The sequence below is a fragment of the Thunnus albacares genome, chromosome 2 (assembly GCF_914725855.1).
Source record: "Thunnus albacares chromosome 2, fThuAlb1.1, whole genome shotgun sequence".
In the NCBI taxonomy this organism is placed as follows: Eukaryota; Metazoa; Chordata; class Actinopteri; order Scombriformes; family Scombridae; genus Thunnus; species Thunnus albacares.
In genome coordinates, this window is record NC_058107.1 from 20,513,356 (window position 1) to 20,732,071 (window position 218,716).

The 218,716-nt window shown below is 40.6% G+C and overlaps 13 protein-coding genes across 34 annotated transcripts; 8 read left to right on the forward strand and 5 right to left on the reverse strand.

Moving 5' to 3' along the window:
• The first annotated feature begins 2,705 nt into the window (after positions 1–2,705).
• Positions 2,706–26,359, forward strand: gas2l1 (growth arrest-specific 2 like 1). The gene is made up of 5 exons (XM_044371892.1): positions 2,706–3,946; positions 13,121–13,228; positions 18,145–18,241; positions 19,243–19,552; positions 21,411–26,359. The coding sequence occupies exons 1-5, from the start codon at positions 3,251–3,253 to the stop codon at positions 23,494–23,496; spliced, it is 3,297 nt and encodes a 1,098-aa protein (XP_044227827.1). The 5' UTR covers positions 2,706–3,250; the 3' UTR covers positions 23,497–26,359.
• A 568-nt stretch (positions 26,360–26,927) lies between these two features.
• Positions 26,928–54,991, forward strand: ap1b1 (adaptor related protein complex 1 subunit beta 1). Of its 5 annotated transcripts, none has more exons than XM_044371895.1 (24): positions 26,928–27,035; positions 28,885–28,945; positions 31,332–31,437; positions 31,542–31,677; positions 32,016–32,261; positions 32,379–32,569; positions 32,688–32,909; positions 33,293–33,413; positions 33,542–33,637; positions 34,217–34,332; positions 35,452–35,617; positions 36,398–36,496; positions 37,983–38,242; positions 38,584–38,791; positions 39,012–39,032; positions 39,271–39,357; positions 39,934–39,963; positions 40,071–40,208; positions 40,297–40,442; positions 40,526–40,655; positions 44,393–44,477; positions 45,038–45,124; positions 45,780–45,934; positions 53,419–54,991. In XM_044371895.1, the coding sequence occupies exons 2-24, from the start codon at positions 28,909–28,911 to the stop codon at positions 53,491–53,493; spliced, it is 2,958 nt and encodes a 985-aa protein (XP_044227830.1). In that variant the 5' UTR covers positions 26,928–27,035; positions 28,885–28,908; the 3' UTR covers positions 53,494–54,991. The 5 variants fall into 5 exon arrangements, with proteins under 5 accessions (XP_044227830.1, XP_044227831.1, XP_044227828.1 ...); XM_044371896.1 differs by lacking the exon at positions 26,928–27,035 and adding an exon at positions 27,078–27,102; XM_044371893.1 differs by lacking the exon at positions 26,928–27,035 and adding an exon at positions 27,209–27,339.
• A 3,913-nt stretch (positions 54,992–58,904) lies between these two features.
• rasl10a (RAS-like, family 10, member A) lies at positions 58,905–72,921 on the forward strand. The gene is made up of 3 exons (XM_044371905.1): positions 58,905–59,121; positions 68,494–68,618; positions 70,772–72,921. Exons 1-3 carry the CDS (start codon positions 58,906–58,908, stop codon positions 71,040–71,042), a joined length of 612 nt encoding a protein of 203 aa, XP_044227840.1. The 5' UTR covers position 58,905; the 3' UTR covers positions 71,043–72,921.
• A 1,595-nt stretch (positions 72,922–74,516) lies between these two features.
• On the forward strand, positions 74,517–128,931 carry osbp2b (oxysterol binding protein 2b). Of its 6 annotated transcripts, none has more exons than XM_044371899.1 (16): positions 74,686–74,771; positions 79,702–79,799; positions 79,909–79,956; positions 81,899–82,107; positions 109,273–109,523; positions 113,998–114,196; positions 115,477–115,600; positions 116,297–116,363; positions 116,978–117,130; positions 117,244–117,489; positions 117,668–117,788; positions 118,468–118,571; positions 120,381–120,476; positions 120,870–121,060; positions 121,224–121,444; positions 123,487–128,931. In XM_044371899.1, exons 1-16 carry the CDS (start codon positions 74,700–74,702, stop codon positions 123,627–123,629), a joined length of 2,343 nt encoding a protein of 780 aa, XP_044227834.1. In that variant the 5' UTR covers positions 74,686–74,699; the 3' UTR covers positions 123,630–128,931. The 6 variants fall into 6 exon arrangements, with proteins under 6 accessions (XP_044227837.1, XP_044227834.1, XP_044227835.1 ...); XM_044371900.1 differs by having other exon boundaries at positions 115,480–115,600; XM_044371901.1 differs by lacking the exon at positions 79,909–79,956.
• A 1,497-nt stretch (positions 128,932–130,428) lies between these two features.
• On the forward strand, positions 130,429–139,094 carry si:ch211-102c2.8 (trichohyalin). Of its 3 annotated transcripts, XM_044371906.1 has the most exons (27): positions 130,429–130,508; positions 130,594–130,716; positions 131,253–131,819; positions 132,517–132,600; positions 132,706–132,801; positions 133,003–133,116; positions 133,204–133,285; positions 133,390–133,534; positions 133,665–133,757; positions 133,854–133,966; positions 134,068–134,194; positions 134,279–134,398; positions 134,669–134,782; positions 134,910–135,140; positions 135,222–135,281; positions 135,374–135,466; positions 135,721–135,822; positions 135,904–136,086; positions 136,186–136,317; positions 136,396–136,628; positions 136,749–136,875; positions 136,991–137,074; positions 137,182–137,393; positions 137,599–137,625; positions 137,838–137,913; positions 138,057–138,263; positions 138,649–139,094. In XM_044371906.1, exons 1-27 carry the CDS (start codon positions 130,448–130,450, stop codon positions 138,712–138,714), a joined length of 3,672 nt encoding a protein of 1,223 aa, XP_044227841.1. In that variant the 5' UTR covers positions 130,429–130,447; the 3' UTR covers positions 138,715–139,094. The 3 variants fall into 3 exon arrangements, with proteins under 3 accessions (XP_044227841.1, XP_044227842.1, XP_044227844.1); XM_044371907.1 differs by lacking the exon at positions 137,599–137,625; XM_044371909.1 differs by lacking the exon at positions 134,279–134,398.
• Positions 139,095–139,898: 804 nt separating this feature from the next.
• Positions 139,899–143,682, reverse strand: ccdc117 (coiled-coil domain containing 117). Its single transcript, XM_044371926.1, has 5 exons — positions 142,973–143,682; positions 142,826–142,873; positions 142,449–142,727; positions 141,684–141,830; positions 139,899–140,886 (listed from the first exon to the last, which is right to left on the reverse strand). The coding sequence occupies exons 1-5, from the start codon at positions 143,065–143,067 to the stop codon at positions 140,643–140,645; spliced, it is 813 nt and encodes a 270-aa protein (XP_044227861.1). The 5' UTR covers positions 143,068–143,682; the 3' UTR covers positions 139,899–140,642.
• A 403-nt stretch (positions 143,683–144,085) lies between these two features.
• tcn2 (transcobalamin II) lies at positions 144,086–148,181 on the forward strand. Its single transcript, XM_044371916.1, has 10 exons — positions 144,086–144,177; positions 144,498–144,565; positions 145,088–145,277; positions 145,400–145,569; positions 146,123–146,275; positions 146,778–146,950; positions 147,056–147,230; positions 147,304–147,496; positions 147,591–147,709; positions 147,835–148,181. Exons 2-10 carry the CDS (start codon positions 144,508–144,510, stop codon positions 147,894–147,896), a joined length of 1,293 nt encoding a protein of 430 aa, XP_044227851.1. The 5' UTR covers positions 144,086–144,177; positions 144,498–144,507; the 3' UTR covers positions 147,897–148,181.
• A 979-nt stretch (positions 148,182–149,160) lies between these two features.
• On the forward strand, positions 149,161–153,401 carry dguok (deoxyguanosine kinase). 5 transcript variants are annotated; one of them, XM_044371946.1, is made up of 8 exons: positions 149,161–149,239; positions 149,553–149,792; positions 150,903–151,012; positions 151,106–151,305; positions 151,608–151,755; positions 151,858–151,973; positions 152,496–152,595; positions 152,793–153,401. In XM_044371946.1, the coding sequence occupies exons 2-8, from the start codon at positions 149,567–149,569 to the stop codon at positions 152,817–152,819; spliced, it is 927 nt and encodes a 308-aa protein (XP_044227881.1). In that variant the 5' UTR covers positions 149,161–149,239; positions 149,553–149,566; the 3' UTR covers positions 152,820–153,401. The 5 variants fall into 5 exon arrangements, with proteins under 5 accessions (XP_044227881.1, XP_044227875.1, XP_044227890.1 ...); XM_044371940.1 differs by having other exon boundaries at positions 149,166–149,477; XM_044371955.1 differs by having other exon boundaries at positions 149,166–149,477; positions 149,600–149,792.
• A 364-nt stretch (positions 153,402–153,765) lies between these two features.
• On the forward strand, positions 153,766–155,848 carry spaw (southpaw). Its single transcript, XM_044371970.1, has 3 exons — positions 153,766–154,149; positions 154,579–155,381; positions 155,489–155,848. Exons 1-3 carry the CDS (start codon positions 153,864–153,866, stop codon positions 155,639–155,641), a joined length of 1,242 nt encoding a protein of 413 aa, XP_044227905.1. The 5' UTR covers positions 153,766–153,863; the 3' UTR covers positions 155,642–155,848.
• A 2,702-nt stretch (positions 155,849–158,550) lies between these two features.
• Positions 158,551–163,613, reverse strand: LOC122996504 (eukaryotic translation initiation factor 4E-binding protein 1-like). Of its 2 annotated transcripts, XM_044371989.1 has the most exons (4): positions 163,429–163,613; positions 163,126–163,295; positions 160,384–160,578; positions 158,551–159,210 (listed from the first exon to the last, which is right to left on the reverse strand). In XM_044371989.1, exons 2-4 carry the CDS (start codon positions 163,259–163,261, stop codon positions 159,179–159,181), a joined length of 363 nt encoding a protein of 120 aa, XP_044227924.1. In that variant the 5' UTR covers positions 163,262–163,295; positions 163,429–163,613; the 3' UTR covers positions 158,551–159,178. The 2 variants fall into 2 exon arrangements, with proteins under 2 accessions (XP_044227924.1, XP_044227915.1); XM_044371980.1 differs by having other exon boundaries at positions 163,126–163,613.
• Positions 163,614–164,117: 504 nt separating this feature from the next.
• LOC122996564 (ankyrin-1-like) lies at positions 164,118–173,271 on the reverse strand. 2 transcript variants are annotated; one of them, XM_044372072.1, is made up of 5 exons: positions 172,804–173,271; positions 171,262–171,345; positions 170,871–171,023; positions 169,365–169,463; positions 164,118–168,103 (listed from the first exon to the last, which is right to left on the reverse strand). In XM_044372072.1, the coding sequence occupies exons 1-4, from the start codon at positions 173,020–173,022 to the stop codon at positions 169,392–169,394; spliced, it is 528 nt and encodes a 175-aa protein (XP_044228007.1). In that variant the 5' UTR covers positions 173,023–173,271; the 3' UTR covers positions 164,118–168,103; positions 169,365–169,391. The 2 variants fall into 2 exon arrangements, with proteins under 2 accessions (XP_044228007.1, XP_044228013.1); XM_044372078.1 differs by lacking the exon at positions 169,365–169,463.
• A 278-nt stretch (positions 173,272–173,549) lies between these two features.
• Positions 173,550–184,595, reverse strand: LOC122996547 (ankyrin-1-like). The gene is made up of 11 exons (XM_044372039.1): positions 184,291–184,595; positions 183,981–184,077; positions 183,563–183,791; positions 182,862–182,990; positions 182,612–182,731; positions 182,439–182,523; positions 182,141–182,215; positions 181,670–181,801; positions 181,362–181,517; positions 174,984–175,623; positions 173,550–174,674 (listed from the first exon to the last, which is right to left on the reverse strand). The coding sequence occupies exons 1-11, from the start codon at positions 184,529–184,531 to the stop codon at positions 174,185–174,187; spliced, it is 2,394 nt and encodes a 797-aa protein (XP_044227974.1). The 5' UTR covers positions 184,532–184,595; the 3' UTR covers positions 173,550–174,184.
• Positions 184,596–184,827: 232 nt separating this feature from the next.
• LOC122996518 (ankyrin-1-like) lies at positions 184,828–209,450 on the reverse strand. 5 transcript variants are annotated; one of them, XM_044372018.1, is made up of 29 exons: positions 209,274–209,450; positions 201,394–201,495; positions 198,442–198,540; positions 197,622–197,720; positions 197,250–197,348; positions 196,890–197,075; positions 196,625–196,723; positions 196,443–196,541; positions 196,238–196,336; positions 195,874–196,071; positions 195,665–195,763; positions 195,427–195,525; positions 195,209–195,307; positions 194,652–194,849; positions 194,428–194,526; positions 194,234–194,332; positions 193,935–194,132; positions 193,731–193,829; positions 192,898–192,996; positions 192,005–192,103; positions 191,821–191,913; positions 191,601–191,673; positions 191,406–191,426; positions 188,994–189,090; positions 188,709–188,787; positions 187,911–188,026; positions 187,590–187,814; positions 187,060–187,214; positions 184,828–186,944 (listed from the first exon to the last, which is right to left on the reverse strand). In XM_044372018.1, exons 1-29 carry the CDS (start codon positions 209,298–209,300, stop codon positions 186,682–186,684), a joined length of 3,417 nt encoding a protein of 1,138 aa, XP_044227953.1. In that variant the 5' UTR covers positions 209,301–209,450; the 3' UTR covers positions 184,828–186,681. The 5 variants fall into 5 exon arrangements, with proteins under 5 accessions (XP_044227953.1, XP_044227935.1, XP_044227941.1 ...); XM_044372000.1 differs by having other exon boundaries at positions 188,970–189,090; positions 209,274–209,449; XM_044372006.1 differs by lacking the exon at positions 209,274–209,450 and adding an exon at positions 203,331–203,372 and having other exon boundaries at positions 188,970–189,090.
• Positions 209,451–218,716: the final 9,266 nt, after the last annotated feature.

Genomic DNA, 218,716 nt, shown 5'->3' on the forward strand with positions numbered 1-218,716 from the left:
AGCGCTCTTGTAACAGCTCACGGTTTTGTGCATTAGAACTGGTCTGAGCTTGCAATCTTGTTATTGATGAGACACAGTGATTGTGTCTATGTTAGGGTCTTTTTTTTTTTTTTCTCTAAGTTCGGGCCGTTTAAATGATCCCTTGGAGAAACGTGGTCACAGCTGACATCTTGAGTGCTTCTCATTTGCTGTGTCCAGTTGCTCATGTGGATTAATAGAGTGCTGAATTCTCTCTCTCTCTCTTTACTGACAGAGAAGCTGATTCATCCAGGCCCAGAAAATGATCTCATCAACCCCCACCTTCCTCCTCTCGCTCTCTCTCTCTCTCTCTCTCTCTCTCCTTTTTTTCCCCTCTCTATCTCTCTTCCGCCCCCTCCCTTCCTTTCTTTCTCTTTCTCTCTTTCTTTAACAGGCACATCCCTCTTTTTTTTTTAAATGAAAACAAGCCCTCCTTCTTGGCGGTGGGCGCTGCTGAAATTCAAACAATCACACATTAAGGAAAGTACATGAGCCGCTCCAGTAGAGGAGAGCCCACGATTTAGAAGGTTGTTAAAGGGGAAATGAGATGCTGGAAAAAATTTCTTTTAAAGGCCCCTGTTAGACGGTTTTGACCTTTAAAGTATTTTTGTGCTACCCAATGAGTATATAAATATAGTCCTACATGAATAAAAGGTCAAAGTTATAAGCAAACTTCCCACAGCTTTAAAAATCAATAACTTTCTGAAGTTTCTGATCATGTGCTTCAGCTTTTTGGAGCTACCATTTTGTTTACAATTTGATCACAGACTGTGTCTTCAAAGCCCTCAAGTGTGTTTCCTCATGTTTTTAAATGTTTACATTCTGATAAAACCTGAAAATCAGGTCTCTTGCGCCAAAATTTGACCCAAGTTTCAACCATTATGCTGAGCTTTAGTCCTTGACCTTACTGAGAATAGTGTATTATTTTTGTCACTTGAAAAGAAAAGCATATTTTAGGTAGTTTCCGCTGACATCACACAGGGTTTTTTTTTTAGAAACTTCTCTGTCTTTAGGCTCTCTTAAAGGTATTTCCCTTATTGCACTACACTAGCAGAAGCCCTGGTTATCTTGTGCAGTATGTAGCAAACATCCATTTTCTATCATGCACACAGTAGATCATGTGCTCCTGAATTGGCTACTTTGTATTTGCTCTGTTTCCAGCTTGTTTGATTAGACTGGATAACACTCTACATCCCCTGTATATCTCTCACTATCCCCTTATTTAATCCCTGATCTCCTGCTGTTTCAGGGTTTTTAAAGGTCCTGTCCTCCCAGGTGTGAGATCTTTGATTTGTGCACTGCCTCCCACAAACCGCTAATCACGCATTCATTACAAAACACACTTTAGCTGATAAAACTTTGCTGACATAGCAGAGTTTCTTCTTCCTCTCATTATTTAATCATTAGTTTGAGATTATACAGTTCGAAGGGAATTTCTTGCACTAAGCAGAAGTTCAGCCCCATGAGCTTTAAAGGTCTTTTATCACTTTAGGCTGTTTAGGAGAAACCATAAAGACTCCATTATTGAGACTATGAAACCAGCTTATATGTTAACTGAAACAGAAATTCTGTCAAATATATTTGTTATATTCTCACAGGGTGGACTAAACAGCTTTAACACCAGATACATTCAATCCAACAGTGCCACAAATAAACTCAGTATTTCTGTTATTTTGTCCACTTCCTGCTCTTTGTCAGGGGGTTTTATGGAATCCTTCATGTGATTATCAGCAGTGGTGGAAACTAACAAAGTACATTTACTCAAGTATTGTATTTAAGTACAATTTTGTGGTACATTTGATGCTACTTTATACTTATATTCCACTATGTTTTTAATAAGGATTGTATTGTATTGTATGTATATTGTATGTATTATTTTGCAGTTTCAGATTCTTCATAAAATAACACTATCAATAATATAAAACATGAAGCATTGTAACAGATCAAAGTATATAAAGAAAAAATTAGCTCCACCTGGGCTATCTATAGCATTGAATAAGAAAGGCAAGCGCAGCACACCTAGTTTACTTTTTTTAATTGACAATGGGGTGTGGCAATTAAAAAAGTAAACTAGGTGTGCTGCCCTGGCCTTTCTATTCATTTTCACTACTTTAAGGATTCAGCACCCTGCTTTATTATTGTGAGTCGAGCACGTTGTATCATATTTTCCATCTATAGCATTAAAATCCTGCTTACACATGATTGCATAAATAATTATGCAATAATGTGAAATAACTACATATGATATAGTAGGAAACACCCTGACAGGGCTCATTCTGCACCAGAAGTACTTTTACTTCTGCTAACACTTTATTACTTATGTAAAATCTTGAAAGCAAGATTTTTACTTTTAACAGAGTATTTTTGAGTACTGTTGTATTGCGAAACATCTTCCATCACTGATTACCAGTTATTAATGGTGATAAATAGGACCAGTTGAAATATCACAAGGCAATCAATCAGCAACCAATTCCTTTAAATACATCTTGAATTCAAACTTAATTTTAAAACATCTGCAGACCTCAACACTTAAAGGTTAAAGCTTACTGTTTGTGTGCCCTCTAGTATCCTATTTTATGAACATGATATCTATATTTCTTCTCACTTTGTATGGTGAACATGGGGTTAAGTTTTCCTCCGCTGCCGAGCGTTTATCCCTCATAATGGGATGTGCCACCGAGTCGCTCTGCCGGTCTAAGCTACAGCAGGTCAACATATTCAGTGCAAGAGGCGGCGCAACATGGGCTGAGCCTATTTGCAGTGAAGATGAGCTGTGGACTCGGTGCTGCCCAGTGGTCGCGATTTTCACAGGAGCCGCTTTGACTCAGACACACAGACATGGTGACACGTGGATTTTTGTAGGTAAGAGGATCCACCACCGGCCACCGGGTGGGTTAACCGGTCGTCGGATGGGTGTGTATCGGCGTCCCGGGCTGATCCGTTTTCATACTCTCTCCGGGACCCGGCGATGCGCTCATTAAAGGAAACGGGTTTCGCAGAGACATCCGGAAAACGCATCCATGCGCCACGGCCACGCCGCATCCCAATATGTCTCTGACAACACAAAGCCTGGCTTCAAGGAGCTCCGATAAGAAACCACACATGCAAATCGGCATGGGTGCCTCAACACGGTTATTTCTCTATATTTTGCGGATGAGGCTTTGGAGCGCAGTTGTGCAATGAGACAATCGGGAATTATCAAGTAGACTTTATTGATATATAATCCGACAATATGGCTGATCAGAGCAACATCCAGTCCGCCGCCTCCAAGAGTATCCGGCCTTTTAAATCCAGTGAAGAATACCTGTACGCCATGAAGGAGGACCTGGCTGAATGGCTGAACACCCTGTACGACCTAGATATCACTGCGGACACCTTTATGGATGGGCTGGAGACGGGCTGTGCCCTCTGTCGGCACGCCAACAACGTGAACCGCGCCGCCCAGGACTTCCAGCTGGAATACCCGGAGGCTGCACAGTCCATGAAGATGCCATCCAAAGATGTTGTCTTTCAGTCGCGCAATGTGGTCGCCGGCTCGTTCGTGGCGCGAGATAACGTGTCCAATTTCATCAGCTGGTGCAGGCAGGAGCTCTGGATCAAGGACGTCCTCATGTTTGAGACCAACGACCTGGTGGAGAAATGCAACGAGAAGAATTTCGTTCTGTGTCTCCTTGAGGTGGCGCGTCGTGGCTCCAAATTTGGCATGTTGGCCCCCATGCTGATCCAGCTGGAAGAGGAGATCGAAGAGGAGATACGGGACCAGGGGAGCCTGCAGATCGATGCAGGGGAGCCAGCTGAGCAGAGCCCGCCCAGCAGGTGTTTCAGCCGGAAGGAGAGCACTCGCAGTGTGGAGGATGAACCTGATCCAGAACCTTTCATCTGGCAGCCGAAGAGAGTTTTATGTGACATGCGAAATTTGGATGAGTTGGTGAGTTTGAAAGATAAAAACACAGGCCACTTAAGTTCAGTTTTGGGGTTTAATTATATTGTATAAGCCTGACCACTAGAACCCAAGATGCATCACGACTACATTACAGTGTATGAGTCATGCACTTTGTCATAGTTTTGTGTTATGATCTCATATCTCAATTTTCACAGAATTGCTCAACACACATTGTAAATACTGCATATTGCTGAAATTCCAATGCGTCAGGGCTAAATATAAATCCACTTTCCCACAGTTTGTCACCCTCTGCCCTTGGTTAAGAGTCAAAACAATCAGAGTGTTTTGTCTGCTGCTAAACAGATTATGAAGCAAATGATAGAGGACCTACAGTATCTCTCCCACAGTAAAACACAGGCGTGCTAAAAGTGAAGCACCTCTGAAAATATCATGTCAGTGCTATGATGAAGGTATACATCCCCTGAGGTGTGTGTGTGTGTGTGTGTCCCTGCATAACTTTGCTTTAGAGTACCCTGTTAAATTCCTGCTCACCTGTAGGGTCAGTGTGTGTTTGACAGCCAAATTATTGCTTTCTCCTCACACAGGAGTGGTATGGAAAGTCAAAGGTCACCTCGGTGACATTTCTGCTGCATTGCTGTTGAAATGTCAGCTCATCCTCTACAAGAGATTGAGATATTTCTCTCAGAGCTCAGGATCATTATCAGCTGTGAAAAGCTCCTCTTTCATTTATCTTGTCCATTAAGAGTAATCAATACTTTATACTGCAGGAAAACCAGGTTATTTGCTTACAAATGATGCGATTCATTTACTGAAGTCTACTAAAATGCTACACACTTAGCAGTACAAGTCACTTACCCTTTTCTCCAAGAATTTTAACTATCAACTCCTGTCAATCGTTGAACTGGTTGACCTTTGCCAGGGCCTGCTGGACTCAAGCTCATGAGAGAGATCTCGTTAGAGCAGAGCTAACGAGCAGACAGACACACCAACAGAACACGTGCTTGGGTGGCGAGTTGCGGGAGAAGTTAATATTGTCGTGATGATGAGGGGGAACAATGTTGGTCTTTGACAACAAAGATGTGAGGGCTAACTGAGAGGGAGGAGGGGAGACAGTTGGGAGTCACACTCACGCCTGTCAGGCAACAGAGCAGAGCGGTTCTGGTGTGACCTCTGCGGACAGAAATAGGAGAGCGTGCACTGGAGGATGTGCGCTGTATGTATCCAGACTGTCTGACTGGACACACTCAATCATATGACTGAGCACTTAGGATTAAACAAGCATTTTGGGACAAAAAAGCTCACAGGAAAGCTTACAGAGCATATGCCTGTCTTTCCTTCTCTGACACGTCACTCCACACACTCACACAAACAGCATGCACAGAGTCTTGTCTGTCAGACATTCAGGGTCAGACACTTTTGACTGGCTTTGACTGATTTAGGAAGTCCCAGTCACCATGTGTTTGGTGAATAAAATCTCCATCCTCCATATCTGAGTAAGAAAAATGATTTTATTGCTGCACAGAACAGCAGACATCAGAAACTTATCAGTTATTACTTCACAGTGTTTGTGGAGTTGTATAAACACATCCTGTTTAATGACTCCATCTCTTCATAGACTTTGTATGAGACACACTTCCACTGAATGCCCCTAATTATGATTAGATGACTAAGATATATACACCAGAAAACACTCAATGAAATCCACATTTTTCTTCAATTGTTTCATTATTATCTGTTCGACCAGTTCACTCAGTTCTTGCTGCAAGGCGTCCGGCTCTTCTGTCCTTCGTGACATCAGTCACAAGTTTATCCCGCAAAATACCCGTGAAATACTTTTCTTTGTATTTCTGTCTGATGTAGTGGCCTTACAAGAGATTAGTGTCTCGTAATTTCTGGAAACCTCATTGCTGGTGGTCATGAGTATCTATCTGTCAGTGAGGGAGAGGAGGATAGTTAAAGGGCTTAGTTTCATTGGTCCACAGCTGTGACACCAGACTGTGTGTCTGCTGCCCTCAGTCCTGCAGGCAGAGCAACTTTACTGCATCATACTGGATGGATTCATTTCACTGGATGGTTTTACTCTTTTTTTTTTAATTACTTCTTTTCATTTACTGATTAATCCCTGATAAAAATCATAAGCTAATACATGTGATAACTTTATTTTAAAGCTGCTTTTTAAAAGATTGTACATTATTTATCAACATATTCATGAGCTGTCTCCCTATTCATATCCAAAAACATTATTGATGAAGTATCATCAATTAATTACCAAGCCATTAGCTCCCACAGAGACGTGCACAGCGGCCTCAGATGCTTGTGCAAACAGAAAGGCTGCAAACATTCAATGATCATATTTTCTACCTACAATCAGCGTTTATACTTGGACACACAATGATGTCATGTATGCACCATCAGAATGCCCATATCCAAACAAATTCAAGTTGGAAATGTTAGACAATTGTTGTACAATGTGCATGACCACCAAGTATTTTATGTCCATATCTGTAGAGCAGCTCTGAATGAGACTGTTATATAGGATCTTATTAATGTATTTATTCTGTTACATTTAAAATCACATATTCAGTGCAACTTTAATTTTTTGTGTAGTACATCTTAAAATTTTGGCATTTAGTTTCATGTGCAGCTCCTCACAGTATCTCAATTAGATTGGCAGCTGTCTGTTCTTCAGTGTTTGGTAGTTGGATGATCAAACTAATCTTGTTGTTGAGCTCAAGACAATACAAGTGTAGTGATAATAGGATTACATGTCATTATTCTAATGAGTGTAGTAACATTGTGCGCACAGACAGCGGGATCATTTTAAGTACATGTGCTTCTAAAGACACGTGGCTATTGAATAATCTGCTGCCATCTCTTGAAGCAGGTAGGTGATGTATCACATTAACTACCTGCTACATACGATAGGTGTTTCATCACATAAAAGCTGTTGTACGTCTAGTTTACTTTCCTGGTTACAACAACCTGTTGTGTAAATACTCACCACTATGTCTCCTACTGATCTGTCGCTTTGCTCTTACTCATCTCACAGAGGGATAGCTTTCCACTCTAAGATGAGGAAGTAACCGGCGTCTCATTTCCTTCATCACAGTTTGACTCAGTGACATATACGTCTAAATGTTGCCTTTTCCCACCCCTGGAGATGTATGTTCACAGGCGTTATACAGACAGCAGCTGGTATAACTGTATATGTACATGTTTATCCTTTGCATTAAAGGATTTTCTCAAACATTTCATATCACCACTAGAGAGGGATTACAACGGCGACTTCGATTGAATCTGTATTTTCCTATATGCTCAATTGAGGCTGAGGCAATGAAACATGGTTGGCTACCTAAACAAATGACCTTTTTGTATATTTTCAAGGTCTTGCCATTATGCTCTGGGCCTAGTCATAAAAACACATAGAGAGCTATGTAAAGTGACATACATATAATAATTGAAATTGCACTCATGGACCCCTTAATGGACACTCTAATTGTTCATATGTCTATTACATCTATACACCACAGTAATTGAGCTCATACAACAGTAGACAAAAGACCACAGGAGGATTGCAACCTTTGTCGGTGTCATTCATTTTCCATCTTTCCTTCTTCCTGCTCACTCATATATAAACTGGTTCATGTCTCTTCTCACCTCGGGCTTTAACATTCAAGCCTTTGCTTAGTTCATATATGTGGAAGCCCTCATTCCCATCCCCCACCTCTCTCTGCTGGAGATGATAAAGCAAAGAGCAGAACAGTCTGTCTTATTGGTAGCATGGAACAGAGGAAATGAATAGACTGCCGCTGTTGACAGCGAGGTAATCAAAGGTGATCTCAATCAAATACTTTGCATGGAGACACCGGCAGAGCAGCAGGTCAGGGTGATAAAGAGAGAGGGGAATTGTACATAATGTGCCTGTGCGGACACTCCTCCATTAACCTTATGGTCCAACTCATGCACTAAGGGAATGAAAAAAGGGGGAGTAGACAAAAGATTTTGTGCCGCGAGTGACTTTACTGTACACTCTATTAAACCTGACTGGAGTGGATGTTACTCTGGGAGGGAGAGCTACAGTAGAGAGGGAGCCAGAGTGAAAAGGGGAAAGTAGGTCATGCTTAGCATTGGGTCACACTCACACGCTTTGCTTAGAGAGCGTGGCATCCTTCAGTGTTTCTCCTTCTTGTGTCACTTGCACCCATAATTTTAGGGGTTTAGTATTTTAAAGTGTTTTTTTCCCCTCCGTAGATTTTTCACAGCAACAGTACAAAGCAGGAAGGTGCATGTGGAAACAGCTGACTCTGCACTTTGCATATTGCCCGCTTTATGTCTTTATTGCAGTGTTTGATGATATCAGCTGATCGTTTGCATGATTGCCATTTAATAGGGTGTTTATCTGAACAAGCTTCTGTCTGTGTGAGTCATCTGCTTATTTTCTGCAACTGCCTGCAGCCTCTTCAAGCTGGTCACAGGTGGGGAGTGTCAAAATGAGGAGTGAGACCTCAAAAGGACATCGATTCCTCTAATCTGGGCTGTCACAAGGGGAGTGTTGTTGACCCCCAATGAAAGAAATCAGCGAATGAGAGAGACACCAGCCTGATATCTGACTTCCCGCACAGTGATTACATTCCTGTTTGACTGAGGGAAATGAATAATAGCGTTGTCCACCATACAGCATTTGATGTCCATTAGATTCAAATATCTTCACAGTCCCCAGTGAGCTGTTTGTCAAGTGGCCAGAAGACAGGCATTGATTTTCAGAAAATGGTCTCCTTGAAGCAGCGGATGAGGTCTGCCCTGGTGCTAGTATGATTACATTTTTTATTCCTGTTCAAACATGCAACACAGGTTATAAAAGATAGGAAGGGAATATTATTATTTTTACTTTTACTACAACAGTTAACAGAATAGTTATAGTTAAATACGCTTAATGAGTATAATGATACCACTGCCAAGTCTGTACAGGAAATATTAAGCCAGAGCAGGCAGCTGTTTGGCTCAGCTTAGCATTAAGACTTACACAAGGGGAAACAGCTCGTCTTGCTCTGTCCAAAGGTAGCAAATTCAGTCTACTAGCACCTTTAACACTCACTAACTAATATGTTATATCTTGTTTGTAAAAATGATAATTCACTGTTTTACGTTGCCAGGTATACAGCTCCAAGAAGTTACTGCTCTCGGCCAAGGAATATTTTGTAAACAAGGTCAAGCTAGCTGTTTCCCTCTGTTTCCAGTCTTTGTGCTAAGCTAAGCTAACCAGCTGCTGGCTGTATCCTTATTTTTAATGCAAAGACATGAGTGCATGAGTGTGTTGTCAATCTTGTAATTTAAGTCTCTTCCAGAAGGCAAATAAGCACATTTAATCTATTCCTTGTATGTATTCAGTGCTGAAGTATAATTTTATTCAATCTATTGTATTATCTCCATGAAAGGTTTCTGTCATTGACTGACACATCTGACCCCAAGGTGTTTACCCCACTCTTTTTCCGTCAAGTCTCTGCTGGTCTGGCCTGTGGGACCAGCATGCTAACAGTGTCTAAATACTTGTACGTCCATGATCTCTCCAGTTCTTCCCCTCAGGCCACAGGCTCAACCCAATTAGAGACAATGATTATAATTCATTCAGTCATTCGTCACCTCCCTTGCACCCCCTAGGTTGTTTAAGGTGATAATTTGTGCAAAGAGGTTGTTCCGTGTTTATGAGATGAACCATAGTTATTCACAGAGGAGTTGTTTATGCAGGCTGTCAGTTCAGTGGTTTAATAGGAGGATAGACTCTTTTGTAGCTGTTTTCAGTGTGTGTTCACAGGCTTTAGGAATGTTTACTTGTGGGTGGTGAAGCAATAACCCCTCAAGTTCCAAAAAATCTCCCTCCTGCCAAACAGGCGCCCCCTGTGGCCTAGTTTCCATGTCTCTCTGTGCTTATCTGATGGCGTGGTTGTTATATCTTGGGAAGCTTCCAGTCATGACAGGAGACCCTCAAGGTATCAAGATAAGCTAAGAGAAGAGTCTTGTTCTGTCATTTTTATGTAATTCACCTATAAAGTACTGCGTATGCTGTGCCTTATGATATTTTAATCTTCCCAATTTTCTTTACCTTTGATAGCACTATGCATTATGTCGTTAACTCCACTCTACAATTGACTCTAGGGCACAGAAGTCAAATCCTGGCAACGCCTTGTGTAAATTCCTGTGGAGTGAGTTGTTGTAATCTTCAGTTTTTTATTGTTGAAGCTCTGCAATAATATCCTGCTCATAACAATCATAAAATGAGCCGGTTACAGCAAGCCAGCACACCTATGTTTGACAAAAGCACTAGGATAAACTGCGTGGTTGTACCAGGTTTGTTGACTCATGAGGAAATCAGACATATTTTCAAATGGATGTGCAGCCTCCCAGAGTTCATGTATGAAATTTGGATCCCAGTTCATAAAAACAAAGAACTAAAACCAAAACTACATTTTGTGTATTCACATAAGAACCACCAAATAACTTAAGACAGATTCATTCTTTAAACTGAACTCACAACCCAGTGAATATTCTCACTACAGTAGAACAATATTGGCAACCTTGTACATTCCTTTGTCATGATAACATTAAATTAAGATGCAGTTTAACTTCAGCATGTTAGTCCATATTACAAATCAGTAAAGAAAATGGAGAATAGAATCTAAACATCTTTATCTTTCCCCCCTCCCATTTCCTCTGTTCATCCCCAGGGTTTGCTCAGCCCTCAGTCTTGGTCAATCTCTGCCATGAATGGCCCTTCAGATGTTTGCAGGTCAGGAAGGAATTAGAAAGGAAGGAGATTGTTGACTCACACTGAGCAGATATGAGCTGTGGGACAGTAAACAAAGATGTATATGTTCTTTAAGTTAAACTGAGACAAGCCTAGAAACTTAAATCAATGGGAACATCTGAGCAGTCTCTTAATGAAAATGAAAATGTTTTGCAAAGACATATCTCATTGCATTCCTATCCTAAGATAGATGCAGCAGATTTCCAGTATAGGGGCGTTCTGTGGATTGTTCAGTTGCAGCTCGTTTTCCTTTCCTTTTCTTTCCTTCTCCCAACATCTGCAGCTCTTGCTGAAAGCGTCTCTCATGTGACCAGCATGCATCCATAATTCATCCCTCAGTTTTTCGCAGTGTCCCAGCTCCACTTCCGCATGTTTCCTGCTTGACGTTGTCTTTCTACTGCCCCTTTATCTCACTCTGGTGTGTGCGATAGTGGGTGTGTTTTGATTTCTGTACGTCTGAGTGTATCCATTGTTGACACAGCAAAGACATGGGAAATGCACACATTTCACATTAGAGGTTCCACCAGAGTAAATACCTCAAGTGTCACGGCTGCTATTGATCAGGTTATTATTAAAACACTTCATGGTTCAACTCTGCTTCCTGCTCAGTGTTGCATATAGGACACAGCGTGCGAATTCTTCACTTTCCCTCTGCAGGAAAACTTATGACCTCAGCTTAACAGCTCTGGGGGAGGTGATTTTGGGAAAAGAAAGAGAGGACTGAAAGGCTTTACTATAGCAAGGACGAAAAAGAAGGCAAACTGTACAGTTAAAAAGGGAAGGGAAAGGCTATGTGTGTGTCTGTTGCCATAGTAATCTTTCCATTAACTCACTGACTAGGGTTTTTCCAAACAGGGCTCGTCCACCTACTGACAGAATGAAAGACGGAGTGACACAGCGGAGACTTGCACAGAGAAAAAGAGAGAGAGAGAGAGAGAGAGAGAGAGAGAGAGAGAGAGAGAGAGAAGGAGCGAGCAGATGTAGAAATGTAAGCAAAACAGACAAATATAGGTCTGGTCAGCTAGAGCATGGGCTAAAAATAAAAGCTGATAGAAAACAAAGGAGATGAGAGAAAGAAAAAGGAAAGATGGCTAAATGGTGGCAGGTGAGGTGGAGAACAGAGAGGCAGGTGAGATGCCAAGGCTTAGCTCTGATTCCACCCTCTTTAATAAGCATGGGGTAGAAAGAAGGGTGCTATTTCAAGAAAATAACAAGGTGGCTCCTTAATCTTCTGAAAACACCATAATATATGTGTTGTAGGCCATACTGCTAACATAAACCATAGGCGAGCATATCCCTTGAGCACTGTATCCAGCATGAAAGGCAGTGTAAACAGAAAAGGGTGGGAGCTTACGGCTTGAAATTTGCCTCCAACACACCATTTGATCACTTGATTGAGTCTAAATTCTTAACAAATAGTACTGTCTTCTTTACTTTGATTGCTGCTTATTTACTCATGAATATTTAACATTAGATGAATTATTGAGAGTACAAGCTAAGTTTTCAGGGGCTTTAACTGTCAATAAAAAACATCCCTGCCCTTGTAATAGCTGCTCTTGCAGTTAAGTACATATTCATGTTTTCCTCTGCACAGTTATGGAGCAGTTATTCTTCCCCCCCTTCCTCTGCTTTCCTCCATCCACTGTGTTGCCTTACTTTCCCTCGCTCCTGGTCTCCTGGTCGACAAGTGCGCACACGCCTTTGTCTGAGAGAGACGCCAAGAAAAACATCAAAAGTTGTCCAATCCTGCGAGAGCCTAGGCCTGTGTAGCACAGGCGGATCTCGCTCCACCCTGCAGTTGTGTCTGCCTAATAAGCAACCTCAACCACAGCAAGGGCACCGCCTCTGAATCTCTCGATTCAAAACCCAGCTGGCAGCACAGGCCTCGCTGACATCATCACCACCAGTGCTGGTTTCGGAGCTCTTTGTTCCCCTCGGTTCATGATGTCACGGCCAGAAACAATGTCATGTAAAGGTCTAGAGAAATAAGTAGGAGAGTCCACATATGTGTTTTTGTGCTTTTGTGGGACTTTGCGGTGCACTGAATGACCAAAATGTTCTCGAGAGATGAGATGTGGCAGGGCTTGTAAAGTGGTAAAAGAGAGGCATGGGGCACATTATCACTCAGTAGGTACTCGGAGAGAAAAGTTGGCAGGAAGATGACGCACACTCATTCCAACACTCATGCGCGCAGGAGGCCAAGACTGCTCATTTCTCACACCATAAAATAGAGTCATTGTGTTGCTAACACATAGCGCTCAGAATCAGCAGGGCTTTGGTCACAAACAGATATGTGACTAAACATGATCTCATGTGAGGGTCACTGACCTGAAGAACAGGAAGGAATCACTGTGAATTTCCTTTCTGATGTGTGTGTCATGTTTTGTTCTCCTCAGGTGCGTGAGATTCTGGGCCGGTGTTCCTGTCCAGCTCAGTTTCCCATGATCAAGGTGTCAGAGGGGAAGTACAAAGTGGGGGACTCCAGTGCATTGATCTTCATAAGGGTAAGCCCTCACCACAAACAACCTTGACATCAAACAGAATTGCCTGTCTCTGTGAACCATGATATATGTCTTCTTTTTATTTTTTACAGACGAGGGTACAGTTCAGTAGATGGTAAAATAATAGGTTATTATATTGTCAGTGAAAATCTTCAATCCAAGATGTTTTGATCACCTGCATGGCTGCTTTGACTGTCGAGCACAACAGATATTGAAAATGAATCACTCTCATTAACTCAAGTGAAGTCATAAATGTGTCAGAATTGATGCCTGTAATATCATAAAAGCAACTTGGCAAACTAAAGCTGCCTCTGATTAGGCTAATTCACATTACTCATGGTATAAAACTGGTTACAAATATACCAAATGAAAGAATAAAGCTTCCTGCACACCATTAGGTCGTTTTCACTTTTAAAGGATAATTCTGGTTTTATTACAACTTGGGTCTTATCTTAGTAGTTTTGGCTGTTCCTCCTTTCGGATATAACAACATTGTAGACACCAAGTTCATTGATGAGCTGTGAGAACATGGTGACGTTGCTAAAAATGAAGTCAGACGAGAAATACAAGCAGTAAGATGATTATACAGGTTTAACATGAACCCCCAGGTGAGACATATTTTGACATGAAAACAAACTGTATTGTGTAAACATTCATCACAGTTTACAGGTTGCCTTCCTGGTTTAACTTTACCTACACACCTCTATGTTCCTAATGCTTCTTTTATTCTACAGGGACAATTTAGGAGGAACATTTGTGGTTTAAACATTGTCATGTTCACGTAGAATAAAAGAGGAATTGGGAATGACTTGGCAATTTCATCTTTTGCTACTGAGTGTTTGTACCTGCAAAAAATTTATGGGTGTGCTTGTGCCTCCTGATTACTGATTACTCATAATAGAAACAATGACCAAAAATACGAAAATAAGGAATTATCCTTTAAGACACTTTAATTAAACACATTCATCTGCATATACACAGCATACTTTGGCACATAGCACAGAAGACTGTGAGGATTGCAGTAATTGCATGGAGCCACACAGTGCTGGCATATGGCATCATATGTTGCCTCAAGAAGAACAGGGTTAGGTATCAACAGATAAACCACTCAGCTGATTGGCTACATCAGTACATGTAAAAGCATTGTGATTTCTGTCCTTTTGAGTGTTTACAAACTGCCTTCATGTGGCCCACTCCCAGGACTGTATTTTTCCAGTCAGACACAAATAGAGCTTTAGGTCATTTCCTGAGTTGGCCCTTATCTTGGCTGTAGCCTGTTTCTGCTGGACTGTTTGTCTCAGTTTCAGTCTAAGAGCTGTACCCACATCAGGCCTCAAAGGACTGGGTAGGAAGGCTGGAGAGGATCGATTTGGTCTCACTTACCTAAAATGTACCCCGGCCAGATTAATGGACTCTGTGGATAGCATTCCAAGTTTCCTGCTTTTACAGGATAGGTCTGCCTGACTGTCAGTAATGTCATTATTTCTTCACTTTCAGTGGCACCGCTTTGTCCAGACAGAGAGATGTGATAGATACTTTATGTTAAAATGTTATCTAGGTACAGTCTTTTTCTACACAGTGAGCTGTTCACTGACTCAAGCTAAGTCTTCAGAGGTGTTTACTGAATTAAGCAGAACAAATTGAAAGGGACTGTATGAAAGTTAATGGGCTGGAGAAGTGGGTTCAATCGTATAATTCACATTGTAAAAAGCAAGACCCTCCCCAGTGTTATTAATATTTTGTTTGGAGCCTCCCCTTGACTTGGAAAAGAAATGCATCACTCTCCACCTAATATTTCAAAGTTGGTATAACTCAATGCACTATTACAAACTAAACGAGGCAAAGCAAAAATAATTTATCATGGTGTAATCTAATTCAAAACTTATAAAATATATAAATGGGATAATATTTTTCACAGCAGCCACTAATGCGTGCATTAGTGGAAGTGAAATTTTTTAGGCTGGACTCGAATTACAATAAAGGCCAACTTTATATGACACATTTAACGTTCTGTCATGATGCAAGTGAAGAGGCAATGACTATTGTTAAGATAACATTCAGTCACTATTTTATATGTATTAGATCACCATAAAAATCTATGTGTCATCTGTGTTTTTTCAAAGCTGACATGTTGGTCGTATTAGGTGGTTGACTGTGATAGGAAAAATAAAGCCCTGAAACAGAGACAACACTGTTGCCCTCTCCATATGACAAAGCTTTATAACTGACTGTGCACTCTAAAGACGTCATTTACGACTATTTTATTTATTTATTTTTTTAAATGAATCCCACAGGGGAATGCTGAAACATAAATTTGGTTTGAGAAAGAAAAAATACTGTTCTCTGCTCACTTTCTTTTCCCTCAGCAAAAACAAAAACATAACCCTCCTCCTTTTCTGACCTCTCTTCCCCCTTTATTATTTTTGTCCAGTCTTAAGATGGAATGAGAAGTGTTTGATCTTTATAAGCTCATGTTTGCCTGTTACAGCAGCCACTTTAAATGTGGTAGACATATTAAAATCTGCCTGTTTGGGGATGGACTTCGTGTGTGTGTGTCTGGGAGCCTTTGACTTGTCAGATTAGCTCTCTTCATACTGTCCCCGCCCTCTCCTGATTCCTCACTGAGGATGACAGTGATTATGCATATGCCAGAGCAGCTACAAGTGCGGCCAACACACTTCCCTTATTCTTCTGAGGGGAGGAAGCGGGCAGCCGCCATGAAAGCCAACAAACCCCTATTCAGCTGCCAAAGCTCTGACAAGGATCTTGGGCTGAACGAGGGGATGAAGTGGAGAAAGCAAAGGGGTGTACATACGAACAGAGGGGGGAGTAAATAAGGTGTCTTTGTCTCCAGGGAGATCGCTCCTTACATGGAGGAGACGTCTTCAGTCGTGGGGCACAACAGCTGAAATGAACCATGAGCAAAAAATTTTTTTATTGACCAACAAAAATTCAAGAAGAAAATTGGTTCAGCACACCCACACTATGATCACAAGAACTCTCTCTGTTCTCGGTTACCATAGAAACTGGGATTGGGGCTCTCTACACTGGTGAAGACTGTGATAACCCCTTCAGTGGCTGGGAAATCAGGCAGCTGAACCACAGATCTAAAGTAGAATACGGTCCCTAAACATCTTTTCAGCCTCGTCAGACTTTTCAGTAGAGCTGCAGCGTTATCATGTATAAAATAGGCCATTATGAGATGAGCTTGTCGGATACGGAAATTTATGAATCATTCGGTTTCTGTTTGTTTGTATGTTCTGCAAGTTTAGATCCAAAAATAAATAAGTTGTGCTTGCTGAATGATGTAATGCCCATGTGCTTTTCTCTTAGCATAGTATACAGTTCCACATTGTTCCACAGTGTCTGTGATCACTTGTTTTGTGTTTCAATGTCATATAATCACCCAAAACAGTGATTATCATTGACATACTTGTCAGATCAATACAAGACTATGACAGAAGTGAACTGAATAAGCTAGGAATTAGGGATGGGCAATTAGTGCAATTAGTCATTTGTTCATTTATTTGGATGCCCATTACTCTACCTGGGGTCTGAAGGTAGAAACAAACAACATGTTTATTAAATAGAGATATAAAGCCATATATGTACATGTCACAACAACACCTGTGTCACAGTAAACACTATGCAGAAACTAAAAATATGTGATCACACACAGTCAGAAGTAACAGATAAAAGTGAGAGCATCTCTATGATGTAAACTGATGTGTTGTTGGTACACATCTCTTCTTCTTTGACTTTCTGGCTTTAAATGAATATGGTATGAAGCTTGTGCAGCCCTGCTTTTCGAGCCCTGCTTGGCACATGTCAGCCTGTTAGCATCACACACACAGTAAACCTGTTACTGACATAAGGCCAGAGCAGTGGAGAGTAAGCAGTTTATACTCTCAGGTCTGATAGAGATAAGCAGATCAGCTGTTTTGACGGATTTGATGCAGTAGGGAAGCAGAGCAAGGCAGATGAAAAGACTTGTAGTGGATTGGCAGGGATAGTATTAGAGGGAAGGTGAGGTCAGACTTTGGTGTGCATGCCATGTCTGTGGCCTCTCTCTGGCCACGGTCAGGGGCCCAGTGATGAGACGCCATGCCACATGTGACTTGGTGGAAATAAACTGTGCCAACCCACACAGATGTACCAAGGCTTTGCCTTGCCTGCCCTCAGACACACGGGTACAACCTTTAAAACATGTGGCTGACAGACCCTGTTACACAACGCAAGGCAGGGGGGATGCATCCACTGGGCTGTCACATCACGCAAAGTGTGCTGCCTCAGTGAAGGCAGCCTCTGCCTTGAGGGAGTGTGGCTCTTTGGTCTGATCTTGTGGATGTGTGTGCCTCAAAGAGCAGAGGAGAGTAGGAAGTGACATATCCACCAACCCCCCTCTGTTATGTCTATCCAGGCCCCCTCTCCTCCCTGCTCCTCTCCCCGATAACGGAAATCTCAGAGAGGACAGCAGGGGTGAGTTGTTACAATGCTAATTCACCCTGCTACCCTCTGAAAACATGGGGAAGCTAGCTGAGAGGCATGAGAGAGGCCAAAAAAGAGTGTCTTTCACAGCACTTTGGCTCTTTATTATGCTACCGTTCTCTGTTTAATTGTGAGTTGGCATGGCAATGAACAGCCCTCATAATGGCAGCAGCTGGGGGTGATGCGGGAGAAAGAGGAGGTGCGGGGGAAGGAGAGGCACAGGCAGGGGTGCATCTAGATGTTACGTAACACTGAGGGTCGGCCAGCCTTCACCAAGCTGTCCCATTTGTGGAATTTGCATATCTATTGACTTGTGCAGTGTGTGTGGTATTGCAGTATATCAAAAGGTTTAGCCATTTTATTTGTGCATTAAAGTGTATGTTACTTTCTGTTCAGCCACTGAAGCCTTGTTTTCTCTTTTCTCCCATCAGGTCCTTCGTACTCATGTGATGGTGCGTGTTGGAGGGGGCTGGGACACATTAGAGCACTATTTGGACAAGCATGACCCGTGTCGCTGTGCTGCTTTTGGTGAGGTCACTTCCTATTCCCCGTCTGTCACTTATGAAACACAACGTGTTTTTGTGTTGTGTAATTCATAATGAATTTATAATAATAAACAAATGATTCACATCTAATATACTATGTTCAGACTAGGAGCACTGACACTGTCAAGGTCAGCAGTGAGGGGAAATACTGTTGGTCAGACCTAGCAGACATATGACATATAATATATATTCAATCCTAAATTCTTTCATTTCACATATTCAGATTTGTGCAGTTGACTGATTTGGCATTGTTATATCACCCAGCAACAGTCTATGTCATTCTGACCCCTGGCCAATATTACATTTAGCCAAGAAATGTAGGTCTGGAAAATGATGCAAGTTTGTAATGGAAAATGTGCTGTCATTGTGACTCTGTGCTACCTCTGCCATTACCTGATTGTACAACACATCTGTATAGCAACCATCTCAAAACAAAGACTAGTTTGTGCTTATAAACTGGACACCTGTCCTGACCATTCAGTGTTTACAATCACTTTGATTAGCATCACAGTGGTACAAGTCCATAAATATGTTGAGTGAGACCATCCTTTCTTATCATCAAACTGCTGCTGAAGTGTTGATGTCAGGGGCTGACTGGTCTGGACAGCTGACACTAGCTGAAATCATAATTGGTGTTGCATTTCTAACCACAAGAGGTCATGTTGAAGATCATACAGTATTAAGTGATAATGGAAACAGACCTTTTATGCACTATAAATGTTCTCCCTAAATGGTGGGATCATCACAATTTCTCTGATTGGCTAGTTTCACAAATACCAGTAAGGGTCCATCTCCCTGGCCAAGGGAAACTTCAACTTATCATAACTACTGCTGCTATCTAAACACTTCATGGCATTGATGTGGTTAGTTATGATGTATTTCTGGACCTCTCTTGATTATTTTAATCCCAGGTGTTTATACAGCCTTTCAGTCAATGCTTGTTAGAAGTCCGAATTAACCACATGTTACCATTTGTCACCCCAGCCCACCGCTACCACCAGGCTAAAGCCAGCGGCCAAGGTCAGGGAGGCCAGAGCAAGTCCTCCAGTGCACACTCATCCCGCTCCACTAGCCCAGGTCCACACTGGCGAAATGAAGGCATCGCACCTTACAAACCCCCTGACAGGCGCTCCCTGGAGCCCCCCTCTGCTCCATGTGCCCCTTCCTCCTCCACACGGCCGGGCCGCTCTCAGAACCCTTCTGTCCCCACCGAGGTTGACTCTAATGCAGCACGCACTCTGCTCCCTCGGCCACCACGAGACCGCTCAGAACCCCGCCACTTTAATCCTCTCAGGTGAGTGTGTGTGATAAGTGTGTGGATAAGTGTGTTACCATGATAAGAGATTAATCTCTCACAAGTAGCCTGGCAGGGCGGGCCCGCTTGGATTCTGCTACTTGCTCTTTTGTGACCAGGGGCAGACAAACAGAAAGCCACACACACAAAGAGTTTGACATATACACAACAAATACACATGCCCGGAAGCTACAGATTAGACCAGAGCAGATTTATCTAATCTCAGGTGACATTGCCCTAAATCCATCTCACACAGCACCTCCTAGTGGCTACAAGGTAGATATTAAATATGTTTACTAAACTCTCCTTTCTCCCCACTTGTCTCTTTTCTGCTTTCATTCAGTTAATTAGTCCATTGAATCGACTGCCTAAACATGTTTGTGATTGTGTGAGATCTGTTGCTCAAGAGTTTCTTCTTTTGCTAATGGCAAACAGATGGTCTGCATCAGTATGAAGCCAGTGACAAATTAAATCACACATCAGTTTTCTCTGATGTTCTTTTGAAGTGGCATAACAGTGATAGGGTAGTGGCATCAGAACCAGGGAAGCAGCATATATCTCATGTAAAGGGAATTATTTTTATGCTCTTCATGAAGCAGGAAAAGGGTTTAGTTTGTCGCATACCTTCCCTATATGTCAGAGTGTGAAGGCGCCATTGTTAAACACAATTAGGAGCTGAATGGTGGTTTACTTTGGCTTCTAGCCAATGTGTGGCTCATTTCTGTATTGAGCGATGGCTCAGACCAGACGTCAAGGCAACAGCTCATTCGAATTAACCCTGTGTGGGTGGGGCATCGCTTTTCAAGTGCCCCAGACAAGATGAAGTCTAATCTGACAACTATCCCTAGACAACTGTTCACAGCTAACTGGGGAAGTAGGTCAACAGGTGGGCTCCATGCACGCCAACTACCATATCAATATATAAATAGTTATGGATTACTTTAGAAATTTGGTGCAATCAAACACTAATTAAAGTCACAGCCCATGATCTAAATGAAAACAAAAGTGTAGCCTCACCACCAAAATTCAAAACAAAAGAGTGGGACCTGATGTCCTTCCTAAATTGTCTGAAAGGTCTTTTAAAACATGGATACTAGATAACAACTAAATACAATGATGCTGTAAAAGGTGTAGTTACAACAGAAATATCTGTGAACCATGTGGTAAAACTGGTCAATGTACCTAAGTATGATCAGTTGAAAAATAGACTAAATGTTATGTCTTTAATCTAAATATAAAAGTATATATGTGAGCACCCCTATAATGTACATATGTAGTCAAAAATAACAGCCTTTATTGGATCTTTTAATATGTAATTTACTTGTATGCACTCTGTTGACCTTAACTCATCAAATCTATCTAGATCTGCTCTTCATGTAAGTGAACTCTAGTAGCTGATTATACGGTTAAATCTGATGGTCCCACTGGTGCGTGACAGTGGAGTGGTGTCTAGCTGAGAAACTGCAGTGCTGTGTGTTGGGTTAGAAAATCTACAGGACTGCTAATCCTGCCCCCACTTGTTCTCAACTTGCCTGTAATCCCCCTGGCTGTCACTGCCCACTGTTCCAAGAAACACCAAGCCTTAGTTCAGTTAAACTGTCAGTGTTCAACAATGGCAAGTTGGAAGACTTTTACAAATCCTTAACATTGCACAGCACAGGTCACCTCATGTTTTGATGAAAGATAAAATTTACCACAAATCTGTTTCTCCCTTGAGAGCTGAGTCAGAGGCAATATGGTTCATACGTCCCACCTGTGTGCAAATATGAGTAATGAATATAAATTGTGAGAGACATTTTTTAAGTGTATGATATTATTGTAAATATAAATGACTCTTTCTGTCCTCCCTATGTTGTAGGAATAAGGAGACAATGTTGCCAGTGACAAGACGTCTGTCTGGAGACAGTGACTCCTCTACAGCCTCCTCTAAGGGAGGAGGGGGAGGAGGGGGAGGAGGGGGACGGTACTCTCTTGGTGGTGCTTCACGTCACTCCGGTGAAGAGGTCATCCTACTTGTCAACCGCAAGGAGGGCAAGCATATAATAGAGAGGCCTGGAGCTGGAAGTCAGACCCCATCCCTGCGTCCCACGCTGCCCCGTGCACGCAGCCAGTCTCGGGAACGTCCCACGCTTGCTCCAATACTCAAACCTAACCCACCACAAGGATCCCCTGATGGAACACGGACCGCCCGCACAGAGAGGGGCCGCTCCCTTGGAAATGAAGGCCCAAGAAGGCTTCATGCTCCACGTTCCCACAGCCAGAGTAAGTTACAGAACCGTACTCGGTCCAGCGATGCCAGCCCGGGGCCCGCTTCCTGCTACAGAGACCCTCAGCCTCCACCCTCAGACAGACGAGAGGATCTTCGGGCCAAACAACTGCCCCCATCCTCCCCCAGAGTAGGTGGTGGGTTCACCAAGAGGCAGTCCTCTTCATGCTCCAATTCACCTGTTAAAGGAGTCCAAAGCAACAACAGCACCCCCAGTAAGAAGACCATAACTACTCCTCGACCCCCTGCCCCTCGGTCACCATCTGTAGGGAAAGGCAGGCTGCTGCCCCCGGTCACCTCCGGAGGTCGACGTTCTCCACACTCATCTCCTCGCAACTCTCACCATCACGCTGCCCGCTCTCCTAGAACATCACATGGCCCTCGCTCTACTGGGGGGCGGGGCCATCATAGGAACTGGTCTGGCGTGGAGCGCCAGGAGATTGAGGAGGAAGGAGTGGGCTTTGGCTTCCAGATGCTGCCAACACTAGACCCCCAGAAGGAGCAGGACCTGTATCGCAGCTTTGAGGCTGAATTCCTAGCTAATACACAGCAGGCTAAAGGAGTGTCTGGTAGAGCCCCAGGAGGAGTGACCCTGCAGGGAGCTGGAACACATCCAGTGCCAGCACCCACTGATCCTAATGTCACTGACTCTGCTTATTCCTCCTCTAACTCCTCCTCCTCTTCCCTGAATATAGGGGCGAAGATAGGAACTCTGCCTGAGCTCAGGGAATCCAAGAGAACTAATCTCCGTCACTTCCCACTGGAGGACCCCTTGAATTTACTTTATGGACACAACTTTGGAGGACCACACAACTTTGGTCAAGGAGAACCTGAACACTGGGGGGATCGTGGAGGGGGTCTCAAGAAGCTTCCAGCCATCTCTAGCTCCATCGAGGAGAGGGAACATCTTTCTTCCCTGCCTGGTCTTGGAGACTCTGAGTCAAATAGACTGATGAATCAGGTCCCCTCACAACCGGCTTTCCACTGTAGGAATATGAATGGAGACCATGGAGGTTGCCCTCCTACTGGGTTGCTGACCGACCAACAGGGTCATCTTGGCTGGGGCACAGGACCTGAAGGAGATGTTCCTCTGGAGAATCACCAGCCAAACCTACCATATGACTTTGAAAATGGTGATGGCAGTGATGACCTCCCGCCCCCAGAGGCTTGCCCATCACCTATCCCCCTTCCCCCCTCTGAAGACTGCTCCTTCCAGGATTCCTCTAGTGAAAACTCTTCAATGTGCTTCAGTCTGAGTGAATCCCGCTCTGAATCCCCCCCACCATCTTCACTCCTGGCCAACGGGGACGCAGACGAAGAAGTGCTGCAGACTAAGAAAGGGCAAAGGAAGTCAGACAGGGTAAACCCTATCTCTAAGCACAAACTGAGACCCAGAATCAGGCCTCGCACTGACAACAGGCCAGAAAATAGCCCCTCACGCATCCCCACCCCGGTCAGCTACAGAGATCTGCAGGCTAACGACACACTTTCACCCTGCCACACCCCACCGATGTCCCCTCAGAGCTCCCATTCTACTGGTCGCCCAGCCACATGCAAAAGCCTGCACCAGGCCTTTGCAGACATGATCCATCCTCAACCACGTTCTCCAGCCATGGGCAACAAAGATTGCTCCTACCCTGGACAGTCTGGGAGCCTGGACACTGAAGCTTGGATGTAGCACAGAACTGATGGGTATGACACAGGGGGTTGTTGTCAAGAACTACTGTGTAAAAAAAAAAGACGTAAGACTGGGCTATAGACTGTTCTCATTGCATGTCAAACACTCCTTTTTTTCACTTAGTCTCTCCCCTGAATAACTGCAGGGGGTTCACATTGCTTTTATTTTGCACTCAAGCCAAATTATTTATTACCAAAGGAATGGTCTTTGATATTACTTTTACTGTAATTTTAATGTGTGCATGGGGATGATTTTGCCAATCATAAGGTGTTTTTTGCAAGACACTTGTGAAATTCTTGTGGTTGATGCAACTGCAGAGCGATAGAGAGAGAGAGAGAGCGCATATGTGCTGCCATGTGCCCCACTGAGGGGCATGGTTAAGTGCCAGGGATTTAAAGCTGCAACTCTAAACAGTGTAAACACTAAACCTTTAGTCAGATGGATTGGCTCCCTCTTGTGGTTTGCCACAGCCTTGATAGTCAAAATACTGGTGTAATGACTGTGATATTTTCAGTCTCTCCACATTAGTGGTCTTCACATATGACTCATTATACACATATTTACAGTACACTAATAGGTAACATAGACAAAAATATCCCCGTTCTTGTTCTGACTTTATGAACACTACATGCACTACCAATCTCTGTACAGTTCTCTGCTGTTATATGTGTATGATGTCACCTTTTCACAACCAATTCATGTAGTGGAGATAGATGATATTTGTTTAAAAATGTGTTACAGGTTTTCAAGATTATGTTTAATGCAGTAAAACATGTTAACCTTATTTCTACTTTTAAGTGTTGAAATATCATGGATCAGTGAAGGTTATATTGCTTTGTGTCATTGTCACTGAAACAAAAATGTTGAGAGCTCTCCCTCTGACCAAACTGAACTCTGGAATACAATGCTAAATATACATGTGCAGAAGTCAAATGCTCAAGAGAATGAATGTGTAAATACATGTTTATGTGCCCACTGAGAGATGTGGGTGTGTTATATGTAAAAAGACATTGAAAATACAATATAATGTACATATTTGCGGTATTAAGTTCTGTGCGGCCTTAGCTATGCAATATTGGTGTTGAAAATGCCTTCACAATTCCCTTTGCCTTAAAATTGATTCGCAGGTTAGTTTTTGAATGTTTTTGCTCAACATCACTAAGATTTATTCAGTAATACTACATTGCCATCATTAACGGTTTATGGAAATAGAAATTGGAAAGATTGAATGTGAATGTGGGAAAAAGTGAGGAACGTTGCCAATTTTAATTATAGATAATACTTGATGTAAATGTACAATTCATGATAAAGATATATAATTTATTGCCTATGAATCCTATTAGTTGTTTTGAAACTCAAGAAACAAGATAACCTACTTAGCAAATGGATTTCAAAGACACGGCACAAACTATGGTGACATCTAGTGGCTAAGGGGGAAAAAAATGTCTTCACAGTGAGCAGAAATACTGTTTTCTGGACACAGTACCCACTCTTCCATACTTTTGGAATTACATTTTCTGGTACTAATTGATGTAAAGTTAATTACAATGGTATAATAAGGTGAAGTTTGATGGATAGAGAATGACGTTGACTAGAGTGTGCATGTGTGCAACAGTGCATGAATAATAGATGCTGTAACTGGATATTAAGGTTGTCTTGTGAAACTCTTGTACAGTTGTCAATATCAGTATGAGAGGCCAGACTCCAGCTACAGTACTTCTGTTTTTGGTATTTAACAAGTGTGGCTATTTGAAAGTGGAAAAGTGTGAATTGTAGTGTCAGTGCCCTGCAGAAGCCTCATACCTCAAAAAAACATTTTGTTATCAATTTGAAAAATTTACAATTTGCCTAAAGGCCTCTATTTGTTTTTTGATGTCACATTTTGATGTGATATTCCCACAGATTATGGAGACAATGTTGGTGAAAAAGCAAAATTTGCAAGATACAATCTTATTGCAGGGCACTGACACCGTGAATGGGCTAAAAAAAAGACTGTGTGTATCTTTGTGTACATACTGTATGAACGTATATATAGAACTGGAGTAAAGAAAGGTGTGATGTTGGTCCTATTTATTTATTTATAAAATTAAGTCTCAGTGGGCTCAAGTGGCATCTGTGTCCTAAGTACTGACAAGTGAACTGTAAGTGTTGAGGGAAAATCCTAATGAGGTGGGGTCCAACATGTACAAACATCATGCATTGTAAGATTATTCATTTTTCTCAACAGCATACACACTTTTTTTGTCTTTACATACTGTGAAGACACATAATCCATTAGAAATGTGTCCCATTTATAACTGGAGTGAGTCTACAAACGCAACATATTTGGGCTGTTTTGCAAAACTCCATCAGCATCAGTAATGTTATAGCTACATTGACCCAATGTGTAGCTGATAATCAGTTTCACTTATATGAGCAGATATTACATATAAATGTGTTTTTACATATTCTAAATGTATAATTTTAAGTGTGAATCGGTTTTTGGCTCAATTTAAGACATTTTCATTTTGATCAATTGGTGTTTTTTTTAAAAAAAAAAAAGTCTACCAGCTATGTGAACTTTGACTTCATACAACATGCGATTACATTGGGTTATCAGTCACACAACAATCATGACAATTTTAGAAAACTCTCTCTCCTTCTCTCTACCCCCAATCACCAAAATCTGAATGTTCATGATCAGACAATTTCTTGTTTGCTAATGTTATTTTCACTAAAACTTCAGTTAAATGTACAGATTGCTTGACATTGTGGCATTTGTATGTATGAAATAGCAATACTGCAACATTTCACTGTTTTTTTTTTTTTAAGTTGAAAATGCTGTCAAGTTGTTCTTGTAATAAATATTTTCCTCTGAAGTTTATGAATGAGCTTTGATCCATTTTTCATGCAGTCACAGCAGTGTACAGAACGGATTGTACAAGTACATCTTGTTGTACTTGGACAAAATGTGTTTGGTTCTTATAAGATGTCTAATCATCCAGTTTGTTCAGTTGACCAATATGGATAATCTCTTCATGCAGATGTTGCAGTGTGATGTTAAAAAATAAGAAAACAATGCCAGAAACCCCAACCTGTCCTGGAGTATAATGTGTAGAGCAGAAATGCTGTCTCCCTCCTAAATAGTTATGTGTCCATATGTTGGGAAGATTTGACTGAGAGTATTAAAACTGTATTAACACTAAAGAAACACTAGTTTTTAACCTGATTGGAGGACTATTTAATATTTTTTTGCATTATAATTGTTTTATAGCCGTTTAAATGAATTGCCATTTATTTTCAGTGGTCAGAGGGTACTACTGCATCCAGTGTATGCATCCACCAAAATCATTGCCAATCCAAAAGATGTTTACAGTTTCTGGGAAGTGCTCCAGTGCTGGGGTTGTACAAACACTTATTCTCACAAAAGAATGAACTACATTTTCTGAATGAAAGCTGACGTTGCTGTTGACTGTTTGCAAACGTTATTTTGCGAAAGACGGAAGTAAATCAAGTGGGAGGGGACGAAGGCCACCACAGCTCATACTACGCCTGTCACGGTAAGATGTTTGTCAAGATTTTCTCTCCAAATTCATTGTGTGGCGAGTCTAATTTTAACTCCAGAAGGTACGCTAATTCGTTGTGTATGGTTTAAACCAGGCCGGTAGATTAAGAGCTTAACTATCCCGGCAAAGGCTTCCTTAAGCCTCTGCTTAGAAGGTCATGTCTGAGCTGTGCTAGCTAGAGAAGTGCCCAGGCTGACACTGACAGGCTCACTGCAGCAGGCAGCTAGCCATTAGCATCACTTTCATTCATCTGAACGTAACTACTGCAAACATGCAGGAATGGGCGAATCAATTATGCGTGAGTAATTGACCAACCATCATCGTATCGGCAGTAATTTAACTAACTTTACGCTATTTTTCGTCTGCTCCCTGCTGGATTGTACACACTGGAGCCTGCTATGCTAACGTCACGGTAGCCTGATGCTAGCCAGCTAGCGAACCGTTCGTTTATTTTGCGGCTAAATTAGTTTAAAGTCAGCCTGTGTTAATTACTCTCATAGCTAGTTTGCAAACTATGTAAATCAGAATACACTGTCAGTTCAGTGTCAGTGTGGCACAATAGCAGCGGGAAATATCGTACAAACACACAGTAATGAGCTATTTTGTCTTGCTAGTATTTCGTCAGTTATTCGTATAAACTTGTGACTAGCAGCTAGCAGCCTGTCTGATGTTTGACAGCTACCTGAAGCTCAACGAATAATGAAACTGACACGTTTAATTAATCTCAAGTTTGTTGACGCAGTTCATTGTGATTAATTGGCAAGTTAATAATGTAAACTGACAGGCCTCTGCCATAAACTGGTATCAAATAACCGTCAACATCACCAACAGCTAACTTATCTGCTGCCATTATCACCACCGCAAGTTACCTAATTGAATTAAGCGTTATTTAAAATACATGTTTTTACTGTAATTAAGTTATTTCGAGTCTGATAAAGAGAGTATTCATCAATAACATTATGCATAAAACACAGGTTGTTTTATATAGGGGTATGATAAATGAAAACTAGCTATTTACAGCAACGTATTGAGTAGAAAGTGAGTCAAACGAAAAGCTTATTAACTTGTTAGCCATAAAAACTTTGATTGAGGCGCTCACCAATATTTTGTCATGACAATGTATCATTATAACTATATATTGAAACATATGATAGTCCCTTTGTAAGATGGCAATTACAACTCTCAGCAGTATTAGTTGTGTTGCCAATACAATTGCTTGAAGGCTGATTATCATTTATTGCAGAAACAGTAAAAATCCAAAGTTAATATAGTATGAGGTGTAGTGATCCTACGCACAAGGCAAATATTTCTTTTTCCATAACACAAACAGTGTCATGGACTCAGCTTTTTCAGTTTTATGTCCATTATATCCAGAGAGAGTGTTTCACATGTGAAACACTGTCCTTTTGTGTAGGATTAGTTTATTTTAGCAATATTCCCATTAACTTTAAGCTCAAATTTCATAACAGAAAATATTACATAACTGAGAGAGATCTTTTGCAGACAAGTAATGGATCAAGAGGAAGTGTGTACTGATACATAATGCATGACTGCTGAAAAACATTTTAAATTGACTCGGTTTAAGAGATGATATTGGCCACAATCATTGCTGACCAAGAAGATTCATGTTTATAGAGGAGATATTGGTGTCTCTGTTCGTTGCAAAATCCATTGTTTTCTCATTTGATAGATCGCTGCCACTTGTCCAACAGAAGACAGGAAGTCCTTTTATTTCCCTGTGCTTGCACTTCTAGTATTTCCTGTTGCTCTTGTGAAGCTCCAAGTTTCCACTCAGGAAAAGATTTAGCAGAAATAATCTTTTTGTCCTCTCTAACTTTTGTAGGAGAACCGACAATTTGGATCCAAGATGACGGACTCCAAGTACTTCACCACCACCAAGAAAGGTCTGATAGCTCACTATTTCTTCACTCATAAGATAAAGATTTAACACGTAAAACACCTCAGTGATAAATTACTTATTATATTCAGTTCTTGATCATTGCTGGCATCCATGCCCTGTTTCTAAGCAAGTGCTTTGTAGATTTTGTGCCAAAGTAAGCTGGGTGTTGCTGAATTATTGTCTCTATAAGGTTGTTAACTTAGTCTAATTACATAAATAAAGATAATTATATAACATTTAAAAAAAAACATTGTCTAATTACCTTAAAGCTGTTGAGTAATTTCAGAAAAAAATAAATCATATCTCAATTAATTTACATTTGATTTCTTATATTTGAATAAATAGCAGCATGATGTGCTACATGTTTATTATTGTTCACTCTGTGAAGCCAAAAATGCCTCCATTGAAGATTTAAGAGGTCCTCAAGAAATAAATGCTAAAGATGTTATCACTCTGCTTTGTTTTGACATTGTCTCCAAGAACTGAACAGCTCTGGTTATTGTAAATCAGATTAGACACATTGCGTGTTAGCTCACAGAGAATTAACTATCCTGCTGTGTCTCCTATTGTATTTGTGTGACTCCTCTCACATCCCAGAACTACATATCCTCACGTAGATGGCTTAGTGAATGCAAACAGAAGCATATGAGTTGTAGCATATAAGCTCTTTGTTTGTTAGATATTATTTCAGCCATAAGAGCATGTTTCTTTCTGTATCCTACTGCTTTTCTGTACATACGCCCAATATGTCTGTGTGCGGTCTTCTGCTGACATCATGAAGGAGATTATGAGTGATTACATGTTTACAATTCCTGCGAAACATTAAGTAGACTCAAATTTTAAGCCAAAGACAAGAACAGTGTTCTCACAGTGTTTGTTTTTATAGATAAATCGGGGACACAGAACTGAAATGTAAACTGATTAAAATGTGGTCTCTTTCACTTCTGTATAAAGCAACAAAAATGTGAAAACAAACACAGAAGGAACTCCTTTCTCATCCTCCATGAGATGTTCCCGTGATGACATGTTGTTTTACCCAAAACATACATCTGTTCTAATCCGTTTGTTGAACACAATGAGGAACAATAACATTTTTTAAATGTTAACAATTGGTGATCATTGGTGATAATTTAAGTTTTACTAGTATTTTAAGGTCATGTAGACTATATCATTGCATCTCTCCTACCATAGACATGAGAGGTCTAATAATCTTGACCACCTGGCCAACAAAGGGCTTGACATCACAGTTAAAATCACCTCATGAGATTAACTAATATGTATGTGATGTTGATGTATATCACAATACAAACATATGCAAAATCACATAATAGGGTTGCAACAAACAATTATTTTCATTATCAAGTAATCCGTCAATTATTTTCTCGATTAATTGATTAGTCTTTTGGTCTATAAAATGTCCAAAAATTGTCAAAAGTATTGATCACTGTTTCCCAAGAACAAGATGATGCCCTCAAATGTCTTCTTTTGTCCCAACAAACAGTCCATAACGCAAAGACATTTAGTTTACTATCATAAACGACTAAATAAACCAGAAAATATTCACATTTGAGAAGCTGGGATCAGAGAATTTGGACATTTTTTCCATAAACAATGACTCAAAAGGATAAAATGGTTATCAAAACAGTTGCCGATTAATTTTCGGTTGCTCAATTTATCAACATATTGTAGCAGTGCTATGAAATAATCAAATTGATAATCATTACAGTGAGCTGTGCTCCACTATTATGTGTTGTTAGACAAAGCACACACACCAAAAACAAAAACTCATTAAATGATAACCAATACATTTTGTTAGTTTTTTAAAATTGCAATTAACTTTGAATCGTATGGATATCAGAATTCAGAACAGAACAATAATGTGGTGTGATGCTTTTGATAGATTTCATTGAAAGTTGATAAAAGATCATATTAAATTATTCATCAATTAATCATCAACAGTCAGGCAGAATGACTTGCACGCTCTCATTTCCTGTGTTATCCTGTGTTGTCTTATATGCTGCTGCAGCAGCTACAACAAATGCCTTATTCATCACACATTGCAAGGAAAGGATCGTTGTACCACAACAAAAAATGAAGCAGCTACAGTGAGCTGGTTAGCAGCAGGTGAAAACTATAGTGGTTGCTCATTAGACTGGCACCTTAATCCCCCACCCCCTATGACAACTATTACCACCTACCAGTTTCAGAAACCACTGATGATCTCAGTGCGCCCATTCTGTTTTTTCAAAGGGGCTCTGACAGACTGTATGTCAGTATGTCCATGTGATGTGTGAGCAGAGACCATTGTGTTTTGTTGTACAGTTCTGCTTTCCTCTCCCTACATGAAAAAGTATTACATGATTCCCTTTTTTCTTCTCCTCTGCACACAGGTGAGATTTTTGAGCTCAAGGCAGAGCTGAACAGTGATAAGAAAGAGAAGAAGAAGGAGGCTGTGAAGAAAGTCATTGCCTCCATGACAGTTGGCAAGGATGTCAGGTGAGCCAGGGGAAATAGTGTCACAAACATCCACATTGGAACTGAGTAACACTTCACTTTCCATTTGGATTCAGTTGTCACATAGTGTCTCATCTTCCCTCCAGCGCTCTGTTCCCAGATGTTGTGAACTGCATGCAGACGGACAACCTGGAATTGAAGAAGCTGGTCTACCTCTACCTGATGAACTATGCCAAGAGTCAGCCAGACATGGCTATTATGGCTGTCAACACCTTTGTAAAGGTAGATTAGTCATAAATGTATTGTGACATGCCACTATTTTCTTCTTGAACTTCTCTGACTTCAATGGGATAATTACCAAACTTAAAAGTGTCCGTTTAAGGTAAATACAGCCATCAGCACAGCTTTTGGAGATAAAGGCAGTGACACCTCAGTGATAAGATAATTTTATTCTTTACATAACGCTAATGCAGACACATGTTAGATAAATTTCTCACACTAATTATAATATAGATAGAATCCCAAATAAACAATGAGGAATGATGCAATTTATGACCATTAAAAAGTAAAAAACAATCCAAGTGTAATGTCTCTACCAATTCTCTGTACCACCCATCCAGGATTGTGAAGACCCAAACCCTCTCATCCGGGCGCTTGCTGTTCGTACTATGGGCTGCATCCGCGTGGACAAGATCACTGAGTACCTCTGTGAGCCACTGAGGAAATGTCTGAAGGATGAAGACCCATATGTGAGGAAGACTGCAGCTGTGTGTGTAGCAAAACTTCACGATATCAACGCCCAATTGGTGGAGGATCAGGGCTTCCTTGACACTCTAAAAGACCTCATATCTGACTCCAATCCCATGGTATGACTCAGCACAAATGTTGCCAACATTGTGTCAGTACAGTGACCTTTCTTTTGCATCTTAATATAGCTGTTGGCTACTGCTTCTTCTGTCAGCATGACTGTTCTTCGTTTTTAGGTGGTAGCAAACGCAGTGGCAGCGCTGTCTGAGATCGCAGAGTCTCACCCCAACAGTAATCTACTGGACCTAAATCCTCAGACCATAAACAAGTTGCTGACAGCTCTTAACGAGTGTACAGAGTGGGGGCAGATCTTCATTCTTGACTGCCTGGCCAATTACACACCACGTGATGATCGTGAGTCCCAAAGGTAAGGGAGCGCACTACCATCATCAACATTCTCTCTGCATGTCATGTTTGCATATCCTCCCAGTAAACCCTGAATAATTTTCCCCCCTCCCCATCCCAATATCATCTACATCTGCTAGCATCTGTGAGCGTGTGACCCCGCGGCTCTCCCACGCCAACTCTGCAGTGGTGTTGTCAGCAGTAAAAGTTCTTATGAAGTTCATGGAGATGCTGCCTAAAGACTTGGACTACTATGGCACCCTACTGAAGAAGCTGGCCCCTCCACTGGTCACTCTCCTCTCTGCTGAGCCTGAGTTGCAATATGTGGCACTTAGAAACATCAACCTCATCGTACAGAGACGGTAAATCCGGGGAGAGTGTCTCTTCACTACTCTTTATACTGTGGAAATAGTAATGAACGTTGCTTTATGAACCCCAAAGGGGAAATTACAATAGTCTCCACATGCCAACACATATGACAAGAGGAAAAAAGATAAAAACAAAGCCAGGATAAAACAGTTAAAACAGTCTGAAAGAAGGCACCGGACACATGGATAAGTAATGTTATTTAAAAAAAAAAAACACAGAGCAAATTAGAATACAAAAGAGCTAACAGTAATAAATAATCATAAAGGCCACTTAATACTCAAGCATGTCATTGAAAAGTTTCACTGTGTTATTGTCTGTGATATTAAAGTCTTTGTTAATTGCCGCAAATAACAAGAAATGTTGATGTGTCTTTCAGCCCAGAGATCCTGAAACATGAGATGAAAGTTTTTTTTGTGAAGTACAATGACCCAATCTATGTCAAACTGGAGAAGCTGGACATCATGATTCGTCTAGCGTCTCAAGCTAATATTGCACAGGTAACAAACCTGCAGCTGTAATGCATAAAACAATTATGTTAGGATCTTTTCAAGGAAGCTTCAGATATTGTACGCAAAATATAATCCTGAGTGACATGGATGCCTGTCTATCCTGCTACTGTCTGTAGGTGCTGGCTGAGCTGAAGGAGTACGCCACTGAGGTGGACGTGGACTTTGTCCGTAAAGCGGTTAGAGCCATTGGCCGCTGTGCCATCAAAGTAGAGGTGGGTGGAGATGATGAAATACTGTGGTCAGATGCTTTGTTAGGTCTTGTGGTTGAGCACAAAGCGTTTGCATATACTTCATCTTAACTGGTACTTGGACTCAACGAGATAATAACGCTGTAAGTGACAAAAGGCCATCGTCAGTAAGGCTTAGATGTAGTGTTTTTATGATGAACACAAGCTGGCTCTGTTGTTTTGATAGTGCTAAAACATTTTACTGTGGTATGTTGTGGTTTCCATTTTGGATTGTTGAGAGTATACATCATCATATGTAACTTTGTTCCCTTAATTTCAACAAAACATATGTAGATTTAACACATATTCACATTTAACATATGTTTGCTGTTGAAGCCTGGAGCTGTATAAAGCCACTATGTTACTGCTATAGTACCATCAAAGTTAAAAGGATGTGAGATGTTGAAAAAGATTCCATAATTATTTTTCTTGTCGACTCATATTTGAACAAAGTCAATTTCATATTGTATCATAGGTTTTATAAACGATATACATATTTTATATACAGTCTACTCTGATTGTAGTGTGCAGGCCTGTAATGATTATTTTCCTCTCCATCTTTAGCAATCAGCGGAGCGCTGTGTCAGCACACTGCTTGACCTCATCCAGACAAAGGTTAACTATGTGGTGCAGGAAGCCATTGTGGTCATCAAGGACATCTTCCGCAAATACCCCAACAAGTAGGTCTTCTGTTAGGCATCACATCACACAATTACTCACACTCCATCTTAACAGCTCTACAAAATGCTGCCAGTGCTTGACTTTGTACATTGAATATGCAACAGAATCGGGCATTTATGGATGCTGATTTTGTGGTGGCTTTTTAGTGTTGTTTTTTATACAGAATATGAGGTGCAAACATTTATCATACACAATGCACTAAATTTATTTGTTGGCCATTCAAATAGAGACATTTTTAGATGTATGATGTTGTTTGACCTATTATATGCTTTGCATCTGATGTTGACATCTTAAGAGCCATACACAGACATTTCAACTGTTCCAATTCACTGACCATCAGATTATATTCTGTCATATTTTAAAAGGGACTGTACACTGACAAAAAGTGTTTTCAGCCCGGCATTCATCTCAAAAGGCACGCACAAGAGAAAATTGCCCTCACAAACACAGAGAGAGTGTTTGTAGTGGATAGCACCTCTCACCCTGCCTTGATTGCACTTGGTCAAAGGTCAGGTAGATATGTTTGAAGTGTGGCTTCTGCTGTGTGTCCAGCAGAGTGGGTTCATGTGCCAGAGATAAACTTCACCCACACAGCAGTAGACCATAACCTTGGAGCCATGAGTCTCCAAAGGAGCAGCTTTTCACAGTGTCCAGCTTGGCATGGCTCAAGTCTTTACCTTCACTACCCAGTCAAACTTCTGCCTTCACTCCGAATCATACATACTAAATCTATTTTATCAAACATTTTATGCAGATCAGAAATACATCAACCACTGCTGAAAAGATTGGCTGGTTGAGCAGGATAAAGACCCAAATATTTTTCTCTGCAGTTGAGCCAAAACAGTAACTAACAGGAGAGTGGATGTTAGATTTACAATTGTCAGGTGGCTAGAAAAATGAGAACAAATTAAAACTAATGTTCTGTGTCTCCAGGATGTTAAAGTTAGTCATTACAACTTTATAAGCCATGATAGTTGTTTTGGTTTTTTCTGCACGTTGGTGCCCAAACATAGATTAATGCAACTTTAAGTAAATTATAGTAATTTGCACTGTGTGATTGTTTAATTTTTTTGTCTCAACATTTAAGTGTATCTAATTTTTTGTGTGACTGTTGCCAGGTATGAGAGTGTGATTGCCACTCTGTGTGAAAACCTGGACTCCTTGGATGAGCCGGAGGCACGTGCAGCCATGATTTGGATTGTGGGAGAGTATGCCGAACGCATCGACAACGCTGATGAACTGCTGGAGAGCTTTTTGGAGGGTTTCCACGATGAAAGCACTCAGGTGTGTTTAGGAGAGTGCAGGGTTGTTGCTTTTTCAAAAATGTGAAGTCCATTTTTAATGTCACTGGCTCCAGTAATTTGCAGTCAGTTCTGTCAGTAACTATCATACAGTGGTTTCTGTAGCTGGAAATAATAAGAGACATTGGTTGGAAAATGAAGTGACATGCCATACACAGAAGTACCAAAGAGAAATGGTCTTACTTAACCAGCACAATCTGTGGTAATTGTGAAAGTAAAACTGAGATTTAATGAGATTAACACACTAAATGGTAATTTACACCACATTAACGGGAACACTCCTGTAATACTTCAAGGCTACACTGAGTCTGTGTCTGGCTCAGAGGCACAATTTGTAGAGAAGCCAGCTTTTACTCCGTAGAGCATTCATAGTGGGATTACATTTTACTTGGTTAGACAGCTCTCCCTAAGTAACAGATCAATCTGTATTATTGCCTTGGAGGGACTTTTCTTATTATAGCAAGTGATTTTGTGGGTAGAAAGGAGTGTATTATGCATGTTCCCTTTTGTGCTGTTGTTAGCTTACTGCAAATTGCCTCAAACCAGTCAGTAGAATATTTACTGTTAAACAGGATGTGGCATCTATGAGAAACCCACTATTATGCTCTTAGAAGTGAAAGGAGTTTAAACCCTGTGTGTTTATTGTGTGTTAAAAGATAAGGCAGAAAGATTCACCTTAATACCTCTGAACTTACATCGGCTGCATTTAAAAGTAGTATCAGTGAGGAGTTGTAACGTACTGTATGTGTTCTGTGTGCTGTAGGTGCAGTTGCAGCTGCTAACTGCGATTGTCAAGTTGTTCCTGAAAAAGCCGACTGAGACCCAGGAGCTGGTGCAGCAGGTGTTAAGCCTGGCCACACAGGTGAGAATAAAAACACACACTGTTTGCAGACATTTCACAATCCCCACCCTGCTGTCTACTACCTTGAACTCTTCTAGTGTGTGTGATTTGCTCTCATCAGATGTGGTTTTTTAACTTTGCTCCTCAGCTCTTAGTTTTGTATCTTTTCCAAAGAGTTCCTTGTTGCTTTATCATTCTTGGGACACTGAAGTATCGTAATGAGATTATAGATCTGAGCCTTGCACTTCCCTTAGTAATGACTACAGTGGTTTGAGCTTACGCTGCTGTTGCACTAATTGTGTTTTGATGGTTTGAGGTATCCAGTTGATGTAAAAAATTAAAACAGTCATGTCATTTTTAGAAAATTCTTTGTGGTATTATAAAAAAAAATTATCAATATCTGTTATTATGTTAATAATTACCTAAATAAAAATCCACCCATTGGTAATATTATCCTAATACAGATAAATACTAACTATATCATGTCTGCACATTGTACGTGTTAAGAACGAAGAATGTATTTTTTATGTAGATGCAAAGTGGTGAAAATCATCTATACGGTGAATGTTAAATTTTGAGTGTAGTGCAGCGTAGACAATCTTAAACATGATATGTGATGCACTGTGCCATTTAGTTGCAGCTATGTTCATGCTCACGTCAGTAACACAAGAGAAAAATCTACTGCTGTGAGTGAACCTACTTTGGGAAACTCTCCTGTTGTTCAGATTAGGCCCCAATTAACCTCAAGTACAATTATTATCATCATGGAAAGAATGAGGGCGTGCTTTTGTCTTTTTTCCTTCATTATTTACACCTTTTGATGAATGAATACACTTCAATATGATGTTGTCTAATAAAACATCACCACTGAGTACGGTTTCAAAAATGACTTAGATTTAAATCAACACTTCTCTAACAGGGTCAACAAAAACTGAACATTGTAAGACTCACAAAGATGTAATTTATTACAGAGCTGGTGTACTGGATTACATTAGTTTGCATTGATGTATCAACAGTAGAAAGCTGGTAACCGTGTACATGTGAATGTAGGATACAGCAGAGGTACAGGCACAAACTTTTTTTTGCACAATGCGGACAGAAAGCAGAGATGCTGAGAGAATTTCCCTTATAACTTATAATTCATGTAATATTTATAATAATTATAATAATTTTTCCCATATAACTTAAGGATTTGTCATCTGCGTTTTCAAAGTTTTACTGCGTCCATCAATCTAGGTTCAGGGTTTTGAGCTAATAAGATTTAATTAAAACCCTGGTAACCTTCTACTTTTTCCACAGTAATAAAAATGTACAGTGTCAATGTGCCTCATAAATTATCCAAGTTCTAGCACTTCCCTAAGGCTGACTCAGTTTTTGATATCTTAGAATAACCGCTCAGTCTTTGGTATCGGGGGCCAAGAAAGAAAAAAGTCAAACATTAAAAATGTATTAAACATGCTCCATAAAGAATTATCTCTTATCCTCATACTTTTATCTCTCTCTCCAGGACTCAGACAACCCAGACCTCAGGGACCGCGGCTACATCTACTGGCGTCTGCTCTCCACAGACCCTGTAGCTGCCAAGGAGGTGGTTCTGGCTGAGAAGCCCCTGATCTCTGAGGAGACGGATCTGATCGAGCCCACTCTGCTGGAGGAGCTCATCTGCCACATTGGTACTCTGGCCTCTGTGTATCACAAGCCACCCAGTGCCTTTGTTGAAGGCAGCCGTGGCGTTCAGCACAAGAGACTCCCTGGCAGTGCTGGATCGTGAGTCACGCACTTTTACTTTTAAACACTGCAGGCGGAGGGATTTGTTTATATAAGTAGAGCTCACTTCTCAAATCTGCTGTCATGTTTCCCCTTAAATCTGCTGAGTAATACACTGTCCAGTAATGTCTGGCTCTGGCGCTGTTCTTCTTTATTCCTTCCTGCTTTCGAATAACATCTAGTTATCATTGCTCTTAGCGGACATCTGCAGATTAATGACAAATTAGGTTACAGTGAATGTAAAAATAAAGAATATATAGTTTACAATATAGTAATCAAATAAGTCATCTCCATTACAATACATAATCTAAATCTGTGTCACTTTATATCTTTTCTACTAGCGGAGAGAGTGTTGAGAGCCCAGACGCAGCTTCTGCTGCTGGAGTCTCTGAGGCACCCCCTGCTGTCATCCCATCCCAGGGAGACCTCCTGGGAGATCTGCTCAATCTGGATCTGACACCTCCTACCGCTACCGGACCAACACCACCCCCTTCCTCTGGCATGCAGATGGGGGCTATGGACCTTCTTGGAGGAGGATTGGATAGTCTGGTAGGTCTTCTACACACCTGTGTTTCAGTGAAGCTATCATGTTCTGTGAAATATCTTGGAATCAGTGTGTGACAACCCATTGAGTTGGTTTTAATAAAATCTTAAATGTTTATTGGGACCCAGTGACGGTAATGTATGTTTTTTTTCTACCTTATGTGCTTTCTTTCTTTCTTTTGATCCTGGTTTGTTTTCCTTTCTTTGTTCAATGCTGCACCTGCAGATGGGGGATGAGTCTGAGCCGGTAACTACATGGAGGGGGAGGGAACAACATTTCTAAACCATGTCAGACCATTTCAGTGCTAAGATTAATTAGTTCACTGCTGTTGTACTCTCTAGTTCTCATGCATCAGTCTGACATTTCATTCATCATTTATCATCTTTTATTATCGTGATATCTACAGTAAGCATGCTGTTGAACCCTTGAGTCCCATCTCTTTTCTTATCTCTGGGCTCTGCGATGTGTTTCGTCTTTCAATCAGCCGCCCATTCCCCTGCGGACGGACACTCCTCAGTCACCTCAGCTCCCACATCAGTCCCCATCGCCCCCAGATTACAGCCCCACTGAGGTTGGTCCAGGGGACCACGCTGGACCAGTAAAGGCCAGCACCAGCTTAGAGTCCCCTCTTGTTCCCTGCTGTACCACTGTGTCCTCTAAATAATCCTCCCTGGTAGTTGATCTGTGCCTGTTTGCTATTCTTATTACATTGTGATGTTTCCACACTCTAAATCTTTTATTAAATTTTAGTAAATCTCACTAATGTTTACTGTCAAAGTATGTCTTCCATACACAGTAGTTTAGCATTGTCACCGTTTGGAATTGCTGTATGTTTTGCTCACTGCACCCCCAACCTTTTCATCACAGTAATAGACACACTTAGTGAGTAGCATTTGAGCAAAACCTATTGGATTTCAATTGCCACTCTGCTGGACTTGTGTGGACAGTAAAAGGTCAGGTCAGAAGTAAACTTGCCCTGTACTGGTGTCTCCCTCTGCTCGCTGTAAACCCCCGTACTTGTCGTTAATCACAGACATTCTTAGACCTTCTCACTCCTCCATCTGTCCTCCTCAAACCTCCCAGAATATTATGTAATGTTGCACAAATAGATAACCTGGATTTGTTGTGCTTCTTTCTCACTACCCAGCTTGGCGGTGACATCGGAGGAAGTCCTGCTGTAAGTCATTCAGTCTGGTTTTTGTTTGGCTTCGAATGCTCAATACAGTGAAAAACACCGGATGTGTTCGGGTAACTTAAGGTAACCTTTTGTTTTGTAACTCACAGATGGCGGCTGGTTTCGGTGCTCCTCCAGCTGCAGTGCCAGCCTCTTTCAGTGCCCCTGTAAGTGGCGGTCTGGATGACCTGTTTGACCTTGGAGGTGGAGTTGGTATGCCAATGGGAGCCTACATCCCTGCTAAAACAGTGAGTCTGGATAAGCCGAGATAAGGCAAACTATTGAATGATGTTGCAACAGTAAAAAAAAACCAAACTGTTCTTGTCTTTTTTTCAGCTTTGGCTCCCGGCTATGAAGGCTAAGGGTCTGGAGATATCTGGCACTTTTGCCCGCCGCTCTGGGGTCATCCAAATGGAGATGACCCTCACTAATAAAGCTATGAGTGTCATGACTGATTTTGCCATCCAATTCAACAGGAACAGGTAAGACCTTTTACTAAGCAATGTTTGATCTCTGTAAATTTACACCTCTTTGTGACTGTCTCTCATTTCTCTCTCCTCTGTAGCTTTGGTCTAGCTCCAGCTGGTCCAATGCAGGTTCTCACTCCCGTCAGCCCAAACCAGAGTATTGAAGTGGCCCTTCCCCTCAATACTGTGGGACCAGTCATGAAGATGGAGCCTCTCAATAACCTGCAGGTAACACCCTCACAATGTTTATTTCCCTTACATTTTATGACTTTGCTGGTTTTGGTTTTGTTTCGCTGCCACCACCTGCTTTTTCCATAAATCCTGATTCCCAGCTGAATTTTAGGGCATTATGTTCATGACCGTGAAGCAGCTGTCAACAAGATGATTGTCAGATGTCAGGGGCAGACTAGGAGCACATTGTTATATAAGCTAACTGTGTTTTTACGCTTCTCAGCACTGGCCTTATCAGGGCAGTGATGCCTGTAGTTTATTTCCCCAAAATTGCTTCTAACTGAATCCATTGAACCCTGTCAGATTTGCAGTGTAATGTAGAAGAGCACGCAAACATAGCATAGATAAACTTCATAGCTTGCAGACTGCATGTTAATATTTGATTCATTAAATAAAACATTACTAAATTGAATTTGAGCTCCATTTGTCTGAATTCCAAATTATAGTTGGCAGTATTTCAACTTCTTAGTCGTTTTTCTTTGTATAGTCAAAGATTACAGAACTAAAACATCAAAATGTTTTGTGGATGAAATATTCATGGACCTGACTGTATCTTTTGGGGACATTAACTTTTGTCCTGACTGTATGACCATATGCATTTACTGATAAGTAATACATCCTTTCTTTCAGCTATACTGTTGAATTCCCATGCTGTGAATGAAACAGAATTAAAACATAAAACAACCTTCAGAACGGTGATGATAAGTTGCACATTTTAAAAAAAGAGCGGCAGAGGCATGCTTGTTTTTGATCAGGGCGGTTCTTTTAACTGGGCAGAATAGTGGTTGGGTGCTGTGTACAGCTGGAGAAAGAAGATAAGAGCGTATAGAGGGATGGTGGCGGTGGGAGCGGTCATTAGTGGTCACACAACACATGGCTCCTTTGTTTCTCCTGGCCTCAGCGGCCCTGCTAACCTTTCTACTCTGCTGCCTCTCGGCGCTGCTTTGATAGGTCCTACTGTCTATTTTGACATTCTCAGATATTTTATTTTGAGAGCTTCTGCGTTATTTTTGTCTTGATGGAAGATAATGTCCCAGAATGTTATTTGGAGTACTCTTTTAACTGCCAATGTGTCGTAGCAGTTTTTGAAGCTTACACACTGCCACAGTCACTAAAACCCTTTTATCACAAATCAGCACATTTGAGGGGAATGCTTTAGTATATTTGAGTGCAAGTTTCATGGCTGTTTATTGCCACTGCAGGCTACCGCTGTAATAATCTGTGGGAAGTCTTGACAGTATAATAGTTTAAAGTTCATCATGGATGTGAACTTGCCAATTTAATTCCATTAAAAATCAGGGCTCTTCAGTGCAATTTCACTCACATTTGCCCCAAAAAATAGATATGCGTGAACCAGAAAAATGATTTATGAGCACAGTGTGCAAGTAAAGATTACAACCTACCATATTCTTTTTTTCCCCCTGCTGCTAATCGTTCAAAAACTAGTATTTAATAGTCAGATAATGTACAATGTTTATAAACAGTACATTAGTTTCACAGAAAAGAAATGTCGCCAAGTATAGATATCCTCAGTTTGTGCCTTTCACAGAGCTGCTGGTAGCATTAGCAAGTCTGATAAGAGACGGTGGAGAGGCGACGTCATGCTAATAAACCAAAGATGTATTCCTTTTCTGTGGCAGTAAACACAAGACATGGGCTGATAACTATGCTGTGCTATAGTCAGAGCTTTACAAGATATCCAGGGCTGACAACATGATAAACAACAGAGCTGCAGCTATGTACTGATACTCCCCCTCAGACACACACACACACCTGACAGCCTCTCGGTGCTGAGCTGCTAATGTTAGCTCAGCTACAGGTACCACACAGAAACTTTTTACAAAGTGCCATCAATGTGCTTTCTCGTTACTGTCAAAGCTCCAGCGGACTCTCTGTGTTTCCAGCATGAACACAGAGAGTCTGACAGCAGCTGCTCATGGCTGGTTATTTTGCTTGCATTTCCTTCTTGTTACCACCTACAATTGCCGTCCATCTGACTATCACCAGTCTGTTCAGGATAGTGGCGCTCTGGTAGCGGTGAGCTAAACTAGCTGAATCAATTCAGTTATTGTTGATGGTCTAATGAATTAATCGACTAATCTTTGCAGCTCTAGTTTAAAACACACAATGAGGACTCTTCCTGATTAATGAATTAACCTCTTGACTGTGGTCCAACACAAAAAATCGAATGATAGTTCAGCTCCTGTTCTCTCATTGACACTCCTCTTGGCGAAAAGGTGTTCTCTCAGATTACAGATCTTGATCAGGCTGCCCTCAGTGTATTTAAATTTGAGTCTGTTTGACAAAGACCTGAGCACACCCACACACAGCGCAGCACAGCAGAAACAGCAGCAGGTGATAGCTGGCAATGGGCTAAAGACATTAAGACACAGTAATGACATAGTGTGAAAGATAAACTGTGGAGAAGTCGTCCCATTTCTGAGTTAATAAACTCTGTGTTATTTGAACATTTTTCACTGTGCTCCTAAATTTCTTTGTGTACTCCTAAATTTTTTCATTTAGGAGCACAAGTAGTCCTTAGGAAAAACGTTAGCACAGAGCCCTGAAAATGCAGACAGTAATTCAGGAAAGGCCTACAGTCCCAGCTAGCAAGAAATCTTTGGCACATCTTGGGCAACATACCACTCGTTTAGGCATGACACCTGCTTTGCTCTGCTAATCTACAGTGGGGATCTTACAGCTCACCATTGACTTTGTGTTGGCAGGCTTTGCAGTCTTTGACAGTTCTTTGTCAGTCCTTTGTCGGCGTGTTTTTATATAATGTTACATCAAGATTTTTATTTTATAAGGACCCTTTTCCCTGTAATAGCCTGGCTCAAGTCCCCTGTGACCCTGCAAAGCATAATTTGGCATAGATAATGACTCTTTTGGTTTGGAAACAATCAGAATGAAGCTTTGTGTAGTTTGTTTATGACCAGCTGTGTTACTGGCAATCCTGCATTGCACACAGGAATAAGATCCCTTAATGAATTATTCAGGAGTCATTCATGTACCATCCTCTGGCCAAACTCACTGTCCTTCTCCTCAGCACTTCTTGAGCCTGATCAATATCACTGCCCTGCCGCTTGTTACTTCAGGTGCTTTGAGAATAGCACAGTTGTTATTGTGTTTCAGTGTCTTGTACTTTTGCCACCAGGGCCCATAGACCATAAAGACTCCTACCTGATGTGCTTAGGCTTAGTAATGATTTTTCCTTTTTCCTTTTTTTTTTTTACTTTCATGTGCTATTTTTTTAAATTTTCTCTCTTTATAGATTTGTGTGTCACTAATCTTTTTATTTTTGGTATTTTGTTTTCAATCACTGTCTACTATTTTTATCTTGTTATATTTTCATCTTTTTTTATATCTTCTTGTAAAGCAATTTCTAGACTTTGTAGACAGATGCTTCACAGTTATTTATGATATAAAAGCTTTGAAAATTGCTAATATTCTTTGGCAAATACAAGCCTTGTACTATCTGTGAGATACAACATGATGGGAGACCTGTAAAGAACATGGGTATCAGTGATGATATTGTAGGATATAGGTAAGATTTTATTTGAGTGTTTTTGTGAGAGAAAAGACTGTAACCCTCTTGCTCAGCAAACACCACACATAAACCAGCCATGTCCATCCTTTAAGGGCACTTGAAAAGTAATTACCCATGTATTGCTTCTTGTTTCTCCTCCTGTCGTCCTCCTCTACCCCCTCCTTGGATGTAATCATTCTCACAGGTGGCTGTTAAGAACAACATTGACGTATTCTACTTCAGCTGCCAGTACCCCATCAGCATGTTGTTTGTAGAGGACGGGAAGATGGGTGAGTGTCTTTACTAAGTCTCTTCAATCAAAAGCCTCAAACCCTGTTGATGTCAACGACATACGTCATCCTTGGGAATGAGTCTTTCAGTGAGAGTGTCATTATTGTGACTGTTCTGAGGATGTGAAGAAGTGCGTGACGTAGATGTGTGACTGACTGTCCACCTGCCTTCACTCATGCACATCTCAGAGCTGCACAGTTGAACCTAGATATGTACACCAATGCCATTTTTGGGCCTTTTTGCCTTTGTCTTTTTGTTGCTGTTTGATTTATTCTGTGAAAACATGTTGGCATTTGTCCCTGTGGAGCCTCCTCATGGGGCTAGCAGCAGGACGGCTGCCAGAGACTGTGAGCTAAAGCTCCAGAGCCGCAGCCACAGCAGGAAACCTTATGTCTCATGTAGAATCAAACTACTCGCACGCTATTTTGACATTTGTTTTTACCGCAGTGTGTACATTTACTTTTTACCACAAATGTTTATTGTTATTCTCGTACTCAGTATATTTCATTGTGTGCCGGGTCTTTGGACACATCAAGTGATTCTGTCTTTTCATCTACAGAGCGACAGGTGTTCCTTGCCACATGGAAAGACATTCCTAATGACAATGAGTCCCAGTTTCAGATCAAAGACTGCCATCTCAACTCAGGTGAGAAGGATGATGAGAGAACAGAGTGCAACTACCTAACACTACACCGTGCAGCCATATCCTGCTGCCTTTTTATATGTGAAGATAACCTGACAGAGAGGTGGAGATCTCAAATTCAGTCCCTTGCTAATGAAGCAAATTGCATTTGATGAGATCTCATCAGCTTCAGTCCCTGTTTATGTGTGATAATTTAGTTTTACACAAGCGTGAGAGCAGCTGAACTGGAGAAGAATTCCTAATGACATCTTAATGGAGATTTCCCCCCACAGATTACATTTCTTCTTCATGAACAAAGAGAGGGTTTCACATCCTACTGGGGCACAGCAGCAAGACACAAGCTGAGGAGAACAATAAATTCTGAATTAGTGACTGTATCTTTGCTGCACAGACAGTGTGGAGTGAAATTTTAGGAGATAAGTGAAAAAGAAATCCTGCATGGTCGGTTACATTTAATGACGGTTTCAGCAGACAACTACAGAGCATGGAAGGAGCCAGCGAGCGACACTACATTTTGAATAATAACAATGTTTATTCACACAAACTGAATAATAAAAAATGAGCAGTAGTTTGTACAGATACAGGAACAGGAACACAATACATCTACATCTACGTCTACATTTGAGCTGTTAATTATGTTTCTGTGTTTCCTCAACAGATGCGGCCTCGAACAAACTGCAGGGCAGCAATATTTTCACCATAGCCAAGCGCACAGTGGAGGGTCAGGACATGCTGTATCAGTCGATGAAACTCTCCAATGGCATCTGGGTGCTGGCTGAGCTGAGGGTGCAGGCAGGAAATCCAAACTACACAGTGAGTGGAAGCATCGGCTGAATTCATGAGCACCATTTATGTCACTGATTTGATGATGCTGCCATATGAACTGTCATTTTACACTCAAATAAATGGCTCAACAGAGATGTTAATAATTGGATGGACAAGGTGTCGCACTTTTGGATAATTCTGTGTGGCACTTGATTTTTATTTTGTTCTTTTTCTTTTTTTGATCATCTGACAGAAATATAGAAATAGAATGAAAGTGATACGAATGTAACAGAGGTCCCTGGTTACATGATATGCATCTTAACCTCTAGGCCACATGGCGCCACAACTAATGGACAGTGGCGCTGAGCAATATATAATTATGATATCAATATCGTGATATGAGACTAGATATCATCTTAGATTTTGGATATCGTGATAGTGTTGTCTTTTCCTGGTTTTAAAGGCTGCATTACAGTAAAGTGATGTAATTTTCTGAGCTTACCAGACTGTTTTAGCTCCTCTATTATTTGTCTTTACCCACTTAGTCGTTATATCCATATTACTGATGTTTATTTATCAAAAATCTCATTGTGTAAATATTTAGTGAAAGCACCAATAGTCATCACTACAATATTGTCGCAATAGTGATATTGAGGTATTTGGCAGTTAAACCTATCATGGAGTATCCCAGAATGTAGAGTAGAATAAAATTGTAATGTCCCAGGAAATTTGGTTTACAGACAGCTACAATAATCAATAATCCTTGAGGTTTGTGGAGTACTTCACCAACACTTTTATAAACCCTACAGGTTTCACTGGAATAGGGAAGAAGGGTTATGAAAATTAGTGTTTCACCTATATGTAAAAAGAGCTGAGGAGTCAACCTGGGTGTTTATGATGCAAATTTATTTTTATATTACAATGTCACCTGGATTGTTGTTGGGTTTTTAAATCAGAGGTCCAAAACTTGAGGTGAACATATGTAAAAGTGCTCCCTGCTTGTAAAAAACCAGGGCTTCAGTCTGCTATGAACGCTTCATTTGCAATGTTACCTCTACTTCCTCCTCATGATGACATCAGATTGTTCGTGCATGCTCACAAAGGAACATCTCTAGGTAGCCTTTGTTGCTAAGGTTGTTCAAAGGGTTGTGTCGCGTTGTCTACTCACAGATTTTGGATCTGATTTGGGCACGAACATGTGCAGATATATTTGAGTTCACAATTCAAGTAAAGAACGAGAAAAACATATGAAATCCTACCAATATTGTTTGATGTAGCGTCCCGAGCCACCCAAAGTCTTGCCTAGGTGCAGCTTCCAGCAGCTGGCCAATCAGAATAGAGGGGGGTCTTAGAAAGACAGGGGCTAAAACTGCCTGTTTCAGACAGAGGCTGAACTGAGGGACTGCATAAATGGCCAGTGTAGGATATGTAAGGAGGTTTTTTTTAAAACTTTAAATCACTGTAAATCATGCAAAGATAAACCAGTAGAGCCCCAGAATATAAAAATAGACCTGAACACTCATGATATTGTACCGGTTGATATGTATGGTAGTCAGTGACAAGAGTTAATAAAATATTCACTCCACATCATGGATTGAGACAAATGACACAGCAGTCAGCGCAGTAGCAGATCTGAACAACAAGAGACATGATGGAGATTGATGAGCAGTAACGAGTGGTGAGCGTGCTGAAGGGGGGAGGCTGGTTGATTGTGCAGTGATTGTAGTGTTGTTCTAATATTGGTGACTCATCTGTGTGTGTGAGTGTGTGTGTGTGTTATTGTGCACATGTATTCGTTTGTGTTCTCCATTGTGATGTCGCATGTCTCTGCTTTGTCAGCGAGCCTCGGTCTCCCACTTCCTTGATGGATTGTGTTTGGCTTAGAAATTCTGCATGACTGGTCCAGAACGATGACCTTCGTGTGACTCTCCTCCCCGCTCATCACTCAGTCTGCTTTCAGATCATGTTTTTATTCATAAGGTGGCATTAACTGTCTTTTTGTTTTCTCCCGTCTAGACTAGTCAATTTGTCACTCACTCACCATGTCGCTCATTAAATCTTAGTTTCCTTGAGCTAAACTCTGAGGTTAATTGACTGAAGTGAAAGCAGATTGTTTTATGATAATTTGTTGTTCCTTCTTTTTGTGTATTTTTTTTCTGTAGCAGGCTGTGTGCTTTTTTTCATTTCCTCGCTCTTGGTTTGTGGAGTTTTTTATTTCCTCTGTGTGCCCATTTGTGTTGTTACCTCATTAATTCAGGAAGTTGTTCTCGTCCACCCTCAGCTGTTTCTGTGCTCTCATTTTGAAGTCCAAATTGCTGCTCAGCTGCGATGGAAGGTCCCTCGCACTTTTTGCAGATGGATGCTATCATAAATTGTAGCGAAGAGCAGAGTTTCAAGTAAACCATTCTGCATGTGCAGTGCGTATTCTGATGCTTGTCTCTCTGAGCTGCTGGCTGCAGCATGGTCCCTGCGCTCTTGGCACAGCACATTAAAGCCTAGCTGCCAAAGCCTTTTGTCGGCAGCTATTTTTAGACCTGAAGGAGTAAAGCCCTGACACCGTGTGTTTTCAGGGTTCTATTACGCTCATGAAGACAAGATGTTAAGACAGTTATGATTACGTTGCCCTGAGCCAAGAAGCATGGTAGCATGTTTGGTTTTTGCTGGTTCTTACCCATGGTGGCCTATTTTACTGATCTCACAAAACTTGTTTGGCGTCAGCTCTCCCATGATGCCTCACTACTTATAACAGAGTATTATAGTTGTGTCCCAGTTCCACACTCCATACTGCTTGGCTGGGTTTGACTATGATGTGCATTCACGTTGCAAAAGTGACTAAACTGAGTATATTGAAAGATGTTAGTGTGTATATTAAAATTGATTTTGGAGTGTTAGTGGTTGATTGACACTATTATTAAGAGCTCTCAGTTGGAAAATTAAATTGTTGTCAACACTAGTGAGACAGCTCATGGAGGATTTTAACAACACAAACTATCACTCTTTAAGTTTTGAAACTGGCTCCCATATTTTATTTGACTGACATCCTTCGGATCACATGTATACTTTATAGTATTTTTATTGGAGAATAAACACACCGCTTATCTTTTTGACATGAAGCATAGTGTTCTCATCTGCTATCTCCTGTCCCCATGGCAACTATGTGGCCAATGATGTTGGCTGATTTTCTCCTCCCACCTCTTGAGATGGTAATTTGGAGGGTTTTGGTAGAAAGGAGTTTCAACACAGAAACGGACACCCCAGTGCTACCCTCCACAAAGAAAGAAGTCTGTTTGTTGTTTTTTGGGGTTAGAATAAAGGGTGGGTGATATGAACATGTATAGAGTAAGACCATATAAATTTGGCTTCCCTTAGAGATTTGGCAATATTTTTTATCCCAGATAGCTATACCTTTTACTATGTCTGAATTAGAGCTTTTGAGGGTAGTGTTTCAAATCAACAAGGACGACTACTGAATGTTAATGTTGAATTTTTATTATTTTTACAGAAATGTGATAAAGTACCTTCATTGGTCAGTTATTAAATTAACTGGATTAACCAAAAACAGACATACCTGTCTTGTCATTTCATCCATAAAATGTTTCTGATTAGATTTTCCAGAAAATGTACTGATATATATCATTATAAAATTCCTTCTATTCCTTCTACTACAGCATGCATATCTGCTCTGTAAATCACTTGTCCTGTATTCTCCCATGAGAAGAGAGAACTGTATATTTTAAATTCTTTGATTTCATGGTTGTGCCCCCTAGTTTTACATTATTTCAATTTAGTACCGTTCTGCTATCTGCCAATGTAACTGGAGACCTTACTTCGATACAGCAAATGAAATAAAGCAATAACGTGGTGTTCTTTCATAGGCAGAGCAGACGGTCACACTGAGCCTGATAGCATCCTGCTGGACAACACAAGAGCCACAGACTCTGAACAACAACCCACATTAACTTCCTGCTAACGTCTTCCTATCTGACAAACATGAACACGTCCTGCTCCTCAGTTTGCTGAACAAGCCACCAAACAAACATTCACTGGGGAAAATGTGCACTGCTAACATAAGTTAGCAGGCTAGGAAGCTAATTAGCTGCAGCTCATTAAACAGCATGTAAACATACCTGAAAATGTCACTTCAGTCTGGTTTGATGCTGGTTTGATCATTGCTCTTCAAAATCCCTGTTTTTTTGACACACTGACATGATTTAAAGTTACAGCAGTTTGTTGGATTTGTCTCCATTTTGTACAGTGAAACGCTGGTGGCTATTTTTCTAAAGACCTTTTCTTCATTTTAGTAATGTAAAACTATTAATAATATATTTAATTTTTAAAATTTTGACATTATTTTGACTGCAAATGGATGATTAAATGTGATTACAGCTGGACTTAAACACATAAAGAGTACGGTCTCTATGTGAAACGTGCCTTGAGATGACCTCTGTTGTGATTTGGCACTATTTAAATAAAGTTGAATTGAACATATTGACATGCTAAAGGATAAATGTAGGACAGTCTTGAACATCAAAGGAGACTATTCTGACTCGATAAACATTTTTTGCCCAGTCAACAAGGTCAAGCTCAATTAAAGGTTAATATCAAAGATTAGCATGAAGCTACGCATCAGTTTATCAAACTGCATTCATCATGAACATCCGTCTTCCTTTGCTTCGCCCTGTTGCATTGCTGCATTAATACTGCAGCAGCCCCCAGGCCTGATTTATGCAAGTTTTTAAAAGGCTCCTGCAGTGCTTTCAGGCATGCGTGTTTGGTGATGTGAATCGCTGTGTCTGTCTCTCATTGGATGGTTATTGTTTAAAGGAAATGCCTCTATCGCATCTGATTCTGCCATTTTTGTAGCATTTGGAACACAGAGCTGGATAATAAAGATCTTTGCAGTAGCAGACACACACACTCATCCTTCACCGTTACTGTAGCCCCCCCGTTGCTTTTTTTTGTCTGTTGTCCCTGCCTGTTTACGCCTAATATAATACTATTATTTTAGCAGTAAGCCTTAATGCCACACTACAGTGAAAAACCATTTTTCTAGCCTTCTTAATAGCAGCTTCTAGACTGGCTAGGGCATCCGCATTTCCTCACATCTTACCCCATGCTGACAGGAGAGCGGCTGCCTAAATGTTGCCAGCAGCAGCATGCATTAGTAAAGAGCTCTGAGCGCACTGAGGCAACGCTTAAGGAGCTGTGCAGCATAACTGCGATTCCACTGTAGCTCAACACACACCATCGCCTTTTGTTTGATCCTAGTGTTCATTTAGTCTGGACATCAGTCACTAAATTTCTGGTGAACACTGTAATTATAATAATGCTGCCACTCTCAACGACACAACTTTTATAGTGTTGTTGGCATACACGCCACGGAGTTTCAAAAGCTAGACACAGCAGCTTGAAAAATATTTATATAAGATCCCATTTTCAGCACCACAGGGGAAAATAACAGACGTTTCAGGGCTTAAAAATGTGATGGTGAATATTGGCTACTTTTAATACTGGTTAATTTTCAACTGCAGTCATCCCACCCGTCCTGTCTTGGACACAGACTCTTTGAACTTATTCCCTCAGGAAAAAGACTGAGATCTATAAAAAGCTCTAGCAGCAGACATTTCTTTCCATAAGCTGTTGCTCTACTAAATAGCTGAACTGTACTGTTATCAAACTGGACTTTGCATCCCTCATTTAATCTTTGCACTTGTCACTTTCATATATCTCTCCAAACTGGACTTGACATGTGAATGTTGTATTCCACCTCCACTGTTATATAATGGAATTATTTATCACACGTCACATTTAATTTTTTGCACTTATCACTTCCATATATTTCATACACTTCATTTCTTCCTCCATGGCACAGTTCGTATTTCATTTCAAGTTTTATATCCCATTTCCCAACTATTATAATTCTATTCTGTAAAAGGATTTTTAATTTAAATGTAATATTATTGTGTTTTATTTCATTATTTATTACCTTTTGCTCTATTTTTATTTTTTATTCTTCTTTGTTGCATTTGAAGGAGCAAACGCCAAGACACTTTCTTTGTATACTTTTATATTTGGCTAATAGAACTGATTCTGAGTCCTTCAGCAAGATGTGCTAAAACCAATTTATAGTTGAAACCAACAAATCACAAATTAAAGAAAAAGTACAGTGACATGAACCTTTAAAAGTCAAGGCAGTGGGGCTGTCCTGGTGACTGTGGAGTTTAAGGTGCTGACCAAGTAATCGCAACATACCTGGTTCATGTTCAACCAGGTTGTTGCATGTCATTCCCCTCTTTTTCTGTCCGCAATTTACTGTCTACTCTCTAAAAAAAAAAAAAAGGCATTTCATGCCCCAAAATGGTTGGAAACAAAATTAAAGAAATAAACGATAAATCCAAAATCAGAAAAGAAATGCTGATTTTTAAGACTCAGCAGGGAATTGTTAGACGTTCCCTGGACATGCTATTCTTGGATTCTTTTTCTTATGTCGCTGCGTTGTTTGTATCTGTCAGTCAAGCCCAGTCACACAGAGTCTGTACTGATTATCTTTAGAAAACTGACACTGTGACCTCTAAACTATTTTCCAGTGGATCAAATGCGATTCTAAGAAATAACAGTGATGAGAGCTGAAAGAACAGCACTGTGAGTGAGAGGCGGAGCTCTACAGTTTAGTGCGTGTGTGTGTTTTGCTGTCAGGGGAAGAAAAGTGCAGGTTGTTTTCTTGACTTTTCCACTTCAGAGAGATGTGTGGGTTATTGAGAGTTCAATTTTTCAGAAGGAGAAAGCACAGCAGGTATTGATCGTGTAGAAATTAAATAGTGAAACATTTTTAAATATTCAGGATTACTTTCTGAGTTATTTATCGTGTTGTGGTTTGTTACTTAAGTGTTTAATGCTGTAAAATGCCTGTTTCTGAATCTGAGTAAATAACATCTGCAGTGTGATTGCTGATGGAAGGAAAACTCACTTTGTGAGTCTGTATCAGATTGTAAACCTACTCCCAGCTGAGATTAACATCAAAGAACAGAGATGCTGGGACTATTTTCTCTTGTGTGTTGATTTATTTGTGCTTCTGTCGGTGTGTCTGTTCAAACTGAATTAACAAGAGTATTTCAATGCAAAGATTTTCTCTTCTGAAGATTGATGATGATTATAGGCTCATTTTTCCTTTGAAGTCGTGCCATTTATACTCAATTATATAGCACATTATAGATTTGGATCAAAAAATTACAGATTAAACCCTAAGTAGCTACTGTACATCATCTAAGCCCGTAATTACTCCAACATACTGACAGTAACTTCATTCTGCTTCACATCTTTCTTAAAGGACAAGACTGTCTTAAAACAATAGTCAGGTGCCCAAATGAACATTGAAACATGTATATTTTTGCATGGAAGGAGGGCCGTGGATTATCTGTGACTTGTCCCCTGTATTGTATATCCCACAGTGGACATTTTGTACCCTCTTATCTTAACAGACTCTCCTGATAGTGAAATCATATTCAACCCTGCTCGCCTCCTCTCTCCCTCAGGTCTCTCTGAAGTGCAGAGCCCCAGAGGTTTCCCAGTGTGTGTTCCAGAGCTACGAGGCAGTGCTGAAGAACTGAAGAACACCCGCCGACGACCCAGCCGCTACCCTCAAGGACTCCCGGCGCTTTCTCCTGCCTGCCCTCACCTGACTCACGGACCATATTACAACCTTATGCAGTGTGGGAGCCACTTCCCTGCTGTGTTGGACCTGCAGACTGCGCTCTGTATGTCAGCCAGCTGTTTAATTAGGATGGTTAATGACTTATTGCCTGATTTGGCTCATTGTCCATGCATTTTTCCCCCAATTCTGCAGAGATTTCTGATTTATCCTCTTGGCTAACCTTATCCTGCCCCCTCTTATTGTTCTTTTTTTTTTTTTTTTTAAACAAGTGTGACATCAGCACTTGCTAAATGATCCGAATGAACACTTTCAGACTGAGCACGTCCTCCATTCTTCCTTCCTGAGCCATCCTGTGTAGACCTTTATTCTTTCGGGACAGACAGCTGTATGACTTGTGCTCCCGTGACTGTTGCCTCTGCACGAGGCTCTTTAATCATTATCTAGCCCCACTTCTCTGCAAATCGGAGTCTATTTTTAGCACCTGCAATCAGCAGGTGAATCAACACTGTCGGCATATTTATTTGGGGTACTTTCAATTTAAATGCGACAGAAAAAGGCTTTAACTCTCCTCTGCCTTAGTGAAGTGGAAAGTGGCTGTCTGGGCCTTTAGAAGAGATACATAAATACGTATAAACTACATTATTGTCTCGTCATTTTATAGTTTTCTTTAGTATCTGTGGTTAGCAGCGGGGTCGGATCCTCTGCTGTCCCTGAAAGCAGGATGTCTGACGTGTGCTGTGTGCATGGAAACTGTTTGCTAGTGTGTGTTTTATTTTTTTTCTTTAATTTTTCCATCAATATCTGGACATTTTATAGACTATTCACGGTCTGCTCTCTTTCTTAGTCATTCCATTGTTTAATTTGTGTTTCTCGTCTTGTTAGTGTGCATCAGGCAGACTGGTAGAGAGCCTCAGGTGTTGAGGATTTTGTATTTGCTGCTTTCTCCCCGCGCCAGTGACCGCCTCTCAAGCTCTCTGCCACTTTGCTCTGTCTGTATCCTCATCGCGGCTTTTTGAGTACCACGGCCACCTGAGATGAAGGCTTAGGTGAAATAACTCTAAACTATGATGTAACACTTCTGAGTAATTCGTGTATGCGTATGTAGCAGACTCTGTCTCAGTGGAAAGAAAGCTAGAACACCATTGTCCCCGTTTTACCCTCAGACTCTACAAATTAATTGGATTCCTTTTACGAGTCACTGCACTGAAGCCCTTTTTATCGGCCCTACAGGATGTATGCACCTACGCTAACACCTTTTTAAAGATTATCAAAAGGGGTGGCTGTATATTCTGTGTGTGTGTGTGTGTGTCTTTGTGTGAGGTGACAGCTGATGCATTAGAAATGCTGTAAAGAGAAAAAAAAAATCAAATGTTTAATCAGATGTTTTTGACATGATTTTGTTCATTATATGTTCATCATTTGAAAAAGAACTATTAAAAGTCTTGATAAATTCAGATGTTCTGTCTCTTCACTTATTTAAACACTGTGACAACGATAAAGGCTTAAAAAATGTAGCACAAAGATAATTTATGTTTGTGGAAGTCTCAATGTCAGCACATGCAAAACGTTATCTCAGTTTTATTTGGTCTGTAAAGTCCACATTCCCAAAGTCCCTGTAAGCCAGTGCGCATTGTTTTCACACCTTCATACTTGATAATCATTGATGACCTTTGAGGTGTTCACGCCTTTGCTCTCATGGGCAGCTCCTCTCTGCTCCAGCCTTCACAGCTTTGCATACAAAGTCAGCAGCCTCTCAGTGCTCAACCTTGAGCTTTGAGTGAAGGTTTATCCACAGCCGAGTGCATCTTCAAGGTAGAGTGGCTCCTCTGAAACGGTGTCAGGATTTTTTAAAGTCCGAGCTGCTTGGGAAAGCTTAACAAGGATTTCGGCTGCATCTATCTAATGGGCGACGCAAGCACCTCTAATCTCACACCTGCTCCTCTGTGAATGATAAAGGTCAGACTGCTGAAAGATGCACACTTACTGACCAGGCAGGAGTGTAGTGTTGTGATTAACCAAAGGTTGTGACAAATTTCAGACTCTTCTCTACAAATGAATGATCTATAATATCGATCCCATGTTATGAATGCACTCCAATAGGGGGTGCCACTGCACTGCGCTCTGGTAAAGGCTCAGTCTATCTAAAGGCACGTTAATTGACTTCCAAATCAGTTGATAGAAAGAAGGAAGGGGTTTTCTTTACACTCAAAAGTGTTTATTAGTTTAACCAGAGCTGTAGCCTAGATTTTAAAAAAACTGAAGCAATGGGAAGGCTAGTGTTAACTTTAACCCATTCTTCAACCCCCTATTATCTGCATTTTATTCAATTATATGTACTTTTATTTCCCAACATGAAGTCCTTGTTTCTTTTTCAAAGATGTCTTCACACTGCCAAGAATGAAAATCTGATGAGAAGATATTGAATCCTTAATTGATTGATTTATTTGCTGGCCTAGCAGTAGTCAAATTTAAATAAATTAAGTCTAAAATATACTGGAATCAGCATTTAAAACATCCAACACAAGGTCGTTCTCGAGTGTAAACTCCCACCAGCTTGCTAAAACCCCAAAATCCTCAGAAGAGGATATGAGCCCGATGTCCTCAGTGGTAGTTGAGGTCCAAAGTGTACCACAGCACTTCATATTAGATCAATCATAAACTTCTGAAGGTTTCAAAGATCAACTGCTACAGTATACAGAATCTATATGCATTTATTCATATATGGCAAAACTAATGCATGAGGGAACATCAGAACGGAGCGTTTTTATGGCATCAAATCCATCACATGCACAGATCTGAGAGTAAGCCCATAAATTCAAGTCACACTTCAAGAAAATTACATTTTCCTGCTTTGATGCATAAAGATGTTCGTTTCATTGCAACTAGGCCAAGGCCGTATGAAACAGCTTTTTGTAGATTTCCCCATTTATGGCCTTTAAGTCACTTTCTAATAAGACACTCTTTACAAAGGGTTTAAGTAATAACTAATGGCTTTATTAGTAGATAATGAGTCATTAACTAATGCAATTTAAATCACTTATAAGCCATAATTAAGGAGAGTGACTGGGTTACCAGGTTGTGAAAAGTCTCTTTGTCTCTTTGGTTGGTGTTTATCTTCTTAGATTCTGTAATGCATTTGCTCCAATGAACATGTTGCCTGAAAAATAATAGAGAATCTGGTTCAAAATCCATTCATCAACAACTTATTAAAGGACAGATTCACGATTTTTCAAGTCTGTCTTAAAACAGCAGTCTGGTGCCCAAATGAACATTGAAACAATTTTTTCTTGCCATAATAATTCCTCCTGTTCATACTGACCATTAGAAGATCCCTTCATAATGCACTTACAAAAAATGTATTTAAAAGTTTATCTGAAGCTAATATGAAGCTTCAGCCGTCCAAATGAGTCAAATCAAGTAGATATCTTTCAACGTTACAGCCTTTTTAGTGCCGAAGTTTATTTTTTTGTTACTCTACTTCCACCGGAGCTCAACAGGGAAACACCGTCCGAGGAAACACAAAGAGGGAATTTGATGCTAAAAAGACTGAAGATGTCTAAGATGTTGCAGATATCTGCTTGATAACTCAGACTGATGAAGCCTCATATAAGCTTCAGATAAACTTTTTAAATGCATTTTTACACAAAATGACTGTGTGGACACTGTGTTTTGGCCTTGATCACTTATATTGAAAGCGCATTTGAAAGGGATATTTTATTGGCCAGTATGAACAGGAGGAATGATTAAAGCGAGGAAAAGCTCTTTCAGTTTTCATATGAACACCTGACTGTGACCGAGACAGGCTTGAAAAATTGTGAACTTATCCTTTAAACATCTTCAGACTTAACGCATTGTTATAATAACCCTTTATTAATGTCTTACAAACACTTAAAACTGCGGATCTGACGGCTTGTTAGAAAGTAAGAAGCCAGTCAGTGTTTATTAATGAATGACTCACATTTACATCTGCATTATTACCAAAAAACACATAAGTCTACCAAAAAGCTGTTCTTATTAATAGCTAATAACTGATCTATAAAGTAGAGGTACACGATTTATTAACCATAAACAAATCCATTAGTAATTAAAAAGTAGCCACCACATTGGAAAATCATTTCTGGTGACGATGAAGCCGAGGTTACAAGCTCATCTCGAGTTATTCTAAGATGTGCGATGTTTATTCCTCAGACTTGTCACTAAGTGGATGTGTAGCCACTGTGTGCTGCTGCCACGCCGCAGTGATTGATGGGACACATGCCCCTGCCCTACCCCTCTCCAATAAGTCGCGCCCCCTCAGAGATGTGATGTTCAGTCTTGCGCCGAATCTCCATCACCCGCACACCGAGATGATGGATAGTGTGTGGCTTGTTCCTTTGCAGTTTATTGGCGGCGCATGGAAGCTCAAAGCTTTCACACGCCTTGCTCACGACATGATCCTATTGGATGAGCAGGGCAGAGGATAGTGAGAGAGAGAGAGAGACAGAGAGAGAGACAGAGAGAGAGAGAGAGAGAGAGAGGGAGGAAGAGAGAGGGAGGGAGAGAGCTCATGTCTTTCCAACGGCAGAGGCACATTGCTAGTTAAAAGGCTCCAGATGCCTTTACAGAAAACGCGCGTCTGCCGGCTGTGTGGATTGCCTCTTCCCTCTTAACCCACCTACACGTAAATTGATCTTTCTGTCACCAGGAAAAACAAGAAGATTATGGGTTTGCATGCAATTTCACAACACGTGGAAAGCTTATTTTCGAGGCTGGCGGCTGTGCGCAAGTCCTCCCTGTGATGGAGGAGCGCGGCGGTGGTGCATCGGTGGAAATGAGTGAGAGGTGCAGAGGAGATCATCAATGAAGAGACCGAGGGCTCCTGTGCGTTCGGGCAAGGTCAGAGTCTAGCCTGGATGTGATTATGCCCATGTGGAGACAACAAGGACGGACTTTTACGCTTCCTCTCGGGGGACGGGGTCGCCTGGGGATGTCCCCTGAAAAACCAAGAGTTTCTCTCTGTGCTTTGGATTGCAGAGGCAGCGAAGATCCCTCCATCTGCATGATCATGGTTGAGCTTTATTTCTGACAACCTCCAAGCTGCGTGGGTTTCTTTCTTTTCACACAGCTCCCCCCCTCCCACAGCCTGGAGATAAAGTTTCCTCTCTCTTGCTCGACGGGTTGCAAGATTTATTCGCTCGTCGATTCGTTTTAATTGCACGCAGTTGAGCCCGCTGGAGGTGATTAAGGGGCTGCTTGGTTAAAGGGGCAGCGGTGGAATTGAATTCCACCGGAGCAGCAACAAAACAGCGGCGGCCAGCTGTGTTTCTGGACGGGTCACATCTGTCGTTGTCGTCGTCGCTGTCCATGGTGCTGAACTCGTGCTCCAGGAATGGTGGAGACGCTGAGTATCGCAGTCATCGGTGCTCCCGGAGTGGGGAAAACTTCTATAATCCGCCAGTTCATCTATAACGATTTCTCGGAGGTGTACACGCCGACCAGGACCAGATATGTGTACAGACCCTCCGTCATACTGAACGGGAACATGTACGAGCTGAAGGTTTTGGATGTCCCGCCAATCTCCTCCTTTCCATCAAGCTCCAGCCAGGTATAATGTCTGAGGACTGTGCAGATTCTTCCTAAAGCTTTAACTTTATTAGATGATTTATAAAGCTGAGCCGCTTCCCTTATGGTGATCCAGATCTCATTAATTTAATCTCCACTTAATTTTACAAGTGCCCGTCTGTTCACCGCCACAGGCATTGCTCAAAGACAAAAACACCAATTTTATTTATTCTCCTATCACTATCAGATGTCCCCAGTCTACTAGTTGCTATGGAGACCTGACTTAAAGCCTTGGAGAGCTTCACTTTGACGTTGTAAACTCTCTCTCTTTCTCAACCCCCCTCATGAGGGAGGAATGCCAGCTTGCATATTGTTGTTTATTAATCATAGCATGTCTCCTACAGACTTCTAATGAGAGAAATGTTGAGTGTTACATATATTCAGCTGAACTGATAACAGTATGCTTGAATCAGGCTCGTATGCACAGAAAATAATAGCTGCAGGCGCTGCCACAGCACCTGGTCAAACTCTCAATTTAAAAATAGAACAGACTGCCCTTTCATTCACGGCCAAGGGTCATATGCCACACCTTATCACGTGGAGACACATCTGATTGCAGGTTCATCATCAGTGAGATGCACTGCAGCTCCAAACGTTTAAGACGTGTGGCCAGTTTTGTAGCTTTGTTTTCTTCCTGCCAAGAATATCATCTCTGGTTGTCTTTATGTGGCATTTCATCCCTGGAAGTTTTGTTTTTCTTTAAAAGACAGGCTCACATTTTTTTCAAGCCTCTCTTAAAACAACAATCACATACAGTAAGTAAGTTAAAGCAAGGTAAGTTTATTTGTATAGCACCTTTCAACAGCAATGCAATTAAACGTGCTTTACACAAAACATTTAAGAAAATGAAAAAGAAACACAAGACATTATAAAAAGACACATTTAAATAGAATTTAAAAGAGTTACATGGAAAATAAGCTAAAATAGAAAACAGGAGAAAAAATACAGTGCAGCCACAGCGCAGTGCAGGATATGAATGAAAAGCCCCAAATATGATTAAAATGCAGGTAGGTAGGTTTTTAAAGTAGGCCTACATTAAAAGCACTAATGGATGCTGTAATTCATCCCTTTCTAGTCCAGTTTTGATGTAAGTGATGGGAGCCAGTCCTCATTTTGTGCAAAAATGTATTTTAAAGTTCAGCCACAGCTAATATGAAGCTTTAACAGTGTGAGTGAGCCTCATTAAGCAGGTATATTCTAAAGTTACGGTCTTTTTAGGACCAAATTCCATCTTTGTGTTACTGTCCCTCCACTGTAGTTCAGCAAGGAAACAGTGGAAACAGAAAGAGGGAATTAAGAATTCAACTAACGATTCTTTTCATTACTGATTCATCTATCTAATATTTTTTTTAGATTAATCAATTAGTTGTTTTGTCTATGAGATGTCAGAAAATAGTGAATAATATAATTTCCCACAGCCAAAGTTGATGTCTTTAGATGTTTTGTTTTGTCCGACAATAGTCCAAAACCCAAAAACATTCAGTTTCTCATCACAGAAGACAATGAAAACCATAAAATCCTCACATTTGAAAAGCTGGAACCAGCAAATGTTTGGTATTTTGGCTTAAAAAAGGACTGAAATTATTATTCAATTAATTTTCTGTTGATCAACTGATTAATTAACTGCGGCTCTAGAGGGACTTTGGTACAAAAAGACTGCAAGTTTGGAAGATAACCACTTGATTTGTCTAACTAAGACTGCAGAAGCTTCTTATTAGCTCCAACCGAACTTTAGAATACATCTTTGCAAAGAGCGAGGACTGCAGATTCTGTCTCCCATCACTTATATTGAAATCACTTTAGGACGGGATCTCTTCACAGCTAATATGGAGAGGGGGAACAATTGCCTCGACCAATAACTCTTTCAATGTGAATGTGACTGTGAAGCTATTCTTTAAGACAAAAAGGCTCTTGGTACATTTCTCTTTTTCTCTTTACTGGCCAAAAAAGTCCAAAAAAGTATGTCTGTGTATGTCACAAATCGTTGAGAATTGAAACAACGTGCTGCACTCCAACCCTCTGTCTATTTGAAGTGCGTTCGACTGCTGTCCACTGCAGCCTCAGCGGAGAGGCTGTGATGCTTTCAAGATAGAAATCTCCAAGGTCACCACACCAAGCTGCCACACAACACCTGACGGCTGCCGCTGATCATTTCTCTCCTTCTCTCCCCTTCGGTGTCACATGTATAGCCCTCCTAAGAACAGCTGTTGTTATCTACACAGAGGAGGTGCCACTGAGAAAATGAGATCAGGCCAAGGAGGAAACAAAAAGAGAGCAGCTTGAGTGTGAGGCCTCCCAGAGTGCTGGTTTACCGTGCGCTCCGAGCGCCCGGCATTAACATGGAAAACATCTGACAGGCAGGCGGCGAGGCCGGAGCGATCATCCTGTCAAGCCTCTGTTAGAATTACATGTAGCTGTTCAACCAGATTAAACATTTTGTTCGAAGGTGTTAAGGGGTCTGCTGTGTGCTTCACTGTTACCTCCCCACAGAGACCCCCAGTAAAGACATTCTGATTGAGTTTTCTCCGTCTTCAGTTAAATGGTGCTTAACCCCCATTAGGGAAAAGGCTGCTAGGTGTGAGCAGAAAACAGGAATAAGACAGGATGAGTCTCATGAGTTTACACGTGGGAGCGTGAGTGTGTGTTTCCTAAGCCTTGAGTCACACGAGAAAGCTTTTAAGCACACACAGCTTTCATCATTCACTTGTGCGACATGTTGTATCACATTGTGTGAACATTTCATCCTCATTTCGGAGTGGTAGCATAGTGAGCAGTCACCTTTTGTCTGGCCCTTTTGTGGAAGGTTCAGCCTGAGAAAACCATTAGCTGAGTGCTGCCACAACATTTCTATCAGACAGATTTATGGTTACTCATTTGCTCAGGAACGACCCTGCGAAGTCTGCTCTACTTTTTCTCTTCTTCTCTTGTCATGTCCGGCTTGTTCTGAAGTCTGTTCTCTTGCTTTGTCTGGCAACGTCCTCTATTCATAGCAAGAGCAGTGATGAGACAAGGGGCATTTCTGACTCACCGCCCATCTCTGTATTTACCCCTGTGGGCAGATAAATGCAACCCAGGTTCGGGGCATTGGACACAATAAGCAGTGAGTAGTGCCAGCACAAAGAAATCTGATTGAAATTTACTCACAGTACACAGTAAATTGAATTAAAGCACAGTTCCCTGCTAGAACACTGCTGGGAATAAAAGACCAACAGAGGAGACAGTAGGAATTTGCTGCAGTCAATTAAGAGAGGTTGCTCAGAGTTTAATGGACATTGTTGAAGTATGAGGTTTTATAATGTCCTCTGAAATTTGTGATGAATAAGCTGCAGAATAGAGTGAGTCAGTACGCCTCCATGCTTATGCAGCGTGGCAATTTCTTATCAGTTCATATTATATTTGAGAGAAGAGGAGTAACATTCTGGCAGGCTACTTGTGACCCCATTTCAACTACGTAGACAGCCATTTTTATCCCTTCTGATGCCGGAGACAAGGCAAGATTTCTATTATTTTACTGTGAGGCTGTCATGGTTTAATGATTTGTTTGCTTTGCTTTATGTGTGTCTGTTGCCGATAGTATTGCATTTACAGAGCATCTGTCACAGTTTGTCAATAGGGTGTGGTGACAGATGGATTTAAGCCTGACAGTGGATTCAGTAATGATTTTTTCTTGTTCTTACCATAATTTATCCCCATGACTTCCTCCCACACAAAATGCTCCCTCTCGTCCTCCTTTCCCTGCGCTCTCTGGACATTTCTCTCAGTTATCTCTGTCAATATACTCTGCAATAACAGGGTGGAAATGATTGCTTTTCATGTCACACATTGTGTAATTTTGACACTCATAAACATTGTAGAGATACGATGTGTGCAGTCAGGAGATGTACAAACCATTTAGGTGTTTGCGTATCAAAGTTACATGAGTAACAGGTGCATGGTGACTTTTAAAATTATATTTAAAGAAAAGTCTGGTGATTTTTCTTATTGTCAACAAATCTCATGTGCAGAGCCAAACCAGCAATGAACTCATCCTACTTACAATTATTGTATGTGTATCCAAAGCCTGATACATCTGATTCCTCTGAGCTGTAGATCTCCATTGTTGTCCAAAAACCATTAAAAACATGTAAATGAGCCACACCGCTACACTGGGTGACATGTTCCTTCGCTCCCGAAGATTATGGTCACAGTAGTTTGTTTAGAAATGGCTCCAAGGTCTAATAAAGTGATCAATACGGTTCCGTTTACAGAGCTTAGCTTGTTGTGCTACATATCTCAACCTCTTGACTCTGTCGTGAAGTTCTTTGAGAATTTTACATTGTAGTACAAAGTCAAGAGGTTGTTGTCATTATTGTTATATAGTACACAAGCATAATTAAATAAATAGTTTGTCATTTTGGGAAATATTTGCTTTCTTGCCCAGAGTGAGAGATGATAAGATCGATGCCACTTTGGAGTTTGTCTGTTCGATATGAAGCTGGAGCCAGGGGATGGTTAGCTTAGCATAAAGACTGAAAACTCAATAAACCCCTTTGTAAAAGCACAAATTATTGTTTTTACACTTTGGTTTTTGTACTTTTTGAACAAACAAGATACAGCATGTTAATTAGTGAGCTTTGGAGGTTCTTGAAGGCTATTTTTGATACAGTTGTGCAGAGCTAGGCCAGCCGTTCCTCCTTTTTCAAGTCTGTATGCTAGGCTAAGCTAACTGGCGTCTGACTGAGTAGTATTAATCTTCTCATCTAACTCAGCAAGGAAGCAAATAAGTGTTTACGATTCCTTTAAAACTGCTTAAAATCCTTGTTAGCTCCTGTATTAAAGTCAACAATTCATGATCATATTTCCCAAAATTTGCCATATTTAATCCCTTGTACAAGTAATATTTTTGTCATTCTGTGTGTGAAACCAGCAATAGACCATTAAAAATGTCTTGCCATAGGTCGTCATTGAGTAATGGGAGTTTCATCCCGAGGGGAGGTAATAGATTTTAATTGCAAATCGGCCAGCGTGGCCTATGTGTGACATATCTCTAATTGCTCAGCACCCTTCCCCCACCAGGTTACACCGGTCTCCCTCCTGTGCTTGAGTATTGATCCATCACATCCACTCATTACCGTTAAGCTGCCTCCCCTAATATGAGGAGACTCAACAGCTTTGTCATAGCCTGCTAAAAACTGACCGCGGCCTGCAGTTGTCAGGGAAACGTGTTCTGTTTGGCTCCTGAGGAGTGAAGGATGAGATGCTCTTTTTCTGCATAGTGTTAAGAAGACCGACTGGAGAATACAGACAGTGGCATCACACTTCATATTCATGCTCTCACAAGCACACTTTCACATGCAGAGAGCACACACAAATAAACATGCCCACACATGCATTTTAAATTCATTTCGCTTCAATTCATCAGCTCTGTGTTGCTGCACTGTCTTGTCTTAATTTCTTAGTTTTACCTGTGTTCTTTGTTTGGTTATGGAGAAGAGTGGAACAGCTGTTTCTAGCCCCACCTCCACATTTAAAAACAGGACTTGGATTACAAAGAGATATGTATGGAAGCCAAGAACAGCCAATCCTTGCAATGATTTTTTTAATGCTATTTTTTAATGTTATCTTGAGATCACAAGTTAATTATTTTGTTATCTCGAGAAAACAAGATAATCAACTTGTTTTCACGAGAAAACAAAGAACTTTGGATAACTAGGCTGAGAGGTCATATATTTCTTGGATGTCTAACACTATGTATTCTTTATTTTCAAGCCATATCCATACACTGATATGTTATGTGTATTTGACAACAGAAGTGAGAATTCCTGAATGAATCATCCATTTCATGTGAACAATAATTCAAAACCTCAGGATATTAAATAAATAAACATAACCTTAACCATTCACTGCATAGTGCACTCCATTGGCTATCATGATGACTCATTTTACACCACTAACAATTTAGATGTTTTTATCATATCAATATTAATAAACCAAATCCAAATGAAAACAATGCATATTATTTTGTCATAGAAACACACATTAGTTAAGTATTTTGTTAGTATAAGAGATTCTACTATGTAGTCTAACTTCTTCCATGAATGCGCCTTTCTGACACTCAATTTTATAATAACTACTATGAGTGCACTATTAAAGATGTAGCATTGGTTCAACATAATGGACATGCATGGAGGAATGACATGCATTGGTTATCTTGAGATAACAAAGCTCATTTTCTCGAGATAACAAAATAATTAACTTGTGATCTCGAGATAACAGCATTTAAAAAAAAACAAATTGCAAGCACGGTCGTTCTCGGCTTCCTTAGATATGAGGTGAGAACACAAGCTTCTATTTTTAGCCCCGCAGGGATGTGAAGCTGCAACTGAAGCCAGTGTGTACATCTCACCTCATCAGTTGCCTCAACTATCACAAGAGGGTGAGCTGTGATGATCTCTGCTATGACAGTCTTGTCATTTTCTTGTTTGTCTGGCAAAAACAGGTGAATATTTTCTCAGATATTTGCCTGCTAGGCACAACTTTGAAAGTGAATTGTATTGGACACTCAACAGAAGCGATAAGAAGAAATTATAGTAGATATCAGACCGTCTCTGACATGTTTCTCCTTCTCCCTGAAAACTGATTCAACTTGGAGAGAGACAGAGAAAATAATCACACTTCCTACCAGCTTTTACAGGGCGCTGTTCCCTCCCTCCCTCCCTTTCTTTCACTTTTGATAGCAGTGATCTTAGTGCCACATGTTTGTCTCCCTGCCTGATCGCCCTCTTTATCTCCCTGCAGATGTGTGAAGCTGTCTCTCCCTCACACTCACACAGACACAAACTCACCAAACCCTCTACCTCGTTGAATGAAGTTAATTATTAGTCACTGACTCAGATGTGTTAATGTTATCATCATTATAAGTTACACTGATCATCGCCTGCTCCCTTAGCCTCCCCTGTCACAAATTATCAGCTGATTGTACAGGCTGCCTGTACAGTATGTTGATTTAAAAAAGCATATTTTCTCCAACCTGGAGAGCACTGTGATTAGATTTCTCACATTCCTATTTCAAGCTGTTGCAGGTGGTAGATGAAGTAATGTAGGCAACACATGGCAATGTACTTTAACACTGTAACAAATGAATCACCATCGCAATCACTGCGACAAAGGTGGGTCATAGGAGCTCAAACGCTAATCACAAGCATAAAAATGAAAAGAGGGCTGACAATCAACACTTTGATATCTGAGTTTTCAAAGCAACATGATACAACAGACAGAGCTCCAAAGAGGCCAAATTGTCTGTGCCCAGGGTGCAGGTGCATCATTCAAAAACACAAAGCGAAATTATTTATTACATCAAACAGAACAGCTTTGAAAATCGTGACAACATATGAAAAAAACACACAGAAAATGCCTCTGCAAAGATGAATTATGGTCACATATGGAATTATATTTGTGTCTCAATTCTGATTGTGGGATGGGACAGTTTGAATACAGAAAAAAAAAATGTAAATCTTCGAGAAATATTTTTCTGTGCTTGAAATGTCCCATCGCAGGCTCAGAATTTAAAAACAAACAATGCTGTAGTCACAAGGTGAAACAAACTTAATGAGTCTCCGCTGGTTTCCTGCCAATCTCACAGTGACAAGAAGTCACTGCTCCCAGCCAAGAAATAGTCTGGCACATAATCCCTCATAAAACCAAAACACGTGCCTTTTACACTTTGTTTTTTGCCAGATTAAACAAACAAGATAAAATGTATTAATTAGTGAGCTCTATAGGCTCTGATAGACAGATTTGGACAGAGCCAAGCTAGCTTTTTCCCCCTCTTTCCAGTCTTTAAGCTAAGCTAAGCTAACCAGCTACTGGCTCCAGCTTTATATTTTGTATACAGACTTGAGAGTGTATCAATCTATTCATCCAAATCTCGGCAAAAAAGTGAATATGTGTATTTCCCAAAATGTCAAACCACTCCTTTAAAATTGTCCATGATGATTTTATTATAATTCCTAACCTCTAGGAACAGCATACTGTGTATTACAGCAGTTAGCGCAAAGTGTAGTATCCACTGTTTACTAACTAAATTGGATTGAATTGAACTGAACTCGGTTCCTGACAGTCTCAGAGTCTCCAGACCCTTCATTAGCAGTGCCCAGGCACACCAGAGGTTATTTTGACACCCTGTCTGCTCATCCCTTGATCCACTGCTGCCTTTTTCATCTTTTCAACATTCTCTCAGTGCTGCGTTTGTTTTCTCATTTTCCTCAATAGATCTTTTCTTCCCACCCCCTGAAGTTCCTCTATTTTCCTCTCCCTCTTTTATCAGATCAAATGCTTATAAATTCATTGCATGCTGTTAGAGGCAGTGAAGGTGGTGGTGGTGGGTTGGTGAGCGCACGGGGAAACAGCTTGAATAGAAGAATGGGTCACTGTTTTTCTATTGAAGCAACTGTCCCCCAGTAAGGTGCTAATGTACCCAGTTGTGCCACGCGCTTTAATTACAGTTTGAAACTCATTAGCATCAAACAAATGTTCCTGTTTGCCCCACTGAATGTGTGCTGAATCACAAAGCTTAGCCAAGTTGCAACAAAAGTTACACAGTATGTGTTTCTATTTCCTCCCCTGACACAAGGGGAAGTTGTTTATTATAAGCGGTAACTGCCGTCATTGTCCTTGAGCATGTATAGCTAGGACACAGTGCTTTCTGCCGGGCACCATGTTTTATGACTTTGTTGAAGGCTGTGAGACTCCCAAAGCCATGCCAGCTCTTAGACTTCATTGACTCTTTTTTTTATAGAGGACAAGCAGCAGAGGCAGGCGAACTATGACATTAAGCCAAAGTGTTTCAGAATAATTAAAGACATGCTGTTTCACTGCTCTCTGCTATTACTGAATAGTTTAAGGTATAGTTAGCTCGTTAATCGTTAAGTGCCAAGGCTACATGGATTTCTGACACCAAAAAATATTGCAGTGGTGAAAGAACATAACTTCTCACATACACAATAACATTGCGTTGCATACAAAGAACTTTGTCTCTTGCCTCAAACTCCACAATAAAATCCTGATATAAAAGATAACTAAGGTTTTTAGCCATGCTAGTAGCATTGACACTATGGATGGTGATGTCTGTCTGACAGTTGGTCTGTCTTAGCTTGGACTTCAGGGAACAATGATGGGTATTATTCACTATTTTCTGACATTTTGTACACTGATCAATTGTTTATTAAAGATGTTTGTGAGGCCTATTGATAATAATTGTTTGTATGAGCCTTATAGTACTCCTATGAGGGAATAATATTACCTCAGTTTTGTGTGCACGATTTGATAAAAACACAAGTTTGCATATCTAAGCTTTTTTTCTGTGTCTGTCATTTAGGAGTGGCTGGATTTGCGCTGCAGAGGTGTTCGCAATGCCAACGCCTACATCCTGGTGTACGACATCTGCTGCGTGGAGAGCTTTGAATACGTCAAGATGATCAGACAGCAGATAGTGGAGCACAGGTATGGTCAATGACGTACTCTTAGACAGTCGCTGGACATACAACCACTGACATACAGCTTGTTAACCGTCATTGGTGACTACTAATGACATCACTTTTTCACCCGTCTGTAGACAGCATGCAATTTCACAGCCCTGCCGCAAAGTCGTACAATTACACGTTTGTGACAGTGTGACAGTGATGGATAGTCTGCTTGTGGTGATATCTTTTAATTCGGCGCACTCTTCCCCGCATCCTGACAGTTTAGTAATGACATTTGTTTCTGGCATTGCTGCATGCGAGCCGCCTGAGATGTGATTTAAAGATTAGTTTTAGGATATTTCTGTTTTTGTTGGACAGAGAACAGCAGTGAAGACAGGAAAGCATAAGAACAAGATGGAGATAACATACAGTAGGACAAAGACCCTTAGCTGGCTTACATTCTGTACATGAGCCAAAAATACATTTGCCAACACCAGTGTTAACAAAAGACAAATGAAAAGGCATCACCTGCTCTATCATACGCGCTTGTTGGCATACCTGCATATATTTACATATTGAAAGGTACAATGAGTGGCCTCATTTGATCTGTTATGTTGTACAATAACATGACCAAACTGCCACTGCACAGTTGATCCCCACCTTCCTGCGGCTCCAAATGTGTTACCACGAATGTTTATGGCCTGTGACAGAAAACCATTATCACCAGCAGCTGGGAGAGGAAAGGTGAATGCAACAGGAATGGAAAACAGGAGAAATGTGTAATCATAGGACAATGATCTGAGGTGGAGGAAGGAGGGGAAGAGTGGTGAAGGGACAGATACTGTGTAAATGAACTGAAATCATGAATAATGGAGGCTGGTGTAGCACAGGGTGGCAAGGCTTTTGTCATCTATAAAGAAATTAGCTCTTTGTTTATTTACTCAGATGGGCACACACACACAATATATATGTATATATATGTATATTTATATATATATACTTGAAATGCTCAATGTTCTGCAGACATCCGCTAAAAAACCAAATAACCATATTTTTTCTGCTCTATTTTTTTTTTTTAGCCCTCTAGCATGAAGCCTGTGAAGACTCTCACAAGTGTTGGGTCGCTCTGTTTTTTCTGTATAGTTTCTCCCAATTCTCACACACAGATGCATGCACACACACTCACACATACAGTACGTTTTGTTCTACTAAAATACTCAAACTCCAGCAGATATGTGAGGAGATATTTTTAAATGTGTTCTGTGAGCACAACCTGTGAAAGGGAGAAAAGTGAGATGATTACTGCGATGTGGTTTTTCAAATCTCTAAGATTTTTGCCTCAGGGCCTGAGAATTGTACTGTTCATCTCTCTCTCTCTTTCTCTCTCTCTGTCCTCCTCTCTGTTGAGCTATCTGTCCATCTGTCGAGGCAGATGAGCAAATATGCATGTGTGCAAGGCCTTGTCAGAGGATGAGGCACGACGTAACAACAAGAAACCTTGCTAAAACCAAAACCTATTCATCTTAAGTGGAACGGATCATATGTTAAAGCAGCTGCTCTAAACATGTGCACTTCAGCTGACTTTGTTGCTAATAGAATAATTGTCATCTGTCAGTATTTTTCATGAAAAACGATGATTAAAGCTACGTACTCCACTGGCTTTGGTGCCCAAACAAACAGAGAACCTTCATTATATATATTTTTATATAATCAGTCTTCTGTCCTTCATAGTATTTGCTCCACAATCTAATTCAGGATTTCCTCCAGTAACTATTTTCTACATTGCTGTAGTAAACTGTTGGGCTCTCATCGAGTATCAGACTGGATTTCCAAACCACAAGCAACCAGGCATCACAGTAAATGGTTGGACTCGATGTTGATCTGAGAAATGTTTTCATTAACACTAGAGCTATGCATCACAAACACGTCAAGTATCCAGTCACTAATTTATGCCTACCTCTGATTTGCCATACATTTTCACACTCTACAATGCTGTAAACCAGTCATTGCAGAGTGTGGTGGGAGGCCCCTTGAGCCTGTGAGCTCTAATCCTCCAGACCGCCCACACACACCTCAGAAGGAAGGAAAAACTGCACACAGACATTTTTGCACACGCCCGGCCAACCACCGTGACAAACACTGAGATGATAACGTGTGTTTACTGTCCTTTTTACCCCTCACATGTTCCTGTAGGGAAGGCAGCAGCAGCGAGGTGCCAATCCTGGTAGTGGGCAACAAGAGAGATCTGCAGCGGCAGCGTTTCATGCCTCGCAGGGCAGTGTCAGTGCTGGTGAAGAAGACCTGGAAGTGCGGTTATGTGGAATGCTCCGCCAAGTTTAACTGGCATGTAGTCCTGCTATTCAAGGAGCTGCTGGGCATCGCTGTGGCGCGGGGCATGCGCCAGAACCACACCTCCATCCGCCTGCAGGGGGCGCTACAGAGGAATCGCTGCACCATCATGTGACCCAGAGAGCTCCCTCCACCCCTTTCACCTCAGGAGTGAAGCGGCGATGGAGAAAAGGACTTTTTTTTATCTAAATGGCTGGAAATATACCCCGTGGCCTCCTGCTTTACTGAGCTGATTTTTCATAATGAGGTTTATTAGACTCTTGCGCTGTAAAAGACACTGAATTTCACACATGGTCATCCAACCACTTCCTGGTCAAATTCTGTGTAGATGCAAGGAAGGAGGTAGAAGAGGAAGTAGATGAAAGCCAATATGACATAGCACAGTTATTCTTTCTCATATCAACTAGACAGTTAAGGATTTTGAGGCTGTGATTACACAGCAGTCTTCTTGAGGGTTTTCTTGTGGCTATAGCAGGACAGAAGCTGTGTTTGTGAGACTCAAAATGGAGAGGCAGCAATATCATCGAGTCTTCCTTTTGAATTCAGTAAGGTCAACAGCAGAAGCTCATACCTGACATATTTGGACTTATTTGAGGGTATGCAGTTACTGGTCAACAAGACAGAATGATAAATAGCAAAAAAAAAGCTAGTTTTTGGTGAGATTGTCCTAAAATGTACAAATAGATACAATTAGATGGTGTTACTCTTTAGATTTTGAAAAAGTAGCCTGCATTGTCCTCATTACATGAATTTTGTAAACATTTTTCTTTTTTTCCTGTCCCTGTTACATACTTGGCCTAAGATAAAAGGGGTTTGTTCAGATGAAGGGTGTTTTAAGGTTGTCTTGCAGCAGAAAATACTGCAGTCCCTTATCATGATGTACTGTAGGACTTTAATCTGCCCCCCTAACCCCCTCCACTCAGTGTCTGTTTCTGACGAATACATTAAATCCAGGCAACTGGGGACCTGCAGGAAGCTGCATAGCCTGAAACAAGACACTGTACACGCAATGTGGGTGTTTGTGTGTGTGTGTGTGTGTGTGTGTGTGTGTGTGTGTGTGTGTGCGCGAGAGAGAGAAAGAGTGAGGGAGAGGGAGACAGAGAGAGGCAGGTTTGATAGCTGACATTCAGGCGAGCAAAGGACAGACGTAGCAAGATAAGAGACAGATGTTGAAGCTATGGATTAGGAAGGAGCAATAAAATCCCACAGGGATGTCTTGACTGAATTATACCACCATATTATATTAAAAATGCCTCACATACAGTAGTAACCCATTCATGCTCAGATATCCTGCAGAGACAAGGATCCAGAGCGTCCACCAAACACCCCATGAGACACATTACAGACACACAGGGAACCTTAATAAAGCTTTCATAGCCGTATCTGAATAGTATCTAATTGGTAATATTGTGAGATTAACAGTTGCTTTTTTCATTTGATTAGACCTAGTTAGGTATTTTGTGAATATGGCTGCACTGAAAGTAAGCAGACCTATTGTATATAAGAGTGATTCATAGAATAATTGACTTGCATGCTTTTGTTGGTAGAGCCAACGGGTCAGGGTTTTATTGCACTGATGTGAAAATGTGATACTGTGTTTAATTTTTGTAATACATGGTTTTTCTGACACTGTAACGAGCAGCTGAGTGGAGTGAATGTGATCGTTTTTCACTGGCATGTGAGAGCACAAGCCCATGATTCTCTCCAAGATGTAGTGGTGATGTAGTTCACAATCAGGGCAGATGGCTGTACTAGCTGTTTTGTTTTTCTAGTAGAAAAAAAATAAAAGAAATATGTAGCAGAGATATACTAGAAAGCAACTGAGTGTAGCATGACTTCTCATCAGTTTGTCTGTGTGCGCGTTTCCGAATAAAAAGGGCTACAGTTTTTTTATCAGAAACGTTACTTTATTTTTACTGTGTTAGTACTGTGAGTAATTCTGTTTTTTTTTTTTTGACACATGATGAATTATTAAATGCATTTGAGAACAGCAACCTTAGTCTGGTCACTTTTCAATCCTTTACACCACACTGTGATCATTTTGGCAACATTGCCACCCTGTGGTTAAGAAATGTTATCAGGAGCCAAATCTGAGGTTGACAACAGATCAGCCATCGCACACTGAACCCCTTCATAATGGGAACAAGTAGTGGATTTTTGCTCAGATTTTTATACTTCATTTTATTCAACAGAACTAGATGATCATCTAGTGATCTCCCCAATTTTAGCATAGTTGGCAGAGCGTCATATTTAAACAACTTATTTCCTTATTTCAGAACTGAGTCTAATACCGTATAATGTGTGCAGCCTGTTTGATGGTTGGCTGATGGTTCAGATCCCCAGGTCATCTCTGCACACTTTCCCAGTGGGTGATCATGGCCAGTTTGAGGCCCCTGGGGGCCCTACTGACCTCCTCACTCCCAGACACAGAGAAATCAATCAGTGCTCCCATATTTGACAAAAATACCTGTACTTAAGCTTTACTTTCAGGAGCATTCAACTACATCTCACCATCTTCCTCTGTGGATGAAATCTGCTCAGTTGTGACTAAGCTAGTCCAGTTTATTGATTATTGTGTATCCTTTATTGATCATATGCTGTAATAATACTAGGCTACCTGCCACCGGTTTTCTGTGTTGGTTGGTTAGTGGGTGTGTCAGTGGTTTGAGGTAGCTTTGATTAAACCACATTTTATTGAGGAGTGTGCACCACATGTGCACAATATAAACTTAATGAAGTTCTTAAAACTAGATTTTGACACAGGATCAAGCCTCAAGATTTGGTTTCCTTAGTTCTATTTAGTGATGCAAACTGTCAAACAAAATTTCAATTAAACAAAAATGACCAAAAATCAAAAGGCAGTAAACCAGAGCTTTTGCCAGGTTAGTTGCCTGCTTTGCACGGTTGGTAATCAAGCCTTGTGAATAATGCAGACATGAATCTCATTAATGTCCAGTTCATCATCTGACCTCCGATCTGACCCCAAATTATAAATATTTTAAAAAGTTTCTTTACCCTAAATGAAAGTCAAAGTGTGCTGGAGGCTTTTCACCACTGTGCACTCGACTGTAACCAGTGACTGTATTCATGTTGTTCATGTTGCATCTAGCATTAAGTATCACGACCCTCATCTGTCTTCACACCTCACTAGTGTCAGAGTTGAAATCAGCAGCCAAACCGCATGTCAAATGTTTAGGAATGTTTAGATAACAACGTCACGTGGTGCAGGTCTGAATCATAGACCTGGATCGATAGAGCAGCCATTCCCACTCAAACCCGCACTACATGAATGACCAGGTTAGGAGCCGCTCCATCCTAAAACTGCAGCCATAAATTGTTTGGCACGGTCGTCATGGAAATAACCGTTTGATTTGGTGGCGGTCTTATCAGATTATATGGAGGTCATGTAAGAAACTTCCTTTCTATGCAGCCCAGCTCTGCGCTCTGAATCCTCTGCAGTCTGCATCAGCAAAGTGTCTTGGCATCACTTCTCGTCCTTCCTCCGGTGTCCATTCCGGCGTCATGTGAAAGGGGTTCACGGTGGTTTCTCTCGCTCTAGACGCAGACCCCCCTCAGTCGTCAGCGCCGGTTGTCCGGTTGGTGGGGTGGTGTCCCCCGTCCCCCGTCCCCTGTGCCCGCGGTCCCCGGTTTATCCTGCAGCCTTTCGGCGTGCGGCGGAGCGGAGGATGAGCGAGCAAGGGAAGGGCTCGGCATCCGCCTCTGCCGCGGCCCCGGCTCCAGGGTCGGACACTTACAAAGGTTGGCTTTTTAAATGGACCAACTACTTGAAAGGGTACCAGCGGCGATGGTTCGTCCTCAGCAATGGCCTGCTTTCATACTACAGGTAAATATATGCACACGCAGCCCACAGCTTTTCTCTAAAATAAACGTTGAAGTGAGCGAGTCGTATTTCTCTGTCATCATCACAGCTGGTTAGCAAGCGGGCTAAAGTCAGTCGCTCTGTTTACTAAAAGCTGACGCGGAAGAAAGAAAACGTGTCTGTTTAACTTTGACTGACAGCCGGTTTGGGAAAGGTGCCAAAACTGACAGACATTAACACAACAGTAATGACAACAAAGCTTCAAGCACAGGAAAGAGTCAGAAATGTGTCTTCAGCAGGGACCGATATTAGCTAACTGAGCTAAAAACCAGCTAGCTGTCAGCTCCTCAACGATATTAGCACAACTACACGCTCTGGTTTTTCAACGTGTGGTCACGTATTAACGTTTATGTGCGGTTTATCATCTTTTAGAGACATGCCACTGTTCCCATATGTTTTATTCTTCATGAACGTCACATGTTACTTTCACTCATTCATCGCATTTTGTTGACGCTCCTGAGCCAAATTGCTGCAAGAGATGGTCGCTGTCATCATCAGTCTGTCTCCTCTCTCTCTGACCACGCAGTTTGCTGGCTGTGAGCTGATGTTAAAGCCACACAATATCCTACAACATCTGTGGCTCAGGTGCCTCTTGCAAAAGGAATCATGTTTCCACAGGTGTGAGCGTGGAGGCACGACATGGAAACAATGAAGGGATCATAATGAAGCGTGTCAGCTGCTCGCTGCTGGCAAATATTTAGTCTGTCTGTCAGCACTTACATTCAGTTTGACAGAAGAGCCTTGTTTAATGTAGGCTACAGGTTCATGAGCACAGTCAATATTCATTTCAGGTTTTATATCCCATTTAAAAACCGTTATTCCATTCTGTTAATAGATTTTACACTAAAAAATCCTTTAATTCTAGTACTACTTTATTTATTACTTAATTATTATTATTATTACTTTACTCTTATTATATTTTTTATTCTTTTATGCTGCATTTGTGTCCTTTGTATACTTGCATACTTTGCTAATAAACAGGCTCTGATGATTGTTGATCAGACAGCAACTTTAATTCATTGTGTTCAACACAAATTTCAAGTCCCCCTCCATCTAAGAAAAAGAAAAGTGTTTTTCATCCTGTTTCTTCAGTTGCATGTTTGACCTTCACTGTGCAGAATGATATTTGTGCAAAGTTTGACATCAGAAAGCAGTTTTTACATTCATCTGCTGAAGGGAGAAAGTTTCTCTGAGCTCACTGAAAATCTGAGCCTACGTGCATGATTTGTGACATCACAGCTATTTTGGAAGCGATCCCGGTCCAATGTGTAAACTTGAAGCCTCCTGTGCACATACACGGAGAATTTACTTTTCAGTAAAGTAGGAGGCATCTTTTAAAAATGAATATATTCACATATTCATGGATTATAGATTTTTAATGAGGGAGAAGGAGGAGATGTCATTTTACGGATTTCTAACTAGGTAATTGAACTTTTCTTGCAGAAAAAACATTAAACACAAATTATTATTCAAAGCAGTATATTTTGATATGTCTTAAAACATGTCTGGAGGGATCTTTAATTATTAAAGTCTGTGATTGAATGTCTAGAACAAATCTAAATGGCTGTGCTGAGCTCTGTGCTGTAGAAAAACATATATTCAGTCAAAAGTTAACATCATCTCACTAGCAGGTGAATTAACTATCACAGGGTCTAGTCTGAGGAAAAGCTTGATGGATGTTTCTCTGTAATAATAATGCATGTGCTTGAAGTTCAACCTTGACCTTGGGAACATCATGGATGACAAAATATTCTCAATTCAAAGGACCACTTACTAGCTTCTCTGGTGCTTCTCACCTGAGTCAGCTTCATTCGCTGATAAAGACTATGAGATGTGGTTGAAAGCTTAGAAAAAGCTATGAGTGGACCGTTCAGATCACTTTGCCAAACAAGGGCTTGACACTATTTATTTGCTTTCATTGCTCTGCACTGGCATGTTTAACTTACTGGCTTGGTCCTACTTGACAGCTTTTGTCAACATTCAAATACTTCATTGCTTTCTAGGTCACATTGCCCTTGGTGCACTTAATGTTGCTTTCCATTTTCTCCAGTGTCTTTATTGTCTGGAATACTAATATAGAATAGACTCAACATTCGTACCTTTTACACTACTGGATGGACACAAAGAAATCCCAAACCACCTGAATATACAGTATTCAGGGTCCGCATAAAAGGAGAGACGGAGTGTTACTTGTTGCAACAGATGTTCGTCCTGTCTGACCCAGTTTTCCTAATTAAATGGTTCACAGCACAATGTAGGTGCACCCACTGGTGTTAACCTTTCTCTGCCGACGGTACTATTAGTCAGAGTTGTGACTGAAGTTTTAATGCTTTTACAAACAGATATGATTTTAAAATAAACCTTCTAACTTCTACCTTAAATGTGTTAATGCTTGCCGTTAATTGCTTGCAGTAATGAAAATAATGAGTGTGACACTAAGCTGATCCCTGTAGGATAATTGTCCTTTCAAATGTCATCTTTCACTGGGAGGTTCAAGAGCAGCAATCAGCGAAGCAGGAAGGCCTTCGCTGCTTTATTTAACGACTACTCTGCACGGTGAATCTTTGTCAGTATTGAGAGTCTGAGTACTCTGACTGCAAGGCAAAACTTGCACTCTTACAATGCTGCTCTACAGTTTCAACATGCAGTCTTCAGAAAAACTGACAGTTCTTAGATACATTAAAGAACATTCCTCACTAATTATGGTAGCAGAAAAAATAAACAGAAATTCTCTTTCATGTCAAGCCCATTTCATCCCATGCTACAGTCGTGCCACAACACCCTGCTGTCGCGCTTTCTCAAGTAGCCTGATTATCTTTTGTTGTCGGCCAAGTGTTATTTGACACAGAGGTATAGTAGCCACAGTGCAAATCCTGCCCACAAAAGGAAAGATGCCTGTTGCCTCTATCCTCTATTAATAGTCCCATTATGTTGTAAGGTGACTGCTGTCCCTGAAGTAAAGGTATAGCCTGTCGACATCTGAGCACAGAGGCAGTGGAGCGCATGAATTGTCCCTTCCGCTGATGTCTTCCTGGCAGAACACATTGTGTTTGTCTGACTTCAGGCTTTATGCGCCTCTGTCTATGCCTTCTCTGGCCGACAGCCTGCACTTCTATTGTGAGTGAAGCGAAAGGGGAACAGGCAGACAAACGTGACAACATGTTAATTGAAGTGTCTTTATTGTATGTCAAGTGGTAATTGTGCTGCGTCTCAGACCTCAGATGTACTCTTTCTGTAGCACATTTCTTTCTTTCTTGTTCTACAACTATGGGAGATATGTCAATTTTAAAAAGCTTTGTGCTACGGCTGCTCACTATTTTCACAACAGTCACTTTTTAAGGATTAAATGATGTCACTTAGGACTAGTGCTGCAACTAACGATTATTTTCATTACTGATTAATCTGATGATTATTTTCTTTCCACAGCAGTCCACAACTTAAAGATATTCAATTTACTGCCATAGAAGAAAATATTCACATTTGAGAAGCTGGAACCAGAGAATTTGGATATTTTTTTCTTTAAAAAAAATGATCAAAATAGTTGCTGATTAATTTTAGAATTGGCAGCTAATCGATTAATTGACTAATAGTTGCAGCTCTACTTAGGTGTATGATATAATTTGATGGAAAGACATTTCATAAGCGACTAATCTGTCATTAGAGGATGTACTTTAAAGCCCAAATGTCACATCACATATAGTCCAACATGTATTGATCAGTTGTTTTATTTGCTGTGTTCAATATTTGTTTGCCCTTTTAAAAGGCCGGTTTCTATTTCCCATAAATCAATAGTGAGCGACTGCCAATTACAGGTCTAGCCAATAATCTGAGAGATCACTTTCATTCCCAAAGCACATTGTTGTGAAAGCAGAAGCTTAGCTCTCTAACTTGTGGCTGAGGAGCCAAAGGGCAACGGAAGACCGTAATCGATGCTTTGACTCCGGGGATGAACTGCCACACTCAGCACTTGCTTCTGTTAAATTGTAATGAGTTTTATAGAGATGCAACATTGCACTCGTTATTGATTACTTTTTTGGTCTGACAGTGCAGGGCGGGTTGTCTTTTATTCCACGTCAGCCTTGTGTCCTTTTTTTTGTTTGTTTTAAGAGTCTCATTGTGCATTTCCCACCAGGACTTGTGACAAAAAGTTTGTTCCTCCTCTCTCACTCTGAACTTCTTTCATTTTTAATTTCTTAATTGACTTTTCCTCCCAGTTCTAATACTCTCAGCACTACTTACTCACCTCTTAAAGTAAATCTGGTTTTGTGCTTTTGGGGAGATTACAGGGCATTAAAGCTTCGAGCGCTATCGGAGCTGCCATATCCATGAATCCAGCTTTGTCTTTCATAGTAGAGCAGGCCTGCCATGTTTCCTTCTCAGCCACAGGAGGGTAACTAGATAGTATCAGTTTAAGTGCTCAGTGGGGTTTCAGCTCTGTTCGTGTCCCTTTGGAGAGTCAGGTTATAGTGTTGTTACTGTTGGCACGCTCGGCTCCTGGGTGAAGGGGGGGGCGGGGCGGGAGAGTGGGGAGCCATCCAACCTTGGGCCCAGCTGGAGGGAAGAACCTGGCCTGAACCTTTGTTTACTAGCCTGGCACATCAGCAGAGTGACCGGAGCAGCAAGAGATGTGGATGCTGTGATCTTATCTTGTTAATGGCCTCTTCGCTGGCCTTAGCACCAGGTTAAAGAGAGTGTGTGTGTGTGTGTGTGTGTGTGTGCCTGTTGGGGGGGTCTTCGTGTTTTCATGTGAAGGTGAGAGCAGCAGAGTGAGGTTAAAGAGAGCAGGGAGTCATCATTCTCACCATCTAATTGTTTCAGTCTTTCAGCAGGTCATGTCATGTTGCAGTATCATTGCTTTGCTTTTCTTGTCTTTATGTTTCCTTTCTGTCTTCAGCACGACACCTTCCCCCAGCGTTTCTCTGGCTCTCTCCCTCCATGTCTTGTGATATTACAGCCCCAAGCCACAACAAAAGCTATCTACATTCTCATGCTGTGGGTACTGTGTCCTATTTCCTCTGCCTGTCTGTGTATGCCTCCTCATGCTTATGGCGGTGTGTCTTGTGTTGTTCACTGGTTGTTGTTCTGTCATTACATGCTCCAGATCGGTGGATTTATGTTTTATGAGGATGTGTGCACAGGGGACGGACAGGTAAAGCACTGCAACTTTCTCCTGGCTCAGCACAACATGCAGGACCCTCTGCCATACCCTCAGCTGTCACCACTCACCTTTGCCCCCTCCCCCCCACCCCAATAGCGCCTCAGTGCCCATGTGGTTCTTATCTCTGTTTCCCAGCTTTTGTAGTTTCCTTGACTGTATGATTTCATGGCCCTTTGCATGGCCTCGCCTCGCCTCCTCACAGTGCAGAAGCGATCACCGTGGATCTCATCTTACTCATCAGCAGCACATTCAGTTTGCTGACCCACTTACAGCCAGAACTCTGCAGCTGAGCGAAGCTGGAAAGTGGGCTGTTCAGGAACCCTGCCCGCCCACCGCACGGCTTCGCATGGCCCCAGTGCGGTCTTGTCTGCACAAGCTGATGTGCACCGAGCGCCAGCAGAGGAGCGTTACACTGAAGCGCTTGTTCTGGTTTGGCATTATAACAAGACTTGACTTCAGCCAGTTGAAGCAGTGTGAGGGAAGTCACTGCCTGGCAGAACTTGTAAATACACTTCAACCTGACTTAATAAGGCGGCTGCCACCTTGTCAATGTCAACTGAGACCTGGACCTGGTGTAGAGCTTAGTGCTGCTGAGAGGCAGCTGCTTGTGGCAGTGAGGGCTCACTGAGGACGGATGAATGGATGTTAGCACCCACAGACAAATACAGACGCATCCACATGACTGCATGGCTGCATGATTCAAAGTGGCTGTTCTGAAGAGTATGGACGGGTGATCATGTGACACTGAGGGCTGAAGATATGTTTGCCTCATTAGAAACAACCACCACACTATGTGATTTCACTGATTAGTTGCTGCTGTCTGCCCGCTCAAGGGTGTTAATCAGCAAAATCAAGTGTCTGTGACTGGACTGCATATACTCAGCCCTCCAAGGGTCATGATGGTCCATCCCTGCCCTGCGGCTTAGCTTGTCTAACCATGACAGAATGTCAGTCAGCCAGCTTTCCACCGTAGAACTCTAAACACAGTGTTTCTCTTGAATTTTCCTTTTTTTCAGTTAATCAGATTAGTTTAGTAACTCAGCTCCTTATTGAAAACTTGTCATGATGTAGATTAATTATGTTACAAAATAAATTCTACTGTAATTCTCTGTTTTGGAAGTTGTTCATTTCATTTTTGCTGCAGTTGCGTACAGTGTTGGGCTGTGCAGCCACTGATTTATTGTAATATATTTTTTGGATCAAACAGTATACATTTGTCTAAGACTTAAACAGTACGTCCTGCATATGCACAGACACGTACAGCCCCCTCTAACCCTTGCTCTTTGTTCTAATCTCTTGCTCTGCTGCTTTGGCTCTCCCTCCCCTGCTATCTCTGTCTCTCTCTCTCTTTTTTTTTACCACCTCTCACACTCTGTTCTCTCTTTGTTCATGCTGTTATTCTTTGTTTGGTTTTGTTCACTACAGAGGCTTAGAGCCAGACAATGGCCTTGTTATCTAGATTACTGTGGCCCACTGAATGTGCAACAGTTGGTCTTAGTGGAGGCTACACAGAATACCCACAGCTCAACAACACTGCCTGAATTAGAAGTTCAAACTCTGCGGTTCATTTTGAATTAGCTAATACAGGTGTAGGGTTCATATGCTACAAAGAAGCTGCATGTTAAGTGAAATGTCCAGGTACCTCCACTGCTGCTTGGCTTTCAGAGTAACTATCTAGCCCTCCTTGCTTCCTTGCTTGTGCTTATTTGCCATAGGGATATTAATTGTACTGTCCTTTCTGCAGCCTTGCTGAAATATAGTCAGAATTTTCAGCATTGTATTTGTGAATGGCCGGTTTGCAGAACAAATATTTTAGGTGATGATAAACAACTCAGGTACCAGACTTGTCTTGAGCAGTTTCTTGTGTCTGATTGTCTCTCACTCTCTCTGTCTCTTTCCCTTGTCTCCTTTTCTGCCTGTTTTTCTGTCACAGGACGCAGGCAGAGATGGCGCATACGTGTCGTGGAACAATCAACTTGGCCACGGCGCACATCGACACAGAGGACGCCTGCAATATTGTCCTGAGCAGTGGTGGCCGCACGTACCACCTGAAAGCTAGTACAGAAGTGGAGCGGCAGAGATGGGTCACAGCGCTGGAGTTGGCCAAGGCTAAAGCCATCCGCATGATGAACGACCAATCTGGTAAGCAGCTACTTATATGGAAAAATTTAATCTGCATGACATGCTTTTTATAGTGTAAGTGCAAGCCGCAAATGCACGACACACCCATGAGGCTGTGGTGCAAGAATCTAACCTTGATAAATAAAGGCTGGGCTGATAGTCTGGACAAATATACGAGAGTGTGTTTGTCTTGTGATTTACTTTATTAGTTTAGTTATTAAGATGGCTGTAAGTTCAGTTCAAAAGTATGTTCAGCACTGACTCGTACTGACATGTTCAGCATGGACTTCAGGCCAGCCTTGATGTCTGATTATATTTGATTTTCCTCCAGCCACTGGTCTCCAGTGTCCCCTGGCATTTGATATTCAGCACAGCTGGTGCTTCAGCTCACGCCCTCCTTTAATGTAATTCAGATTCCAGTGTGAGCCAGGAGAGGGCAGCGCCGCCTGCTCAGCCCAGTTGGAAAACAAACCAGAGTATGCTAATGGTACCGTGAGAACCGGGCTTCCATTCAGCCTTCTCCTGACAACAAAACATTCTCCTTTCCAAGGAGACTCATTCTTGTATGGTCGTATTAGGTGTTGCTGGTCAAAGGCTGTGGGAAAACCCTGGGAGGACCATTTTTCTTCACTTTTCACCCTGGCACTATCCCAGAGCCTCTCTGCCCCCAGTCTTTTGCAGGCAGGGTCTACAGAGACTGAAACAGGCTATATATTCCTCTGGCCTCCATTTGAAAGTCAGACCACTAAATATAGACTGGGAGAGAATGTGAGTGCATTTTAGCGCACCAGTTCCAGTAAGCAGGAGTGGAATGCTGGTATATTTGTATTTTGAAAAGGTTAGCCTATTGAACCACCTGCAGTATTTGATGTGTGTGCATCTCATTGTGTGTTTGTTTGTGTATGCATATTTTCTGCAGCGCAGCCAATTGTCCGGTTAAAGCTGATAGGCCACCGGAATTTGATGTCCTGTGTTAAATAATGTGCCTTTGCAGAACGCACAGTAGCTTCCTTTGTGTATCTAACTTGTGTTTTTGCCTGGAAAGTCACAAGAGGAGTAGTTTATCAGCCACAGATGGGGACATGTGTTGTAAATACCTTTTTAAAAGAAAACAGTGTTTGAAGTGTTGTGGAGCAACCTTTCCTGACACAGTTGTGACATCAGGTAACCTCTTCTCAGACTAACAGGATATGATAGCAAGTGCAAGCTGATGCTGTGAAAGTGAAGCAATTATCAAAAGCTAGTTGGCTTTTGGATAAGACATTTTTTTATGTCATGATATTATAAGAAAATCTATGTTGTTATTTAATACATTTTAATATTCATGCCGTCAGTTAGCCTTTGTCTGTTTGCCCAGATTAGTTTGTTTTAATAACATGCTCTGAGGTGACCTGTTGCACTTTCCTTTTTTTAAACACATTTGTTCTACTTGTTTTTTGAATGATTGGTGCCACTCCTCTCAAGACTGGGATGAATGAGACATTTTCACTCACAAGTCTTCCCCTGATACCAGATTAACTGTTGCTTTCATGTAACAAGTTGCAGATTTTAACATTGTGAGTCAATCAGTACTTCTTAAACTGTTTGCTTAATACTTTCTTTAAAATTACAAAACTTTAATTCTTAAGTAATTATTGCATTTGTGCTATAACTTCCTACATTAGATTTTTATTGGCAGAAATAGTTTGTTCTTTGTTGAAGCTTTGACTCAGTGCCTGCTTTAAAGTTCAGAGAACGAATATGTATGTGTCTGTTTTAAAAAAATTCACAGCTAATCTATCAGTGGGAGGAGGATTTAAGAGAATGTGAGAAAAGGGACACTGTGTGAGTCAGTCTATAGAAAATTAAGTATTTGTTAATGCGACTGGTGGAGAGTAAAGCTTTAATACCACTGTGAATGACTGTATTTGTTGTAAGTGCTTATTTAAATTAAACCTTTCATCCCATCCTTTGTTCATTGTGCTGGACAAAAAGGCGTCAGTGACAACGTACCTTCATTCTAGATCAAGGGACTCCTACACAGTGTAAACCCTCAGCGCATCGTGTGTTGTTAGAGACCGAAGTTAAAACTTAATATTTCTGATGTGGCTTCTTCTTTCATAATCATTTCTGATTGTGCTCTAGTGTTTTTACCTTTGCCTTTGTCTGAGGAAGGTGGTTGTATTTTTTAAATTCTTACATCTGGTAGTAAACTGTAAAATTCCTTTCTCGACTTGAATCTTGACTCTCTTTGTTTGTGGGCCGTGACATTCTTTTCTATGTACAACTGACTTGAGCCCTGAATCAATTACTTGAATATCTAATTTAGTTTAGTGCTGGTGTCACATCTGCAGCCTTTCCATTTACAAGCCCTCTCTTGTAAATTGCCTCTTGCCTTCTTCTGTGAGTGTTTTTTTTAAATTTAGGCTTGTGTTGAATTTCTAACAGCCTACTTCAGCTACTGACAGCACTCTGAGGCATTTGTTCAGCAGGTGGCAGTGTTTCCCCTCCCTTCAACATGACCTTTCTTATGGGTTCACCTGCCTTGTTTTTGCCACTGCTTTGTGAAAGTGGAATTGCAGCCCGTGGAATCACTCGTTCCGCTGTTGATTCGAATTTTCAAGCCTGACACACGCTCCTATTTGGATTTAACGCAAGTGAAAATTTGAACGTCAGTGGAAACTGGAAATATTCGCAGGAAGTTTAGTGGAGAAAATGAGAAATTCGAGATGCTGAAACCAGTTATCCAGTCAGTGGTCTTTCTGGGTCTGTACCACACTGACTCAAGCTGATGTGTGTCTTGAGTCCTCGAACAGCAGAGCATTGATCGAGTTCACCATTTGATCAGTAAATCAATCTGACAGCCTTTGATGTGATGTTCTATCTAAAGTGACTCCTGGTTTGTGTGTGATTAAGCTGGTAGTCACATGATTTACTTGTAGGGGTTGCATTATTACCGATAAATACATCCATATTTTCCATTTTTCTTCTCTTTCCTCTGTTATTCTTCCTCTCATTCTTTTGCTCTATCATCTTTTTTTAACTCTCATTCTCCCTTTACATTAAAGGAGGTGCTCTGTCCATGGTCCTGAAACAATGAGAAATTCTCCTTAAACACGCTTCATTACTTGTTTTCTCCACATCTCCCTCTCTCCTCCTATCTCCTGGTCCTGACCATTTCCCCGCTTATCCCTCCCTACACACATTCACTCCGGCACTCACTCTTCCTCTCTTTTCCAGTCACCCTCTCACTCGCTGTCTGGTTTTTCCCGCCCTCCTCCCTCTCTCTTTCTCTCCATCTCTCCTAGTAAGCCGTTTACTCCGCTTTTCTTCCGGCGGGGTTTAGTTCTGAATGGAGTGACCCTCTGCTTTCTCCAACTCTCCACTCTTCACCCATTTCTTTTGCTTAAAATATTGCTATTGTCCTGCAAAGTCTGAGGGGTTGGGAGGGGGAGGATGAAAGAAACGGGATAAGGCACAGTCTCCCTCTTGTAAGTATGCTGCTTTTTTCCCTTTATGTTGTGCTCAGGAATGTGTGTGCGCATACATGTGTATCTACTTAAGATGCTGTGTGTATTCATTTTGTATTCTTTATTATGTTGGTCTATGTCAGCTGATTTGTAGAGGATAAAACAAGAGCATCTGTGATTTCCATTGTTAGATATACATTATGCCACAGAAATCATTAAAGCTCATTCAGGAGACAAACTTATATTGGAAATTGGAAAAACATTGGCGAATTACTAAAGAATTAAAGATGTAACATGTAAAAACTGTTTCTCTATTAGCAGTGAGTTGAAGAAATTGATGATCAACATGTTTAATTAATTGTTTTACTCTTTTGTTATGTGTAAATATTTAGTTGTGAGAAGCAGAGTGAATCTCTTTAGGCAGACTCACGTTGGAGGATGTAGTCTGCTGTGTTTGTTTTATAGTTTTATTACACTGGTCTATATGGCAGTAAATTCAGAGCAGAAATGTGTACAGTAGCTTCATTTCCACTAAACAGATGCATCAATAAACTCATGACTCACAAGATTATTTTAACGATTGACCAATAAGGTGACTAATGTTTTCTGATGGATTCTAAATTAAGTCTGTTGCGCTCTCTCTAGACTGTTATTGGAAAATAATCAAAGCTGTATTCATCTGTAAGTGGAGCCAAAAACTGCATCTTCAAGCATTTTGTGATCACTATCTGTCATCTGCAAATACTCTTACAAACCTGTTTACTGTTGTTTTGTAGCATTATATAATATACATATGCGTTTCATCAATCTGATGCTGCTTTGTTTGAAGTAGGATCCATCGTGTGTGACGTGCCACTTTTTTGCGAGCTCGTGAGATGATGTTATAAGATGACAGATGGCATGCTTATCATCTTCATCAATTAGTTCTGCAGAGGCTGTGTATCCAATCGCTTGTCCTTGTTTATCTTGGATGTTAAAACTCGTGCCGACAGAGGTTGATTTGCGAGATCAGCTCGGTCCCCGGTGACGAGGGAGATGCAGACAAAGAGATCAGAGTCAGATTCAGTCTCGTAATGTAACACACATCGCTGCCAGATGAAGCCGAGCTCTTCACGGAGATCACAAACACTGTGGCTGTCCAAGTAGTCAACCAGCCATGTTTTTCAGCCACACTTAACTCATTTCTCTTATCTGTCTGTGAAATCTGTGCTGAGCGTAACAGGCAATTGTCCCTGTGAAATCAAACCTGTGCTGTCTCGTAATGGATTTGACCTTTCTGAACTCACACTCTCTCTCTTTGAACTGCACTTCCCATCCACCACTGTTGGCTGTGTGTCTATGTTGTTGTTGTTTTTCTTGCACTAAAGTATATGTTAAACATCTGGAATTCATCAAACCTATTGTCCTGTTCCTACAGAGATCTGCCAGTTAACTTAAAGCTGCTTTTCCCTCCTACATTTATAATAATTACCCCTGATTCATTTCCCCTCCCACTCTCTCCCCCTCTCTCTTTATTCCAGTCTTCTTCTCTTTTTGTATTTTAAACAATACGGGGAACATCTTTAATGTTTAGCCCGAGCAGGTTGAATGGACTCAAAAACATCCCTTCGGTAGGTGAGAGCTGTTTGAACAGGGCAATGATGGTACTTCCCCTCTTATCCTACCATGATAAGACATCTAAGATGAAGACAGCTTTCTTACTTGGCTAACACCAAACACTGTACTACTTCTTATGCTAATTTTAAATCACAAGCAAACACATTTATTGTTTTCTACATATTAGAGCACCTGTCTCTGCTACTGTGCAGCAGGAGTGGTTTTCAGAAGTTTTGATGGATGTTTTGACACTTGATCCAAAATGAGCAAAGCCGCCATTATCTGTGAAAGAGCAAACTAGATGCCTTTTACAGTAAAATATAGTGGGTGAGTGTTACACTCAAGAGAGAGGTTTTTAGATATTTACAGATGTTAAACACTTGGAAAACATTTCAATTGTAGCAACAAATGTCCTTTTTTTTTGTCGAAAATGGATGTTGGTTTTACCCATTTGAATTTCAGTCTAGTTTTCATGAATGAAATTTTAATCTCATTCAAACATTTATCATTTTTATGTCTTCTAAGCATTGTGACGGCTGACACGGCTGTCTTTGTGCAGTTACCATGGTTACAGGTTTTGTCCTCGTCTATCGTGAGGTTAGCGGAAAAGTCACTGTTGGCCTGTTTATACCAGATAGTTCATGCACACAATAACTCTGCTTCTGTCACATAAAGTGTCACATCAGTAATGTCAACAAGCATTAAAATGAACTATTAGATGAAATGTTGTGTGATTGTTATTAGGTTTTGTTTTGTTTATTTATTTTTTTGACATTTTGGGATGTTCTTGGATCTTTTGGATTATATTTTAGATGAGTTGTTTCTGTAAATCTGAGATCTTCTAAATCTTCTCTAGAAGAACAGATCTGTAAATTACTGGAATCATTCTTTAAACAGAGACCACAAAACTGAATGTGTATGTGTGTCAGTATGTGTGAGTGTGTCTTCATATGATTTTGTATGTAGGAGTCTAAGCTTAGATAAGTATGTATTATGTTTGTATTAGTCTCGCCATTTGTCTCTTACTGTAACTCTACGTTCAGCTTCATGGATCTGTAAATTATGTTAATCGTTACAGTCAGTTGACAGCTGTAGCGTATTGTTACACAATCCACACTACATTACTGGTATTATTGTGCTGCCCTTTGTTGTATCAGGATTTGTCGGCTCTGTGTGGCTCGAGTGTGTCCGATGACCCGCTGTATGCTGCGTGAAACTTGAATTCATTACTACGCTTGCATTGTGTCCCAGCCGACACGCATTCTCTCTCTCTTTCGCTCATTCTGTAGATTTTGTGCTTTATCAGCAGTGAGGAGAACTCGAGAACGCTGATACAGGCAGGTCATTAAAATATAAATTAGTTAAACATCTTGCAAGTCAGTCAAGTAGGACAATAGTGGTTCAATATTACGTTTTCCTCTTTTTTTTTTTTTATTCCTCTTAGTGGATTTATGTGTTGTGACGTATTTTTCATGGTCAGTTGCAGCAGTTCATGCCAACTTCTAGTCTTTTTTCTAACATCGACTGTTTTCCCCCACAGCACTGCAATCTGCCACAGTGGGCTTGATATTGCTTTGTTGTAGAAGGGCCATCACTGTTGGAAGCTCTGTGAACAATAAGAGTACAAACCTCTTCAGCTAGCTCTGCTGAAAACAGAAATTACAGACTAGTTGAGCTTAACATTAGAAGCTACGATATTGATATACACTGTGAGAATGAATGGTTTGTTTTGTAGCCATTTTGATAGATTGGTCTGATCTGTGGTCTCTGATTGATGGTGAAGAAGATTTTTCTAATGATTCCTTCACATTAATCAGTTTTTCATTCATTCTTTCCTTTCCTTTAGCTCTTTTTGTCTTCCTTTTCTGCCAGCAGAGCAGAAGCAGGGCTGGTAGCAGACAACATCAGGCAGCAGTGGTCATTGGATTGGAAAAGACTCTTTCTGTTCATAAAACCTTGTCTGTAATGGAATCTTTGGAGATTTATAAAAGACAAAAATAGATGTTGTTTGTGGTTGTTTATTGACTACCTGGTTCTGGAGTTGGTGACATGAAGAGTATAGATGTGATAGAGAGGATGTCATATAATATTGATAATAGAAAATAATACTTTCTGCCACGTGGGTCAAGTTTATCACAATATTTTGAGCAAAGTCTATATGGACACAATTTTACTACTATTTACTATTGACGAATTGTAAGTTTAACTCTTTAGAATGACCTGATTTTCCATCATAATTGTTTGTGAAACATGATCTGATCTTCATCTTGGAGTTATATAGTTAAAAACATGCAAGAAATAACAGACAAAGAACTGTTCTTTTTCAGGTTTTATTAAAAACCTTTACAGTCGAGACAGCATGTATGTGAACCTATGAACAGTTTCTAAGAAAGGAGGTGTAATTTAAGCCAGGTGATTTGATCCATGTAATGACAAGTATGCGTTACAACAACACGAATACCTCATTGCAACATGAGGTATATACATTACAACAGTGATGTGGTCCATTTTGTTGTAATGTATACTTCACCTCAGGTTTGCATTACAACAACATTGAACCTGAACAGCTGACAGTCATGCAGGTAAATGGAACAAATAGAAACATTTTAGCATATTTAACAGTCCCTAAAGGAGTTTGTTATCTACAAGTATGATTACAAAATGGCTCTAAAAACCTCAAGGAGCCGATGTCATGGTCTGATCTGGACAACTTGCAGCTGCTGATAACTTTCTAACCTAATATAGCGGTAGCTGTTTGTGAATCTTACAGAGAAGTCAGGTCACACAATGTGATAATGACTCACACAAGCACAGAAACAAGTCTTACCCACAGAGGGGTTTTCACTGGTGAAATTCTGCTATTTGGAAAGTCCGAGTCATGACCTGAAGCCTATTAAACTGTACATGCAAGACATCTCACAAATATCACTGAGCTGAAACTATTTTTTAATGAGCAATGGTTCAAAATACCGCTCATCTCTGCAGCTCTGGTTAGCAGCTATGGGAAACATTCAGTTGAGGTTATTAATTTTAAAGAAGATTTACCACTTCCTTAATGTAAAACGTACATACTTTCAAAAAAAGTAAGGCTGTCAATGTTTAAGCAAGGTCTTCACACAGGACATAAATCTTATTTTTATCTTTTACAATCGTGAAAATTGCACCATTGGCAGCATTTGCTGTAGAGATCAAGGCAATTCAAAGTCAACTTTATTATCAATTCTGCCATATGCACAGGACATATAGAAGATGGAAATGCTGTTTCTCTCAGACCCAGGTATTGGTTTATACAAGTACTAAAACACAACAACAAGGGTTTAAAAATCCTAGGATACAACAAAATACTAAAAGAACTAAGAATTTACATATTTACAAGTTAAGCTAAGCTACAGGTCAGGGGGGGACTATAACAAAGCACAGAATTATAATGAGTATGGTGCAAATAAGACAAATATAGTGCAAATAGAGCTGAAAGATGTGCAAGTAATATGTCATCCACAGGATGAGTAATTACAGTAGCAGCAGTTTGTGGTGTTCTGCACAAAGTGGCTAGTGCTGAGTGTAGGTGTATGTGTGCATAGTTTAAGTTTATGTCATATTTAAGAGTATGTGTGTCTGTGTCAGGTGGGATATTATATAAGAAGTATGTTTACACATAGGCCTATAAGGACTCTTGTTTCTAGTGGTTTTCAATGTACCTCCACTTCTTACAGTTCCAAGAACAATGTTCAGGAAGATGCACATGGTCATACAGCCAAAACAAAGATGAGAAAATGGATACAGAAACAGGAACACATACACACAAGAACAACAAAAACGAGCATACAACAACATACAAGCTGATGCTACAGGGTGCCAACAGCAACAGCTGCCATGCAAAGATGCTACCTGGACTTCGGCTTATTTGTCAGCGATGATTAAGTGCATGCAGGGTTGGATGATTCATTGCCCAAGCGAATTGAGAGTTGTCTGTAATTTCACTCTGCTTTGTCGGGTGTTGATATGAAGTGTTGTGTCTGTTTGTGATTAAAATCATCAAGTTGATGCATGGTCTCCCAACTAGGAGTTAGTGCAGGCTGACACAGGAAGCAATCACTCGTAACTTGTACATTTGTGGTTAATTAATGTTCTCCCAACTCCCTTGGATGAGCGGGTTATTACCGCTGCGGGAGGAGGGCCAGTCCATTAGGAGACCTCTGTTTCAGCTTGTGTTTCACTGCAGTCGTTTGTGTTTTTCTGGTTCTTACATACAAGTGGTCTTCTGTCGTCTTGAGTGACAGGGGGGCAGCACAGTCTCTAGCATAATGCTGTCTTTTGGCACAGCTCAATAACATTTACATGGCTGCTGCAGCTGGAACTGATATAACGTAATCTTTTAAATGGTCTCAAACTCAGACTCACTTCTAAAATGTCATCTTTCTTGTTCTTTCCCAGTACAAAACAGTTTTTCTCTCTTGCACTGAGCTGTTTGACTGCTTTTAATGAGCTCACTACTCTCACATTCAGGCTGTGGGGAGTGTTTGGGTTCCCGGTTCTTTTTGCAGTAATAGCCTTAATGAGACAGTTACTTGTGCTCTTTAAACACCCTCTTTCTCTGAGTTTGTCTTTCCGATGGTTTGGCCTTTAACTGTCTCTCCTCCAGCAAATAAACAGGGAAATGTGGGACTGAATATCTGCTTAACTTTGGGATTTTAAAAGAATATTATGTGATATTTGGAGCAACTTAGATTTCACTCTTGAGTCCAGAGATGTTTTTAAAAACTTGATACCTTTCATGGAGATGATAACATTCTTATACTTGGAGATTATGGTGCAGTAATTATTTGACTTCTTTTCAAATTCTAAAGTTCCTAAAATAATTTATATGTAATTTATATTATGTTCATGTATATTGTACATGTGCAATTTATGTGGGTGCATGAAAGTACTGTGTACTTTATACTAAGAGCCCGCTTTTTTTTCTCAAGGTTTCTTCCTATTAAAAGGGAGTTTTTCCTCGCCACTGTCATCATGTGCTTGCTCATGGGGGATTGTTGGTTCTCTGTAAATGAAAGAGTACAGTTTAGACTTCCTCTGTGTGAAAAGTGCCCTGAGATGACTTCTGTTGTGATTTGGCGTTTTATAAATAAAATGTGTGTTGCTACTAAATAATTATGATATTTTTAAAAGTTGTAATGCAACAGATATACATGGATTTCTAGTGTTTCCAAAGGCAACTTTATTCATTTCAGTTTACACTTTGACATTTTGGGACATGCACTTATTCACTTTGTTGTTGAGAGTGAGATGAAAAGATCAATACCACTTTCATGTCTGTTCTATAAATATGAAGCTAAATTTGTGCTGAGCTAAGCTAACCGGCTGCTTGCTGTAACTTTTTATTTACTGTACAAACATGACATCTAAACATCTAACTAATTATAATAAACTGTATTTATGTAGCACTTCATATACACAAAATGCAGCTCAAAGTGTCCTCCTTAATTTTCCTCCTCAAAATTAAGGAGGATCAATTGAAATCAAAATGATTGATATAGTAGACAAATTATACAATAGTTGAAAGTTAAAACCACATCCAAAAAAAGGATGTATTTTAAAGACGGTGGATAAAATGAGTTGATACTGTACATCATATAAACCCTGCTGTTCTCACTAGCCAGATTTGGTTTTCTTTCTACATGGTTAAACTTACTGTATTGAAGAACAGAAATGATGAAGGTCAAGTATGAAATTAATTGAGGTTTCATGCTTCAATTCCTGCTCGAAAATGCCCCGGGGCATTTAGGCTATGTTGTTTATTTACAGTCCAACAGTTTTCCCCGTCAGCGTTTCCCTCAACCTCACTTACAGTCCACCACAGCTCTTTCCTGTTACCTGTTTTTGCTATTATCACATATTTCACCTATCACATATTTCAAGCTTCATGTGATACTGTAGCAGCTTGTTCACTTACAGTCATCAAGTGAATAAGATAGTAAGTACACTGTTGGAGTTTTTGTGTTTTCTATCCACGCTGTCACCCATGAAAGTAGGAATTGCTGCTGTATCATTAAACAGTTATGGCCTTTGCTCTTCTTTTGTCCACGGTCCAGAGATATTTGGAACATTACTTATAGTGTAGATGTAAACTGTTTTCACCCGTTTTAACCTAAGACTAGACACAGACTGTCATCTTGTGTTGAATCACAAATGAAATCATGTTGCCTCTACCATGGCAGTGGCCATAACATGATTTAAAAATTCATATATCCTTATTACAAAAAAATTGAAGGCCCTTAGAGACCATGTTAACAAAGTTTACCAATCCATTACTGCTTTGGAGCCAAAGAAAGTTACTGGCGTATATATGCTCTGGGCAGACAGCTGGCTCATGAGCACTCAGACACACTTCACAGAGATCACTTACAACTCGGTCTAGGTATGGCTGGGTGACGTGATCCACTATATAATCCATAAAGCTGTCACACTCGTGTCAATAACGATACATGTAATGAGAAGTATTTTTTAATACGTGTCTTACATGTCAACACCCGTCTTAGCTTACGGTTCAGAAGTTTGGATTCATTACAGTATGATCAGTTAAAGATTCTGTACTCTGGACTTTGGTCTGAGTGGTTGGTTGGTTGGATGTATGATTACGTGTCATTGGTTTTTGTAGATATCCTTAGCTTTAATAATAAGTGATTGATAGTATTTGTGTATTGGAAACTGCAATAAGAGTAAGGTAACTACAAGAGATTCACAATATGGGCAATTTTTATCAGAATATTAATAAGGATATTGTCAAAAATCCATATATATCTAAATACATACATCACATATAAAAATAAAAGTGCTGTAAATAATTTTATTATCTTTTTATCAGAGTTTGGTCTGAATCATTAATTTGGACAACAGAAATTTATGAAACAATAACACGATCATACAGCAAAGTGTGATTATGATCAATAACAACTAGCAGTTATTTTAATTATCATTTCATCTGGCATTTTTTCCAATAATCAGTTAATCATATATGAAATGTCAAAAATAGTGAAAAAAATGCCCTTCGCAACTTCCCAGAGTCCAAAAGTCCAAAACCAAAAAATATTCAGTTTACAATTATCGATGTTAAAGAAAAGCAGCAAACCTTCTGTTGATTAGCTCTATATACATACATGTCTATATATGTATGTATGTATGTATGTGTATATATATGATATATTGTGTGTGTGTGTGTGTGTGTGTGTGTGTGTGTGTGTGTATATATGTATATATATGTATATATATATATGTGTATATATATGTATATATGTATATATGTATATATGTGTGTGTGTGTATGTGTATATGTATATATATATATGTATATATATATATATATATATATATATATATATATATATATATATATATATATATATATGTATATATGTGTGTGTGTGTGTGTATGTATGTATGTATGTATGTGTGTATATATATATATATATATATATATGTATGTGTGTGTGTGTGTGTGTGTATATATATATGTATATGTATGTGTATGTATATATATATATATATATATATATATATATATATTGAATAATTGCCCGATCCTACCAACAACATGGTGTAATTTAACAGAAGCCCGCAGTGAGTTGAAGGGGAGGAGACAAGGTGACCTTGAGTTGCAGTACAGTATGACATGTACGCTGGCAGTAATACTGAAATCATAACCATCACCTTTGTTGGAAAAGGGAGGGAATTAAGCTGGTTATTGCAGCCCAGGGCTGACTACAGTATGAACTGTGTTGTATTGGTTGTTTGACAGTGACATTGACCTCGATGTGGGGGGGGTCACAGTTTGAAATGGTCTGTCAGGGCTGCTGATCAGTGCTGTTGAGAGATTCTGACAGAAGATAACAGAGGAGACACACATCAATCAGTAGAAGAGGAAATGGACATGACTGTTTTATTTGACCTTTCGCCCTTGGTCTAGTTGCACCACCCTGACTTAATATGTCATAACTCAATGTGAAATCTTTCCATTCCTCATGCCTCGTCATACATACAGTAAGCTCCTCACGGTGTCATTTTTTAAGGAACATAGCCTTTACTTAACACCATCTCTGCCATTTAGCTTTCCCGAAATAGCTGACTTTTGCTGTCAAGTTACGAAAGCAGGAGATGGGGGGGTTACAGAGAGGAAGCAATGCATTCTGGTCTGAGTTGTGTAGATGACTGCTGGCTGCTGAGTCCTATCTCCTCTCTGCTTCACTCACTCTCTCCCTCCCCTCCCTCTCTCCTTCTCCAATCTGCACTGCACTGAGAGAAGCATGTGGAGGAGAATTGTAAATGTGCTGTGCTTTGTGAATGTGTGTACGCCGAGTGCGTGTGTATTTACGGAAGACAGGGAAGCAATGCAGGAGAGGAGATAGGAATAGCAGGAGGGAGCGGCTGCATTGCTCCCCACGTCACTGTGTGTGCGCTGTATGTATGTCTGTGAGTATGCATGTATGTATGTGTGTGCATGCTGCAATGCTGAGTAGGGAAAGTCGCTGCCTCAGCCCCCCCCTCGCTGGGATTATGTAGCGGCCCACGGCAGCGTTGCGTCTCAGGGTGCGTGGAGTGGGATCAGGCCTGCAGAGAGTGGGATGAAGGGCCGGAGCTGCTGGGAGCCGGGGACGGTCCGCTCCCTCTGCAACTCGGGCTGCCTGAGTAAACTCAACCAGGGTCAGTACAGCTATGGCTAAAGCTATAGCACAGGAGCACGGAGCTGTCACACTCCTCTCCATCCGTCCAACGAGAAAACCCTCCTCATCCTGCTATCTCCTCCTTATCGTATTGTCGGAGAGGTCGCTGTCACTCCTCCATCCATCTTCCTCACTCTCTCTCTCTCTCTCTCTCTCTCTCTCTCTCTCTCTCTCTCTCTCTCTCTCTCTCTCTCTCTCTCTCTCTCTCTCTCTCTCTCTCTCTCTCTCTCTCTCTCTCTCTCTAGCATCTGTCATCTGTCGCCATGGATGCTCAGATTTCTGCAGCCTCCTTCAACATTGCAGCACCTCACATAGTCAAAAGAGCAGCCTATGCTCTCTCGCTGCATGCAGTCTCCTTTCCTTTCTTTTCTTTCTCCCATGCTGCTTTCACTCAGACTCATTTCCTCGCTCTCCTTTGCGCCTGCTCCACCTCACATTTGCATATGGATGAGTCGGACGCTGCCAGGCCTGCATGTTGTGTTGGCAACGTGCATCTGTGTATGCTTATTATGTGTGGAGAGTTCATTGCACCATCATAAACTGTAAAATGTGGCGCGCTGCATATCGCAGGGTCCTAGAACCTGTTTTTGTGCGCAAGTGTGACGACAGGACAGGTTTTATTTGTTCATATAACATAGTGAGGTGCTGAGTACAAGAAGTACAGATTAATAGGATTTTTGCACTGTCCATCCACAAGCAAAATTACTTGTATAACATGTCGAGCAGCTAAGGGGTTTCACACTTAACAAATAAATATTCTATTACTGCTCATGGCAGGTTAATAGCATCTTCTACAGTGTACTAGTTGAGGCACAATGTCAAAATGTGTTAGCTTTCACATTTTCCTCTCACTGTCTCTCCCCATTCTGTCTTTCCACCTCTCTCACTTCATCCATCGTTTCCTTGCCTGTGGCAGAGTTAGACAATGTTGAGTTGAGCAGCTGTGTTCTGAAGCCCTGGGCTCTCTGTCTCCTCACTTTGTCTGTTTGTTCACTGAAATGAGTTTGGCATAGGTAGTATAGGCCATGTTGTTTTAAGACTTTTCACTGTTGGCGCACTCTCCTTAATGTGAATGTTAGGATGTAAAAGTTACACAAAGAACCTGAGGCAGAACGAATACAACAGAGCTCCGAACCACACTACAACAAACTAGTACTAGATGTTTTCTTAAATGCTTCATCTGAACATGCTTATAGATGTGGTGCTCTAAGCTAATAGTCAAAGATACAATTGTGTTGTTCTTGTGAAAAAACTAATGAAGATAAACTATAAACTAAAGGCACATAAAGATAAACTATTTTATAAATTATTAATTAAGAAATATTTATCTAAATATGAGCCCGCTGTCTTTACCGAGCAACTAAATCAACCTTTGTTGGTACCAGTCAAAATAAAGTCCAATAGTTGGTCAGATATGGTTTAAAGTAAATTACTTGGTTAAACGGTCAGTAGAAGCCACGTTAGCTCCCTAAATTGGAGTTCTCAATGTTCCAACCAGGCCTCTGCTGAAAAACATAACAAATAAAATAGCCTGAATAATAAGATGCCTCACAATGTTGCAGCTCCCCTTGACAGAGAACTCATACCCAACAATCATGTCCTCCTGTCAGTCATGTCATCGTCAGTGTCCTCGATGCAGTGCTCCAGTTTTAGGCAGGATGTGGAATTTGAGAAAGATAAAAATAGAAAGCAGAATAAGAAAGCTACAAAAGAAAAAGTGCTTAAAGGGCAGGTTCACAATTTTTGAAGTATGTCTTAAAACAATATTCCAAATGAACATCGAAACATGCTTTGCTCACTTCGGCTGTCTGAGCTTGTCAAATAAAGCGGATATCTTCCACAATTAGTCTTTTTAGTAAAAAAATGTCCTGTTTGTGTCTCAACTATTCAGCTGCAGTGGAAGGATCGTAACAAAAAGAGGGAATTTGGCACTAAAAAGACACTTACTTGATTTGAATGAATGAAATTTTGGACAACTGGTGCTTCATTTTATCTTCTGATAAATGTTTCAATACATTTTTGCACAGAAGGAGGGCTTTGTCTTCCATCACTGACATTGTAAGTGCATTATGAAGGGCTCTCTCAATGGCTGGTATGTACAGGAGGAATGATTATAGCAAAAAACAAAACAAAACATGGCAACGTTCATTTGGGCACCTGACTACTATCATATAAGCATTTAAAACATGTTGTTACATCCATCTAATTAAATGATGATGCAGTTGTGAAAGGGCTGTGGGAACATACACGTATTTATACTTTGACTACATGTACTGTAAACATTATCACAACACAAGTAAAGCAACCACAGAAAATGTCTGCTATTTGCATCACTTTTTCCTGTGTACCACAGTCTGTGGCCTAATACACATCACTCCTTTCTTATCTATTTTTTAATGAAAGCATGAGGTTCTGATTATGAAAACATTGTATTTATTAAACTGGACGGTGAATCATTGATAATCAGTTGAATCTGCAGTCGTACAATGAAATGTTCTCATACCCGGTGGAAAGTTCTTGGTGTACTCCGGCTGCTATAATGAATTCAATTATGATGAGCGGTCTGTTGACATTTTAAACCTCTGGAGCCGCACCGTCATGTGAGATTCCACATCACTTTGATAATCAGTTCTTAGTGAAGTATGTCAGACTGCTCCATGAGAAGAAGAAAATAGTAAAACTCAACATTTTACTTTAATTTCTCTTTCGTCAAGAATACACATAGTTGTTTGCATTTTTTTAAGAAGGGTCAGAGCACAGGGTCAGCCGGCTTTGAGATCATCATTTTTGATTATTCAAATATTAATGCACATAACTTAAGAGTACTTTAGAGACACTTCTCCCACCGGCAGTCACCTCTGCTCTGGTCGATGGCCACCTTCATGGGTTCTTGCAGCGCTGGCATTGGGACAAGTAGCATGATGGATCACAATCTTGCTGTGTTCTGGAGTTACTGACTCGTAGATCTTGCTAAATCTTTTTACATTATTGGGGTGTTCAATGAGTGACAGTAACAGTAACTCACCAGTGACTTCTTATCAATCGCATGGCAAGTTTTGTTGAGTTTGAGTTGTTATTGCTATATTTAGTAGGAGTGGGCAAAATGGATAAAATTATCTACCGTGTTTATGTAATTTCAAAATGCAGTATTGTTGTAGATATTGTTATATTGTAGTATGTTTTTTTTTTTCAGGAAGTCAACATGGTCTGTGGTTAAAATAAGCAGACAGTGTGTTTATTTTGGCTAGTCCAGTGCCTGACCAATCAAGGCTCTTCATCACATAACTGCAAAATGTATTATGCAATATAAAATCCATAACTGCCATAAAGCAATCCTCATCATATATATATATATATATAATCTCAGTATTGCTCAGAATGAATTCAATACAGGCAGAGATATTTTAAAAAGAGCCACCTTGACATAAACATTATCCCAAAACCTTTGACTGTTGACAAGTTTCTCACAGTATATATCATTTCCCTCAACTCTAGTGCTTAGATAAATATATTGAGTAGGATTATGCTGTCTGCTGCTAGTATTCAACAAGGAATCAGTGTGTGAACCTTACACGTCACACAGCGGAGAGAGTCAATAATACTGCATCTCAACTGTGTATTACTGCGTCATGTTTGTTTGTATGTATTTGCTAATGAGTGGCTACTTTAAAATTACACTACATCGCAGATTTGCACTTGATATAAAATAATGTACATCTGTAAATAAGAGCAGTCTGTCAAAAGCATTAATATTTCTGTTTTTAAAATATATATAAGCACTGTTTCACATGAAGCACTGTGAACAGACTCCTCACAGCCCGAGCAGCTGTTCACGTGCATGTAAATGAAGCGTGTATGTGTGTGAGCATGCATTCAGTTAATGTCTTGCATACATGGGTTTTAATTAAGCTCCTTGCCGTTCAATGATGAAAAATGTATTGTAAATGTAGTGTTGATCAGGCAGCCAATGAAGAGATGGCTGCAGACTGTTTCAAATGGTAAACACAGGCTTCACATTTTGCTTGTGATTCATTGTCTCTCGACAGGAGCAAACTTTTTTTTTTATTACTGCAGTAATATCCTGGAAATCCTGTCACAGTGACCAGACTTGTGTGCATGAGCTCAGTTAGTATTCTGAGGTTGTAGGATAATTAATGACCTCAACCTTCAAACTGTAGGAGTTATGCAGTAAGCAAGAGCCATTCGCCTCTCACGGGTTTGATGCACCAGCTGGGAATTTATAAAATGTACAAGAATATAAATCGACTGTTTAGTCATCAGCAGACTGATTGTTTTATTTTTTGTCAATCTAAAATGTTTCTGAATTAAAAGTCATTGCTTAGTTGCTCCAGTTTTCTGTTAATCTTCTTTCTTTTGTTGTTTGCTGCTTTCTGAGAGTGTTCGATTGGATACACTGCCAGAGCTGTACTGCAGAGCTTTGGGGACAGTGATGAGTTGCACTGCACAGTTTCTCATTTGCTTTTGGAGAGCTGAGCTCTGTGTTACTGGGTTTAACCTGCTGTCTCCTCTGTTTGTCTCCTTTTGATGCATCTCAGGGGAGGTATGGAGCCAGTTAGCAATTACTGGCCAGGATTACACTCCTTTTCCCTGAAACACATCTGCTCTCATCTAGCTGTGTTCTCTCTTCTGTTTTTTTTTTCAAATGTACTTCTCATATATTTTTCTCTTTCTCGGGCACACTCTATTAAAACGGTCAGCCGCAAAACATCTCACTCTCTCGTCATCTCATTCTCTCTTTGCTGTCGGTGCTGAAAGGTTTTTTTTCCAACTGCAGGTATCTCTTTCTGTGCTAAAAATACAATGGTCTTTGTTTGATAATGGTAATTATAAGGATTATTTCCATTCTCACACTGTATATATCACAATGTTTCTTTTCCATGTAAAAGCAAAAATAACGTGGACCCTTGAGCAATGAAATTAGTGATGTGGTGTACATGTGTGTCAAAACCTGACTCAAGACTGGACAAAGGAGGGGAGCCCACACATGAGTTGTTACTAAAAATAGATTTATTGTGCATAACTTAAATATAAATGAAACTAAATACAACCACAATCAACATAGTGGAAGCCAGAGGGGAGAGGGCAAATGACTGACTGCCTCCAGCATATGTGGAAGCTGGGCAGTCCATGTGAGCTGAATCCTCCTGACGACCCAACTCCGCCCACTGAGTCTGTCCAGAGAGGGTGGTCACAATGTGGTTAAAGTCAAATAATAAGAAAGTGCCTTATTATATTGTGTAATATTATATAGTATATTATTATTGCTCAGTTGCATGTTTTCAGGTACACCACTGCAGCAAATCCTACCATCATGAAGTTATAATGTACAGGTTTTGTTGAAATCAGGGTGTTTCTAATAATTTGTCCATCCCACTGATATCAAAGGGGATATATATAATACTAGAAATTAGGGCCTGACTGATGCTGGATTTTTGGGGCTGATTCTGATATTAGGAAGTAAAAAAAAAAATCCAATCTCTCAAATGTGGTTACGAAACACTTGTGACAGAGATATGTAATGGAGGCATGATATTTTACAGTTTAACAAAAAAACGCTATTGTATAAAATTTGGAGTGAGAGTGACAGTTTTGTGATAAAGTGCTGCAGAAAAATAAAATCAAAACTAAAATTTGTAGCTCTGTACTACAGCTTTTCCTTTATTAGGGCCCAAGTACCTAGCGGTTCGCTCACACTCTCCATTCAAATATATGAGTATTTTTCTGTGTCCGGCTACAGTTACTTATTATTGTCTCTACACATCTGTCAGCAGTGTTCAATGCTTACTTTTTTGTCGAGGAGTACATGTGTTCCTAAATGAAAAAAATTAGGAGCACACACAGAAATTTAGGAGCACAATGAAAAATGTTCAAGTAACTGTTTATTAAAGACAACAATTTATCACATACATATTAAAATGTTTTGTGTGTGTGTGTATCAATCAAAATTCAAAAATCAAAATTTATGTTCTCTTTAGGGGTGCTTGATTATGGCAAAAAGCATAATCACAATTATTTTTGCTCAATATTGACATCACGGTTATTTAATCATTTTTGGCGATTGCCGATATATGCACATATTTTTTCCCACTTGGCTGAGGAAACTATTACACATGCAAGCATAGATTGTACTAAGTATGATCAAAAAAGACAATATATGATGGATGAACTCAGGAGGACTAGAGTTCCACTAGAGCTCAGCATTAAAACTTTAATGAACCTGCCAAGTGGGTGGAGTAGCAGTTTTTTTTTTTGAGTTTATTAGACAGACAGGATTGATGTGTAGGATTTAATATTTGGTCTACAGTCCGAAGCGGAGGGTGGTGGTAATATGCTATAATTTAGCTATTGTTGAAGGGTGTGGCCGTGGCGTGGCCTTGAGTTTTGATGTTTCGCCATGACAGAGGAAATTGCTGTAACTTTAGTGCAAATGCTCCAGTGTGCCCCAAACTTTGCATGTTTGATAAGAGTCCCGGCCTGAACACGTCCTCATGACAATATTCAGTCAATGATGCAAACTGGCTGAATAGTGCCCCCTACGAAATTGCAGCAAAGCAGCCCCAGCAGCGGGCAAAACAGTGGACAAAGGAAGTGATGTTTATCTCCTTCTTGCACTGTCTGAAAACAGCCCGGGTCTGAAGACATCTACATGCTCGTGACAGAAGCACTTCGACTGCACTGCGGCCCGACGTGCGCAAAGGTGCGAAGGCCCGTTCAACGCTGCTTGCAGCTTTAATTTGTTTTGAAACAGCATCATGTTTTCAGTATCCAGAGAGTAGTTCTGTGTAAAGAAAAATGTAGGCAAATTAAGGAAGTTTTTTTCTAATTGAAGAACAGACAGAATTTATAGGACTTACACTGTAAACCATCACAAAGTTTGATTGCACTAGAGGTTCTGTATAGACACAACTCACAGTTCACAGCAGTGAACAGCAGACTGTAATAACCACATGTAATATAAATAATCTCCATGCTAAAAATATACATTGCAGAATTTCTGACACTAGTTTCCTCTTTGATTAGGCCTTTCACTACGTTTAAATACCGTCTTTAATTCAAAGGGGCAGTACATTTCTCCCATGTGCTTGGCTGGTTGGCGTGCATGTCTTTCTGCCACAGGGTGACGTCTTATCTGCCGGAGGCCTGGCTCCACTGATCTGACAGCCTGTCCTCAGGGACGAGCAGAGAGACGAGCCCTGACAGTGGGGTAGCATAGCACTGCTCTCCCAATTACATTCTCCCACCGCCTATTTCTTCTGCTTTTTATGTCTTTGCCTCGCTCTTTTGTGCTCAACACTAAGGTGGACACAATGGAAGGAGTGAAGGGCAAAGAAGCTACATGTGATGTGTGTGTTTACATGTCGGGTTGTTAGGATATGATGACATCGATATTTGCTTAAATTATATTATCATCCTCTGAGGAGGAGGATGTGGTAGAGACACGGTAGGAACAGGAAACAGACATGCATTTCTGTCGAGAGGTGGTGGACTGTGGGGGATGGGGGGAGGGAGTCCGCCCTTGAGGCATGACTGGCGTTGTAATGGGCTCCTGGCCTTGCCTCATGGTGTCGACTTCGCTACAGAGAGCCATCCATCTGCATCTGTTGTTGTGAAGGAAGGAGCTGGAGATTTGAGGGGGCGAGCCTCGGCACTGACGCACAGACAACATAGATACGACATATGTTTGGTGTAAAACCCACTCTTCAGTTTTTATTCTACATCGGTGATATACAGTTGATAGCATATGTGGAAGCATCTTGAAAGGTTTTCATGTCCCGTCTTCAGACTTATCTGGTAGTGCTTGACATTTTATCGGTGCTATATTTGGCTCAGTAAGCCAAAAGGACAGAGTAGAAAGGACATGGTTGAAGAAAGCTTTGTGTCCTGGTTTCTCCTTGTCGTTGAAGGAGCTGGTAGCCAAAATCTGTGCTTGTGTCAGTGGATAGTGTTCTTGAGGTTTGAAGAAAGAAGAAAAAGAAAAAAGGAAGAAAAGAAAGAAAAAAAGGGGAAGAAGGGAAAAATAATCCAAGACCAACATTTTTTTTTCTCTTTTCTGACTTAATAATTGTTGTCTTCTTTTTCTGTCAGTGCTCCTGTACAGTATTTACATCGAAGGTTACCTTAGCTGTAAGATGAAAGTACAGTGAAAATTGAAGGATGGCAATAGTGTTTATGACTGATATTGTTTGAGGGCTGCGTTAGTAAAGGGTTGGTTTAGATTTGTAAATCGGTTTGGACGGGGTTAGAAATGTAGGACTTACTTGTTTGTTGATTATTTGTCAGAATTGTGTACTTTTTCTTTTTACGTTTCTATTTTTGTGAGTAATTTAATTTTTAAAACAAAAAAAAAAGGTTTGAGGAAAGAGAATTAGTTTTGCAAGCAACCTGCTGTAAGCAGAGTCTCTTCTAAACAAATATGCCGTGGTACATGTGACAGTTTATTTTTAAGTGGCATTGCTAAGAGCTGCTGAACTCATTGGCAGAATGAGGGTGAATAATAAGAGCGAGGCTTCACTGCAGTGTTCTCCAGCAAATGTCTTTGCTTAGTCATGAGTTTATTTTCAAACTTCCCAATTGTAATGTATATATATCATTTAACGCTGGAAAAAGGGACAGTGCTTCTTGTTTTGCCCCCTACATCACCTACAGTATACACTTCATATCCAGATATTATCCAGACTCTATTTCACACTCCTGATGTAGATGTGAAGCATAGCATTGTGATAGTATTTACAGTAGCTCAGTCGTGCCCTTGCCATTCAGTAACCTTGTTTTTTTCATCAGGACAGATACTGGTCTCATGTTTCTGTTTGATTTCCTATTGGTGGTTCCTATATCTGTCACCTATTCGTTTGTTCATCCGCTCCTGACAGCTGACACAGTTTTAGGAAACTTGAGGGCAGGATTTGTTATGTCCTTCACCAACACTCAACAAAAAAACACCCTTTGGTCCAGGAAATGCCCTATCCATCGCTGTCTCCAAAGGGGTCGTGTCTGAAAGCTGCAGAAAGACCAACTTGCCTGTTTCTGGCATTTCAGATTTACTGTTCACTGATTAGTTGTTTGTCCATGCGTGACACACAATCTCCTGCTAGATTACCCCTGACTGATTAGACCTTGAGGGAACGTGCAACAATGAGGAGGAACTGTATTATGAAATCAACGCATTTCAGCTTGTGAAACGCGTTGATTTCATAGTGGCGGTTACTACAGATTGGTCACCTATGTTCATTGGAGACCAACGTGTTTCAACCAATGGCGAAACGTTTTGGTCTCACAATAAAGTTGTTAAAGTTGTTCTAAATCTCTAACTCTTAAGCTCTTTGTTAAAGTTGTTCTTTATACTACAAGTTTTGCAGGTGTCTTGACCCCTTTAGACTTCTTTCCTTCTTCACGCACTGTGGAAGTAGGTGTTAAGTTGTGCCAGAAATTCAACTTGCAACACTGGTGCATCTCACCACTGTGTTTTTGCCTTTTTAAAAGTCACAGTAATTGGCTTTTAAAAAGTACAGGTCAAAATAAAAGGTTTTAATAATTTGTCACCTTCATTTCTGTTCAAATTCAAATTATGTAAAATTTAAGCCCACACATCCAACCCTTATTCTAGTAAATTGACTTCAAAACAGTCTGTAGTCTTTATTTGACATAAAGGATTTGCCACCGCTTTTTATTTATTTTCGCCTTTAAAAAACAGTGAAATAAAAAATAAAATAAAAAATGTTGACATTTTCTTAAATTCGTTCAATCACATGTGATTTGCATCAGGCTCGTTGTTGCCACGTGGGAGGAAGTTTAAAACCACACTAACTCACAAAGTAACTTATCAGTTTAAAGGTGCAGTGTGTAGAATTTAGTGGCATCTAGCTGAACGGACTTGGCAGAACTGGAATATAATATTCATAAGTATGTTTTAATTAGTGTATAATCACCTGAAAATAAGAATCATTGTGTTTTTTCGTTAGCTTAGAATGAGCCCTGTATATCTACAGAGGGAGTGGGTTGTCTCCCGTTGAGCCTGCCATGTTGCACCGCCATGTTTCTACAGTAGCCCAGAATGGACAAACCAAACACTGGCTCTAGAGAGGGCCTTTTGCATTTTGCATTCAGCTGGTTGCCATCTGCAACCTCACTGCTAGATGCCATTAAATCCTACACACTGCACCTTTAAAGCTGTTCTGCTGTGGTCACACTTTATCAGTTTCAGGCTTATTTCATTAACTCTCTCTGTACTTGCTCTTTGACTTTTTCACCCACCTCTTTCACTGTCTCTTTCCTTCCTTTGCACTGTAGCTGCAGGTCTCACGACGCAGACTCTGGTCAATTTTCTGACTTGACATTGTCAGCTTTTTTTATCTTCTCTGCAGTAACTTTATTGAAATTCTGTGTAATTTGATTCCCGCTCTGTTGCTGGCTGGTGGTGGGTGGATGCTGGTGAAATTTTCTGATCCAGGTTTTGTTGGCACTGTAGGACTACTGGGTTGACCTTTGGCTGGACTGTTTAGCTTTTGTCTGTCCCTTTTAATGGCCAGACAGCGTCTTTTTGAAATCCTATTCAACATGTTCACACATTAATTCAGAGGCTAGCGATCAGCAGCCTGTGTGTATGCTGCGTCTTTCTGGCTGAACTTTGGTTACCTTTAAGTGAAAATGGATTCCAAGGAATGCAGATATGGTGAGACAGTTTTTCTTTGCCTCTCTTTCACCCCTCCTCTGGCTTCCTTCTTTCTGCCCCCACTTCCCTCAGTTCTCTTTTCCTTAAGACAAGAGATCTTGACCTTCATCTATGCATTAAATGCTTACATAGGCTTTGTGGACATATTTGTAATCTTCGTCGTTGATGATAGCCTGACCAATATATCCGCATGGCCATTATTATCCACCGACTTCAGCTAATCACATCTCTGTCAGTATTGATGTCGGCTGATAAGTGTCTATACATTTGCAGTACAGAAAGACCGAATGATGAAGTAATTTTTAAAAAACTGCGTTTCCATTTGTTCACCAGAGAGCACTGACAAGTTTATTTGTCAAGTACAAATGATCCCACTCTAAATATCTTGGACACAATTCTTTAAAGTTGCACTAGTCAATAACTTTTATATGAACAATTAATCTAATGACTGCATGTAATGTAATGAGTTGCTTCTAGTGACAAACTCACAGACAACTATGATTTGATTGTTTTTTTTCCCCTTTCAAGCGGTGGGAAGCCATTTTCAGCAAAAAAGCTTCAAAATCTCACTGTACATTACCTTCCCAGCACCAAACGGCAGACAGACAGAGTTAGCGACTTGCTGGTGAACATAGCAGAGCATTTAGCAGCTAAAGAGACAGATGTTTCCCTCAGGAGTTGGTGGAGATCAACTCAGAGCCAAAAGGAGACTAAATATTGGACTTCAAAGTCAGGTAGACAAACACAAATGACTGCTAATGCTGTTTGTCAACTGTTTGTTAACATATTTTACGTAACAACCAGGTGATTATATATTAATATTGTGTTTTCAGTTTTTTACGCTGCCCCCAAGTGGCCCAAAAAATTAACTAATGCAGCTTTAATAACTTTATCATTAAAAAGTTTAAAAAATAATATCAGTGATTTATTATCTGATTTTTTTAAACTCTCAAATAGTGATATTGGTATAAATATGCCACAAAAATTATTATATTTTAAAAAAATCCAAACTTTTGTCTGGTACTGTATATGTCGGGCTCCACTGTTAACGCTGTGAAGGTTGCTTTTACCAGTTACTTTAAGTCAAAAACTGTTGCAAAGCTTTGAAATGGTGAATTCTTTAAATGGACTCAATAAGGTTACTCACTTAACTTACAAGAACTTTTTCATACTTTTCTTCCATCACATTTATCAAAAACATTTTGAAAAAAGTGTGATTTGAACATTATGAATGGATATGATGCATAAAATATACTCAGCTGTATGTAAACATTTGTCTCTGTGAGCTGGACGTTGACAAAGGTCCCGTTCAAACTTGAACTCAGTATATTGTTGTTACATGTTGTGGTCCTCACGCTGCCACATCCCTCAGGCTGATATCCATGTCATACTTGGGTGGTGTAAATTGGCTTGACACTGCGAGGTCACAGCCAGCTGCCATGTTCTTCACTGAAAGTGTTGCTGTAGTGCAGCCTCTTATGAAGACTGTGACAATCTTTCCTATCAGCTACATAACAGACCTTTTCAATGTGACAAAGCATGCTTTGCATGCCCGAGTGTGGAAGACAGCAAAAACATTACATTTACAGACATTAGAGCATTAGAGGGTCAGTAGGGTTGCTCTCCCTGCACTCCAACCTTAAACCTCACTGTTACAGAAATATACTTTCCCTGTTGGAATAAACAAAGTCTCCTTTTCTACTTTTTCTCCTTCTCCTTATCCTCCTGCTCCTCCTCATTCTTCCTTCTCTTGTTCTTGAAGCACAGACTCCAACATTGAAGCTGGATCTGTGTTCTTTTAACTTATCTCAGCCCATATGGGTTTGTTTTGATTTATGATTTTATTTTGGGAAATATTATCTTGTATGAATTCAGATTTGATACAGAAGTGTATAAATATGTCATGTGAGTTTCCTGGTGTTTTGCTATAAAAAGACTTTCATAATAGAATTTATTATTCTAGAAAGCTGTGTATATGTTCACTTTAGTTCAGTCCCCTTTATGATGTGAGTGGGCTGTTTATGGATCCGGGTCTTACCCTTGGTATATTTCTGTCTTTCTGTCTTTCTGTGTGTGTGTGTGTGTGTGTGTGTGTGTGTGTGTGTGTGTGTGTGTGCATCGGTGCTTGCAGTGAACGTGCTCATATGTGTGTGTAATGTAGAGCTGACGCTGCAACACTGTTCTCGTATGTTCTGTGTAACCTCGAGTAACCTCCCTCTAGTGACATCATAGGGAAAGGCAGCTGCAACAGCAAAGGTTCATGGGTACGGACGAGCTGTTTGTATTCAAATGTCCTTTACATTCGATAAGCGTCCAAGGATTCCTGCAGTCAGAGTGGTCGTATTTAGTGTGTTTCTTGAGTGTATGTGTTAGTGTCAAAGGAAACCAAAATCAAACTAACGGCTGTCCAATCAAATCTAATTTCATTGTTGGAGCAAATCTTTTTTATCTTCATCATCTATCTTTTTTTTTTAACTTTCCATCAGTTCCATCATTTAATGAACATTACTTTACCAACACATAGAGATAAGCAAATAACTTTTGCGGCCACTATGGCTGCCTATCTTTACTAATTTAACACCATTCTTGTCTTCCTTTATGAGACTATAAAGAGTAATCTGTGATACAGGTCTGCCTGGGAAGTTTGGGTGTGTGCATATTTTGCAATAAAGCTGCTATACACTTAAATATGAAAACTTTTCTAAATAAATATCCTCTGACCTCTCCCTTCCAGATGACTCCGGAGACGAGGAGCCCACCTCCCAGTCAGACCGCAGCGAGATTCAGGGCACCCTGAAGATACTCGTCAGCAAGCTCGATGACCTGAGCACATGTAATGACCTGATTGCCAAACATGGGGCGGCCCTGCAGCGCTCCCTGAGTGAACTCGAGGGTCTGAAAGTCCCCGTGGAGGGAGGAGAGAAGATCAAGGCAGTCAACGAGCGAGCCACCCTCTTCCGCATCACTTCCAATGCTATGATCAATGTAAGTAGTTGGGACGGAGCGGGCTACATGACGCAGCAGCACTCAGGAGAGAGCGATCTGTGCCCTGCATGCTTTGGTACGATCAATGTGACAAGAGTGCCAGTCATCTATAATGGCCTGGATAGTGAGTGATGAAAGATGAGATCACTTCACAGTGTGGCGAGTTAAAACAAGAGCCACTGAGCTGCAGGTTTAGAGAAGCAGTATCAGTTTGTGTTTAGTTCTTACACAGAAACATTTCTAAATTCATACATAAACATAATCTTATAGTTGTTAAGAATACCAACAGCTCCGTTGTTGGAATAAGTTAAGTCCATTTTATTTATATAGCCCAAAATCTGCAACTGAAACTAATGATTAGTTAGATTATCGATTAATGTGTAGATTATTTTCTCAATTAATTGATTAATGGCTTGATCTATAAAATGTTAGATGTCCTGTTTTGTCTGACCAATGGTCCAAAACCCAAAGATAATGAATGACATAGAAAAGCATGAAATTATGACATTTGAGAAGCTGAAACCAGAACATTAAAAAATGGCGAAAACGATTAATCGATTATAAAAATAGCAGATTTTCCTTGAAGGGCTTTACAATCTATACAACATGAAAACCTCTATCCTTAGATTCTCAATTCAAATAAAAGGGTAAAAAGGGAGAAATGTCATAAAGAACAACAGAATAACCTCCTTTTGGAATAACATTTTGTAGTTCAGCCATTTTTTTTTACTCTCTCAGCTGGATTTTACAAAACACAACAACAAACACCACCAGGTTTTCTGTTACCACTATGTCAGATGTGTTGAATCTAATTACCAACATCAGACTGTATCTGGCCCTGTTCCCTTTTCATCAATGCTAAATACACCAGGATTTACAGTTTGTAGTGGATCGGAGTTCAGGGAGGGTTGAAGTATGGAAGGAGTGAGATATGATAGCGGGTGGGGGGTGGGGGGGCGGATGGGAGTACAGGAATAGCCCTTGCTCCCCCCTCAAACCTGAGACCCTCCCTGCCCAGTGAGGAGTGTCAGAGTCTTCTAGACTACAGTCGATTAGACAGACAGACCTGCTCTCACTAAAACCAGACAATCATATAAGGTTTGTTTATCTTCCTGCTTCTCTCAATGGCTTAGTTGATAGCTGTGTTTATTCTTGGGTCAGTGAATTTTTACCGCTATAATGCATGCCTGAATAGTTTTTCTGTCACATTTGCGATTGTGAGGGGTAAAATAATTTTCACTGGCTCAGTAGCTGTGGTTAGGCTTAAGTAAGATTTGTTTTGAAAGCCGGCAGTAAGAGATTATGGCTCCTAATATGGTTAAGTATGCGCTAATACAGCACATTATGAGACTTGAGCCATAGTGATACGATGAGAAAAAGGAGTCATATCGAGATTCCACTTAAATTATATGAAAGGCCATTGCTTAAAATGACGAGCCCTTGTTTCTTAGTGTCATCCATTTTTTTTTATTAATTGGTATGGGAAATTGAAACTTACTGGACAAGCAATAAAATAAACCCTCTTGGATCACCAAACTCATTAAAATGCCATTAGGTTTGCCAAGAATTTGCTCCTAATGAGAAAGAAGAAGTACTGCTACAAACTCCCTGCAGTAATTTTTGGTCTTATAAATGGCTCTCTTCAAGCGGAGGATATGGGTATTTGGATTTCTGCAACCGCTCTAAAATATAACTGTAGTCTTTTTGTGCTGGTTCCAGAAAAATGGGGCAATACATGTTAAGAGGAAAAGAAGGAGAGAGGGAGGGTTAGGAGAAGAAGGAGGCCATGATGGCAAGACACAACTGCATGCACTCAGTGATCTGACCCTGGCCCGGGGAGAAGGTTGCAGTGTAGTTCATTTAGTGGTGATGTAACTTCTCACGTGTGCCATTGAATCCAAGCTCTTGCCGTTTTCTGTGTGTGTGTGTGTGTGTGTGTGTGTGTGTGTGTGTGTGTGTGTTTGCGTGTGTGTGTGTGCGCACTCCCACAACTTTTGGATCGTATGGAACAGTTGCGTGACACGTTGCTTAGGTTAATTTTATTCTTTTCCAGTTCACTCATTCTGCAACATTCTCCAGGGATTTTAATTCGACACCGACATCTGTTCATGCCAACTCTTAACTACACATCCACTTGTGCAAGCTCCATCCACTCTGCTCAGCCTTCATGCAACCCTGTTGTCCCACTTCCACCGGAAGTCACATGCTGTCTGTTTTAGTGCTGGAGACTCAGCACAAAAAATGTGGAACTGTTATAAGATTTTAAGTGGGTGTTGAGTTTCGTATCGTGGTTATGGTTATGAGGAAGTGGACCCCAACGTCACATGCACTTGTAGAATTTAAACGATCACAGACATTGATGGTTTAGTCTCTTCATATATGGCTGCTGAAGGTAAGAGTTTGATTGGAGATGAGTCAAGTTAAGTGTTTTCACTGTCAGATATTTTGTTTTTTTCCATGCTGTGTTTTGAGCAAAATAGAGTGTCAATCAGGAATATTGCAACCTTACCAAACATATTATTCTGATATATTACATCATCACCAGTAGATTGTAATTTGTTAGGTGTGTAAATAGCATATTTGCAAATGTCAAGGACACAATGTTACATTGTCTTAGTTTGTGACATGATAATGTTTTGCAGTATAGTAATTTAGATTTACTGCAATACAATGGAGAGTACAATTTGATGAATGATGAATATAATTATAAATGGAAAAACACTGCAACAGCTATTTTTTTAAATTTAAAAGCTTTAATTTAAATACTTAATGAGATTCCGGATGTATTGCACTTTTTCAGTACATTAACATTTTAGAAAAAATTCACTAAAAATATCAACCTGTCTACTAAATGATACCTGAAGTGTCCATCCATATGAGGGTAAGAAGCACTGTTTCAACAGACAGATACTGTAGATATCCTGCTTTCTGGATACAGATCAAGAAACGTGTCAGATGTCACGGCATCCTTGTTTCTCTTCCTGCTGCCTAAAGGTGATACTGTACATCCTGACTGCACTCTCACCACCAACACAACAGAGATTATTTGAGCTGTGTGACACGTTTGTCCCTCCAGCATGCTTCCCGTAGCCAGAACTTTATCTAAGTGTTTCAAGCTAACCCTCAACAGCCCCTTTAGCACAGTGACCAAAGAGATATTTGTTGCAATACTGAGTGAACACAAATGTAATCACATGCTGTTCCACTCATGTGGGGAAGAGCAATAAAAAAAACCACCACAAAATGCTACAAAAATGCTTAATTGCAATACCATTGCAGTTTCAAAATGATCCTTTCTCCTGAGGTCCACTTGCTGACTGCTCAAAGGCTGTCACATGACATTTTCATCATGCATGTTGTCAGCGGTAAGGTGTTATTTAGGTTCATTGACCTTTGAGGAAACAATGTCAGACATATGATGCACTGCCCACAAATGCTGACATGTAATTTATGTTTGATCTGAAGTAACCTCTTTGTCTCTGTAGTAAAAACCCAAAGCAGCAACAACGGTGCCCCCCCTGGACTTAGAAATAGTTATTATGACCCTGCTGCTTTAGCAGGGCCTGCTGTGTGTTTCCCCTTGTGTTGCCTTGCTAGTCCCTGGTAGGCGGAGTTCATCAGTGCAACTGGGAGCACCTGGCCAGTCTCCCAGGAGTATTTAAGACCTGGCTGTCCCAGTCTGCTCTCTCTCCATTCTTCTGGCACCATGTTTTTGTCTGGTTGGCTGTGACTGTGTTACTAGTTTAGGTTTTACATTATACAACACCCTCCACTTATCACTCAACTTGTGCACCTCTCAGTTAAAACTGTGTATCTCCTGTTTTTTGTCATGGCTCAGGAGGTCGGTCATGACACAGTCTGCTATGCAATCAGAGGTTTAACCTCTAGCTCGTCTCTCACTGGTGCTTTCTGTGTTTACTCTTTGCTCCAAGGCACATTTGACACAGACCTAGTAAATGCTTGGCAGACAGCTAATTAACATATTGATGATCACTTGAAACAGTGGTGATAAATAGCTTTGATTACAATAATTGTCATGAATCTTTTTCTATCTTAATGATCTCTCTCATATAGTCGTCACCAGTCAAGAACATTTATCCTCACCTGATGATTTTGGCTCTGTTTAGTATGATCTGGTGACTCAAAAAAGAAATGATTTGATCAATAAAAGGATATTTTTTAAAAATTTTTATGATTTTAAGGGTTTTTCAGGTTTCCAAGGTTTTACCTAAACCTGAACAGAAACCAAAAGAAGTCATTCATTTTTCATAATGCCCATGATGCATCTGTATTGTCAAGCCCTGAAAAGATTTATTTTACATCCAAGTTTAATGCAGTATTTTTAATGCAAAAATCTTTGCGTTAGAATTGCTTTTTCTGGACATAGATCATTTTTTTCAGACTGTATATTATAGAAATTAAAATGTCAGTGCTATCTGTGTGTTTATGTACTCGTGTGTGTGTGTTTCCCCAGGCGTGTCGAGACTTCCTGGACCTAGCTGAGACTCACAGTAGGAGATGGCAGCGGGCGCTGCAGTATGAGCGAGAGCAGCGTACCCACCTAGAGGAGACCATTGAGCAGCTAGCCAAGCAGCATAACAGCCTGGAGCGAGCGTGGAGAGAAGCACCCACACTTGTATCCAGCACACCCAGTGCCCCTACCACCAACAAGGGTGAGACTAACTGTCTGTGTTAGTTACTCCTGTGGGCCTCAGTGCGGACTTCACTTAAGTGGCTAAAAGTTATGCGTGACCTGAGGCTCAGTGTTATAAACATTCCTCATTTTGGGAACTCATGTGAAAGAAGGAAATTTTAAGTTGTGTCAGAAGGTTTGGATTGGATTACCGTTAAGTTAGAGATGGTAATTACCTCCATCGGGGATCAGATGTCATGTGGTCTCTGTCGGTCTGTCCATCCATTTGTTTGTTTTCTTGTTTGTTTACCTGAAACCAACAAGTGAATAATTATTATCTGTGTACGTCCAATCTCTGAGAGGAGGAAGCCTTTTGAATTTGGTGACCCTGTGACCTTCTCCTAACACCATTTTCTTTGTTTCAAATCTTCCAACTGCTTTATCTTAAAATATATGTGTTCCTTTAACAATCATGTTTTTGCCTTCAGTAAGTTTCTCCCTGTTGAAAGCAAAAATGTGTAGGCAAAAACCTACTGATATAAGTGACCCTGAAATGTCCTGCAGAAAAACAGCCGCACTGATTATTGGCAACAACAGCTTTAAACAACTTTTGTTAACATTCAGAAACAAAAACAGGGAGTAGAGGAACATTCTTATAGTACAACATCAAGTTCCAGGGAGGGAGACGAGGTAGATTTTGGACAGGCATACAAACTGTCAACTCTGTTTTTTTGATTGACTGTGAGAGTGATCTCTCCATATTCTTCACAAAATAGTGTTAGTTGCCTGAACTCAACCATAAGTTAAGCATAAAATGCTCATACGAGTTGTTTTTGTAACAGTTATGTGGGCACTGCTGAACAAGCAAACAATAAATTCATTATTAGTCTGGTTGTAAAAGTAGGACATGAAGGAATCTGAAAATACAGTAGAATTTTGTTCATATGGGTTTGTTGACTGAAAGTCACAATTTGCCCTTCTTTTTATTAATAGAATCACTTCATTAGAAAGCACTAGGATTACATGATAAAAGGATTTGTGCTTCTCTGTGTGACGCCACAGTTTATACACATAACAGATCACTGAATATTCAACGTGAATATGAGGAGCTCACAGAGGAACTCACATCATTCAGGCTAGTTAACCAGCAGGAACATTGCCAATTTTACTAAGCTGATTATTCTTTGATTAATCGCCATGGGTATGTGATTATTCGCTGCTCTCTCTTGAACCCTGTAGAATACAAACTCACCACCATGTGATGGCTCTGCTACTTTAGCATGCTGTTTGCATGTACTCACAATGTATATTCCCTGACAGAAGGGAGTGAGAGGCCACGCAAAGAAGAGGCGAGTGATGAAGATGAGGATACTGAGTACTTTGATGCCATGGAGGATTCCCCTGCTTTTATCACAGTGACTGCCACTGAGAACACACAGCACAGGTCAGTCTCACACAGGGATTTGTGTAGTTTGTTTTTTTTTAATTTAGCAAAACAGCAGGACAACTGAAAGACAGATAAGGGGATGAAGGTATAGTTTCAACATTTATTCTACATGTGAAACCACTATAAACCATTTCTGGAGGCGCTGTAATGTTTGTCATAATAGTGAATTTGACTGGCTGACAGCTGAACAAAGCTCTGATGATGGCGTATGGTGTGACAACTTAACACACACACACACACACACACAAATCAGACAGTGTTCACACTGCCTTATAGAGACAAATAACATAAGATTATTGTCCTTGCCTGCTGTCCTGCAGCAAAATAAGCTATTTTTTAATGCTCACAATACATTTTTTGAGCATATTTATTGTAGTACAGTCAGCCTCTTGCTGTTTTTTGCAGAGCTTCTGCTGTCTTTCTTAACTTTGTAAAAAGTTTTCTTTCTCATCATCGTTTTGGCTCAGCCCTGGCAAAATATCCCTCAACTGCAATAGCACCATTAAAGACTGATGGAAAATGTTACACAGCATTCATCTGTAATACGTAGCAATCTCTGTGCTTCATTGTGTCTACTGTGCTTTGTGTATTGGGCGTGAGTGCAAGTGGTGAAAGATAGAGAGCCAGAGGATGGCAATGAGTCTGTTTTTGTGTCCAGTGCTCATCACAGAAGATATTTTCATTCTGTTCCAGGCGATCTCAGAGTAATTTAAGCGGAGCGAGTGGAGGTCACTCCAATGACTGGAACCAGGACGACCATGTAAGTGTCTGTCCTCCTAACAAGTGTGACTAATAGGACTGACATTTCTGATCACTGTTGACTTGTGTAATCTCAATATAGATTCATTTGTACTGCTGGAAAGCTCACAGCTCATTGATTTATTTATGTAACTGTCTTCACTTGCTGTTTGCGACACTCTTGCTGCTCTCACAAGCCTTGTTTCCTACCCTACATTCATCCTGCACACACACACACACACACACACACACACACACACACACACACACACACCCCCTTTATGTTTCCTACAGTCTCATTGTCACCCTTGTGGTACCAAAGATACACAGCTGCATCATTCCACTAAATCTTAATTACCAGTCAAACATCTGCTTCTCTCTCCTCTCAACTCTCTCTTGCTGCTTCTTCTCACAAACAGACATCTGTGTCTTCTGCTCCCTCTCCTTCTGCTTTCACTTGCTCTGTCACTACACTCAGTGATATTGTATGCTGTCAAGCTGTCCACGAACTGTAGAAGCTGAAGTGTTTCTCAAACTTGAATATATATATATATATAGAGTCTTCTTTTTCATAGAAAGTTAAAGCACCACCTCTCATTCTCCACTCATTCCCCGCACACTTGTACCTTATCTCAGATGTCTCCAAGCTGTAATGATGTGTCAGGGAAGGAACTGCAGCCCCGCAGACAGCGGCGGACTCATGTTCCAGACAAACCTAACTACTCCCTCAATTTATGGAGTATCATGAAGAACTGCATTGGCAAGGAGCTCTCCAAAATTCCCATGCCTGTAAGTGTGTGCTGCATGGTTCTGTTCTGTTTCTGTACATTGTTCTCATAATCTAATGGTTTGATATTGTTGTATGATATTTTATACGACACATGCCTTTATCTCTCCTTCAGGTAAACTTCAATGAGCCTTTGTCGATGCTTCAGCGTCTCACCGAGGACCTGGAGTATCATGAGCTTCTGGACAAGGCAGCGCGCTGCGACTCCTCCCTGGAGCAGATGTGCCTGGTCGCTGCCTTCTCCATCTCCTCCTACTCCACCACGGTCAACAGGACAGCCAAGCCCTTCAACCCCCTCCTGGGCGAAACCTATGAGCTCGATCGTCTGGAGGAGTTCGGCTACCGCTCGCTGTGTGAGCAGGTAACAGCATTGCCACAGGGAGTTTTTTGTTTACACACTCAATGATGTGCATGCATGCAGCTGACACGCAAACTGTTGTACACAAGATCAGCCTATATTCTTCAAACAAGCTTATTGTTTATATGAAGCAGTCTCCTACATTGTACATTTTTAACTTTTTGTACATCCTTCTTGTCAGGTGAGCCATCACCCCCCTGCAGCTGCACATCATGTGATTTCCCAACGAGGCTGGACCCTGTGGCAGGAAATCACCATCGCCAGCAAGTTCCGTGGCAAATACCTCTCCATAATGCCTCTGGGTAAAACCTTTAATATTCAGCTGTGAAGAAAACAAACTATATGTGTAAATAAAGGCTCCATCATGCAAATTGAACAGCCACAACATGCAGAGTTTAGTTAAAAAGGACTCCACATCCACTTGAGAGTAGTAGACCTCTGAGCTGCCTCCTACACAATGTAAAGCTGAAGGAAAGGGTGTGGGCATGAATCAGGAGGGTTTTATGACCCTTTTGACACACACATAAAGTATGGGTATAAAGGGAGCTCTCTATTGCTCTGGGACAGCAGAGCGCAGGGGTCTGTTGGCTCAGATAAATGAGAGATTTGATAGATGAAGGTCCAGCCAAGGGATGCAGTGGTATTTATCTGACTTCTCTCACTTCCTGTAATATACCTACTGTGAGGTGCCATGTAATTAAAAAAAAAAAAAAAAAATCTTAAGCAGAAAGCGTTTATGGTGAAATACATGTTATCAATCCTCCAGGGTAAGGTCCCTCTGGAGCTAGGTGGGAATGTATTGCTTGTGTGCAGGGCATAAATGTGTTAGATAAAATGTTTTTCAGCACAGAGACCTGCAAGTAGAGTTTACAGATTTTTAGGACAGAAACAAGAACAAACTGATCACTCTCAGATCTACATTGCAGATCAGTACCACCAGCAGCTTTTCTCTCACAACCTTTTGTCCCTTTCCAACCCCAGGTGCCATTCACCTGCAGTTCCACTCCAGCGGGAACCACTATGTGTGGAGAAAGGTCACCTCCACAGTGCACAACATCATTGTGGGCAAGCTGTGGATTGACCAGGTCTGTTTGCTAACACTTTCAGTCATTGGTAACCATTCATTCACAGCTCCAAACCCACAGTGCTGTCTTAATACCTCTGACCTTCCAGATTAGCGTATGGGTAATTTTTTTTCATCCTCATCCTGTTTTGCAGTAGTGTGTGGTACAGACCAGCAGAGTAGAGAGCCGTGAAGAAGGGAATCGGAGCAAAGCCTTACACAGAATAAGGAGCTCCACAGTCTCTGGGGATTTATCTGTAGATTTGATCTCTAATAACGCCCTAAAATAAAAGCCTTTTCTTTCTGTGAGATGGCCCAGTTATATAGGGGGAGGAGCAGGCTTTCCATCTGAATATCTGTCTGTCTGTCTGTTCAAAAATATGTCTGTGGTGGAACATTTTTTTCCCCAATGTTTCCTGTTTACACCTGTACTGCCTGTCATATCAGTCTGTCTGTCAGTATGAGTGTTTGTTTGTATTTGTGTGACCTTGGAAGAAGGAAGAAAGAGGAAAAAATACATAATTCATGAACAGAATATATCTCATTATCACTCTCAGAAGCACACTGCTGTGTCTATTAGGTAGAAATCTTGGTCACAGACTCTTATAGGAATATCAGATCAGCATCATTTGCAAATAGCCAGTATTTCCTGGAGATTCATAGCATTTCTTTGAGAGTGTTTATGCATATGTATGTGATTAAAAGTACGCTGTGGAGATTTGTTTACACCCAGCATTTTTTAGGTCTAACAAATATGTTTAATGCATTTTCTACTTCATACAACATCAGCAAAGCCTTTATTTGAATGTTTTGAAACCTCCCTTGTTTATATTTTGTGTTTACATCAGTTTTTAATAGTCTTCTGTTGTCCTACTTGAGATATAATCTTTATTTAGGACCCAGTACTGATTTTAAAATATATTTCTAAATAAGTACTGGGTCCTTGTTTGTGCTTAGTGCTTTCTCTCCAAAAAAAAAGCTTCACCAATATTTACACGTTATTACTCTTTATCATTTTACTTTTCTATTCAATACTTTTGCCTTCCTCTTCCACTGCCCCCGTGCATCACTCTGCCACCTTCTGGTGCAGAACAAGGTCAGCCAAACGACACCATAACAAACAACTGAAACTATTCCACTACTCCTCTCTCTGCTGCTGGCCAGTGCACTGGCAGACAGCAGTGTCAGGAGCACAGCAACAAAAGCCAGAGACAGTGATCTGCGTGGCATTGACATCAAATACATTATTACTGAACTAGGATTACAGCAAACAGCAAACTTTTTTTGTTTTGTTTGACAGTGTGGCAGTCCTTGACATTTTTATTTTATGGTTGTTAGATGCCACAAAAGACAAAAACCTTTGTTAAAAGTTAAACACGAAATGGAAATGAATAATGAAACATGAAGAGGTATGACTACAGTCAACAGAAATCTTCATCATTCCAACCCTGTGCGTGTGTGTCCTTGTTCACATGCTGGTAAAACACAAAAACAATACAGGGGCCTTCATATCAAAACATAGCACTACATCACCAATAGTCATAACCTCCACCTGGTTCCTTTTAAAGAACTTGAATACAGGGCTTTGTATGTATGTGTTTAGGTATGCCACTGTTTTAGTAAGAAATATTGATTAAGAAAATGTTTTTTTCCGGGCCTTTAAGATAAATACACACACAGCCTTCCAAGTTTACATCCAAATCACAAATAAACCCCATCAAACCTTTAGGTTTTCAGTTTTGCTGGCTATTTAATTCAGGATAGTCTCTGTATCTGCTTTAGCACTACATTTATTTCTCTCATTCTGTCCTTTGTGTCTGTATTTGTGCAGTCGGGGGACATTGAGATTGTGAATCACAGGACAAAGGAGACCTGCCAACTCAAGTTCTCTCCCTACAGTTATTTCTCCAGGGACGTTCCACGAAAGGTGAATGCTTCCTTTCCACACATCAGTGACACCAGACCTGTGCATGTTGTCATCCGGAGGTTGTGAATTTGTGTGATGCTGCTTCCTGCTGGACAGCACAAACAGATTTACTGTATTAGTATTTAGGCTAAAATTGCAGAAGATCACTGTATGATGTTACATTGCAGTGAGGTAACCTTATTTCCACTCATACCAATTATCTTTAAATGGGGCACAGTTCTGCTTTTCATGGTAGTGACTGATTTAGGATAAGCTGCTGAAAATTTACTGGTGTCCTACCTAGGGGACTGCGTTTAAGTGTTATGGAAAGACTCACAGAAGAATAGCTCACTTTACGTTCTTCATGGTATCTATGTAATTATTCAATGTCTGGCTTTCTTTTGTTCTTTCTAGGTGACAGGTGTGGTGGCTGACAGTGGCGGCCAAGCTCACTACATCCTTTCTGGTACATGGGATGACAAAATTGAGAGTTCCAAGATCATTCAGAGCAGCCGAGGGGGAAGTGGAAGTGGATCAGAAGGCAAGCAGAAGACCGTCTATCAGACCTTGTCGCCAAAACTGCTGTGGAAGAAATACCCTCTCCCGTAAGTGCTTGTCTCATCAGCCTCATAAGGCAGAACATAGTCATACAGTATATGAGTCATAGTAGTTTTATAACAGCTGAAATGTTCAGTCAATATCATTGATTGGAGAACATCATTCTGAGTAATTTCCATCAACTCTCTGCTGTTCATCTTACTCCCTTAGGGATAATGCTGAGAACATGTACTACTTCTCTACGCTGGCACTGACCCTGAATGAGCTGGAGGACGGGGTGGGAATGACCGACAGCCGTCTGAGACCAGACCAGAGGCTGATGGAGGAAGGGCGATGGGATGAAGCAAACTCAGAAAAGCAGAGGTTAGAAGAAAAACAAAGAGCTGTGAGGAGGAGGAGAGAAGCAGAGGCCTCAGACGCACTGGATGAAGGTATGAAATGGGGAACAGGCTAAGCGGTGTCTGATAATTAAAGAAGTGTTGAGTAAAAGACAGACAGGCAGGGGTGATGGTGAGGAAGGAAGGAGAGAAAGGACAGTGTTGCAAAGTGGGAGGTGTTATTTCTGACAACCAGGGTACTTGTAGTAAAAGTCCCATTAATTTTCTGTATAGACAATGTTGGACGCTTCTGTAGCTTGAATGGGCATAAAATGTACAAAAAGACATGCAGATGTGTTCAAGACTGTGAACAATATCAACTATGACTCACAAGCATCTCGGTAAGAAACATACTGAGAGCTCACTGAGCTAAAGATAACCTGATACATCTGAGCATTTTCATTTGCACCTCCAGCTGGGGTTTTTTTTTCCATAGCAACAGCAGCTGAGGCTCATTGAGATAGGTGGAACTGTAGTATTCAGAGCTATCTGCCAAACCAAACTGACTGACTTTATCAGATACAAAGTTGAACTGATGACAATTATTGATGACAGTTAAACTATCCAGGGGATTACTGTGGTTCTGTGTTGAAGAACATTGACAATATGAAGGAAAACCTCCAGAACCTGCTGGTACCACCACTATGCAACTCTATTAATACAGTGAAACTACACTTATTTATATATGTGTAGGTGCTTTGCAATGCAGTTAACATTAGAAGCAATTTACAGCTGTGATACCGGACAGTAATGCTGGGACAAACAGCCAAGATAAACCAAAACCTTGCATGAATAAATGATGAGTAGTGATTGTAAAGTTGGACAATTAAGAGGGTTTGCATTAAGGGTCATTAAGGGTTTCTTAATTAGGACTACAGAAGAAGTACTTATGCTGGTAACATTTCTTGTAGGTCAGAAGTAAAGGCTTCAGACTGAATGGGAGGTGTAATAGAAACCAAACTGAACTTTATCGAAAACTCAGCAGAAACGTTTCATCCTGGAGACATTCCTGTGTGTGTGTGTATGTGTGTGTGTGTTGTGTGTAGATTGTATTTGATGTACCCATGACTTGTCTTTCTTTTCCTCCCTCTATTGGTGGTCAGAGTGTGATAATGACTCTGGTGAGTGGGGGTTGCCTTGCGCCCTCTGTTGTGCATCACTCCCACACACACACACACACGCACACACACACACACACCCCCATCCTCTGTGTCCTCTGTTTGGTCTGCCTCTGTGTCAGAACTGCATGATACCCCATTCATATTCCAGATAATGACTCAGGGAAAAAAAACAACTTTTTCCTGCATACATGTGACATTTTCATTTATAAGTGGCCTTGATAATATGTTATGTATAATAACAGATACAGCTCTGAAATCTACAGTGTGTTAAGGTGAAGCCACATTAGCAAGTGATGAAGTTGCACAGCATTATCATCCTGACTATTCGGCTGCTTGAGGGCACTTTTGTTGTGCACTGACCAGCAGTGCAACTTACTCCAAGCTTTGTTTAATGTGAATTTGCATGTATTTTAGAGCTATAACAAATCGCTGCAACAAGATGAGCTGTTTAGCTTTTTTCTACATTTATACAAATGTTCACACATCAAAAACCTGCAACTTTGACATTTTGTGACTTGGTCTCAGAAACAGATGGATCATTAATTTCTGAGAGTCCCAAAGATATGATTAAAATTAGCTTTTGGCTACATTTATTCAAATGTTCACACATCAAAAACCTGCAACTTTGACTTTTTGTGACTTGGTCTCAGAAACAGATGGATCATTAATTTCTGAGAGTCCCAAAGATGTGATTAAAATGTCCTCCTCCACCATGATCAATCGAGATTTTTGCATTGCACATATCTTACTCATTTTGTATTTTCATTGAAGCAAGTTCAAATTGTTGACCACCACATGAGCCCGGTTCACATTTGGAGCTATCCCAAATGCAGCGCACAGCGATTGATTGCTTCTCATATATGCATATCTATGGAGGTGAATTGATCGCTTGGTAAATTGCCTGCCAGTGTGGCTTTTCCACTGGAGTGCGATTAAATGACAGTGACTGAGTAACATCTTTGCTTCTTCCCGCAGGTAAAGAATACGAAGGCTACCAGCCGTTGTGGTTTCACCAGAGGAGGGACTCATTCACTGGAGAGACAAACTTTGTGTACAAGGGAGGTTACTGGGAGGCAAAGGAGAAACAGGACTGGAGCATGTGTCCTGATATCTTCTAACCCAGGAACTTACCCCCGGATCACACCTAACCTCAGTGGACAGGGAACTGCTCTGCCTCTGGTCCTTGGGGCGTAGCTGCTTATGAGCACCACGTGGAGCTTTGTGAGCAAGAGAATGTGTATGTTTCACACACTCTCGTAATACACTGTACCTCCAATTGTACACTCTCACTCTGTTTTTTACAATGGGGAAGAAGAATGGGCATTCCCTGAGTAGTCCTCTTTGACACTATACTGAAACAGCAGTGAGATAATGTGTGGATGTGAGATGGTGTTGGAGTTGTAACACCACACACTAGAGGCACCTGCACACTCCTGATATCAGGTGCTCCACAAATGCTACCCACAATGCACTTTTCTGTGTTCACCCCATTATAGAGTTTTACAAATTGGACAGAAACCCATGTCAAAGCAGCTCACAACTATAGACTGACAACTAACAGGGACAAAATCATAAAGAGGCACATAGAAGCAGAACAGTGTTCAAGACACATGTAAGTATTTCAGCGGTTAGCAGGAAAGTGTCCTCATCCTCCATTTTAATCAGCAGAGTTGAGATTATGCCTACTTTATAAAGCTTAAAATTGCTCGCTCATTTTCTTCACGGAAATGATTTCAAGTGCTCATTTTTGCCCCTTTTGATTGCTTTACAAAGAGGCTGAAGCTTGAATATAGTGTCTGATTCGTTATCAATTCTGGAGACCCAAAGTGCCAAAATTTAAATAGATGGTGAAAACATTATGAAAAAAAATTACCATATAAATAAAGACAGAATTTGTAATATAACCATGAAATTGTTAAATAATTTAAGATTCAAGAATTTAGACTCAACTATTTCCATGAATTATTATTTGATGTTGTTTATTTCCACAATAACAGAGTTTATTGCAGGTTATGTTTTATTCCATGGTTTGGTGGTTGTTCATTATTATTGTTTTATTTCATAATGCCACCCTTCATCAAAAAGTCTCAAGGCCAACAGGGCAGAGCCAGTTATGTGATTGGCTGTTGCTTCAATCTGAATGAGCTAACCAAAAACCAAGAAAAAAAGAGAACACAGAAAGTCAAACTGTCACATAAAAAGTGGCAGTCAGTATTTATTTCTTAATACCGACCGTATTATGAAATAAAACGGTCAGTGGGGAAAATGTCATTGTGAAATTAACACAAACCTTTGAAAAGAAACACACCTGGCCTGCAAATATTTCTGTTATTATGAAAATAAACATGATGAAATCACATTTCATAATAATGAGCTGTGTTTTAAAAAGGTTATTTCACAATTTTATGGCTGTATTACATATTCTGTCTATGTCATAATGTCTTATTCGTTTATTTACTTTCCAATACTTTGGTTCTCCGTAATCAACAGCTAATATTTGATTGGGGAAATCATCTCATTCTTATAGAGTAGAGGCTGGTTTAGCTGATTTGGTGAAATATGCAGAAATATATTTTATTTGATGTGAATGTTGGGATTTTCCTCTAGGTACATGCAAGTAGTCTGTTCAGTAGTTAACTGGACTATAATCCATGTAGAGATAATATGGCTGCTTTTCATAATTTCAATATGAATTGCCTCTATGCTTCAGTGCTTCAGACATTCTCCATTTGTGATTCTGATTAGCAAAATACTACAGTAGTCAGTCCTTTGGTTGTAACACATTAGTACAGTTTCAAAAGTGCAACATTAAACTTCAAAACATCCATATCACTCTAATAAGAGTCTTCATCAAAGAACTGAATAAGCACTTTTCACTGTGGTTGACCATAGGTTAGTACATATCTCTGTGTTGATGTTGAGAAATTTTCACTCTGTACATGTACTTTACCTTGTCCTCTGGTGCTCTCCCATAGCAACACATTTCATATCCTTGGTGACCATTTTCAGTGACATCATTCTCAATGATCATACAAATAATTAAGACTTCACCAAATTACTGAGACTTTCGGTTATTACCACTCAGTACATCCAGGAAAATGTTGGTTTCTATAGTGCACGTTGCACTAACTCCACAGCCTCCACCAGTCTCTAGTTTGTAGGTCAGATGTTTCCAGTAGGACTTATGTGAGACTGGAGTGGTTTCTCTGAGGAGTCCAGAGTGGCTTCAGTTGGCATGAGGTTAAAAGCTGTAGAAACAGACAGGGCTGGTTCCTGTAGCGCACCACTGTGCAGTCAGCTTAAGCCACAGAGGACTTTCCTGTAGCCGCTGCTCCAGATCCACCGCAGCTCACACGTGTCGTCCTTCCATTCAGTGTTTGTGGACATGCTGATCTGGGATCAGCTCATGAAGGTACCCTCAGTCTTTTGCCTTTAATTGACTGAACAAGGGAAAGAGTCCCCCTGACCTGTGCACTACACGTCTACGGTGACAAGTTTTGAAAACCAGTTAGTATTTTTTTGTAATTATTGTTAGGAATGTAGAATTCAAGGCTGGAGGTATTGTATCTACCATCTGGTCTATTTGTGTGAATATTTTGTGATAAGAGAATGATATTGTAAAATGAAGAATAATTATACTAATCTGAGTATTAACTTATCTGTACAGCATAGTTCAAATCTGAAAAATTGACTGAATGAGCCGAAGGATTTGCTGTAATTTTAACTTTTAATCCAGACTGATTCCACAAAGATGGAATTTAATTCTTAGGCACCCTCAAATTGGCTGCAGATTTCATGTTTTATATTTCCAAAAACTGTCTTAACACACTGAAAATAATTTTTATAGAGTCCTTGATACTAGCACATCATTAACCATGGTTCAATTATAATTTCATTGATCTGGCAGTTCTGATGTGCAGGCCATAAGAATGTGAAAAACGCACTGGAAAAGAAATTCATTCACATACTGTACCACTCTGTGCTTGAGTGTTGTCCGATAGAGTAAAGTGATTTTCAGGATGATAATATGAGCAGGTAAAATGTAAAATGTGTATTGGTGATAATCTTTATCAATGAATTAATGATGTGATAATGGACCGAACAATGATTGATGTTTTTTTTTTTTTTTTTTGCACAAAAGATGCTTCTTCTACCAATCTACACAAAAGGTTTTAGTGCATTTTTGATTGTTATGCACAGTCACATAGCTACTGTATATCTTTAAAGGAATAGGTCAACATTTTGGAAAATATTCTTATTTACCAAAAGTTACATGAGAATGACGACACCACTCTCATGTCTGTCCCTTAAATATAAAGCTGCAGCCAGTAGACCATTAGCTTAGCTTAACATGAAGACTTTAAACAAGGGGAAACCATTAATCTGTCTCTGTCTAAACTTTAAAAAAAACTCCTACCAGCACCTCTAAAGCTCTCAAATTAAAGTCCGGATGAAACGGCATTTTGAGAATCTAACTTCTGCATCGTGACGTATTTTTCGAGTGAAATAGGATAGGCAGGCGGGACATAAAGTTGGGAGGAATTTGAACGTTGAAAAGTGTGGTGTGTCATGATGAATCTTAGTTCTGTGCCGCTAAAAGTTGAAGATTGATTGATGGGTGGATGTTATGATATTGGTTGAAGTTGGTTGGTTCAAGCCTACGTAAGCACACATCATATTTTCCTTTACAGGAACAAAACATTATTTGATTTTGATATAAAAATACAAAGAAATAGTTGTTTGGTTTTTTATGTATTTTTTGGCATTTATTGTTAAATAGGTGCACTACGTGACCAGGGGTGTGATCTTAGAGGGTTAAAAAGAGATTTTTCATTTCATCTTGACTTTAACATGTTTTCCAAGAATAGTACACACACACACACATAACACCCCATAAAACCACAACCTGTCATTTCTACACTTTGGTAATTGAACGGAAATGTTAATTATTGCGATTTGGAGGTGCTGGAGGACAGATTTTGTTTTGTTCGGACAAAACCAGGCTAACTGTTTCCTCCTTGTTTCCAGTCTTTATGCTAAGCTAAGCTAACCAGCAGTTGGCTCCACCTCTATATGACAAATATCTTGCCAATAACCTTTGGCAAGAAAGTGAATAAATTTGTCAAATTATTCCTTTAATTTTACTGTGCTGCTTGGGTTTTCTTCTTGTCTACTCACTTCACAAACACTTCCATAAGCACCTACATAAAAACAAGCTATCAACAGAGGTTTGTGCACACTTTAAATCATATCAAAGTTGTCACATATGAGGATGGACACCAGTGCAGCAACATGTTTCATTTTTGCTATATTGAAAATTGTCATTATACAGTAAATTCTTTATCATGTATAGTCATGACATTTGAAAGAACACAGATTGCTGCTGACTGGCGGTGAAGAAATTGTACAAATGGAAAGTTTAATCTGTGATTTCCTTTCTCAGCGATCAACTTGAGGTTCACTAGAGATTTACTTTAATATATTGTGTTTGAGATGATTTTATATTTGAAAATACGTTATATTTTGAATGAAAATGGAGAGCTCATCATACGTTTAATCAATATATTTCCAAATGACGTGACCTCAGCACTTGATGGTGACTTGCCTATTGAAGTTGCCCCAGCGAGGGCCTGTACAGTATCAGACAGCTGTAGCAATAACGCAGTGAGGTGTAGATTTGTTAGTTCATGGCTGTTGTTGCTTTAAAAAGAACAATTGTCTGCCTCATGCAGAAAGGGAAAAAAAAACAACCAAAGTGTATGTGGAGAGTGTACTGTAGATTAAAAACCCTCTTCATCTGCCTTCCTCATCTCGGAGGGTTCTAATGTTAATACCCCATAGTTTCTCATTTCTCACCCAACACTTAATTCACTATGGTGTGATTTTAGCTTTAATTTTTATGCTTTATTTTCTGTTCTGATTTCTACCTTCTCATAGGTGCCATTATTCTTACGTTGGTGTATTCATACCGTTTGTATGCATAATGCGATAGACTTGTGTGCATGTGCAGCACACATTTCCTTCTCATTCAATGCTGCTCAGTTTTGAAGCAGAAGTGAACTAATGAAGATGGGGAGATTTTTCTTGCCTTGTTTGAACTGAACCCTGCTCTCCTTGGACTGTGACTCATATGGTTTTGTTTTGAGATGGTGGTGATGTTTAATGAAAGTAATGAAACACATCACAACAGCGGCCTGATACAGGAGGTCAAAGGTGATTGACCTGCCTTGACTACTCTTACTCCCCAAATACACGTAGGTGTATTCAGGTGTAACTGCAGATTCAACTGAGGTTTTTGCTTCTTTTTTTTTAAATTGTGTATTTTCTCCCTTAATTTATACTCGTATAACATTGTCTTTAAACAACAAAGACACAATAATGAAAAAAGAAGATAATAAAGTTGTTATTGTTGACACTGGATATCTGTCTGTTTTTATTTTCTCACGATGGCAGCTGGAAAATGAGATGGGTATATCTGGCATATTTGAGATTGTAGGCTAGTTTTAGTATGAAAATGTTGAATTAGTAACTTTAATAACAAGTAACAAGCAAATAACAGTAAAAACCCTGAACAGACTGAAGAGTGAAAAATTAGAGGAGCAAAACTTCAAAATAAATGAAAGTAGAAGAAGAGACTCACTCAGGACAAAAGGGTGAGGACTGTTTTATATCTATATATATCTGCATATTCACTTGGCCCCTATGAGTCTTTAGTTTGACACAAACCATATAAAAATCCTGAGGTGACAATTTGTCAGTCAAATCACCTGCAACATTGTCTGCATATCACCTCTCCTGGCATCACAACATCCCAATACATCTTACAAATAAAAAAAAGCTTTCTGTTTAATACGTTTCAAACCAGGAGAAGAAAATATAGTAACGTCACAGCTATATGCATTAATAAAATGTGAAAAAAATCCAACTATTCAGACTCTTTTCATTATTCCCGCTGCACACGCCACAGCGCGCCCACCTCTGGCTCTCACCGTCCTATGGGGGTCCTTATATACAGTCTGTGGTCTCGAGCTGTTTGACCGTTTCCAGGGCAACCCGCCGACGCTCCTGTCAATCAGGACTCAGTGCAGCAGCTGTCGGCACTGAAGATTCAAGTTCAGCATCGATTTGAAGTCTCCGCGTTTGTCTACTTAAAGTAAGTTTAAGTTTTGGATGTTTGAAGTAACTAGTATAGGTTGAATAATTTATACATTTAAAATGTTACACTGTTTTGTCTTTGTTTAACCCGGTTGCTAGCGTTAAATGTAGCTAAAATTAGCTTAAATCATTAGGGAGATTAGCGCTAAATGTAGCTAAAATTAGTCCAAATCATTAGGGAGATCGGACGGATTGTGATTCAGATGAATGTGTTTTCATCCAGGTCAATGGTGTTCTGTGCAGTTTTAAAATCTAATACAAAATGCACTAATGGTAAAGTTTAACTGTTAGTGCTTTGGGGTAGCCTAGAATAAAAATTTCCTCTTGAAAATACTCTGTTACACTATCATTAGCTTTCAAGCCTTTCCGTCGTGGCTATTTGAGAGGAAATATGCTGCATTTCAGTGTCAGTGGACTAATTTGTGCTCCTCTTGGGTTCATTTTAGGATAGTGAGAGAGACAGACAGACAGACAGCACAGGAATTTATAGTCTCCTTAGTGAAAGGAAGTCAGTTTGCCCTGCTAACAAGCTAAATTGTCTTGGTTTCCAGGACAACTGAGCAACATAACCCCCCCCACTCCTCATTATCACCCAGTCAGCCTCAACCACGGGTAGAAACTGGGAATGTTGTGTCTATATGGCACTGCTGAATGTCTGAATATTTGTCTTTACCAGTACGACATGGCTGACAGAAGCCATGACAAAGCAGAGAGGGATGATGAGGACACAGGTGAACTTCTCAAATTTTGACCCATTAAATAAGTATAATTGAATCAATGTATGCAGGTGCAGCCCCAGAAACGCCAGCCAATCTCCAGAGAGCATGATTGCAATGATGCAGGTAATTTGTGTTATATCAACATGCCTTAAGCCAGATTTCCATATCATTTTTCAGGTGATAATCTGTGTTTTTGACATCTGTTTAGCACTTTTTAGGGGGAGTCAATCTCTGAGCAAAGACACAGGCTTTGGAAGCACAACTCAAACAAATGATACTCCCATGTCTTGTCTTGATTTGTTACACACTCAGACAATGGACCAAACATCAGGTAATATTTTAATATAGGTATCTTACAGGAAAAACTGTGATCTCTGATTCTTTTCCCATAGTTTATATCTACCTCTGTCTTTTGATAGGCTGTTACTGTCAATAAACACCTGTTTGATGCTGACCAACAAGGTTAAAGTGGTAATTTACCAATTAAAGAGACATTTCTGTCTTCTTGGAATTACCCCTCAGTTGTCTGTACCCCACTTACATCGTATTCAAGTGAAACTGTGTATATGCACCTTAATACTCTGCAACTGCAGATGATCAAATTGAAAATTGAAATGGGTGGGATATGTACATGCTCCAGTAAACTACTTTATATTAGAGTAAGCCAGGTGCTTCAATTGGGGAACAATTGTTTACAAATTTGTAAAACTGGACAGATTTGCATGGTAACTAAAGTTGTACTCTGACCTTAATCATAAGAAAATCACCAGGACCATGATTATCATTCTGCTCACATCCTGGAGGATGGTTGTAGCTGCAATGTCTCTCACCTCTTCACCCTATCTCTCTGCTCTACCTCCACTCCAGAGAGGAGCACAGGCTCTCGGGAGGCTTCTGTCACACATGAGAGAAGTAAACAGAAGTTAGACAGGGGGACAAGAGACAAAGTGGAAATAGAGTCTCACAGGGAGCAGGTCATCTGGAGGCTAGAGAGGCTGCTTGGAGACACCTGTAAGGAGGAGGGAAGGATGGCAGGAGAAACCCATCCTCCTTCAGAGAGTATCTGCACTGAGGACTTTGTGAGATGCTTCAGAGAGGAGATGGTTGAATCGCCACTGCCAGAGGGGAGCATGCAACAACCAGACAAAGAAGAAGAGGCTCAGTGGACAGAGATATCTGACAGTGACACTCTCCAGAGTGAACAAAAGGCACAGATTGTTCTTAATGTCAACAGAAGAGGAACAGCAACAACTGGGAAAAGCAGTAAAGACACAGGGACTGCTCACTATTGCCAATTATACAAGCCAGGTCAAAGAAAAGAACAGGAAAAATGTCTTTCTGACAGCTCTGGGTCGAAGATGTCACATGTTAGTGAAGAAGAAGGAGCTGGAGGGAGATACAAAGCGTTGCAGAATCTTGATGGTGATAACAGCAGTGAGTACAACCCTAAATCTCTTGATAAACCTCTGGGAGACAACAAAGAGCTGTCAATCCAATCATGCACTGGTGTTAAGAGAAAAAATATCCATCTGTCTTCCCATCTGTGTGTCCAACATTTCATATCCTGCTCCAGAGGAGGATATAATCCATTTGCCAGGTTGCCATGAAATTTAGTAGGAATATTCATGATCCCATAAGGATTATTCTTAATGATTTTGATGACTCCCTCAACCCTCTTCTGAAACCATCATCATGTTGAAATTTCCCCATGACATTGAATAAATCAAAAATTAATTGCTGGGTTTCCATAACCTTTGCTGTGGATATTGATAGTTCCCTGAGGATTAAATCTTACACTAATACCTTTCCTTTTCCTATATCTAATGAGCATATTGCCTTGAAATTTACTGAGCACTACCATTACCACCAGAGGATGAAACCTTTTCGTTTTGGATGTGAGCGCAGAGTATTTTTATGATCCTAAATACGTTTGACTTGAATTACCCCATGAGCTTTCCTGAAGTGCCACCCAGAGGACAAACAGGAACAGTACAGTCATCAGTATATTATCTGTTCTGTTCAGCACATTTGTATTGTACAACCTTTAGGGCCTCATAGCTTGTCTCAAGATTGTGATTCTTGTTTATTTTAAAGCCCTTATACACCTTTGATAGTCTGACTCCTCTTTCAGTCTCTTACAGTACAGAAGTTGCAACAGAACAGGAAAACCTGCAGCACAACAACATCTGTTCTCCTAAGGCCAGGTGCTTGGCAGGTACCAAACACAGATCACACTGCATCTGCAAGCGCAGTCTAACTAATCCACTTGGAAATTCATTCCCTGTAAACAATAATTGTAGGCAGCTTGTTTCTTTCATAGGAGTACCTGTGTGGAGTTTTGACACCGTGTCCATTGACAGCGACCTTGACTCAGTCTGCACAGAGCAGGTCAGGCAGCACATCCACAGGCGGCCAGGTAAGACACTGCAGAAAATGGTTAGGAAAGCAAGTTTGATTTTAAAATGAGAGAATATGTCAATATAAAATAACAATATCAATCTTTATTGAAACAGTTGACAGCATATTCTACAACACCATCTTGGATGGTAGTCACTTTACCTTAAAGCAATAACAAATGACAAATTTTAAGAAATTGTTTGGTGATATGACCCCCCAGGATGGCTCTCTCACTCTCTCATTGAGTCTGTCAGGGACATGGATGACTTCTGCACCAACCAGAGTGACAATGACACACCCACACAGGAAGAAAGTGAACCTCAAGCTACACCAGGTAAAGCAAGTCCTGTATTGTCCACAGAAATATAGGAACAATTTAATCTTTAAATGTTACAGAATTTGCCTTTCTTTGTTCACAAAGTCCAGAGATTCCCATCTGGAAATGTCCAAAACAGAGGTGCTCCTGTCCGTAAAGCACAGCGTAGTAGAAGAGAAACTTACAGGTAAACCAAACGGAGGAGCATTTGAAAGCTTTTGTCTCATTTTATTTGTTTTTTAAAATGCTTTTTTGAATATATTTCAGATGTATACATTTTTTGTATCCCAGACTTGTGTGTTCTTTGGGTGATACTGACAAGGACACAGATGAGGAAATAAACCACAGGAGCAGGAGGTGCAGGCCTGAGAGGACATCAGAGAAGATGCAGTCAAATTGGGAGAAGATGAAAGAGTGTCTCTCTTCCCTCAGACAGGTGAGAACAAGCCTCCAGGTGTATTTTAGTTTATTATTTAGTATCATTTGAGAAATGCTTTAAGAAAAAAAAATTCTCCTGTGTACATGTATATAGGACATCACTTACCTTGTTTGTGCATCTGGTTTAGAGATGTGAGAAAGAGGAGGAGACGTTACGGTTGAAGAAGACTCAGTTAACAGATGTTGAACTCTCCCTCTCTGAACTTCAACAGAGAAGAAGGGTAAAGTGTCCCTTTGTCTTTGTCTGTCTTCAGTAATTTATCAGAAAACTGTAAAGACGTCCTCCTAATACTCACAGTTTATGGTTTTTGATTCAGCATGCCTTGCAGGAGTTAGAGCGTCTGGCTGCAGAGACAGCACAGATGGAGAGGGAGAAGAGGACTTTGGTATCCGTTCTGAAAGAGAGCAAGGCAGAGAGGGACTCTATAAGGTATAAAACCAAACTGCTACTGATTATAATGTACAGATCCATAGCCATTGATGTGGTAACATGACATTGCACCATCATAACCCTAAAGAGTAATGTGTTAGTTGCCAGCTGCAGAGACTGCAGAGGCAGAGAGAGTCCTGTCTCCTCAAGGTTAGACGCATAGAAGAAGAACTCACAACTCTGAGTCAACATAGAAAGACTCTGAAGGACAGAGCCTGCATGGAAAAGGTAATGAAAACCGACAGACAATGTCTTTCAATTCTTGGTTGCACTCTTAATTCACTAGTTTTTTTTTGTTTGTTTCACAAACAGACCAATGTTGTTATGTCTGTGCTGGAGAGGGAGGAGATGGAAAGACAGTTGGATAGCGCCAAAACAGAACTCTTTTCTGAGCAACGACGCTCAAGAGAGAAGCTAGAGTCCATGCAAGAAGTACAGTATTATCACTTCTTCATATGTAGAACCATCCAAAAATAACAAAACATCCAATATTTTTTCTAGACAGATCATCATTTTTGTTTTGATATAGTGACTTTTTGGATAAAGGAACAAAAGTAAAACAAAGCTAGTCAAATTGTAGGGTATTGTGAGTAGTTCTCTGCAATGTACTGTAAGATAACTGCATTTGTTTTGTGTGAATTAAGATTAAGATTTTGTGTTTAAATATTTCTGTGGACATTTTCATGTATGATCTTGGAGCAGAAATTGGAGGAGACTCTTGAGGAACTCCAGAGGGTCACAGAGGCAGAGAGCTCACTGAGGAACAGGTTTACTTGTCTGGAGGAGAAACAGAAGCAGAAGGAAGAGCAGACTGAGGTGACACCTTCTGTCGTCATTCTAATGTCTAATATTAAAAAAATAATCTGTCAAGCCAATGGCACCTCATCATCTACTTTAGTGTATTAAGTATCCAAACTATTTTTGCCGTCTCTTCTTCTCTTAGGCCTTAGAGTGTCAAGCATGTGAACTGCAGGGTGAACTGGGAGAATGCAAGATCAGAGTGGGAACACTGGAGAAGATGGTGGCCCAGAAGGAGCTGCAGCTGCTAGATTTGCAGGAGCAACGTGGGCTCTTACAAGCAGAAAGAGATGAACTGAAGGGGGAGCTACAACACTTGAAATCCCAGCACTACAATGCACTGAAAGAAGCTCGAGAGCAGGCCCATAAAATGATTGTAAGCATGGAGGTTTGTAACTCTATAAGTCATAGTTTTTCTAAGTAACATTAAGTAATTTGGGCTTTTTTTGTATTTCAGGAGGCAGCACTGAAGCAGCAGAAGGATTTGGCTTTGGCTCACGAGCAACAAATCCAAAAGGTGACAAATGTGTCTAAAATACTGATTCTTCAAATGACATCATCATGTTGTAAATAATGACGTAGCAATCCTCGTGGCTGCTGTGTCCTCAGGTTAATACGCAGGCAGAAGAGGAGAAAGCTGCTTTGAAAGAACAAGCCCAGTCTCTCGCACGACATATTGAGTCCATGCAAAGTTCCCTTCAGGTCAGCGTGTTTCCTAAGACAATGACATCCACTGCTAATGTCTCATTGTAAACCATTTAGTGAACTGTTTTATCCAAAGTACCTTGCACTGCCATGAATGCATATATTATAAGTTAAGTATGGGTTCCACTGGTGGGTATGAAAGCCTAACTTTCCACTGTTATTTTCACTTATTTCACTATGCACTACATATACAGTACAGTAGTAAGTAAAAGCAGTAAATGGGAATTACTTTTAAATATGTAATCTGGCAGCTAAAAGAAGAAGAAGCAAAGATGCTGAGGAAGTCTCTGGAGCAGCAGGAGGAGGAGGCAAAGCACCGTGAAGAGAAGCTGCATGTAGAAGCATTAGAAAAGGTACTGTGAAAATCCTCCGCCTGACCTGTGCAAACCTCGTCTTTATGGTTTCATGATATGCACAGTATACTTTTTATTCAGGTGCACAAAGCCATAGAGGAGGAGAGGGGGAAATGGGAGGCAGAGAAAGTGGAAGCTGTGCAGAAACACTGTGGGATACTGGAGGAGCAGAACAGAAAGAGCCTGGAACACACGAGGAGTGAGATGCAGCGAGAGAAGAGTAAAGCCCTGGCTCTTCAACATAAAGTGATGGAGCTGCAAAGAGTAAGATGACTCTCAACCATGACATGTAACATTACCACCTTAAATAAAGCAATACATTTACATTGTCTGTTCTTGCATGATTTTCTTTTCATCCGTAAGAGAGTGCAGGAGTTGGAGAGTGAAAGCTGTGTGCAGCAAAGAGAGCAGGAGTCTTTGCTCACTGTGATTTGCAAATCACTGAAAGAGGAGCACCAGGCAGAGCTGCGGAGATTGCAGAGACACATGGCACAGGTGCAAGAAAACATTTGCAGGCACATAAAGGGATATGGTGTTGTGGAAAAACTAATTTGTTGTGGTCTGTGGTAATAGGAGAGTCAGAGGACTGTGCTGCAGCTTGAGCAGGCTGTGCAGCTGGCAGAGAAAGAGGCCGACAGGCTCCAAGTGATGCTGGAAGAGAAGGAGAGCAGCCATAACCAAACCACAGCCAAGCAAGAACAGCAGCTCAGGCACTGGGCCCAGGAGCTGGGCGTAGAGTGCGAGCATCTACACCTTTTAGTGGAGCAGAGGGGAGCCAAACGAAGTACTGTGCAACTTCCTGCCAGGTATACCCTCCTGCTCTGTATTACAAACATACTGTATCTGCATCAGAATACTGTATAGATACCATGGTGTGTATTAACTTATCAATTAGCTTCTAATTTTGATGCCTTTTTATTCTGCAGTCCCACTGTAGCTGAAGGTCTTGCAAAACTGAAAACACTGAGAGACCAGTTGAAGCACTTGATAAGCCATCTATATCAGAAACTTGAGTCTCAGAGGCAAACAACTGAGCTGCTGAGAAAAGACAAGGTATAGTTTGGTGCACTATACACACAGCGTGGTGCCTGGTGCACGCAAATACAGCTCATTAAATGTACACATTTATACACATCTAAAGTTCATATTTGTGTGTTTGTTTTTTCAGGAGAGAGAATTGAGCATTCAGAGGAAACAGTTGAGGATGGAGAGAGACCAAGCATTGGATTCTCTGAAGGAACGTCTCATTCAGGTATGAACTTACACACTTTGTACAGCTCATGTTTGTGCAAATAAACATTAAAAAAAAACTTAAATCACAGTATAACATGATTGTTATGCCCCATCACATTTGTTCAGGAGCACATTGAGGAGTTGAGCAGTCTTAACTGGGCTCATATGTGTGATGGAGGAGGTGAGGGGGGAGGTGCGGCAGCATCTCTTCGCAAGCAGCTGAAGGCCAAAGACCTGGAGCTCCGGCAGGTTCAGAGGAGCATGGGCCAGTGGAAGGAAAAGACTGTAGCTCGTCTGGCATGCAAGTTTGAAGAAGAGTTGACGGCTGAACTGGAAAGGTAACCTGCCAAACATGAAAACTGCATCTTCCAAACTAAGTTCATTTTGTTCTTTCTAAGTGTGGAGAAGGGATTTCTCATTCTGTTTAGAAATGAAAATTCAACTTGCTCTTCTCTTCCTAAAGGCCCAGAATCTTACTGATTCACACAATGGAAATTTTGCTTCCTATATTTAAGTTCTGCTCTCATTTTTGCCACCCTACAGGTGCAAGACAAAGTTGTTAAGGTGCAGGTAACTGGTTTCTGTCTGTGAAGAATAGATGACATACTAACCAGCTGTCTGTCCTGACAAAAGCATGATCTCACCTCGACTCACTGTGATATGCTGTTTAGACCATAGATGTAACATAAACTATAAATATGAACCCATTCCTCCTTCATGCAGTAATGTTAATCACACCTGCTGCAACAACATTTCAAATCTAGGGTTTGTTTGTTTTCCAGAAAGACATCAAAGACACAAGAGGAGAGGCATGAAAACTCTGAGAGGTCTGAAGTAGAGATGAAGCTTAGTGCAAAGGTAAATGTGTGAGCATAAACATCAAGCTCTTATAGATATGTAACCTGAAAATACTTATATATTGTATGTATTGGCAACCACAACAAAAATATACAATTTCTTGACAAATCCATCTATCTCTCCTTGTGTCTTGCCCCCATCAGGAAGCTCAGAATTCAGTTTGCTCTCCGTTGTTTTATGCTGTGGACCCTGTGGCCTCTCACAGCCCCTCAGATGTGGCTTCATTAAAACTTCTGCGCTACCTCCAGAGCAGAGTCAAGCAACTCCGAGTAGAAAACCAGACCTACACCTGCAGCCCATCACCTCTAAATACAGGCCCTTCAGATTTGTCAGGATCCTATCTTATGACAGTGAGTGCTTTCTTCTAAAAGTGGGTTACTGTTAAATTGAGTCGTCCATCTTTCATTGTAACTGCCAACTGCATTTAAGTGGTGATACATAATGAGCATACTGCAAATGTTTGTACTTTTAATTTATATTACTCAAGTAATAATGCCGAGGGGGAAAATTGCACAAGACACCCCATAAAACAAAACCAAAAGCACAAATCGATTTTTCAAGAAAATGGACTGAGGCTCCCAAGACATATGTAATGAATGGATTGGCGCATAAAACTAAATAAATCTGTAAAAACAAGGAACATACTGCTGTGTGTGTAGTATTATCATTTCCATTCAAATATTATTTTTGCTCTTGTCTTTATAGTAGCAGCTAATATTGGTTTCTCTTTTACAGATCAATCAATGTCAAGACAGTGCTGGAAATCAGAGTTACTCATCCATCAAGACAGTTCCAAGATAAGGACATGGGACCTTACTGTGTGTGTGTGCAAATACACCAGTGATATGAGGTTAAATCTGAGTCTCAAGCATTTCAAGCATGTGCTTCACCACAGAGATGAGTCATTCACTGTTACGTGCACTTAAGATAAGAGATTAACAAGCAGGTCACGGTGACAAATGACACAACCATATATTTGGTCATTGAGTTCACATTCCTCTGTGTTTAAGTCAAATTTTATGGCTTAAGGTTACTGTGAACTGTGAATGAGTGATGAACTGACATTTCTCTGAAGATTAAAGATCATGTGAAATGTCAGGTAACCTCACAAAGCTGACGTTTCCATCATAAATGTAACATGATGTTAAATTGTACAATAAAAAAAGTTAATTACCTGGCAAGTTCAAGACAATTATGTCGTTAGCATGAAACTTTCATATAAACTATTAACTTTGTGAAATGGTGTAATCTAAAATATTTCATTTATAATTTATCAGCCATGCTGCTGTTCACAAGGTATTTAAGCAGGCTAGATAAAAGAGGAAGAGGCCCTGTTTCAGTTCTTCCTGTGGTATAAGCCATGGAGGAACACATATTTATTTAACAAGAATATTGTCTGCATTTAATAAATATATAGAGCTGCAATGACTAGTCAATTAACCAATCAGTTGATGGCTTGAAATTTAATCAACAAATTTTTTGATAATTGAAGTGTGAAGATTTGCTGCTTTTATCTGTTTTTATATCATTGTAAACTGAATATCTTTGGGGTTTGAACTGTTGGTTGAACAAAACAGGACATTTGAGGACCTCACTTAAGACTCTGGAAAATTGGGTTGGGACATTTTAATCAAAAAAGTTATTGGCTGATAAATGATACTGTAATGTAAATAACTTAGTTGCAGCCCTATGAGTATAACCTTCTTTATAAACATCGGTCTCGGTTCAGGAAACTATCTGATGCAGAGCTGGCCCTTGATGATCTGACCTGGCCTGAATAAAATCAAAATGTCATTGGACACTGTAAAATCTTTGACTATTGTGTGACAATTTAGAGACTTTAGAGATTTTTTTCAATGTTTGTACAGCATGTATGTATGAGATAAGTGAATGGTCTATCACATTAGTGGCGTTCCACAGGGGTCAATTCTAGGACCCTTACTTGTCCTAATACATTTCATCCAATGAAAACCAGCTATGCCATGTAGAATTTTTTACATTGACAATGTAAAATTTTATTTGATAACAAATATAAAGTAATAACACTCAATGGCTGGTTGCAATTCCAGTAATATATATATATATATATATATGAAAATACAATCAAATCATAAAAGGTGCATTTCCATGACTTCTCTCAAAGCTCACAGATGGTGTACTTGCTAAGCACTATAGGAAGATAATCTTTCTACCACAACAAGTACAACTGCGAGCAGAAAGTCATGCTGTGAGCAAATGTGAACACACAGGAACAATTTAGTGTTCTGTTAACTAGGCCCAAAACTGAACATAAAAATACAAAATTCAATGACACACTGATGTCAAACAAAGAACAGGTTATATTTACAGTAAATCAGTGTGTTGTTGGCCAGGCTTTGGCAAAATTATATACAAATTATTATTACTAAGGGCAAAGGTCATTCCTATAAGTTATATGAAACAGGTTATGTAAGGCAGCCTATAAAACCTTTCAGGGTCTTGAGATTGTGACTGTCGCCTTGGAGATTTAACTGAATGAACATCTTACTTGTAGTTGCCTGGGATTATAGTCAGAAAATCAAAAGTAAGTGATTGTAAAGCAGACGATGTGTTGTACAAACTGTCCAGAACAGCACAATACTCATGTAAAGCCAACACACCTTGCCAAACTGACCAACTTAAAGTGGTTCTGAGTCCTTTATAGTCTTTAATGTGACTACATGTCCAGTCTTCTGCTTTGGCATATACTATTACATTTCCATGTCTTCCTCTCCAGAGCTGTGGGTCGCAGGAAAACTGTACAGAGGAGAGTGTGTGTCTACAGGTGGACTGGAGGGACTGAGGGTACTGTGAGGGGTTGGAGATGGACACGGCGTCGGGGGTTGCCGAGATACTGTCTGTTGTTTACGCTGTTTCTGTAATGAGCCCTTTAGTCTCTGACAGAAGGGATCATCCGGTGGCCGCCACAACACCAACTCCATGCAGGAATGGCTCCTAAATGTATGAAGGAGAAAGATGAGAGGCAAAAAATAATCAGCAAGGAAGAAAATGCGTCTTTTACAGCTGCTTTTCCAGGGAGAATTTTTCCAGGGAGAAATTCTTGTCCGTGGAACATGATTCACGTTAGACATGAGGTCTTTCAAAATTCATTCAACACTCTGATAACACAAAGAAGAAAACATACAGATTGGGCTACTATGTGATGGAGCATGTCGCTGATGCTGCGCTGTAATAGTATAACAGCACCTACCATCACTGAACAGATTATGTATTTACCCATGAGTATATCACAATTATTTAAGATTTACAGTTTACTGACATCTGTGTACCTACCTGTCTTATAAATATGTGAAAACTTTGGAAGTTTTGTGATCCCTCTGTCTTACAATATATGTGTTACGTTACTATTTTAGGACAATATATTGATTTATTTTCACTGTAGCTTTTTTTCCAGGTACTACAGAATGCACTCATTATCACAGGACTACTGGAGTAAACCATAAGGTAAGTATTTTTCTTAAAATCCAGCAATCACCAGTCACTGAAGTGCCTTTTTTTACCATGACTGTTTTAACAAATCCTGATGCACTTCATCAAAGTGTCTGAACTCCAGAGAGAATCCAATTTACGAATAAGCGCACTGGTCTGGATAATCAAAGATTTTGCAATTACCTTCTCCATGAGTTTGAATGGGCTTCATGTTCAACAAATGTTGTTCTAGTGTCATCATGTTAGACATCAAGTCTTAAAATTCATTCAGCATTCGGATAAACAAAAAGAACAGAACATACACAGATTGGGCTACTGTGTGGGGGAGGATGTCACTGATGCCGCGCTGTAGACCCTCCTTTAAACTGTCTGAGATCACCAGCACCGGCCGTCTTGGGGCTGGCTCTACATCGAGATCTTCATCCTCATCGTCATCCTCCAGCATTATTCTATGATACATCAATATTACAGCATTCACTTGAAGGAATAGTGGGTAAAGTATGCGTTGACAATGTCCAAACCCCCCCTCACTACCACTGAGAGTAAAAAAAAACCCATTCTGACTGCTGTAAATGGGGAAAGAACACAAGCAAATAACTTGAAAAGGGGCATAAAAATCTTTGAATCGGTTTGTGCGGTCAGGACGCAACAACTCTATCTTTGCAGTGTTTTCCATGTTTTTATTTCCATGTGAATACATCACTAACATGAGCAGATGCTGAATATTTGTGTCTGACACTCCAGGAGGAGTGACTGTGGTGACTTCTATGATGCTACATGTGTACTCTCTATCAACAGACCTGTTTTGTGGCAGTACCAACAGAGAATCTGTAAAAAGTCTAGTCTATTGCTGGGACACACACTGTATATACATTTTCTTTTCAAGATGGCGTAGGGTTTGAGGTCGTGTGGTGTCAGTTTGTAGTCAAATTCTGACAATCAGTCAAATAAGTTGACTGTTTCTTAATAATCCCCTACTTTTAGTGCAATTTGTATAATGCATGAAGATACAGAGAAACTCTATGCTACTTAATTTTACTATAGCTTGAAAGCATATTGTTGCACACCTGTTTTCGATCTCCTGAAGTTTCCTCTGAGCTGCCTCTATCTCCATGCAGGAGCTCTCTGTCTCAGTTCGGGACAGGGCAGAGGAAGGCTGCAGCAAAGTCAAGTTCTGAGGTGCTGGGCAGGGCTGTGGAAGTGTCGGGCTGGCTTGTTGTGCAGACAGAGGAGGACAGCTGTTGGCAGCTTTTGGAGGCCAGTCCTGACATGTGCTAGTGCTGGGGCTTTGTGAAATGTCCACTTCTGCCTCCACCATCAACCTCCTCCTTTTGGCAAGGCATCCTCTGAAACAAAAAACAAAACAAACATCTATTGTTAGACTCCTAAGTAACTATAACAAGTAATATTAAATGTTCAGTAAGCCTTCCCATCTCTCACATACTCATCATCAACTCTCCTCCTGTGCTTCCTTTGGCATCGTGTTTCCCAGCTGTTGTGAGACAGAGAGATGTGTCAAAAACAGAAGATACGTCAAGTGTTGCAGACAGATGCAGTGCAGTTGAGACCCCAAAATGAACCAGCAGCTCACCTGTTAGAGCGTGTTGCTCTCTGTAGGTGACCAGGTGTACTTGGAGGTCCGAGATCAAATTCAGGAAGGCTTGTGGGGCCTGAAAATGAATACATGGCTGGCAGAAACCCCAGTTCACTGCTTGTGGGGGCTGAGTGATACACGGTGGTCCAGTGAAATGATTTGAAGAGAGACACGGGTAGATATCCAGAAACTGATCTGATCTGGAAGATCAGTACTGATACCAATCAGATGAACTGATGAAGGTATTTTCTGTAGCTACATGACGTATGTCGTGTTAGCAAATAAGTTAGAAATCTGTTGAGACGCGGCCTGCAGGCTGCGTATCTAAACTGACGTTAACTACAACGCTGCCGTTACATTTTAATGTGTAACATTACGGATAAAATGAGCCATTACTCACAGCTCATCTCTAAATACCAGCTGTACATGAACCAGAAACATATACAGACCGACCTACGCAGCTCAGCTGTTCTGCCCCTTGCTGTTTGTGTTGTTGTTGTTGTGCTAACTAGTCCTCGTTCCGTTTACATTGCCTATTCTTGGCCTATCCCCATTAGCAAACGGAAAGAGGCTCTGCATGCTCAGCCCTTACTAGTCTAACAGTATGATGCCGCATACGAGCAGAAATAGTCCCCAAATGAGTGGTGCCTGTGGTATGAACTGGGAGGTAGGCTGGGTTAAGCTAGCTGACGTTAGCTAGCTAATTCTGAAAAAGTGAGTCGCGCAGAAGACTCGTCAAGGTTCTAGAAGGTGCGCATGTTACATCAGGTGAATTGTGGGACTTGTAGTAATTGTGGGGAAACGACTTCAATTACACAGGCTTTGTTTGTGTAAAACACGTTTAGGTACAGAAGCAAAGTTATCTCCTGAGTGAAGTTTTTGTGTAGTGATCATAGTACCAGTTCCAGCTACTACTTCAGTTATCAAATCGAGTCCGGAAGATGATTTGTGTACAATTAGATAAGTATCTGCCTCTTTTATTGTATCCGTCTTAACGAAGAGTAAGCACTTGACAAGATAATTCCCCCCAACTTCCTGCTTATGTTCCGACCCACGGCGGTGTTTAAAGGGACTCTCTCGCTTTTTTCATCGATGTGTCATCTCAAATAACGAGTCATGTGACAGTGAAATACTAGAAGCTGTTGTCTCTGCTTGTTCCCTCACTTAGCTTTGAGTCTTGCCTCTGGATTCTCTCTGAGAAGGTAACAAATCATTGTTTACTGCGAAATTCAAAAGACTCACAGGTTTCTTACAATACCGATGTAAAATTATTGTAATAACAGTCTTGTAATATTTACGTAACATCACTGACTAGATAGTTGTGCATTTAATCCATAGGTATATTGCAGTTATTTAAGTTTGATTGTTTTTGCGTTTTTTTTTTAGTTTGATTGTTCGACATCTGTGTAGTTTCCTTTCTCGTGAATATGTGAGTTTTATGATCTCCGTGTCTTACAATACAGCTGTTGCGTTAACGTTTTAGGTCAATGTGTTGATTTATTGTCGCTGTTGCGTTATACAGGTACTCCAGGATGTACTCTTTGGTCATTATCACAGGACTACTGGCTTTTGCCTCCAGTAAGCCATGTGGTAAGTTTTCTTGAAATCCAGCGATCACCAATAATTAAAGTGCTTTTTAAATTCAGTTGTTTGTTTCAACAAACCCCTGACTGACTTCACCAAATCTTTCTCAACTCTGGAAAGAATCCAGTTTACAAATACAAATTGGCTCAGTGGTCTGGACATTCACAGATTTTGCAATTACGTATTTAGGAATTTGAATGGTCTTCATGTTGTTTGCTTATCGAAAAAGTTGTGCAATTGTCATCAGTCATCAGTAATGCAAACGACCTGAACTTAAAGAGAATTATGACACCTTTTTGATCTTCAGTGATGAATATCGCATCAAGAGGAGACATTAGGAATTTAGGATTTGAACAAATCATTCCTTTGTTTCCTCTTGTGAATGCTGATGCAGCAGTTCCGTCATTTTGCAATGACTTTAAAAGTTCATGTTGATGTCAGCAAGAGAGAGCAAATGAAATATTTTTATGTCAGTGGTCACACTTTCTGAGCTACTCTTTTTCCTTGAATTTTTTTTTTTTAATCCAGGTACAGCAGGATCCAACAGTGAGCTGCTCCTGTCACTCAATAAGGATCTCCTTCGCTCTCTGGAGAGCCAGAAGGGACTCCCCAATCCCAGTGTCCACTTGGCGTTAAGACTTTCAGATAACCACAACCTCGCCAAGGAGGGTGAACACCTGAACAAACTGAAAAGTCATTTGCACAATGACATTCAAAAGTAATTGTTTCTAATTATTGTGTCAAAACAAATGTAATGCTATTTAAAATCTGTATATCCATTGAATGAATCTTTCTCCTTGATGTTCTTGCCTGAACCCCAGTCTGCTGTGTCTTCCTCAGCTCTCTCGCCAACAGCCAGTCTGTGGTTGGACAGTTGGCTCTGTACACTCTGGCTTTGAAGTCTTCCTGCTATGACCTCAACACAATCACCTTCACCGTCGGTGACAAGCGTGAGACGCTGCTGACACACCTGAAGAACCAGATGGAACAAGAAAAACAGCACATTGCATGTACGTTTTCTCCTGACCTTTTGTGTGTAAATGAATTGTATATGTGTACTTGTTTGCAAACTAAATTGCCTCAAATTGCCCCTCAAGGGACGAATCAAGTATTTTGAATTGAACTGAAGGCCAACAGATGTCATAAAGGGCTGTTCATCAGTCTGTTCCTTTCATATTGTGCTACAAAATGATTTCAAAGTTTCTTTATTGAGGATACGTATTCAGAAAGAAAACGAAAAGATATTTGGAATCTACTTTAACTCAAAAGGATTCAAAACTTTATGATTTCTTTCTTTCATATTTCATATTCTACAGGCAGACACTGTTAATACATTATCTCTTCATAGAATTCAGCAGCACAGAGCAGATTACTTTTCAGTCACTGACATAACCATTTTTATTTCAGTTTGAACAGACCCTTTTTTTCCCTCATTGTAGTAACCTTGCAGTGGCATTGGAGAAAAAAGCACATACCAAAATACCATTTAATGACTTAAACATTGTCATGAAGTCATGTTCTAATATCTTTTGGTTTCTTTTATTTCTTCTCTACTGTACGCAGTCAGCCACCGCCCTTTGACCAATTATTACCAGTACTCTCTGGGTGTGCTTGCTCTGTGTGTGAGCGGCGTCAGGGTCAACAACCATGTCAGCAACAAGCTCATCAAGGCAGTAGAACATGAACACTTCAAACATGGAGACAGCGAGAGCATAGGTGAGTAAAAACTCCTCTGAAGGTTTTCTTTTAGCTGTTAAAATAAGTAAGAAATCAGTTATTTCCAGTCACTATGTGTCAATTCTTATGATATAAATTCTCAGTAAGATGTATGCTAGCCTACTTACCACTAAGATTGTTAATAGTTAATGTAGGAAAACTACATCCTAAACATGACATGGTTAGTTTCTATGTGGTTTCATACACATTGTATGCACATGCACACACAAAAGAGATCCTTACTATGATCCTTGAAGACCGTAACATCTGGAGTCGTAAAACAACCGTGCTCTATACTTTTGATTGGTCTGTAAATTAAGATGTAGTCTTATGATGTGATCTGTACATAGTCCTTAGCTTCAGTCCTGTTAATTCCACCAATATGTTTGTACATGAGAGGAATCGAGGGGTCTCACTGTCAAACAGCTCAGTTACTTGTTTTGTTTTTCTTGTGATTTGAATTAAACTGTCCTTCAATCTGTCCAAAATGCATATTTTATAGATACCTATGCCATGGCGGGAATGGCCCTCCAGTGTGTGAAGGAGTCTGGTTCCCATGTGCAGAATGCTGTTCAGCTTGACACAGCCCTCACCAAGATCAAGCAGAAGCTCTTTGCTGGGCAAAAGCAAGATGGTCATATAGGCAATGAGTTCAGCACAGGCCTGGCAGTGCAAGTAAGGAACTTTTTACTTTTTTTGTATGTCTTCCCTTCTCTTCCTCCGCTTGAAACCCAATGAAATAAAATCTTTTCAGCCTAAATATTATGTGTTGTGTTTAAGGCGTTATTGGCAATGGGGAGCCAGGTTGCAGAGTGCGCTGCTTCAATGGAAGCCATGAGGACAGATGCCAGAAGCAACACATACCACAACCCCATGGCTATATCTCAGGTTCTGCCAGCTCTCCAGCAGAAATCCTACCTGGCAGTTAAAAGCAAGGAGTGCCTCGTTGAAAATGGTATGTGCAATATTATTTCTTACCTCTGTGGTGATTTCAGGTTGTGTCTGTAACTGTATTTGTCTTTTTACAGACTCTCTGATGCTGGAGCCCATGGATACTGTGGTGGATTTACCAAGCGAGACTGAAGTGGCCGTGACAGTGACAGTGACAGTGGATGTGGTGACATCCAGCGGGGCAACTGCTAGTTACTCTGTTATTGTACCAAAGGGCAGCTCTCTGTTGAAGGCCCTCAACGTCCTCAAGGAGAACGATCCTGACTTTATGTGAGTCCGTATAATTTTGCATTTTAGTTTTTGTTTAAGTTCACGCAAATTGTATGATTGCGAGCAGTGAGTGATCTTTGATGCTGTGTGGCAGGTTTGAGACGGAAACCAGCCTGTGGGGACCTTTCTTAAGTGTGGTGAATGGAGAGCAGGCCAGACAGAGTGACCGCAGATACTGGCACCTCTCCTCTGGTCACACAGGGCTCACTGAGGGTGAGAACACACACACAAACACACACACACACAAATATTATATTGTAAATTGCTAAGAGAGCTTATTTTTTTGATCTGCTGCTTCAGTTTCATGTTGGTTAAACAATGCTTCTTTTTTCTTTCAGGTATTAGTGATTACAAGATTGAGGCAGCTCAGACGATCACCATCAAAAACACAAGCTACTGAGAGCGAAATCAATCACTACTGATGCAACAGTGATCGATGTAGATCAAAAGATTCTTGATTTTATTCTGTCCTTTGTTGTTTTAAGCGATGATTTTGCTTAAATTGTCAGTTGCCATTATCTGTGATATCATTGCAATTTAGAACAAATTGAATAGACTTTGCTGTGAATATTGTAAATGCAAATTGTAACAGTCTTATGTTATGATTAAATTAGTGCAAAATGTATATTCAAATATATTACAAACTGTGATTTTTTTAAACAAATAAAATGTGATGTGATAAGTTGTTAAATAAAGAGTTTTTAGAGTTTTAAAAAGGTTTTAATTTGTGTTCAAAACATGGTGGAATTATAATTTTAAGCAATTAAGGTCAATTAAATTATTGGATCATATTTACTACTACTACCATTACTACTTTAGAAAGTAAATGCTAATTACAATCATGCAACTTTTGTGTTTATGGATTGAGAATGATGTGTGTGTGAACTTTGTCACAGATAACACAGGCTGGTGCTCATGGAGATCCAGACAGTTTCATTTACCATTTGTTTGATGGTGAAATTACATATGATTTCTATGGTTATAGCAAACAGTCTCATGCATATTGTTCCAGTTTGAAAAGTTCTTTGATTGGTTGACAGACGTTCAAGATGATACCCAAGGGATAAAACACTGGATGTCTTCAAAGTGTACTTGTGTCAGCATTCTGTGACGAGGCCATTATCACTTTTGTTTTAATGGCTGGGTTAATCTTGTATCCTAAAAACCCTAAAACTGCATTTCTATGCCACATCAAAATGCATTTCTTTGTAGAGAAAAGTCAAAGAGATCAACAAAGCATGATCTTGAGATAAACAATCAATTAATATAAACCGAAAGTAAGAATTATACAGCTTGAAGATTCATAGTCGAATGATGTTTAATGTCGCAGGGTAAGACCATAGACTGTTGTTTGTGTGTGTGTGTACATATATATAATACTTTGTATAATATGGGTAAAACGTTCATGGCGTCATGGATCACAGAATCTGAGTCAAAGTCGAAATACTTCCTGTTACACGAACTGTCACGACCACAAACTTAGCTAAGTTTACACACAGTACAACACAGTACAATCAATATAACAAATATCTGACATTTAAAAAACACATTTTCGTTTAAAAAATATTCTATCTTCTTTTTGATTTGTCGAAAGGCTTTTATTGCGAAAATACGAACTATGTGTACCGGAAGTGCTTTTGGTTGCTACTGTTTGTAGCATTAGGTCACTCCTTTCATTCACTTATTTAAGTAATTTTAACCATAAGCAGCAAACATACGAAAGGCGAAAGTGCGAGCGCCCAAGTAACAATTTGATTGAGTTTGTGAATTTTTAAATAACAATTGTAAATTTAGCTTTAAGACGATTATTCATCATGAAATGTTAGGTGACATCATGGAGAAGATGAGCTAATGTTAGCTAAGCAAGGATGTATGAAGGGAACACGAGCTTGTAAACACGAGCGATGCAAAATAACTGCTCATTAACATTAGGAAGTATACTAAGGTGCTAATTAATGCGATAATCCACATGTTATTGTAGGTATGTCTGTCATGATGTCTGCACTATATCGATGCGTTTTGTTAAACCGGGTTACTAAATCTAAAACCCACACAGGTCTGGTACAGGCTATGAAATTTGGATACAATGCGCCTCCTCCACAGTTGAAAACATCCGAGAGTTTCCTGCGAGCTGCAGTCAAAGCCATGATCCAGCCAACAAAAAGCTTACGTAACACTACTATGGCTCATAAGGCAGGGAAGCAAAGTTTTTCCTGCCCAAGGTGTCTGTCAAGTACAGCTTCATCTAAGGATGGAAAAACTCGAGTGAAGAGAGTTTCTATCGAGGGGAACATTGGTAAGATCAGAGTATCTGCGCAGTATTTTAAACTTAAACATAGAGACCAAATGTACTGTAATAATACACACTGTTTGTGGCAATGCATGTACAGTAGAGTGGCTGAGTATTGAGAGTACTGAGACCTTTTACTTAAAGATCCCCTCCAGACATGTATAGACATGTATGAATATGCAAATATTTTTCATTTCAAAAGTTTTCCTGCTGGACGCAAGATGTCTCCTACTTCACCGTAAAGTCAATTTTCAGTGTGTGTGCACTGGAGGCTTCAAGTTTCTACTTTACACTTGTGTAAGCTGAATATTGGACCACAATTAGCTCCAAGCTATTTGTTATGGCACAAGTCATGCTTGTGGGTCCACCCTTTAAAATCAGATTTTTCAATGAGCTCAGAGAAACCTTTCCACTTTCAGCAGATAAATGTGAAAACAGCCTTCAAGTGTCAATCTCTGCACATACATCATTCTGCACAGTGAAGCTCAAACATCCAACTGTAGGAACAAGAAGAAAAGCATGTTTTTGAGTGGAGGACAATTTTAAATAAAACTATCAATACCACAATATGAAAATACTCCATTACAAGTTAAAGTATTAATTGCAAAATTTACTTAAAGTATCAATATCAATATGATACTTAAAGAATAAATTGGCCCCTTGCTAGGGCTGCAACTAACGATAATTTTCACTATCGATCATTTTCTTGATGAGTGGATTGATTGTTTAGTCAATGAAATGTTAAAACGATGTGAAAAAATGTAATTTATAATTTCCCAGAGGTCACAATGATGTCTTCAAGTTGCTTGTTTTGTCTATCTAATATTCTAAAAAGTTAAGATAATAATAATAACTGTCATAATGACAAGGAAAAAAGCAAATCTTCACATTTAAAAATTAGAAAAACATAGCTAGTAACTTTAGCAGTGAAATAAATTGTAGCAGAATAGGAAGTAAAATATTTCCCTCTGAAATGTAGTGGAGTAAAAGTAAAAAGTTGCATAAATTGGAAATACTCAAGTAAAGTACAAAATTGTACTTAAGTACAGTACTTGAGTAAATGTACTTAGTTTCTTTCCACCACTGATACAGTACTTATGTTCTCTTATATATCAGCTGTTGGAAAGTCGACCTTTGCAAGACTCTTGAAATCAGCTTGTCCAGACTGGGAGGTGGTGGCAGAACCTGTCAGCAAGTGGCAGAACATTGAAAGTGGGACCTCGCAGGTGTGCACATTTCCTCACCTTAAAAACTGCTCACAGCAAATATCAAATGAGAGCAAGCTGACTATATCTTATCTCGATTGCTTTCATTCGCAGGGGGCAGATGCATCCCCCCAGACGACAGTGAGCAACCTGCTAGAGATGATGTACCAGGACCCCCAGCGCTGGTCCTACACATTCCAGACGTATTCCTGCATGAGCCGGCTGAGAACACAGCTGCAGCCTCCTCCAGCTCACCTGATCAGCTCAGAGGGAACACCCGTCCAGGTGTATGAGCGTTCGGTCTACAGTGACAGGTGAGTGACTCCGGTAATCATGACGGGGAAGTTAGAAACTCCTTTTCTTGCTCCATTTATTTTGTGCATTCATAATCCTTCCATATGTGCAAGAATGTGTCAAAATCGCGTTTAGTCAAACAAATAATTCCTACCAGAGTGAGGCAGGGACTTACTCTAATGTTAGAAATTTAACATGTTGTCACCATATTATTAGTGTTGTTACTAAACAACACTGTGTTTGGTGGACTATTATTATTATTATGAAAGTTTTTGAGGAAATACATTCTTGTAAAATTGTCTTTGACACTCTTTCCTGTCAGATACATCTTCGCCCTGAACATGTTTGAGCTCGGTTGTATCAACGCTACAGAGTGGGCCGTCTACCAGGACTGGCACTCTCTGCTCGTGGAACAGTTTGGACACCAGGTGGAGCTGGAGGGCATCATCTACCTCAGAGCCCAGCCAGAGGTTTGCACAAAGGAGATTTCATAGTTTGCATTCAAGAGATACAAGAGATACATGAATCTTGTACGCAAAAAAGGTGACATGGTACTTTTGTGAATTTTTCAGAAATGTATGGAGCGCCTGGAGCACCGGGGAAGAGCAGAGGAGAAGGGGGTGAAACTTGACTATCTGAATAAGTTGCACATTCAACATGAGAGGTGGCTTGTTGAGAAGAGCACTGAGTGAGTGTTAATAGGATCACGTATGTGTTGCATGTGTCTTTTAGATCTTTATGTTTTGAATAAGGCTGTTTCTGGTGACCACTGCTGAAATGCAAAAAAATCATCGAAGACCTAATCTTTTCAACATGGCCTCAGTGGTCAGGGAGGATACACTGAGCTGATACAATCAGATGGCTTCTGTAAATGCCATCTGAGACCTGTTGTGCACAGTTTTTATATGTATAAAAGTAAGGAACTGTAAGTATCCAGCTCATATGACCTGTAAATTGTTCTACCGGAATCTGGTATGAAATATTTAAACAAATTGAATTTTAAAAGCGAAATGAATAACAGCAGTTTAGGTACAGCCATCGTACTACTGGATGCTCTGAGTCTTGTTCAACAATCACCATTTCGAATGCCATTCCTCACAGCTGTTTTTTGCTTGGCTGTGAACAGGTGACTGTCGGCAGTGTGTGGTCTGGGGACTTCAGGCTGTTACCTTGACTCAGAGTCTAATACAGCTTGTTTCTCTCTTTTCAGAATACATTTTGAGAAGTTGAAACACATACCTGTGTTACAACTCGATGCCGGCGTGGAGTTTCAGAGTGACCCAGAGGCACGGGAGCAATTTATAACACAGGTGTGTTTATCTAGTGCACTTTGACATAATAGCTGCTGTGCAGGCGTTAACCACATGAGGGCCCTCTCCTCATGTTTGAGACCTAATTTTTTAAGTCTTGTCTTTGATCCAATGAGAACTTATTCCACTGGTACATTTCTCTGTTTCTGGATGTGTTTTTGATCCATTGTGATCCTAAAGTTCCTTTTCATACACAGGTGAAGAACTTCTTTAATGCTTTATGAGAAGACACTCATCAGCTACCATCAACAGTGGGAAACAGACCAGTTAGACCTCAGTCATTCTCAAGTTTCTTAACTGACATTAATAAATATGAGCCTCATCTAGCATGGAGCAACTATAGACTACTAAAAATGTTATCTCTTATTGATAAGCTGCTGTTTCTATAGGACCATGCTCAATGAAACACACAGATCGTTGTTGCTAGTTGAATGTGGTACTGCTAAGGGGTTCAACTTTAAGATTGTTACATTTTTTTCAGTTTTTTTTGTTTGCTTGGTTGTTTGTTTGTTTTTAGATATACTGGGTAGTTATAAAGTTTCTTCTTCTACTGTACTGTTTATTCTACTTGGAATTTTAGGAACAAATGTTCACCCTCATACAATAACGCACATTGCTGAGTGATTGAAACACTGAACGATTAAGTGATTTTAATATATAGCATGTGTAACCTGTAAACAAATACTGTACTTTTACTACTATGGAGACAGTTTACTTGACATTCCTCACTGACTGGAACAAGCAAATACAGCAGATATTGTTGCTCTTGACATATGTTAATAAATAAAAACCTTTCTAAAATTTGAGATGTACTGTCCATTTTATTATCACATATTTTCTAAAGTTTTGTCTTTTTTTTCTTAGTTCCCTTATTTGTATAATTTGTGTTACACCCATCACTTGTTATATACAGTAAGGTGCTAATTTGCTGTACAGCATTTTAAGTGTTATTTGTTAACTGATTTTTACATCTCAATGGGATTACGCTCCTCAATGAATATAAAAGCTGAGGCAGTTTGACAGGACAATGACCTTGGCTAAATGTTTTCTTTTTTTCTGGCCCTCTGATGTGCTCTGGTGATCAGAGGGACTGTTCAGATGCCTGAAGTGGTCAGGGGTCATCAAAGGGCAGCTGTCCACTATAAAGGGGCCTGTCTGGAGCTCCGTCTGCACACAGCATCATTTCAGCCTGAGACCAGCTGGAGGAAGGAAGGGGATCTTTGCCTCTCTTATTTTTGTTAAGAGGTTTTGTTTGAATTTCAGCAGAAATGGAAGATAGAGTCCAGACAGTTTTCTGCATGCTCCTTCTTTGCTGTTTTGGAGTTGTCTTCTCTGCTCAGGGCCACAGATATCACACAGGCCTTGAGGCCAGTTTAGCATTCAGAAATCTCTCTTTTAATCATCACAGCAGATACCCTCTGTACATGATGCAGCTGTACCGCTCCTTCAGGACTGCTGATTCCTCATCGTCAGTAGCTGTCAACACTGTTACTATACCGGGAGACAACCTGTCAGCACACAATTCTGACTCCGTCTTAAATCTTATGGCAAAAGGTGAGTAAACTTAATTGTGTCTGTATGGTACATTTAAAACTAATCCATATGGTTTTAATGTGTTTTTTACATTTACCACTGGATATAAACTATGTTGTATACTGTATATTTTAGTTTATCCTCAGCATGCTCCGTCCTCCAGCAGCTCTTTGGTTGGTGCGTTATCTGTGTTATCAGACCCTCCCTTTTTACAACCCAGCAAGTGTCAAAATGCTTATTCGACTTTAAAGGCTTTCTCTGTTTTATGTGAGAGGGTGTGTATATTAGCCCTCAGACGGCCTTGCACAGGGGGGTTCAATACACATCCTGTCCTGTTCACCCTCCCACCCCAGTGTTTTGACATTTGTCCAGGGATCTGGTTTACCCAGAATCACCAAGACGGCTGACTGCTGTGTGAGTTTCCATTTACATGTTTTGTCTCATTTTTAGGTTGCCATCAAGTGGGTGAGAGATGGACAGTCGTGGTTGACATGTCATCCATCTCTACCAGTGACTTGGTCCAGCTGGCAGAGCTTCGGATCAGACTACCAGCTTTCTCTGCCTCTAAGCGTGCCATCGTGGATTTATATCACTCTCGAAAACAGAGCTGTGACCCGGACAGCACATCATGCCAGGATGAGCACCTTTTCCTGGGGAGCATTGGCATATCACCTAACAGCACAATGTCCGCATGGAAGGTTGTTAATGTGACTGCTCTTTTAAAATACTGGCTGTATCAGGGAGATGGAGTGTCGAGCCAGGAGGCCTCAGGAGAGCCTGAGACAGATGAAGGGAGCGGTGTTCAGGATGAAGGGGAGGCCCTCATCAAGAATCTGGGAAAACAAGAAAGAAAAATACATCATCCAACCACAAACCGGGTCATGATGGTGATATTCTTCAAACATAACGTGCGTCAGGAAGGCCAAGCAGCGTATAGTCTCATTCATACAGTGGAGAACTCCAAGTATGTCACTATGGACAGAGCGAGCAGTGACAGTCAGAGTCGACGCCGCAAAAGAAACCGCATGGAGAGGGTGATGGTGGCTGGTGGAGCTGCACCGACTGTGGCACCAGCAGCAGAGGCTGTCCAGCGGCCACTCTGTCGGAAGGTGGACATGTGGGTGGACTTTGACCACATCGGCTGGGACGAGTGGATTGTGCACCCTAAGCGCTTCAATGCATATCGCTGTGAAGGAGAGTGTCCTATACCTCTGGATGATTCCTTCCATCCAACCAACCACGCATACATGCAGGTAAGATAACAACTTCTTTTTTTTTTAATTTAATCCCTCTGATTCCTTGGAATATTACTCAATCTCATGGCTTTGTACAGTTGCTGATTCATTCATTTGTTTTGCAGAGTCTCTTGCGACATCACCAGCCAGAAAGAGTGTCTTGCCCATCCTGTGTGCCAACACGCCTCAGCCCGCTCTCTATGCTGTACTATGAGAACGATGATCTGTCCCTGCGACACCATGTGGACATGATAGTCGAAGAGTGTGGCTGTCACTGACGGCAGACACAAGGGCAAACTCTTAATGGAGCATAATCTTGAACTTTAGTTGAACAAAAGATGACCATAGTTCCTGTTTATCTTCTTTCTTTCCTTTATTTTGGACTGTAAATGACAGGCTATGATGGTGAATGACCCCAAATACACCTCATCCATACCGAGTGGAACACAATATTATACTCTGTCTTTAGTATGGAGAAAGTCTCAAGATGGAAATATTATATGTTTAATCTATTTATATAGTGTAATGTATATAATAATGTGTATAATTTTGTACATAAAATATGAAAACTATATTAAAACATTATATTTTGACATGAGAGTTGTGTTTTATGTTTTTTTGAATATTGGGTACTTGAATTTTCTGTCTAGATCGAACCCTGAAAAGTATATATACTGGAATAAGGTTTTTGAGATAGCAAAATTTTAAATTTACTATTAAAATGTTCAAATGAATTCAGTTATATGGTTTTTAAAGTCAAATCTTTCAGTGCTATAAAGATTTTACTATAAGATAAGATTCAAACCTTTAAGGCCATTATTTGCTTCTATAAACAACTTTATGATTAGTTATTTAAAAAAAAAAAAAAAAAAAAAAAAAAAAAATATATATATATATATATATATATATGACCTTAGTTTGTCAGTTTTTATCTGGATTTAATTTATGTGCTATTGAATCTTCCTTGCAGTAGCTATTATACAAAATGAAATACACATTACTTGTTATGCAGAATCTTCCAGGCTTAACAAAAAGCACTTCTCAGCCTGCTCATAGATACTCATCTGCATCTTAATCCCACTTGCCTCTTCTGACTAGTGACCAGCTAACATTTCAGTGTATTTGCTCTCCTCAACCCCAATCCACATCTTTAGGCCCGTTACAGTGCACACATCATCAGAAGTCATTAGTGTCCCTTTCTGGTCAGGCTTCTTTTGTTGATTGTGATCAAACATGCAGGCTGAGTAGAACAACACAGAAAAGGCACACTGAAGGATGGATCAATGAGGGGGAGAAAAGTAGTAGCACTTGTTTATTTTGGGGAGGGGGTGTGGGGAGGTGTCAGGAAGCAGAGGTGACAAGGGAAGATTAGACCCCAAACAAACAGAAAGCAGTGGGCGAACGGGGCGAGTGAAAACGTCTGGATGCTGAAGCTACTGTGGAGGAAGGACAGGGTGGACTGGAACTGATCAGATGAAACTGTTCAATCCACACCTCACAACCAACACAAGACCAGACAGAGCTCTGTTGTTACTTTCACTTTTAGTCACCTGATTAATGATAGTACCTGAAGAAGTGAGGAGCTTACACTGTCACAAATGTCTTTCAGGCCTATGATTATTTATGCTTTGGTTCTGAGTTATAGTGTACAATGTCCATATTAGGTGAGAGGCCATTTGTAATCATGAAGGTGTGGTGGGACCTTGACACTATTGGTCCAGAAAAGACAACACACAGTAACAGGAGCTAGGTGTCTTCACCTTAAAATCATGTGCGAGTTCTCACACATCCACTCCATCCTGGACAAACATTTCTGTCCAAAACACACTGGTGTTAAGACACTGTCTCACTCTACCACACAATTAAAACTGATGTGATAGGCCCTGCCTCAAAGGTTTGATATTATATTACTCAAAATTCTGTTATAATCATTTTAATAATGATGTCAGTGCACATCATTATGCCACCAGGAATGTATTTTAGATTTCCTGTATGTAAAACAAACATATGGAAGTTTGACACTTTTTACATGTGCCTTTGTGGTGTTGGATATTGTTGGCCTGCTATAGACCAGCTACTGCTATTAATCCTTGTGTGTTTTAACTCTTTTTAACATTGTCATATTTGTATTTCTAGACTATCTTTATGTGTGTAAATGAATTGTGGATGTGTACTTGAGGGGAAAATTATTTTGAACTAAACTGAATATAGCACATCTGCTGTTGCACTACATTTGCTTTTCACACTATCAGTAAAACAGTGAATGGGCACTTTGAAACCATCATCTCACTTGAATCAAAAAATAGTTTTTGCTTTTTTACTTCTCCTATTTATTCTTATTTACAGTCTCCTTCAACATGCACTCGTTAAAGGCAGAAGGACACTAGACTGGTCACCAGTGCACTGCATGCTGAACATAACTGCTCATATTCATACGTGGATGATTAAATGTAAATATTCCACCTGACTCTCCCATCTTTGGAAACTGGAGAGTAAAGAACGTTTAAAACATTTACTAAAAGGTTTTGTGAAACACTGTTTAGCTTTGGATGTACAGTGACATCTAGTTCATCCAGTAATTTAGAGGCTTTAAAATAACATGACTCTTGGCGAGCTACTTCACTATGAGTCTAGAATAATCTGGGCACAGTGAATCAACAAGGTGGCAGGAACAGAAGTGGAAATGTTGCATGATGACATTTCTCCACTGAGGAAGGAAGGAGTTTGTCTCAGCTATGTACAGTTGCATATTGACCCCTCTTTATCCAGGCGGCTGACTGAGGTTATCAGTTGTCAGTGAGCCTCTTGAGGAATTTCACTGATATGACTTGTGCAGAATCAGAGGAGCACAGGAAGCACTACAGGCTGCAAAGCAACCCATCAAAGTCGAGATTTAACATTTAAAAATGTTTGATTTACACTTTCTTTCAAATAGAAAACTGTAGATATTAATTAAAAATAATTGTGTTGTGTTCATCCCATCTTTACTTCTGAATGGATCACTGAAATAACTAAATCTATGGCTTTTTTTGCTCTTTCACTGTCCAAGATAATGTGTATTCAGACCAGTGAACTGGCTGAAGTCAGGACCCCAATTACTGTAAAAATACAATCCGCTGACTTGCACTAGACTGACCAGGAACACACCATGAATACACATTGACAAATGCATGACAAAGAGAAGATATTTGTTTTAATGGTGTTTTCTTTAATGTTTTTTGTCACCCTACAAACCATGTGAAAATCCGTTTCAAAATTCAACAAAATTATGTTCTACATTCTCTGTATGAAGGTCAAGAACTCGTTTTTAAGAGTACAGTCAAAAATTATACAGTATCTTGAACATTTCAAGGCAATATCTGAGGAGAGGTGTCAGGAAATGTGTGGAAATAAACGCACACTGAGAGACCAATCCTTCTGGAATGGTTATAAAAAAAATCAGCAAATTGATTTTTTTCCCCCCTTTGATCTTCATTTTTCATTCATTTACCCCAATTCTTAGGGATGAGGCTTTGTTGGTGTGAAGTACTTCTCAGTGTTAATTTTTAACTTGTAGCAACTACAGGAAGGCACACTTTATGACACAGGATTCATTTTTGAGCCTTGAGGCCGACAGAAAACGTTTCAATACAGATTTGTTCTGTACAAAACAAGCAAAGTAGATTGACAAAGACAGACTTAAAGACACCGGAGATATTGAAGGCGAACCTTCGTCTTCATGGAATGGATGATGGGAAAAGAGAAGGTACTTCTGAGCCTCCCTTCACAGCATCTTGTTGGTAAGTCTGACAACTTAATACTTGTTCCAGCACCACCTAGATATCCATTTCAAACTGTGCATCCTCACCTTAAAAACACACAAATACACATATTTCACAAACAGAACAGTAGAAACCCACACAATCAGGATTAATTCTTACCTGTCTCATAAAATAGTGTATTTCTGTGTCAGGAAGACATTCATGTCTGTCATTACCTGCTAAAATATTGTTAAAATGCTTTAAGATGCTGATGAATAAGTTTGCTGCAGTATTATCTCAGTATCTCAGTATTATCTCAGTATCTGCAGTATTATATCTTAAGTATTATTAGAGTTATCTGATTTGAAAGGCCATCAAATGTGTATGCCTTTTGAATACAAAGAACAGAAATATAAATATGTTTTAAATTTATACATTTATGGTCTTGTGTAAGTACTCAGTCAATCCATTTAAAAATAAAAATGAAAGGAAATATGAACGAGAAAACATATCAGGTTCACTTCCTCATTCTCTGAATTGTTGCCCGTGTTTTGTTTTGTTTTCAGCGATTAAAACAGGTCAAGTGTTCTGCTTATTGATGGCTGTTTCCCTAGTAGGAGAAACAACCGAGCTTTGTAGGAGCGTTTAAGAATGGAGAAGTCATCTTCTTGTGCCACAACGCAGCTTCTTTGAACAACATGAAAAACATTAACTTCTCCTTTTGAGCAAAACCACGGCCTCCATGACAAGTAAAACTGATGTCTGCAGGACAGTACGTCACTCACTATCAGTTGGTTAGGATAAAAATCATTTATTACTCCTCCTAAACAGAAATATGGACATCATGGCTGACAGGAATATGTTGAACAATACAGTGAAACAATATGGCAATTAAGTCTCATTATCGGGCTATTGCCTCCTTGCATTCTGTGTCCAAAACTACAAACTGGATACCATTATCCATGAAAGACTGAATTGCAGCAATGCAAAAATATTTTGATGACCTAATGGCTACTACTGATACACTTGACATAACCAGGGTGCGATTTACTGGAGGGGAAGTTGAGGATTTCCCCCCATCTGGTCTGCCTCTGCCTGAGTCTGGTCTGAGTTATTTTTATCCCCAGTGGGGAAAAAAAACGTATCCCCCTCATAGTGATTTATGCTGCTTTACCCAGAGACCATATAAATATCTAAAATAAAAATAGCCTATTTAAAAAAAATCTAAGGGCTGCAAGGTGTTCAGACATGTGTAATGTTTGTCTGAACTGTGAACATACCAGTGTCGTTGCTATCAGGTGCGGTGATGTTGTTGTTGTTGTTCAGTAATTCTCCTTTACGAGCCTTCTCAATGGTGTCTTTGGACGGAGGACTGGTCACCCCTGGAATGTCAGGCAGACCTCGTGGAGGAGTCTTGGCCACTGGAGAGCTGCGACACCCCAGCAGGAACTTTCGGTCATAGATGATCCTGGTACCTGATGTGTGAAGAGACAGAAAAAGACGAAGATGACCATCAAAACCAAGGTTTGGGTACTGATAGAGAACAAGTCAGTTTACACAATACACTAAAATCTGAATAATTTTTAAGCATATTCCAAAATGCTCTGCTGTATAATGGCAAAAGTGAAGATTTTTTTCATTCAACTAAATAAGTCAAACCTCTCAAATGTGGAATGTAGAGCAGACACGAGCAGTCGTACAAGTACTTTGCGTAATGAAACAGTCTAAAATCTGCAAAACTCTGATTTACATCAGAATATATGTGAAGAAAAGAAAGGCTAAACAAGACTAAAAGTCTGACAAGATTCAAAGGCCAACTTTCGATACTTGCTATCTGTTCGATACTCGGTGCTACAGACACATTTGAGTGGGTAACAAAAATTGTTGTCTGTACAGCCCTGGTGATAACAGGACTAAATGGAGTCTAAGAATGGGCCAACCATAGCTCTTCTCATTTAGAATATATTTTTTACTATATTTACAGTATTTCACATTTCATATTGTAATTTTTATTTATATAGTCTTTCGCTGTCTTTTGTGGCAGTGGTATTTTTCTCTTTAAATTCTAGTTTTTGACTGCTATGCACTACAACATACTATGGCATTCCTTGTATGTGTAAACCTACTTAGCAAGACACCTGTTTCTGATTCTGATAAAAACACATATAACCAAAGCTAAAATATTAGCAACAGAAAGTAAAATTAAACTGTCACAAGCTATCACCAAATAGGAACTAATAGCTCAGTATTTAACATAAATCAAAATCATGTTAATAATGAATGTGTTGCCAAATGCCAATTATAGCTCAAGTTTAACTGAACTGCATCACAAGACTGACATGACAGTTTTGACAAGGATTCCTTTTTGGGTGTAACCATAGACTGAATGTGGGTCTAATAGAGTTTGTACATCAGCTGCACGTTTCCATCCCTTCAGAGGAAATTAATACATTGACTTACATTTATTTCCTAGAAACTTACCCTAACCCTAAACCAAGTCTTCATCCCCACATATGACTGTGTGTAAACAGATTTAAGTCCCCACAACATGAGGAATACCTGGTCCACACCATAGACTGTTTATTAAGTATTTTATAAGACTGTATATAAATATTTATACACACACACACACACACACACACACACACACCATACAGAGGAGGGGTACCACATGAAGGAGTTCAGATCTTGTTTCATATAAAATGTCCCTTACAAACAAACCTTTACAAAAATTAACCACAAATTAAACATATATCATTAAAAAATATTGTTAAAATAACACAGAAAGCACCAATCACAGCTTATTTGTCAGTGACTTGTGGTCACCAGCAGTAGGTGTCGCTACTGTTCTCATAAATCCAGTGGTAGAAGAAGTATTCAGATCCTTTATTTAAGTAGAAGTACCAATACAACAATGTAAAAATACTTCATTACAAGTTAAAGTCCTGCACAAAAAATCTTAAATAAAAGTACATCAGTATTAGCAGCTTGATGTAGTTAAAGCTGGAGGTGGAGCTAGTTTCAACTACTTTATATACAGTTTATTAGTTTAGTGCAGTGGTTCCCAACCTAGGGGTCAGGCCCCTCCAAAGGGTCACCAGATAAATCTGAGGGGTCGTAACATGATTAATGGGTGACAAAGGAAGAAAAAACAAAGTTCTGATAAACAAATCTGTTTTCAGTTCTTGGACTTTTCCTCTAATCTTTGATTTTTGGTGAAATATTGGATCATTTGAACATTTACTGAAATGAAACCATGTGAGAAGTTTAGAGGGAAAATCACTATTTGGTGGAGCTGTTAACAACTGATAGACATCTGAAATGTGACCCCGACTACACACTGCTTTTTGTAAGACGTCAAAAGCCAAAAAGATTGGAAACCACTAGTTTAATCTTTAACGATGTGTTGTATTTTAGTAAGCTTGTTATATTATCCATTGTGTCAAATCTTCATCTGAAAAGTAACTAAAGCTGTCAAATACATGTAGTGGAGTAGAAAGTACAATATTTACCTCTGAAATGTAGTGGAGTGGAAATATAAAGTAGCATCAAACGGCAATACTCAAGTAATGTACAAGTACCTCACAATTGTACTTAAGTACAGTACTCGAGTAAATGTACTTTGTTATTTTCCACCACTGCATAAATCAGCTGATCCAGCCCACCATCATAAAACCCCAAACCGCATCTCAATTAAAAGGAAAGCACCTCAGTAACGAGAGGATCTAATAATACCTACATGCGGTGGATCACAGCTTATGTTTATGTCTGCAGTCAGTCAGTGTTTATTTCTCCTGTCTCACCAACCAGACACACATGCTAGTTAGCGTTAGCAGCTAACTTCAGCTAGCAGCTGTTTGTGCAGCGGCGTTTGACAGCAGCCGACCTCATGGAGTTAGCATAAAAACTCTCCCCACTTACTGACAATACAGATGCTTGCTAGACAAGAGTATAAAACACATACAGTCGTGGGTAAGTCTTCGCCACACACATGTAAATACAACACAAACAACGGTACGTACCACCCGGGGTCGTGCTGAACAGAGTCCCCCCGGGAGTAGTGGAGTAGTCGTGGGGCATGTGCTCCGCGTCGCTGATGGTCACCCTCTTGGTCGACGGGATGGCCTTGGCAGTGGTCTTCTGGCAGTCAGTGGACATCTTCTCTCAAGTAAAATAAACTATATCTAGCTAACTAAATAAACAAGAAACAGGCAGAAAGTCCTGTTTGTTTTCCTCCTCTTTTACAAAACAACAAAGCCACACCGCGCCTGCTTCAGATAATGCCTTGGCAGAAGAGAATGGCTCAGATAAATAAACATAAATACCTCTTTTTCATAAGTGCAAATGATGAAAGGTAGTATCTAAATGTGTCATATTACAACATGCACTCTCTCACACACACACACAAAGTGTCCAGGTTCTTTGTTAAAAGGACCTGAGCACACGTTCCTCCACTTCCACTCAGCCTCAACATGCACACAAAACAACACATAGACAGACGCACAGACAGACAGACAGGCTGCAGGGAAAAATACTCCAGAGTTGGGCAAAGTGAAGTTTTTCCGCCCCCTACTGGCAGATACAGCTTGTGCACATTCTGCACACAGTTACATAAACATAGAAGGATCAATTAAACTTCGTATGGCCTTGCAGGTGACGGTACCACCAGTTTAAGTATAGCCTAAACCTCTTGCAAACACATGCAATGGCTGTTTGTTTTATAGAACTGCATTTTGATTATTTCAATTGATTCATGAATAGTTAATATGGACACTTGTGCATCAGAGCATTTATTTGTCTATTTATATGTATGTTTTTGAAGAGTAGTTCAGCTTGAAACTTTTGCTACTTTTTTGGCTTTAAATTGCTCAGTGGTATGCAGATGAGAAGGCCCAGGTAAATCCAGCATGTCTGCATGTTTTTAAAGCATTGTGTTCAAATATATGGCATGAGCAGTGGCTCGGTGTGGGTGGATGTGGGTATCTCACACAAAAGCATACACGCCATACACAAAGACATTTCATTTCTTTATTAATTTTGTAAATGTTGAGCTGGTGTACAGAGTAAATTGTCAATAGATGTCCTCGGATTTGATTGGATTAAAAGGCTTTTACATGTATATTTTAAATTCATGTTTGACTCTCCATAACAATAAAAAAAGCAAACAAAACAAGTTAAAATACCCACAAGACCCCTATTTATCCCCAGGTTGCAGGCATTACCCAGAACTCAACAGTCTCTTGGTAGCTACAGCTGTATGATGCTAAAAGTACATCCATAACATAACTAGAATCCCAGTTGACAAGTAAGGGTGCATAGCATTCTAAGTAAATATATATATATATATTTTCATATATTTCATATATATATAGCCTTTTATGTTAAAAACATTTTCTGTGCATGTGTGCAGTTGCATTCCTTAGTATTGAGTAATATGCTATTGCGTTAATAATGTCTTCAATCCATTCTAAAAGGAATATACATGTGTTCTCTAGTTTTTGCAACAGTTAATATTTTTGCATGAACTTGGTGCATGGCATCATCTCAGTAGTCCCTCAGTGCAGGGCTTTCCATTATTCATTTTTCTGCCGTGACCACTCCTCCCTCTGCGACTCCTCCGTTCAATCCACATTCAAACTGTCACCACGTGGAAGCCTTAGAATCGGCTCAGTCTTATATTTGGTAAGGGGGCAGAAGTAGATCAGGGGGTGGGCTGTGTTGAGGAAAAATGCTTGTCATCTTGAAAGACTAGCCATCCGAGCCACCAAGCCTCCCCCACAATTTTCATCTAACTTTGCTTCTCCCCCCCACTTATTGTCTTTTCATCAGACCCCTCCCTCCCCCTCCCCCTCGCTCCATCCCTGACATCAGCAGTGGATTTATAAATGTCCCCTGCTTCAGAAACAAATCCAAGCATACCATAATTATGAGCCCTTAGAGAGCAAACCGTATGCTATGACATAAGGGGTGAGACACCGTTACACTGCTGTGTACTCTGTGTGCTCATTATTGACATCTGACTTATTGTGGTTGTTGAAAAAAAAACAACAAAATAGAAATAATATTTGATGAAGGGATAATTGTTAAAATGTGAAAAACCCATCTGAGGCTTCGCTCTTTAAATCTCTCCTCTTACATGATTTGCATGTATGTTTGTAATGAAATGAGAATGAAGTCATATGTTTAATGATCATCAGCAGATATTGAGCTGAAACAACAGAGTGTATACTCTATCATCTACTATAGTTACAGAGCCAACACATATGACTACTTTATAACAAGAATTACAGTATACCAAGACTTTACATTCATCATCTCTGGCTGGAAAGCCGTACTAAACAAAAACTTAATGTATGGGTGCTTATTGCAACGTTTTCGTGACTTACAAATGTTACTATAATAAAGCCTTCAATGTCTAACATAAGGTTTGAAATAAATGCATGTAGATAATTGATATAATGTGAGATGGCACGCTTATTGAGGTAAATCAACTTTTAAAAATATGTGAATTAGAGTTACACGTATAATCTGAGAGCCTCTGCTCTTTGTCCATTTGCAATATTACTTCCTGTGATATTATCACAACTTCAATGTCCCATTATCCAGGACTTAATATGTGATATTAAAATCACACCCACACCAACACACACACACACAAACACACACACACACACACACACACACATGCGTGCATACAGTAGGATTTCTTTCAAGGTGCATATGAATGTCATTAAGGTTTAAAAACTATGACTTAACACACCTCCATTCCCTGATGAGTAACAAAAACAGACACTGGGCACTTTGCAGATCATGGGATGGCTGGTATGTAGTCATACCAATGTTTGCCCAGTCTTACTGTAAAAACTGTAAATCTGTAAAACGACATTAAAACATAATAGCTTTCTTTTCTAAAGCGGCAAAGTGATAAAATGTTGGATACTAATGTACTGACATCATTTCTGAGTGGAGTGAGAAGTAGCCTAAAGCTGTGATAAACAGACTGAAAGCCCGAGTTTAGGAAGAACATGAACTATGATCCTAAAAGTCTTTCTCTAGCTCTTGCTGTCACACACACACCCACACACACACACACACACACACACACACACACACACACACACACACTCAAACAATCCTTTCCTTTTGTAAGCAGTTATTGCTTCTTCTCAAGTACAGTTAAGACAGTAAAATCATGAAAAAAGTAAAAACGAGAGACACACTTCGGGAAGGGTCACACTCACAGTTGCGGGTCAGTATTACAGTTTCTCATCACAGTGATTGGTGACTGACTGACTGACTGTCTTTGCTACACTTCAAAGAATTGCCAAGGAGACAAACATCAAAGCTCAACACGTCCTTGACCCTCGACGCAACACTTTTTTTTCTCCAGCTGACTCTTCATCTTTTACCCAGTCGAACCAGTGCTACATAATTACCAGCGTTTCAGCTACGTTACCCTCATCAAGTGACATCTCCCGGTGGTGGTGAGATGATCTATAAATTCACCTCATGGGTGGTGGTGTTATCAGGTATCAGATAGGCCTACTGCATGATGAGGTCAAACAGCTGGAGGTGAGATCCTGCCCCCTGCTGGAGGTGGACAGGACTGCTACATCTACTCTGAAAGGCTGACTGGAGGGATGAGGGGGTGAGAGGGTGAGAGGTGGAGGTAGGGCCATAAGGGTAAGATTGAAGGTGAAGAGAGGTACTGGGATTTTGGCTCAGGCAGACATCTGATCAACACACAAACCTCACAAGGATACAGCACACTGATGACGAGAAAAGGCGGAGATGTGGGATGGTAGAAGGTTAATCTCTCGCGGTAATCTGTCATTCATGGTATATCTTATTTCCACCCTCTCCACAAGGCAAATCACTCTCAGAGAAGGTCAGGGAGGCAGGTTCACTGCAGAAACCTGCCTCCCAAAGCTCAAAAACCCCTAGTACAGTAAATAATGTCTTCCCTCTACACATTAACATGTCAAAAGCAAAGGGTAAAAAGCACATGAAAAGCACAAAGAAACAAACAACCTGACACACCAAAGTCTGACGTTTAAAACAGGCAGAGCGACACAACATTTGCATGTTCTTGTACCCACAGAGATCTCAAGATATATAGAATAATATATAGGTTCAGACAGAATGAACCAAACAAGAAAAACAGGGAGGAGTTCCTTATGTACCTGAAACAGCAGCATCAGTGGCATCGCATAGGGATCTTATAACATAAACAACACACGTAACACACAGTCACGTAGAGCATTTTAGTGCATACGATATTATGTACAACACCGATATCCTTGGGTGATAATTGTAGCTTTACTGGACTTTGAGAGCACTGGGACAGGTTTAAAACTAGTTTGTGATGCTCTTAGCTGGAAGAGTGTGGCAGGGAGGAGGGGGAGTAACCTGTTGCCTAGAGATTATGTAATTCTTGTTATTTTAGTCTCCCTTTTTTCTTAAGTGTGATAAACGTTTCCCTGTGGGTTTAGAAAACAGGCCAGTGATTGACCATACCCTACATTGCATGCCTGTCCCATACAGCAGTGTCTCCTCCCCATCCCTCCCCACCCTTTTACCCACCCCATGTATTCCCTCAGTGTTTGTAGTTAAAGACAGGCCATGCGGCAGCAGTCACTCATGCTGATACAGATAACAGGAAGCACGTTTTGGTTGCTAGTTTTTTTTTGTTTGTTTGTGTTTGTTTTTTTTTTGTTTTATACGAAATCATGCTTCTAGCCTACTAGTAGATGTTTTTTTTTTCCCCACGGGTTCTTTTAAAAAAAAAAAAAGGTAATAAAAACTACAAGTAAATCCATATCCTTCCGGTGCGTGCTGATAGTCGGCATAGCCGCAGTGGTTGTCGTTTAAGTCGGTGTCTGTTGCCGTTCATTTCTGTCCGTCTGCCTTTTTATGTGTATTCTTCCGTCTGTCAGCTGCTGCTGGTCATGTGTCCATGTAGGATGGTTTTGGTGAAGGGGTTGAATCCTGCGGAGAACTCTGTGGAGAGAGGAAAACATGCTGATTCAGGACAAGCCACACATTTTGTCTTCTTGCTACAACTCACCAGAGCAAAAACTCAAAGAATCTACTGAGCATGTGGCATGCAAACTGCAGTACATCAGTGTAATACTGCTACTGGGTTTGGCTAAAATGTCAGTCTTTCAATTTTGCGTTAGTTGATGCTCAAACATCACCCACTTTCCTCTCATTGAACAGTCTATAAAACAACACATTAGTTCTGCAAAAGCAAGCAATAATGGTTGGCAAAAGTAGTTTAACATTCAATTGTGAGTTGCTTGAAATATCCGTAATCTCAGGAATGTCATGACCTTTATGTTAGAAAGGGCAAGTCACACACACACACCCATACACACACACGCACACACACCATGGTGGCTCCAGATAGCAATTGACACACAACTGGCCTAGCATTGACCTTGAGAGCAGTCTCTTTACAGCATCCTTTTTTGTTGATGTTTTCTGCTGTGAGCACATTGTACCAACCCCTTTTTTCAGCTGGTCACAACATGCACAAGGAAATCAATTAGCCTAATATAATTGATTGCAAAACATTGATGATTTATTTGCATCAAACTTGTGTTGTCTGGTCTGTATGGAATTATATTTGTCTCATTTTTGAAAAATATTGCTTCCCAACATTGTAATTATATGTTGTAGAAAAATTGTCACAAAAAGTCTAATTTAATTTGAGCAAACAAAAATCCACTCTGTGCTCAATACATGTATTTGCATGTCTGCATTATGCACAAATATAATTACATACATCTGAGATAAACATATCAAAGCATTTGCCAGATGGCAAGCAGCCTGATTTTTTTGATTATTCATGTTGTAAAAGATGTGTTTGTAAAAACTGGAAGAAAATTTATATTTACTCTTTAGAATTAATGAGGTTAAAAACAAAATTACTGATGCATAAAAGATCACCTCAGGTTTGTATTGACACGTCTGCTTACTCCATACAACCTGCATTGATACTGACTGAAGGTCTGTGTATCAAATTCATATCTATATTACTCTTTTTCCAGAGTTTCATTTATTATAGTTTTTAAATTTCTTTTGAGTGTCATTTTACATTTAAATCATTAGTCAAACTGAAGATTTATGTGTCATTTTGCTGTACCAGCATCACATTACATATCATTAGTACTGAATTTAATGTACATTTAATCCAGAGAGACTGGATTAAATGGTTTTGCCCACAGGTCAGTCGAGGCACTGTGGGTCAGTCCCGTACCTGCGGGGACGCAGCACTCAGTCTGCCTCACTGCTTAACTCTCCGCAGACTGGCACATTTCACTATCTGAGCACCTTTCTTCACATCCACAGTATCGGGCTTCATCAGGGGGGAAGGGGTTGGCAGCAGGAGAGGTGCAGGGACAACAAGGGGGAAGGATTGAGGAGAGGTGGGATGACAAGGGCAGGACAAGAGGTTGAGGGAATGTTAGTAAGGGACAAAGTTGAGGAAAGAGGAAAATGAAGGAAAAGAAGTGATAAAGGCGGAGAGATGAGGACGAAAAACAGGTGGAACAACAGAGGGAGGAAATGGTGCCATGAGGGAAGAGAGGATAAACAACAGGAAAGATAGCAGAGGAGAAATAACAGAAATGTGAGAGACAAATAAGTGAAGAGAGAGGAAAGGATGGAAAAAGAAAGAAATTATGTCAAGGAAGGACAGAAGTGATGGGTGGCAGTGGAAAGACAGTTGAAGATAAGAAACAGAAACATCTACAGTATTTGGAATTCAGAGACGTGCATCAAATTATATTTGCAAATACAATTTTAATTTGATCTCTTGAGCTAGATGGGTGGGATTTGGCCACATAAGACAAAACACTAAGTGCAAGAAAATTTACACAATCATAACAACACATTCTTTGATGGACACCCTTGAAGTATGAATCGTCTTGATGTGATAAAACCCCAACCATCTGCTACTTTATGCAGATATGAAAAAACTTGTATGACAAATAATATTTGACCCAGCTCTGAACTCTGAATCAGAGAGTCTTGCAGGTTTGAGTGATACAGCACACAGTCAGAGTTGAATGACCACAGACTTTAATGAAGGTAAAATAGACAGAGGAATCATTGAGTTAAGTGATGGGGCCAAAACGGATTCATTCAATCATCAATGTGTAAGAAACAAACATAATGAATTGAAGGTGCAGCTTAGTGATGACTAAAATGATGAAACCCTTGAATTGTCAGTGAGTATTTCACCCAAAGCAATAACAGCGCCAGCGCAATTGGCCTCATTTGTTTCTCTTGCATACAAAAGATGAACAGGAATATCTGAATGGAGATTAATGTAACAGGTCACCAATCAAACAATTAACCAAACACACTTTACACTCAGTCTTCTCTACTGGTTTAGGACTGACACATCATGAAACAGGGCTATAGCCTTTAAGATCATGAGAACTCACACAAACTGTGCTCTCAGCCTGACACTACACCATACTGAAGCTCATGCAGGTTAAGCTACTTAAGCACCTTTAGGGGATGCCTGTGAAACCACAAAGATGTGAGACTTTCCAGCTCACTGCAGCACAGAGTCCCCTGTTCACTAGCACCAAGGTACATGATGGATTTAAATCAAACAGGCCGACATCAGATGGTGTTCAGCTGTATCATCTGATTTGATTCAGTCCATTTGGGCTCTAAGTGCTCCCTGCATGTCCTAGCTAATGGGAGCCTCAGGTGTTGCAAACAGAGAGCTGCCTGCAGATCAGAAGCCCACCTTGCTGCTGTCCCGGCCCAAGATGGCGTAGTTCATGAACTGCTCAGCATCCATCTCCAGCTCGTTGGCATCCTGCAGTGAACCCTCCACGCTCACCTCCTGAACCCCCTCCTCACCTGAACCCTTGCCTCTGCGCACAACCTTACGTACGACCTAACACATACACACATGTACATACACACAGGAGGGTGGGAGAGAGTGGTGGGTGAAAGCAGAGAATGGATATCAAGTTGAAAAATGAAAAGTCAGAGTTGGTGAAATATAATGAAATGGTGATGGATATAAGAGTTGTTGATTTGGCTCATTTAGCACATGAGATTTGTTGACAATAACAAAAATAGACAATTGCAACCCTAAGAAAACACTATAAAAACATGTTAAAATGACTGACCTTTTTTGTGACAATATTCCCATGCTCGTCCGTGAACTGTTCCTCGCTTACTTGCTCCCCAGGAAGATCTTCAACCTCATCACCCTGTGGATAGAGAAGTATTCCTAAATAACGTTTCTTTTATTAAACCAGAAACTGCATTGCCTTTACATTTGAATCAAAGAACTATTTAAGTAAAGCCAGTATATCTTCTTTAAAGTACTGGACTTTAACTCTGGAGCATGTGTATACAAGTAAGTAAGTAAACTCAGGATGGTGAAAAGTAAATTCGTACTCAGCAAATTATGGACCTAAAGCATGTTAAAATAACTGTCACAGCTGCCACTCTGTCATTATTTGCATGCCATAAACTCTGCTAATTACAAATGCAGAGAGGCAGATGAACAACAGATGGGTGAGGGGTTAGAGGGTTGCTTGTGGAAGTATGTAAATCTAGCAGTTGGGATGCATGGAGTTCACTAATGTTTGTTAGTTAAACTCATAATTACAATTCATGAGGTTCATGACAATACTGTTACAACCCCAAGAATGTGAAGCATATCAGCGCCGCTATTTATAAGATCAGAAAAATTCCTGCAGCCAGTCAAGTGAGCTGAGAACAAGAGAAGGTCGAGCCTGTGTAGACCCGGATAACGCTCCAAAAACCTCCAAAAATCAACACAGTCACAAGTCACATAGTGTTTGTTGGCACTGAGAGAGTCCAAGGTACAGTAGGAAGAAAATGCCAGAGTCCATCAGGCTTTTTTATAGAACTGGAGTCCAAATGTGTTAAGTCCAAGACAATCTATTTACATCCATCACAGCACAAGATGAGCCACATTCTCACATACAGCAATAACTGGAGGATGAATTATTATTGTTGTATTGATCTGATTCATACTTTGTTCTCATTGTCCAACTCATACAACATTTCCCAACAGTGTACACAGTGTCCTCACTGCCACACACAGGACCCATGTATGAGATTTAGTGGCATCTAGTGGTGAGGTTGCAGATTGCAACCAACTGAATACCCCTCCCCTTCCAAGCGTGTAGGAGAATCTACAGTGTAGCAAAACTTGCAAAAAATGCAAAAAATGCAAAAGGCCCTCTCTAGAGCCAGTGTTTGGTTTGTCTACTCTGGGCTATTGTAGAAAGATGGCGGTGCAACACGGTGGGCTCTGTGGAAGAGGACCCGCTCCCCATGTAGATATAAAGGGCTCATTCTAAGGTAACAAAAACACAACAATGCCAATATTTCTGCCAATGGATCCCCCTAAATCTTGCACGCTGGTCCTTTAAGTCATGCCCACTCAGCTACAGAAAACCCTGCAAATCATTTATCTTTATTACAACAAAACCTATCCTGTATCATTCCTGCCTTTTATTAAATGCGCCAAATTGCATCCCTTAGCCTTTTAACAAACAATATTTTCTTCCTTTTCCTGATTGTTTTCCTTCCTGTAAATCCTTTCTCCAAATATCTGTTTGACTCTCCTCTGTCCCTCTCTTCACTCTCTCTCTCTCGCTCTCTCTCTATCTCTCTCTCTTTGGTAGTAGTACCTTGAGGATGACTCTTCGGCGGACCACTCTTGTGGTGACATTCTCCTCTTCATCAGCCACTCCCTCGACCTCACCAAGCTCGCGGTCCAGCTGAGCATGTATGTAGGTGAGTACAGACCGCACAGAGCCGCTGGCTATATGGAGGACATTCTGACAGCTGATGACCAGGAAAGCGAGCAGCACGAAGCTGAAGAGGAGCTCTGTTACCAGGGCCCACATTGCCCCACTTTTATCCCCAGCAAATCAATGCAGCCTGTTTATGTGCACACAACAACGCACTCCCCCAGCCTTCAGTGCCTTCTGTGGAGAGAAGGTAACAGCTGCAGCACCCAGCCTTTTGTCACTGGTTCAATCGTACTTTGGTTTTGTGTCTTTCAGTTCATATCCCTCTTCTGTTAGCTGGGGCAGTGGGCCCTTTCCTCAGCTCTCTCTTCCTTCTCCTTCCCACTGTCAAGTCAGGAGTACCCAGGCAATGAAATTAAATCCAGGCAAAAGCAACCTTGGGAGTCTTGTATTCCCACCTCTCTGTCCTTCTGACCATGTGATCTGTGGGCTTTAAATACCTCTGGCTACTCCAGCGAGGCTCTGTATGCTGGGGTAAGAGCACTAATACGCCTGAAGCCTGACTCCCTTTAGGTTCTGTTTCTCATCCACACAGCCTTGTAGGCACATTTCTTCAAAAACAATCACTTCACTATACAGACACAATTATACATCACTGCAACACAGTGTGTCCAGATTAAGTTGAAGTGAGACCGAGCTAACTGGCTCTTTTATCACCAGTAAGAGTACATATATAGCAGCAAGCCTACAAAGGCCCTAAAAGCAAAAGTCTATTTCTGCTCTCAGACAGTTTCAAAGCTGAGATTGTCCTTTACAGTGTGTTGTGTCAGTGTTGTGTCAGTGTTGTGCCAGAAAGCTAACACGTTGGAATGATAGGGATCATGTAACATGAGTGCAACAGTGAGAATGCTTGCTATATTTGGCCGGACATGCTGTTTGTGCCCATCTTGGGCCCTAGCCTCTGTGTGTGTGTGTGTGTGTGTGTGTGTGTGTGTGTGCGCGCGCATAGGTGTTTGTTTTCTGTATGTTTCTAGGATCTATCGTGAATAATGGTAATTTAAATTTTAACTCTGACTTAAACATATGGCTTCTGGAAGAGGCAGGACTACTACTGAAAATGCACCAGACTTCCTAATTGTCTGATCAACATTGTGGCCAATCTGCTATAAAGCATCTGCCAAAAAAACATAAAGAAATCTGTTTAACTTTTTTACTGTACTTGACAGCATCTATCAGGCAGGTTGAGCCTATGAGATATGATAGTTTAAGTCCATGTGTAGAAATAATTTTTTTTTTTAAATGCCGTTTTATTTCATGCTCAGTCTGCATTTTCTGGCTTTGCATGACTACAGTTGAAGTCTACACAGCATTTACCTGCCCTAAAATGTGTAGTTTCTGTATGACTGATGTAGAGGACAAAAATGTCTCTCATTGTGCATGGGAGAGGTAAATTCCTCACCTGGCCCTTTAGGCGCACGTCGTCCCAGGCCCTCAGCTCTGGTACCCTGTGTGGGAAGCCCAAACCCTTCTCAAATGGCTGGGTACCTCTGAAGTGCCCCCGTAAGATCTCAGAGTGCCCCATGTCCCTCACAGGCTGAAGCAAGGCCTCCTGGGACACATGGGATTGGTCTCCTTCCATGGCATTACGTACCGATGACATCATGTTGTCGATGGCCTGCCTGGGTTTAGGTGGATTGCCCACCCAGGCCTGAGTAGGGTCAGTGACAGGGATCCACCCTGGGCCTGTCTGTTCCTGCAGGTAGGAAAGGAAAGAGCCACCCCCACCTCCGTTTCCACCGTTACCTGACCTGGAAGGAAAGAATGGATCCCTGAGGGTGATGTGCATCTCAGCAAAGTTTGTGTGAACCATCCAGAACAATGGACCATGTGAAGTTACAGCATTTACTGTATGTACATGTTCGTTCCATGGAAAAAAACTTATCATAACCCCTTAGCGGTCACTACCTACTCAAGGAATTAAAAAACCATCCAGTTTACAACTGAAATTCACTGACATGCAATAAAGTTTAATGGGATGTTAGCACAGGTTTATTGTTTTGCTGCTGTGATTGTGACTTTGCACTATCACCTGACAGGCAGCCAGAGGTCAAACTCACCTGTCTCCATTCCGATCAGCAACACAGCTCAGACCAGGTGACTCACTCAGCCGTGCATACACCCTTTGCTGTCCTGCAACAAGAGAAAGCCCTTCCTCTGAGCCCGTCCCTCCTCCACCTCCTCCTCCTCCAGCATCTCCACCAGTCGTACTAGTGACAGCTGATACCTCCGAACTTGCCTCTGACCCCTGACCATTGTTCAGCCCGTTAAGATTGATCCCAGCGATGGTGCCCCCAAGCGAGGCCGGCGTGGCAGTGCTGAGCGAGTCAACACCCATCTCTGAATCGTCTTCGGGCAGCTCAATGGAGCCACTCAGCACCCCACCCCCTCCACTGGCTGCGCTGGCCTGACTGGCCGGCCGACCCAGACTTCCATATGGCAGCCCCAGCAGACCTTCTGAATCATCAGCATTGCTGCACTCCAGCGAGGAGTCCTCCACAGGCACCAGGGAGGGGCTGTTGCCTGAGGGCCACACCTGCACATCAGACATCTCCATGAGGGTGTCCTCTTCTGTAGTGGCAATGGGTGCACAGTCCAGACTGGAGACTTCCTGCCAGTATGGCTCAGCGCCCAGTGGGGAGGGCAGGCTGTACTGCATGGAGGCCGGTGAGAGAAGCTCGTCCTGCGCGAGACCATAACCTGGAGCGAGACAGAGAGAGGCACACTGACACCCGGCCCCCCGCCTCGCTCCCCACCTCACCCCTACAGCACCGGGTCCCCGGGAGGGGGTAAGTGCCCCTGCCCAGGAGCTGGGCATCTAGGGGAGGAGTAGAGGAGGCTGAAGGGACAAATGGGAAAGGAGTGGGGAGGGAGAAAGGGGAGGGCCAAGACAATAGGAGCTGGAACACAGGTGCAAAGAGCTTAGGACAAGAGAGCAAGGGCAGCTTTTAGAAGAGGGGTTGTCAAGCTCGATCAGCCAGCGCTGACGGTGAGAGCAGCAGCGGCAGCAGCAACAGACACAGCCAGACTGAGACTGAGGTTCGGGCCCAGCAGTGACTGATGCTGCTCTGCTGGCTGCCACCTGCAGGGAGATGGACAGGAATTACTGCCTCTGCCCCTAACCTGGGGCTGGGACACACACCTGTCCAGCAGGGACACACACTTAGTCACACATACACATGCCATAAGCACGCTCTCTCACATTCTGTCTCATACTAACACACATACACTCACACTCACATAGGCATGCATTCAACCCCACTCAAAAACAGGCAGGTTAATATTGTTGTCAGGCTGGATAGCATGCATGCAGGCAATCTCATTCCCTCCTCACACAAACACACAGCTCACTCCATTCAGCTGCTTGCTCTCTCATTGACTCACATAATATTTTTTCTATAACACAATCAACATGACATCTATAAACATTAAAACTCAGTAATGCTGATATTTGCGCACATATAAATGAAAAATAGATTGGATTTTCCCTCTGTTGTGAAAGCCACATGGTTGCTGCCTCAAACATAAATTTGAATGGGTATTTCAAGTATAATCATATTGAGTGAAACTGCACACTGTTAATGTGCTGTGGACTCAGGTCACTCCTACAACAGTCTCTAAAGTCAGACTTGGCATGATAAAGCACAACAGCACAAGGCCACAACAGCAGGAAGGATTTTTTATTGAGATAATAACTGCATATTGCACAAAAAGCCTCTCTGTTAGTGTGAGGCTGTTGAAAAGTCCATTTCAAGATTATAATGACTGAAGTTTTGATAGATAGAGAGATAGATAGAGAGAGAGAGAGCGAGAGAGAGAGATACTCTATGTGTATACTGTATGGTGATGAGAAACTTGATTCATAGTTGGCAGTATTGCGGTTGGATACTGCTGAGAGTGCAGTAGATATTTGTGACACCATGCAACCAGAAAGACCTCTTGTACCTCTTGTACTTTCTGTTTTCTCTCTCAGCCTCTGAACTGCTGTCAGTTGTCAATAGAAACTAATAATAATTTAAAAATAACAAAACATTTTTGTATAGTGCTTTGTCTTATGGCATCATTATTAGTATTAAAAGTGCTTTAAAAACCAAAGACAAGCTTAAAAAAGGGAATATATGGACTCTTGACACAATTAATGCCTGTTATTCATTAGAATTGACAAAATATAATTCAGTGGCTTTATAAGACTGAATAAAAAATATCAGAATACAGAATAGTGAAGTATCTGTTGTGTTATCAGGTTCCTTTAAATTTTAGACACCCTTATCACAAATTCCTGATCATCCTTTAAACAAACCTTTTATATTTGTCAGTACATTGGGAGTTTAAATGTCAGTAATATAACCTGCAGCAAAAACATTTTCAGTTTTAATAGTAGTACTTTATACTAAATTCAACTGAAATCAACTGATTTTCTGTTTACCCTTTTATAAACACCTCCACTATATTATGGATTAGTTGCAGGTGAAAATGTGAATTATGACTGCAGTAAGATTGAACCTCTGTAGACTATCTGATGGAAGAAGACATAGTCTACTTTGGAAAGAAAAGCAACATGGTTTATGATTTTAGTACATTCATCTCTTGCAAAGAAATGAGGTCCAGGATCAGGTGACTGTATGTGTATATGAAATATTGATTTGGTGTTAGTTTGTGTTTATAAAATGTACTGTATGTCAAGACCTGAAGCCACGATTGTTGCATTATGTTTTTAGTGACACTGTGCAAAATACAACGTGAGAATTTTTGTCTGCTATGACTAATAAATTAGTTTGTCAGTCCCCTCAATGTTGAAAGATGAGGAAAAACGTGAATGGGCGAGTATGATTGCCTGACCCTTCAACTGAAAGACATAAATACAGAAAAAGCAGTGAAGCTCGCATAAAAACACATGTAAAAGGAAATACGCTAATTTTCCCTGTACACAGAAATAGTGACACACTGGGAATACATGTATATGGAAGACACGAAACACTTATAAACAGTTATAATTTAAACATACAACATAAAGACGCTCACGTTGATACACTCAGACAGACTGATGAGTTCACATTTATAAGAAAGGTACAACATCGAATTTACCCTCATACAACACACACATAGACATTTAAAATATTGTTAACACACAATAACCCATCAAATGAACATAGTTTACATAGAATCAGTGACATACAAAACAACCACAACATTCATACATGAACGGACACGTGTCACAGTTCACAAAAAAGGTTTGTGGCCTTTTTCACCCCCCCATAGGACAGATCACTGAGGAGGAACAGAGACAGACTGTAGGGTCAGTATGCATGCCGTGCAAAGACACATCTGTTGGTCAAGCAGCAGTGCATGCAGTTTCTAAGCCTTACTCTCTGACAAACCAGCATTACTCCTGCCCCTAATCCCAGTGTCTCCGTGCAAACACAGGGGGAAATGGGCGATGAAAGTCAGCCTCATGCACATGCAGACAGGCAGGGCAGGGAAAGAAGGGATGGGAAGAAGAAGGAAAGGACAGAGTGGGAAATAGAGAAAATAAGGGCAGCAAGAGAGCAAGAGAGAAAGAAGAATATAAAAGGGTGATGAACACAGACAGAAACAGTGAGAGAGAGCGAGGGTCACCTCCCCCCTCCCAGTGGGTGCTGAGTACACAGTCTGTGTGAGGGGAATTGGTCACAGAGCGGACACTTAAAAAAGTGGGGTTTTCAAAAGTACGAAAATAAAGTAAATGCACAACTAGCTGCAAAAAAAAAAAAAAAAAAAGATAAAGATATGGGTCAGAGGTCAATATGAGGTCGGCATGAGGTCAGAGTTCGGAGAGGAGTGAGAAGGAGGAAGAGGAGGGCGGCTAGGCTGCAGATGACATGTCCAGAGAAACACAGAGAGAGGGACAGATTCACAGGGAATATAAACAGGGCTCCCAGATCGACACTCAGTGCACCAACATTAGCCCTACAGAGAATCAAACTACACCTCATGCAACCACAGGCAGAGAGAATTTACTTTAAATATCCCCTTACAAAAGCTTGGAGGACGTGGTGTAAGTCTTACACTATAATGATCTAGTATAATATTTTATTTTCTGAGATACAAAGGATCTTGAATAAACCTGAGAAATTTACTTTTGCTATTTTATTCATTTGCTAAACTACGACATTATTTTTACAAAGCTGAGGAAAAGACAGGTAGATAGAAACAGATAGAAAGCTGCAATAGAACTGATTCCTCTATTGAATAAACTTTCTGCTTTTTTCTGTAAAGCTTCTTCAGTAAAGCACACTGTTTTGTTAATGATAAGAATTAGGCATCTGTTGAATGGAGCTGAAGAAACTTGAATTAAGCTGAAGTAAATGAAACAATGAATAAATTGACCTGTCAAACTAACTGAGAAAATATAAATTAGTAGATAAATAAATTAACGAACAAATGCATAAGGAAATTGAAAAAAAAAATTATCTGTCACTGTTAAAGGGGACATATCATGCCTTTTGTGATTTTGTTATTTTTATACTGTTATGATGTTGGATGTCTATGTTAAATATGGTCAAAGGTCCAAAACTTAGGTGAAGGTATATAAAAATGCTCCCTGTCAGTCAAAAGGCAGGGCTTCAGCCTGCTCTGAACATTTCATTTGCCTCTACTTCCTCCTCATGATGATGCCAGATAGGTTGCACACACCCACAAACAGCCGTTCACTTCATAACATTTGTTGCTAAGGTTGTTGCTAAGGTTGTTCTATGGGTTGTTCACACTATCCACTCACATATTTTGGATTTTATTCGGATTTGGCTCAACCATGTACAGATGTATTTGAGAAGTTTCCATTTTGAGTAAAGAACAAGAAAACGAAGTGAAATCCTACCACTATTGTTTGTTGACGTAGACTCCATATCAAAAAAGCCAGTATAATATAAATAAGAAGCTTTTTTTAATGTAAATGATACAAAGATATTACAGTAGAGCCCCAGAATATAAATATAGACCTGGAAATATGCATAATATGTCCCCTTTAACACATTTGTTATTTATTCTTTGGGATTTTCCTAAGGGGTGTGGCCTGAAACTTAATTTTCAGTTTCTTTCTTTCTTTTCATAGAGTCAGTTTTTTAAAATTTCTTTATGCATTCTACTTATTTATTCATGTATTTTTTAAAATAAACTTAATTATTTCTCAATTAATTTCATTTCATTTTATTCATTGACTCAAAATATATATGTCAGGTTTGGTCCTCCATACTGTCAGCATAACTTTTAAGTACTGCGTATAAACCGGTCAGTATATAAGTCAGAAACCTCATGAAAACCCATCTTTGTTAGTTAAGCAGAAGACACAATATCCAGGTATTGTCCCAATCAAAGCACAACCGCATTTTTAGGCAGAACGTCAAAGCAGGAAAGACCTTTGAGAGGCAGGTAGCCAGACAGATAGACAGACAGGACAGATACACGGTAATCAGATTCACTGCAGCTGTGATCTGAATGTCTCCCTTTTCACCCTTTGACCCTCATGGTCATATTTCTATGCATCGTTACATCTCTGGGTATTGCTCCAGTTTTCACAGAATAGGACCTGTCACCTGTCGGACTGACTCGTCATCTGCACTGGATACAGAGAAGAGAAGTCAGTCCAGTAAGAGGAGGGAGCTCACACCAGTCCAGAGGTGAAAATGGAGTCAATAAGATGTAGGGTATGCATGCGTGAAGAGAACCATGAGGAAAAGGAGTAAAAGACTGAGGACTGACAATTGTTAAGAAGGCCACTTCTTAGGCTAAACTAGACTTTTGATCAATGTTCTGATCATGTATGACACTGTTGTTTTATAGACATCATAGCACTAAAATCTATGAATCTGTGACTTAAAAATAGTCTTATGTATTATATTGAATATTATATTATATCATATAATACTGATTGATCTGACTCTCACGAGCACACAAAATTCACAACAATAATAACACTTACAACTATAAATTATACTTTAAATGAAACTTTACTCATCCCTATGTGGCTCTTGAGTGCTTTGCTCAAAGGCTCTTCAGTAGGGGGGTGCTTGCAAACAAGATTCAGTGTCTAGTCACATTTTTCTGTATGCTTCACTCTAGAACTTCCCAACACATTGAATGAATACATAGAGTAATGCATAACCACAGGCACTACAGAGGCTGTAGTGCAGTAGGAGTGTCCTGAGTCCCTCTGCATGTTGCTGGGGTAAAATCCTGCAAAAGGTTGATGTTTGTGGCAGCTTTCACACACAACAGCATCATGGGGGATACGGAATAAGGAAGACACAGGGACAACGGAGAGAATTCAGGAGGAAACAGACTTCACTTTGCCTTTAGAGGAGGGAGGGAGGAGGTATGTTTATTGAAAAGGTGACTCAGGGTCAAGGCAAAAGGGATATGGGGAAAAGGGCTGCACCGTGGGATTTGGGGAGGGGGCTTACCATTGGTCATACCAGGGGAGATGTGCTCTCTCTCGTTGTTTCGGCGTCTGCTTAGATCACGGGAGCCTTGTCTCGCAGGCTGAGGTGGTTGGCCCTCCAACATGTTAACTATGTCCATGCGGTCAATACTCTTCAGAGCCGTGTACAAGCTCTCCACTGCAGAGAAGACGCATGAAGGAGAGACACAAAAAGACAAGGAGAAAGAGGAGGGGAGGGGTATCCAGGACCAATAGCAATACCATTACAACAACAATCTGACTGTGACTGGGTGATGAAATTCCCGGCAATCTCAGATCTCGTATACTCACTCTTGGCCCTTTTGCCCTCGCGGGTAGCCCACAGGTTGAGCAGTGCAGAGCTCTGCTCCAGCAGGGAGTTTGGATTCTCCACGCGAATCTTGTTGATGTCATCCACACTGAGCTGAAGCTCACGTGCCAACTCTGTGAAGAAAATAAGACAGAAAATATCATGTAAGTGAGGGAAATATATATATATCATTTTGCCTATGAGTCATGCTGTTACAGTGTAAACAGTCCTTGTTCTTGAAATGGTACGATGCATCACAGTAGCTCTATCCAGTCTGTTAAATAGCTATGACTCTTGGCAGGGAAAGAGAAAATAATTAGTTTCATTGGCTGGTTGCCATGTTATAACTTTGTTTAATCAGCACAGAGCTAGACAAGCTTGTCAGACATAAGATAAACATGGATGGTTTACAGCACATAAAGCGCACACTGCACAAACACAAACACAGATTCAGTATATTCTCATTCACTTACCAGCCCAGCTCAATCCCAGCTGTTCTGCAATCACAGCCATCTTCAGCTCTGTCCTCTCCATGGCACTCATCGATGCTGCAGACACCAAACCACAACTGACACTTTAACATCTGAGTCTATGAAATGTAAATCTGAGATTATCCTTGCAAGGCAACACTGTGTGGTAAGATCAGAAAAGGAGTAGTTGCATCTTTTGGAAAAACTAAAAATTAGAAAAAGCATCATTCTGTACCTTGTTTCAGTGCAAGAACATAAGCAGGTATAATCATTTACAAATAGGATAGTGGGAGATTCATACCCATGGCTGGTTCATTAAGAGCGCTGTATCTTTCTCTTAAAGCCAGCGGGGTCAGAGTTCGCCTCCGGTCTTCACTTCCAATAATCTGCCAATCACAAGCAAACAGAGCTTAAGTCTGTTATCTGAAGAGAGATGTGTTTCTTGTTAATGCAAGATCACTTCAAGATCTTTACCTTGATACATGGAGGCATGGTAATGTTGAGGTTACAGAGCACATGCTGGCTGTCTTCATACTTGGTGGACTTGCGCAGGAAGGACAGAAATCCAGTGGGCTCTTTACTGCTGTCTCTCACCTTAGACGCACACAAGGAAAGCAATGAAGACAAACATGCAGAGCAGACATGGAGCTAGGGGAGCAATAGTTAGCTACAAAAAGTAAAATCCTGAAGACAAAATTGTTAAGTGGAAGTCATATGATAATACCTTAACAGAGACAGGAAGTCGGTTATCTCTGAAGGCCTGGAAGCTGAAGCAACGAGGCTGCTGGGTGGCCTTCCTCACTGGCACAAGATTCCCCGAACACTCCAGGTGAAGCGGCATTCCCTCCATCACCTGCAAGAGGCGATACAAAAATTAGCTAAAGAGAAAAGAATATAGTGCAGGAAAGCACGGCACAACCCTAGCCAACCCAAGACAATGGATGAAGTGTTCATTATCACTATAATTGCCCAAACTGCAGTTCACTAGCAAGGACCACACCATCAACAAGATGCGTTTGGATGATTTATTGAGGAAAACAATTGATGTGCATAGTTCTTTCGGTTGCTGACTGCGTTGTGGGGAAGCTTACGGGGAACCTGCCACAGTACCTGCGCAACAGCGGACCCCCTCAGGACCCTATGAAGGAGAGGAAGAATCATGAAGAAACAGGAAGAGAGAAATAGGGTGGGAGGGAGGGGCGCAGAATACGAGAGTGGAAGAAGCGGAGAGGGTTAGGTGGTATTTACAGGAATGCCGGAAGTGGTGTAATTGAGGTGTGGTCCTGCTCCTGAAACTTCGCTGAATAGCTTCAAATAATGGGTCTGAGACCTTTTTTAAAGTCAATTTGAATACTTTATATAGATAAACTTAATAGAAACCTACGATTTTATGATGCTATGACCTTCTTTCTAAACTAAACTGACCTCTATGTCTCTGCTGCGGGCCACCTCTGTGAAGTTCTCATGCTGTTCCAGGGTTTTATCCATCTTGTCATCAGTCATGCAGTAGCAGCGCAAGCGGCCCTCGCGCAACTCATTCATCTTAGCAAACACCACAAACTTGGCCATGTAGGGTACAGCTGACAGCTCTCTGTAGAGCAGGTTGGCAAAGGAAACAGCCTCGGCTGTCCGAGGACAGTCTGCGAGCCAGAATCTGAGATGAAACAATGACATGTAATCACAGGTATTACTCTACACATAAATCTATCCATTCTTTGTCTCTTTTATAAAGGCAGTCAAGCGGCTTGCTAGAAAATTATTTCATATGGCAAAAACTTACACCACACAATTTTTGGCATGATGGTTGATATAATGTACAGTATGTCTTGCTAACTGAACTTACCTTGCTGACACATTGGTTGTAAAACTGGCACAGTCATTAGCATAGACAAGCTTGGTGGTGCCAGTAATGTCCTCCCATTGGGCTGGGGCTGTGCCTCCTGGGAATCAGAGAAAGAAAGAATAGAGATGGCAAATTGGCAAATATAAACACAGCAACTTTGTTTTATCCAACTATGGCTCTTCCACCACTGGAAATCAACAATTTTGCTCCATAAATTTTTTCTTACCATGGAAGAAAACTTCTCCCGTCGACAAAACACACACACACTTAATCACCCACCCACATAACTCCCACTTGTGGCATCCAGTACCTATGACAGAGCAAAGCAGACGCAGACTGGTGGTGTCGCCCTCCCCAGAGTCTCGGGGGCTATCCCTCCAGGACGGGGGCAGGGGTATACGCAGGCCAATGGGTCGGTGAAACTTGCGCCGCCGAGGCTCCACAGTCACCACAGGGCTAAAGTTTGCCTGGTTACCCAACAGCTTTGCAACCAGCTCATCTGGAACTGGCTGTGCCTGAGGTTGTAAGTCAATGATGGAGAGGGCGTGCATAACATGGGCACAGGTTTGATGATGTGGTAGAAAAACAGGAGATAAGACAAAAGACAAAAATACACGTGCAAGCCATGGAGATAAAAAAAGATGTTAGGAGAACAGAATTGCAAGTGGAATGAGATGATGGAAGATGCATGATGGGAAAATGGATGAGGAAAAAAAGGTAAAAGAGAGGACAACCAAAAAGGGAAAAATTAAAGATGAAGAGAAAGAGAGAGAGAAGTCAACAGTGAATAAAATACCTCATGGATTAAATGGTACATTTGAAAAGACAATAGCAACACAAACTGATAGTAGGACTTAATAAATCATTTTTATTGTATAATGTAACAATGTGTGTTAACATGAAGCTTTTACAATTATTAATACAAAAATGATATCAAAGCAAAAGGCACTGTGGTTTTTCACATGGCCATTTATCACATGATTACTACAGCAACATATTAGTTAAATAAATGTGTCCCTAAAATTAATGAAATAATAAAAATAAAGCTGTTTAAAGGAATATTGATAATTATAACCACACCTATTTTACTTTCATTCAGTTACTATTTCCATCTTAGAGATTATGGCATGTGTGGTAGCATATTAGTTTAGACATACTGTATATAGCTTATCATACATTCATTCTTGTGTCTACAGGACAGCTATTGAACCAAAACAGGCAGTAGAAGGTCTGTTCATACATTTCATTTTGGTTTACTGAAACATATTCTGACACTGGAATTACAAGTTTCCATCTGATAATGAAAATGCATACATATTCATGAATAATCTTGATTTAGGATTTTTAAAGGTTTGTTAAAAATATGCATTACTGCAATCAGAGTCTTAAATTAGAATAAGATCATGTCAGGAGAAAGAGATAAGCAGATTGTAAAGAGTGGTTGTATTTAACCTGTTAAAATGAATCACATGCAGATGGGATCTTGTAATCTCAAGTCAACTAATCAGAGAAAATGGTGAATATTTACATAACAAACATATCAACTGCAAAGGATGATGAAAGAGCATGTTAAATAAGATAAAACAATACTGTATATTTAATTAAAATGTGTCATTTAATGGCCGTTTGGTTTAGAAACCTTAATAAATGTTTGAAATTATTGTAAACAGAAAAAAGTATATTATCAAAGTGCCAAAATAAATAGAATCTTGTTATTGATGACTGGATTGTTGATTTTAGAGAGATTAATCTGCATATTTAAAGTTCCATACCCAATTTCTCTCATTTCGATCTTACAGTTATCAGTCCAATTAAATGATATCATTTTTTCCTTGATTAAAGTTTTTTTCAGGATTTAACACCGTGATGGCAGAATCATTAGTGGATGCTTATGAAGAGAACTTTAATTTGATGTAACAGGCAGAGAAGTTGGATTATTGGAAATGTGTGCTGATAAGTGCCTGTTTCATAGGATTCTTATAAATATGCCCTCTTAAAAAGGTATTTATTGTATAACTGAGGGTGTTAAAATGTGCTAAAATGATTTCTCTTGTCTTTGGTGTGTATATTTGAGAACGTGAAGACTTGAAAAGTGTAGACACACACACAAAAAGGGGATGAAAGGTTCAACAAACAGTGATATAACTAAGATTAAAAAGGTTTTCAGCTCAGGTGTACAGCTGACCTTGAGCCCCTTTTTGTGCAGGGATACACTTCAGTTCTCCTAAAAAGAAGGCCTTTTACCACATTTTTCAGACATTCATGATACCAAACTACTGGATAATAAGTATAAACTCAAACAAAGTCTTTTCTCATGGCAAAATCAAGAATGCAGAACATTACCAAAGAAAATCATTTTTCCTATGAAGTAATGTTTGACTAATCATATTTAGGTAACTCAAAATAATGTGTTAAAACACTAAGTACAGGGCTTTGCCACTGACATAAATACATTAGTGAGAAAGAAAAAAAAGACATATCAGCACTGACTAAATGAGCAGTCCATAGTTGTATAAAGGTGCCAAGTGCATGCACTGTGTGAAATAAACAGCAAAAAAGGTCCAATAAAAATGTGAAAAGCAAATCAACAAAAAGCAACAGAAACTAAATCAGGAAAACTTGGCACAAGTGTTGATATGATCAGGTCATTCCACGATCAATCAAAGTACATCCAACATGCTTTTATCAGGTAACTCAAGCATTAACGATTCTGTCTTTCTTCTCCTTCCTTCTCCTCCTCGTCCCATCTCACCTGCAGCCCCAGACGGACTCGTTTGGTGACTGCCGTCTCAGGAAATGAGGCCTGGACCATTGGCACCAGTTTACTTGTCAATGAACCGCCCTCTGGACCAATCAGGTCACTCTCTTGCTGGACTCGTGATACGACAGCAAAATAAAGGGGGAAGTCGGTGGAGATGATGCGGCGGATTCGTTTCTTCCCAAGCTCCTCTTGACTCTCTAATTCTGAGGAGATAAGAAAAGATTAAATTCTCAAGATGAAACACCATCCAGAGAGATGTGTTTGAGTGTCAAGGTGTGGTCATGCATAAACACCATCATGACAATTTTAAAACCTTACCCTCATCCATCCCGTTGAGGATCGTTTCAAGCACCTCGTCGCCGTAGCGATTACGGTGTTCTTTCCAGACGGAGCCATTCTCACTCCTCAGCACCACAAGCTCCCGGTCACCACGACCCAGAGCAGCAAAGTGAGGGATCTCCACGATCACTGGTCTGCAACACAACAAGCATGCAGACACATGAGAACAAATGCAAATGATTCAGTGAAAATATGGAAAAATAATACAAATCTAAGCAAAAGATTGTTCCCTTTTATCAATGTGTATGCTGAATATCCTTCAAATGATGAACCTGAAGAAACTTATCTAATGAACAACTGCTAAGAACTTTGACACACTGTCATGATTTGCTTAAACACAGCTTTTTACACATGATTAATAATATTATTAATTGGGTTTTATTATTTTATGAGCAAAGACAAAGTGAAAAGTACGAAGAAAAAAAGAAGGATAAATTAAGTTTGATGAATTTGTTTGAATTGACAAAGTAGAACATAAATCTTGGCGTTATTTTCAGTGGCCTCCTCACCCCAGAAACTGCATGCCAGCTGGACCGAGGGAGATGATTCTGCTGGCCAGCCCCTCTCCCTCAACCAGCGGAGGGGGGCTGGTCAGCTTCTGCGGCTTTACCAGGCGGCAGGTGATGCGGGTGGGGGCCGCACAGGTCCGTGGCGGTATGATGACACGCAGACCGTTATGCCTGCTGCCTCGCATTGAGCCGCCTCGAGCATCCACCATAAAACTGACCAGGAACCTGTGATTGGACACGGAGCATGACGGTTATCTGCTTGTTCAGATATTAATCAGAGACTCCATTAAATGCTTTCTTCTGCATCATTGCTGAGCTGACCCTGTGTGTATGGGACTGGCAACTGGGCTGACATTGTCTGACGTCTCAGTCGCTGGGCTGCTGGGAATCAGTGAGTCTTCATCATATTCTTTCGGCAGTGGAAGCGGAGTGTGTTGCTGCAACAGACAACAGACACAACTGTTCATGACACTGTTCACATAAGAGCATTGTTTTGAATCGTGTTTTATATGAATCCAAATGTGTGTCACTTACATCTGCATAAATATACGGAAATGGCTTGATGAAAAGTTATACCCATGTATTCATTTTTACAGTGCTATTTTTCACAGAGAATATGCAGAAATACATCACTAACCTGATAAACAGCATTGAGGAGGAAAGGTGAAACTAAAATAACTGCTTTATATTTATGTACTTTCAAAGAAAGTCACTAAAAGTATAATTTTTAAATTTTCTTTTAATTGAAATTATGTGTTTAGATTAACCCTTCATCTTGACAAAATCACATCAACAAACAAATGACTTGATTTTGACTTAAGTCCACATCCTTGCTTTTTTCTGAGCTTTCAGCCATTTCTGATGGTCTTCATGGGATTACCCACATAACCTGGTTAGTTAAACTCACTGAATGGGGTTGTTATGGGTTGAAAAATTCTTAATGACATCTAATCAAACTCCAGATGTTATTGGTAAATGAATCTAGAAGACCATGAGATGAGCTTGAAAGCTCTGAAACAATGACTTAATTACAAGTCAAAGAGTGGCCATGGTAATTCTTTGTTTAAGTGCAAACTGCGCCATCTTGCAGTATCTTACTCATGCTGCTCTGTACAGTACCTGATCTACCTCGTGTTCTTTCAGGATGACGGTCTCTGGAGACACACGGGGGATCCTGGGAATGGCTGGCGAGTAATTTCTGTTGTATGACAAGAGAAAAACACATATCAGACTGAAAAAGTTTCTCTACATCTCAGCTCCTCCCAAGTGCTCATCCCTGGTGTTCAGTGAGTGTCTATGATGCATCCCCCTCTATCCACCGATTAGTTTGTGGCTACCAGATTGGCTCTCTCCCCTGCTTCCCAGCCCAGCCCCCCTTACGCTGTGCCCAGCCCTCTCTCGTACTCCAGTGATTTCTTGGGGGAGAGGAAATCGTCATCATGGTCTTTCATGTCATCCATCTTCATGTACCTGGCCCCTTCTGTCCCCAAGAGCTCCTCTCCTTCAGAGAACAACATGCCAAAGAGAGCGAACAGACCGGTCAGGTTGGTGAAACAGCAAAAGGGAAAGAGAGAAAGAAAAAAAAATAGGGTTAACTAGTGGTTAGAAGGGTTAGACAACATGATAACCCAGGATTTAGGAGATGGCTCTGTAATTTAGGGGTTAGATTGCTGAGATGAGGCATTAGTGTCTCTTGTTACTGTCAATGATAAAAAAAATAAATGCAGCAACTTCTACAGAACACCAGAAACACAAAAAGTTGGGTACGAGGACATGAACAATACAGCAGGTCTCTGTAATCAGTTGTCTCAGGCTGCTTAGTCCAACACTTTTCATTCAGAATCCCAAAACGTTACAAGTAAGAGATAAATGTAGTCTGGAGTCTTGAAAAAACCAATAAAGCCCAGTAAGAGACAGCAGCATTATGGATGTGCACAGTGCACTATCTCTGGAGAGAGCATGCATCAGCATAATCTCATTCCAAAAACTTTTTGTCTAGTGAATAAACTGAGTTACTGAACTGGAGGTTTTAGACATCAGCTGCCTCAGTGAGTAATATATAAGGAGATTCACTCTTAAGACACATGGAAGTGAATACAGACACAGAGACAATCAGAACAGCATCAGCCAACTACAACATACATCATGACAAAAGTACAACCACACTCTCCTTTGAATGTACAGTATATCTTGATGTGAGTAGAGGTGGGTTTCGGTTACTTACCCCCCAAAACATGCGGTAATTTTCGAGAATTCACTGGGAACAAAAGTCTTCCCCGTGTGTATTAACTTGTGACCATATCAGCACAGCTTGTGTTAGTCTGTGAGTGGGTGTCTGTATGCAGTCCAGAGCCAAAGTGATGTGGTAGGTGTCATTACACTATGTTTGACTCTGTGAGTGCACTTCCCACGGGTTCATATGAGTCAGCTCATGTCGTGGACATTCTCTGTCTTGTGTACCATATGCATGTGTGCCACGTCGCGTAGGCGATGTGTTAACATATGTGAGAGTGCGCATCAGATAACATGGCCAATATCATTTTACCACTCCGGATATGAGATGTGTCTTTAAGACAGTGACTTGACTACCTTCTATATTTAGAGCAACGGTGACAATCTGTCAGTTAAATTATCAGGAGCCTAAAAATATCAAGACATAATGTCCTCTGACATCATTGTCAGTGGTGTTGTAATCTTCAGCCATTGAAAGTTAAACGTGCAATACTATGAATAATATTTTTTGGCCACCTGGGGGCAGCAAAAACAAGCTGTAAACACAACACTAACATAAATTTCTAAGTTGGTGAGCATGTTAGCAAACAGCGCCCTTTTTATACATTAGTATTCATTTAGAGTCAGGCTTCTGTCCACCTAATGAGTTTAAGTGTAATATTAACTTTCCTTTTAGCTCTGTTTTGGTCTCCACCAAGAAAACTCCTGGCTCTTTAGCGGCTAAATGCTCCACTGTGTTCACTAACTAGTAGCTAACTGTTAGTGTGCTTTTTGGTGCTGGGCAGATAGTGCACAGAGGGTTTTTTTTAACTGAAAACTGCTGCTGGTGAGGATGAAACAACACTATGAGAACGGTGAGAGTGAACCAACACAGTAACATTATGGGCCTAAAACAAAAACAATGAGCTAAAAGATACGTAGAGCTGATGACCACTGGTGATAATTCATTGTGGTTTCATCACTACAAGCAACCCCTCTCACACACAAGTAGTCACATGTTTCATTGTTAATACGAAATATGAATTATAGCAAATTTTTTAAACCACCACTGCTCCCCAACTCCTGACTAGCAGCTAACAAACACAGTTCACATGGCAGGAACACAAGACAGATTGACTTGGAGACAAACACACAAAACAATGACTTCAAAAAGATGTTAACACAACTCAACTGTGAACAGCTAAAGCTAACAGAGCAGGTTTTAATGTTTTAATAATCAAATTGTATTTAAATTAGTAACAATGGATCCAGTATTTATTGGGTTGATCTGTATGTATTAGCTGTGACTGTAAAAACGAGTAGTGCACAAAAACCAGACAACCAGCTGTCATAACGAGGAAAAGGACACTTGGAGAGTTAGTGAATGAGGGTGTTATTGAAGAGACATATAAAGGTTACAGGCATGGGTGCTATGGGTGCATGCCAATGAGAAACCAGAGCCACCATCACAGTGAGCACCACTACAGAGAGGAAAGAGAGAGAGGCAGGGAGATAAAGATGGAGAGGGTGAGCTTGAAATGGAGCCACACACTTTGTTACAACGACCTATGAATGCCGCACAAAGAGATAAAGAGACATTCATACCTAATGTTAGCTGTGCAATTCCTAAAAAAGGGCAAAAAGGGAATTGAAAAATGAATACTTGTGTGACCAGTACAAACATCAAAATATAAAAATCAGCCTCGTAAACATGGAGTTATATTTAGATAACATGAACGTAGGACATTATACATTGTTTCCTTTAGTTTGATGTGATAAATAATCATTTTAGTGCTCTACCTTCATCCTCAGACACATCCAGTATTTCATCCACTGTTTCTGGGAAACTCATGCGATGTTTCTCTGTGATGGTCTGCAGGGCATAGAAAGGAGTAAAAGACCCAATTATGGACACAAGAGCAAGAAGGACGGTTTTAAAACTTGAATTTTTTTTATTATAATGTCCACATAACACGAGTGCCGTATCCTGAGGGCATAGTAGCATTTCTATACTTCTCACCATGGAAACCGTCTCCTCAGTGACAAGCTTTAGGACGTCAATCACAGAGATGTAGCCCAGCCTCTTAGCAATGGCCAGGGCTGAAGTACCATTCTAACAGAAAGAAAGAAGCAGATTGATCAGACCACTAAAAATTCAACTTTATAAATGAGTTTTAGGGAAGAGAAGGTCTAGTCATGCTCACTGTAGTGGTCTCATTGGGTTGAGCTCCATGCTTCAGCAACAGTGTTACGATATCTGTGTGTCCCTGCTGGGCCGCCTGGTGCAGAGGAGTGTAACCAAGCTGGAAGAGAGAGAAAGACTTTCTTACTTAGATAGTGCAGCTGGTTTTGCTCATCCGACAAAATACTTTGTTTTCCTTAAAATGCATTTAAGCAGTGTTCCTTTACATTTTGCTTGTGGCAGAGTCACATCCTCACAAGCTAATTACAGATCTGGAAAATTGTTAAATTAATAAGCATTTTTAAGCAAAAATGCCAAAAATCCACTGGTTCCAGGTTATTAAATGTCCATATTTACTGGTTTTCATAGTCTGCTATGATGATAAACTGAATGTCTTTGAGTTTTGACAAATATGCAATCTGAACATGTCAACCTGGGCTCTGAGAAGTTGTGATGGAAATGTTAATCAATTAATCAAGAGAATAAGCAGCTGATCACTCAGTAATAAGAATAATTGTTGTAGCCCTACATCTATTCAAAACTTTTCTAGAACAAAAAACTGTTTTTCTCATTACAGCCCATTTGTGCATATATCATGATATGTATATAATATACATATCAACCAATCAATCAATCAATATACAAGCAACCAATTTAAACTGCCACAGTTACTGGAATTACTCCTCGAATGAGCAGCATATCATGTTTTCCATATGTGCCCAAAACTTCTAAATCACTAAAATATGTTAATAATAATATTTTACAGTCTAAAAGGTCTAGTGGGGAACCCTGATACAGTCAAACCTGTATTTCTGTCTGTGTAATATACTATAATTGTGTCACAGTGTAACTGCGTGACTCATGTCCAGGCTAATTCTATTGCAGTTTCATCCATGACCAGAAGGAGGCAGTCACCCGTGTTTTGCTGTTGACATTGGCCTGTTGCTGCAGGAGGAACTTCACCATCTTGATGTTGCCATAGTGACACGCTACGTGAAGAGGGGTGTAGCCCATCTGAGAGGAGAGAGAAAAATAGTAACAGGTCTTAAACACGGAATCACTTAATGACCTTTTAATTTGACTACATTATGCAGATTTATATTTTCTATTAGGGGTGAACTGTTCATGAATATTAAATAAACTAGTGGATTAAAATTCACAAAGTAAAATTATTTCAAGAGCAGAATAATGAGAGAAAACTACATTCAGGCAGCATGTTATCAATGATGCTATTATTTCTTGTGTATGAGATGGGAACATTACTACTACTAATAATAATAGCAACAATAACCTCCTTTACAATATATTAAGTTCAAGTACAAGAGCCCCACAACAAGAATAACTGACCATGTGAAGCCTAAAATGTTCTAACTGTGTCAAGGCTGTGTCAAAGAAGTGCAAATTTTAAGGCTGCTGTCTTATTAAAAATTAAATAATAGTAACAATTATTTGATACAACTCAATGATTAAACACTGTTGTAGAGCTGCACTGTGCTTTAGAGGTCTGAGGGATTTGAGCCCCTCAAGAACTGGTCACATATTGATGGTAACTTAACCCTCTGCCATGAGATCATCAGGCTATTTATGCTACAGCACTTAAGACACTATCTGCTACAGCACAAGTAGTTTCTACACTGCTTAAGCTTTGATAACATTGACAACTGTTCAAAGTGAAACCTTCTTAACCTGAATAACTCATATTGTTGTTGTTGTTTTTTTTTACCATGTGACTTAAAAAAAGGCCTTACCCGTGTGGCAGCGTAGACTGAAGCTCCTTGCTTCACCAAGATATCAGCTATACCAACATGTCCTTCCTGTGCCACCAGGTGGAGAGGGGTCAATCCACTCTGAGGACAATAAGAGCCAAGAGACAAAGGTCAAATACACACCACAAATCAGATAAGCACACAAAGAAAATAAACTTCCTGCCAAAATCATCTGCTTGTTCTTGCCTTGTTGCCGAGGTTGACGTTGGCCTGTTTGGAGATGAGCAGGGAGACCATGTCGGGCCTACCTTCCTGCGAGGCCAGGTGGAGAGGTGTGACTCCCTGTAGTGACTCAGCATTGGCTGAAGCTCCGTACTGCAGCAGGCTGTTAGCCACCTCCACCTGGTTTTGCTTGGATGCTATGTGGAGGGCAGTGTAGCCATTCTGGAGCACAGATATGAGTTGTGGTTAGAAAAAACGAGTTTTTGCATGTTATGCTAATGAGTCATTTAGCATGAATTGTGTGTATCTGTTTTGTCTTTTACCCTGGCTGCACTATGTGGCGACCCTCCCTTGCTGACAAGCAGGTTAACAACATCCAGGTTGTTGTGATGTACAGCGACATGCAGCGGAGTCAGACCATTCTGCAAAAACAGATTGGTTTATCAGAATGTGGTACATCTCATACAGCTTTTTGATGCTTCCTTCCATCCAGCCAAGTCCTTTATGTTTTTATTACCTTTCCAGCAGCATTAGGATTGGCTCCTCTCTCCAACAACAGCTCTGCAACATCCACCTTGCCGTACTTGGAGGCCACGTGAAGTGGAGTGAAGCCTTTCTACAGATGCACCAACAGGGAAAGGGACACAATAATAGGTTGAGTCTGACAGTCCAAAATCATTTTGATAAAACATTGCTTCAAACATAAGGAATAGAGTAAAATGGTGAGCAAGCAGGCTGTACCTTGGTCATCTTGGTCTGCTGTGCATCCATGTCCAGGAGAATGCGTACAGTCTGTACATGACCCTCACGGGCAGCGATGTGTAGAGGTGTGTGTCCTGCTGTGGTAGTGGAGTTTGGGTTGGCTTTGTGATCCAGCAGCAGCTTCACTAGCTCCTTGTGGCCCATCCGAGCAGCACAATGCAGAGGTGTTTGGTCATCCTGATAAGGGAAGGGGTTCAGTTATTATGACATTTAAAGTGATGTATGAAACACCTGAAGTAAAAGGCCTCCTCTTGTGACTTAATCATTCAGATCAAATTACTCAGGTTGATCACTAAGTTCTCCACCAATTACATTTCTGGTCAAAAAGAGGCATGTGATGTGTGGGAGGGGAAAATAGTGAGCGGATACAAAGGTCTGTCTGCTTCAACTGCCAGAAATCAGTCGCTAAACCAACTTTTAAATTAAGTATCACATTAAAGAGTGAGTGCATTTACTGTATGTCTAATATGAGAAATCTTATGCACATGGACATAAATATGTGGATTGTGCAGTGCTTTCATGTGTGACATCTCCACCTTGGCCTTGGCGTCCACTGGTGCTGCATTCTGCAGTAAAAACTCTGCCACCTCATAGTGTCCTGCCCGAGATGCCATATGGAGAGGAGTCTCCACTTTCTGCTCATACACAAACAGACGAATCGCACACTCAGATGTATCACCACTAAGACACCACCATCATTTCAGAGGTGAGCTGGTTATCAGTGCTGATCTTGTGATCTCAGAGTGGGACTTACCACATTAGACGCACTGGGGGAAGCTCCTTTCTGCAGCAGGATCTTCACAATGTTGAGATGACCCATAAATGATGCCACATGCAAGGGGGTCAGGCCAGACTGTTCAAAAGGAAGGTAGAATTAGAAGAATTATAAATGGACATGAGCATTAATTAAAGTTAATATATTCATGTGCTTAAAATGTTTAACCCTAAAGTATAGAACAGAGATTCTGATTCATTCCCTTTTGTTTCCTCACCTCAGTCACAGCCTCTAATGATGCCGAGTGTTTAAGCAGGAGATCCATCACACGCATGTGGTTCTTTTTACAAGCAATATGCAAAGGAGTAAAGCCATTCTGAAAACACAAAGGAACAACTCGTCTTCACCACAAAGATGAAAACCAACTTTGATCATTGTCAGGAGTGATACTTTGTGTGTGTTTGTGTGAATGTGTTTGTCACTGACCAGTGCCCGAGAGTTGGGTTTGGCCCCTTTGTCCAGCAGTACTTTGGCCATGCGATGGTGGCCGCAGTGTGCTGCTACATGCAGAGGTGTGAGGTGGTCCAGTGTGATGTCATCAATCTCTGCGTTGTACTGCAGAAGCTGCTTGACACAGTCCATGTGGTCCCCCTGTGCTGCCATGTGGATTGGAGACAGGCCATTCTGCAAGAATCCACAAACTTTTACTTTCATTTACTTCATTAATTTCAGACTAGAAAACAAAATACTACAAAACTGTTCATTGATTTGCACTCATAACCAAACCAGATGGTTTTTATTTCACTTTAAAGAGGAGTGAAGAATTTTCTTTTGTCTCTAGCTGGATTACCTTAGTCTTTGCCTGAATGGGGGATCCATGGTCCAGCAGGATCTCAATGATCCTGACGTGACCATTTCTGGCTGCACAGTGCAGAGGAGTCAACTCATCCTGGAGGGATACAATACTTTTTTAGTTAATGATGCATAAAATTAGAAAGAAAGACAGTAAAGGAATCAAAGAGTTTGAGAAATTGTAAGATAGATGCTCGCTGCACCTTGGTCTTGGCATCGATTTGTGCCCCTCTGTCCAACAGGAGTCGGACCATGATCACATTCCCCCGTCTGGATGCAATGTGCAGAGGAGTGATGCCGTTCTGCAGAGAGACACAGAGGCAGTTAGACACACACGAAGCAGGGACAGCACATTAACGTTCCATCATCATTTGTCATTCCCTACCTTTGGGGTGAAGTTGACATTGGCTCCTCTATTGAGCAGCAGTTGAGCTACGTTCAAGTTTTCATAGTGTGCAGCAATGTGGAGGGGTGTGAATCCAGTCTGCAGGAAAACACCAGAGAGAGTTAACTGTCATTCTCATTACATTTTAATTTTCAAAACTCAAAGACAAACACGCAAAAAACAAAAAATGCAGATTTCCACATCTACATGTGCATGTGTGCAGTTATAGCAACCAGCAACTGTACACACCCACACACATGCATACCTTGCTGAGTACATCAGGATTGGGGTCGTTTTGCAGGAGCACTGCGGCTGTGCGTGTGTCATCGTTGCGTGCTGCAATGTGCAGCGCAGGGAGGCGGACCTTCCCCTTGGTGCCATAGTTGATGAGCAGGGCTACAACATTTTCATGTCCCTGCTGAAGAGCCACGGCCAGAGGAGTAAATCCATCCTGCAGCACACAGAAGAGAGTTAGAGGAGAGGTTGACTCACGGAGAGAAAATTATAGAGATGTAAGAAGAGAAGCTTATGAGAACGAAACACAATGGAACGACAGCGAGTCTGGATCAGCAAGGATGGGATTGAGGAATTTGGGGGATTACTCATTTCTCTCGTTCTTTGGTACCTCAGTTGGAATGCTCTGATTGGCTCCGTTCTCCAGAAGAAACTTCACAACCTCTAGATGGTTTTCTTGTGCAGCCATGTAGAGTGGAGTGAAACCCTTCTGTCTCAGAAAGATGCACGACAGACACGCACACACACAGCAGCAGAGGAGCCACAGTCACCCGAAGCAACAGCGAGATAGGAAGAAAGTCACGGATGCACACACACAAGGATGTACACAGAAAAAAACACCAACACACAGAAATATAGGAACAAAGACACATGTGAACAGATGTCATTGCAATTGTTAATACAGCAAAGTTTACACAGTACTGTAAGTACATTACTGAAGAGTAGCCTCAGTGTGTGCTGTGAGAGCAGCACTGACTCTCACCTGGGACTGAGCGTTGACATTGGCCCCGTAGTTAACCAGCTCCGTGACCACCTGCTCCTGCCCTGCCAAGGCTGCAATGTGCAGGGCCGTGTTCCCTTTCTGTTTAAACACAGATACATGAGAACAGGAGTACACAGTCAAAATAAGCACTAATAAATATAATATGTGAAATCCCACATGTATATTCAAAGAAAATGTGGGTTTTGGACGTGTTTCATATGTGGACAATTTGCTCATACTGTATTCTAACATTAAATACTATAGGTGGAGATAAATTGTAGTCTTTTTTTCATGTGAAAAACTGCTCTCTGGTCAAACATGGAACAATTTCATATGTAAAACTAGGGATGGGTATTATTTAAAAATTTTCTATAGCAGTGATGATACAAGTTTCTGCAACAAAACAATAAGGCTACTTTTTTGACACCTTAATTTGAGTAATATAAACAGCTTTTCTATGAAACCATTTTTCATTTAACAAAAAATTAAATTTCTCAAATGTTAAGTGAAATGTTTCTAATAATGCCATAATTTGATGTAAATCATGGACCGACTTTAAAATAAGAAATTAAAAATACATATCTTAGCCAACTATAAAGACACTTTTTATATTCAGTGCTACAACTATACTACTATATTTAGTTTGGTACCAAAAAGTATTGAGGTCTGATTTTCATTTCTCACGAAAAGACACAATTCAGCAGGTATTTTAATATATTCAGTGTTTAAGCCAGCATTGTTCATCATTATATGAGCTTATGAGTTCATGTGGGTTTTCTGTAGAGTAGACACTGTAGGACTTTGCTGTTGGGTCTGTTACCTTTGTGGTGGTCTCCAGTATGATCCCATTGTGGAGTAGCTCCAGCACCATTTTGACGTGGCCTTCTTTCGAGGCCAGATGCAGCCCGTTGAGCCCATTCTGAGTGACAGAGCAAAGTAGACCTCATACTGAAGGGTCCTAAACAGACTGTGCACCAAAAAATTCCCTAATCTACAATAAATAATCACACAAATATACACACAAACACATATAGTATATGCCATGCCAACTGACAACAACTAGTGTTTGTTATCACAGTGACTGAAGCACTCACGAACCAAAGCAGGCAAATACTTACACTGGACACCACGCATGCAGACTCTTACAATCAAAGTGGTCATTAGCAAAAACGATGTCTACAGGGATGAAAATCAGGATGTGTAAACATTTTCATTTGATTAATGATGGTGAGAGGAGGAGGAGGAGCAGGCGGAGGAGGAAGAGGAGGACTGGAGGGGGATGGCAGGCCGCTGGTCTCGTGGCTGGGAAGAATACGAGCCGTGTGGGATAGGTCTGACCTCACACAGCCTTCCTTCAGCCGCACAGGACATGTGAGGTTGGACCTTTCCCACACCACTGATATTATTCCTCTGAGTGGGGAGACCACAGCACACCATCACTCTACTGCAAACAGAGGAAAGGCGGAGGGGAGGGAGGGAGGCGATGAGGGAGGAAAAAGCAAAAAAAGAAAAGGAGGGTGAGTTAGAAAACAGTACATAAACAGGAGGGGAGAGGGTAGTGGAACAGTTGTTAGGTTGAGAGGGATAGGAGAGGAAGAAAAACATAGTAAGAGGAGGGCAGGAGTGAGGCGGCGTGCTGGTGTGCGAGCCATGGCACAGGTATCCACACAGACACAGAAACAGTGACACAAAGTCAAGCCTCCACCTGGCCAAACCCCCACCAGACTGTACATACAGCATAAGTACAGTCACACAACCAGAACAACAATACACTCACCACCATGTTTAAGTCACAATCTACAACTTTTTCAAATATACATACCACATGACTTTGCATTACTGCAAACTGTACTGTACAAATTTGTATCATAATTTGTGTAGAGCTGAAACCATAAGTTGATAAACATTTCAGTCATTTTTTGAGCAAAAATGCCAAATGTTCACTGGTTCCAGCTTCTCAAATCTGAAGATGTGAAGGTTTTTGTAGTCTTCTATGATGATAAATTAAATATCTTTGAGTTTTGGACTGTTGGTCAAACAAAATTAAACTTTTCATAGACTTTCTTGAAATTATTAATCAGTTTATCAGCAAAATATTCTACAGATCAGTTGATAATGTTCATAATAATCATTAGCTACAGCTCTAAATTAGAGTCACTATTTAACAGTACAGTAGAGATTCAATCTGAGTTTGTGATAAATGTAAGAAATGTAATAAAAATAAGATGCTGTAGTCTACATTCGGTGCGTTAATAATTGCACTGAAATTTGAAAATCCTGGTGGTCATAAAAGCCACTGTGGATGGACTGAAAGCAACACATTTCTTAATGGGATTGTTTCATTTCTCAAGAATGTTGTAGATTGTCACTTTAACACAATTAACCCCAAACAATAAAAATAACACATTTTCAAATGATGAATATGAAGAGAACAATGAAATGATATTTTGTAATTTAGGAGATTTCATCATATCAACAGCTTGTAACACATAAGACACATCAGACTGTAGTTATATTTCTAATCCATGGGGTGTCTCTCTTCATCACCATGGGGGAATTTGCCAATAATAACCACTGTACAGAGTCACTTTACATGAATGAAAATGTTGTGTGAGATCTGTTATGAGGCCTGTGAATAGGCCTCATAGAAACACTGACAGAAGCATTACCAGCAATAATTACAAAATGTTGAGAACAGCATCAGTGAATGGAAGGGAAACCATGACTAAGTTAGATTAATGAGCTGGAGGAATCTCACACACACATACAGTTTTTGGCCAAGTTTCAGTAGCCTTAGGGCAGCAGTCCTAGCCCACTAACGCTGCCTCTTCCTGGACACTCTGGGAACAACCGTCAGAGTAAAGGAGGCAGGATGGAAGAGACAGGGCGAAGGAGAAGCCCCTACCCCATTTATTACCTTCCCTTGAGACCCTGTAAACTTCACCTGTCACCTTCAGCCACTGATTAATAGTGGACGTGAGCATGCACGTACAGTGCACGACTGAGTGAACAGGTGACAAATAACGGCACAGTGATCAACTCAGACACATCATGCACACTGGACACTGACAACACATTGAAATCAAAGCATAAAACAACAAATGACGGTATACATGGAGAATATCTGAGCAGAATATAATGCAAACTGATTATATATTAAATCCAAAATTCAACCATACATTTGCTATAAACTTATTAAACATATCCTATGCAATTCCTCCTACTGACTATTTAAATTGATACAGAAAGTATTTAATTCATTAGAATCATGTCACTTCTTTATTTCAAATAATTTAAACTTTTTCAGTGTACGCTGTAGGATAAAAGTACTGCAGGACATTTTTCTGTTTGGATCTGATCAGGGCCAAATCATAAAAAACTGACTGAATCATTTCACTGTTTAGAAATGCCATTAGCTAAAATGTGCTACCTTCTCCATTCACACATTGCTGTTCTTTCTTTGAATGAGAAGTGGGCAGTCTGCCCACCTCCCGTATTTTTATTTAATCAGTTAGAAAGCAGAGAGGGAGACTACACCCTGGCAGCATTCGACTGCAGCACATAAATACTCAAATTCTTCTGTTTCTATTTCTGCCCCACGCTAAGAAGCAGTATAACTGAGGATCAGTTTTGCAGACAAGCAAAATAGCCTGCCATGAATAAAAAATCAACAATGGCTGTAATAAATAAAAGACATTGGCTGATTATTTGATGAACTTGCACATTTTTTTAACTTCAGCTAATTCATCTGGGGACCATGCAGCTCTCTCACCTGATTGGCTGTATTAATATCAATGCCATTTTTGATATGTTCCAGGGCCTTGTCCAGGTTGCCAGAACGGGCCGCTCGGAGAAAACTGTTGCCAGCATCTGCCTGTAAGCAAAACAGAGAAAGGGAAAAAGAGGGGGGTACAGGGTATAAGAGACAGTGAGAGACACATGAAGTAGAGGAATAGAGAGGGAAAGTGGAGAGGGAGACAAAGTTTGGTTAATTTTTTTTTTTTAAAGGCATTTGAAGGACTGACACTGTTCAAGATGATGGTTATCCATCAGTTTTCCTCTCATTTGACTCCTCCCTTGGGATATTGGACAGAGCAGTTTGAAAACTTGCATCTGCACCTTTAAATGTGTGTGTTAGAGGGTGTGGTGGCCACACAGGTGACTTGAGTACAGACTCCCTCTGAGTGTAAACTGGTTTCCTGGTCTTCCAAAACCTCTAAAAATGTGTCCACAAGTCAATCTGCTGCTCTGTACCCAGGTGATAAGGCAAGTGTGATAATACTGACAGTCTCTGTTGTCTGTTGTGCCCGGCAGACTGCAGGCTCTTTGTCTGGACTCTGTATTTATGTGTGTGTGAATGAGAGAGAGAGAGAGAGACAAGGTGAATGGGAAAAGGAGAAAGAGAGAGTGAGGGTTTGGCGAATCCTGGCTCACGGGCCAGCACATGGCACGTCTGGTGTTTTTGTCTGTGTTTTGTTTGTGTCTGCGGGCTTCATGCCTCTCCCAGGCAGGCAGGGGTGCTGCTGAAACAGGATCACTCATGCGGCACAGGGGGAGAGCGAGGGAGGAAAAGCAGGAGTGACTGAGGGGAGAACCGCGGGGAGAAACTCGACTGCGGCAAACCCTGCACCTTTTCATTTCATTTACATAATCTCCTCTCTCCCCCATGCCCATCCCCTCCCTACATCACCCCCTCTCCATCTAACCAGCTATCTCAGCATGCTGGTCAGGAAAAATCAACAGCCCTCCGATCATTCAGTGTATGTTTTCACACAAACACAGAGAATAAATTCGTTTACAAAGCTCGCAGCTTCTGATCAAAAAGGAAAACACCACTGCAACTCGTTTTCTCAACTTCACAACACAGCGCCTTAAGCTGTGTTGTCTATTGTTGTGACAGGATTGTTGGTCCTCTTTAGACAGAGAGGGAGTGAGCTTGAGTAAAAAGGATAAAGGACCCACATGCCTGAAGTAGAGGCATAGCAACAAATGACACAACACACCCTCAGCATGACACCAATGGCACAGCACAGAGCAATGAGAGAGGTCACTTTAAAAAAAAAAGGTAGGGGCAATGGCAGGGGAATAAGAAACTTTAAAAGGAAAAGTTGCTTCCAGCTGAATGAAGCAACAAAACAGGATCTGACAGTCTTTAAGCTTGATGGCTGAGTTGCAGATAAAATGTGCTCCTTGCTTCTCATATCTGGCGAAGAGATGAAATGTACAGTGGCACATTTTCCACTTATCAGATGAACTTCATATAGTATGCAGCCTCCTGTGTGTAAAGTAATAAATCTTGGACTTCTGTGCGAGTACACCGACTCCTGCTGAGCCACTTGCCTCTGAGTCATTGTCATTCTCTTCACAAGATGTTTTTGTTTTTAGCGTTTGCACACAGACAATTTTCCACTCACAGACTGTTGAGTGGCTAACATACTCTGCAGTAAAAAGCCTCTGAGTCACACTCACACACACGCTGACAGGCAAAACATTGATTAGACAATGCCACACACACACAAAAAGAAAAAAACTACTGTAAAGCAAAAACTGGATTTGTAGTACTTTGATATAATACTTTGAAATATGAAAATAAACATGCAAAATATGAAACATAAGAAAATATTAAAGCACAAGTTATCTTTTCAGCTTATCCTGTGAAGGGTTACTGTCTCTAGATTGGTCTGTTCAGTGTCTGTTTTATTTACTCACGGTTTCTAGGCTGTCTTGGTGAGCCATGTTCCCCCTTTTCCTATTGTTTGAATAGACTCATTCACTTTCACTTGGAAGAAGATGATGACCCACAGGCCTCCTCCCTCTAGACTGCTGCAGAACAACAAACTGACCCCAGTACAACAGTACAGTCATTCTTACACAGACACACACACACACACACCTGTCACTGGAGTTACGATTACCATACTGAAATACACCATCCCTTAACAGCCTTGTTTTGTCACATAAATCTTTGTGTGAGTGTGTGTGTGTGTGTGTGTGTGTGTGTGTGTTTGAGAAAATAAGATAAAATGAGAAACCACATGAAGAAGATTTACAAGACTTTTACAAGATGTGTATATTGTGTAACCCTTTTATGCAAGGCTTTGCATGTGGCCAAATTAAGGACAAGTATGTCATATGCCACCAATATTCACAAAGGTTTCTAAGAATCTGATTTATTAATGCATTGAAAGTTTAATAATTGAAAACATTCACTTTCTTACTGTTGAACTTGGAGGTATTTTGGAGGCAAAACATAAATATTAGATGGAAGACCTTATGATTTTCATGAAATTGTTTTATATGGGTATAAAATACCAACATATGCACTGTAGCAGAATGTGATTCTGTTGCATGAAATGTTTGCAAACTGCCATAGTGACACAACAAAAATCCTGTCATCAAGGAAGGAGCAAATACAGCTGATGCAAAGACACACACACCCACAGTTTAACACAATATGGTGGCATGGTAACACCATGGTGACCCTGACTGAGGCCCCTCTACAGGCGTTCCGCCCCCCTGGACTCACACCACTGCCCTCCAACAGCCTGACGAAAGTTATAAGACGACAAGCAAGATACCACTGGTTACAGCAAATTTACTTTCTCACCGAGGCTTTCCGAGTCTGTCCTGCATTTTTACGTGTGTGTCTACGTGTTTCTGTGTGCCTGCGTGTCTATGTATCTGTTTGCGTCAAGAAGTGAGTGTGTGGTGCGGTGAGATAAGGATGCAAGCGAACCACACCCATCCCTTAACTCAGAAATAAACATGTACTGTGCACATGCATACAGCACATACTAATGGAAAAGCACACATACAGCACTCTAAAAATGTTCTGCGGTAATTCCTCCACTACATTTCGCTGGACTCCAGTATGATTTAGACAAATGTGTCCCTCTCTGATTATTCCCAGAAAGTGGACGAGCTTTTGGGGCTGAGCAGAAATGAGCGAATCCATTAATCATTCTGTTTGAAGCAGAAGAAACAGACAATAACCTGCTCAACAGCTCCACCATTAACATTAGCAATATCAACACACACTGTCGTGCAATGTGCATGCAACTGTCCTCAGGCTAAGACAATACGAGGTTCCTCATTATGAAGCTCAGAATTACCAAGTAAAATTATTCCCGTATTTCATCACAGAAAATCCTCTGCCCTGAACTCCCCTCTTCTTGTCTTTATCTCAGTTCCTGTTGCCTTCTTCCCCTCTCTATCTCCTGCTTCTTACATTTCTCTCTCTCTCTCCCCCTCTCGCTTGCCTACTCTGCTGGTGCTGCAGCAGACAGAATGACATCACCACCTTGCCGGTGGACTGCAGTGTTTGAAAACTCAATGTGTACGTATGTGTGTGTATGTACGCACGAGCTGAGATCAACAGCCCGGTCATGAGAAGTCTCTGCAACGGACGACTGGGCCTGAAGAATCATCATTTTTACAAAGGATCAATCGTGTGTGTGTGTGTGTGTGTGAGACACAGAGAGAGAGGGAAAGAAATAAGAGAACGTACGGTAGGGCAGTGATACTGGAGAGTAGAAAGTAGACATATGGTTGTGCTTGTCTTTAAAAATGGTTCTTGAGATCTAAATGTAAAGATTGGGATTTGTGATCACAGTGATGCCTCCACAGTGGGCTTGAAATGGCTGTTTTAACTCATGTATTGTATCTATCTGTGTTAAATCTTTGTGTAAACGGTTACTCTTCCCTCTCTACCCAAAATGTGGCAGAATGAAATGCAACCAATATGACCAGTTTTACAGATCTGATAGCAATGTGGAAAACACTGCGCCATGATCAGATGATAAAAGTGACACTTTCTGTCTGACAAGCATAACAATCATATCAGAGGCTCTGTCTTCATGGAAAAGCGTAAGAGATGGGGTCAGATGAAAGATTAGATAAGATTAATCAGTCACTACACCCCAGTGCCTGAACACTCAGTTACGGTTCCTTTCATTGCGTCAGTTGCAAAGAGATGAATTTCAGGGGAATCTTTTTTTTTGTGAGTATAGGAAAAGAGGCTGTCTAGGCTAACTCCAAAGATAAGCACCCACCATTTCTAGCTCATTGAATTGTTGCTTTACATATGTCTACAATTATTTACTAAAAAATTATTAATATTTTCTTGCTAACATAGAGTTTAAGTCAGTGGTTCTTGACCTTTATTACTTGTGACCCTTAAAACAAAACATACTTGTGATAGCTCATCACAGACTAGGGCCTTAATGTGGACTTAAGTTATAAAAAGTGCAACCAAATAATTGTTTTTCCATCTCAAAAGTTTTAATTTGAGGTGTGAAGAGGTGAAAATGTATTTTCACAAGCATAAAAGCTCCCCTAAAAGAGAAAAATCATTAAAAAATTAGCCAAATTTTGTGTAAGCTTTCATTTTTTTCCTTTAATCATCCTTTGACCCCTCAGATTTGTCTTTGTTCAAGTACTATCTCCTTCCTAACAGTCTGGACAGCTTAGTCTGAACAGGCCTTGCAAGAGAAGAAAGAGCCAGGACTCTTTTGCCGGTGCAATCAAGAGACAAATCCTGGAGCTCTTCCACTGAATGTCAATCTGAGTATCTGAGGAAACTATTATCTGCCTCAGAGAATCTCAGCATTTCTATTAAAATTAACATAAAACACACAATACACAGGCATGGTCCCTCTCTCTCTCTCCTCTTCTTTCTCTCACACACAAACAACAACAACATGAATTTGCAGGCACAGCACCAGGTGCAAATCATAAATATTTTAAGTGCCACCACAGCTATTTGTACACTCAGCAGAAAGGTGAAAATAAGGTGCATACGTATGTTCAGTATGTCACAAGTCCTGCTTCACTTGCAATAATTTCCTGAACTTTAAACAAAACGAATTTGTGCAAACACGACAACCTCCTACTGATGGTTGCTATTTTTGCCACTGTAAAACTCAATATCTTGATGTATTTAAACCAAGAGTGTGATTTGACGGTTTCTATACGTTTTAGAGAAACACTAAGCAGCGGATATGGCTATTCCTGCAGAGTGCTTAAACAGCTATTTCATCGGCCAATTCTGCTGACTTGCATTTGTTCTAAAAATTGATTTTCCTTCTCTGTCCTTGTTTCTTTGGCCTCCATTTCTGCCTTCATCTCTCAGGCTGCTTGAAGAGGTTGAGCTGACAACGGGCTGTTTCCGGGCTACAGAGATGTAGTAAGTGTAGAGTCAGTCAGACTGAGACCCGTGGGACCGTTCAGCTATGGACACATTTACAGGAAGCAACTGAAGCACTGGGATGGAGCTGTTTCATTCCCCAACTCAACACTGTCTGTCTGTATGTAAATCTGTCTACCTGTTTGTCTGTCTGTTTCTGCTCACTGTATGTGGCGCAGCGTCTTGTCCCATTTTTACTATTTACTTTCTCACACTCCCAGCCTCCCCCCTCCCTGTATCCCACTGTTTGTCCATGCCTTACTCATTGATTGTCTCTTTATATCTGGCCCTTCTGCAGCCACTGCGCTTGTAGATGAGATTGTCATGGTTATTGTGATCTTTTGTGGGGATGACAAAGAGGGTGAAAGCCATAGGGTGGAGATAGGGTTTGGAACCTATGGAGAATAGGATCAAGATATGGTAAACATCCTGTGTTTTACTGAACAGTAACACAACAGCAATTATGCAGAATGAAGCAGTTTGGAGGGACATGAAGAATAGATAAGTAACTTCAGAGTGCCCAGATATAGACTGATCTATAATTCCTCAAATGACAGTTAAACTAAAGCTCTGAACCACATATAACAGAAGTTACATTTACACTGTAAACTGAGTAATGCTTTAGTATTGTACTGCTAAAATAGCCACAGAAAACCCAGTGAAGTACATGTATTCAAGTGCTGCACTTAAGTAAAATTTTGAGGTACTTGTACTATGAGTTTTTCCATTTTATGCTATTTAACTATACTAAATTTTATTTAAAAACAAATGATCAGTTTAGCATGTATTAGATTAAACTACCCAAGTAGTTAAATTAGCTCCACCACAACCAGCTACAACATTAAAATGCTGCTTACATGTCAACGCATCAGTGATATTATTTCAATTATCTAGTATATATAATATCACTCTGAAAGGGGTCATTCTGCATGATGAGTACTCTTACTTTTGATACTTTAAGTAAGTATGATACTTGTACTTTTACTTGACTAAATGCAGGACTTGGAACAAATTATTGAGTGCTGAGTACTTCTTCCATCCACCAACTGTTATTCTCAGTAGGTTTTAGGGTATTTTAGCTATTTTAAGTGACCATTTTACCTTTTTGTCATTAACTATCCACCGGCCAGTTAGCAAATTCCTCTTATTTTTGGGGAGGAACTAAATGATACAATGATGAGGCAGAAGGTTTTGGACAGCTGAAGATCCTGAGATGCATAAACTCCACTGACAGTGTTGTAAAATTTGCTGCAGTCCATTCTCAGGCAGATTTCTACAAGTCACATCATCTACAGTAAAACTCCACAACTCCAGGTAAACCCTGCCTGTCTCAAAATTACACACCTACTCACATCCAGGCACAAGGTCCTTGTGAGCTTGTACCCTGTGTTGCCATTAGTTCTGCTGGCTCACTAGATTAAACAGTCTATAGTCTTCAGTGAAGCCACGCTGAAAGAATCTCATTAATTGACCCGCTAATCAGTTTACTGACCTCCAGTTTACTTACCACAGCTAATCCAGGTTGACATCATACAATCTGAACATCAAACAGTGGAACAAGCAAAGTCAAAAACAAGATTAAGGAGCAAAACAGAGCACGATACACACCCACTCATATACGCACTTACACTAATCTTGGACACACATGCATCAAAACTCTCAAAGATACTCACAAGCAATCAAGCTCCCTCCCATGTTGCAATGGGAGGCTCCGTCTAATGACATTGATCACGAGACATTATGTTTTGGTGTGTAAGCACTGTCAGAACTTTCTAGTTATTTTTTAACAGTTCTTATCATCTTTAGAGCTTCGATTAAAACCATAAGAAGTATTTCACAAGTGGCAGTTTAGACACTGTCTGCGTCTTTTCTTTGCAAAACATCTCCATGCCCTGCATCTTTCTATCTCTTTCTTTCTCTGTCTTTCATTTTTCTTTGTCAGTGTCAGTCTGAAAGACGAGGGCATATTCCAGACAGAAAACATGCAGACTAGTCTCCAAAATAGTTGGATGTGGAGGGACAGAGAACAGAATGGCACTTAGCAAACAGAAACAGAGAGAGGCGTGTGCTAAATAAAAAAAATGAGAACAAAATGGACAAAAGAGTGAATACCGATGCATCAATATTCATGTAGACAAAGTAAATATGAAAAAGAATTGATTTAGAACTGGGAGCAAAGCCAGTGACAAAAGTGCTGGCCCATCACTGTCTGATGTGAAAGGATAAAGATAGAAAACACGGGCAGGTGCATTATATCTGAGAAAATGCAACCAAAGATTTTTGTAACAGAACAGAACATTACAAAAAAAGACAGCAATGAAATAAGAGTTGAAGAGAAGTTAGGGATAAATAGTATGAAGATACAGAAAGAGAGAGAGAGAGAGACAGAAAAAACAGGTGACATGAGAGAGTAGTAAAGGAAGAAAGGTGAAGAGGAGAAGGAGAACAGTAGGGTTTGTGGTACTCACTCCAAAAGTGACGGTCTTGACTGGCATGCCTGTTGGCCCTCCACTCTCTTTCTTACGTTTTCTGTTTCTCTCAAATTCACAGCTGTCTTTTCTGTTGCCCCCTGCAAGTGCTGCGGTACAGGGCACGCAGACCCCCGTCCAACGTAAACACGAACACACACACACACACACATACGCCCAGACGCACACACTTGAGTAAGCAGGACCCGGCGTGGTGGGTGGAGAGACAGGGGAGGGTGGGGGTGAGGGGACGGGGGGCCCAGTGGTTTATCTCTGGAGGAATGCTGCCTGTATCTAAAGACACACATTTCACACACAGCCAAAAACCAATGGGTACCCCACACTCTCACCATGGGTTTCCTGCCTACATCCTGGTTTGTGTTTTGGCTACTTTTTTCTGTTTTTTTCTATCTTCGAATTTTCTAACTTTGCCCCACTTTGCTTTTTGCCTCAAGCTCCTTTTATTTTTTTCTCAATTTTTCTCGCATCCTTATTCTATCCTCCATCACACTCTATATTCTGCTCTCCACCTCATATAGCCTCACTACCTTTCGGGTTTTGTTGCACTCCAACACTCTGTCACCCCAACTTTATCCCTTCTTTCTCCTGTCCCTTCTTCCACACACGTCACGCCCATCTCCATGTCTCCTGTATGTTTTGTGACAGCCAGACAATCATTTTTTTTCACGGGCCAGGCAATACCAGAATAGCGTAGAGTTACTGTGGAGAATGGGTGTGTTTTTTCGGAGCGGTTCTGTTTCAGTCTGTGAGGTGACTTACAGTGACAAAGCGCCTGGCGGGGGGGTTGCTGCCACCGCTCTGTGACAATGGGCCAGACACACGGGGCGGGGGGAGCACAGAGGGGCCAGCCTCTCAAAAGGCCCTGCCTCTTTTAATAAAGCGTCCGTCATTCCTTGCTTGAAAAGGCCTCCTTTTTTCTACCTCTCCCCTCCTCTTTCCCTCTCCTGGCTAAATGCTGGGAAAAGCACATCGCTGCCAAAACCATGCAGAGAGATAAATGCTTGTAGGAGAGGGGAAGGAGGGGGCAATGTAGAAAGAAGGCTACGCACTACTCAGTGGCACTGGACCGTGACCTGGGCAAAAACATCACGTGGGACGTCTCTGCTGTCCACAGTATTGAGTTTGGACAGTGATGAGAGCTTCACTGCCAAAGAATGTGGGGCAGGGGACAACGGACACTAATGTCCATGAAGACATGACAAATTATCCTGTGGTCTTCCAATAAAAAGGACCGAAACTCTTACCCTCTGACATAAACCTGCTCTGACTCAGCCTGCAGAGAGCAACTCAACACATATGAGGAGAAGAATGATAAGTTATCAGCTCCTTATTGATAGGACTTGATTCAAGTGTGGCAGAAAGTGAGTGATGATGGAGGTTTTCTATGGTGGTGTCTTGACACACTGTACTAAAAGCCTAAAATACTGAAATGGTTTCTTCTGGGGGGCATTTATGCCTTTATTAGAAATTACAGTAGAGAGGTGACAGGAAATTAGGGAGAGATACAACATGCAACAAAAGTCGCCAGCTGGATTCAAGCTGGTGTCGTTGCAGTTCATGGTCAGTGCTTTAACCCCTTGGCCTTCAGGGCGCCCCTACTGAAATGATTTCTGATTCAAAATGTTATGCTGACATGACTTTTTAAAGCATTTTTGTTTACTTGAAAGTTGCAGGATGGACTAAACTCACAGCATCAGGAATACCTTGGCTGCAACTCGACTCCAGAGTGCAAAGACGCCTTCTTGTATACTATCGCAGACAAACTCTTCGAGAGGGAGGGAATCTCACTGACTGAGGGAGGTTTCAGTCATTATAAAGCAAAGGACACACTTCTGTTTTGTAACAGAGTTGATTTAGGTTTGGGACAGACGTGCCCTCTGCACCCTGTGTCGAGTCCCTCTTGTTGGCAGGATAAAGGACTACAGCTGTCCACGTGTGCTGCTTGTGGTGGGTTTATTGCCCGTGTCCTGAGGTCTCAGAGAGCAGAGACTTAGGTTATAAAGATGGGGGAGGAATCAACATAAACACTGATAGTCTGTCAGCTGTCTTTCCTCAACCTGTCACACTCTTTGCCCTTGTTTGGCCCCTATTCTTACTGCCTCTCATAGACATTATGCTGTCTAACACGCTTTTATTCTTTACTTAAGAGTAAAGAATAAAAGGGAGATTGAGGTAGCATAGATGAAAATCAATCAACCAACATCTACATCTCACAGGACCTGATCAGACCTGAGCTGATCCCGAGCCGCATGTTTCCAGCTTTGATAAATGTTCCAATGAACCAAGTTAACAATGTTCCCTGGTGGGAAGCCAGCAAGGGATCTTGTGCATGTTGCTTCAGTATCAGTGCTGGTTGGTCAGGGTGAAGGTCTTTACTGCCAGGTTAAAAGAAGTGTCTCGAGAGATGTGAATTATAGGAGGCACATGGAGGTCTACACACTCTCCAGGCCAACAGAGGGAGAGGTAGCAAGCAAGAGCCTATAAAACGAGTCCAGTTGAATTAGCACCTCTAGATATATACCATGACCTGGATGACTGTGAATCCTCACAGACATATCCTAGGATAAAAATGTTTTCATTCTTCTGAAGAGCCTGATTTCCAAGGCTGAGGATAGGTGTACTATTATAAATTCAAAATAAATATTCTGCATGTGTGTTTTCAAAAGATATCAAATGTGTGAGCAATATTTGTACATTATACGAGGTTGTACTATTTCCACTTGGCATAACGGCCCTCTAGTGGCAGCGTAATGCTCTGCAGTATTTGCCTGCAGCAGCTTCAAAGAGAGTATGGGCTGGGCCAGGCTGATTACTGCAGCCCTGGCACAAGACACACACACCACACACACACACACACACACACAGACACACATTCAAGTCCTTATCCTGTGCTTCAGCTCCTCACAAGCAACATTAAGCTTGCCTGGCCTCTGAACTGACAGAAGAGTGGTTTAACTCAGCATTAAAAGCAGCGGGTGTTAAAACTGCCTTCACTCTGCAGACAGATTACATATCACATGTCAGAGCACACTCACCGACTCACTCAAATAAATAACATGTTATCATACATTAAATTAAGACGCCTCAACAAACGCATGTGTCTCAACGTGACAAAGCCAGACTGACCTGTGGAAGACAAAAACAGGGAGTTAGAAATACTCAGACAAGGGAGGAGAGCAGGAAAGATGAAGGCAATAGAGAAGAATGACAGCAGCAATACGCCAGCGCAGGTCCAGGCTACCATTAATCTTCATAAGTGGAGAGGTAGAGATGGGGAAACACAAAGTGAAGATGTGCAAGAGGAGTGAGAAAAGGCAGCACTGTGGAGAGAATCTGTCTTCACAACTCTCCATGTCTCCTTCTCTTGTATGTAAGGGGTATGTGAGCTTCAGCTGAGAACACAGACTCCATAATTTAAAACAAAGGCTCTAACCATCAGTAACAACTGGACTTGAGTCAGCATCAGGCAGGATCCCAGCAGCCAGAGCATAATTCAATCAGTCTGGTTAATAGACACAGAGCTGAAGTGACCCAACTTTTTAGACTCCATTCAGACCTAATATACTGTCCTGAAACTATGTGATACAAACTCTACCGTGTAGAACTTGCAGTTGATCTGCTGGAGTCAACGTGACTCTATTAAAGTGACATAATGCAATTCTATTATAGGTCCAGAGAAAATGAACTGTACTGTTCCCTTTGAGGAAGAAGTACAGTACAGAGGAGATCTATAACCAAAGACAAATGCTACCCTTATTTTACAATATCATCTGTGTACAATGTCTGATACATTTCAGTTTATTGCTGAAAGGTTACAGAGATTTTGTACCTATTTATCTTCAACCAGTCTTGTATATTTTTTTATTTTCATTAATAATTTAATGGATTCACTGACAATCCTCGGTTGGCACGCCTGTATGAGAGGTAAAAGTGGTAGCGGTAGCAATATCGGAAATGTTTTCCAGCCCATGAACAGGGAGGGTAGCGCCCATTACTCAAAAGCTACAGTTATTTACTGAGAAAATCCCAAATCAGTTAAGAAATTATTGAATGATTGCTAATGCTGGTGCCAAATGGCAAGTCTAAAAAAAAACCCATCATCTTATGAACTGATGTTTCTGGTTGGTTTTAAAATGCTTGTGCTATTAATCACCATTATAGTTGTAGATCAAAGCAGATTTTTTAAAGGTCAATACTGATATCAATATTTGAAAAACATCAACATTTATGATAAGGACCACTGACATGTGGTTATTAAAGAGCATGATAAGAGATTTAAAGTGGGATATTTAAACAGAAAACACAGGCCGGATTTAAATTAGTATCAATACTATGTACAAATTACTGAAAAACATTACAATTCAAGTTAATTTCTTATATTTAAAATTGCCTGTCATGGAGGACTAATTCATTTGTATGTATTAATTTATCCTTTATTTAGCGATACTCTCGTCTCCGTCTTTGCAATGACAGCCACATTTATATCAACAGATTGAGTTTCAATCAAAGAGCATTTCTGTACTGCAATCAGCTGACATATAAACCAATACAGATATATCTGTGATGAGCTACAAATCAGCCTATATCTGACAGCTGATGTGTCTACTGCAGATATCATTAATGCATTAACACAAGGTATGTAACAATTAGTTGTTTTTGACAAACATTGTGGAGGACCCTGTACAAAACTTTACATTCGCAATCAGTCATTTGCCTTTCTGAGTTTTTCTTCCTGGTCTGTCCTCGGTCATGTTTGCTTTCATTACCATTATGTTTGAAACATCGGACAGTAGCATTTCCAAACATTTGTTGCGGCTTGCCTCAGTGCAGCACTGGCCTAATTTGTCACCGCAAAGAGTGTGGCTAGAGACGTGGTTTGGAAACAGGCCGGGAATGAAAAGATGAAAGAAGAAATGGATGAAAAGAGCAAGAGGTACACAGAACAATGGAAAGACGTCTTGAGCACAGTGGCCACTGATAATAAATAAAAACGCATGGGAAGCTTCACTGGGTGTGTGCCTCAGAGGATGCATGTATCTTCTTCCACGGTCTTGTTGACAGTATGACGGGATCTTCATCAGCAATGCTTTGCTGAGTCAGTGCCTGATTTCTCTCTCACCCTCCTCTCTAAAACACACCTTCCATCATCACGTTATCTACACTGAAGCGGAGCAGCAGAGTGGCTGCCTGCAGCAGAGAAGGACCTTTTCAGCCATCAACGTATAGACAGCTCTTAATTAACAAATGAATACATATTTGATGTATCCATGTTGATTTCCACTTGAACAGTTAATATCTGCTGCCTCAAGGGCCAGATGCTGAGCTGCCTGGTGTATCTGAGATTGACGTGTTAATAAATATTAAATATAAGCAATTAAAAGAGATGCTCTCATCAGTCAGGGCGAGGGCAGTCAAAAGAAAGATTATAAAACTGACATCTATTACTCCTCTGCCTCCGCCTGCTTACTTTAATGCTGCCTCACACATACAGATTCAAATACGCACTCAAAAACACACGCACACTCAAGTACCCATAGACACACACACATTCACCTACAGTGCAGTGCATGCCGGTGCATAACACACACGCTCCCTCAAATTCAACACACACATATGCAGCTCTTAGCAACCCTCCATATGTAGGCGTACACTTCAGGCAACGGTATACTCAAAGTGAATAAGGTCGTGCAGCTTCTCGTCCGACCACTAGAATGCAAAGGTTTTGTGTTTAAACATTATAGAACACTGACTTATAAACAAGAGCTACAGTCGACATTGGAAGAGGAGATCAGTAGCAGAAGTGCAACTCAGCCCAAAACTGATAGGGCTTCAGGTAGTGGTGTATTTGGACTGGGCCCATTTTACAAGCATACCGAGTGTTCGGGTTAAAGTGGGCCTAAAACATACATATTTCTGTTAAACAGTAGAATTACAATCGTGTATTGTAACCCAAACTAGGACATTTTCTGTTTTCACCACTTTTTCATCATTTTTCTCAACTCTTAACTCTAGTGGTAGTATATTCACAATATACATAAATAACAACACTGCAAACCACCAGTATTAACCTGCATAAACCCTTTGTTTGAAGTTTGTTTGAGGTAGGCTACATGAAAATACAATACTACAGTATTTATATTAATAGGCGCTCAAATGTTCTGGAGGCTTTTGTTCTGTAAACAGACAAAAGAACACCATATGTGACTTGTGTGCACAGTTTAGACTAGGAGAGCTGTTTATGTTAGAGTACAACTGTAAAACTATATGTAGCCTGCTTTCACTGTTGCAGTCTGTCAAAACAAGTATAAAAACTATAAGATATTGCAGCTACGGGAAGCAACAGTTTTTCTGCTCGGGTGTGGGCTTAACAACAGATGTGCTGGTTTAATTTTAGAAACACAGAGCAGACGCAGACTGTCTATTAGTACTGTGAAATGTTGAACGTTGCGCAGATCTGTCCTGGCCATTGTTCAGAAATTGGCCATGATTTCCCGCACATTCTTCTTTGTCTTTTCTCAGACAGCAGATGGGATCTACATCACTGCTAAAGTGGACAGGTTAGGGTTGGAATGTGTTTTTTACACCGATACACACCTGGCTAAATGCGGACAGGGCATGACAGATTGTCCATCGCAACGGAGCTTTCTACAGCTTTCCAACTCTCCGACCAGCACTTCTTTTGGAGTATACTTCCACCTTTACCATGCACTCTGCACATTCACTTAAAACACATGCACATGCACGCATGCATGCACATTGATTGTCGCTCAGTTCCTCCCTTTCTCTCTGTTGTTGTCAAGTAAACATACACACAAAACTCAAACTGATGATGACTGAGGCGCCTAAGGTTTCAATGTAAAAAGCTAAGCAACTGGTGCTGTTTGAAAAGGTCAACCAAAATAAAAACTGTCATGTAAATTGATTGAGGAGTTTGAAAAAGTGGGTAAAGGAACACAAGTTGTGAATGACTCTAAGGCTCCGTGCTAAGGGCTAATGCTGAGTGAAATGAAAATACATAAAAATACATTATAGGTGTAAAATAAATTGTGAACAAGGTGGAGTTCAGAAAGGCTCACAGAGGAAGAAAAAGTAAAAAGGTTTAATCTGATTGTGAAAAGTGAGAAAGTCTGTATATGGTTTCTTTCATTCCTTGTGTGTAAGAAACTAGACATAGACTGCAAGGTTCAATTATCTTCATTTTGCTTTGTGACAATACATGTACTTTTTACTTTCTACTTTACTCACATGTTTACATGATGCTGCTGTTCAGTTTGAACCAGTAATATCTGTATTTCATGAAATGTATCATAACTGTGTTCACTAGTTCACAATTTTTTGTTGACAACTGTAATGCTACATGGATTGTACTCTGATCTTCCAACTTTTAATGATTATTTCACATAATTTTAGAAATTTCAACCCTGTATAGTAGACTTGTGCTGTAATTGTGGTCTGCATTTATAAAGCCATTTAGGTTTTAGTTACTTGGGATGGCTCCATTGAAAGTATTCTTTGTAGGTCACATTGCTCCCAAGAGGCATCTCACTGCTGCAAAAAACCAGAAAGATCAGTTCCTAATGGGTCAGCAAGACGAGGAGAATCCTGCTCTCCTGTCTTCCTCCTAAAGTTGGTATCTGGCCAACTGAGACATTATTACACGACTTCTGCATTTTCTGCACAATGGCAGTAAAGCCCCCTCTACCTTTAATCTGAATTCTGTGAAGCTGGTATCAATAACCCTGGGACAAAAAGGAGAGTTACAATATTTGAATATGCCATGGCCTTTCACATGTAAATTAAACTCTGCCCCCCTAGCCGAAACAAATTACAGCCAACTGCTGGTGGCTGGACATGAATGGGCTTCATAATGTAGTCTGCATCTACAGTGGGCTGGGGAGCAGCTGGAAAAGAGAAACTGAGACGGGGGAGAATTTATGTGACAGTGCAGAGTGTGACAGTTTGCTTTTTTTTCATATTGAGTCTGCCATGCAGCCGTACTGTGACGAATGGGGCTTGGCTGCCTGAGCATCTGTCTCCAAGGACTCACTGAGGGGTAATTAGAGCTGTGGGATGATAAGGGATATTCTCCAGGCCCACTAACTATTAATGGTGGCAAAGGGGACGGGGTCTTCACACAGACCTCTGACATCTCACACTTCTGTCCTAAAGGAGGGGGCGGGGCAGGACGGGGCATTTGATGAAGCGTTAGATTTTGGTGTAAATTAAATCAGCCCTCAGGGAACAGGTCATGGTTTGTGAGACCAGTTTGATTGCTGAGGTTGCTGAGAGTTTTCTATGACCAACCTGCTGACCAGTTAATCAGCATCATACTAAGGGCTTGATGACCAGTGGACCAGTCTTGACAGCTGAAAACATTAAAATTAATCTGCAGTAATCCTGAAGGAAAACTTTGGTTTGTTACTACTTCTACTGGTTATGATAAGATTGTACCCACTGCTAAAAGTAGATCCAAACAAGGCAACAAACATGAACGGTCAGACGTTTAGTCATGTAAACAAACTCCCAGGTTGGTAAAAATTTATTTAAAAGTGAAAATGAATCTGTAAACATCCATCACATTTTACAGACAGACTTGCTGGTTCAACTACTGTACTTGCTGCAGTTGTGCAAACAGTTTTCCTGCACGATGAGGGATTTCTGTGACATTACTCCCTTTCAGTTTGACCTCCAAATCAAATGGTTTAGGCTAAACCTTTTCTATTTTTAGCAACATGACTGCATTCCAAGATCACAGCAATTACTTTGGTGAGTATAATTTTATCATAATTGATAAAACTGATGCCTGGAGTTGCAAAAAATTTGAAATAAACTGTATAAACTGTTTTCCTTAGTTACCTCGCAAGGCAGCTGAATTTGCAAGATCACGACATCACAAGATCACATGAGAACCCATCTTGTCAGGCTTCAAGTTATGCGCTTGCGTCCGAACCACCAGTGGTTCAGACCAATCAGCATCCTATGAGGACTCCCGTATGATCTTGTGAATCCAGCTGCCTGACAAGGTAAGACAGTGATGGACGGTGATAGACAGATGGTTCATCCAATCACCTGCCAAGCATTTTTTGAAAGTGCCTGCCCTTTTCCAAACAGTTTCTAAGGACGACTTCTCAGATGTTTCTGTGTAGCAAACCATCTGGCACGTCAGGTTACAGGACTGGGGCAGTAAAGGAGGAACGTAGGGGTTACTGGAAAAAAGGGCTACTTTCTAGTACATGCTAAAAGTAAAAGTTGTTGCTGTTGTAGAGATTTGGTTTATACTGCTGTTGTTTTCCACTGCTGTGTTGGCTAAGGGCCAGTGAGGGGACTCCTCAGGATTATCTATCATTGCACCACTCTTTCTCTCTGTCACTGTACTCTGGGCGCACAGTTCGTTGTTGCCTCCACTCCCAGCCAGAGGTCAC

Coding starts and splice junctions, on each gene's coding strand:
- rasl10a (XM_044371905.1), top strand. CDS start 58,906: ATGGTGGAGACGCTGAGTATCGCAGTCATCGGTGCTCCCGGAGTGGGG. Junction 59,122..68,493: donor TTCCATCAAGCTCCAGCCAG/GTATAATGTCTG, acceptor TCTGTCATTTAG/GAGTGGCTGGATTTGCGCTG. Junction 68,619..70,771: donor CAGCAGATAGTGGAGCACAG/GTATGGTCAATG, acceptor ATGTTCCTGTAG/GGAAGGCAGCAGCAGCGAGG.
- LOC122996547 (XM_044372039.1), bottom strand. CDS start 184,531: ATGCACGCCCTCTCCATCATTGACTTACAACCTCAGGCACAGCCAGTT. Junction 184,078..184,290: donor TCTGCTTTGCTCTGTCATAG/GTACTGGATGCC, acceptor TCTGATTCCCAG/GAGGCACAGCCCCAGCCCAA. Junction 181,802..182,140: donor GCTGGGATTGAGCTGGGCTG/GTAAGTGAATGA, acceptor TTTTCTTCACAG/AGTTGGCACGTGAGCTTCAG.
- si:ch211-102c2.8 (XM_044371906.1), top strand. CDS start 130,448: ATGCAGGTGCAGCCCCAGAAACGCCAGCCAATCTCCAGAGAGCATGAT. Junction 132,802..133,002: donor GCACATCCACAGGCGGCCAG/GTAAGACACTGC, acceptor ATGACCCCCCAG/GATGGCTCTCTCACTCTCTC. Junction 137,394..137,598: donor TTGACGGCTGAACTGGAAAG/GTAACCTGCCAA, acceptor GCCACCCTACAG/GTGCAAGACAAAGTTGTTAA.
- ap1b1 (XM_044371893.1), top strand. CDS start 27,313: ATGCAGGAATGGGCGAATCAATTATGC. Junction 39,358..39,933: donor CAGATTACAGCCCCACTGAG/GTTGGTCCAGGG, acceptor CTCACTACCCAG/CTTGGCGGTGACATCGGAGG. Junction 45,935..53,418: donor CAGGAAATCCAAACTACACA/GTGAGTGGAAGC, acceptor TCTCTCCCTCAG/GTCTCTCTGAAGTGCAGAGC.
- dguok (XM_044371932.1), top strand. CDS start 149,480: ATGTCTGTCATGATGTCTGCACTATATCGATGCGTTTTGTTAAACCGG. Junction 151,013..151,105: donor TTGAAAGTGGGACCTCGCAG/GTGTGCACATTT, acceptor TTTCATTCGCAG/GGGGCAGATGCATCCCCCCA. Junction 152,596..152,792: donor GGGAGCAATTTATAACACAG/GTGTGTTTATCT, acceptor TTTCATACACAG/GTGAAGAACTTCTTTAATGC.
- gas2l1 (XM_044371892.1), top strand. CDS start 3,251: ATGGCTGATCAGAGCAACATCCAGTCCGCCGCCTCCAAGAGTATCCGG. Junction 13,229..18,144: donor GTGCATTGATCTTCATAAGG/GTAAGCCCTCAC, acceptor TTCTCCCATCAG/GTCCTTCGTACTCATGTGAT. Junction 18,242..19,242: donor GTGTCGCTGTGCTGCTTTTG/GTGAGGTCACTT, acceptor TTGTCACCCCAG/CCCACCGCTACCACCAGGCT.
- LOC122996504 (XM_044371989.1), bottom strand. CDS start 163,261: ATGTCCACTGACTGCCAGAAGACCACTGCCAAGGCCATCCCGTCGACC. Junction 160,579..163,125: donor GTTCAGCACGACCCCGGGTG/GTACGTACCGTT, acceptor TTCACACATCAG/GTACCAGGATCATCTATGAC. Junction 159,211..160,383: donor ACCTGATAGCAACGACACTG/GTATGTTCACAG, acceptor TGTGTTTTTAAG/GTGAGGATGCACAGTTTGAA.
- tcn2 (XM_044371916.1), top strand. CDS start 144,508: ATGTACTCTTTGGTCATTATCACAGGACTACTGGCTTTTGCCTCCAGT. Junction 146,276..146,777: donor TGGAGACAGCGAGAGCATAG/GTGAGTAAAAAC, acceptor CATATTTTATAG/ATACCTATGCCATGGCGGGA. Junction 146,951..147,055: donor GCACAGGCCTGGCAGTGCAA/GTAAGGAACTTT, acceptor GTTGTGTTTAAG/GCGTTATTGGCAATGGGGAG.
- LOC122996564 (XM_044372072.1), bottom strand. CDS start 173,022: ATGTGGGCCCTGGTAACAGAGCTCCTCTTCAGCTTCGTGCTGCTCGCT. Junction 171,346..172,803: donor GCCGAAGAGTCATCCTCAAG/GTACTACTACCA, acceptor CTCTATCCACAG/GGTGATGAGGTTGAAGATCT. Junction 171,024..171,261: donor GGAATATTGTCACAAAAAAG/GTCAGTCATTTT, acceptor TGTATGTGTTAG/GTCGTACGTAAGGTTGTGCG.
- spaw (XM_044371970.1), top strand. CDS start 153,864: ATGGAAGATAGAGTCCAGACAGTTTTCTGCATGCTCCTTCTTTGCTGT. Junction 154,150..154,578: donor CTTAAATCTTATGGCAAAAG/GTGAGTAAACTT, acceptor TCTCATTTTTAG/GTTGCCATCAAGTGGGTGAG. Junction 155,382..155,488: donor CCAACCACGCATACATGCAG/GTAAGATAACAA, acceptor TTTGTTTTGCAG/AGTCTCTTGCGACATCACCA.
- LOC122996518 (XM_044372000.1), bottom strand. CDS start 209,300: ATGCCAGTCAAGACCGTCACTTTTGGA. Junction 195,526..195,664: donor CATTAGAGGCTGTGACTGAG/GTGAGGAAACAA, acceptor CCTTTTGAACAG/TCTGGCCTGACCCCCTTGCA. Junction 195,308..195,426: donor CCCCCAGTGCGTCTAATGTG/GTAAGTCCCACT, acceptor GTGTATGAGCAG/AAAGTGGAGACTCCTCTCCA.
- osbp2b (XM_044371899.1), top strand. CDS start 74,700: ATGGACCAACTACTTGAAAGGGTACCAGCGGCGATGGTTCGTCCTCAG. Junction 114,197..115,476: donor TGCCCCTACCACCAACAAGG/GTGAGACTAACT, acceptor ATTCCCTGACAG/AAGGGAGTGAGAGGCCACGC. Junction 118,572..120,380: donor GCAAGCTGTGGATTGACCAG/GTCTGTTTGCTA, acceptor GTATTTGTGCAG/TCGGGGGACATTGAGATTGT.
- ccdc117 (XM_044371926.1), bottom strand. CDS start 143,067: ATGTATTCATTTTCAGGCCCCACAAGCCTTCCTGAATTTGATCTCGGA. Junction 142,874..142,972: donor AGAGCAACACGCTCTAACAG/GTGAGCTGCTGG, acceptor GTCTCACAACAG/CTGGGAAACACGATGCCAAA. Junction 140,887..141,683: donor CACACAGTAGCCCAATCTGT/GTATGTTCTGTT, acceptor TCATACATTTAG/GAGCCATTCCTGCATGGAGT.